Source organism: Telopea speciosissima, chromosome 3 (genome assembly GCF_018873765.1).
Source record: "Telopea speciosissima isolate NSW1024214 ecotype Mountain lineage chromosome 3, Tspe_v1, whole genome shotgun sequence".
In the NCBI taxonomy this organism is placed as follows: domain Eukaryota; kingdom Viridiplantae; phylum Streptophyta; class Magnoliopsida; order Proteales; family Proteaceae; genus Telopea; species Telopea speciosissima.
Window position 1 is genome coordinate 29,396,349 of NC_057918.1, and position 234,544 is coordinate 29,630,892.

The 234,544-nt window shown below is 40.4% G+C and overlaps 6 protein-coding genes, 1 long non-coding RNA gene and 1 pseudogene across 11 annotated transcripts; 2 read left to right on the forward strand and 6 right to left on the reverse strand.

Moving 5' to 3' along the window:
• Positions 1–24,826: 24,826 nt before the first annotated feature.
• Positions 24,827–48,735, reverse strand: LOC122655817. 4 transcript variants are annotated; one of them, XM_043850167.1, is made up of 17 exons: positions 48,564–48,735; positions 44,611–45,160; positions 44,238–44,526; positions 42,963–43,252; positions 35,481–35,663; positions 34,816–35,177; positions 34,419–34,728; positions 34,167–34,261; positions 33,930–33,989; positions 33,752–33,840; positions 33,590–33,649; positions 32,873–33,493; positions 32,338–32,412; positions 31,752–31,822; positions 31,587–31,644; positions 26,225–26,498; positions 24,827–25,924 (listed from the first exon to the last, which is right to left on the reverse strand). In XM_043850167.1, exons 2-17 carry the CDS (start codon positions 45,024–45,026, stop codon positions 25,203–25,205), a joined length of 3,975 nt encoding a protein of 1,324 aa, XP_043706102.1. In that variant the 5' UTR covers positions 45,027–45,160; positions 48,564–48,735; the 3' UTR covers positions 24,827–25,202. The 4 variants fall into 4 exon arrangements, with proteins under 4 accessions (XP_043706102.1, XP_043706103.1, XP_043706101.1 ...); XM_043850168.1 differs by having other exon boundaries at positions 24,827–25,315; positions 25,348–25,924; positions 34,419–35,177; XM_043850166.1 differs by having other exon boundaries at positions 34,419–35,177; positions 42,963–43,251; positions 44,243–44,526.
• Positions 48,736–69,697: 20,962 nt separating this feature from the next.
• LOC122654791 (serine/threonine-protein kinase 38-like) lies at positions 69,698–145,935 on the reverse strand. Of its 2 annotated transcripts, XM_043849040.1 has the most exons (13): positions 145,520–145,935; positions 143,017–143,191; positions 142,575–142,658; positions 137,049–137,290; positions 136,674–136,917; positions 136,277–136,356; positions 134,433–134,517; positions 105,603–105,734; positions 105,409–105,522; positions 104,801–104,848; positions 97,782–97,866; positions 70,356–70,403; positions 69,698–70,265 (listed from the first exon to the last, which is right to left on the reverse strand). In XM_043849040.1, the coding sequence occupies exons 1-13, from the start codon at positions 145,672–145,674 to the stop codon at positions 70,177–70,179; spliced, it is 1,581 nt and encodes a 526-aa protein (XP_043704975.1). In that variant the 5' UTR covers positions 145,675–145,935; the 3' UTR covers positions 69,698–70,176. The 2 variants fall into 2 exon arrangements, with proteins under 2 accessions (XP_043704975.1, XP_043704976.1); XM_043849041.1 differs by lacking the exon at positions 70,356–70,403 and having other exon boundaries at positions 145,520–145,934.
• Positions 145,936–148,756: 2,821 nt separating this feature from the next.
• LOC122656010 (conserved oligomeric Golgi complex subunit 4-like) lies at positions 148,757–162,855 on the reverse strand. The gene is made up of 2 exons (XM_043850425.1): positions 161,072–162,855; positions 148,757–149,461 (listed from the first exon to the last, which is right to left on the reverse strand). Exons 1-2 carry the CDS (start codon positions 162,671–162,673, stop codon positions 148,832–148,834), a joined length of 2,232 nt encoding a protein of 743 aa, XP_043706360.1. The 5' UTR covers positions 162,674–162,855; the 3' UTR covers positions 148,757–148,831.
• Positions 162,856–173,960: 11,105 nt separating this feature from the next.
• Positions 173,961–175,712, reverse strand: LOC122655051 (protein ALP1-like; the record flags this gene model as incomplete). Its single annotated transcript, XM_043849299.1, has 1 exon — positions 173,961–175,712. A coding segment is annotated over one exon (1,509 nt), but the record flags the coding sequence as incomplete, so codon positions are not given.
• A 5,053-nt stretch (positions 175,713–180,765) lies between these two features.
• LOC122655052 (U-box domain-containing protein 35-like) lies at positions 180,766–185,987 on the forward strand. The gene is made up of 9 exons (XM_043849300.1): positions 180,766–181,057; positions 181,179–181,282; positions 181,513–181,634; positions 181,748–181,897; positions 181,987–182,308; positions 182,400–182,501; positions 182,681–183,109; positions 183,996–184,763; positions 185,749–185,987. The coding sequence occupies exons 1-9, from the start codon at positions 180,880–180,882 to the stop codon at positions 185,884–185,886; spliced, it is 2,313 nt and encodes a 770-aa protein (XP_043705235.1). The 5' UTR covers positions 180,766–180,879; the 3' UTR covers positions 185,887–185,987.
• A 3,203-nt stretch (positions 185,988–189,190) lies between these two features.
• LOC122656797 (U-box domain-containing protein 34-like) lies at positions 189,191–205,623 on the reverse strand. The gene is made up of 9 exons (XM_043851450.1): positions 205,407–205,623; positions 193,145–193,266; positions 192,946–193,061; positions 191,952–192,073; positions 191,582–191,850; positions 191,115–191,216; positions 190,519–190,947; positions 189,648–190,394; positions 189,191–189,525 (listed from the first exon to the last, which is right to left on the reverse strand). The coding sequence occupies exons 1-9, from the start codon at positions 205,582–205,584 to the stop codon at positions 189,334–189,336; spliced, it is 2,277 nt and encodes a 758-aa protein (XP_043707385.1). The 5' UTR covers positions 205,585–205,623; the 3' UTR covers positions 189,191–189,333.
• Positions 205,624–212,357: 6,734 nt separating this feature from the next.
• Positions 212,358–212,824, forward strand: LOC122653546. The gene is made up of 2 exons (XR_006331830.1): positions 212,358–212,696; positions 212,734–212,824. It is a non-coding gene; the product is annotated as an uncharacterized LOC122653546 (long non-coding RNA).
• A 3,449-nt stretch (positions 212,825–216,273) lies between these two features.
• On the reverse strand, positions 216,274–221,574 carry LOC122655053 (annotated as a pseudogene).
• Positions 221,575–234,544: the final 12,970 nt, after the last annotated feature.

The following is a 234,544-nucleotide window of genomic DNA, read 5'->3' on the forward strand; positions in this document are numbered from 1 at the left end:
AGCACCACAGTAACAATGATAGGTACACACATTTTCAGCTCAGTTCCTATTTTCTTTGGAATCGTTTAGGTTTAGGGTTTCAGTTTCAAACCCTAAGCAATTTGGGGAAGATGAGGGTAATTTGATTACTTTATTCTTTAATTTTGGTGGATTTTTATTAAATAGGCATTTTGATCATTAGATTCCCTGAAACTAACTCTAACGTCTTAGACTAACAAACTGAATTAAAATATTACAATATTTTGAAAGTAGGGGGACATTTGAAAATTATAAAATTATAGGGATGCATTTGGCAAAAACCCTTTTTTTTGGGTAGGATTTCAATGAGTATTCTCTTTTTGTTTTTTAGAAGAATTCAATGAGTATTCTCGAAGGCTATAGATGAGTGTTTTCCGTGTCATCTTAAGTTGTGGGAATTGTGATAGCTATAGCCGTCCATTTAGCGACACATGTTGTGCCCTTTACAGTTGGCACTGAAACATCCCCCCTTTCCACATAAAGTTTGATCGAAAGAGAAACCTCTTTCTTTCTCTCTCTCCAACAATTTCCGAGAAATTCGAATTGAAATGATTTGGCTGATTTGATCTCTGATTTGATTTCCATAACCTGAGAGAATCAAGTCTATATCAACCAATATCAAACCTCTTTCGTAACCGATATGAGATCAATTGCTTATACGATTATATAACTGGTATGGATCGTAACAGATTTTACTCAATTCAGCTTGTTCGATACTTACACGGAATCAAGTTAGGTCGATCCAAACCAATTCAGACTCAAAGCTCAAATATGTATTTTAAAATTCAAAAAAAAAAGATCATAATGTACGTAATTTTACTCTTTTCATAGACTTGAACCGGTGATCATTTGATCATATTGTGTTGTATTATTATTTTATAGAAGCACTTTGGGTCAAAGCACTTGTTTCAAAAAGCACTTTTTCAAGTATGTGTAAAAGTTTCAAAATTGTGTTTTGTTTCATTCCTTCCTCTTTTGTTTTCCTCCTCTATTTTGTTTGAAATTGGTTGTACTCTCTTGTGTGCAAGAGGCTAGAATTGAGCTCAAGAATAGTCCCATATTGGTTGTGGGAGAGTTACTTGAGGGGTATATATATAGGATTGTTTCTTTAAGGTGTGAGCCTTTTGGAGAGGAAGACACCCTACTCTCTAGTGTGTGGGGGGTCCTTGGGGTGCTTTTGAATCGCGCGCACGCGCCGCCGAGCCGAGCCGGGCCGGGTCGGGGTCGGGGTGTAGGTGTGGACAAAACCTTATAGGAGTTTTAATGTTTTGTTTAAAACTCGATTTGGTTCATCTATACGGTTGAACCACACTTGTCTATTCGTACATATATATGAATAGTTACACCCCCTCCCTGTACGTGGAGGTATACATACGGTCACACCTCCCATGTAAGGGTTACACCCCTGTACGTATATCACCTGTATTCATACGGATGTATCCCTTCATGAAAGGGTACTCCAGTATTATATATATACACCATGTCATTCCTGCATTTGATATAGACAACAGAAACGTATTGTCCCTGCAACAGTCCGTTCCAGAGACAGATACTGTATTTTCGTTTAAGTAATAAGAGGGTTGTATAGCCGTTTGGTATCCTTGGTACTCGTATTAGGTTCTGCAACCTATACGTTTAGGAGTTGTATTTATCTTGAAGGGTAAGGTGCAAGGTCAACCCCGTTGCAGAAGAGGGGGCATCTAAATCCTTAAGGAAAGTATCTTATAGATACGACTCAACTCGATTGTCCGTGCTTCTTCCTTTCTGGTTCGTTTCACTCTGCAACTGGTGTGCGATAACAGGTATTTCTCTATTTCTGTATATCTGCTTTGTCTTACAGTATATGCCTAGTATAACAATCTTAAGGATTTAGACCTTATTTGGCTTATTTTCTGTGTAAGACTATGGTCGGAATAATCTGTGGATACTACTCGCTCTGTGGACCTTCCCACCTACTACGCCTTGCCCAAAATCTCTGCTACCATACAACCGAGTATGGGAAAGCGAGAATAGTCTCGAGTTTGATAAGATAGCACATTCACCGAGCGGAATTTTAAACGGTGGAAGCAGATGATGCTATTTGCATTAACGCAAATAGGGGTGGCGTTTGCATTGACTGATCCCAAGCCTCCGGACAGTGAGGATATTGATCTCGATATGAAGAGGCTTGCTTGGATCGAAGCAGACTTTCAATGCAAGAACAGGATTCTGAATGCTCTATCGAATGAATTGTATAATGTTTACAATTCCTTTGATCATGCCTACATGATTTGGAATGCTTTGGTCAACAAATATACTCTGGAAGATGCTGGCTTAAAGAAGTACGTGGTGTCAAATTTTCGAACTTCCGGATGATGAAGGTGAAACCATCTCTTCTCAAGTAGGCAGATTCCAGGTTATGGTTGGGAATTTGGCTAAAGAGAACATGATTTTACCGGATCTGTTTGTCACGAGTTCTTTAATTGATAAACTACTCCGACTCTTGGAAGGATTTCAAAACTACTATGAAACACAAGAGGAAGGACTGGTCTTTTGATCAGGTGGTAGTTCGCATCAAAATAGAGGAACGGAACCGCATTAAAGACAAAGGTGAAAAGCCCATTGGATACATTCGATCCAATGCCCATCTGGTGGAAACAGAGAAGAAACCAAATCTTAAGAGGAAAGGCAATCCTGTTCAGAAAAGTTCAAACTCAAAGAGGAAGAAAGGAAATTGCTTCATGTGCGGTAAGCGGGTCACTTCAAGAAAGACTGCGGGAACAAGAAGAAGGTTTTGCCGGATAAGGCAAAAGTCAATCTTGCTGAAGAGGAAGTCTTTGCAGCAATGATAACCGAAGTATTTTTGGTTGAAAAACCAAATGACTGGATAATAGACACAGGTGCTACGAGGCACATCTGTGGGGACCGAAACTCTTTTTTGAGTTATTCTATTTTAGATGATAAGGTCTATATGGGCAACTCTCATCAACCAAGGTTATCGGCAAAGGGAAAATTACTTTGAAGCTCTCTTCGGAAAGACACTTGTTTTGGACAATGTCTTTGCATGTGCCGAGAAATAAGACGCAATCTTATTTGGGCGCTTCTCAACAAGGCAGGAATGAAGTTACTTTTTGAGTCTGACAAGCTTGTAGTTCTGAAAAATGATGTATTTGTGGGCAAGGGGTATCTTAGCGATGGTTTATTTGTACTAAGTGTTTCTGAGATAATAAAAGAAAAGCCTAGTGCTTCTTCTGCTTACTTTATTGATTATTATGATTTATGGCATGGTAGATTAGGTCACTGCAATGCATCTTATATTTCTTATATGCATAAGAAAGGCTTAATAGACAATCATATTAAGCAACCATTGACAAAGTGCCCCACATGTGTGGAGGCAAAATTCACTAAAAGACCACATAGGTCAATGGAACGACAAAGCGGCCTTCTTGATTTGGTGCATAGTGATCTTTGTGACTATAAGTCACTTGAATCTAGAGGAGGTAAAAAATATGTTGTTACATTCATAGATGACCACTCTAGATTTACCATGATTTACCTTCTTAAGTCCAAGGATGAAGCAAGTAATGCTTTTATATCCTATAAGGCAGAGGTGGAAAATTAATTAGGGAGGAAAGTGAAAAGGCTTAGAACTGATAGAGGTACTGAATACTCTAATCTTTCTCAGTTTTGTGAGGACCATGGTATTATTCATGAGACCACCGCCCCTTATCAACCTGAGTCTAATGGGGTGGCAGAAAAGAAGAATCGAACATTGAAGGAAATGATGAATTCAATGCTCATAAGCTCAGGGTTACCCCTAGACATGTGGGGGGATGCCATGTTATCGGCATGTTATATTTTAAATAGAGTTTCGCACAAGAAAACCGGATTGTTACCCTCTGAATTATGGTATGGAAGAAAACCTACTATAAAGCATTTAAGGGTATGGGGTTGTCTAGCCAAAGTGGCTATACCAGAACCAAAGAAAAGGAAACTAGGACCAAAGACATGTGATTGTGTTTTTGTTGGATATGCAGCTCACAGTACTGCATATCGATTTATGGTTATTAAAACCATAGATGATGTGTTTGACGAAAATGATATCATTGAGTCAAGGGATGCAGAATTCTTTGAGAATGTATTTCCTCTTAAGTCTAACCTATTAGAAAGGAAGGTTGATAGTAGTGTATCATCTTTTGGCCAAGAAGTGTCAAAGAATATTGAACGTATATCTAGTGATTCAAGTCAATTACGGAAGAGTAAAAGGCAAAAGAAAGCTACTTTTTCGGATGGTGATTGGGTTGTTTATCTTTTAGACAATGATCATTTATCGTATAAAGAAGCGGTGACATCTTTAGATGTCGTGTTTTGGAAAGAGGCCATCAAAAGTGAACTAGATTCCATTTTAGCCAATCACACATGGATATTAGTTGACTTACCTAAAGGTTCCAAAGTGTTGGACACTAAGTGGATATTTCGAAAGAAATTAAAACCAGATGGATCACTAGATAAGTTTAAAGTCCGGTTAGTAGTAAAAGGCTTTAGACAAAAGAAGAATATAAATTACTTTGACACATTTGCTCCAGTAGCAAGAATAACTACTATACGAGTAATGATGGCTGTTGCATCTATGTATAATTTGGTTATACACCAAATGGACGTGAAAATAGCGTTTCTAAATGGCGACTTGGTAGAAGAAATATACATTAAGCAACCTGAAGGTTATGTTGTGCCTGGACAAGAACACAAGGTATGTAAGTTGGTTAGATCACTTTATGGACTCAAACAAGCTCCAAAACAGTGGCATGAAAAACTTGATTCGGTACTTGTATCGAATGGTTTTCTCATAAATGATGCTGATAGGTGCTTGTATAGTAAGTTCAATAAAGGCAAAGGTGTGTTCATCGTACTTTATGTAGATGACATGTTGATAATGGGAACGAGTTTAGACATTGTAAAGCAAACTAAAGGTTTCTTAATGTCTAAGTTTGATACAAAGGACATGGGGGAGGCTGATGTAATTCTTGAAATTAAGATCATCAGAAAAGAAAAAGAGATTATATTATCCCAATCCCATTATGTTGAAACCATACTAAAGAAGTATGGTTATAATGATTTATCATCGGTTAAAACACCTTTGGACATTAATTGTTTTTTACAAAAGAATTTGGGGGAACCTGTCTCCCAAAAGAAATACTCACAAATCATTGGTTCAGTTACATATCTAATGAACTGCACCAGACCAGATATCGCTTTAGCAGTTGGGAAATTGAGTCAATACACTCATAATCTAAGTATAGAGCATTGGCATGCCATGACAAGATTATTGCGATATTTAAAGGGAACGATAGCCTATGGCCTTCACTACAATGGAAAACCAGCCGTGTTAGAGGGCTATTGTGATGCTAATTGGATTTCAGATACCAAGGAAACATTAGCAACTAGTGGATATGTTTTCACACTAGGCGGTGGAGCTATTTCGTGAAAATCGGTAAAGCAATCCTGTGGTACAGGATCCACCATGGAAGCTGAGTTTATAGCTTTGGAAAAGGCAGAAACTGAAGCAGAGTGGCTCAGAACTTTGATGGCAGATATTCCATTGTGGCCAAAACCATTGCCTTCGATATCACTTCATTGTGATAATCAAGCGGCAATAGCTAAAGCTAAGAATAAAATGTACACTGAAAAGAAGCGCCACATCCGCCTAAGACATAATTTTGTACGGCAGTATATTAATGAAGGAACAATAGCTATTGATTTTGTGAAATCTGAAAGCAACTTAGCTGATGTTTTCACAAAACCGTTGCCTACAAAAATAATTCATGATTCATCTAAGGGAATGAGCTTAAGGCCTGTGACATAGGTCATGTGATGGACACCCAACCTATGTGAAGAGGTAAATTCCTGAATTAGGTTCAAAGGGTACAAACGAAGTCACTGGATGACCTGTCTAGTACTACTACATTTTTTGCTCATTCTAGATAGATAGGAAAAGTAGTACCACCACAAAGGAAGGAGGATGAGTCTTATAGACTCTTAATCTAGTCGGATCTCATGTAAAGTGGGGGTGTGTTAACTGTGGTGTACACTATGGACTGACCTAAATAGATGTAGGAGGTGAGGCCGCCTACCGATGAGAATTTTATAGGTGAATTCTCTAAACATATATGAGACCAGGATAGGGGACAAGGCCAGTTAAAAAATGTCCATCTTTATAAAAGGGATATCACAAACGGTCGACTAGTAGGATGTGGCTGGTGAACTTGTCGGCTACACCGATGAGGAAAGGTTCAAGAAGTCTGACTTCACCTGTACTCTGTGGCGTAGTTCATCAGACCTAGTGTAGGTTCAAGTCCTGAAGACACCTGCAACGATGTGTCCTACTATGTCTAATATACTTATCACTCGATATGTATCACTATTTTGAAACTTGTGGGGGAATTGTTGTATTATTATTTTATAGAAGCACTTTGGGTCAAAGCACTTGTTTCAAAAAGCACTTTTTCAAGTGTGTGTCAAAGTTTCAAAATTGTGTTTTGTTTCATTCCCTCCTCTATTTTGTTTGAAATTGGTTGTACTCTCTTGTGTGCAAGAGGCTAGAATTGAGCTCAAGAATAGTCCCACATTGGTTGTGGGAGAGTTACTTGAGGGGTATATATATAGGATTGTTTCCTTAAGGTGTGAGCCTTTTGGAGAGGAAGACACCCTACTCTCTAGTGTGTGGGGGGTCCTTGGGGTGCTTTTGAATCGTGCGCGAGCGCGCCGGGCCGGGCCAAGGTCAAGGTCGAGGTCGAGGTCGGGGTCGGGGTGTGGGTGTGGGTGTGGGTGTGGGTGTGGACAAAACCTTATAGGAGTTTTAATGTTTTGTTTAAAACTCGATTTGGTTCACCCGTGGTTCGTATATATATATGAATAGTTACACCCCCTCCCTGTACGTGGAGGTATACATACGGTCACACCTCCCATGTAAGGGTTACACCCCTGTACGTATATCACCTATATTCATATGGATGTATCCCTTCATGAAAGGGTACTCCAGTATTATATATATACACCATGTCATTCCTGCATTTGATATAGACAACAGAAACGTATTGTCCCTGCAACAGTCCGTTCCAGAGACAGATACTGTATTTTCGTTTAAGTAATAAGAGGGTTGTATAGCCGTTTGGTATCCTTGGTACTCGTATTAGGTTCTGCAACCTATACGTTTAGGAGTTGTATTTATCTTGGAGGGTAAGGTGCAAGGTCAACTCCGTTGCAGAAGAGGGGGCATCTCAATCCTTAAGGAAAGTATCTTACAGATACGACTCAACTCGATTGTCCGTGCTTCTTCCTTTTTGGTTCGTTTCACTCTGCAACTGGTGTGCGATAACAGGTATTTCTCTATTTCTGTATATCTGCTTTGTCTTACAGTATATGTCTAGTATAACATATTGTTTTGAAATTCAGAAAAAAAAAAAACGAAATCGTACAAAAATCTTCTAGATTCCCTTGAAATCTGCTGAGAAGAATATCAAAAATAGAATCCAATCAATTCAGATCTGATGTATCAGAATTGGCAAATCCGATTCCAATTTCTTAATCCATGGTGTAATGTCTTCTTCCGGTCGGAGATTCTCTCTAGCTTTCTTCTTTTGTTTATAATTCATTTTTTTTATAAAAAATAAAATAAAATTTGCTCTTCCACACACACACGCATACGGGTGTATAAATGATTAAATTAAATGAATGAAAACTTGACAGATGAACGATGATGATGGTGTGCATGATCCATCATAGTGGTTCATCAAGTCATTACACTGTCGTGTCGTGCTGTGATTGGTTGATATCATCCAATCATGGTCAACCTTTTCGTCATCTTTGATGGCTCTTATTTTTTCTTTCTAGGTGTGCCACGTCTATCATCCGTTGTTTTAATTTAGGCAGTATCTACACGTATCCGTCAACGTGCAAATTGTCCAATTTTGATTTTTTTTTTTTGTATTTATTTATTTATTTATTTTTGTCTTTCTCTTCAAGGGTTTGGTAGATGAGTTGAGGAGAGTTGGGAGTTAGGACCACAATTACCAAATTTCACATCATTAACGTTAATTAAGCCAATTTGTTAATTGATTTCCAGCCGTCTACTCCCAAGATCGGTTCCAAAAAAATGGTGATTTGTCACCCAACCAATAGTCATAGAATTATGTTAAGATGTTTTAAGACATAAATAATTATACTTATTATATATTTAAATGGAAGTTTGATCAAATAAAAGGGAGTGACAGCGAGAGTTGGAGTGGCTAAGCGAGTAATGCAAGGCTGGTCAACTCAGATTCACTTTGGTAGGGAAACCTCAAGAGTAGAATGAATATAAAAGAGTTAAAAAGGGAATGTTGACAAGGGAGTCATGTAAGCTAGTAAACAAAGGTGATTGGTGCTCTGTAGGATTTTGAAAAATCAATTCGGATCGGAAATTCGGAATCAACCAATGTTTATTTTGATTAGACCGATCCTATATAGAATTTAGGGTTTAAAGGGTTGTTACTGATTGCCACTGATTCACTGATGCTGATTCGATCAAGATTGGAATCAATTGAGGTCGATCCAGATCTGGTTCTTGATTCTTGGTTTTTAAACCGTAGGTTGGAGCAAGTGAAAAAAGAATTCACATTCATTTAACATCAGATTCCATTTGAGATGGGTAATTTTGACATCATGAGATAAGGGTGGGAGCGTAATGATGACTCAAACATCCAATCAAATGGTCATATCTAGGGTTGCAATAGAGTCAAGTTGAACCGAATTTTTTTTTTAAACCTCAATCCAACCCAGAGTCCCTTAGTTGGGCCCAAGCCTGGCCTGACCTGATCCTAACTTAGGGTCAAAAAAATCCAATCCTGACCCTGATTGGCCCTAACCATGGTGAGGGAGAAGGGATGTATGGGTTTGGGCCAAGTTGGGAAAACAAGAAAGGAGAAGAAGAAGAAAGAAGAAGAATAAAGAGGAAGAAAAGAATTGGATGAAGAAGAAGAAGAAGAAGAAGAAGAAAGAAGAGGACGAGGAAGAGGAAGCAAGCAAAAAGAAGAAAGAAGGAGAAGAAGAGACATGGTCGGACTAGGTAGGGTAAGGCTCAGCCCGAGGCCTAAACCTTGCCCCGGTTGGCCTTAACTCAGGGCCATAAATTTCCAAGTCTGACTTGTCCTTAGGGTCAGGGTATCTCAGCCTAGGCCTGTTTGGGCTCAGGACAGGTTAGGGTCGTTAGGGCTAAACTTGCACCCCTAGACTCATATCATCAATGGGGAAGAGATTTCTCTTCTCCATGGGGTGAAGGAAAGCTTAATCCATTAAAGGTTTAATTCCCCCCTCCCCCTCTCTTTTCATTTTTAACTTGGAAGAGAAAAAAATACATAAAAACTCATTTTTCTGATACATTTTGGTGATTTATCATCCCAAACCCCTCATGATCATATTAAACCTTCTAAATAACCATAATCAATGGTCACAATCATATTAAACCTACTCATCTTGACAGTTTGATTCATCAACTGAAAACATCATGCCTGATCCTTCATTGCAAGCTTGAAAAATTAATGATAAGATGAGATGGTTTTGATTATTTAAATCAAAGATCAGGCCCCGTCTGACCATTGAAATCATGTATCGATTTTAATCACATGATTAAAAATATAGATTGTTATATAGATAGCTCTAATGGTTTGATCTTAGATCACACTGTACCAACATATTTGCCATGATTTTAAAATATCCGTTGAATGATAGAAATCAAATTACTTAAACTGACAAACTCTATTGAATCATTTTTGAGTTGTAGGAGATATCTGAGTTAGGTCTTTCATTAAATTGAATCTTCCAGAGTTAGCACAATGACTTAACTCTTCTGAAGAGATCTTCTTAACAGGCCCCTAGATCTGCCACGTGGCAGGTTAAATGAGGCTGAAGATATTTTTAAGAGAATGTTACTTTCATCCTTAAAGCCTCCTCATAATATTTCTTTCATTCACTTGTACCCAGTTTTGATTTTCTTTTTTAAGGATAAGATTTAGGGTTTGAATTTCAGTTTCAAACCCTAAACGATTTGGAGAAGACAAGGACAATTTGATCGCTTTACTATTTAGTTTTAGTGGGTTTTTGTCACGAGGATATTTTGGTCATTAGATTCCCTAAAAATAACACTTAACCTCCCAAACTAACGGATTAGACCAAAGTGCTACACTATTTTGAAAGTAGAAGAAGTTTGCAATTAGAAAAATTGTAGAGGGGCATTTGAACAAATGGACATTTTCAGGAGGGCATTCGTAAAAGCCCTAAATAAAATACCGTTAGACTGATGTCAATACCGATACAAATTGACTTTCACTTTTTAAAACAAATTTACCCCTTATAAGAAGAACCATTCCACAGGTATCCATATGCCTGATCCAATTCCGATATTTATAACCATGCTTGGCTTGGGAGTCATGTCAATAGGGGTTGGAACGAAAAACTAATAAATAACAACCTTTATAGCCTTTTTTTTTTTTTTGCCCTTTAAAAAATTTCTATAACTTCTGTTGAAAAATGAAGACTAAGATTGGAGTTTCGTGAAAAAAAAAAAAAAAAAAAGTTCTTTATCAGATTTGAATCGATGATTACGCTATATAAAAGCTACGTGACTCTACCGTTGAATTAAAATTGCCCATTTTAAAGTTTCAATGCACCCATAGCGAAGAGGGAATCTCCACCCTCATTTCCATGGTTACCCGATTGCATTTAGGAGGGATAATTTTTACTTTGGGGCAATTACAATCAGTCGTCTACACTTAGCTTATATTTATTAAAACTCTCCTACCTAAAACTTTGTTTCCAATTCTACTAAAAAGGATCTCCTTCTCCTCTCATGTTTTAGAGTAGACAAATTACCTTGTAAAAATTTCTCACTCTCCTCAAATTACACTATATTTACTAAAACTCCCGTAAAAAATTCCACCTTTGATCCCCCCCCCAAAAAAAAAGGTGAACTCTTAGAGCACGTTTGGTAACGGTCTCAAGAACGTTCTTTGGCACTTTTTCGTTTTTTGAGAACGAAAAAATGGAAAATCATGTTTGGCATACCGGTTTGTTCCTTTAGTCTTTAAGAACGAACCGGATGGATTTTTTGTCTCAAGAACGTTCTTTACAGACCGTCTCAGACATTGTCAGACATTCTTTAGACCAAATGAAAAGCACAAAAGACCACAAATTTTGGGAAAAAACCCGATAGAGAATGAAGCAGGAGAGGAGAAGGGCTTCAGATCGATGAAGGCACCCTCAAAGGTGAGTTCCAAATGCAGCCTCTCTCTCTCTCTCTCTCTCGTCTCTGTTTTTTGCAATTTTTTTTAGGGTAATTTACACATACCACCCCTGAGGTTTAACGAAAATATAATTTTACCCCCCAGTTTTGGAAAATTTTGCATATCCCCTTGAGGTTTACAAACGTTAACAAATAAACCAATTCCGTCAGTTCATGACTAACAGTGTCACAAAAATACCCATTCAAGAAAAAAAAAAAGGGTAAATTTCACAGACACCCCTTGTAAGTATTCAATATGTCACGGACTTCCCAAACTTTGAAAAAATATCACAGACTGCCCTTATTTTATGATTATATTTCAACTTAGTCTACTCCGTTAGGCTTTTGCAGTTAAATTGCAGTTAGTTTTTCGATAATGGCCAAATTACTCTTAAAAAGGGATAAACTTACCATAATACCTAGGGATGTCAACCGGTCGGGCTCAGTCGAGTTCCGTCGGGCCTAGCCGGGCCTCACAGTGCTAAAAGCCTGCACCGTGATTGCCCGTTTAAGTTTTTGGGCCGGGTCTAGTCGGGCTAGGTCGGGCTTCGGGCTATAAACGGCCAGCTATAATCGGGTCATAACTGGGCTGTGGACAAGTTTAACTCTAAACGGGCCTTAATCGGGCTCTAAGCGGTGCAGCCACAGAGGGCTAAAGAAAAAAATCCAAAAATGAGAAACACCATTCAAGCTGTCCATTTCGATCCATTTCATCTTGATCAAGTCAATTTTGAATATAATGGGCTTATTGAAATAAGATACAATGTGTGGATTATGGAGTAGAAAACAACATATAACAAGATCATTTTATATTCAAGCAATTTTCATTTGTGGATTATGGGCTTATTACTCCAGCAATTTTCATGTGTGGACTATGGGCTTATTACTCAAGCAATTTTCATTTGACAGGATATGATGAGAAGAAAACAACATATAACAAGATCAGACACAAGCCACACAATCACACAGGGGAGATTGGGAGAGGGAAGGGGAGGGAAATTTTAATGTTAAAGGGTCGGACTGTAATTGGGCAGGCTAGGTCGGGGTTAGAATCGGTCGGTCCGATCGGCCGCCCGACGGCCTAAACCCCACACTGGGACCTGGCTAGGTCCGACCGAGCCCGATCGGTTGACACCCCTAGGTATTATGGTAAGTTTAACCCTTTTTAAGGGTAATTTGGCCATTATCAAAAAACTAACAGCAACTTAATTGCAAAAGCCTAACGGAGTAGACTAAGTTGAAATATAATCATAAAATAAGAGTAGTCTATGATATCTTTTCAAAGTTTGGGAAGTCCGTGACATATTGAATACTTACAGGGGGTGTCCGTGAAATTTACCCTTTTTTTTTTTTTTTTGAAGGGGTATTTTTGTGATACTGCTAGTCAGGAATTGACGGAATGGGTTTATTTGTTAACTTCTGCAAACCTCAGGGGGGGTACGCAGAATTTTCCAAAACTGGGGGAGGGTAAAATCATACTTTCGTTAAACCTCAGGGGTGATATGTGTAAATTATCCCTCTTTTTTTTGTAATTTTATCGTTTTGGAAACTTGATCTGACATTCACATCTGGGGTACTCCCGTTTTATCTCAGGAATTGGATCACCATCACTATAGTTCAAAGAAATCAGCTGAAAAGGTATGGATTTTAGGACTTTCTAGAGTAAAATTGATTTTAGGGTTCTAACTATTGGTTGCTAGCTCGATCTTTAGTTTGGTTTGCCGGGAAATTTATGGGGTTTGAGTTTTGTGTTTTTTCCTTTTCTTTGTTAACATCTTCTGTGTAGCTATGTACTACTGTCTTGATGAATTTTGGTCTGTATCTGGTTTGATTGTGGAACTTTTCCTATGTAGATTGATCTGCAATACTCTCATTATGGGTTTCATTTTTTATGATTGAAAATCTGCGTGTAAAAAAAAAAAAAAAAAAAAAAGACATAACCGAAATTTGTGTTTGGGGTTCTCTTGGAAGATGAGGATAGACACAAGAAGCAATGCCTTTTGTCCTCTTTTTCAAAGTGGCTAATACATTAGTTGTTGGATTTGTCAGTGATAGGTATTCTTTAGTTGGTCTAATATTCAACTAAATGAAGAAAAGGCATGAAAGGCAAAAGCTTGAGTTTTGGTATGAAAAACAAAGGCTTAGGTTGGAAACGATGAAAATTGGGTTTTCTATCCACAAGTTTACCATCACAAACTGATGGGTACTTATGAAAACAAAGTAAAACAGTAATCAAGTTATATAGGTGCATTCTAAACTTGATTCAAGCTAGGCTAGCTTAAAACAATGACATTATATATATATGATCCTCTAATTCACATGGTAGCATGTATTGCATTTTCACATTCCCTAATTGGTGACATCATAAGCATTATCTTAGACCCATTGCATGCAATAAATATAAAACCCCAAGTCAGTAGCATTTTCTTAAAATAAAGCATGCATGTATGGGTTGCTGAAACAACTAAGGGTTTAATCTAAAAACAGTAAATTAGATGTGCAATTTAATTCATTAGGAGTCCACAATTAAAGGCCGAAATTTCAAATCTGCTAGCCCAAATGTGGGTCCATCTTCTTCTTCCTTGCTTCTTCCATTTTCTTCTCTTCTATTTCACTTCTTTATTTTTTATACACAACAGTGGTTGAGGCCACCATTGGCAGCCCCAACCACCTACAACACACACACACACACACACACACACACACAGCTTTAAATTTAATTAGTTAATATTAACTTTCAGTTATAATGTTCCAATGTATTCAATGGGACTACTTGAAACTTCAAATTAATAAGATCTACTCCATCGTTACCTGCTTTTTCACTTATTTATCAATTCTGGAGGTGGAAAATTTCCTTCATGATGCCCCAAAATCAGAATCAGTTTTGGAATAAAAAATGGGTTAGTGAACTCTGATGGATTCAATAATTAGACTCATGAGAGAGCATCCTAGGTTTGTATGAGAACAGTATGTCCTTGGAGTAATCTTTATATTTCTTACTCCTTGTTCATGCCCAGGTTGCCTGCAAGAGCATTGGAAAATGGTCAGCCCATCTGGCTGTGCAGGTTTTTCCATTCTTCAAATGTGAACGTTTTATATGTAATATGACGTCTGATTTTGTATGATCTGTGTTGGGTTTTTATTTGGGATTTGATGGGTTGATGTTGGGATTTTGTATGAACATTTTAAGTCTTGTCATTGCTATTTTGTGCAATGTAATGTGATGTGACCAGAAAAGATAGGTTAGACTACAAATGAATTGGTAGCAGCAATAGGGATTAGCTCTCTTATAATAGTTTGTTATTTTCTTCAAATTCATTTGTTGAGGTGAGGCAATAGAGTGTTAATCCCTTCCTCCTCTCTTGCTGCCGTGAATGATACAACAATAATAAACAGTGTAGCAGGACTTCTAACCTCTCTCTCCTATGGTATTCCAGATTATCACCACACACTAATAATAAATCTGTTTTAGAAAGGCAGAGCATAGAGTACATGATAGTCGATTACTTGGTAACATATGAAATTTTTTGCAGTACATTAAAGAATTATTAGATGTCAATTCAAAGATATTTAAAAGTGCAAAACTGATTGTTTCTAAAGCAAAAACCTAATTCAATATCAAGCTAGTGTAATACTCATCTGTGATTCTTTATTGGGTACTTATAACAGGAATAACTGATAAAATGGAGAGTTGAGTTCAAGAGGAACCTGAAATTCCTATATCATAACCAAATATGACTTCTCCCATGGCAACCATCATACATGAGAGGATGACAAAGAGTGTCATCCTTCCATTGTACAGACCTCCTTTGCTTGTAAATGCAAATCCTACTGCAATATGGGCTTCTCCTTCCACAGTTTGGTTTCGGCTTTTGGGCTGCATCTTCAAAACATCATGAATGTCAAGGTTTGTTTGAAGGTCTCATGGTTATTTATAAATTCCAAGCTCTACTAGATGGGTCTTTAGCTCAAATTGGTAGAGCATTTGGAACATGAGCATATTCCAAGGGTATAGTGGTTCGAATCCATCAAGGCATTTTTATTCACCTGCTCATAGCATAGTCAGTTATGGCATTAATCCACAATTCAACACAAGAACCCAATTTTAATGGCATTTTTTAAATTTGAAGCTTTAGATGTTCATCCTTCAAGTTGTTAAAAAGTTAGATTCGAACAAAAATGAAGATTACATTCAGTTGTAGGCTATTGAAGTTGTAATTTCAATTTTAAAAAACTAAGATTTGACATATTTTTATAATTACTTTGGTTATATTAATGAGATTTTTAATTTTAAGCTAAGGGTGGTAAGAGAAGGATTTTACAAGTATTTTTTTGATATAATTTAGAAAAAAAATGACAATATTGTAATTAATATTAAATTTGGAAAAACAGATTAGTAAAACGACATTTTTGTTCTATTATTGTTCCGAAAAAGTTTTTCAAATCGTTACCAAACGACCATATTCATACACAGAACTCCGTTCCAAACTAGAAACACAAAAAGAATGTTCTTAACCAAGAATGGGTGTTCTTTACCAAGACTGTTCCCAACTCAGCCTTGGTCTCTTACCTCTTCTTCACCCCTGTTGTTTTAAAATGGCTAAATTACCCTCCTACAAACCAGTTCTCATCACCTATGAGTTTCCATTTTTATTATTTTTTTATTTTATTATTCATATCATTCAATCCTATTTTTTTTACTCCTACTACGTGGAATGCAGCAAAATCCATCCCCTCCACTACTGACCCCAACCCCATCCCAACCTTGCTGCAACCCCATGACTACCCCTACCCACACGGCAAATCCCACCCATACCTATTGGTTAAAAACCGAACTTGAATATGGGTTTACCACGTTGTAGTTATAACTCCCGCTACCACACCACTACCACGATGGATGGGTTATGATGGGGCTGACGTAGATGATGATTGTGAGTAGTACGGTCTCATTTGAGATGATCGTGGAAATGGATGTGGTTTGGCAGGAATGGGCATGAACAATCGGCTCCTGAGATCCCATGTTCATCAGGGAGTTTCCTTTCCGACGGGTGGCCCTAAGGGGGGAGGCGGAATCGAACTCAAGACCTTCAGCTTCCTTAGGCCTCGTCCCTTGTCAACTATGCTGCCCTTTGGTGGAATCTAAGTCTAGTGTGAAGTATTTCTCGGCATGCTGCTTTGGTATAACGAGGCAATTGAGCTTGCCGATGTCACTGGGTGTAACCACCTTATCAAACCTTTGCTTTCTTTCGATGAAGCATCTGCCACCGCCAGACCCACTGGGTCCACTACCATCACCACAACCAGCAGAAGCAGCAGCATGGCCGGCATTGACATAATGACATCCGAGTTGCTGCTCTGAGTCTGATGAGAAGAAGTCCGTGAAGTCGAGTCTCTGGCTGAAACTGGGGTCCTGTTCCTGCTGAGCTGGCTCTGCCTCTTGCATCGTTCGACCTCGAGCCCTCTTCCTCGGTCTCAAACGTTCCCAACCACACCCGTTGCTGATGTTGCTGATGCTTCAGCTGCTTCTCATACGCCTGTGATCCCCAACACACACAAGTTTTGCTGTGGGATGAGGCCCTTGTTATACTGAGAATAATTAGACAATGGCGATGGCGAAAAAGAAGAAGAAGAGAAAGACGAGAACATTGGGTTCTTTGCTACATCTCCAATCATTTCCTCTTTTTCTTCATTGTAATGTTGGAGCTTCTCTTCCCAGAGCTGCAAAGTCCATCTCGTATCACCCCTACTCACTGCTCTGTCAGATGTCAAATCTTCTAACCTTCTGCTTCTGAGTATGGGATCTGGAATCAGAAAAATGAGGAAGAAAATCAGACTGGATTGAAATTAGAATTAGAATATGAGACAATTACTATCACTATCCTACACTTAGCCTATATTTATTAAAACTGCCCTACCTTAAACTTCTTTTCTGAAACTACTCTACTTTTAAATTTTTACATCTCCTTCTACCCTCATATTTTTAAATACCCAGATTACCCTTCCTTTTCACCTAGTAACTTGCTAATCTATTTAACCTACCATTCATCTTCTACTTTTTACTATTTTTATCCTTAAAATAGTTAAAAATGAAACATCCACCCACTTCTTCTCTCCCGTTTTTTACTCCATTCAGTTTTTTTTTTTGTTGTTTTTTCTTCAATTTTTCTATTTAATTAATTTTTTATTCAACATTTCATCCTCATCGTTCTTCAAACAGATCATGGTTCTAAGTATCGGTATCATGTCGCCCGTATCGAACGATGTACCGGTTTTGTTAGTCACCGATACTAATACCATGCTGATACCATATCGGTAGCATGGTACTGACAAGGGGTAAAATGGTCAGAGAACTCATTTTTTAAGGAAATTCAAGGATAATTTTGCCCAATACAGCCGATCCAGGCCGATACCGTATCGATATCGTATCGGTTTTTTAGGTTACTGATACCTGTTCCGATAACGTGCACTAAAACCATGGAACAGATCGACTCTCATAAAAAATAGTAAAAAGTAAATTGAATAAAAAGAAGAAGAGAGAGAAGAAGTGGGGTGTTTTGAAGAAAGTCCATCTGTTCCATGGTTTTAGTGCACGGTATTGGAACGGGTATCGGTAACCTGCAAAATCGATACGGTATTGACCTGGATCAGCTGTATCAAGCAAAATTACCCCTGAATCTCCTTCAAAATGACTTTTTTTTAAACCATTTTACCCCTTTTTTGTACTGTGCTATCGATACAGTATCGGCATGGTATCGATGGCTAGCAAAACCGGTACGTATCACTGGATATGGGTGATACGATACCAATACTTAGAACCATGATCTGTTCGAAGAAGAACGATAAGGATGAAATGTTGAATAAAAAATTAATTAAATAGAAAAATTGAAGAAAAAAAAACCAAATAAAGTAAAAAACAGAAGAGAGAAGAAGCGGGTGGGTGCTTTCATTTTTTACTATTTTAATGACAAAAATAGTAAAAAAGTAGAAGATGAATAGTAGGTTAAATAGAATAGCAAGTCACTAGGTGAAAAGGAAAGACAATCTGGGTATTTAAAAACATGAGGGTGGGTAGAAGGAGATGTACAAGTTTAAAAGTAGGGTACTTTTAGAAAAGAAGTTTAAAGTAGGGTAGTTTTAATAAATATAGGCTAAGTGTAGGGTAGAGATAGTAATTGCCCTACCCTACCTTAAACTTCTTTTCTGAATCTACCCTGCTTTTAGAGTTTTACATCTCCTTCTACCCTCATGTTTTTAAATACCCAGATTACTCTTCCTTTTCACCTAGTAACCTGCTAATCTATTTAACCTACCATTCTTCTTCTATTTTTACTATTTTTGTCATTAAAATAGTAAAAAATGAAAATACCCACCCATTTCTTACTCCATTCCTTTTCTTTTTTTTTTTAGGTTTTTTCTTCATTTTTTTGATTTAATTAGCTTTTTATTCAACAGTTCATCCTCATCGTTTTTCTTTGAACAGATCATGGTTCTAAGTATCAGTATCGTATCTGGCAATACGTACTGATTTTGTTGGTCACCGATACTGTGCTGATACTGAATCGATAGCACGGTACGGACAAGGGGTAAAATGGTCAAAAAAACTCATTTTTTAAAGGAGATTCAGGGGTAAATTTGTCCAATATAACCGATCCAGACCGATACTGTATCGGTAACGTATCGGTTTTGCAGGTTACCAATACCCGTTATGATATCGTGCACTAAAACCATGGAACAGATTGACTCTCTTCAAAGCACCCCACTTGTTCTCTCTCTTCCTCTTTTTATTTTATTTACCTTCCCGTGTTTTTTATTTTTTATTAACCTACAACGCAATTCTCGAGTCGTCACTCTTCTTCTCACTCATCATATTCGTAGAAGTAGAAGGCAACCCTCCCTCTCCGTTACAATTGATCTCTACACGACCATCTTCATCTCTCCTCAACCTCGCAATCATGGAATAGAACGGTACAAGATCAATCATTGGATTATCTCTGCCTTCTTGACGATTTCAATTGAGAATCCATGAAACATGGATCGATTTCAGAGAAGGCAACGCACCTATAATGGAGACGAAGGAGAAGAATTGGATCACGATGGGGATCAGGTCGATCTGTTCGAAGAAGAATGATGAGGATGAAATATTGAATAAGAAAGTTAATTAAATAGAAGAATTGAAGGAAAAAAAAAAGAATGGAGTAAAAAACATGAGAGAAGAAGCAGTTAGGTGCTTTCTTTTTTAACTATTTTTGTCATTACTATTTTAATGACAAAAATAGTAAAAATATAAGAAGAATGGTAGGTTAAATAGCAGGTTACTAGGTGAAAAGGAAGGGTAATCTGGGTATTTAAAAACATGAGGGTAGAAGGAGAAGTAAAAATTTAAAAGCAAGATAGTTTCAGAAAAGAAGTTTAAGATATGGTAGTTTTAATAAATATGATAGTGATAGTAATTGCCCCTTAGAATATCTATTAAAACCAATTGCTTCTGAGCCAGTGAATTTATAAATGGAGTAACAGGTTGCCAGCTGAAAAAGAGGGGGTAATTTGGGCATTTTAAAACATCACGGGAGGAGTGGTAAAAGTTCACTTTTTTTGGAGGAATCAAAAACAAAGTTTAAGTTAAGGCATCTTAGTAAATATTAATAAATATAAGCCAAGTATAGGGGAATAATAGTAATTGCCCCTTTCGACTTTATTGGAGGACATGTCGAATCGCATGATCACATCACCAGTGTGGAAGAGACTTCTCTTCTCCATGGGTGAAGGAAAGCGTATAAGGTTTTAGTTCTCCCCCCCCCCCCCTCCTCCCCCCTCTTACTCAACATTGAAGAGAAAAAGTACATAATATTCATTATCTGACACATTTGGGAAATTTATCATGCCAAAACCCTCATGGTAATATTCAACCTACTAAATACCCCTAAATCAATGGTTATGATCATATTCAACCTACTATGATAGTTTGATTCATCAACTTAAACATCATGTTTGACCCTTAATTGAATGCTTGAAAAATCAATTATCAGATGGGAGGTTCCTAATTGTGAATTGGGACTGGGGGAGGGGAGGGGGGAAGGTAACAGGCAGGAAACTCGAACTCGAGACCTCCTGGAAAGCATGGGCATGAAACACACCACAGTTCACCAACTGCGCTAGGCAGCTGTTGTTGGTTCCTTATTGTTTGAACCAAAGATCAGACCTCATACGTTATGATAATTGGAATCATGTATCAATCCTTAATCACATGATTAAAATATAGATTGTAAGATAGACATCTCTAATGGCTCGATCTTAGACCAAACTGTACCATCATATTTGCCAAGAATTTAAAATGTCAATTGAATGATTGAGATCAAATTACTTCAACTGATACAAATCATATCCTTCCAATTGAAATCCTTCAGAATGTATCGAAATGTCAATTAACCAACTCTATTGAATCATTTTGAGTTGTAGGAGACATCTGAGTTGGGTCATTCATTCATCTTTTGGAGGAGTTAGCACAATGACTCAGCTCTTGTGGAAAAAATATCTTCTAAACCATCACTTAGATCTGACACATGGCAGGTTAAATGGGGTTGAATATGTTTTTAAGAGAATTCTATTTTCTTCCCTAAAGCCTGCCCACAATATCAGATTCTCCCCTAAATAAACTTTCTTTCACTTGTACCCTAGAGGTGCATGGATATACATGAATGAGGAAATGATCTCTAAGATATCCACATATGAAGGACTATTGCAGAAGTAGAGTCAGGAAGATCTATCTAATGAAGCAGTGCAACGACTTAAATGTCACACTTCTGGTCCATGTCTAAAATCTAGTCCGAAAATCTCACATGTGTTTCGATGCTAATGTGTGTGAAAAGATTTCCAGTCTCCAAAAATAAAGTTTTCTCTCGTTTTACAAGAAGTTTACTTCAAAGCTAAATTCACTATGACATACCAAATTCAGAGAACATAACAAGCCTACACAATAATTTATATTTACATCTCCCTGAGAATCCATTTTACAACAGAGACCAAAACACTCACCTTACCACAGAGACCAAAACATTAACATAAATTTCTCTTTGTTGTCTTATATTTTAATCATCTTATTGTCTTTAAGCTGGCAGCAATATATAGGTTATGGAATGCAATTGCGAATATTTCAGCCAATGGAATTTAAGGTTCACTAATGAGAGACAAGTTCTAACAGACAAGAAGTGCCCCTACAAGTAACAGAGTTCAAGACAACCAGACCTGCTTCAACAAGGTGGGCTCCAGTCAGTCAAAGCCTATACAATGGCAAAATAAAGAAGAATTAGGACCTTGAAAAATCTCATAGAACTATAGGTGGCAACAGTTCAAGGATTAGGTTCATTTGTGTTCTGTCAATGATGTAGTTCTGGTTAACATTACTAGAGGTTTTAAATGCCATATGAGAACTAGGGAGGGATTGAAGAGGATGTATTCCATAAAGTTAAAACTTGGTGGATGAACAAGGGTCCAAGAAAGTGTTTCTTGAGTGTTGAGTAACTGATGTGTTTCAATGAAAGTTTAGAGGTATATTATATGAGAAAGCTATAAGACCACAATGTCTAACAGAAACCAATTAATGCACCAGTGAGGAAGACTTGGAGGTGTTAGAAGTACGAAGATAAAGGCTAAAAATGACCAGGGCTAATGAAGCAAAAGAAGGCATGAATCCTCATCAGTTTAACAGCAGATATGGTGCTAAACAGAGCAGGACGGCAGTCATGGCAGAACAGGACTCACATTGATGAACCCATATAAATAAGTTCTAGTGAGTTGAGTTTGTTTCAATCAGAATCAGCAGCTTACCTTTACACCTGCCTAAGTTCTAGCGAGTTGAGTTTGTTTCAAACAGAATCAGAAGCTTACCTTTATAACTGCCACTCTCACCAAAATTTCTTAGGCAAGGCTGGGCAAATGGTATGGTCCATTATCAAGGAAAGCAGTTCATAAGTCCAACTTTGCCCAACTGATGAGCTCCACGCAATCTTAAAGACAAGTGCCTTCTTAACTTCTGATCTCCCAAATGCACTCCCTAAACAATGAAAGCAAGCAAAATATTACCGTCATTTGTATATAAATACACAGATATACCGAAAATTGACTTAACACTGCATTGTTTTGGAATGGCTTCCTACATGATCCACCATTTTGAACCACATGGACGGATGATGAGATAAATTCAGATAGTTGGATAGAGAGGACATGATCTGAAATTGCCACATGTGAAATCTTAGAGCCTAATTCATTCAAATACCGTCCCATGTATTGGCATGCATCCCTATGTATGTCTATGCATAGCTAAGGGTGTAAATTGGTCCAGAACCGGGTATTCGATTCGGTTCTAGGGAGTGTTGGTGTGATCCGAAACCGAACCAAGTCTTGCCTCAGTTATGAAAATAGTATCCAAAACGAACTTGGTCAGTTCAGTTTCGGTTCATACACTGTTTGGTTTGGGTAACCCAATTCGGTTTGTTTATGCTGGAACTGGAACTGGAACCGGAACTGGAACCAAACCGAATTCGGCTCTTGCATCCCAGGTCTGGATTGTAACAAAATCCTATTTGGTCCGGATCCTGTTTTGGTTTTTTATTCCAGTTCCAATTTGACAGGCTGAAACTTGACATGTCAGCAGGGGACCCAAGTGTCTACATGTCCACAAAATTTGGGCCCATCTGATCTGCCATATGATAGAATTTTAAGGCCATTTAGGTAAGTCTTGCTAAATAGACCGTGCAGGAAACCTTTACATCATTTTTTTTTGGGTGGGCGGGGGTGGGGGGGGGGGGAGGGAGGAAGAGGGATGAATGACAGACTACGAAAACAGATATAAACAAATGTTAAAAATCCAACTGAGATAAAAATGTTGATATGGTTACTCACAAGCCTACGCAAACTGAGATAGAAATAAATGCATTTGGCGAACTTACGAGTAGCAACAATGGGTTGTAAAATATGGGAAAGTCATTTGTGAGTCTTGTGACGGTTAGCCATGTGCAGCAACTACAGTAACGCAGCAGCAAGCAGTGATTGGCAACTTGGGAGTGTTCGAAGGACAAGGAGAAGGCCAAAAAAGACATGGTTTTTTATTTTATTTTTATTTGTAAAGTCCACAACCAATCATCATCGAGAGAGGACAATACAAATTCACAAGGGCTATAAGAGGGGGAGAGGGCAGGGGAGCAAGATGGGGTGCTTTAGAGCACTCAGTGAAGACAGGAGGATCAAACCCATGACCTCCTAGGACCCTACATTCTATTGGCAGGGGTACCAACTGTGCTAGACCAGAATGGTGGAGCAGGATTCATGTCGCTGATCCCATATTGTTGGGACAAGGGATAAGGGCTTTTTTTTGTGGGGTAGGTTGTTGGAATAAGTTCCAGTGAGTTCAGTAGTTTCAGTTAAAATCAAAAGCTTTACCATTTAAATGTCATGCACAAAAGTTCCATAGGCAACGCAGGCTGGGCAAATGAGTCCAATGTCGAGGAATGCATCGAAAAGATCACCTTTGATAAGCTCCACTCCATCTCATAGATGATCGCTTTTAATTCTGATTCTCGAAATTCACTCCCTAAATAATGAAAACAAAATTTCTCTTTGTCACTATGTGAAAAGGAAAATGAAATACCCCTTTTAGGGATATATAACAGATTAAGGAAATAAAATGTTGACCTTCAAAAAGCAAAAGAATCCTGAATCTGTACAGTTTGCTATTCTATTTACTTCCAAGCAACATCCAACAAACATAACCATCAGTAGGTGGTAAAAGTAATGGTTTTCTGAACAGGGTCCTAAGTGAAATCAAAGCAAAGAGCCGAAAACTTCACCTCACACGCTAAAAAATGATGACATTTGTCTCCCTTGAATAGATGACACTATAGTAGTTTGCACTCCCAGATGTGGGTCTGCACTGTCAGGAAGAATCTATAAATCCATGAGTGCTTGTGACGGACCTGATCTAAATAGACAACATCCCGAGCAAACATTGTGCAAAACTATCTTCACAGTGCAATGCTGAAGCTTACTGGATACATGTAAAATCATTATTATTACAGTAACTGTCAATTGAAACCATATACAGTTATGCCTGCAATAACAGGATATAAAGCAATCAATCATAACAAGATGATGTAAAGTAAACACTGCACCTGTTGCAAAGAGAAAATCTTAAATCAGCCACCCTAAAACAAAAATTGAAAAAAAACAAACGAATGTAAAAGGTACCCAATGAAATGCTACACATCTGGTGGAAGCCCAAGTAATTATTTTCTATAGAAAATTTACCCTTACCACACATTCATTGACACTCCCCAAAAACAAAGGGAGAAATGTTGTAGCATTAGCATATAACAAAGGAAATGTTACTATATTCTCTCTTGCATATCATAAACTAAAAGGAATGAAGCAGAAAATTCAGAATGAGTCTTGACTGCCAGAGATTTTTCCCCCCTTTTTTTTTACCTTTGTTTTTGGTAGATTCAAGTAAAAGAGATTACAACATCAAATAAACCTCAATTTATTACACATGTAAAATTTGTGTACAATTGGCTCTGCTCTTTGGTTAAAAAATGCTACAATCAGTATCAGTGCCAACTACCATATTGCAACCTAGGGATTTAAAGCTTGTACATTGAAACAAAAGATCTATACAGTCAAAATATGCCAACTAGTGGGGCAAAATTCCACAACGCCTCAAAGGTCTGTTCCAAAACAAAATTCTGCCGAAGTCCTCGAAAGAATCTATAGCCTACTTAAAGACCTGGCTGCAAAATGACCATCAATGTAACCAATCTTTTCTTGACAATGGTACCTATATTTTGTTTAACTTGTATGTATTAACTTTGTATAATGCACAGAAATATACAGAGCAGACAATTTAAACCATCATGTTTAAGTCGGAAAGGTCATCCATTGGAATCTCAAGGCCCAAAAAATCGTCGCCTTGCAATCCATCATCATCAATATTCAACCATGAACCAATATCTTGGCCTTGCCCGTCAAGTACATCTATTCCAGGTAGCTGCAGGTTTGAAAAATCAATGCTTTCAGGGTCATTCAATGTCTCCAAGGCCAACTCATCATTTTCCTTGATATTTCTATCACTGGCCATCTCACACGCCTTCGGGACTGGGAGCAATACAGCTTTGGGTAGCTCTGAAGCCTTACCAAGAAGATTATTGACAGAAGCCGACAAATGAGTTGTCTTCTGCTTAGGCTTTGTTTTTGGCTTCCTTTCACCTTTGATATTGCCTAAAGCTGGGCGACCAATTTTACCAGTGCCGTTTCTAGAGGACAGATCTCTGTTGTGCCCCTTTCCCTCCCTCTCTCTCTCACTCCTCTTTCCTTTTGTACCACTTACAAGAGCACTCCTGATACCTGATGGGGTTCTCAGAGAAGAACCACCAGTTCCTCCAACAACTTCATCCAGCAATAACTCCCTCTTTTTCACTCTACTCATCCACATTTCTTCTTTACCAGTAGTTGGTTCAGATAGGTGATTTCCTGACTGAAAGTCATCAAAAGGATCCTTCTCACAGGCATCTATGTTCTGCCTTAAGCGTGAAGTTTCACAAGGGGTCGGAGGCAAGCCCATGGAAGCTGCAAAAGATAAAATCACAGATCAATCAACAAAACTGGGATATGAGACATCAACCATGAAAAGATTAATTAATTAGTCCACTCATCATTAAATCACACTAAGCACTTGTAAATGGGACACATATTTATGACCCTCCTCAGTTCCCACAGTGGCGGGAGCCTCGTGCACTGGGTACACCCTTTTTAAGCACTTGTAAATGGGACACATTTAAAAAAAATAGTCATACAAACTCACATACAAATTTACAGGGCTTGGGTACAGATGAAAGTATTTCTCCAAGGGGGCAATACGTGGAGTACCTGAAACCCTAACTTCTGAAGAACGGGTAGGAGTGTCACCACAAGGATTGGCAGGTTCCCCCTCAGTCATTGCATCTATGCGTTCAGCATCGTTGAGGCGGGTAGACACAGAGCGAAACAAATCTTTGAGCACGGGCTCATTAAAGCAGCTCTTGCCTGTATCTTCATAGTTCTGACATCGTTCTAGTGTTCGTTTAACAAAAGATAAGGCAGCAAGCTTAGCCATTTTGCTACTTGAACTCTTTCCACCAGACGCATGAGGGCCCCAACAAGACTGTGAACCATGAACAGAATATTATATCAATCCCTATGATGTGTAAAAATTACTAAACAGAATTCTCAGAAGCAGGATCATAATATGAGAACTGTAGGTTTACATGATCAACAGTAGATGCATTGAAATGGTACTTTACTTCTAGTAGTGAAGAACAATGAAAATGACCATGTGGAAGAAAATAATAAGGAACAAAATCTGCCAAAGAAGAAAACAGACGGGGAAAAACTTCTCCCAAAAATTGAGCCGCCACAATTTTCGAAGATCAGCCTGCACAAATATAAGAGTAAAAGAGCAACTAAACTACAAACAAACAACAAGAGTTCATTTGCTAAATTGCATGTAAAAAAAGCCAACAAAGTAAAATGCTATTGAGTTAGTAAAAGAAGGTTGAAGTTCCCTGATGCAGTACTTCAGATAGTAATAAATAGCCATCTAGCAATAAAAATGGAATACAGATAATGCACCCTATTGAAAGGGGGCAAAGCAATCAAAATTTTTTCTGATGACACCCATGCTTAAGGCACTGCAGATTCTGAAGGAATGAATCGTTTCCTTAAGGCATTTTGCGTTATTTATTAGAAAAAGTAAAAAAGTAAAAATGGAAAATGAAAGAGAGGAGGGGGGGGGGGGGGGAGGGGCGACAGGAACAAAACCTTTAGCCTCTGTTGTTGTAAAGACTAATAGAAGTTTGAATACTACTGCAAAACTTTATAATTTGCAGGCTATGATCAGTCCCTTGTTAAATCTGATAGGGAGACCAGTGTCTCATAATCATTGATTAGTGTAGTGGGCTATAGAGGCCCATTGACTCAGACTATATATAAGATTCATACTTTGTATCCAGACGGAACAGCTCATTCCACTGGATGTACAGAGCTGGAAACCAGGTTTGCTGACAGCTTGACCAGAAGCACTGAGCTTTGGAGCCTTCTTATTAGATCTCGATTCCAATGAGTGATTGTTCTTCTCTTGGCAGCTGTCTTTCTCTTGATACAGTAACCATGATATCTTCATTTTCCTATTTCATTAATAAAATTTCATTTGTGTAAAAAAAATAAAGTATTCAACTCTAACAAATCCTTCTCAACATTTAATCACCCTTTGTTATCCTTGGCAGGCACTACAGAGACAGTTATTCTCATATGGAAGCCTCCTCATGAAGGTGTGGCAAAGTTGAACTCCAATAGATGCTGATTCAGTAATCCAAGACAATTGTACATTGGAGGATCTATTAGATGGTGGGATGATTCGATTGTTGAAGCATATTAGGTTTTCATTGGGTAAGTGAATTCTACATCGATATGCTCTCATTATAGAGTGGTAGATTATGTGCACAATAGGGACTTTGTCAGAGTAATTATACAAAGAAATTCAGCTTAACCAAATAAGAAGTCCCATGGTGAGCCATGGAGATTCTCCCATCTCATTATGTTAGATTCCCCAATTCCTGGCCAAAGTGCCAAACTGCTCACTCCCTTAGAAGCCTTGATCAGTTAATGGGAAAGAGGATGGATGAATAGCAAAAGATGGGGTTGCTCAACAAATAATTTATTTTGCAACTAGTATTCATCTGTCAGTTTGCGTGAAATCATTCAGTGTTTTTCTGTTCTCCTTATGATGTAGTCTTGGGGGTGGCTGTGGTCGGCATCCTTCCAAATACACTTTTTTTTTGTTGGGGGGGGGGGGGGGGGAGGGGTGATTTTTAACAACAGAAGGAATTTATTGAATTGAAAGGCGGTACAACCAGATGCAGTGGCACTCAAATGGTTGGACCAGCATGACTGGGTTTGGAAACCCAATCCCAGATGGAAGCAGCCCAACCCAGGTTTTGGGTCTTATGGGCTGGTAGTAGTTATTTACTTCTTTGGGTTATTTCTTTTTATTATTTAATTTATGTTGATAGAGACGTAGGAGATAGGCTAGTTAGTTTTGAATTCAATTTTGGTTTTAGAGTTTGAATAAAAGTTTCATTTCTGTGAACAAGTGTCTAGGGCACTTGGTAGCTTGTGGTGCGTAAAAGCCCATTGCTACCTGATGGAGAATCCAGGAGGGATTCTTGCAGGATCAATTCTGGAGGACAACCAGATTAAGATCAGGTTGTGTAGGACTAAAGAGGGATAGAAGGGTTGCAAGCTAGGGAAGATGAAGAGTCACCTGACCACGGTTTGAGTTTAAGGTGGTTTGATGGAAGGTTGAAGATGATGGTGATAGATGAAGTTAAAATTAAGAGAAAGAAGATAAACAGAAAATAATAAAAGATAGCTTTGGCTGCTAGAGATCCACTAGAGGCCACCTTAGGATTCCACCTAGGTCCACCAAAAGAGATCCACAAGTAAAATTCTCAAAGAGAGTTGTTTTTTTTTTTTTTCAAAATTCTGGGTTCTGAAACAGCAACCCATCATTCCATTATATAGCTTAGGAGGAGGCTTAATAGCCTCTTGGATTACATCAAAAAGACTGTTGGAATTCCAAGATTAATTAGAATTCCTACACCTAGAAACTAAAACCCGTACATACATAATATAAACCCAATACATTGAACCCCACCCAAGGCTTATTTCCAATAAAATAAGCCCATTATGTGACTTATATGCATCACTACCAGGGGGTCTTGGGTTCAAGCCTCCTGGTTCACATCTTCCCTCCCCCTTACCTATAAAAAAAAAATTCATTTCCTTCAATTTTTATTTATATATTTGTATCCAACATGATGGAAAGACAAATTTGAGATTAGAATGCAATATTGAGTTTGAGTTTAGCATACAAGTGTGATGTGTTGTGTGGCTTACTGGTGGCTGCAGTTCTTCTTCTCCATTCTTCTCTTTCATCTACCCCTACTCTGCTCTAGCAGTACTAGCAGTACCCATGTTTTGATTTCGATCACTCTCTTCCTTGACGACTAGGCGACCAAGGCACCAATCCAAACAAAGCCGCCTGGACGCCTAAGCGTTGCCTAGGCAACTCCTTGACAACTATGCTTTTTCCTTCTCAGATTTTAGGTATATGAAACCCTCCCATAGGCAATTCAAACTCCTTAAGACCCAAACCCGAAAGCCCCTTTGGTCTTGGTTATTATACCAGCAACCGACACTGGTTCGTGTTCTACAGCCAAATAAAATTTCAGGTATCTTTCTTTGATGACTCAAGTGTTCCTTTGCTGGATCGCTTGGGTTTCATAGGGCTTAGGTGTGTAGAGATTGTCCTAAATTCTTAGCTCCATCGGAGTACTGTAGAGGGAGATTAAGCCTCGTAGGGTTCTGGTTTCCGCCTCTGGTTTGTCGAGAGGTAGGAGACGATCAGTTTTCTCCCCCTATTCTCGATAGTTCCCTTTTATTTCTTTTTTCTTTTGTTTCCTAAAACACCCTCCCCTTTATCCCTTATCCCCCTTTTATCCTTTATTTTAGTTTCATTCCAACTCTATCCTGTTCCTTTAATTCCTAATCCCCCTTATGTCCTCCTATCCTTTATTCCCCTAACAGCCATTTAAGATACTCTTTAGTTACAATTCTGCCTTTCTCTCATAAACTTCAGTTTATTTACTGTTTTGCTAAGGGTGTCAATTTGGAATCGGAACCGAAAAACTGAAACCAAGCTAAATAATCTGAACTGAACCGGAATAAATCTGGTCCAAATTTGGTTCTAGATATGGCACTTTAATTCGGTTCGGTTCCAGTTTCAGACTAGGAACCGTCGGTTCCAACCGAACCGAATAACTCATTGGATAACATTGAGAGAATTCACTGGTCTTTTTCCATTATTTTACTATAATAACAGGATAATATAATGGGGAAGGGATTCGAGAGAAGGTGACATACCAACAAGCTCAAATGGAGCGGATGGGACAACGTGCTTTTTCCCATTAAAATAATATAAAATAAAATAAAAATGAAGAAAAGACAAGAATGGACTTCTGGAGAGTTCCCTGCCTTCCCATTTTGGCATTTTCCTATCCCTTTAACAGAAATCAACCTAAGAGACACATGGAACTTTTGACAGTCTGAAATCTCCAAAGAAGAAACAAAAAATGGAGGCATGCGGATCGCAGAGAGAAGAAATGGACTGATGGAGGCCTGTGGAACTTTGTATTTCCCTATCGATTCAATTTTCCCTCTTCTTCTTCCTTAGTTTTCTTTTTCTTCTCTTCTCTTCATTGCTCTTTATACAGATCTGATATCTAGACCGTCTTACCGGTCTTTCTTTGATTCCGATGATGTCTGGATTGACGTATCTGTGCTTTGCCAGTTCGAGAGGGGAAGGAAAAGATAAAGGTTACACGGCAAGACATCAAGTGATTACTGAATCAATGGGAACATGAAACCATGGCTTGATAAATTTGATATTGCCATGAATGATGAACTAGTTCCGCCCCTTTGGACAAATTGCAGAGACAATGAAGCATAACCGAATTGTAACCAAATTGGGACCGAAACTGTTCGGTTCGGTTTGAGTACAGAGGTTTGAAACCTATTCGGTTCTCGATTCAGTTCTGGTCCGTGGTAGCAGTTTCTTGAACCCAACCGAAACCGAACCGATAACACCCTTAGTTTTGCCATTAAACATTTAAACCTTTGATTTGAGAGTTCTCTTGCTCATGTGGGCCCATAGCAATAACAAATAGGGTTTCTAAACCCTGGGATCGCCATCACCACCTAAAGCTGGAAAAACTTATACAAGATTCCGAATTGCACGATAAGTGAGCAGTGCAGAAATCCCTGACACCTTACATCAGTTTCAAATGGATTCCAAACTTAATGCTCAACTAAGAAAGATAAGCTATATATCATATTTTACTCATAGGAAAATCAGCACGCAATTGGACTGCCAAACCAGATCACTGATGCCCTCCAATATATCCAATTTCTTGTGCGTTGAACCCAAGTACAAATTTTGGAGGAAAAAAAAGAAAATGTGGCAAAGCTGTACAGTATGGAAGCAAGTATAAAGCGGGAAAGGGCCTCGTAATTTGAATGAGATCTTCAATATTTATTCCCAAAAATAGATCCTGAATGCTAGATAAATAATTTAAAATATATCATGCAACAGGATAAAATATACAAGAATTAGGTTTGGATAATCAGAACTTACCATATATTTTTCATAAGCCATTCCAACAAGTCTGTCAAGGGCATTACGTTCAATCTCTCTACACATTTGAAAAATGTTTACATGAAAAAACTACAGCACACAAAATATTAGGAAAAATTAGTCATGTATATAGAATAATCTAATGAGAGCTGGCACAGTTGTTACCTTTCTTGAGATTCTCTTGCCTCTGTGACAGCACTTTCCAGCCCAACAAGTAATGTCTTCTTCTTGTTAACCTATAACAAAAGTATCCATGAGGCAGACATTATAAAGAGTACTATATAGTCACACAGATAGGCTTTCTTTTTACATGTCCCATTAAGAGAATGCCAATGAAATCTTTCTTAAATAAAATAAAAATTGGAAATGCATCACAACATCCATAAAATTACTATGGAAGAACATAAGCAGTGATAAATTCAAAGCAAAAATTATAGCTAATTCCATGTTATACGTGTATGCGCACGCACACACACAGACATCATAATATACAAAATATAAACAGTTAATCAAAATACATAGGTGCTTTGAACACCACAAATACACAATGGACAAAAATAAGAAAACAGAAAGGAAGGTGAATTTGGGACAAGAGTCATTAGAATTGTGCATACATCAACCAATAACTATTTAATGAATTAAATTTTTTTTTTTACAAAAATTGGGCTAAGTTATAATATAATATCGTGTTTTGGTTAAAAAAATATGAACATGTATTTCTAGAAAAATAACAAATTATTTTAAGAAGTACCAGATCTTGAAGCTTCTCCTTGCATCTGCTAATGTCTTCACGGATCTCATCATCTTCTCTCTGTGCTAAGTCAGGCTGAAATAAGAGCAATGTGCAATTAGGAGGGGAATGGTAAATCCAAACCACAGCCATCTATATAGAAACTTATAAAAAACTTTAGGGGAAAAAATGAAATAAAACACTCCAAGTGAAGCAGCTCCAATCAAGGTATGCAACTTCAAGAAAAGCATCCAATTCACTATCATTTAATCCAAACCACAGCCATCTACAAACCTTATCCATTATCAGAAGGAAACAAATGACATAACGCACTAAAAGTGAAGCAGCTCCAACCAAGGGATGCAGTTTCAAGAAAACCATCCAATTCTTATTTCATTTTGTGGACTGCCAAACTCATAAACAAGATTATGCATGCAGAACGACAGACTGAATATGTTGTATGAAAGAGGATACAGAAACCCTTAATAGACTGAAGTATTACTCCAAGACTCAGCACATGCATTGAAAGTGAGTGCTCTGGCAAATGGAAACATACCACTGGTTCTGGGAAAATGCCAATACTCTGAAGCTCCAAGAGAAGTCTTTCATTCATGGTCATCTTTTCATACTGAAGTTCAGTACAAGCCTTGACAGGCATCACTGCTTTATTTGGTTGAAGGCCATTTAAAGAATGCCAGGAGACTATTCCAGAAGTTGGAGCTGCCAGTAAATCAACATTTCCTGGGTCACTATGTTCCATTTGGTCAAGGTATCCCCGTGTGGCCCTTATCCTATAGCCATTTGAAGCACCACGTGCAACTGTCTGAAAGTTTCCCAATTCTGGTTGACTCAAACTACTGGATTTCAACTCTTCATCCAGCTCAGAGTTAGTTCCATAAATATTGAACTTGACGTCATCATCTCCTATAGAACAAGATCCATCATACTCTTCCTCTGAAATTAGAGCTGCAATGAGCCTTTCGGAAAGCGGAATCATATTATGATCCCTTATTCCCAGAAAGAACTGTTCTGACAAAAATTCATCAGGCTTTATTTCACTCATTAACACTATATCTTTCTCACATTCAATTGATCCAACTGCATTCATGACAGTACCACAATCATCTCTACTGATAGGGCTCACAGTTGGTTCCAGAAAACTAGTTCCAAAATCACCCTGAAACAAAGCGAGTTAAATGTACATAGAATCTCCAGAAGAACAGCGGGCCTAAAGTGGCACCAATTACCTTAAGAAGTACTTGATGATGTTTACCTTCAAGTTTTGACTAGTACTGACATGCAAATCCATGGCAGATTTATTGATGTGGGAAATCTGGTAATCATTGTCAACACAAGGACAAAGTTCAATAAAAAAAATTCCTACTTATGATACAAGAATATGCCAACTTAAGAAATTAAAAAGTAAAGGCATTACCTGCTGCTTCAAATAAATTACATCTTCAGCTGACACAAAACCAAAGAGAGGCTCCATTTGTCTCCAGAATGAACTTAAACAAGCATGAGCTGCATTTGATAACTATGCTAATCAGTCTGTCTGAATAGAACCACCTTTCAAGAAACACAATAATACATAATTGACGTGATAATAGTACTGGGATTTATAGCAGCTTTTGCAGCAGCCCGTAGTTCTTCATGGCCATCATCTGGTCCTCCTGGAAAAATGAAAGCACATAAATTAAAGAACAAGATGAAGAAACAACAATAGTGCCATGCATAATCTGTGGAGGATGTTCCATTAACTCAATAATCCAGAAATCAGACAAAATTCAAGAGGGAGAATCCATAAGAAATGACACAGAGAGAGAGAGAGAGAGAGAGAGATGAAATACCTTGAAAATTCATGGCTCCACCATTTATGGCAAACCTGGGACGTTTATATGCCTTACGGTCAGACAGCTTCTTAGTCGGTGGGCGGCCTGCTTTACTGAACCAAGAAATTAATCTACTAAGAGGTTTTAACAACAGTACAACATTATTAGACAAAAAAATTAATCTACAGAGAGGTTTTAATAACAATACAAAGTTATTAGACATCTAAAAGGCCATACACGATAAATATTGGATAACATAAGGGTGATTACCTTTCAGTCTTCTCAAGACCAAGCTTTGTACTTCTGAGCTGTTTAGCAGTGCGCACATTATCAAGCTTCCCAACAGAAATTGGCAAGCTAGACCTTGTTGAAGCGAAACCCCGTGCAGTTCTTCCCTGTCTCCGAAGACCATCACCAAGATCTTCATCAGTGGACATTTTATTCTTTCTTGATGGCAATACTAGAGTTGAAACCTTATGAACATTTTGTCCAGATTTCTCATCTGGCTCACCAGATTTCTTTCCCTTGTCTCTGGATTTGACTTCAGCAGCTCCTGACTCTTCACTTTCTGATAACGCAGCTGAAGATAAAAGGTCACCTTTTACTTTAACTTGCTGAGAAACATTACTGGACAAGCGTCTTGGGAAGCCCTGTTCATTTTCATTACCCACAACATGGGATCCTGTATCTGAAGTTGGCCTCTCATCCAGAATTGGAACAGGAGGGACAAGATTTGTTCTTCTTGCAACACGAGATATCTTTTGGGGCCTTTGCCCAGCCCATTGTGTTACAGGTGGTGATGAAGAACGAGTTGATGGGGGACGTTTCTTATTGCTAGCCCCAACAACAGCTGGGATCTTGTTCATACAATGTGAAAGCTCCCATTCCTCAGGAACTCCAATTGCTCGATGGACACTAGGTGATGACTTAGGTATGATACAAGGACCTGATCGTGGTGCCCTGACAGATGCACTCAATTTTGTAATTGAACTGGGGCTAGAGCTAAAAATATCTTCACGAACATTTGACCTGGATATCATATAACATAGAAGTAATATTAGCAATATGCAATTTCATAAAGAGAAAAGCAGAAGATTATGGAATTGCCTAATAAAAAGGGGGAAACGCACAAGAATAAGTCTAACAGATAATAAAGTAGGAAAAAAAAATTTTCCCTAAAGGAGAGAAAATTACTGGATTTTGCAGCACCACAAGACGAAGAAAAACAAAGGGGAAAAGGCAGCAAGAATTTAATGAAGGGAAAAATCAAGAAAAACATACGAAAGAAAGATGATGAATTGATGATGCATGTGTTAAAGATGATATTTCTACCTATTAACAGCTTTGAGATTGAGCCTCTCCTTTTCAGAACCAACAGAACGATCTTTTCTATCATTGGGAAAGAAGCCATTGTCCTGATCAGTCCTAGTGGAGGAAGAACGAAAGCCAAGGCCATTTTGTTGAGAGGTCACATCTACTTTTCCAACTCCTGCGGCTCCATTAGCAAGGGTAGACCTGTGTAAAGATACTCATTAAGTCACCAATACGCAGTAGTGAGGTACATATGAAGAGAGCAAAATCACTTGAAAAAACAAATGGGAGAAAAAGTTGGATAAGCTGCAACAATTACAGGAAATGACACATTAGAACCAGCATACAAAAAGAAAGTAAGAAAAGACTAAATTTTCCTATGATTACATACAGATCCTCATCCCAAACCAAACCCCCCCCCCCCCCAAGAGGAGAAGCTATGCCCTCTGCGGCCCATAATTCACCAAAAAATACTCAGTTGGAATCGTTGGATAGGGTTGTTGAGATCCCTACAAGACCTTTAACTAAAGGCAGTTTGAATCGAAGGAGTGGGAAAAAATACAGACATATATTTTCCTATCTGAATTAGCAGAATCCATATTCAAGGCAGATGAAGCTTTCAGTTTGGATGGATCCTTGATCAGATTTCTGGATATCGGAGCAGGAACTATATTATCCTATGATAACCTAGAGAATGAATAGCTCAAGATGGTCGGGAAAAAAAGTGTCCCAATGCACAAGGCTCCCGCTACTGCGGGTTCCAGGTGTTAGAGTTAATAAGGGTACTTTACGTATATGCCCATTATGTTGTTATATGTGTTGTAATGTATTTGAGTATTTCTTTCTTGTTTACTTTTTACCTCCCTTGGCCATCTTATATTTGCATGGGGAGTAAGGATGTAATTTCTCTTTGTTAAAGCGAAGTGAATCATATAGGAGAGAGAAGAGTATTCTCTCCCACATGTTCTACCGCCATCTCCTTCTCTTCATCTTGATGCAGATTCATCACCAAATAGGGCTTATTTCTTTAGAAATAAGTCTAGGGTTGAGATATATATATGTTGGGCCTTTGATCCCAAGGGTTTTCTATGTAATAGACCACTTTAATGAGCCTAAACTAGGGGTATATAGGTTGCATACGGGATTAGCCCAATACTTAGTTTATTTTTATGTTTTTTAATTGAACCGGTTCAAATTGGTTGCATCCAATTGGTTCAATTTAAGTGATCATGTGACTTGGTTAAGTAGTCATGTGATGTAGGTTGGGCTAGATTAGGACTCTACAAATCCAACCATGTTTTGAGTCTATTTCTTTTAGTATTCTAGTTTCTTAGTCTGTTTAAGTTACCTAATAGGTTAGGGATAGGGTTAGGCCATTCCTTTGTAGTATCTAAGTCTATTTTTGAGTCTTCTATATAAGTTTGTAAGGGAGGCCAACATTAGATACGAATTTTGATTAATAAAAACTCAGCTTTATGCTTGCTACCTTTGCTCCATCGTGAGTGTGCCTTGTGAGTAATATCAAAGTTGTTTTGTGAGTAATATCAATGTGAAGGGATTGGTGGATCTCCAATCGACTCCTTGCATCTTGTAGATCGGGAGGTCCTCTCTTAGCTTTTCTTCAATCTGCTATTGTTGAAGATCAATGTTAATTCAAGTAAGTAGTTTTATAATTCTGCAATTTCATTCCTCTTCTTAATCCTCCACTTAACCCTAATCGATTCCCATAACCCTAGCCTCACTCTAAAATCTGTCCAGCCTTATCCCTCCACTCGATCTTAGTTGCAGCCCAATCTATCCATCAAAACCCTAAAGCCAATTCTGCCCTAAATTGCAGAATTTCGTAACTCATCCAAACCCTAACTTCTTTATACCAAAATAACCCCCTAGACCTGCCCATTAATACCCTATAAACCCCTTTCCCAAAATCCACCCCTAAACCCTAGATCCTGAAAACTCTCCATTTTTACAAGGCCTCTAACCCGAAACCCTAGATTTCCAACTTCATCCAAATCAATCCAAACCTACACCAATAGACCCCTAAAAACCTGCACATCATTACCAAATAAAACCCTAGCTCAAAACCCTAATCCTAACCCTAATTTTACCCTAATTAGCCTAAGCTGTCCCAATCGGCCAGCCTTGTTTGGTGATCCTATTACCCTAGTTCCTAGTGGGATTACTCCTACCTAGGACTACATCACATCTTCTTCCTTCTCCCTTGGTCTCTTGCAATCTTTCATTTACAACTTGGTATCAGAGCTCCACAGTTGGTTTGAGAGTCGTATTACAAAATCCTCTTCTCCATTTCCTTTCTTTGGAATCCCAGGGCACAAAGGGTTCCAAGGAAGAGGCTACTATGTGAATCGATTGAAGAAAGCATGAGATAAGTCTTAGATGAAGACTACAAGAGGAACTCGTGTGAAAGTATGAGCTCTCGTTGAGCTCAAATCGACACCCACCATCTCCAAGATCACCGCCTGCAGCTTGCAAGGATTACCACCATCTGTGTCTCTCTCTCTCTCTCTCTCTCTCCATTCCAGCAGTTATTAGGGTTGGGGTATGGCTCTTTGAAATCATCTAGGGATCCCCTTCGTGTGCTATATGGTCTCCATCACCGAAGAAAGGAGTTGTTAGGTCACAACTCATTTCCTTGTGCACTGCTAGGTACACAGCCAGTATCGTTTTTCCTTGCTCCTTGCATTTGAAATGCAATGTGTGATGTTTCCAGTAGCATAATGGTTGTGAACTATTTGTATGGATCATTGAGTTGCCATGAGATGATGCTACCCTTTGAAGGGTGTATATGTGATACAGAACATCACCAAAAGAGGCTTATTTTGATGGGAATAAGTCTAGGGTCAGGTTATATACATGGTGGGCTTTTGATCTCATGGGTTTTCAATGTAATAGGCTACTTTTATGGACCTAAAGTAGGGGTACATAGGTTGCATACGGATTAGCCCTATACTTAGTTTATTATCATGTTTTTTTTTGGGAAAATTACACTGCCACCCCCTAGGTTTGTATTAAATACAGTGCGACCCCCTACGTTTTCAAAATATACACCCAGCACCTTTAAGTGGACGGTGTTAAGTATAAAATTTAAATGACAATTTTGCCCTTCAATTAAAATAACTCTATTCTAATTTTTTATTTTTCTAACATAAAAAAGTGGCTCTTCAACCACCACCTTTGCAACCTTCATCCCACTCCTTACTATCAAAGCATCACAAAGCGAGATCTTGGAGCATAGCTCCTCGGGAGATAAGAATAGTCGGTTTCGTTCCCAATGACGGATCTTTCAAGCTTCCACCTTTGGACTCGGAGATCCTCTTAGATTCTAGAGTTTGTAGTGCATTTCTGACGACTCATTGAGCCAGAACAGCAAATTTAATCATTCTCCCTTGTAATCCCATCAGTTCCAGATACCCCACCCCCCTAAAAAAAAACCCATCAAGCAAGGACTGAAACTAATAATTAATTACAACTTACAACTTACAACCCACTATGGCCATCCACCTGTTCTGCTAAATTTTCAACGAAGAACGGTAAAAAGACACAGGAGACTAGAGACACCCAAAAGGCCAAAACCCAACCCTGAAAGAAGACTCGAGAATAATCAAAAATCAAATTAGAAGAAAGATAAACAAAACAAAAGGCAACTAAGAACAGAGGAGCATGGAGTGAATCCGAATGACTGTCAAAACTCCCGATGATCCGCCACATCAACGCTTGTGGTGCACGACAGTAACCTGTGAAATATTTTGAAAAGTGTTGCATAAGACATCTCCTTCACCTTCCTCATCACCACACACTTCTTCCCACTTCTTCCCCCTTCCTCCCTTCCTTTTCTTCTTCTTCTTCTTATTCCTTTGAACCACTCTGTCTTTCACACCCCCAAAGCACTTGACAGTCTTCTCAGGCATCGTTTCCTTCCTAGAGAAGGTATAGCTCCTCAGGTACATCTGCCTACACGAAATACTATCCACCACTCTTGGGTGATGGCCCACTCCCCTGTTAATGCTGCTGCTCCCATTTGAGTTTGAGCTCACCGATCTCACAAATTCTGCATCTGATTCTGGCCATTTGTACAGATTCATGTACATCGCCCGCACGGGGACATGAGTGTCATTAACGCATCTCGATATGCAGACAGAATTCATTCTTTCTTGGACTCTGGCGAGTGGGTTTGGAATATAAAGGATTTTATAGTAATGGGGTTTCTCTTTCTGGAGATATAAATTCTCTGAAACAAGGGTTTTAGATTGCAAGAAAAGGTTGTGATGATCGATAGACAGGAAGAGAAAATGGAAAAGAAAGAGTACCAAGCCATTGTCTGTATGCCTTCGTCTGAGTTCGTCCCAAGTCGTCGATGATGGCCTCAGCAGATAGCCACAGCAAGAACCTGAGGCAGGTCGTCGATGATGGGCTTGAAGATGGCCTGAGGCAGATCGCCATAACTCTAAACCCGTGTCAGATTCGAGTAGTAGGGGAAGGTGTGTGAAGTTTGGGCTGCCCTATGGCAAAATGGTAAGTTCACACCCCATTAAGGGTATATTTGTCATTTTAAGGCATCAATGGACAACACCTCAGCAACTAACGGAAATGCTCTAACGGAGTGGGGCTGAGCGTAACAAGTACCCTAAACTCAGGGGGTCAAGGTGTATATTTTGAAAACACAGGGGGTCGCACTGTATTTAGTACAAACCTCAGGGGGTGGCAGTGTAATTTTCCCTCTTTTTTGTAACTGAACCGGTTGAACCACTGGTCCAATTTAAGTGATTTTAGCAGTTTTCTTGTAAGTGTTTAGTGGGGCTGGATTAGGACTCTGTTTTGAGTCTACTTTAGTTTCCTTGTCAGTTTAAATTACCTAATAGGTTAAGGATTGAGTTAGGCCTTTCCTTTTTAGTGTAGGAGTCTATTGTTTAGTCTTTTATATAAGGTTGTAAGGTGGGAAAGTATTGAACACGAATTTTAATACTTATGAAAAGCTTTTGCTGCTCTTCTTCTCCATCAAAGATTTTTGTTTTGTGTTTGATCAAGGCTGGTGGGATCGGTGTTTGATCCGATTGATACCTTGCAGTGGGAAACCCGGGTGGTTCGTTAGTGGGATTGGATTTTGATCCAATCGACACCTTGCGGTATGAAGCCCGGGTGGTTCATTGAAGCTTTCTTTAAAGTCTTTGAAGATCTCCTTCAAGTTCAAGATCAAGATTCATTCTTTATTCAAGAACATCAACCAAACAAGCTGCTGCCAAGATTTCTCTGCAGCGACAGTAAGTTTGATCCATCCCCGGAGATCAAGGTTTTCATCAACTCTAACTGAATCCTCACTTGGAACACAAAAGATTGATACTACAAGGAAATTCTACAGTAATCAGATGCCTATCAAGTATTATTTAGTCCAGATAATCCATGGAACATTGCTCATCTGATTTGGGAGGCACATAATCTAGAAGCATCTCCCACTCTAAAGATCCTGTTCAGGGAACTTCCTAGTGAACGAGTAAGGCACATCAGGACACTTGAGTCTCGTACTAATAAGAAAATAGTGATTGTGGCTGCTGTAGTTGCTATATTGTGTGATGGATATTTCCACTGTCTTATTTATACATGCTGTTTTTGCTCAAAAATTTGCCGTTATTCATCAAAATAAGAGGAAGCATTAGACCATTGGACGGTCTTGACATTATTTTTCACCTACCAACCAAAACCTTCAACAAAAAGATAATAAAACATCAAAGCCCAAGCCAAAAAAGTTTCAGACTCTAAACCTCAGCTGAAGAGAAGGGCATGATACTTCAGAGAGGTTCCTAGGTTTTACCATAGAGCTTAAGAGGATGAAGTAATTAAAAATAAAAAGAACCTGCAACTACTGTCATAATAAAAACAGATCAGAAATTTTAGGTACAAACACATCTTAAATGGGACTGGTTAAGTTAAACGGTCCTGATGCAGTATTCAGCTAGAAGAAGAGGATGACTTTCCTCTGGTTCAATCTGGCATGTGTTACTGTTCACGTGTTACTATTAATGCGCTAATGTTCATGTGTTACTGTTCATGTCAGACTCTGTTTGGATTTTATTTCCTTATTTTCTTACTATTATATCGTAATAGTTGGAATGGATTAGGTTACATAAATCCAGTCTTGTTTAGGTCAGTTTCCTTCATTGTTAATTTCTATTTTAGAGTTAATTTCTTATTCTGTTTGTTTCCTTATCTGATCGGTCTCTAGTTCTACAAATAAGATGTATAGGGCACTGCCTACAAAAAGATTTTGAAGATTAAAAGACAAGCTTTGGTTTTGAATCTGTGAGATGCAGAACTGCTGTGGGATGCAGTAGATTCTGGTGACATCAGGACCATAGTATTAAATCTTGTTTCGGAAGGCCATTTTGGCCAGACCGGAATTTCCGAGATACCAAAATATCGCAGAAATTTTGCCGAAATATTGTATTTTTTCTATGAGTTTTGCTTGGCCATTTCGGGGTGTAAAATGCCGAAATTCCGAAATGAAATAACTGAAATTTCGACGAAACAATGCATTTTTTAGACCGAAATATTGCATTTTTCCATTTCGACATAGCATCTCGTCCCGGCCTGGCCAAAATTTCCGCAATTTAACCAAGATTTCGGCGAGATTCTGAATTATGATCAGGACACCTTGGAGGGATTCCAAGGGAGGGTTTGGTGGGATGCCGGGTCTGTGGCTCAGGTGGGACTCCTGAATCAATTATCTTCTTCTTTCACTGTTTCAGGTCAGTTCTTTCTGTTCTTCTATTTCTTTTTCTTCTCCTACAAACATGTCAGAACTTCACAACCTATCTATGCTACGGTTTCTATTTTCTGTAATCGTGTTCTGCTATACTGGTTCTATTCTGTTACACACTTACACCTATTACTGTACTGCTATTCTTTAATTTTTCCCTTCCAAGCACTTGTTTCTAATGTCTGTTTTCAGTTTAGTTTCTACTTTCTATTCTGAGTCGCCTGCATCAGTTTCTAATTGTTCTTCAACTCAAAGTTTCTAAGATCTGGTTTCTAATTTCTGAATTTCTACTTCCTGGTTTCCAAATCTGAGTTACTAAGTCTGGTAGTAGTTTCTATTTCTGTCTGGGTTTTGGTAACTTGCCGAAAATGAGATTCTAGCATAACTTCTAATCCAGCCGTCAAATTCTAATTATCTTTTGCAGAACTGTTCCCCTTACCTGATTTATCAATCAACCCGAGTTTCAGATCCATCTAATGAGTTTTGTTTTAGTTTTTGAATTTCTCTCCTGTTGGTTTGGCTCCTACCTTCCTGCAATTCTGGTTTCTTTAAGGTTTTCTCAACCCTAATTTCTAGGGTACTTAGAACCATCAGGTCTATTCAAAAACTATAACAGCATTCTTTAAAAAAAAAAAAGTACTTCATTCATCACATCACATGCGACTAATAAATTCTTTTATGCTCAAAATCAAAGTAGTCATCGACGGGACATGCATTGTAAGGATTCACACCTAAAACCATGGACATTACTCAGCTTTAGTCGTGCATCAGTAACAAGCCTTTGCTGCACGGTCCGTTTGGATTCCCGATCTCCATCAATGTTTCTCGTCAACACTGTACTCATAGAAGCATCCGATTTTATCCCAGAGCGTTTCTTCCTTGTCTTTGACTTGTCCCAACCATCTACACCAATAGATAATGTCCGGTCTTTATCTTCAGACTGCACTGCACCATTATTTGCAAGTCGGTACGTTTCTTTATCCCTCTCCATGGCCACAGGAGGCCTGGCAAGGCCATTAGCCTGCAGATCAACTGCATCAGTTAGGACATGTGAATCTTTAAATGAGAGCAAGGGGGATTGAAAGGGGGGGGGGGGGGAGAGGCAAGAAATACAGGGCAGTGAACTGGGAGTTAAGGGAGTTGGAAGTTGGAACAGCATCTCTGCTGTCCTATGGCATATTGGAACTACAGTTCATTCCATGCTTCTTTGGTTATGTATCCTTTTTTGCACGGCTGCTCGTTTGCTCATTTTGGAAAATGCTAACTTTGTAATTCTTGTATATAAGTTTCAGCCAATTCTTTTTCACATGTAAACAATCCTACTTTACGCTTCAAAACAAAAACCCATGACCGAGTAACACCAAGAGGGACATTTGTGAAGGACCCAGATGAACATGACAGGTTATACCATGGGTATCCTTGGGATAATCAATTTTATTTTCATAAAACAGTACTACAAACCAGAATAAACAAAGATAAAGTCCACATTTTTAGAACAGTTAAACACACATATCACGCATATGACATATGTTTCTGAAGGACACCTCATGTAACAGGGACATGAAGTTTGACAACAGGATTACAGGAAAGGAAAATAATCCATCGTGGAAAGTACATAAAGTAATAAACAATAAAATGACCATTTGGAAGCACTATGAAACAGAAACTATACCTCAAATACATCTGCCAATGCCATCATTGGAAAAATCAAATAACATGTATAGAAACCTAGTAATGAAGTAAAACATTGAAGAAAAAAAAGACAGATATCGACAAGAATGTAAGAAATAGCTGGATTAATAAGTCCACATACAAACCCGTAAGCACTATGAAACAGAAATTATACCTCAATTACATAACTGCCGATGTCATCGTTGGAAAAATCAAATAACATGAGATATCATATAGAAACCTAGTAATGAAGTAAAACATCAAAAAAACAAAATACAGAAAGATATCGACAAGAATGTACGAAATAGATGGATTAAAAAGTTCCAGATACAAACCCGTATGTCAACCATAGAGGTCCGGATTCGTTTGTTGGGTAAAGCAGTTTTGGTTCTTTGACTTCTTTCTTCTAGCTTCTGTGTATCAAGATCAAAACTACTTGGCATTGCATGACTTTGGGTGCCCAGTTTAGCTATATTTCCTCCAAGAACTGCCCGATCCCCAGGTAATGGCATAGTGGATCGGTCACTCAATGAGACATCTACTCGAGATCGCTTCTTTGGTGAGATGCTTGGGAAGCACTTATCAAATTTGGATAGAAATTCATCCCAGGATTTTGATCGTTCCCTGCATAATGAGAGATTTCATAAACTTCCGATAATTAAAAAGAGGAAGAGGAACTATAATAACAAGGGGGAAGGGGACAAATACCTAGCCTTGTCGGAACTCTCACTGATATTAGCTCTCACCCGTTTGAGCTCCTCCAGTGAGGAGGCAGGCAATGGCTTGCCATTTAAAGATACAGATGGAGAATCATCTGGTGAAACACCAAGAGCAGAAGCTATGACTCTTTTAACTTCTCCTTGTCTAGGGAATCTATTGTCTGGTGCCATAAATTTTGTGTTGAAAGGCAAGCCATGGAAAAAATTCATCACATCCCCTTGACTTACTGAAGAACTACTTCTTGACATGCTAGGTAATGCTGAAAGGAGTCGATTATCCATGCCTTCACGGAAGCTACCCGACCTGTCTAAAGAAGCACCGGTGTACATCCCACGCTGCATGCTAGGGTAAGTTGGCCTATCAGAATTACCAGAAGATAGATCAAATTTGCTACTGGCCGCCATTCCATTAATTTCTCCAAGCACTCTGAGTTAGAGATCCAGAAAACAAAGCAATACTTGAAAAACTCATAGAACTACTGCACATGACAGCCAAATTTAAAATTCTAAAATGACAGCACAAACTACAACAGGTGCACCTGCACAGGATAAAACCCAAGGGGGGGAGGGGGAGGGAGAAACAAAGAGTCTGATAACTGCAATCTAAGCAACAAAAACTGCAAAGAAATCTCCAATTCACATGGCAGAACTGGTATTAATAACGACTGATTGACAATAAGGCCAGAAGGCGCAAAAGGACCAACAATAACTTGAAGTTCCCAAAGTATCAATTCCTTAGACTAATCCGAATATACCGCACAAGGAGTACACAACCTGGCTTGTTTGGAGAGTTCAATAATTGATTTCAGAAGATAATGTCTCTTCTATTTAGCTGAATTAAACAAAATAAATCGCTGAGCATTCATTCACATACCAGATTTGGGACCTTTGTTTGGAAATAGTTGCAAAAGTTTGATATATCGGTTGGCTAGGGTCATTCAGTTTTCATTTTCTCTGCCTATCTTAAATATAAGGAGAAAAATAAATAGACGAAGCTTACAGATACTTCAAATATGAAAAGATTGCTTAGTTAGTTATCCCTATTTGATCCAAGTCTCTTACACCTAATCATACTGCAATAAGTATTTCCCTCCACACCACCTTTGCTCCCACTCCAATTAAGCAATGGTTAAAGGGAAAAAATTCCATAGGATATTTCCCATGAATGCAGCAGATACCTTTTTTCTATTTTCCTTTTTTAATAAATGCACAGCAGATCTTTTAAATGTGAAAACATTGGCCATGGACACCTGATGTCCAAACGATGTTTGCATATAGAAAGCTTCTTCATTTTGGACAGCCTTAGGATTATTTATGGATTGAGTCTTCGATCTCTAATGAACAAGTCAAAAACTGCAAAATATCTTTAAGCTCTCATGAAATGCTTCCACTGCTTGATTGAGTTATTTCACTGATTACACAAGGAGAAAGTTTTGGAGGTAGGAATCACTTTCATCTCTAGAACCATGATTATGGAAAGCACCCATGGCCCAAGAAAAGCTGTACTTCCTATTTTACTTTCTTCAGCTTCTTCCATATTGGCTTCACCTTTTAGTTTATTGATAAGAACACTTTTAAAGCAGGCAGTTGCAGCATTTGGCTGTATTTATATTCTAACATATTATTTTTAATATTTTTTATTAGTATTATTGATCAAACTGAAGAGAGCTTAGCATTTTATTTCAATATCAAGAATATGGTAACTGAGAAGCTTTTCCGGGATATAGATTTCTTTCCCATCAATTCTGTGGTCTTATATCACTTTCCTGCAGCTGGAATATATCTTTTGCCTTAAAGGAACATGAAGAATTTCACAAATAACGGTGGTAGCAAGTATAAATATTGGGAGAGAGTTCTCTGAGCAAGCATGGTACTCTCCACCCTCTCACATAAACATTGTTTATTCATTTATTAAAGGAGAGAGAAAAAACTATAAAAAATAGGATGTGAGGAGAAGCAGTGTATGCCTTAGGCTCAGAGAGCCCCCCAATAAACATTTTCAAACAATCGAAAATTAGGTATTAGCAGTAAATACACAACAGAAAGAATCATCTCATGGTATTAGTAAATCATGTGAATTGCGCTATTATGATTCGCACTCCAAGAAACGTTTTTGACTTGATAATTATAAAAAGTTATCATTTTGGTACATCTCAGGGGTGCACTATAGAAAAGCACCTGCCCAACAAACTTGGGGAGGAGGGGAAGCATTATGGATTGCCATATATATATTAGGTCTATATATGTATGTATGTATGTATATAAAGTGCTCCTATAGGGGAAAGAACCAAGCTTACATAAGGACCAGATTCATGCAAGTGTTATTTAACTCCCTGTATTGTTAACTTGCATGGAATTTTGTGGAACACCGCAATGAATCCTATCTTTTAATAGAATGTGATAGTAATGTTTTGTTCATACATAAAGGGTCCCATAAATTACCCAACTGAAAAAGGTCATGCAAGTGTAAATCAAAACAGAGTAGCTACAAAGATATCAAATGAAGAATGATACCAACTAGTCAATGGGAAATCTCAGTCAACAGAAATTAGAATTTTAAGTTTCTAGTGTTGACGAAGAAATGAAAGGCACTTTTCTTTTTTTCTTTTTTTTTGTCTTACCTGGATTAAGATAGATTTTGGGAAATCGTTGTCTGAAACTGGCTTTAGATTTTGATATAAAAAATTAGTTGTTGGTGCTATCATCTTCAATCTGAAGTTGAACTTTGACAAGAGCACTTATGAATTTTATTATTGTACAAAAAAAAAGGGGTTGTAACCCACTTCAAGTCCCGCGTTCACATGATGGGGTGGAGTGGAATCAGTTCTAACCTTTGGCATTTTTTGCATGAAGTCGCCACCCTCGTTGTCAAAGCCAAGTATTCGCACTGGCTTAATTATTATTATTAGTTTGATTGTTTAGTCTCTTTTTATTTCTTGATAAGTAATTTGATTATTACTGTTAGTGTCAGTACATCCATCATCATTGTTATCAGTACTAATACTGCTATTTCTGTTCTGTTGTTGTTACTGCCATTATTGCTGTAAATAGAACCGAAAACATTAGTGAAAATAACAATGATGAGAATAACGATGCTGATGACGATCAATTTTTTTCTCAAAAAAAATAGAAAATCAATTACAATTATAGTTTTTCTTGAAAATAAAACGTTAATTACAATTATAGTGCAACGGAAAGCTTCACTTGATGCCTCCAAGGACATTGCATTTGCCTGACCAGTAGTAGTAGTAGTAGTACTAACAATAACTAAAAAGAGAAAAAAGAAAATGATAACAAGGAAATTGATAATTCGTATTTACCACTATTACTACTACTATTATTCACAGTAATTAAAAGATGAGTCATCTGAGAGTGCAACGCCTTAGTACACTTGTATTCAAACATCTGAACATTCCAGAGATCTTCAGAGCAACTTAACATTCCTAAGACCTCATAACACCACCCACAATGAAAACAACACCTTCTCAAGAACAACATTTCATTCACTGATGAAAAGCAAGGTACTCTGAAGACATCCAATCAATAAAATTAAAATAAAACTATGTGCATGGTGTGTAGTGTAGTAACTCTACTTCGCCACTATATTCATCAATTCAGCAAAATGCTTCGTTTATTAACAATTTAATAGAAAAAACCTATTCATGTAACTCCAATTCCGTGATCCATATGAAGGAATTCAGATCTAAAAGATCATTAATGAACATCAAATTATGAACTCTAAACTAATAATTAAAGTTACAACTACATCCCTAAGCATCGTAATCAGATATACGGATAAAAGAAAGATCAAATCAAAGTCAGAACTAGCAAATAGCTCCTAAATTTGCAAATGGTACATGTAAACTAAAGCGATGGTATTGAAATTGCATGAGTAAATCCTTCAAAACAAAAAAAATAATGGATGAATCAGACCAAGCTCACCATAGAGCAGCGTAGAGTGATCGCCGTCGAAGCGAGAAGAAGATTAGGTTTTTTTATTGAACGGAATTCGAAAAGGATAAAAAGAAATAAAATCCTATTTCCAGTGATCGGACGGGAAGAGTAAATTGGGACATGAACAGTAGCGACAAGGTTTATCGAAAGCGAAAGACGGGATTTACTGCGGGAGGAGTTTTCCAGGTGGGCCACTTATAGTTTTATGGGTGACCTATGCGATGTAAGCCACGTACACATAAAGCATCCAATCCAAGCCGTATAGAAAGGATCTGTTACCTGTTTTTTTTTTTCCTTTTGTATATAAAATGGATCCAATTTTTATAATTAAGGAAAAGGAAACAACGAAGCCGGATCGCGTGGCCCCTGCACTAGACCCAACCGGTTAAAGACTAACACCAGACCGACCGATTAATAAACTGCCCGTGTCAGGCCTGACCCGATTACTAATTGGTCGGAACAATTGGAACCTGACGGGCAACCAACTGAGACCGACCGACACCGTTAATCGAGCATTTATAGCCTGATTAGCCCATTCAAGTGACCAATCGGCCGAATAGAAACTTGTTCATGCAAGCTTTGACGTACAAGGCTTAATTAACTAAATGGTCAATAATGGTGTAGGACCTTAAATTGGTGAGTGACGACTAATTAAGCTTGATCGAAATTAACCAATTGACACCCCTAGATTTTGGAATCAATGGAACTCGATCTATTGCCGGATTTTGGGTTTTAAAAACCTTGGGGTGTAGAGAAGATTTAAGTAATATCATCTATTCATTTCTCCCATCTAAGTCATAGGTAGGGTGCTCTCTCAATGGTGAGTATTGTTTTTTAATGAGAACAAAAAGAAAATGGGCAAGGGTGAGAGATCGTTGTCTGTTCGTGTAGGATGGCCAATGAAAATACATCCAAAGGCAACAATTTAGATGCATTTTTTTTTATTTCATAGGAAACAAGGTGGTACTTTTGCGCACTCTTGTGTCTGGGCACAAGAGCCACACAACCAGGTAATATTCTTTTTCCCAAAGAAAATATATTACCAAGCAAAAGGAACAGAATGTACAAGAATCATTCTTCAGAGTCAACTTGGCAAACTAGTAAATATCCTGATGATCTTATCAGCAACCCAAATCAAATTGAGAGATGATGTGACGAATTAATATTATTGCATTATCAAAGGGAGACCTACAGACCAGGACCCTCTGCAGTACTGGCAGAGCGGCAGTGCACATTCGACCGCACAGCAGAGGTCAGGTGACACACATGGCACACATGGCCTTTGTTGTGCCGTTGGATGTACCCTGTCGTCCCGCCGATATTGCAGAGGATTTTAATCCAAGACGTACTATATGAATGGACTTTTCTATCACCTATTTTGGTGGAGTCACATCAGTGTTTCCTCCCAATTCAACAAATCTCAAGTCTCTTCTTGTAAGGCAAAAGGTCCTCAACAAAGGCTATCTATGAAAAGCCTACTCTGCCACACCCTCAGCCTCTCATCTCTCATTTCTCTCACTAAACTTCTATAGTAACTTTAATGAATCTTGTCATGTGGCAAGCTGATGTGGTAATTCTAACTAATACATACTAAAGTAGAGTCTTTTTTATTTAATTTTTTATAGATAATTAGATTATAGTCTTAATTAGCCACTTGCCAAAATTCAAAGTCATGTACTAGTCCTTTATTGTTCTATTTCCGTCCATTCATTTTCTTTTGACCATTTCTCAAATGTTTAATATTCTCTAACTATTTTTTTTAAGATTTTTTAGCTTTATCTTGTCATATGGCCAATTCTTTTTTGGATTAAATTTTACATGTAAGGAACCCTTGGTGCGGTGCTATTCGCTCATAAATTTGAACCTCATATGATCTACCATGTTGTTGCGTGTGGAAACATCCGGTGCACGGTTCATCCACGGATGAGCCTGCAAAAAATCGAATGAGCGCAAGAGAGCCGGTGTGGCTCCAGCCTAGGAATCTCCGACGCTCAAGTTAGGTCTCCAATGTGACAGCGTAACAGCTAGTGAAAGTAACTTGTGGAATTGTGCTCCATACCTGGGTATTTATAGAGGGAGATGAGGCGGTTGGAGGAGTCCTAATATGGTAGGAGTCCTTCTCGTGGAAGGCTCTTCCATGTAAAGCGGAGTGGAGAGACATTTTCGGGGTCGGACTCCTGTTAAGGTAAGAGTCCTAATGGGAGTGTGATTCAATATCGTGTTGGGATCGTGGCTCGATCCTTATCCCGGGATACTCGGGCAGTGTTGACGTGGCTCCGCGATTCCTAGCAGGCCGTTGTGATGACCTTGGTGGAGGGCTCGGCCTAGGAGGTTAGCCATGGAAGTCGGTCACGGGAGGTCGATCTCGACAGTCACCTCGGCCTTGACCGTCCTGTGTATGCTCGGGCAGGGAGGTCGACCTCGTCAGTCACCTCGGCCTAGGCCATCCTGTTCATGCTCAACTAAGGAGGTCAACATGGGTGATGTGCCACGGTCTCAGTAGAGTGCTCGGCCCAGCCATATGACCTGACGGAGACCAGGTCGGCCCAGTTTCTGATTCAGCTCGGTTCGGTTCTTGGGGTGACCCCGACTCGGCCACATGGCGGCTTCTAATTGGTGAGGTGATTTTATGCTGTATCATAGCCCCCCCCCACTCATTAGGGGTCGGTCCAGGGCTGATGAGTGAAGTTTTCTGGTCAGCTCGGCTAGTTCTTCTTGTGGTCGAGCCGACCTTACTTTATCGTCGACATGATGTTGTATGGTCTGACAGTTGAGCTGCCAGCGCCATGTCATCCATCGCCATAAATGAGCTATGGAATTCGAATCGTCTTTTGATCTGGACCGTTGAATCGTGTTGAGTTCTCCTTGGCCGTTGGATCAGTTCACCCCAAGAGTTATAAATAGGTGGCTCCTCCCTATTCATTCTTCACTGCTTCAAGTTGTTGACTACTCGGCTAGCTCGGATTTCACAGCTCTACAGTGCTCGGTGCTTTCCAGTTCGTGCTCAGCTCGGTGTTTGCTTCGTTCGTGTTTAGCTCATCTTCAACTCTTCTTCAACCAGTAAGTCCTCTCCGCCCAGTATGTCAGTTGGTAGTAGTCATATGGGCGAGCTGCTCGCCGGAGCAACAGAGGGCGCGAGTCTGAGCCGAGAGCTCCCAGCTCGTTCTCCCACCATAAACTTGTTGGGCTCGACTTTGGACGAGCCCGGCGTAGGGGAGCCTCGGTAGGTCGACGTTGCCGACCTTCCATTGCCTCTAGAGTCTGGCCTCGAGGCCCAACCAATTCTCGAAGATCAAGCTGAGAGCTCCGGATCATCCTCTTCTGATGATGAGGAGTCAAGTGAGGACAACTCTTCAAAAGTGGGGGTTCGTTCGGTCAGCTTGTCCGTCGATGCCGCTGAACCCGAAGAAGGGAGTGTCGGCACCATCTCGAGCACGATCACGGATGCCGACCTCAACCACCTCAGGATGACCTATGCCATCCCTGAGAACATCCAGCTCTGAGCTCCCAACCCAGGGGAGATGGCCTGCTACATCAGGCCCGACGAGGTGGCTTTGTACGAGCTGCCCTTTAAGTACGCGTTCAGGCTCCCTGTGCTCGACCTGGTGGACCAGATCTTGGACCACTTCCACCTGTCCCCAGGTCAGCTGGTGCCAAACTCTTGGCTGGCCGTGTATGGCTTCTACGCCCTGTTTTACGAGATGGGCCGAGGTGCAAGAGTAGCGCTTTTCTCTCGGCTCTTTTTCTTGAAGAAGTCGCTAGAGAAGGGGTGGTACTATTTCACCCACCGATCTGGGAAGAGTGCGGCCCTGGGCGGCCATAAGTTTTTGGTCGGTACATTGAGCTTCAATAAGTATTGGAAGCCTCATTTTTTCTTTGCTTCCATTCCAAACAGCCCTCTCTGAGCCGAGTGGAAGGAGATCCACTTGAACTACGACAACAGGGTATTACCCCTGACCGAGAACGAGCTGACCTTACTTGACCTGATCCTCTAGCGTCAGGCCTTCGATGTTCTCCAGCTTCAGGACGAGAGGTTCCTTTAAAGGTGGCATATGACCCCTGGTAGGAGCCCGAGCTGAGCCAGTTTTTGTCACCCGAGCTGACCCATTTACTTAGTCTTCTTTCTTTTTTGGTATGCTTCTAACGTTCTATCTTTCTTGCAGTGGTCGGCCATATTCCCCCAATGGATTCAGCTCGGCTTAGGGCTTAGACCATTGCAGACAGAAGGAGGAAGAACGCCGCGAAGAAACCTCAAGGAGAGTCTTCCAAGGGGCAGAAGGGCAAGGCGACGCTGTCGGGCCCAGCTGACACGATGGTTGGCCTCGAGGTCGAGAAGGATAGAGCCCCACTGAGCCCCTCCCAAAGAGGGAAGGGTCGAAAGGGCGAGCTGAGCCCGTCGAGGGACGTCAAACGCCAGAATCTGTTGGGTGGTGGTCCTCCGCCCGTGGCCTCACCCCCCGACATCTCCCAATATGTCCTGGGGAGGGCCTCGGCCAACAATGTTCCGCTGAAGCTGACCTGGCGCCTCTTCCCAGGGGACTCAGCTTTGAAGTCGATCGTGCATGCTAAGGAATGGCTAGATGCGGGTCGGCTCTCGGCTGACAGGGAGAAGCTCGAGGTGCTGTCCGACCCCGAGCTCCTCTCTATTTTGTTCCAAGATTTTAACATGGTAAGTTTTCTGTTCGGCTCTTGTGATTGGATCTGACCTGTGGAGTCTGACCTGACCTTTGTTCGGATGCTTGCTTGCAGGGCTTCGCCAAGGCAGTGGAGACCATGCTCCATTTTTAGCGGCTCTTGACCGAGAACCACTCCCTGGGTGTCCAGTGTAAAAAGGCTTACCAGGATGCTCAGGAGGCCGTTCAGAGGAGTCAGGAGACTCAAGAGAAGCTCACTGCCTCCAAGGCTAAGGTGAAGGGCTTTAAGGCCGAGGTGACCAGGCAAAAGGAGAAAGTCAAGGCTCTACAGGCTCAGCTGGAGAAGGCCAAGGAGGACCTGGCTCTGGCTCGGGACGAGGTGATCAACGACTACTTCCTATCAAAGGAGTACACTGACATATGCCATGAGATCAGGAAGCCTCCTTATGCTGATGGTTTCGAGGCAAGCCGAGCTGATCTCTTGGCCGAGATCAAGGCCGCCTATCCCAATCTCAATCTCTCCCGCTTTGACGATGATGCGACCACTGTGGCTGAGGAGTTGGGAGATGAGGAGGGTGTCGAGGTCACGCAGGCTTTGCTAACCGAGGACCCTATGCAGGCCGATCCCCTCGCCCTTGGCGCTAAGCCCTGAGACCTCCTTGTCGAGCACACTACCGTGGAGGTCACCGAGGTTGCTACCAAGAACGTTGCCAAGGAAAGTGAAATGTAAAGTTTTTTTTTTGTGCTGGGCCGAGCTGCCCACTTTTGTAACCATGCCGAACAATCGACTTGCAATGAATGAAAATCTCTTTTTCTCCAAATTGTTTAAGTGTTTTAGCTCGGTAATTGCTTACTTTCCTTTTCCTTGTAGTTTTGAATGTTGAGATTGAGTTGTTGACCCGGTCTTGTAGTCGAGCTCAAGGATGGCCAGCCTAATTGCATAGATGCCATACGCCAGCTTGGGTTGGATACCATTTAAGTGGCTATACTGTCGAGCTGACGCTATGGCCGAGCCCAATGCTTTAGATATTTTACTTGATCTTTAGTTTTCGTTTAGCTTGGCCGTAATGCGCTTTTGTAGTTGTTGGTTTAGACGTCGATCAGTCTATGAGGACTGGTCTTACGACTTGGTTGTCAACCTTTGAGGGTCGATCTTCAAGGTCGGCCAGGTCTATGAGGACCGATCTTACGACTTGGTTACCGACCTATGAGGGTCGGTCTTCGGGGTCAGCCAGGTTCATGAGGACTAATCTTACGACTTGGTTGCCGAACTATGAGGGTCGATCTTCAAGGTCGGTCAAGTCCATGAGGACCGATCTTACGACTTGGTTACCGACCTATGAGGGTTGATCTTCGCGGTCGGCCAAGTCTATGAGGAGCGGTCTTATGACTTAGTTGCCGACTTATGAGGGTCGATGTTCGAGGTCGGCCAGGTCTATGAGGACCGATCTTACGACTTAATTTTGGAGCTTGAAAATACGCTAAGTGGTGGAGAAAGACTTTGTTTTATCGAATCAATCGTCAGGGCCGAAGCCGAATACAAATATGCTCGTCATAAACCGTGCCGAGCAAAATACTTAAGGAAATTACTGAAAAAATTTCTTCAATTTTTTGAGTTCCAAGGTCTCGGTACCTTCTTGCCCCTCGGAGTCTGCATGCGATACGTCCCTGGGTGAATTTACTTGGAGATTATGTACGGCCCTTCTGAATTTGGTGCTAACTTTCATTGCTACCTTGGCTGGGACGTGCTGAGCTTTCTGAGGATGAGGTCCCCTTGACAAAAGTGCCGCTCTTTTACCCTTGAGTCATAGTACTTTGCCGTCCTCTGTTGATATGTTGTGTTCCGGAGTAGGGCATTTTCTTGAACTTCGTTGAGGAAATCAAGGTTAGCTCTCAGCCCATCTTCATAGGTCTTCTCATCGTAATTGAGCACTCAGTATGACGATACCATGACGTCAACAAGGGTGAGGGCCTCGGTCCCATATGCTAGCCGAAAAGGGCTCTCCCCAGTTGGCGTTCTTACAGTCGTCCTATATGCCCATAGGACACTTGAGAGCTTTTCCACCCATCTTCCTTTGGCCTCATCCAACATTCTCTTGATGCCAGGGAGTAATGTTTGGTTGGACACTTCTACTTATCCATTTGCTTGTGGATGAGCTACCGAGACTGGTCGTAAGTCAATATAGAAGTGCTCGCAGAACTCTCGAAAGGTCGGGTTATTGAATTATGCGTCATTGTCCGTGATGAGCACTTTTGGTAGTCCGAACCGATAGATGACCTTATCTCGGAAGAACTTTTCCATGCTCTTCTCAGTGATGGTTGTCAGGGGCTTAGCCTCGACCCACTTGGTGAAGTAGTCGATTGCCACGACCACATACTTTCAATTCCCTGATGTCGGCGTGAAATCTCCGAGAATATCTATCCCCCACATAGCAAAAGGGATCGGCCTCAGCATTGGGGTCAGCTTTGTTGCAGGTCGGTTTGACACTGGTGCAAAGAGCTGACACTTCTCGCACATCTTCACATACTTCATGGCCTCTTGTTGCATTCTCGACAAATAAAATCTCTGTCGTAGTATCTTGTATGCCAGAGCTCAGCCACCCATATGGCTTCTGCATATTCCTTCATGTACCTCGGCTAAGACATACTCGGCTCCCTTCGGACTAAGACATCGGAGAAGGGGCACTGAGATGGCTTTCTTATAGAGCACCCCGTCGATCATGGTGTACTTGGCAGCTCAGATTTTAACTTTCCTTGCTTCGTCTTGATTCTCCGGGAGTTGGTCATTCTCCAAGTAGTTGACAATGGGGTCCATTCAGGTTGGCCCATCCTCCGCAATGTGTTTGATGCTTTCCTCCTGAAATGAGGGCCTCTCTAGGATTTCTATGTACACTAATCTGCTCAGATGTTGGAGGTCGGCCTCGACCAACTTTGACAAGGAGTCTGTCGCCACGTTCTCCTTTCTCGGTACTCGGGTTACCTCAAAGTGCTCAAGCTAGGAGATCAGATCTTGTGCTCGGTTCAGGTAAGCTATCATCCTTTCATCTTTCGCCTCATTGTCTCCGTTGACCTGGTTGACCACGAGTTGGGAGTCTCCTCGTACCTTCAATCTCTTTATGCCTATGGCTTTGCTGACTCGGAGTTCGGCCAGGAGGGCCTCATACTCGGCCTCATTATTTGAGGCTAAGAACTTGAACCTTAGGGCATATTGGACGCGAAAGCCCTCGGGGCTCACCAAGATCAGCCCTGCCCCGCATCCCCTAGGGTTGCTCGAGCCGTCAACATTCATGGTTCAGGTCGGGTCGGCCTTAGCTTTTGCATTGACTTCTTCTGCTGTCTTCTCTTCCTCGACCCCGAGGTCGGGTATTGTGCACTTGGCGATGAAGTGGGCAAGGGCTTGTCCTTTGATTGCGGTCCTTGGGCTATTGCTTATATCATACTCACTTAGCTCGACCGCCCGGGTGATCAACCGACCTGACACATCGGGCTTGTGCAATATCTTCTTGAGAGACTGGTCGGTCAGCACTGATATCGGATGAGCTTGAAAGTATAGCCTTAGCTTTCTCGTGGCCGTGACAAGGGCGAACGTTATCTTCTCGAACTTAGAGTATCTTGTCTCGGCGTCAACAAGAACATGGCTGATGTAGTATATAGGCTTTTGAGCTCGACCTTCTTCCCTAACCAACACAGCGCTGACCGCCACCGGGGTGGCAACTAAGTAAACTTAAAGCTCCTCTTTTGGCTCGGGTCAGCTGAGAAGAGGTGGGTTCTCCAAGTATTTCTTCAGCTCTTCAAAAGCTTGTTGGCACTCATCTGACCAGACGAAGTCCTTCGGGTTTCGGATGTTCTTGAGGGCCTTAAAGAACTGCAGACACTTATCGCCCGACCTTGACATGAATCGTGCCAATGCCACCACTCGCCCGTTTAGCCTTTGTATTTCTCAGATCGTCCTTGGAGGGCTCATCTCTTGGATGGCTTTAATTTTTGCCAGATTACCTTCGATGCCTCTGATAGAGACCATGAAGCCGAGGAACTTTCCCGAAGTCATGCCAAATGCACACTTGGCGGGGTTCAGTTTCATTTAGTTCTTCTTCAATACGCCAAAGGCCTCTTCTAGGTCGGCCAAGTGGTGCTCGGCCTTCAAGCTCTTTACTAACATGTCGTCCACGTAGACTTCCATGTTTCTTTCAATCTGCTCACAGAATATATAGTTTATGAGCTGCTAGTATGTCGCTCCGATGTTCTTTAATCCGAATAGCATGACCTTGTAGCAAAAATTTCCTTGGTCAGTTTGGAATGCCGTGTATGACTCATCCTCCACATGCATAATGATTTGGTTGTAGCTGGAGTATGCGTCCATAAAGCTTAGCATTTCGTGCCTTGCCGTGGCATCGATCAAGTGGTCAATCCGAGGTAGTGGGTACTCATTTTTCAGACAAGCCTTGTTGAGGTCGGTGTAGTCGACACACATTCTCCACTTCCCGTTCGGCTTAGGGACCATGACAATGTTAGCCAACCAGGTCAAGAATTTTTCTTCTCGGATGAACCCTGATCGATGAAGCTTCTCCACCTGTTTGTTGATCGTAGGTTGCCGATTAAGGGCATAGTTCCTTCTCTTTTGCTGGATCGCCTTTTGGCTCAGATCCACGTGGAGTCGATGCTCGACTATGTGCCTCGATATGCCCGGCATGTCGACAGCCTACCCGGAGAATACATCGGCGTTCATCTTTAAGAAGTTTTTAAGCTGATTCCTTTGATCCTCGCTCAGCAATGATCCGAGCTGGACCACCTTTGTTGGGTCTTCCTCGCTGAGGGGGAATGGGGTCAGGTCTTCCATGGGTTGTCCTCTCCTTTCGGTGAGCTCATCTTACTGATCTTCAGGGAGGTGCTCGACGCACATTGCCATTCCTCGGACATTGCCTTTGTTTTGCTTGACAAAAGTAGCATAGCACTCCCGTGCTTTCTTCTGGTCACCTCGGACCTCACCGATACCATTCTCAATAGGGAACTTCATCTTCAAGTGCGTCGGTGAAATGATGGCTTGGAGAGCGGTCAATGATGGGCTGCCGAATATGGCATTGAAAACCATCACTAACCGTACTACCATGAATTTGACTTAGATCGTCGCTTGACATGGAGCTTGTCTAATTGTGACCAGTAGGTCGATTGAGCCTTTGATGGTGGCGACGGCTCCCGAGAACCCGTGAGTGAGGTGCCCTCTGGTTTGAGCGCTTCATTGTCAAAGCCAAATTGTCAGTACGCGTCTAGCGACATAAGGTCCACGGATGCGTCGGTATCGACCAATACCCGATGGATGGGTCTCTTCGCAATTTCTACCTGCACCACTAAAGCATCGTCATGAGGTAACCTTATACCTTTGAGGTCGGCCTCAGTGAAGGAGATTGTCGCTGCTGGCTTAAGCTTCTTGGTGGGCATCTTGGCGACTTCGACGAACCGCGCGTTTGCCTTGGCCTTTCGAGTAGACTCTTGTCTAGGTCCTCCGAGGATGGTGTAAATGAGTGCTCCTTTGTCAGTACCCAGCCTGGCCTCCTCATCTTTTTTGTCATCTCAGGCTTTACTCTCGTCTCGATCAGCTCGGCGACCATCTGACCTCGGCTTGATTTTCCTCTGATTGCGATCGTCGTTTCGATGACTACTCCTTTCTTCTCGGTTGCCTTTAATATACTTATTCAAATGCCCTGCTTTGATCAGCTCTTCAACTTCCCGTTTCAGCTGATAGCAGTCTTTAGTGTCATGGCCGTTGTCCTTATGGAATAGGCAATACTTGTTTGGGTTTCGGGATGAGCCGGCTTGCATTGGGCGAGGTCGGCGGATTTATCCACTGTCTTGAATTTACATCAGGATCTCCTTTTGCGAAGCATTCAAGGGAGTGTAGTCGGGACTTCGAGCTCGGTCAGCCCTTTCAGCTCGACGATCAGTCCGGGTCCTCTTCTCATCTTTTCAGTCGCCAGTGGATGACCTCTTCTTCTCACTTTTGCTTTCATTTCCCTTACGTGCTTGGAGGATGTCTTCAATGTCTGGGAACTCGTTACACCTGTCAAGGAGTTCGTGTTATACCCGCACCCCATAATGCAATTAAATATTATTTCTTTCTCGTGACGTGTAGATATCGCTGCCATGTATGCTGGTGACCTGTTCTCCATGATGGTCAAACCCAGCTACAAAATCATTGACCACAGTACGGGCTTACCTGTAGAGGAAAGGTTCCTCAACCGCTAGTAGGGAAAGTTCGTTGACGGCGACTTTGTTGACCATCCTCCAAGTACCAGCCCGGGGAGCGAGGAGTTTAGGAGGGAGCACCCTGGACCGTCATCTCAGTTGGACACTTATTTCAGTGATGAGCTTGGCATTACGGTGGCGAAGCTATTTGGGGTCACGGGTGATAAACCGTGACACTAGAAGTGTAAGTTCTAGCCCTTAAATTATTTATTTACCCTTTTCCAGCGATGACCTTGAAGTACGGGCCAAGGTTGAACTGCCCAGGCTATTTTAGTTGAGTGGGAAAATGATTCACTTATGGGTCCCACTTGCATTGGGGAAGCATACGAAGAGCAATTATACCCATATCAAGTGAGCTCATCTCTTAATTAGGTTCTTTCCTAATTATAACTAGTGGGCAGGCCCATTAACTTAAGAGGCCCATTGGGCTTAAGTGGCAATTTAACCTAAGGGTCCATCTAACTCTATTTGACCCAAGGTTGGGTATTCTTTTCTCTTACCCAAATAGAACTAATGGGTCAACCCATTAAGCCCACATGACCCATTTGACTTGAGGTACCCAAATACCCACTTATTATAAATAAGTCCAAGAGGGAGAGAGAGAACATTTACTTCTCATTCATCATTCTCATCTACCCTAAACGTGGAGGAGTAAAGAGGAAGGAGAGAAGGAGGGAGAAGAGTGCAGCAGCTTAGTGGGAGGTTTGAGACCCCACCTCTCGGAGCCTCAACGTGGAGCTTCTACCTTAGGGTAGGTAAGCCATTAAAGCTTTCTCCCTCCTTTTATTTTGATTTGGGATTTGGAGAAATGGGAGAGAATCGGTCTAGGGTTTGTCTTAGAACCCAAAGGTAGATTGGAACCCTTGGCTGTGATTATTGTGGAGCTATTTCATTCCATGGCTAATCCTAAAGCTCACAATCCCTCTCCAATTGAAAGGCTTAGGGTTTCTACCCTGTTATGCCCTAAAATGGGATTTTTGTTGCTTTCCCTTTTGAGTTCTTGGGATTACATGGACCTAATGAGGTCATAGGACCCTACTGAACTTAGGGGGAAGCTTTCTTGAAGCCTCCTTATCCTCAAACCCCTTGGGGAAGGAACCCCTGATGAGAAACCTTTCCATTTTTGGTTCTGCAGGTATGTGGTTTTACATACGGTTTCAGTACCTACGAGAAACCACCCTGAAACCACCCTCCTGAGAAAGCTCTATTAAAGTCAGTTTTAGGTGTGGTTTCATGTTCTGAGACAAACCACCCATAAAACCACACTGGGCAGAGACCTTCCTGAGCTCCTGGTTAGTTAGGATTTACATGTGGATTTAGGTTTTGGGCATGAGACCACCCATAAAACCACCGTGTCTCTGAAACCTTAAACTTAGCTAAATTATGGGGTATCTTTTGGAGATTCTCCCCTTTTGTATAATTAACCCTGTTCTCACTTTTCCATTAGGTTATATTTTCCCTTTCTTGCAACGTGTTACTTAACCTCGACGACAACCCATAACTTGAGACAAAACATATACGGTGAGCGGGTTTGGTTGTTTGGGTTTGATATTATTATTGCATTGTATATTATCTCATCATTATAAATTATTAAGCATGCTTACGCATATTGCATACTTTTTTATATGATTGTTATGATGTTGATTGGAGATTCTTTACTTTGATGGGTTACGATGCCGGTGGGTGCCGGTGCAGGAACCCCGGATGCTATATATATTTTTATGAAGTAATTATGTTGAATGTCATGTTGAACTATATGCGCCGTGCCGTGCTGATAATCGGGCACTAAACTAGATGAAAAGTTGATGCACCTGGATTACCTCTCGGGACGATAGGACTTGCATGTAGTATATCTACGGCTAGGATTTTGCACCCTTATGCTACGACCCTTACCAACAGGGGTTTAGGTGTTGGATAATCAGTACACCGGATTCTGTGGAGGGGAGAGAGGTCAGTCATAGTAGTATTGGTTATCGGGGTCTACCACTGAGTAGTCTTGGAGGCTTCGATCGACGTAGGCTCCCTGGTGACAATTGAGAATTCATTGTGGTGATAAGATAAGTGACCCACATTGTCTTTCGAGTTGTCACAGTAGCATATACCTCTGACTTAGTTGTTTGTTAGGTGAAAAAATGGAATTAACATATGCATGCATCATTGGACTATATGAATTGCGTGTTTGTGCATCCCCATCCTCTCACTGGCTCAGTGGAGCTAACCCCCTCGTGTGCACACTTTTTAGATTATGATGCAGGTGACGGGTATCTTGCGGGACTTGGAGTTCAGCCCTCGGGAAATGATGAGATTGGTAAGGGACCCGAAAGCTGTGTTCGAGGAACATGGCGACGGTTGTCCTTGTGATGATTGCGCCTACGGGCCGTGAGGATATTCGGGACTTGGTCCCTTTTTGATTTACTTTTGGGGCTTAGGCCTGTGTTGAAACATTTACTGTTATACCCTTTTGATAGTTATTAGATGGTCATTGAAAATGCAACTAATTACTATATTTATCATCTAGCCTTTGAACATCTTGTAACTATTTGATTCTATATGCTTCCGCAATACTACTGATCTTTGGAATGTAATATTCCCTTTTTTCATTTTTTGATATTATATTGTGTTAATATTGGTTATGACTGTGCGTTGGGATACTGTGTCAGTGATCCAAGCAGTTTAGTAGGATGACACGCGTTGTCCTAGTCACCCTTTATATCATATTATATTCCTTGTCTGGAATAGGGGCGTGACAGTTCGGCCATACTTTTGGTCGGTTTTCGAGCTAGGTCCTTGATCAGGTCCTCATGCGCAAGTCCATTGCTCATCGCGGTGTGAGCTGTGGCTTCAACTAGGTCCCTAACATCCAGGGATTCTTTGTTGAACCTGGAGACATACGATCGGATCAACTCGTCCAACCTCTGCTTCATGCTGAGGAGGTTCACTATCGTCTTCTTATGCTTCATGCTACTTTGGAAACGCATGATGAAGGCTCGGCAAAGTTGGGCAAAGCTTGTAATAGAGTTTGGCGGTAGCCAAGAGAACCAAGAAGTTGCTGCACCCTTTAGGGACGAGGGGAAAACTTGGCAAAAAACAATCTCTATCCCGTCGTAGATGGTCATCATTGCATTGAAGTAGTTGATGTGGTCGGTCGGGTCGGTAGTCCCATCATATCGATCAAAGGGAGGTGGCTTGAACCCTACCAGAAGCGGTGCTGTCATGATCTCAGGCGGATAGGGGTGACGCCCGACCAGTGAGTAAGCATTCGGGGTGGCTTGTTTCTTAAGCCCTTCAACTTGCTCGGTCAGCTCCCTTAGCCTTTTCTCCATTTCAGACTCTGGAGCTAGGCCATTTTGCTCCTCTGCTCGGATGGGATCTTGCACTTTTTCTTGCTGAAGTCGGCCGTTCTGGTTGGCCAGCTTATCCTGATGAGGTCGGCCATCCTGATGAGGTCGGCCATCCTGATCCTCTCGCTCAAGTTGATGAGGCCGGTCATTATGTTCACCTCGACCCACATCACTCCTCCCCACGCGCCCGCCATTTCTATGGTCAGACTCATGTGGGCTCCTTTGTCCATCTCTTCGGTGAAGTGGACTTTATCGCCAGGAGCTATGGCGAGAATCTTCTTCTTCTCTTGTAGCACGTCGCCCTCGGGGCTCTACACGCCGGTCTTGGTGTCTCCTCGGTCCTTCGTCGACACCGAGTCATCCAAAAAAGATCGATCTTTGCGCAGCTGACCCTGCTGGCTTGATGTCCTCTGTGGCCCTCGGGCTTCGACGATGTCCTTCCTCATCTCGTCGATTACCCCCACTTAGTCGTGGAGGGGGAGTTCTTCGGCCTCGGGGATGGGATGATGCGGCTCGGCTAAGCTCGGCCCTCTGTCGATCACCGTGCTACCGTGGATCTTCTATGACACGTGCGGGTACCCGCGGAGGTGCGACCGGTGGCTGACCCATTAGCCTGCCCTGAGCCATCTGGGTCATGAAGGTGCGCACATTTCGTTGGTGTGGAGCATCTACAGCTGCAAGTCCATAACTTACCGATTGTTCACTGGTGCTTCGGGGTCCAAGTTATCCGGCAAAGGCTGCAGCAGGGGCAAGGTCAGCCCATCCGGGTTAGGCTCAGCCTGGGGGCGCCCTTCCCCAGCGGTCGCGTCTGCCACCCTCTCTCTATTCTCGCCCACCGACGGTGGGATCGGATCAGCCGTGGTTCCTACACTCCGTTGTGCAGTTCCCCCTCGTGGAGGTCTTCCAGTCGTGCCTTGCCGCGATGTCTCAGGAGGTGGTGAGTGTCTCGCCCTGCCTATCCCCATGGGAAGTTAAGCCATGTTGACCTGATCTCGTGTGCACCATTGTTGCCGCTCGTGAAGTTGGTAGAAACGACGATGACTTGCTGACGTCGTTCCCATAAACGGCGCCAAATTTATTGTGTGTGGAAACCTCCGGTGCACGGTTCGCCCACGGATGAGCCTGTAAAAATCCGAGTGAGTGCAAGAGAGCCGGTGTGGCTCCGACTTAGGAATCTCCGACGCTCAAGTTAGGTCTTCAATGCGACAGCGTAACAACTAGTGAAAGTAACTTGTGGAATTGTGCTCCATACCTGGGTATTTATAGAGGGAGATGAGGCGATGGTAGGAGTCCTTCTCGTGGAAGGCTCTTCCATGTAGAGCGGAGTGGAGAGACATTTCCGTGGTCGGACTCCTGTTAAGGTAAGAGTCCTAATAGGAGTGTGATTCAATATCGCGTTGGGATCGTGGCTCGATCCTTTATCCCGAGATACTCGGACGGTGCTGACGTGGCTCCGCGATTCCTGGTAGGCCATTGTGATGACCTTGGTGGAGGGCTCGGCCTAGGAGGTAGCCATGGAGATAGGTCACGGGAGGTCGATCTCGGCAGTCACCTCGGCCTTGACCGTCCTGTGTATGCTCGGCCAGGGAGGTCGACCTCGTTAGTCACCTCGGCCTAGGCCGTCTTGTTCATGCTCGGCCAAGGAGGTCGGCATGGGTGATGTGTCGCGGGCTCAGTAGAGTGCTCGGCCCAGCCATGTGACCTGACGGAGACCAGGTCGGCCAGGTTTCTGATTCAGCTTGGTTTGGTTCTTGGGGTGACCCCGGCTCGGCCACGTGGTGGCTTCTGATTGGTGAGGTGATTTTATGCTGTATCACATGTAATATGTATTTAGAGCCACATACGAAGGCCTTCCTTTGTAGACCGTGTAGGAAATCCAAGCTCAAATAAAAGATTATATATTAATTTTAATTCCTCATGAACCATATAAGCAATCATGTATTGGAATATTGGATTATTTCCCTAGTATTGACTATTAAAAGTTCAAACAAGTATTAATAAAAAAAAGGACTTCATATATTTTTTTTGGGATAAATTACACATCACTCCCTAGTTTTTAAACGAAACTCAGATCACTCCTGGTTTTTGAAAATACTAAAATCACTCCCTATATTAGACCCCAATATGACAAATTAGTCCCTACAATTAGTTTTATGCTGTTAAGTGATGATGTCAGCCAGTTAAATAAATTTAAATCTCTAAACTATCCTTGACATCCAAACATAGATTTTGAATGGTAGAATTGTAAATTTAATTCTAATGTTTTAATACAAGGGTAAAATAGTCCTTTCACACCAATAACTAACAACAAACTAACACTGTTACTATAGAGGGGAACAGATGAGTATTTTCAAAAACCAGGGGATGATTTGAGTTTCTTATGAAAACCAGGGGTGACGTGTAATTTACGGGTGTTTTTTTTTTTTTTTTTTTTTTGGGGTGGTAGAAAAGTTTATATTTACTATATGAGAAATGTTAGCCTCTCTTAACACACTATATCCTATTCACCGAACTAGTGGGACACATTCTACCAATAAAACACTAGTGGGACACACTCATATAAGAATGTGGGTTCCACAAATATGATATAAGTGGAGCATGCATGTATCGTATGCTTTTTCGTTATAGCATAATCAAGTTGACCAGCTGTCATCCAAGGCATGAACTGGAACACATAGTATTACCCTTATTACCAAAAAAAAAAAAAAGTATTACCCTTTTTGAACTAACCCCTTCCTCCTCCCCCCCCCCCACCCACCCCCCACCCCACCTAAACAAAGAAAAAAATCTCGTTTTGGGTTTGGTACTAATCTTAGACCATATTTTTTCCTCGTATGCAATAAAAATATTTGTTTTATTGTATTATTTTATATCCCAAAAAGGAAATTGATAAATTTATATTGTGTTTGTATGCATTTTCAGAATAGACTCTGAGTCTAGAAGCAAGAAAATAAATAAGAATCTAGTTTCAAGATTCATTCTAGACCTAAAATCTATGCAAAAAATGCATACCAAACAACACCTTAAATTTATAACATAATTAGTAGGGAGGTGAAAAATGAGGAATGCAAATCTCACACAATTATATTTTATGCATTCCATGGATGTGCTTCTATAACCCCTATTTTATGGGACTTCTTGTCCTAGGATAATTATGTTGTGTTTGGTATGCATTCTAGATTGGTAATGCATTCCAAGAAATCATACCAAATGCAACCTTAATTTCAAAGAGTCCACTATACGATTTCAAATGCTTTCAAATTATAGATGTATAGATCGTTCTCTTTAACCACGATTTGGAGTTGAAATCTTTGGGAGTCAGGATGCGAGACCCCCAAAATGTTGAGGTTGAGAATATGATATAACAAAATAGAAAATCCTGGTGGATCCAGATGCAACCTTAATTTCAAAGAGTCCACTATACAATTTCAAACGCTTTCAAAGTATAGATGTATAAATCATTCTCTTTAACCACGATTTGGAGTTGAAATCTTTGGGAGTCAAACTGCGAGACCCCCAAAATGTTGAGGTTAAGAATATGAGATTACAAAATAGAAAATCCCGGTAGATCCAAATGTTACAGATCATGGGTGGAAGATTAAGGCTGTGTTTGGTATGCATTCTAGGTCAATTTCGTATTCTCGGATGATAAAAATAGTTGTTTTTATTGTCTGAGAATGCAAAATCGACCTAAAATGTATACCATACACAACCTAAGATTGCTTTTGGTATATTTTCCTGAAATGCATTATCAACCGAGAATGCATTCCAAATGCAGCCGTAGTAGATCAAATAATCTCTTGTATCTAAAATTTGATAAACATATAACAAGCTATGATTACGTTGAAATGTATAATCCCTAAAATTTCTAGGAACCGAATAGAGAAAAGAAAGAGGAAAGAATACTTTTTATTTTTTTTATTTTTTCCCACTATTTAATAAGGGAAAAAGAAAAAGAAAAAATAGTTGACAGAGGAATACTTATTTTTTTGGGTAGAAACTTGCTTGGGAGTTAAAACAGTTAAGGAGAGGGATAATGGTAAAAATACATAGCGAAAAAGTTTGCGACGCAACCCCTTATATATATATATATGCTCCCTCACATAATTTCTATCCTCTCTCATTATTAATGTTATGGTCCTCTCGTATACACTCCAACACCCATCGAAAACGATGGCGCCTCCTCTTACATATATGATGTCAATATAATGAGACAGCGCATAGATCCCTTTTCCAAACACATATAATGTTGAATGGGTAAGAAGATTTTTTTTTTTGAAGGGGGTGGGGTTGGTTAAATATTGGGTGGGGCCAAAGAAGAGATTGCAACCTTTAAAAATCGCAAATAGCTTGAATGGTTTTTCAAAGATAATGGCTAAAATTTTATTGTTGGGTCAACCATAAACCATGACTCCTTCATAGTTGACACAGTTATATTCTCGATACATGAAAGAATGATGTGACAATTCTAATAATTGGATGTCTCTGAAATGATTTAGATTTGTTGTGTGACAAATATTTGCCTACTAAGAATTCAGTAGCACCAAATAGATAACCTTTATGGTGTCATTAGGGATAGTTCTGATTAATTAAGAGCGTGGTTCTAAGTATCATTACCATATTGGTGAATGGGCCGATACATATTATTATTATTGGAGATCGAAGCCATATGATACTTATATGGATAGGTGTATTAGCAAAAACAAATGGATCCATGTTTTAATTTACAACCAATACTGTTCAATCTGTATTGTATGGTTGTTTGGCTCTTTTTTCGGTTGTTCAAACAATTAGTCTACTGTAACAAACAATATTAGTGGAGAGCGTGTGCGTGCTAGAGTCTATAAGACTCAATGTAAAAGAAGATTGCATTTTTGACTTCCATCAAGAGATGTGGATTCCCCTATTGCCTTGATTGCTCAAAGGACTTTGAATTAAAGTTCAAATTGCAATATGCGAAGAAAAGAATAATCACAGAACAAATGATATAGATGAAATCAAGAATTTCTATTGATCTCAATGTTGGTATACACAGAAGACATACCACTGATACAAGAAATCAAAAGAATAACTTGACAGAGAGAGGATTAACTGCGATGGTCAGGGAGAAGATTGCACAGGAAAAATAAAATACAAGTAAAATAAAAGATAATTTAAGTTGTAGGTTTGTTGATTGATCGAGAGATCGTTTCCTTCTCTGCGTTTCTGATTTTTATTCCTCTGAGGATGGAGCCTCCATGAGTGGGTCTTTAACCGCAACTTCCTTTGACGATTGTGGAACCGTTTTAGCATCACATCCTCTTGGGGTGGCTTTTAATTTGGTGGTGAGTTAATCGTGGGTGGGTCACGGTTATAACCGTTTTAACCCTCCACGTTTTCCTCTACGCAAGGAGTTTGCCTCGCTAACCAATCCTTTGTGACCCAAAGTAAAATCGGTCTTTCATTACCGATCAGTCGGTAATTTTAGGGTGTAAACAATGGTATCATTATCAAGCCAAAACCTATACAACACCAATACCAATACCTATAACCTTGATGACATCGATACCCATAAATTTGATCGGGAGGGGTATAAATCAGTCCAGGAAGATCGAGAACCATTCCGATTAACCAGTCAAAACTATAGGCAGTATACTTCTGCAAAAAGCTGACTGACCTGTTTTGGTTTTGGAATCATAACGTGGTATCTAGACAAGAACTAGATCTGGGGTGGCTTTGATACTTGGAACCTCAGCATTGTATCATGTGTTACAAAGGGTTTACAGTGGGTGTGCTTTTATTAGCATGTGTGTGTGTGTGTGTTAGAGAGGGAGAGAGGGAGAGAGAGAGAGAGAGAGATCCTGCTTTCTTCATTGATTGTTCTGGTGTGAAAGATTTGTTTTTAGGTCTAGAATAATAAATAGAGTTTTCTGGGATCGTGCTTTGTCTGTAAGAGTGCTCACACTGTCTACCTAATAACGCACCTGGACTTTGCTCTCCCATCCATTCTCGTTTATCTAAATAAATGGTATCCGTATATTTATGTGCATGCCTGTTCTTTGTTTGTTTCAGACTGCAGAAATTTCAAGGAAATTATTGAAGGAGTTACTGAATCTCAAGGAAAGAAAGATGAAGAGAGCAACGAAGCTACCTCTACTGCTGGCCTGATAGAGAAGCTGCTAGAGTGCAAGTGACAGTAAAGATCATGAAGATAAATTTAAGGTAGAAATGCCTGCTTCTATGACCGATCAAAGAGAAGAAAAGGCAAAACCAGATGCAGATATATAGGTGAGAAGGGTGTAGTTGTATACTTGCCACCTTTCTACTGGTTTCAAGAGTTCAGATAGTCACTCGAAAAAATTGGAATATGTTTAGTCAGTCAAAGATAAGTTGCATTGTCAGCTATTGAAAATTTCATTTAGTTTGGGAGTATCAAGGTTGGTTCTTTGCTAACCCCAAGGGTGTAGCTGAGTTGGCAAGGGTGCGTGCCTAAATTGACATGCATCCTGAGTCCGACTCCCCTTACCCCCCTTGGGGCCAACCCTAGGGCTTCTATGATTCTCGTAGGATCCAGTGTTACTCCCTCATTAGCGCAAAAATAAATAAATAAGTTGGTTCTTTGCTCAAAATGCAGTTTGGGGGTAAAGGTAGTGAATATTGATGTCTTGTTGGAGAGGCTATGCCAACCTTTTATATCATTTATTTCCTATCAACAGAGAAGTAAAATTCCTGGATGCAAAGGGAATCTATATGTCAATGATCCAGAAAGATGGTTCTAGAGGGGAAGAAATAAGTTAATAAGAGGATAGAAGGAAGCACAACTGTTCAGCTCCCTCATCCCAATCTGGCAAAGAAATGCACATTAGGCTATAAATGTAAGCTGAACATGCCACAACTATAAATTATTGGGCCCTAAATTATTCAACTATTGAAATAAAACAACCACTAGATTTTCTGTCTAAAGTCCAAAAGATCTCAATACATACAAATATCAGTTATGGTCTCTTTAACATCAATATACTGGACTGGCTGTAGCTTCTTGAATGTCAGAGTTGTTCTTTCTTGAAGAAAAAGGGAATAGATATAAAACCCAACCAGAAACTACCACAAGAGAAGGCATGTTTTACTTAGCCAACCTGGGCAGCCATGACATTAATATGCTCTCATTTCTCAGGACAAACTCTGCACTGTTAAGTACTACCAATGCTAATGCACTGCTGCTACTACCACTACCAGCCCATCACTGAGCTTTGTTGAAGTACCTTAAATACCACTGTACACTTAGGCTCACTGCAAATACGTGGAAGTGCAGTTTCATGCAAAGGCCTGACTAAAAATAAGCAGGCATTTCAATGATCAACATCAGAGGGGTTCATGCGTCATAAGATGGATTACATTCATGGAATCTTATGGTGACATGCCATCGCGTGATGTAAGCATGTGTGTTTCTGTTTCATCAGTTGCGGATTTCATAGAGTAGTCCACTGCAGAATCACCTGGAAAAGGTTAAGATAATGAGAGAGCCCAACCAGAATTATACATAAAGATACATATAATTAGATATTAGTCGTAAATTAATATATTACTTAAGGCAGAATCGACAGACATCCGTCTCGGTGAAGTACTCCTCGGATCTGCAACAGTTAGAACAGTCAAGCGAGGATCCTCTCTTTCACATCCATCAAAGAGAAGCGAAAGAATTAGCACTGCCACTCTTATAAGACAATTTTTAGACAGATACTATAGGATCTGCATACTCATTGCATACAAACTAGGAAGAAGAGTTACAAACCTCAAAGAATTAATGGCAGCCACAGAGAGCCATGTGACAATGTTTGATTGGAAATTTTGTTTGTATTACTGATAAAAAGAACTGTACAATTAAGGGGAAGGTGTCTCATATGTGCTTAGTGGATGACTCCTACCCTAGTTGAAATATACTAACAATTCTTTGGAGGTCCATTTGGATTGCATTTATTCAAACCCATACTACATAGCCATCAGAATGCGTACGTAATTGATACACTATATAATGTAACCATGTTCTTTGGAGGACTGCAAGAACATTCATTAACATATGAACAAGTTCTGAAATGTTTGGAACTCATGTCCCACTTGTTCTTTTCCCTTGTAAAGTAATTAGGCAAACCAAAACTCCCTCGAAATGCAAGCCTCCAGGTAGGGAAATTAATCACAAAAAGGTGCCTTCCTCTGATTTGTTCCAAAAGAGAAGACCAAGGTGGGCACTCTCTCCTCATGTATGACTTATGTGTAAGAGGGGCAGAGAATCCATTGACCATCTATTTCTTTATCGCTCCTTCACCAAACAGGTTTGGCTCCATTTCCTTTTCAGATGCAATGAATCTTTCAAGAAGATATGAACAAACTCTGTCCTTTTTCTTTTTTGAGGGGTGGGGGGGGGGGTGGGGTTGGCATAGAGCAGCTTTTAGGAGAGAGGAACTTCTTTGGAAAGGGACACCGTTGGCTACACTATGGTATTTATGGGAGGAATGGAATGCATGACTATTCTTTGATCAAGTGGCGGATGTCAATAGGGGCGCAGGGGGCTGCAAACTGAGAAGTGGTGGAACATATGTTCAGAAATATCCTGAATGGTCAACTGTTGAAAGATTGACATCCCTTAACATTTTTAAGGAAAGTGAAATCCAGACTGATAAGACTGGCAGGCCCCTTCTGAAAGTTATGGTGAAATTAATATTGATGAATACTCGTTAGGGAACCAGAGACCCCCGAGGATTGGTGGTATTACATGAAAATGTGACAGCTCAATTGTTGATGTGTTCTCTGGACCAAAAGAAGAAGATTCTGTTAGAGAAGAATTGGTAGCTCTAATAATTGGGTGGAGCTGTTGATTAGTGATGGATTTCTTTAATAAAAATTATTGAAGGAGATTCAGCCAATGCTATTAATTGAATGGAAAGTGCGGCAGAGGAAAAAACCATGATGTTACAATCATTAAATCAGAACTACCTCATCTCCCAAAGGAATTTTCAATTTCGGGAAACCTAGATCTACTAATGAGGTGGCTAATGATTTGGCAAAAGACAGGGTTGTGAATCGAAGGCTGTATGGTGCGATGACATGTGTAGAAACAGATTTGAATTAGGTTAATGCTTGGATGATTAGTTCATCCCAAGCACATTGTATTTATAACTATAATGAAATAGTAAAAATAATTATATAAGCAATGTGGGATTAAACCACATAAGAAACTAACAATTAATTAAGGAAAAAAGTCCAGAATACCCCCACGGTATTCTGGCCCAATATAACTAACACTCCCCCTCAAGTTGGAGCATATATATCATGCATGCCTAACTTGACTAAGATAGGATGAAACAGCTTGCTACTCAATCCCTTAGTGAACACATCAGCTAGCTGATCAGAAGACTTCACAAAGGGAACACAAACGAGGCCAGCTTCAAGCTTCTCCTTGACGAAATGTCTGTCAACCTCCACATGTTTCGTGCGATCATGCTGGACAGGCTTATGAGCAATACTAATGGCCGCTTTATTGTCACAATAAAGCATCATTGGAAGATGGACAGCAACACCAATATCCTGCAATAACCCTCTAAGCCACAGAAGTTCACAAATTCCTTATGCCATTGCGCGGAATTCGGCTTCAGCACTAGACCTTGCCACAACATTCTCCTTTTTGCTCCGCCAAGTGACAAGGTTTCCACCCACAAAGAAACAGTAGCCAGAGATAGATTTCCTGTCAGGAGAACCAGCCCAATCGGCATCAGTATAGGCTTCAACCTTCAAGTGACCATTGGCAGATAGAAGAATTCCCTTTCCTGGAGTAGACTTCAAGTACCTCAAAATACGACGGACCGCATCCATATGAGAGGAATATGGATCGTGCATGAACTAACTCACCAAACTCACAGCAATTGCAATGTCAGGGCGTGTGTGGGAAAGGTAGATTAGTTTGCTTACTAACCGCTGATAGGCACCCTTGTCAACCGGCTCACCTTCTTTCTCCCTAAGTTTTATAGTAGCTTCCATAGGAGTATCTGAAGGATGACAGCCAAGTAGCCCTGTCTCAGTCAATAGATCAAGGACATATTTTCTTTGAGAAAGAAAGATGCCCTTTGAAGATCGAGCAACTTCTATCCCTAGAAAATATTTTAGGGGACCAAGATCTTTGACCTCAAACTCACGGCCAAGAAGAATTTTCAAATCCCTGATTGCAGCATCATCATTACCAGTGATCAAAATATCATCCACATAGACTACGAGAAGAGTAACCTTGTCACCAAGTCGTCTGACAAACAAAGTGTGATCAGCATTGCTCTGCTTGTAACCTGCTGAAATCATAGCCTTATGAAATCTGCCAAACCAGGCCCTGGGTGACTGCTTCAAGCCATAAAGGGCACGCTTCAATTTACAAACCTTGCCCTTAGTCCTGTCATCGGAGAAACCAGGTGGAATGTCCATATATACCTCCTCCTCAGGCTGCCTATGGAGAAAGGCATTTTTGACATCTAACTGCTGAAGATCCCACCCAAGATTTGCAGCACAAGATAAAAACACCCTGACAGTGTTGAGCTTTGCCACTGGTGCAAAGGTCTCCTGATAGTCAACTCCATAAGTCTGAGTGAACCCCTTTGCAACCAAACGTGCCTTGTACCTGTCCACCGAACCATCAGCCTTCTGTTTAACTACGAAGACCCATCTACAACCCACTGGTTTTTCCCTGGAGGAAGAGCCACAAGATCCCACGTATTATTTTTGTGCAGTGCTCTCATTTCTTCCAACATTGCTGTCTTCCACTTTCCATCTGTAGATGCTTCCTGCCAATTTCTAGGAACCGAAACAGAGGAAAGAGAAGATACAAATGCACGAAAAGAGGGAGAAAGAGAGTTATACGAAACAAAATGAGATATGGGATGTAAAGTGCAAGTCCTAGTACCTTTGCGAAGTGCAATAGGTAGGTCGGAAGGAGAAGGATTACCAGGAGATGTAGGATCTGTGTCTGGAGCCGGCAATTGGATGGGTACTAGTGCTATAGTGGCATGCAACTGCCCTCTTGTGGACCTTCCCCTTGTATAGGTAATCATGTTGGAGTTGTCAATTCTCTTCTGAAATTCACCAATAGTTCTCTGGACCGGAGTTTGCTCCCCCTGAGTAGGAATATTAACAACACTATTTTCTATGGTCTCCCCCTATAAAGGATTCCCATTAGATGAGGGAGGAACAGCCAGAGGTTGTTGGGAGGTCTCCAAAGTAGGATGGGCAGCATCCAAGGGTGGATGGGAAGCATCCAAAAAGGGCTGGACAGCAGCCGTGGGTGGTAAAGAGGGTTGGGCAGCCAGAGGCTCCTCAGGTAGAGGAATCTCGAACGCCACATCTTCACCAACACTCTCCCCCTGAAGAGGTGGCGAAGAATAATAAGAAAGGGACTCATGGAAAACAACATCCATGCTAACTATGGTACGGCGGGAAGGGGGATGGTAACATTTATAGCCTTTCTGGGTTGGAGAATAACCCAAGAAAATACAACGGAGTCCTCGAGGTTCAAGTTTGCTGGGAGATTTAGTGTCTCGAGCATAACACACACAACCAAACACTTTGGGAGGCCCAATAAAGGAGGAATTACCAATTAAAACATCAGAGGGGCTACGGGAGTAAAGTACCCGAGATGGTAGCCTATTGATGAGATAGGCTGCCGTGATAACCGCATCCCCCCAATATTGAGACGGGACATTCCGCGCAAACAGCAATGCTCTGGCCATTTCTAACAAGTGGCGGTTTTTCCTTTCTGCCACACCATTCTGGGCAAGGGTATCAACACAACTAGTCTGATGAATGATGCCATGGTCAGCCAAATATTTTTGAAATTGTGATTCTTTATACTCTGTGCCATTATCACTTCTCAATATTTTGAGAGGAGCCTGGAACTGAGTTTGGACCATTTTATGAAAGTGTTGAAAGCATGAAAAAACTTGATTTTTGGTGTGCAAGAGATAGACCCATGTGTTCCTAGAATGACAATCAATGAACGATACAAACCACCGATGGCCAGAAATAGAGGGTTTACGATTAGGGCCCCAAACATCAGAATGCACTAACTCAAAGCAAGAAGAACTTCTTTTATTTGAAATAGGACAATTTGAACGTGTCTGTTTGGCCAGAACACACGCCTCACAAAAAAAGTCATCCTTAGTATGTAGGGTGACCAAACTAGGAAATAAATGTGCTAAAATTCCTAAAGGGGGGTGACCTAACCTAGAGTACCACTGGTAGAGTTCAGAAGAGACCATGGTGTTCCGGTGTAGTGGAGAAGGTAATGGTGGTGGAGAGAAACGACCATCATCAAGCAGGTACAGCCCACCGTGCACTTTACCCAATCCAATCGTCTTCCCAGAGGCCAGATCCTGAAACACACAATGAGAAGGAAAGAAAGTAACTTTGCAATTAAAATCACGAGTAATACTACTAATGGAAAGAAGGTTAGTAGTAAAATTAGGAATGTGCAAAACAGAAGTTAAGGGAAGGGAGGAGGTGTAGTTGATGATTCCCTTTCTAGAGATAGATGAAAGAGAACCATCAGCTACCTTGACCTTGTCCTTCCCAGAAGTAGGAGAGTATCGATGAAACAAACTAGAGGAACGGGTCATATAATCTGTAGCCCCAGAATCTATGATCCAAGGATGGGAGGCTACAGAAGCTGATGACCGCCAAAAGGAATACTGACCGGGCAAAGTATGAACTGAATGAGCGGAAGAATTGGCGTAGTTGATGTAGTAGAGGCGAAGAACGGAAGACCTCAAGCATACGTCGAAATGCCCGTAGCTCATCTTGGGATAGACCGGGTCGATAGTAAGTCGTAGTAATAGTCTCGATCGATGGGCCTTGGGCTTTGTCTTGGTCTTGGTCTTGGCAGCCTGTTTTGCTTCAAAGTCAGTGGTTTCCCATGAAGTTTCCAGCACCTCTCCTTGGTGTGATATGGTTTGTGACAGTGCTCACAAACAACAGTCCTTGTAGTAGAATCACCAAGAGAAGCAGTGCCAATAAGTGTAGGACTGATGGGGGCAACAGCCTTGAGAGCAAATCTGTCAGTAATAGGAGGATGTAACATGGCAGCCCTACGGTTCTCCTCAGAAGAAACCAATGCATAAGATTGTTCAAGTGTGGGAAAAGGTATATGGCCCAACACTTGAACACGAATGGGATCATACTCCATATTCAAACCAGCTAAAAAATCATAGACTCTGATCTTGTCCACATGTTTCTTATAAGAGGCAATATCAGCAACTGTAGAGGGGTGAAAATCAGAGTAATGATCCAACTGTTGCCACAGGTTGCGGAGAGAAGCATAGTAGTCCGAAATAGAAAGGTCTCCCTAAGTAGTGTGAAGGACCTTCTTTCGAATTTCATAAACTTGGGCATCATTGCCAAGCTGTCCGTAGGTCTCCTTGCAAGCAACCCAAATCTGGTCGGCAGTGTCCAGAAGAAGAAAATTATGCTGTAAAGCTGAAGTCATAGAGCCTATGAGGTAGGACATGAGAACACCATTATTGGCCAGCCACTTAGTCTGATAAGGGCCTTTATCACTAGGCTCAACAATAGTGCCATCAATATGGTCAGTGAGGCCACGGCCAGCAATGGCAAAGGAGGCTGATCTGGACCACAGAAGGTAATTTGAGCCATCCAGTTTGATGGGGTTAGGTGGAAAGCTGTGATAATCTGTCTTGTGATTGCCATCATGAGCGAAGTAGATGAGAGTTGGTAGAGTCACCCATACCGGCAGCAGAGAAGGCCAAACAACTTCAAGTAAAGTCCCAAACAAATAGAACCAGTAGCCAAAAAGAACCTTGATCGATTATGGTTTTTAGGGTTTTGAAACACATCTGCAGAAAAATCAGATAAAAAAAAACGGGTGCAGCAGCCCAATATTGATAGAGTTAGGGTTAAAAAAACCCTGTAATGATGAGATCGATCTCAAGGTCTTCACACACCAAAAAACAGATCTGTAGAAGCTGATATAGCTGTCGAAGGAGCCCTTATAAGTGAAGAAAACACCTGCAACAAATCAGCAACAGTGGGCAGCAATAACCCTAAGATCGATAGATGTCAGGGTTTTGAAAAAAACCCTGATAATGGAGGAATCGATCTCAAGGAAGTCTTCAATCTTGAGGAATAATTTCTGAACCAATAAAACAACAATTCTGCAGCAGCTTTTGGTCTTCAAAGAGAGGAGAGGAGCCCTTGTATCTGATGTAGAAGCAATCTCCAAGAAGGAACTGAAGAACCAATATCGCAGCAGTGTTGATTGGAGTCTATCGAACAGAATTACAAGTCATAAATGAGGTAATGCGGGCAGCAACTGGATCGCATGATTACCTCATCAATGCTGCCCTATATGGGAATGAAGAACAAGGGAGAATAAGGAGAGAACTAGAAGAGAAGAAGATCGAGAGAGAGAAGAAGAACAAAAATCGAGAAAAATTGGTGTCCCTAGTTCGAAATCTGCTCTGATACCATGTAGAAACAGATTTGAATTAGGTTAACGCTTGGATGATTAGTTCATCCCAAGCACATTGTATTTATAACTATAATGAAATAGTAAAAATAATTACATAAGCAATGTGGGATTAAACCACATAAGAAACTAACAAATAATAAAGGAAAAAAGTCCAGAATACCCCCACGGTATTCTGGCCCAATATAACTAACAACATGCCCTAATGATTGTCTTTATCTCTTGTGTCTGTTGGGCACAGGAGGGAACTCAATGTTTTGGGTGACTTAGGTAGCAGTTGTCCTGCCTTTTATGGTGAGGCCTAGTAGTTGTTGTTGTACAATACTTTATACTCCCGTTTCAGTTCAATAAAAATTCTGTCGTCATCTATCAGAAAAATAAAGTTCAGGAATTTGTTGGATGTTATGGCTCATCATATATATTCAATATCCCATTGCTATTCGAAGGGAAAGAGAGTTTGTACTAATCCAGGCTATTCGAAAGGGCACAGTATGCTAGCATGTAACTTGAGCTTGGATAAGGCCAGGCTGAGTTGATCCTGAGCTCCAACCCTAACCTTTTCCAACCTAACCTCAGGCTGGGAACTCTTAACCCTAGTATGGCCAATGGGCTGAAAATGAGAAATTCCCAACCCAAGCACAGAAAAATCAGGCTGGCCAAATTAGGGCTTGGATTTTTCCATCTGAAGTTGCATCTCTACATGCTGGATATTAGCCTTATGATAGTCTCTTAAATGCAGGACAGGTAGGGAACCTTGAATCCTGCATATATGGGCCCACTAGTACTAGGGATGCTTGTTATAAACAACAACTAGGGCTTTAGACAGAACATAGGATAATGAAGAATTGCAGTTCTAGTAATCCTATATCACTTAACAAATTTAGATCCTAAAGTCTGAAACCTGAAGTAAACCCAGATTTCATAGCTGAAAGCGAAATCAAAGATTCAAGTCTATATTTGGATATTGGAACGAGAAATCAGACATGAAAACCAGATTACCAGACAATAATTCTAATCAACTGTACTGATTTACTTGTCAAGGAAAGGGAAAAGAAAAAGGAAAAGAAGAAAAAAAATCAATTGAACTGATTCAACAAGGAAGTTGTCAGCTAAAGGAATTTTTGCCCACCAACTGCTATAGGACTTGCTAGTCTTTTTATTTGGCTGAAATATCTGTCATGTTTATGATGTAGAGGTTTTAGAAGAATGATGACCAATCAAATCTTTTAAGGTTTTTGATGGTTAATTGATTTGTCAAACTCATCTATGATGTCGGTTACTTGGTTTTATTCAGGAACCAAATTGTCTTTGACAGGTTGATGTTGCAATACAGATCAAATAGGGAGGGTCCATTGGGACGAGGACTCCTATTGGGGACAATCCTCAATTGCATGGGAAACAAAGCTTGTACTAATCCCATAGCTAGTTTGGTTCCTATGATGCTATCTCCTCTACAAGTATTGTCTTCACTGCTGCCCTTTCCTCCAATTCCATTCCAAAGAATGTCACTGAGGCCATGGCCGACCCTAATTGGAAGCAAGCAATGTCTGAGGAGATGACAGCTCTTGAGAAGAACTGTACTTGGAAACTGGTTGATCTTCACAAGGGGAGAGCTCCAGTTGGATGCAAATGGGTTTATACGATTAAGTACTGATTAGATGATACTATTGAGAGATATAAGGCCAGGTTGGTGGCCAAAGCATACAGTCAGGTGTATGGCATTGACTATTAGGAAACTTTCGCTCATGTGGCTAAACACAACTCGATTAGAGTTCTCCTATCTTTGGCGGAAAATAGGTATTGGCCATTGTACCAGCTGGATGTGAAGAATGCCTTTCTCCATGGCGACTTAGAAGAGGAAGTATACATGTAGACACCTCCTGGCTTTACCTTTCCGTCAGCCGAAGGGAAAGTGCATCTCTTAAAAAGGCACTTTATTGTCTCGAACAATCTCCCAAGACTTGGTTTGAGAGGTTCAGATAGGCCATTTTGAAGAATGAGTACTCGTAGAGCCAAGCTGATCATACATTGTTTACCCGACGAGGTAATGACATTATCACAGCCCTCAATGTCTATGTGGATGACATTGTGGTGACTGGGAATGATAAGACTGTGATAATGAGACAAAAGTCCTATTTGGCCCACAATTTGAGATTAAAGATCTTGGGCCTTTGAAGTATTTCTTGGGAATTGAGGTGTCAAGATCTAAGATGGGAATAAACATCTACCAGAGAAAGTTTGTGCTGAACTTACTGAAAGAGATAGGAATGTTGGGTTGCAAGCCAGCAAACTCCCATTTTGATTAGAATCACAAACTAGGAGAAGACTGTGGACCTCCTCTTGTTGATGCAGGGAAATACCAGAGGCTTGTAGGGAAATTGATTTATCTCTCTTTGACTCGCCCATATATCACCTATGCAGTTGGGGTGGTGACTCAGTTTATGCATGCTCCCAAGAGTGGGCACTTAGATGCCGTATGCCAGATCCTCAGGTACTTCAAGTCCTGCCCAGGAAAAGGACTTCTATATGCCAAGCACAACCATTTGAGAATTGAAGGCTATATTGATGCTGATTGGGCTGGTTCAGTTTCAGACAGACAATCTACATCAGGCTATTGTACATTCGTGGGTGGCAACTTGGTCACATGGAGGAGAAAAAAGCAACCTATGGTAGCCAGATCTAGTGCAGAGGCACAGTTTAGGGCTATGGCCCATGGAGTTTGTGAACTCTTATGGTTGAAGAGGCTGGTTCAAGAGTTGGGGTTTGATACTAAAGCACCTATGAGACTTAATTGAGATAACAAAGTTTCCATAAGTATCGCCCACAACTCTGAGCAACATGACAGGACAAAGCATATTGAGGTGGATAGGCACTTCATCAAAGAGAAGATTGACTTCGGCCACATATGCACTCCTTTTGTGAGAAGTGGTAATCAATTAGAAGACATCTTCACCAAGGGCCTATTTCTCATCAGTTCGGTACTCTTCTATGAAAGTTGGGAATGTATGACATTTACTCTCCAGCTTGAGGGGGAGTGTTAGAGTTCATAAGGGTATTTTAAGCACATGCCTGTTATATTGTAACTTGATGTAATGCATTCTTTTCCTTTTTCCTTTTACCCCTCTCAACTATCTTATATTAGCATAGGGAGGCAAGGATGTAATTTTCCTTAGTTAATTGAGCAATATATGAAAGATTTGTAAAGATATTCACAACACACATTACCACCGAGCTCTCTTCTTCTCTATTTCCTTGTCTCCTTCTTCTCTCTTCTTCTCCCATTTCTCCTTCCCTCTTCCTTACTTACATTCACTACCTAAATTCCAACTATTTGTTCACATGGCCCTGTGTTGAGAACATGATGAGTGGATCACAATGGTCAGGGTCTTTTCTGGGACTGGGTTCAGGAGAGAGATAGGAGCAGATAAGAGATATCATTGAACTGATTGTTTATAATGTATTCATCCTGTTTAATGAGCCTGATAAACGTATTTGGAGTTGGATATTAGGGTTCAGGTCACTGAACATGTGGAAGGACAAACAATGGGCTAGAAAACATGCTAGGTGGAAGACTACTACCCATGGAACTAAATCTCAGTCGAAACTGACCCAAAAATCTCCAAGTTGTCTCAGTTTCGTGCCTGGCCAAGACGAAACCCAGTGTTGAAACCTTGAAACGAGATCTGACACTGCCTGAAACCAGGTCTAAAATTGAGATCTCGGTCCTTGCTACTACCAGCTAAGAGTGCACTGACTATTGTCTGATATGTCCCTTCTCAAACTGCCAGTACAGTAAGTATAAAAGATGCTGGACCCATTGAAACCGCCAACCGCCTTGAATTGATCAGATCTGTCCTTCAGTCCTCTTATATATATTGGTCTGGTATGTTCGGATTGCCCCAGTCATCCATTAAGGAGCTGGAGTCCCTTATATGTGCCTTCCTTTGGAAAGGTTTTGACGCCACCAAATTCTTTTACCCCATCAGCTGGGCCTCCGTCTGCCTTTCCAAAGATGAGGGGGTCTAGGTTTGGGCAGAATTAAAGAGTTCAATTGTGTTGGCATCCTAAAGTTGATCTGGAAGTTAATGGCTAAGAAGAAAAATATTGGGGTTGACTGGATTTACTCTGGGTTGCTTCATAATGACTCTAATCGGACTGCTCCCCTCTATTCCTAATGCCTCCTGGGTCTGGAGGAAGATCTTGAGCTAAGAACTCTTGTCTATGGGGTTGTTACCTCCCTAATTGATGATGGTGCCTCTACTAGCCTTTGGCTAGACCATTGGCACCTAATGGGTGCTCTCCTCCACTCAGTCAGTGCCAGAACCATTTACAGTTTGGGCATCAGCAAACGGTCAATGGTTACGGACAATCTTAGACATGATGGTTGGGCTCCCCCCCCCCTCTTTTTCCTCCCCCCTATTGACTACAATATGGAACACTTTGCTTAGCATCCCCAGAAGCCCCAATGGTTCTGGAGTGTTGTTATTTGGTCTCCTTCTTCAAGCCTCTTTTGTTCCAAGTTGGCTTGGGAATTGGGATCTCATCAGAACTTGTAATGTGTCTCCTTGACGCAAGTTGGTTTGGTTTAAGGGCCACATCCCCCACGGCCCCACCATAGCTTCACTGTTTGTGGGCCTTCTCTAATTGCCTCCCAATGTAGTCCTTTCTCATTCACCTTCAGATCCTTGCCGTGTCATCCTGTTATCTTTATTGGAATGCTCTAGAAGATGTAGATCATCTCTTCTTTGCTTGTCCCTTCACAACAGTTTGGAAAGGGCTCTTGGTTAAATGTTGGCATAGGAAAAGACGGATTCTAGCCTTAACGAAGGAATGGATTTGGTGGACATCACTTTTTCTAGGAAGTCTATGTGATGTGGTGAGCAAGCTTGCCTTTTAGGCCGTCATTTATCATATTTGGATGGAGCGTAATCTTTGAAAATGGAACCCTAACTCCATATCTTTCTAGTAGACTTGGGACTTATCGCTATGATGTCATGAGCAAGCTCTCTGTGGTCTCCTCTTGGTGTGTTGACTCCCCAAGGAACAACTTATTGTTGTTTCCTGGGGCCTCCCTCTCTCCTTTCTTCAGCCATCCGTCCCCCCTTTTCTAAGGGTTGGGCCTAGTTTTTCCTTGTTTTGCAAGTTTTGTATTGCTTTTTCTAACCCCCTCTCCTTGCTTCTTGAATCTTTCTCTCCTTTTGGCAAAGAATTTTTTTTTCACCCAAAAAATTAATATAAGGAGTCCAGGTCTGAACTCTCACCAGAAAATCCAGGTCCGATCAGGATCTCACCAAGATCTATGATGCCACATCAACACCCAACAAGACAAAGTGAACCCTAAATGTGGATAATATCTGTGTATTAAAGCCTGTTAGATATATGGGCCAGAATACCGTGGGGGGTATTCTGGACCTTTTCTCTTTGTTATTTTATTGTTTTTATATATGTGGTTTAGTCCCACATTGCTCATGTACATATTTTCCTATTCTATTATTCTTATAAATAAGAAGGTGCTTGGGATGAATTAAGCATCCAAGCATTCAGCCTAATTCTGATCTGTTAACATGGTATCAGAGCAGATCTCGAATTAGGGACCCCCCCTTCTCTTCCATTCTCGATTTCAGTTCCTTCTTTTTTTTTTTTTCATCCTCGGTTTCTTCCTTCTCTTCTCTTGCTCTTCATTCTCCCACTAGGGCAGCACTAATGAGGTGATCTACAAGATCTAGTTGCTGCCCTCCATTACCTCTTTCTATGGTGTGATTTTCTGCTCGATAGGGACACTATTACCTGTCTGCGATATTTGGCTTCTTCAGTTTTTTGGGGACTGCTTCCATCTCTGCTACAAGGGACCACTCCTCCTATTTGAAGACCAAGAACTGCAGCAGGCCTTCTCTTTTATATCTGTTCCTATCATCACATCTGTTCAAGACCCCCTAAGATCGATTTTTCACAAAAAACATGGTTTTTTCTAAAACCCTGACAACTATCGATCTAGGGGCTGGTGACTTCTATTGATTCTGATTTTTTGAAGGCTGGTTCTCTACTTATACAGACACACTCGACCTTGGTTGGGGCTGCAACATCTCAGTTTTTTGGCATCTTACATCCTTTATCGATTTCAGCATTTCAGGGTTTTTTTCAAAAACTTGACCAATATCGATCTAGGGTTTGCAGATTTCTGTTGCGGCTGTTTTTTGGCAGGGTGATTCAGCATTACTAGAGGACCATGCTATCCTATTTTCAGTTCCATCTGCAGTGTTTTTGCTCTCCTACTCCCCTACATCGATTTCAGCACTTTCAGGGTTTTTCAAACTCTGTAAGAATCGATCCAAGGGATTCACTTTGCTGCTGTTGCTGATATTTGGAGATTAATATTCTATCATTACCAGAGGGCTCTCCTCCAGTTTTCGGCCTTTAACTTGCAGGCTTTCGTGGGGTTCTTTTCATAACAGCCCCTCTCTGTGATTTGGGCTTCTCTACTGCTCTCATGGGTGACTCAGTGGATTCGACTACTACTTTTGTTGGTGATGGACACAGCAAATCAGATTATCATAACTTTACTCCTAATCCAGTCAAGTTGGATGGCACTAATTACTTGCTTTGGTCTAGGTCGGCTTCCTTTGCCATTGCTGGTCGTGGCCTTACTGGCACCAGTGTTATGCCAATTGAGATTGGAGCTGCTCAAGGCAAGTGGCTGGCCAACAATGGAGTTCTCATGTCCTACCTCATTGGCTCTATGACTACAGAACTGCAGCATAATTTTCTTCTTCTTGACACAGCCTCGGAGATTTGGGCTGCTTGCAAGGAGACCTACAAGCAGCTTGGCAACGATGCCTAGGTCTATGAACTCAGGAAGAAGGTCCTTCACACTACTCAAGGAGAGTTGACAGTCTCTAAATATTATGCTACTTTACGTAGCCTTTGGCAGCAGTTGGATCACTTTTCTGACTTTCACCCAAGTTCTGCTGCTGATATTGCCTCCTATAAGAAGCATGTGGACAAGATTAGGGTCTACGATTTTTTGGCTGGCTTAAATGTGGAGTACGATCAGATTCGTGTTCAAGTGTTGGGCCATAAGCCTTTTCCCACACTTGAACAATCTTATGCCTTGGTGTCCTCTGAGGAAAACCGTCGGGCTGCCATGTTGCAACCCCCTATTACTGACAGATCAGCTCTCAAGGCTGCTGCCCCTGCCACTCCTGCACCTAGTAGCACTATTTCTCTTGGTGATTCTACCACAGGGACTGTCGTTGCATTGTCACAAACCCTATCACACCAAGGAGAAGTGCTGGAAACTTCATGGGAAACCGGCTGACATTGAATCTAAAAGGGCTGCCAAGACAAAGACAGACAAAGACCAAGGCCCATCAGTCTGAAACTGTTACTGCAGCCCCTGCTAACGAAACTGGTCTATCCCAGAATGATCTACAGGCATTCCTACGTATGCTCAGGTCTTCCGCTGCTGCTGCCTCTACTACATCAGCTCCTACCAGTTCTTCTGCTCCCTCAGGTTCACACTTAGCCCGATCAGGTATTGCATTTGGAGGTCATTGTGCTTTTGTAGCTTCCCATCCTTGGATCATAGATTCTGGAGCTACAGATCATATGACCGGTTCTTCTAGCTTATTTCACAGATATTCTCCCACTTCTGGGAAAGACAAGGTCAAGGTGGCTGATGGTTCCCTTTCTTCCATTTCCGGAAAAGGACTCATCAACTGCACTTCTTCTCTTCCCTTGTCTTCTGTTTTGCACATTCCTAACTTTACTACTAACCTTCTTTCCATTAGTATTACTCATGATCTTAACTGCAAAGTCACTTTCTTTCCATCTCATTGTGTGTTTCAGGATCTGGAATCTGAGAAAACGATTGGATTGGGTAAAGTGCACGGTGGGCTGTACCTACTTGATGACGGTCACTTCTCTCCACCACCATTGCCTTCTCCGCTACACCAGAACTCCATGGTCTCTTCTGAACTCTACCAGTGGCACTCTAGGTTAGGTCACCCCCCCTTTAGGAATTTTAGCTCATTTATTTCCTAGTTTGGTCACCCTTCGTACTAAGGATGACTTTTTTTGTAAGGCTTGTGTTCTGGCCAAACAAACATGTTCAACTTATCCAATTTCAAATAAAAGGAGTTTTTCTTGTTTTCAATTAGTGGATGTTTGGGGCCCCAGTCGTAAAGCATCTATTTCTGGTCATCGTTGGTTTGTCTCTTTCATTGATTGTCATGCTAGGCACACTTGGGTGTATCTTTTGCACACAAAGAATCAAGTTTTCTCATGTTTTCAGCATTTTCATAAAATGGTCCAAACTCAATTCCAGGCTACTCTCAAAGTATTGAGAAGTGATAATGGAACAGAGTACATAGAATCCCAATTTAAAAAATATTTAGCTGATCATGGCATCCTTCATCAAACTAGTTGTGTTGATACCCCTGCCCAGAATGGTGTGGCAGAAAGGAAACATCGCCATTTATTAGAGATGGCCAGGAATTTGATGTTTGCGAGAAATGTACCCTCTCAATATTGGGGGGATGCGGTTCTCACTGTGGCCTATCTAATCAATAGGCTACCTTCCAGGGTGCTTGACTCCCGTAGCCCCTCTGATGTTTTACGGGGGAATTCCTCATTTATTGTACCCCCCAAGGTGTTTGGTTGTGTGTGCTATGCTCGAGATACTAGATCTCCAGGCAAGCTTGAACCTCGGGGGCTCCGTTGTATTTTCTTGGGTTATTCTCCGACCCAGAAAGGATATAAGTATTACCATCCCCCTTCCCGCCGTACCATGGTTAGTATGGATGTTATTTTCCATGAGCCCCTTTCTTACTATTCTTCGCCACCTCTTCAGGGGGAGAGTTCTAGTGAAGATGTGTCTTTTGAGATTCCTCTACCAGAGGTTCCTCAGGCTGCTGTCCAGCCTTCTTTACCACCACCCACGGCTGCTGCCCAGACTCCTTTAGATGCTGCCCATCCTATTTTGGCTGATACCCAACACCCTCTGGCTGTTCTTCCCTCACCTGATAGGAATCCTTTATAGGGGGAGACCATTGAAAATAGTGTTGTTAATGTTCCTATCCAGGGGGAGCTGACTCTAGTCTAGAGAACTATTGGTGAATTTCATAAGAGAATTGACAACTCCAACATACTCACCTATATAAGGGGCAGATCCAATAGAGGGCAGCTGCAACCCACTGTAGCATCAGTACCCATCCAATTGCCGGCTCCAGATTCGGATCCTACATCTCCTGGTAATTCCTCTTCTTCCGACCTACCTATTGCACATCGCAAAGGTACTAGGACTTGCACTTTACATCCCATATCTCGTTTTGTTTCTTATAGCTCTCTTTCTCCCTCTTTTCGTGCGTTTGTATCTTCTCTTTCCTCTATCTTGATTCCTAACAATTGGCAGGAAGCATCTGTAGATGGAAAGCGGAAGGTAGCAATGTTGGAAGAAATGAGAGCACTACATAAAAATAATACATGGGATCTTGTGGCTCTTCCTCCAGGGAAAAAACCAGTGGGATGTAAATGGGTCTTTGTGGTCAAACAGAAGGCGGATGGTTCGGTGGATAGGTATAAGGCACGCCTGGTTACAAAGGGGTTCACTCAGACTTATGGGGTTGACTATCAGGAGACCTTTGCACCAGTGGCAAAGCTCAACACCGTCAGGGTGTTATTATCTTGTGCTGCAAATCATGGGTGGGATCTCCAGCAGTTAGATGTGAAGAATGCCTTCCTTCATGGGGAGCTTGAGGAGGAGGTATATATGGACATTCCATCAGGCTTCTCTGATGACAGGACTAGGGGCAAGGTCTATAAATTGAAGTGTGCTCTTTGTGGGTTGAAGCAGTCACCTAGGGCCTGGTTTGGCAGATTTCATAAGGCTATGATTTCAGCAGGTTACAAGCAGAGCAATGCTGATCACACCTTGTTTATCAGACGAGTTGGTGACAAGGTTACTCTTCTCATAGTCTATGTGGATGATATTGTGGTCACTGGTAATGATGATGCTGCAATCAGAGATTTGAAGCTTCTCCTTGGCCGTGAGTTTGAGGTCAAAGATCTTGGCCCTTTAAAATATTTTCTAGGGATAGAAGTTGCTTGATCTTCAAAGGGCATCTTTCTTTCTCAATGAAAATATGTCCTTGATTTATTGACTGAGACAGGGCTGCCGAGTTGTTATCCTTCAGATACTCCTATGGAAGCTACTACAAAACTTAGGGAGAAAGAGGGCGAGCCGGTTGACAAGGGTGGTTATCAGCGGTTAGTGGGCACACTAATCTATCTTTCCCACACACGACCTGACATAGCAATTGCTGTAAGTTTGGTGAGCCAGTTCATGCATGATCCCTATTCCTCTCATATGGATGCAGTCTGTCATATTTTGAGGTACTTGAAGTCTGCTCCAGGAAAGGGAATTCTTCTATCTCCTAATGGTCATCTTAAGATTGAGGCTTACACTGATGCCGATTGGGCTGGTTCTGCAGACAAGAAATCTATCTCTGGCTATTGTTCCTTTGTGGGTGGGAACCTTGTCACATGGTGTAGTAAAAAGCAGAATGTTGTGGCAAGGTCCAATGCTGAAGCCGAGTTTCGTGCAATGGCACAAGGCATTTGTGAACTTCTATGGCTTAGAGGGTTATTGCAGGATATCGGTGTTGCTGTTCATCTTCCCATGATGTTGCCATTAGCATTGCTCACAACCCTGTCCAGCATGATCGCACTAAACACGTGGAGGTTGACCGACATTTTATCAAGGAGAAGCTTGAAGCCGGCCTCATTTGTGTTCCCTTTGTGAAGTCTACTGATCAACTGGCTGATGTGTTCACTAAGGGACTGAGTAGCAAGTTGTTTTATCCTATCTTAGTCAAGTTGGGCATGCATGATATATATGCTCCAACTTGAGGGGGAGTGCTAGATATATGGGCCAGAATACCGTGGGGGGTATTTTGGACCTTTTCTCTTTGTTATTTTATTGTTTTTGTATATGTGGTTTAGTCCCACATTGCTCATGTACATATTTTCCTATTCTATTATTCTTATAAATAAGAAGGTGCTTGGGATGAATTAAGCATCCAAGCATTCAACCTAATTAAATTTCAATTATTTGTATATACTGTATGAAAGACACTCAATCATCCTAGGGAGGGTTTAGGACTGGGCCTAGGCCTGAATCCAGATAAGACTGAACTGGCTTTCCTAGATATGGCCCCAAATCCAAAAAAGGTCAAGGTATGAATTTAAGACCTTGGATCTGACCTGCTACCTGCTCTTTTTTATGCCCTAATATTTTGATGGCAAAGCAATTATAGAAAACCCGGAGAAAAATTCCTCGGGAAGGTAAGGAAAAAGGGAATAGTTTAACTTGTAAAATAGGGGTGGTGCATAGGTAAAAGAATGGAGGGAGCTTGCAACGTGGAGGATGAACTTCAACAAGGACCCCTTGAACAAATGGCTTTGGTAGCTCAGCATAGAGAGCACTGCTTTATGGGTATGAGTGTGACATTAATATACAGGTCTCCTAATCACCATTACAACCCAAAGTGAGTGACAATTAGCTATGGCATAAATTAAGATTCATAGGCTCATCTATTCTTTCAAGTCGTACTTTGTTAACTTTGTCCCTCAGCCTAAGAGCAATTTTGCCTACCCTTTCAAATTGGTTTGAAATCAGGCCCCTCCAAAGTTTAAAGCTTTAGCTTGGGAGGTGAACCATGAGAGGCTTGATACATGTGACAGACTTCAGAGGAGAGCAAAACGAAACCTTATATTTGCTCAGGTTTGTCTTCTGTGTGTGTGATGCAGTACAAGGTCAGTGTGAAAGGAAGAAGGCCCAGCCCAATCATGCCCCTATTTAGCCCCCATAGTTCACCTTAAGGCCCATATTCTGCCCACAATATGGTTTGCGCATCTAGAAATTGAATGAAGATTTGTGGGCCCAGTGTGATTTGCTAGGAGAAGAGAAATATCTAGAATATTCCTTTGGCTGAAGATTTGATTTGGTTTTGATTAAGTTTCTGTTTCTTGTAATAACCAAGTTAGCAAGATTCTATTTCTTTGTTTTTGTTCTTTTAATTAAGCATTCTATTCCTGTAATGGAGGATGAGATGGAATGAATGAGTTATTGACTTATCCTTTGAGTGTTCAGTGGTGATTCAGAACTTGTCGCTGTGGTGATGCTGAGACAACCATAGTTCTAGAACTCGCGAGATCTTGGTTTTTCAGGAAGTCGAGACGAGTTGCTATACGATTTTTAAAAGTACATCTTCTCGGTCGAGATCTCGCGAGATATCGAGATCTTGGTGAGATCTTGACATCTCGACCCCAAACTCCTTTATATGAGTGCCAGATCTCAAGATCTGGGCGAGATCTCGGTGGAAAATCTTGGTATACAGACACCTGTCTCTTGGTATATAGACACTTATGTATGCCAGCAATCAGGACAAACACTTATTTATGCTGAATATCATTTAAGTAAATGTTTTTGTATTTGTATTTCATTTACTTAAGATATTATTCATAAATAAGCAAATACCCCCTATTTAAATCCAATAAAATAGTTAAAAAATAAAATTCCAAAAGGAAAAAAATCAACCCCCTAGTTCAAGAACAAAAACTGGATTTTGGGTGGTAGGTGCAATTTTCAACTTTCTAATGCTGGGGTTTCTCTCAAATCTAAAAATTCCATAAATCTTAATATGGTAAAACATTGTTAAAAACCAAAAGTGTGGTAAAATATTCATTTGTTTTGATGTCCAAAAAAATATTTTCATTCAGAGTGAATTTGATAGCATTCGCGCACACCAAATTAAGTTTGACCGGTACATAACTTCTTCAATATAAATCAGATTTAAGCAATCTTGGACTTGTTGGAAAGCTTTCAAAACAAAGTTTAAAGTTAGCAATGTTTTACCATATTAAGATTTATTGAATTTTAAGCAATCTTGGGACTGAATACATTAACATATCACATTTTATGTAATATTTGTTTAAATATTGATGTATTGTACACTTTAACATTTTTAATGCTTATTTAAGTTGTTTTGCATTAATTGAATGTTTTGATTGCTTTCTATTACTAAATTATGTGTAGAGTAGGGTATTTTAGTACGTCGTCGCCTACCAACCTATCTTCTGTAGTGAAACTCATATTTGGACTTTTGTTTTTGCAAAATCTGATAGTGCCATTGTGTTTAAATGATCTAAAATAGGCTGAATACCAAGTTTCAAACCCAAACTAGGTCTAAAACCCACCGAGTTAAGGCTTCAAGTCGGGAAAAAAAAATGCACCAACTCAGCAAGATCTCAACTCGACTCGGTTTTTCCAAGGGTCGAGTTGGTACCGAGTTCCGAGTTTTAGTACCTTGGAGACAACCCTATTGTGTTGAATCAACAGGTTGAGTATGGTGGTGATTCCATTCCTGCAGGCCAGGTGATGAAACTTTGGTCATATCCTTTTATTTCTTCTAAATAAAAAGTGTTAGAAATTCTGTTATCAATACTTAGTTCTCCCTATCGCGATCATGCTGCGATTGGCCTCCCACTGGTTCGAGATTAATTCCATATTAGTTGTCTCTTGTGGGGATTATGTAGGTCATCTCTTTATCCTTTATGGATTCACTAAGGAGGTTTGGACTCATTTTGTGTCATTATTTGGTCTGAAATGGGATCCTCCTCAAGGTATCCGACAATTTGTGGAGTTTTAGCTATCAGTAACCTTCTCTAAGAGAGAAAAAAAAAAACTCATGAAGATTAGATTCCCTTCTGACCATCTGGACTATTTGGGAAGATAGGGATAGCAGGATGTTTCGGGGATGCAAAGATCCTACCAGAAGGTTATTAAGATTATCATGTAGAGGATAGCAAATTAGGCCATGACAGTTGAGGCTTACAGTTAATGAGGCACTGGAAACTTTTGTCTCTTCCTCAGTCATTTGAGATTGCACCCAAATGTTTGGACTCCCCCTCTTCCCAATGCCAATATGTGAAACACAGATGGAAGCTGCAAAAGTGGGCAGTCAGATATTGGAGGGATATTTAGAAATCATGAGGCCTTGTAATGCTGATTTTTCTCGGGCCCCATGGGAATTGCTGATTCTATCATGGCACAGCTAATGGTAAATCATAAAAGATCTTGAGAGAGCTTTGACAAATGGTGGGGACAATGTAGTAGTGGAAGAGGGCTCCTCCTCGCTATTCACAAGCTTAAGGATCATGTTGGAGGTCTTGGCCACTTTCCCTCATTAAAGAGGCTAAGAACTTGGTGGAACAAGGTAACTTTTATTTTTCTTGGAGATTGAGGACTGTCAACTCAATTGCAGATGAGTTAGCTAGAGTGGGAACGGGTGGACAGTCCTTGAACATGGGCTCTTGTGCCCCCTTCCCCCCAAAGAAGAACAAATATGGGATTTTATCCTATTCAGTAGTGCCTCTTTACTGTTATGTCCTATGGTAACTTGTCATTGTTGTATTATAACCAGTTGACCCTAGTGGGCTAGGCCTTTGTGTTAGAGTTGTTAGAACTCATGTGATAAGGGTAGTTTGGGAACTAGTCTTATATCTAGTGGCCCTATTGTGTATTTTCTATTTTTACCTTTCTTATCTTTTACCTCCCTAGGGAGGTGTATGTAATATTCTCAAAGTCTATTAATGAAGTAATATAGCTGTGGAGAGCTTTTTCTCACACACAACTTATTCCACCGAAATACACTCTTCTTCTTCTTCTTCCTTCTCCAACATCTCCTTCCTTTCTCTCTTGCTTCCCTAATCCAAATCCCAACTTGGTATCAGAGCATAACCTGGTTTGAGAGTCGTGTTCAGTTCCTGGTTCCTATTTTTTTCTTCTCTTTGAAATCCTAGGGCATCAAGGGTTCAAGGGTTTCAAGGAGGAGATTCCTATGTAAAGATTTGTTAAAAGAGTACGAAATAGGTCTCCTATAACCTATTTAGAAGATTGGAAGTACTACTTGAGCTATGCGGAAGCTCTTTTGAAGATTTGGAGATCACCCAGCTGCTGCCAGGATTTCCGCCAGCTTCAAGTTGCAGGTCCTCTACCTCCCTCTCTGGGCATGTGTTTGGGTATTGGCCTAAACTACTAGAATCGCCCAAGAGTCCTTATAATAACCCCTATGTCCCTCCTTGCTGATTGAAGGAGCTCTATGAGCATAACTCTTTTTCGTGGGATTCCATTTGCTGCCCAGGTAAAGCCAAGAATGCTCTGTTTCTGTCTGTCTTGTTTTTGGACTGCCATATGCTGCTTCCTTGGTTGAGAAATGCTTGTGGACAGCTCTTGTGAAGTTTTTGAACTAGTTTAAAGTGAATGTTGCTCATTGGAGAGTATTAGAGTGAAGTGTTATCAAGGTTGTGCTTGTTTCTTATCTGCTGAAATCTGTTTTTGGGTTGAGTGTGTACTCCCCACTTGTCTTTGGTGTTCTTGTTTATGGTCAAGTGTTGTTTCCCTTACAACATGGTTGATTCATCCACATCTGGGGCTTGGTTCGGCTGATTCACTGCCCACTCCAACAGCTCCTCAGTTGGTTTATGAGAATACACATCTACAGATTTCCTTTGTGAAGCCTGATGGCACAAATTACTTGGACTGGTCACACTCTGTGAGGCTTTCTCTTAGGAGCAAAGGGAAACTTGGATACATTACAGGTGCTATCCAAGCCCCAGAACCTGGTTCCCCTACCTATGAGAAATGGGAGACCAAAAATTCTACAGTCAAGACATGGTTAATCTTCTCCATAAAGCCCGAGGTTGGGAGAAGGTTTCTAAGGAAAGAAACTGCCAAGGCAATCTGAGACAGTGTCTCCCAAACCTTTGATAGAGTGGGTGACTCTGCCAAGGTCTATCAGCTTCACCAAAAGATTAACTCAATGAGGCAGGGTGACAAGACCATTTCTGAATACTACAATGCTTTTCTTAGTCTTTTGGAGGAGTATGACCACTACAGGGATCTTCATTTGACCAACCTAGAGGATGAAGCAAAGGTGTTTCGGACTTTTGAAAAGGAGCGTGTCTTCACCTTACTTGGTGGTCTGAACCCTGAATATGAGCCAATCAGGCTCTAGATTTTAGGCCGGTCCCCCTACCATCACTTAATGAGGTCTTTAGTTATTTACAGAGTGAGGAGACTCGGCATGTTACTATGTAACCAACACCAGCATCATCTCTTGAGAGGTCAGCTCTCAATTCAAGTTCTTTCCGAGACACCCGTGGAGGTGGTAGAGGCCAAGGGCCTAACCGTGAGGAAGACAGAGCAGTGGAGACAGTTGGTGCCAGTGGAGTTGGTAGAGACAGGTTTACATGTGATCATTGTGGGAGATCTGGACATACTAAGGATAGATGTTGGACTCTTCATGGCCACCTCCTGGTACTCGTGGTGGCCGTAGAGGGGGAGCTTGAGCTCACTTCGTGACGACTGAGGCAGATGCTACACATGATGACTCCACTTTGGTGGATGCAGTGGTTTGCCGGGTCATGTCACAACTCAGCACATCTTCTACGCCTACCGTGGCCAGCTCATCTTCATCCTCAATTCTACAGGTCTCCACCTCAGCTTCTACTGCAGCCCAGTCTTGGGTCATTTACTCTGGGGCCACTGACCACATGACTAGTACGTCCCATTATTATGATTCCTATACCATTTGTTCTGGTAAGGATAAGGTTAGGGTAGCCAATGGTTCCCTTTCCTCCACCTCTGGTAAGGGCAATATCCCTGTTACATCATCTATTTCTCTTACTTCTGCTCTTCATGTCCCTAATCTTACTCTTAATCTTTTATCTGTGAGTCATTTGACTAAATCTCTAAACTGTTGTGTCACCTTTTATCCTTCTCACTATCTTTTTTAGGATTTGGTGACGAAGAGGATGATTGGTAGTGAACGTGAGGAGCAAGGCCTTTATCTTATTTATCCTTTTTTGCCCACAGCTCAGTTCTACGTGTGTGGACATAATGATAGTAGTTCTGTGGAGTCTGTTATGTTATGATATCGTCGTCTTGGCCATCCGTCTTTCGTTGTAATGAGGAAACAGTTGCCTCACTTATTTACTTCTATTGCTTCTTCTCATGTTTTTCAATGTGAACCATGTATGTTTGCCAAACATTGCCGTTCTTCTTATCCATATCATGTTAATAGAACTACTGCTCCTTTCCATATTGTGCATACTGATGTTTGGGGAACTTCCCCTACTGCCTCTTTATTTGGCTATCGTTACTTTGTGTCATTTGTCGATGATTTTTCTCATGCTACTTGGACTGTTCTTATGAAACATAAAAGTGATGTTTGTGATGCATTTCAGAATTTTTATCAGATGATTCTTACTCGGTTTGGTACTCATATCAAAATTGTTCGATCTGATAAAGGAGGAGAATACATGTTTGGTGGCCTCCAAGCCTTCTTTACTAATAATGGTATTATCCATCAGCTCGCGTGTGTTGACACACCCCAACAAAATGGGATTGCTGAGAGAAAAAATCACTATTTATTGGAGGTCACCCGTAGTCTCTTGTTTGGCATCCATGTTCCCAAGACCTTCTGGTCTGCAGCTCTTCTCATTGCTTCCTTTCTCACTAATCGCATGCCTACCAAACTTCTTGATTTCAAATTTCCCTTAGAAATCTTATCTCCACAGGTTTCTGCTTTCTCTCTTCCTCCTAAAGTCTTTGGCTGTATTTGTTATGTGCATGTTAACAAATCACATCGTACTAAACTTGATCCCGAAGCTCTCAAGTGTCTCTTTCTTGGATACTATTCTACTACCAAAGGTTACAAGTGCTATCAGCCATCTTCTCACAGGTGCCTAATCTCTAAAGATGTCACTTTCCTTGAGTCTGTCCCTTTTGATATCCCTTCTCCTCCATCTGATTTAGACCTTCCTATTGCTGTTAGAAAGGGGAAAAGAGCTTGAACTAATCCTATAGCCCAATTTGTATCCTATAATGCTTTTTCTCCTACAGGTCTTGCCTTTATTGCTACTCTTTCTACAACTTCTATTCCCAGGAATGTTACTGATGCTATGTTTGACCCAAAGTGGAGACAAGCTATGTCTGAGGAGATGATAGCTCTTGAAAAGAATGGTATTTAGTAATTGGTGGATCTTCCCAAGGGACGTGTCCCAGTTGGATGCAGATGGGTCTCTACAATCAAGTATAAATCTGATGGTACTATTGAGAGATACAAAGCAAGGTTGGTGGCCAAGGGACACAGTCAAGTCTATGGGATTGACTATCAAGAGACATTTGCTCCTGTGGCTAAGCACAACTCTATAAGAATTCTTTTATCATTGGCAGCCATTAAAGATTGGCCATTATATCAGTTAGATGTGAAGAATGCCTTTCTTCATGGTAACTTGGAAGAGGAAGTGTACATGCAAACCCCACTAGGCTTCAAAATACCATCAGCTGAAGGGAAGGTGTGTCTCCTCAAGAAGGCACTATATGGACTCAAACAGTCACCAAAGGCATGGTTTGAGCGCTTCCAACAGGCTATTCTAAAGAATGGATATTCCCAAAGTCAAGCTGACCACACTCTCTTTACCAAGAGGGGCAATGGTACCATCATAGCCCTCATTGTCTCTGTTAATGATATTGTAGTCACTGGAGATGATATGGCGAAGATAGATAAACTGAAAATCTACTTGGCTCAACAGTTTGAAATCAAAGATGTGGGTCCCTTGAAGTATTTCTTAGGCATTGAAGTATCAAGGACCAAAAGAGGAATCAATATATGTCAACGAAAGTTTGTGCTTGATTTGCTGACAGAGACAGGGATGTTAGGCTGCAAACCAGCAAGTTCTCCTAATGAGCAAAATCATAAACTAGGAGAAGATTGTGGTCCTTCTCTTGTTGATGCCGGAAAGTACCAAAGGCTAGTAGGGAAGCTTATTTACCTCTCTATGACACGCCTTGATATCTCTTATATTGTGGGAGTGGTGACCAAATTCATGCATGCCCCCAAGAGTGGCCACTTGGACGTTGTGTATCGGATTCTTAGATATTTGAAGTCTTCTCCAGGTAAAGGACTGTTGTATGCAAGACACAATCACTTGAGAGTGGAAGGCTTCACTAATGCCGATTGGGCTGGATCCATTACAAATAGGAGATCTACCTCAGGCTATTGTACCTTTGTGGGAGGTAATTTGGTTACATAGAGAAGCAAAAACTAGCATGTTTTAGCCAGATCCAACGCAAAAGCAGAATTTAGAGCTATGGCTCATGGAGTGTGTGAACTCATATGGTTGAAAAGGCTTGTTCAGGAACTGGGATTTGACATTGAAGGCCTTATGAGACTCTACTGTGATAACAAGGCAGCCATCAGTATTGCCCACAATCCAGTGCAACATGACAGGACCAAGCACATTGAAGTGGATCGACACTTTATCAAGAAAAAGATACTCTGGCTGCGTTTGTACTCCTGTTGTGAAGACTGGTGACCAACTAGCGGATATCTTTACCAAGGCTCTGACCTTTGTTCAGTTTGGTACTCTCTTGTGCAAGCTGGGAATGCATGACATTTATTCTCTAGCTTGAGGGGGAGTGTTAGAGTTGTTAGAACTCATGTGATAAGGGTAGTTTGGGAACTAGTCTTATATCTAGTGGCAAGGTACTAAAACTCAGGTCTCGGTACCAACTCGACTCTTGGAAAAACCGAGACGAGTTGAGATCTCGCCGAGTTGGTGCATTTTTTTTTTTCAACTCAAAGCCTCAACTTTGGGTCAACCCGAGATCTGGACCTGAGATATGTCGAGTTTTGTACAATTAGGTAAGGTATTTAAGTGGTAGGTGGGTTAAAATAATGGGTCGAAACCGAGATCCAACCAAGATCTCGCCGAGATATTGCACTTTTGAGACTCGTAGGTAGTCTCGTCTCGGCTTTTCCAAAAACCGAGAAACTCGGCGAGATCTCGCGAGTTCTCGAACTATGTCTATTGTCTAGTGGCCCTATTGTGCATTTTCTTTTTTTTTACCTTTCTTGTCTTTTACCTCCCTAGGGAGGTGTATGTAATATTCTTAAAGTCTATTAATGAAGTAATATAGGTGTGGAGAGCTTTCTCTTACACACTACTTATTCCACCGAAATACACTTTTCTTCTCTTCCTTGTCTTCTTCTTCTTCTTCTTCCTTCTCCAACATCTCCTTTCTTTCTCTCTTGCTTTCCTAATCCAAATCCCAACTCCTTGGTCTTCAGTTGTTGTTGTTGTTGCATTCTAACTGTTGTATCTTACTTCCTATAAAATAAAATTTTCTGTTACCAAAAAGGGGGGGGGTCATCTTAAGTTACTTGCCAAGAAGAGGGGGGAGTGGATCTTTAGATGCTCAGGAAGAGAAACTACTTTTATCTTGTGAATCATTCCCTAATAGACCAAAATTAATCTGTGAATGCCATGCTAATGTTGCACAAATACAAGCATTGAAACAGAAAAATGAGAAAGAGAAAAGGGAAAAAAAAAACACAAAACAAAACTACAGTTGGAGCATCTAACAACATCTTCATACCAAGAGATTGGTGTAGCCCTTTGACAGCTTCAAAATTCTTGTATGTGTAGCCAACAAAACTCAAATCTTTGGGAGTTAAAAGCATCTGCACATAAAAGTATACAAGCATTAAAAAAAAAAAAAAAACTTAGTAAAGCAAAATAATAAGGGAAAAATAACAGCTAGAAGGGGATGAAAGCATTTTGTAATAACAGGATGCCCTTGAGAAAGAAAAGGGATTGAAAATTTTAAAAAGATAAGTGAAAAAGGACCTAAAAAAGCTTAATTAGAATAGAACTGTTCCTAAAGCAGTTCTGTCTCCTCCACAGAGGACTTGATATGCTTGTCACCCAAGCATTGTGCTGCACTGATGATCTATGTGCATAGCCCCTCTCAATCTGTAACTCCTTAATTAATTGTTAAAGTGCATCCATTCTCCTTGTACTTTCCTCATCCAATCAAATCTCTTATTCTCTGTTAAAGTGTCTAGCTTCAATGAATGTGTCTAGATACATTGTGCAAATCTTCCACATGTTAGGATAAGGATTGGGACTCATCCTTACCTGGCATTCCATAATTGTAATCCCTTCTTCCATGTATAAATAAAGGTAGCCTCTGTCATTCTAGATAAGTAAACTCATTCTCTTACATTCTTGTTCTCAACTGGGTATCAGAGCACCAAAACCCTAAAGAGTTATTTACTTTTCTGCTGCTAGTAGGTTCATCATCACAGGTGTTACAGGCTCTGGCCTCTCTGGTCAAGCATGGTAGACTGAACACGCTCCCATGTATGTCACACCATGGATGATCCACTAATCATCACTTACCACCGCTGACCATCTAATGTCACACCACCACCGCCACTGCCGCTGCCTCTTACACCCTGCTACTATCGCCGCCGGTCAATCATGGTAGACTGAACATAATTTATGTAATAATCAATAATATTATATACTTAGTTATTAATTTAAATACTTTTTTCGAATAAATATAAATATGTTACTCATAATCATAAATACCTATTATTAAGCAAAATGCTATTATTTTATTAATTAATCTAGATAGTATTATATATCAGTTTATGTAATAATAATAAATAATATTATATATTTACTTATTAAATAAAATGTAAATATTTGATTAATTAAAATATATAATTATTAAATAAATTATTATATTTTAAAATTAATAATGATAATATTTATTTAATTATTAACTAAAATAAAGATATTTATCAATTTAAATACTATTTTTACATAAAATGTAAACATTTGATCAATTAAAATAAATACTTATTAAATAAAATCATCTATTGTAATATTAGTAATGTTATTTACTTATTAAATAAAATACAGATATATTATTAATTTACATTTGGGCATATTTCTTTTGCTTTGCACTTCTTTTTCAGAAACATTTGGCATGATGCTAGAACGATTCACTAACCATCACTTACCACCGCTGACCATCTAATGTCACACCATCACCGCTACTGCTTACGCCGTGCCACTATTGCCGCCAGTCAATCATGGTAGACTGAACATGATCCCACATATGTCGCACCATGGATGATCCACTAATCATCACTTACCACCGCTGACCATCTAATGTCACACCACTGCCGCTGCCACTTATGCCCTACCACTGTTGCCACCGGGTCCTAGCGACCTCTTCACCATTGCCGCCTGGTTCCAGCAGTCCTATCGATCTCACACCTGCCCTCGCAAGCCCCTGCCACCTAGTGCCTACGTCTCTGCCTGCTGCCACCCCTAGCACCAACCCTCCCTTGCTCCGGTTCTTGGTCGTGTGTGCCCATATGACACGGTAGGCCCATCTTGCCTCTTTTTCAGATTTGAGCACCCATTCCTTTGATTGTTTTTTTGTCTCTATGGATGATAGTATCTCAAGACTACAATGGGAGGCTCTGTAGCTGGTGAGGTGAGTCGTGGTCATCCTCCTACCTCCAGCTGAGACCAATGAAACTGAATGGGTCTAACTACCTTGCATGGTCAAGGGCATGTCTACTGACCATTCGAGGCAATCATTTTTCGGGCATAATGAAAACTGCCACAGCTCTGTCATGATGCCAACTGTGGTTACTCCTCGCTCGCTCTGGTTTCTACACCTGTGGGTACGGACTCTTCTAAGTCCTCTACTGTTCCCCGTGAACTTGTTCAGTTTGATTATTGTGGCCAGCCCCACTATACTCGCAAGACTTGTTGGAAACTACATGGTCGCCCCAAAGGAGGAGGTCATGGCGAGAACCAGGCTCTACCCGCCACCAGGCTCATCGCTTTGAGGCTACTGACGGCTCCCTGCTTGGACCTGCTACTCCTGCACCTACATTTGCCGCTACAATGCCTTTCTTGTCAGATCAGTTGCGGGCTCTTCACCACACGATGTATCATCTTGGCACTCCTACATCTACATCTACATCTACCCCTGCTCCTCCCTCCCATCTTGCTCAGTCAAATAATTTTCATGTCTCTTCCAATTCTAGTCCTTCATGGCTTCTTGATTCAGGAGCATCAAACCATATGACTAGTTCTTCTGAATTATTATGTTCCTACCTCCCTTGATCGGGTAAGGACAAAGTACAAGTAGTTGATGGATCCTTTTCATCCATTTCTGGTAAAGGTTTTGTCAAATGTTCTCCTACTATATCCTTGTCTTCCGTTCTTCATGTTCCTAACCTTTGTGTTAACTTGCTTTCTATTTATTGGTATGTCATTGATTTAAATTGTTGCGTCTAATTTTACTCCACCCATTGTCTTTTTCAGGATCTAGTGACGGGAGCAATGATTGGATATGGTAGGGTATGCGATGGGCTATATTATCTGGTTTTTTATCCCACTGCTATGACCACCCCCCCATCTTTCTACTCATACCCTTCGAACCAACAATGTTATTCAGCAAGTACACAGATGGCCTCAAGTTCTTGGTCATCCTACTTTTCACTCTTTAAGTTTGATGTTTCCTACTTTAATAAAAGGTTGTAGTCCAGATAAATTTCACTGTGAAACTTGTGAGCTGGCAAAACATACCCGGATCTCTTATACACCAACAATGAATATAAGTGAGATCCCTTTTTCAGTTATTTACTCTGATGTGTGGGGACATTCTCGCATTGCAACCAGGGATGGTTTCCGTTGGTTTATTTCTTTTATTGATAACTGCACTCGCCTAAGTTGGGTTTACCTTCTTTGCCACAAATCTAAGGCTTTTACCTGTTTTTGCTCTTATCTCACCATGATTCGGACCCAGCTTGATGCCAAGGTTCGGATCTTTTGTAGTGACAATGGCATTGAATAGATTGATGCTAGCTTTCACCAGTACCTCGATGAACAAGGTATCATTTTTTAGACCTCCTATGTGTGCAACCCGGAACAAAATGGTATACATGAGCGGAAGAACCAACACCTTCTTGACGTTACTCGTTCATATTTATTTACCATGAATGTTCCCGATTTTTTTGGGGGGGGGGGGGGATGTTGTCCTCATTGCAGCCTATCTCATCAAAAGGGTTCCTTCTAGTGTATTGGACTTCCAAACTCCAGTTAGCTGCCTATCAGATCCCTCCCTTACCTCTCATCTTCCCCCTCGGGTCTTTGGTTGTGTTTGCTATGCTTACAACTCTAACTCCTTAAGGTCTTAACTTGATCCCCATGCCTTTTGTTGTATCTTCCTTGGCTACTCTGCCTCTTAGAAGGGCTATAAGTGCTACCATCCTCCCTCCTAACGGCTCTTTGTTACCATGGATGTTACCTTCCATGAATCTGAACCCTATTCCCAATCACCTCTAGAGGGAGAGAATATAATGTTAGAGCTTCCTTAAAGTCCTTTTGTTATTGACATTGTTCTTCTTAAGGGGGAGAGACCTTTCACTGATAGTAGTAAGGGGGAGAATATTCCCAAGGTAGACTTGCTCACATACACTCGCCAGAAGGAACAACCTATGACCGACCCACCATGTCCATTAGTGCTTCCTGATACAACTCTGGCATCTCAGTCAGGTAATAAGGATCCTTCTATTGAAATTGATGACATTGATGTTCCTATTGCTATTAGGAAAGGAGTTAGAGCATGTACTAAATATCCCATCTCTAACTTTGTTTCCTATGAGTCCTCATCTTCGTCCTATAAGGCCGTTGTTCGGTTGTTCCTCTCTGTCTTCTATTTCTATTCCACAGGGTTGGAAGGATGCTATGTCTAATTCTAAGTGGAAAGGTGCTATGATAGAGGAGATGCAGGCTCTGGAAAAGAATGGTACTAGGGAGCTGGTTTCTTATCCGAAAGGAAAGAAGCTAGTAGGTAAGTAGGTTGCAAATGGGTGTTCACTATAAAGCATAAGGCAAATGGCACCATCGAGAGATACAAGGCCAAGTTAGATGTCAAGGGATTTACTCAAAACTATGGCAATATGGTATTGACTATCAGGACACCTTTGCTCCAGTGGCCAAGATGAACACAGTCTGTACTTTACTATCATGTGCTGCTAACCTTGGGTGGAACCTCCAGCATTTAGATGTGAAAAATGCCTTTCAAAATGCAAGTTGGAAGAAGAAGTCCACATGGACATTCCCTCGGGTTTTGCGTCACCATAACCACCGAGAAAGTATGCAGGTTACAGAAATCTCTCTACAGTCTAAAACAGTCTCCATGAGCCTGGTTTGGTCGGTTCCTTAAGGCTATGCAGAAATTTGGTTACAAACAAAGCCACGCCGATCATACCTTATTTGTCAGCTATGAAGGTAATAAGGTTACTACTCTCATAGTGTATGTTGATGATATAGTGGTGACAGGCAATGATGATGCTGAAATTTCCAGAGTGAAAGCACAATTAGCAAAGTAATTTGAAATAAGGGATTTGGGACCTCTTAGATGCTTCCTAGGAATAAAAGTTGTCCGCTCTGACAAGGGCATCTTTATCTCCCAGAGGAAGTATGTCCTAGACCTCCTTAATGAAAAGGGTGTGATTGGATGTAAACCAACAGACTCCCCTATTGAGGTCAATCATCTTAGTAGTAATGGTGCTGGATCAGTTAACAGCCCGACATTGCATATGTTGTAGGGATTGTAAGCCGTTCCTTCATGATCCACAGGATGCTTATCTCGAGGCAGTATATTGGATCCAAAGAGACTTAAAATCTGCTCCTGAAAGGGAATCTTATTCTCCAATAATCGCAACCTCAAACTCGAAGCCTTCACAGAAGCTCATTGGGCTGGCTCAGTTGATGATTGGCGTTAGAATTCAAGATATTGCACATTCCTCGGAGGTAATCTGGTTACCTGGAGAAGTAAGAAGCAGTTAGTGGTTTCTAGATCCGGTGCTAAAGGCCTAAGGCAGAAAACTAGGCAATGGCACAAGGTGTTTGTGAGCTTGTATAGCTCAAGGTATTGCTTAATGATCTCGTGATAACTATGGATAAGCCTATGCGTCTTTACTGGGACAATAAGGCCGCCATCAATATAGCTCATTACCTAGTACAGCATGACCGGACAAAGCATATTGAGATCAACAGGCATTTCATAAAGGATAAGCTCGAGCAAGGCTCCATTTGCATTCCTTTTGTCACCTTAGAGAATCAGTTAGCTGAAGGGTTTACATTGTAAAGTTTTTCATCCTATCATATGCAAGTTGGGCATGCGTGATATATATGCACCAACTTGAGGGGGAGTGATAAAGTGTCTAGATACATTGTGCACATGTTCCACATGTTAGGATCAAGATTGTGACTCATCCTTACCTAGCATTCCATATTTGTAATCCATTCTAAAAAGCGTCCTAGTGCACAAGGTTCCCACTACTGCAGGGTCTGGGAGGGGTAAATGTACACAGCATTACCCCCTGCATTGCAGGAGAGGCTGTTTCCAAGTTTCGAACACGCAACCAACAAGTTGCAATGGCACTAGTTAACCGTTGCGCCAAGGCTAGCCCACAATTGTAATCCCTTCTCCCATCTATAAATAGAAGTGGCCTTTGTCATTCTAGATATGCAAAATCATTCTCTTACATTCTAGTTCTCAACTTTCTCCCTTGCTTTTCTCCCCATAATTCTCTCTCAAGTAAACTCCTCTCTTTTTTTCTTGTCCCTTATATCTCAATTAACTTTGTAATTTCATTTCTAAAAGAAGGGAATTGTAACTTCGTAGGACAGTGATGGTAATGAAGAGTAAGAATAATGTTTGGCTTCAAGTCTGTTGTTTTCTCCATTTTTTTATCAGCAACAAAAATAGTTTAGTTTTATTTCTTTAAAGGTCAAAGGTCACATATAAGCCACCCTTGCAATGTAGTTTCTCTTGCTTACAATTATACAAAAGATACAGTAGCTTAAAAAGTTAGGCCCCAATAGACAACCACCAATCATGAACCAGATCTCATCATGAATCCTGCACAAGCTCCTCAGAAGCAAGTACAAATCCATCAGAAAGGTCCCAAAATCAGCACATGTTTTATTTAAATTTGCCAAAATATTTAAATTTCAGTTACCATTGAAACAAAACTATTTCAGCAACTTTGATTGAAACTTAAACTATCAATGTAAACTAATAGTATAATTTATATAATGAATATATTGACCAACTCTGTTAACAACATATTGTTAAAAATTGAACGAAGTTCACTCGGGTCGATCTTCAGCATTGAGAATGTTAAATGGTTCTAGGCTTACTTCCTGCCTCTGGCCAAAGGGCTCAGCACTGACTTAACCAGGTCAGACCAGGCATGGGCCAACACAAATCTGTTCAGGTTCAAAGCTTTTTCCAACTTCTTTATAACAAAGCAATTTCAAGAAATACCACACTACCTAGACAACTAACCACTAACCAGATTAGAATGGGGCTCATTAGAACTGTTTCACTTTCACATCTGTATTATATTCATGAATCACAAGGACAACAATCTAGACTAAACATAACACATCAGTTAATTTTGGTAAAATATGCACACTAAGATATACTAAAGCATGAAAGTCCAAAATGAAGTAGGAAATCATATAAATCTTTGTTTTCTCTTCTCCAAGCATAAATTTCTTATGTACCTTCCTTGAGTGTCCAGAGCCAGTTCTTGTTGCAGTTGGAGGATTGAGCTACAACATAATCCCAAGAATTTCTGGTTAGCAAAGACTTGAAGTAGAGATTAAAACCCAAATGGTGTTAAGGAAATGAGCCAGGATGATCCAATTAGATCCCTGTTCATACATAATCACTATAAACTTCATGAAATGAGTCACATGTTAAGAAGGGATGCTTGTATCTCCACCTAGCATGCTCAATTGTCAAACGAAAGGTTGAACAGTTCTCTAAAGAGAAGCATACAATTGAAATTGCTTAAGAGAACGGGATAAATAAATATAAGGAAAAGGAGTTGACTAAGGAAATTACGACAAAAAGTGATGCACATGTTTCTTGCATAGACAGACTTTTTTTTTTTTGCGAAAGGTCACACCGTTGAACTACAAATATGCAAATGCATGCTCCACACACAATCTAATACGGTGCTTGGTGATCATGGAACATAAATGTCAGCCTTTATCATTCATATCAAGAAGATGAAAAATGCTAATGTAAGTATGCAACAGCATTTAACTGAAACATAACAAAACACCCAACGCTTTGTCACACAAACACTGTAGTTGCAGTGCCATACTTCATCGAACTTCAGGAAGTTTTGAGTATCTAGCTCCCCGTTGATCTCTGGTTTAAAAGCTGCTTCCATTTCGTAGAGTCTGTCCCATACAACATCTTTGAACCAAGGATGAGCCTGAATCAGTCAAAGAGTGAAAATGAGTGAGAAGAAGGGGTTGAATAAAAAGGAAGAATACAATAAGATCAAGACCGTACTTTTATTTGGTCTGCCCCTCCAGTACCCAGCCTATGTTCAACATCACATAGCAATCTACAGATAAGATCCTTTGCCTCAGGGGTCAACCTTGCGTCTTCTGGAAATTTTAATTGATTTCTCCAATGCACAATCTGGCAACCATTGAAAACAGAAAATCAAACAAACACAACACATATTATAGCCTTAATATGGTCCCACAAGAAGTTGCTGAACTAAGAAATGAGCAAGGAATTTTGGAATTGTTAAGAGGGAGAATATTCCCTCTCGGGATTAGCATCAGAATTCTGGCACTAATACCGAGAGGATCTCCTCTCTTTCTTTTTATTCTTTTTATATTTGTTGCTTTCCCTCTTTTGCCCCTGTGATTAATACCTATATTAAAGAGAATATCGCAGCCCTCTCAATTAACAAGAGTGCTGCTCTTTGGCTCTCTTCTCTTCTTCATCTTCTTTCTCCCTTCTTCCTTCTCTATTTTTCTGTTTATTCACATGGTATCAGAGCTATTCTGATTACTGGGTACAAGTTCACGCAAGTCCGCTTAAGAAGGTGAAGGTGTGACCAATTGCCCAGGGCCCTCTGCTTCTTTTCTGCAGCAGGGGGTGTTTCCCCCAGGATTTTTTTTTTGAGTTTGTGAACTATTGTGTGATGGGCATGGTACAAAATTTCGCGATACATCGCCGAAATTTCGGTAATTTCGACACTACCGAGACGAGATGGGCTTCCGAAATGAAAAAAGTTCAAATTACGGCGAAATTTCGGTATATTTCGTAGAAATACTGTGTATTGAGCAGTATATTTTGGTAAATTTCGTAGAAATACTTTGTGTATTGAGTATTAAACTATTGACTATTATGAAGTTTATGAGTTATGACTTATGCACTTATGACTTTATGAGTTTAAACTTAAAGTTTAAACTTAAAGTTTAAACTAAAGGCTACATTTGACTTTATTTTTGTTTCATTACTTTGTTTAAATTTCTTATTATGTCTTTTAGTACTTAAACAATATGTATTTAACTATTTTATACAACAGGGTCCGACCGTATACAGTCAATCAAGGGTGCAAACCCAAAACACCACTTTGAGTTCATTTTTTTTGCAATATGAAGGTTTAAATGTGTTTATTTAGCTTAAATAAGGGTGTCCATGAAGTATCAGGCCTAGATATGGCCAAATACCCACCGAGATGGACTCCCGAAATATTGCAGAAAAAATGCAATATTTCGGCGAAATTTTGCCAAATTTCGGATATTTCGGATATCTCGGTGGGCCCGAGATACCGATATATCGCGAGATATAGTACTATGGTGATGGGTTAAAGACATCGTAGTACTCCTTGAATCAGGTTCGATGTCTTCTTCTTTCTTTCCGGTTGAATTCTGAATAATAGTGGATCGATCCTATGCTTTATATTGCTGGTGATTGTGTAGCTCGATTGGGATATCGATTTTTCATGCTCTACTGTGGATTTTTGCATTCGGTAGTGGAATAAATTTTTCAGATCGATTTTTGATCAATTTCTATGGCTGTCTGGTTCTCGGTTTGGCTGATTGAGATCGATTTTTATGGATGTATGGCCCTTTGATTGAGATTAATTTTTCCCTACTACTTGGGTTGTTTTTGGTGATCGTTTGTTGAGTCCTATTGGACTGTTAGGCTGGTTGATTGCTGGGTCCTATACTCCTATGGGACTGGTTGATTGTTTGAAGTTAATTGGACTGTTTTACTGCTGTTCATGGACCCGTCAAGTTCTATTTCTGGTTTATCTTTGTATTGGTTGTAATGGGGGAGCCACAAAAGGATGCTAAGTTGGTGACTGAGGTTGTATGTTCCTCATCAACATATCTCACATCTAAGAAATTGGAAGGGAGTTGCAACTTTCAGCAGTGGCAGAAGATTGTGTCCTTAGTTCTAACTGGAAGGGGTGACAAAAAACACTTGACAGGGGTGAAACCTGAGGATACTGATGAGTCTTCATGGGAAATTACTGATGCTCAAATTTTGGGACAAAGGTTGAATTCCATGGACAACAACATTGTTGACCTGGTTACACATATCAACACTGTCAAGGAACTATGGAATTACTTGGCCATGTTGTACTCTGGACACATTAATCTTTTGAGGATTTATGAACTGTCCCAGGAATTCTATCGTGTTGATAGGAAGGGTCGTCTACTTACCCAACACTTTGCTGATTTCAAGCGTATGTATGAAGAATTGAATGCACTGCTGCCCATTACCTCTGATGTGACACAAATGCAGAATCAACGGGAGTAGTTGGCGGTTATGAGCTTCTTGGGCAGCTTGGGAACAGAGTTTGATTTTGTTCGCCCTTATATCCTTGGTGGTGACAAAGTTCCCTCACTTGCAGATACTTTTTCTGGGGTACTTCGTGTATCCCAAGACACTAGCACTGTTGATAGCAGTGGCCGTGCAAGAGGATGTGGTCCTATTAAAAATCCAACGCATGTTGTTCCTTCATCAGCTAGTACTCAAGGCTTGATTGATAAATCTAAGAAAACTGGTCCGGTGAAGACATGTCACCATTGTGGTAAACCTGGTCATATTCAGCGGTTTTGTTGGAAGTTACATGGCAAACCACCTTAGTCCAAGATAGCTAACACTGCTAATACTGAACCAGCAGCCCCATTTTTGCCTATGGAGGAGTGCCGTGTGACTTTGACCATGACAGAGGAGGAGTATGCTCGATACAGCCAGGGAAAGGCATCTCAAGAAACTCCTTCCACTGCTACTTTTGTCCAAACAGGTAATGCCACTGCGTGCCTCTCCACCTCTAGGCCCTGGATTATTGATTCAGGGGCGTCAGATCATATGTCTGGGGTGTCAGGTATCTTTTCCTCCTTACAAACCTCTTCTTCTAGTATTACCCTTGCTAACGGTTCCTTTGCCACAGTCAAAGGTACTGGCACTGTTCAGCCCACCTCCACCCTATCCTTGTCTTCAGTCTTATATTTACCTAAATTCTCATTTAATATTTTGTCAATTAGCCAACTCATCAAGGCATATAACTATTCTATAACCTTTTTTTTTTATGGTTGTATTTTTCAGGATCTCCAGACAAAGAAGACGATTGGTAGAGGCCGAGAATCGGGGGGGCTATGTCTTCTTGAGGACACACCTTCTGTTGCCTGTTTGAGTACATCATCCCCTCACCAGATACACTGTCGGCTGGAACATCCTTCCTTACAGAGTTTGCAGACACTTTATCCTAGTTTTCGTTCTCTTTCGGTTTTAGATTGTGAGTCTTGTCAGTTTGGGAAACTCCACCATGTGAGTTATTCCCCTAGAGTCAATAACCGGACCACCAATCCGTCTTATTTAGATCATTTTGATGTATGGGGTCCTTGTCCGGTACCGTCCAAACTTGGGTTTAAGTATTTTGTTACTTTTATCGATAGACCAACACAGGTAGAATTTTCCTTGTTGTGCATGTGGATGATATTGTGATTACTGGAGATGACTTTAAAGGTATCAAGAGTTTGAAGTCTCATTTACAACAAAGGTTTCAAACTAAGGATTTGGGGAAGTTAAATTATTTCCTAGGTGTTGAAGTGGCTCAATCGAGGAAGGGTATATCCCTCTCGCAGCGGAAGCATACTCTTGACTTGCTTACAGACACTGGGATGCTAGAGTGTCGATCTCTTGATAACCCGGTGGATCCTAATGTCAAACTTGTTGCTGAAGAGGGAGATGTTCTTGACGATCCAGAGAAGTATAGAAGACTAGTTGGGAAGCTCAATTATTTGACTTTCACTAGACCCGATATTGCTTTTCCGATGAGTGTTGTAAGCCAGTTCTTGTCATCTCCTCGGACTCCTCATTGGGATGCTGTTATCCGAATTTTGAGATATCTTAAGAAGGCTCCAGGACGTGGATTAGTATATATTGATCATGGACATGGGAGAGTTGAAGGTTTCTCAAATGCAGATTGGGCTGGGTCACCTATTGATAGGAGGTCAACTTCAAGTTATTGTGTATTTGTGGGAGGTAACCTTGTCTCATGGAAGAGCAAGAAACAAAGTGTAGTGGCTAGATCAAGTGCAGAGTCAAAATATCAAGCCATGGCACATGCAACTTCTGAACTGGTTTGGTTGAAAATGTTGCTAACTGAGCTTGGGTTTGAGGCATAGTTGTCATGGCGTCGCCATGGCGTCCTGGCGCTGGAGAGGGTTGCATGGCGACCTACGACATGGCGTCCCTCTTTGATTTCTTCTTCCTGTCTCTCTTTCCCTCTTCGATTTCTTCTTCCCTCTTCGATTTCTTCTTTCCCTCTTCAATTTCTTTCGATTTCTTCTTTCCCTCTTCGATTTCTTCTTCGATTTCTTCTTCCTGTCTTCTTTCCCTCTTCGATTTCTTTCGATTTCTTCTTTCCCTCTTCGATTTCTTCTTCGATTTCTGAATTTTCTTCTTAAAACTTGAGAAACAATAGAGAAAAAATAAAACATGGCTTGAGTATACATCTATTAACACATTAAAAATAGAGAAAATAAAAAATAAAACATGGTCGACATGCTCGCCATGACGGGCGACATGTCGATATATCGACGTGACACCCCTCCACCGACTTGGATCGCCGTGACGCCGTGACAACTATGGTTTGAGGATTCTTCGCCAATACAACTACGGTGTGATAACCAGGCAGCAATACATATTGCCTCAAACCCAGTGTTCCATGAAAGGACCAAACACATTGAGGTGGACTGTCACTTTATTCAAGAAAAACTTCAGCAGGGAGTAATCTCTACAAAGCACGTCAAGACAAGAGAGCAACTTACAGATCTTTTTACTAGTCATTAGGAAGTGGGAGGATTGACTATATTTGTAACAAACTGGGCATGATTGATATATATGCTCCAGCTTGAGGAGGAGTGTTAAGAGGGAGAATATTCGCGGGATTAGCATTAGAATTCTGGCGCTATTACCGAGAGGATCTCCTCTCTTTCTTTTTATTCTTTTTATATTTTTTGGTTTCCCTTTTTTTCCCCTGTGATTAATACCTATATTAAAGAGAATATTGCAGCCCTCTCAATTAACGAGAGCGCTGCTCTTTGGCTCTCTCCTCTTCTTCCTCCCTTCTTCCTTCTCTATTTTTCCATTTATTCACAGGAAGTTTGCTACAAAACAATAAAACATTGAATACCAAAAAAAAAAATCCTAAATCACAATCAAATATGAACAAATAATTCTACTCAAGTACCAAATACCTCAATTAGTTGAAAAGTTACAAATGATTAAGATGGGACAAGTGGATTGGCTACTCCAGGCCTTCTCAAACAAAAATGGTGCTGGCAATAATTGATGTTACAAAAAACAAATATCCAAGATGGTTGTTAAAACAGTTTTGAGTTGTACATGGATAATGGTCAACCAATTAGATTGAAAATATACTCTTCTAGAATGGAGAACCTAAAAAGAAGTGGAACATTTATCCTCTACATAACATGCTTCCATGGAGAGTAATTAACTTTACAGCTCTGAAGGTTCCTCTCCTCTATATACATCTAACAAACAGTACTCATATTCAGCAATATATGTCCTGGTGGAATAAAAGCTCTCTATGGCCAGGCAAGTGCAATCTCTGATAGGCTGCAAGAACTAAGGAGGAAACCCATTTGGATACTACATCTGACTATCCAAGTCTCAAGAACAGATGCAACTTACAGGTATGGTAAAATCGCAGTAGAGAGAGATTGCTAACAGATTTGCTGTTAACAGAAGCTCTCTCCTTTGCACTTTAAGGCCCCAAAAATAAATTTTCTCAAATAACCTTCAAAATTGAGAAACTTCAGTAGCCATACGTGTAGGCTGCTACTGCAAGATCCTGGGGCTACCTGTGATCCAGAACCACCACTTAATCAAAGCAAAACAATGAATGGGCCCCGGGGGGTGGGGGGACACCAAGATTTAGACAGGACATTGAGCATGTCTTTTATGATGTTTGATGCCAACTTCTGGAGACCGTGATGTTTTATTTGAGAACTTATCCATGTAGATCAGCCAACAATTTTCTGGAAACTGTGATTTTTTGTTTGGGAACTCATACATGTAGATCATCTGTTGTTCAAAAAATTACATCTTCACTCAGCCTGTTTCCAAGATAACCTGTTTTTAACTCTAACACTATGTCAGCCTCCTCCAGGAATGTCAACGGCAGATAGTTTATCATTTGATAGTGTTGAATAATGTAAACCAGAATATCGTGGGGGTATTCTGGTCTTTTTATTGCTTTATTTTTATGTTTATGTACTGCCTAGCTATGTCGGCTATGCTAGGGGGTATTATTGTCATTAGGGTGTAACTCTTCATATTATAAATCTATGGCTTGTTTGATCATATCGATCATTCAAGCATTCTCCTATTTCTCTGTTTTGTTAACATGGTATCAGAGCAGGCAGGGGTCACAGTATCGAGTCCCCTGGGAGCGGGCAGGTGTTAAAAAATACATTTATCCACCCGTATCCACCTTTGGATAGTCCGCCGTGTTAGAGCTCATGTATGATATACATATTGTTTCCTCCCTTTCCTACAAGGTCGGCCTTTTAGAGGAAGCGGTTCCAACATGGCCGACTGGGTAATGGTGCTCAGGTTTATGAGATCAGGAAGACACTCCAAAACACTACTCAGAAGGAGTTGTCTGTCACTAAATACTATGCTGTCCTCAAAAGTTTATGGCAGCAACTGGATCACTATGCTCGATTTCAGCCTTCTACGACTGCTGACATCACTGCCTATCAGACTTATGTGGACCAATTTTAGGTGTATGATTTTTTAGCTGGCCTTAATGCTGATTATGATCCCATTCGTGTGCAAGTTCTTGGTAGGGTTCCTGTTGGCAGAGTCGAGGGTTAGAAAGAGAGAATGAAAGAAAATAATGTGTTGTATTCATTGATAATTAAGCCCCTCTATTAGATGTGGGACTAAAACCCACATAGCCCACTTACACTTAATAACATAAGACGAATAAAACTACCCTAAAAATACCAGAATACCCCCACGGTATTCTGGATTACATATTCCAAAACTCCCCCTCAAGCTAGATTATACAAATAAGCAAAGAAAGAAGATCCAGTTTGAATTAAAGAAAAAATAACTCCTAATAATGCTAACACTCCCTCAAGTTGGCGCATACAAGGTACTAATGCTCAACTTGAACAAAAAAAGGGGAAAAACTAAGTTGTAGCAGAATCCAGCTTGACAGATGAATGCAGCTCCTAAATAAACCTTCAAGAACTTGGAAAAAATAAGTCTTCAAAACCTGGGCAGACTTGAGCAGCAAACTTTCACCAATCTTTAACAGCTGTCCAGTGATGAATCTCTGATTGATAATCTTGAAGATAAGCAACTAGGGCAGTAAGCAGATGAATCAAGCAGCAGAAAAGATCAAGCAGCGGAAAAAAATCAACCCAACTATAGAACCTCATATAGGCAGGCAATAACCAAACATCTTCAATACTTTAATACTTCAATCTCCCCCTTACGGCAAACTCAACCCAATAACAAAGTAGATAACCATTGGCAATGGTGAAAACTCTGATCTAGCACCAAGTGTTCCTACAAGTTCTACTTCTACAATGTCTGCAGGTGCACTGTACATAATCTCCCCCTCACGTGTAGTAGTACACGTGGACATAACAGAGATGATGAATGAGATAGTGCAAAAGGATAATATTCCGGAATATTCCAAGAGGTGCTAAGGGTAATGGAAAAGGAAGAAATGGCTAATTAGAGAATACCATTATCGTCCAAAGTGGTTATGGGTATATGCCAAAGGTATGTTTTGGGAGGTGGGTAAGTAAAAAAGGCAGTGGGATAAAGAATCATGGAGAAAAAACAATACAACATAGCAATTTTCAACCTTCTTCAATCGATCAAACAAACTTCTTTTGATGGAAACTCCTACAGGGGAGAAACTCCTAACTCCAATATTCAAATCTGATAATTATACAGATCTGATTTGAAGTAAGGAAAAGCCCAATCTTCAAGGCTTGATCAATCTTCAAACAAGGAAGAACAAGTGTGCAAAACTCCAATTTATAAACTCCCACATGCGAAATAGGACTGACGAAGATATCAAGACAACAATTGATGTAAGAAGCTTCAACAAAAAAACTTGGATCAGATCTGAATTAGTGAACAATGCTAGGGTCAAGCTCCAAAGTAAGCCAGATATGAACCAGAAAAGCTTCACATAACTGAATAGGTTCGTAGTTGCAACCAATAGCCATAGAACACACTGTTGTAATCCCAAATAAGCTGATCTCCAGGGTAGTAGATTCGAGTCTTCAATAATGAAAGAAATTTGATCTCCAATAGTAAGATACTCGGTCTCAATAATAGGGCAGCAGTAGTCCACATAAAGGTAGCAATAACATGTCAACCAGTCATGCTTACAGAAGCTAATCAATAGAACCAGCAAGGTATGTAGTACAACTCAATAGAACCAGCAAATTCAAGATGAATAATCTGACAGAGCCATAGGTAGTTGAAGCAGCCAGCCACATAGGAACCAATAAAAAATAAGTTGATAATTGAAGAAATCCAGCCATAAGTGTGAACCTGAATTTTTTTTCAAAAAAACTCCAAGAATGAGGCTGAAATTTGGGTTGAATATTCCTCTAATATGTATAAGACTCTCCTCAAAAAATTAGCTTGATAGGACAACCCTAACCCTAAAATCGATTTTTATCAGGATTTTGGAAAACCTTGAAATTGAGATCGATTAGGGGAAGGGGACTTCAAAAACCTGTTGATATTTGTCAAGTGTGATGATTTCTTGGCATAGGTGCTGTCCACAGCTGCTAGAATGGATCTCCAATACAGACACCCAATCTCTTGTAGGATTTGAGACTTGATTTTCAAGTGGGAGGAACAACAAAAAGTGCAGAAAAAATAGGGCAGCAGCTATCTTAGGTAAGATACTTCTTTAAGCCATGAATAATTGAAGTAGATTGCCTCTCTTGATGGTAGAAACACCTCCAAAAACTCCAAAAGCAGCAGGTAACCCTAACCCAAAAAAATCGATTAATGTCAGGGTTTTGGAAAATCCTGAAAAATAGAGATCGATTGGGGAGGGGTCATCTAGAAAACTTGGTATTAACAGAATAGGATTAGAGAATGAATGCTTGGATGGTTTAGTCATCCCAAGCACATCTTTATTTATAATCATAATGAAGAATGAAACAATTGTACATTAGCAATGTGGGACTAAACCACATGCACGAAATAAATAAAATAATAAAAGAAAGAGGACCAGAATACCCCAACGGAATTCTGGCCATATAGCTAACACTCCCCCTCAAGTTGGTGCATATATATCATGCATGCCCAACTTGACTAAGATAGGATGAAACAGCTTGCTACTCAGCCCCTTAGTGAACACATCAGCCAGTTGATCAGTGGACTTCACAAAGGGAACACAAATGAGGCCGGCTTCAAGCTTCTCCTTGATGAAATGACGGTCAACCTCCACGTGTTTAGTATGATCATGCTAGACAGGGTTATGAGCAATGCTAATGGCGGCTTTATTGTCACAATAAAGCATCATAGGAAGATGGACAACAACACCAATATCCTGCAATAATCATCTAAGCCACAGAAGTTCACAAATTCCTTGTGCCATTGCACGGAACTCGGCTTCAGGACTAGACCTTGCCACAACATTCTGCTTTTTGCTACGCCATGTGACAAGGTTCCCACCCACAAAGGAACAGTAGCCAAAGATAGATTTCCAGTCAGCAGAACCAGCCCAATCGGCATCAGTATAGGCTTCAATCTTCAAGTGACCATTGGGAGATAGAAGGATTCCCTTTCCCGAAGCAGACTTCAAATACCTCAAAATACGACGGACTGCATCCATATGAGAGGAATAGGGATCATACATGAACTGACTCACCAAACTTACAGCAACTACAATGTCAGGGTGTGTGTGAGAAAGGTAGATTAGTTTGCCCACTAACCGCTGATAAGCACCCTTGTCAACAGGCTCACCCTCTTTCTCCCTAAGTTTTGTAGTAGCTTCCATAGGAGTATCTGAAGGATGACAGCCAAGTAGCCCTGTCTCAGTCAATAGATCAAGGACATATTTTCTTTGAGAAAGAAAGATGCCCTTTGAAGATCTTCTATCCCTAGAAAATATTTTAGGGGACCAAGATCTTTGACCTCAAACTCACGGCCAAGAAGAAATTTCAAATCCCTGATTGCAGCATCATCATTACCCGTGACCACAATATCATCCACATAGACTATGAGAAGAGTAACCTTGTTACCAAGCCGTCTGATAAACAAAGTGTGATCAGCATTGCTCTGCTTGTAACCTGCTGAAATCATAGCCTTATGAAATCTGCCAAACTAGGCCCTAGGTGACTGCTTCAAACCATAAAGGGCACGCTTCAATTTACAAACCCTACCCTTAGTCCTGTCATCAGAAAAACCTAGTGGAATGTCCATATATACCTCCTCCTCAAGCTCTCCATGGAGGAAGGCATTTTTGACATCTAACTGCTGAAGATCCTACCCAAGATTCGCAGCACAAGATAATAACACCCTGACGGTGTTGAGCTTTGCCACTGGTGCAAAGGTCTCCAGATAGTCAACTCCATAAGTCTAAGTGAACCCCTTTGCAACCAGACGTGCCTTATACCTATCCACCGAGCCATCAGCTTTTTGTTTAACTACGAAGACCCATCTACATCCCACTGGTTTTTTTCCTGGAGGAAGAGCCATAAGATCCCACGTATTATTTTTGTGTAGTGCTCTCATTTCTTCCAACATTGCTACCTTCCACTTTCCATCTGTAGATGCTTCCTGCCAATTTCTAGGAATCGAGATAGAGGAAAGAGAAGATACAAATGCACGAAAAGAGGGAGAAAGAGAGTTATAAGAAACAAAATGAGATATGGGATGTAAAGTGCAAGTCCTAGTACCTTTGCGAAGTGCAATAGGTAGGTCGGAAGGAGATGGATTATCAGGAGATGTAGGATCTGTGTCTGGAGCCGGCAATTGGATGGGTACTGTTGCTACAGTGGGATGCAACTGCCCTTTGGTGGATCTACCCCTTGTATAGGTGATCATGTTGCAATTGTCAATTCTCTTCTGAAATTCACCAATAGTTCCCTGAACTGGAGTCAGCTCTCCCTGAATAGGAATATTAACAACACTATTTTCTATGGTCTCCCCCTGTAAAGGATTCCCATTAGGTGAGGGAGGAACAGCTAGAGGTTGTTGGGCAATCTCCAAAGTAGGATGGGCAGCATCCAAAGTTGGATGGGAAGCATCCAAAGTTGAATGGGAAGCATCCAAAAAGGGTTGGGCAGCAGCCGTGGGTGGTAAAGGGGGCAGGACAGCAGCCGAGGGTGGTAAAGATGGCTGGGCAGCAGCCAGAGGTACCTCAGGTAAAAGAATTTCAAAAGCCACATCTTCACCAGCACTCTCCCCCTGAAGAGGTGGAGAAGAATAATAAGAAAGGGACTCATAGAAAATAACATCCATACTAACCACGGCACGGCGGGAAGGGGGATGGTAGCATTTATAGCCTTTCTGGGTTGGAGAATAACCCAAGAAAATACAACGGAGCCCCCGAGGTTCAAGTTTGCCTGGAGATTTGGTATCTCTAGCATAACACACACAACCAAACACCTTGGGAGGTACAATAAAGGAGGAATTACCAACCAAAATATCAGAGGGACTACGGGAGTTAAGTACCCTAGAGGGCAGCCTATTGATGAGATAGGCCGCCGTAAGAACCGCATCCCCCCAACATTGAGATGGGACATTTTTCGCAAACATCAAAGCTCTGGCCATTTCTAGCAAGTAGCAGTTTTTCCTTTCTGCTACACCATTCTGGGCAGGGGTATCAACACAACTTGTTTGATGAATGATTCCATGGTCAGTCAAATATTTTTGAAATTGTGATTCTTTATTCTCTGTCCCATTATTACTTCTCAATATTTTGAGAGTAGCCTAGAACTGAGTTTGGACCATTTTACGAAAGTGCTGAAAACATGAAAAAACCTGATTTTTTGTGTGCAAAAGATACACCCATGTGTGCCTAGAATGACAATCAATGAAAGAGACAAACCACCGATGACCAGAAATAGAGGGTTTACGATTAGGGCCCCAAACATCAGAGTGCACTAATTGAAAGCAAGAAGAACTCCTTTTATTTAAAATAGGATAATTTGAACGTGTCTGTTTGGCCAGAACACACGCCTCACAAAAAAAGTCATCCTTAGTACGAAGGGTAATCAAACTAAGAAATAAATGTGCTAAAATTCCTAAAGGGGGGTGACCTAACCTAGAGTGCCACTGGTAGAGTTGAGAAGAGACCATGGAGTTCTGGTGTAGTGGAGAAGGCAATGGTGGTGGAGAGAAGCGACCATCATCAAGCAGGTACAGCCCACCGTGCACTTTACCCAATCCAATCGTCCTCCCAGAGTCCAGATCCTGAAACACACAATGAGAAGGAAAGAAAGTGACTTTGCAGTTAAGATCACGAGTAATACTACTAATGGAAAGAAGGTTAGTAGTAAAATTAGGAATATGCAAAACAGAAGTTAATGGAAGAGAGGAAATGTAGTTGATGATTCCTTTTCCAGATATAGAAGAAAGGGAACAATCAGCTACCTTGACCTTGTCTTTCCCAGAAGTAGGAGATTATCTATGAAACAAACCAAAGGAACCGGTCATATGATCTATAGCCCCAGAATCTATGATCCAAGGATGTGAAGCTACAGAAGCACAATGACCCCCAAATGGAATACCTGACCGGGCAAAGTGGGAACCTGAAGTAGCAGAAGAATTGGCAGTAGCTGATGTAGTAGAGGCAGTAGCAGCGGAAGACCTCAGCATACGAAGGAGTGCCTGTAGATCATCCTGGGATAGACCAGGGTCAGTAACAGGGGCCGCAGTAACAATCTCGGTCTGATGGGCCTTGGTTTTAGTCTTTGTCTTGGTCTTGGCAGCCCTTTTAGCTTCAAAGTCAGCCGGTTTCCATGAAGTTTCCAACACTTCTCTTTGGTGCGGTAAGGTTTGTGACAGTACTCACAAACAACAGACCCAGTAGTAAAATCACCAAGAGAAGCAGTGCCACTAGGTGCAGGAGTGGCAGGGGCAGCAGCCTGGAGTGCCGATCAGTCATTAATAGGAGGGTGCAACATGGCAGCCCTACGGTTTTCTTCAGAGGAGCCCAGGGCATAGGACTGTTCAAGTGTGGGAAATGGCTTATGACCCAACACCTGAACCCGAATCTGATCATACTCGACATTCAAACCTGCCAAAAAATCATAGACTGATCTTGTCCATATGTTGTTTGTAAGAAGTAATATCAGCAGTTGTACTTGGGTGAAAGTCAGAAAAGTGGTCCAGTTGCTGCCAAAGGCTACGCAAAGTAGCATAGTACTTGGAGACTGTCAACTCCCCCTGAGTAGTGTGAATGACCTTCTTCCTGAGTTCATAAACCTGGGCATCATTGCCAAGCTATCCGTAAGTTTCCTTGCAAGCAGCCCAAATTTCCGAGGCTGTGTCAAGGAGAAGAAAATTGTGCTGCAGATCTGTAGTCATAGAACCAATTAGGTAGGACATAAGAACTTCATTGTTGGCAAGCCACTTATCTTGAGCAGCTCCAACCTCAGTGGGCATAACAGTAGTGATGCAGATTCATCACCAAATAGGGCTTGTTTCATTGGGAATAAGTCTAGGGTTGGGTTACATACATGTTGGGCCTTTGATCCCATGGGTTTCTAACGGAATAAGCCATTTTTATGGGCCTAAAATATGGGTATATAGGTTGCATACGGGATTAGCCCAAATACTTAGTTTATTTTTATGTTTTTTAATTGAACCGGTTCAAATTGATTGCATCCAATTGGTTCAATTTAAGTGATCATGTGACTTGGTTAAGTGGTCATGTGATGTAAGTTGGGCTGGATTAGGACTTTATAAGTCCAGCCATGTTTTGAGTCTATTTCTTTTAGTATTTTAGTTTCCTAGTTAGTTTAAGTTGCCTAATAGGTTAGGGATAGGGTTAAGCCATTCTTTTTTAGTGTCTAAGTCTATTTGTGAGTCTTCTATATAAGTTTGTAAGGGAGGCCAGCATTACAGACGAATTTTGATTAATAAAAACTCAGCTTTATGCTTGCTGCCTTTGTTGCTACCTTTGCTCCATCGTGAGTGTGCCTTGTGAGTAATATCAAGGTGAAGGGATTGGTGGACTCTGATCGACTCCTTGCATCTTGTAGATCGGGAGGTCTTTCTTCTTATTCAATCGAGCTTCTTCAAGCTGCTGCTGCTGCTTTTGAAGGAGATCAAACTAGTAAGTAATCTTAGTTTCCTACATATATCCTTCCCCTCTTCATCCTCTAACCTAATCCACACACCCCTCCATCCATCAAACCCTAATTTCCATTAAACCTGCAACTCCTACCTCAACTAGGACTCCCTCATAACTACAGATCTGGCCATCAATTTCGAACCATACTTCCAGCCTATATTCTCCACACCTCTCCCTACACTCGACCTTAAACACAGCCCTTAGTCTCCACTACAACCCCTCCATTCCCCCACTCCATTAAACCTAAAATCTGCAACTCAATTCTGTCCAGAATTGCAGAATTTTAAAACCTTCCCAAATCCTATTATTTTTATACCATATTGACCCCCTAGACCTGCCCATTAAAGCCATATAAGACCCATTCCCAAATTCCCATCCTAAACCCTAGAATTGACCTAAATCCTAGTGCTGTCCATTCCAAGGTACTAAAACTCGGGTCTCGGTGCCAACTCGACTCTTGGAAAAACCGAGTCGAGTCGAGATCTCGTCGAGATCTCGCCGAGTTGGTGCATTTTTTTTTTTTTCAACTCGAAGCCTCAACTTTGGGTCAACCCAAGATCTGGACCCGAGATCCGAGATCTCGCCGAGATATGTCGAGTTTTGTCCAATTAGGTAAGGTATTTAAGTGGTAGGTGGGTTAAAATAACGGGTTGAAACCGAGATCCGAGATCTCGGCGAGATCTCGCCGAGATATTGCACTTTTGAGACTCGCAGGCAATCTCGTCTCGAGATTTCAAAAATCCGAGATCTCGCGAGTTTTCGAACCTTGGTCCATTCGAACCAGCAGCCCCTTTTGTTATTTGATCATGTTGTTTGGCTCCTAGTAGGTCTCCTACCTATCTAGGACTACATTAAGTAGTGCCCCTAATATGACCCGTAAGGCCACGGCCAGTAATGGCAAAGGATGCAGACCTAGACCAAAGCAAATAATTACTGCCATCCAACTTGATTGGATTTGGAAAAAAAGTGTGATAATCTGGCTTGCTGGTTCCATCACCAACAGAAGTAGCAGTCGAATCTACAGAGTCACCCATGAAGACAGTAGAGAAGCCCAAATCGCAGAAGGGGGCTGTTGTGAAGAAAAACCCAAGAAATCCTCCAAGTTAAGGGCTAAAATTGGAGAAGAGCCTGCTGGTAGTGGTAGAACAATGGTCTCCAAAAATCAGCAACAGTAGCCAAGTAAATCCCTTAGATCGGTTTTTACAGGGTTTTTTCCAAAACCCTGAAATTGATGAGATCGATGTAGGGAAGAAGAAGAGCAAAATCTCAGCAAATGGAGCTGAAACTAGGATCGAGTGGTGCTCTAGTAATGTTGAATCACTCTGCCAAATATCAGCTGCAACAAGAACCTGCAAACCCTGATTTGGTGGAAGAATAATCGATCTAGGATGTCTTCAAACTTGGTGAAGATAGGAACTAATCCAGAATAGTAAACACTGCTGCAGTTCTTGAGTCTTCAATGATGTAGATTGCTTCCTTGGAAGGGAGTGAGAGCAGTCCACAAAAAAACAGAATCTTCAAATATCTTAGGCAGCAACTGGAGCTGAAATTGTCCCTATCGATCAAATAACTTGATCATAGAATGAGGTAATGGAGGGCAGCCACTGGATCTATTGATCACCTCATCAGTGCTGCCCTAATAGGGGTGAATGAAGAACAAGGGGAAAGGAGAAGAAAAAAACTTGCGAATGAGAGGGGAGGAGGCTGAATTCGAGAAAGGAAGAGAAGGGGGGGTCCCTAATTCGAATTCTGCTTTGATACCATGTTAACAGAATAGGATTAGAGAATGAATGCTTGGATGGTTTAGTCATCCCAAGCACATCTTTATTTATAATCATAATGAAGAATGAAACAATTGTACAATAGCAATGTGGGACTAAACCACATGTACGAAATAAATAAAATAACAAAAAAAAGAGGACAAGAATACCCCCATGGTATTCTGGCCATATAGCTAACACTTGGATAGGTGCAAGATTGAGGTCGAGTGGTCCTAGTAATGGAAGTAATCAGCCCTCCAAAAATCAGCAACAGATGAAACCTGTAACCCTAATTTCGATTGGAGTCAGAGTATTGTCAGGATTTTTAGCAGGTAACCAAATTAGCAAGTTAAGAAAGTTTTTGTTGTAAAAACAAATCCAGCCATCAGAAAGGGTCCAAACTTAGGCCGAGTAGGGTTTGTAGTAGTAGGGAATCACCCCCCTAAAATCAGCTGCATCTAAAAAGGGAAACCCTAAAATCAATTGGAGTCAAGGTTTGAAAAACCCTGACAAGTTGAGATCGATTGGGGTAGGGGCTGGAAAGGTTAATGAATAATGGAGAAAAAGAAAAAAGGGAAGGAGGACAATGGAATAGGGTAGAAAGGGGCTGGAAAAGGGTGCATAAGAGTCTCTAACAATGGAGGATCAGCCATCTTTAGTGATAGAAATCAGATGTCCGAAAAATTCTGGAAAGCTCCAATATCGCAGGTATGGTTCCAGCAGATTTCGAACAGAATTTTTAATAAAAAAAGGTAGTATGGGAGGAGGGCAGCAACTAAATCATTGGATGCTTTGATTACCTCAATAGTGCTGCCCCCTTACAAGGATGAGAAGAAGAAAAAAAACAGAAGAAGGAGAAGCCGAGAGAGAGAGAAAGGTGGGAGAAGGCGATTGAAGAGAAGAAGGTTTTTTTTTTTCCCTCTCTTTTTCTAACCTAGATTAGACCTGCTCTGATACCATGTTGGCAGAATCGTGGGTTAGAATGAGAGAATGAGAGAATGAGAGAAAATAATGTGTTGTATTCATTGATAGGTAAGCCCCTCTATTTATAATAGAGGAGAAATTACAAAGAGACTAAACTAGGCGATGTGGGACTAAAACCCACATAGCCCACTTACACTTAATAACATAAGAAGGATAAAACTACCCCAAAAAGACCAGAATACCCCCACGGTATTCTGGATTAGATATTCCAAATTTCGAGTGTATGATTTTTTGGCTGGCCTTAATGCTGATTATGATCCCATTCGTGTGCAAGTTCTTGGTAGGGTTCCTTTCCCCATATTGGAGGAGACCTTTTCTTAAGTTCACAGTGAAGAAACACGTCAGGCTGCTATGATGTTGACCCCTACGGTTGAGAGATCAGCTTTATAGGCTGCTGCAGACTCCAGCCCTATTCCTACTTCAGAGAGTACTGCTTCTGCATCTGCTGCTTCAGCAAAAGAGCCTGTGAAGTGTGAATATTGCAACAAACCATATCATACTAAGGCTCAGTACTGGAAATTGCATGGGAAACCCGCTGATTTTGAAGCCAAACATGGTCGTGCTAAGACTAAAAACAAGGCCAATCACACTGAAAGTGTAGCTACAACCCCCACTACTGAAACTGTTTTTTCCAAGGAAGAATTTCAGGCTCTCGGGCGTATTTACAGACCTCCGCTGCCTCTACTACATCTGCTGCTGGTTACTCCAATCCCTCAAATTCCCACTTTGCTCGTTCAGGTATTTTCTTTGCTGGTCATTGAGCATCGGTTGTCTCCACTCCATGGATTAATGTTACGATCACATTTATCCCACATCGGTTGTATGGGAAACTTGATCTGGGTTAATAAGTTCTTGGGTTCCCTCACCTTGTAAGCCGGTTTATCGGGTTGAGTTCTTCCAAGCTCGTATCAATGGTATCAGAGCTAGCACCATGTCTCTCAGGTCCAATCGTGCGGCGTGGGTGGTGACGTCGATATTGCAATGTTCGGCTGAGACTAGTAGCTAGTGCAAAGCCAGCCCGCGTGGGCGCCGGGCCTGCGGAGCGTGGTGGAATGTCATAATCACATTTATCCCACATCGGTTGTATGGGAAACTTGATCTGAGTTGATAAGTTCTTGGGTTCCCTCACCTTGTAAGCCGGTTTATTGGGTTGAGTTCTTCCAAGCTCGTATCAATTATCGACTCCGGTGCATTGATCACATGACAGGTTCTTCTAGCCTTTGTCACACCTATTCCCCTACTTCTGGCAAGGATAAAGTAAAAATAGTTGATGGATCCCTCTCATCCATTTCAGGGAAAGGGTCCATTAGCTGTTCCCCATCTCTTACCTTGTCTTCTGTATTGTATATTCCCAATTTCACAACTAATCTTCTTTCTATTAGTAGTATTACTAAAAATCTGAATTGTAAAGTGACATTTTTTTCTACCCATTGTGTTTTTCAGGAACTGGAATGGGGGAAGACGATTGGGTCGGGTAAAGTGCATGGTGGACTGTACCTGCTTGATGGAGACCCTCTTGCTACGCAAGTATTACCTTCTCGGCTCTGTCACCTTGCATCTTTCTCCTCTGAATTACATCAATGGCATTCTAGACTAGGAATTCCCCCATTAGGAACTCTACCCCATTTATTTCCAGCATTAGTTAAAAGTTGTGATAAGGAAGATTTTTTTTGTGAGCCCTGTGTCTTGGCCAAACAGACACGTTCAAATTATCCAATTTCTACTAAAAGATCTTCTTCCTTATTTCAATTGGTTCATACTGATGTGTGGGGTCCTAGTAGAAAAGCTTCCCTTTCTGGTCATCAGTGGTATGTCACTTTTATAGATTGTTATTCCAGGTTCACTTAGGTCTACCTCTTGCACCCCCAAACTGAAGTTTTTTCTTGTTTTCACCATTTTCACAAAATGGTTCAGACCAAATTCAATGCCACTCTCCAGGTCTTGAGAAGTGACAATGGGACAGAGTATACGGAAGGTCAGTTCCAGAGATACCTTGCTGCCCATGGGATCTTACATTAGACCAGATGTGTTAATACTCCAGCCCAAAATGGTGTGGCTGAGAGAAAAAACCGCCATCTCTTGGAGGTGGCTAGGGCCCTTATGTTTGCCCGCAATGTTCCTTCCTTTTATTGTAGAGATGTTGTCCTCACTACAGCCTATTTGGTTTTTTGGTGAATAAGTATATATTACCAAACCCCAGAAGGGGGCTGGAGGAAAAGAGAAGGGGGGGGGGAATGTACAAGGAGAAAAAAGGGGGGGGGGGGAGAGAAAAGAGTCAAGTCCTCCTTAAACTAGAAGGGGACCGCAACAAACTACTATCCAGACCCCAGGTAACAACAATGTGCCTGTTCCTTGGAGTGTCTAAGAATGAACGGTGAGGGATAGTGCTGATCTTAGAGGAAACTTCGAAGGAGATGTCTTTCCAAATCAAGACGAAAAATCTAGATTTGGAAGTCCATCTCCTAAGATTCCTTCTCCATCCAAATATGATGGACAACAGAGCCAAAAACAAGTTTGCCAATACTATCACAGATGGTGCTGCCTTTAAAAGCTTTGGTCAACCAGATGCGTTCTCGATCAAATGGAAGGTGTCTCCTGCTTTGGTACCAGACGGAAGAAAGGGTTTTTTTCCAGATGGTAGAAGAAAAGGGGTAAGCAAAGAAGAGATGAGCAGTGTCCTCAAAACCGTTCCAGCAAAAGGTGCAAGAGGGATGGACAGGGATGTGACGGTGCAGGAGAAAGGCTTGGGTAGGAAGGCAAAGGTGAAGCAATCTCCAGGCTGTAAGGCTATGGCGAGGGATTGAGCCTTTGAACCAAACTAGGTTATGCTAGGGGACGGGGGCGGAAGGGTTACGGACAAGGTTTCAAGCTGAACTAGTGGTAAAGCGACCAGAGGGGGAGGGGAGCCAAATTGCCTTGTCCCTAGTGGTGGGAGTGGGGAGGTTAATGGGGGGGGGGGGGAGGGTAGGCCAAATTTGGGATAGGATAGAGGGAAGGGGAGAGGGAGGGGACCAGGAACCAAACGATATGATGAGGGACAGGGGGCAGATTTGGGGATGCCAGAGGAGTAGACAGCTCTAGCCTCTAGGGCCTAAGACATTGTAAAGGATGCCTAAGGGATGCCAGGGGTCAAGCCAGAGAGAGGTAGAGGAGCCATTAACAATGGCGGTGGAGGTGGCTGAAAGGGCAAGAGGCCGGAGAAGGAGGATCTTTCGCCAAACCCAAGACGCATCAGGGCGAAGAGGAGCAGTCCAAATGGACTCGTTCTTAAGAAGATGGGAGTAGACCTAGTGGACCCAGATGGAATCTTGCTTGGATGAGATTTTCCAAATGAGTTTGAAGATTCCAGCAATGTTGGAGTCCTGAATGCGGCAAATGCCTAGGCCTCCTTCTGCTTTGGGAAGACAGACGGATTTCCAGCTGATTGGATGCAGGAATTTAGAGGTTTCTTTCCCTTTCCAAAGGAAAGCACAGAAGAGGCTCTCAATAGCTTTGATGATGGCTTTAGGGATGGCGAAGATGCCACACCAGTAAATGTAGGAAGATTGGAGGACCGATCTGATACATTCAAGCCTATCCGCATAGGATAAGAGTCTGCCTTTCCAGAGCTGGAGGCGCTTGCGGATATTATCAAGCATGGGGGTGCAATGATGGCTGGAGAGCCTGGCGGGGATGAGCGGCAGGCCAAGGTATTTTACAGGAAGGGAGCCTAGAGAAAAGCCAGTGAGACGGGTCAGACTCGGAAATCCCAACGAGGAAGAGTTTGGATTTAAAGAGGTTGATACGGAGCCTAGAAAGGTCCTCAAAAAGGCAGAAAGAAGCCTTGATGGCAGCAATAGAGGAGGGGGCGGCCTTGGAGAAAATCATCAGATCATCAGCGAAGGCCAGGTGAGTAAGGTTGATGTGCTTGCATTTGGGAATGGGGGAAATGAGATGGAGATCAGTTTTGGATTAGAGGCTCCTAGAGAGGACTTCAAGGGAGAGAGAAAAAAGGAAGGGGGAGAGGGGGCATCCTTGGCGGATGCCAACCGAGGACTTGAAAAACCCGGCAGCAGAGCCATTGACAAGAACAGAGTAGGAGGGGGAGGAGATGCAAGCATGAATCCAGCGCACAAAAGCACTAGGGAAGCCCATTTGAGTGAGCACGTTGCAGATGAAGTCCCATTTGATGGAATCAAAAGCTTTGTGCAGATCAATCTTCATGAGAGCAGCAGGGGAATGGGATTTGCGATCGAAACCACGAACAATCTCAGAGCAGAGGATGATATTGTCCGCTATGCTCCGGCCCGAGAAGAACGCGGATTGATTAGGGCTGACCAGATCAGGGATGACTCGCTGGATCCTATTGGCGAGGATCTTTGCGATGAACTTGTAGAGGAGGTTACACAATGAGATGGGTCTGAAATCAGACAAGGAGGAGGCTCCATCCAGTTTGGGAATGAGACACAGGAAAGTTTGATTGATCTGGGTAAGTTGACTGGGTTTGAAGAAGAAACTCCGGATGGCTTTGAAGAGTTCTCCTTTGATCGAGTCCCAGCAGCTGAGAAAGAAACCCATACTAAAGCCATCAAGACCAGGGGCTATGTTAGCTTTATGGGAGAGAATGGCACTAGAGATTTCGTCATCCGAGGGGATAGACAGAAGGAAATCAAAAAGAGAAGGGGGAACAAATTTGTTGTTGAGATTAGGGCGAAGGGTAGAGACAGGGTGAGAAGAGGGATTGAAAAGAGAAGAGAAGAAGGAGGCAGCTTCGGCCTTGATCCCGTCAACTGAGGAAATAGGGGTTCCATCAGAAGAGATGAGTTAGGTGATAGAGTTGGAACTAAGCCTGGCTCGCAAGGAGCGATGGAAGAAGGCAGTATTCGAATCTCCCAACTCAAGCCACTTGATTCTGGATTTTTGGCACAGAAAACTTTCTTTAAGGAGGGAGAGAGAAGTGAGCTCCTTGGAAAGCTTTTTCCCCTCCAAAGCAAGATCTTGAAGAGAGGGATCTTGTTGGAGGGAAGACTGGATACGGGCTAACTCTGAACGGCAGGAAGAGAGGCGTGAAGGAATGTTGCCAAAAGTGGAGAGATTCCAATGCTTGAGGGCCGCTTTGGTGCGACGGAGCTTGGAGGCGAAGGCAAGGAGGGGAAGGGAGGGGTAATGGACGGGCGGGCGCCAGGCTTGAAGAACGGTGGTTTGGAAATCGGCATGGGAGGACCACATGTCGAAAAATTTGAAAGGCTTAGGGTCAAAAGAAGAATAGGGCGGGATGAGAATGTGGCAAGGACAGTGGTCGGATAAGCCCTGAGGGTGGAAGGTGGCATGGGAGTGAGGAAAGGTAGAGAGCCAGGAGTCATTAATGAGAAGGCGGTTGAGCTTACAAGCAACCAGCTCAGGGCCAATCATTCTATTGTGCCAAGTAAGAGGAGACCAAGACCACCGAAGGTCGTCAAGACCAAGGTCTCAATGCAATCATTGAAGTAGTTGACAAAGGGGAGGTCAATGGGGCGGCCTCCAAATTTTTCAGATTGGAATCTAACCACATTGAAATCACCGCCCACACCTCAAGGGAGGGAGTTAATCCCAGATTTGAGGAGAGAGAGGTCATTTCAGAGGGCTAGACGATCAGCAGCCAAATTGTGAGCATAGACCACGGTGAGGAAGATGGAGGAGGGGGAGTTAAGGAAAGAGAGATGGATGTAAAGGAGTTGGGAGGAGGAGTGAGAGATGGAAATATGGATTTTGGAGGGGTTCCAGAGGATCCAAATACAGCCATTGGGGGAGTGGGTGTAATTAGAAAGCAAGGACCAAGATGGAGCTATAAAAGCAACTATACGGGCGGAATTCTCTTGGAGGACTCGGGTCTCCAGAAGAGCGCAAAAAGAAGAGTGAGAGGCATTGATGAACGATCTAATTTCATGGTGCTTGGCTAGGGAATTAAGGCCCCTAACGTTCCAAATGAAACCAGCGGACATGACTAGAGGGTAAGGGACAGGGAGGGCCTAGGGGGGACACTCCGGTATCGTCTACGGGAGAAGACAATAGCCGGGTTGCGAACATAAGGGCGCCAAGGGGGGGAGGGTCTAGAAAGACCAAGGGGCTGGGGGAGCGAACTGCGGGTACAGGCAAAGGAATCGGGATATCTAGAGGAGCAAGAGGGGGGTCCTCAGGAGGGGAGGGGAAGAGGGAATCAGAAGTGGACCGGGTTAAGAGAGGCCGGGTAGGTGAAACAGGGAGATGGGCTAGGAGGAGATGAGCTGGGGGGTAATGATGGGGAGGTTGTAGGCAAAATAAGGTTTGAAGGGGGGAGGAGGGTTCGGTTGAGAAGGGAAGGAAGCACGAAGGTTGGAGTGGGTGGGCTTAAGGGGGATGGGTTTAGAGGAGGTTTTATGGGCTTTGGAATAGATGGCTTTGGACGAATGGGTGGGCTTAATAGGTATGGGTTTAGTAGAGGTAATAAGGGCTTTGGAATTGGTGGCTTTAGTGGAACGGGTGGGCTTGAGGGGATAGGGACAGATGGGCCTAGAAGGGGAGGTATAAGTGGAGGTTGAAAGGTCTTTGGGACTGGTGGGCCAAGGAGAGGGGGTGGTGGAATAGGGTAAATGGGCTTGAGCGGGGATGGGCCTGAAGGGTGATAAAGGGGATTGTGACGAATTTGAGGCCCCAAAAGCAGGTGGGCCAAGAAGTAAAGGGGAAGTGGTTATAATGCTGGAACTTAAGTTGAGAGGATACATGGCAGCAGATGAGAGAGTGGGGCCAGGGGGTGAAAGGAGGGGGGATTAGGAAGCAAGGGGGGTAGTTGGGAATAAGGAAAAGGTGGAAGGGGAGGGGACCTGCAAAAAGGGGAAAGGGGTTGTTGGGGGGGGCGATGGCAAACCTGACGAAATCTCTAGAGGCGAGCATGGTCTTCCCCGAGAATCATGGTCATCGCCGGCGGGAGGAGTTGCAGCAGCGGATGGTGGATCTTCCCCGAGAATCATGGTCATCGGAAGGAGGAAGCAGCGGAATTGCGGGATCATCAGAGATGTGCGAGGCGACAGTAGGATCAACAGGCGAGACAACTTCAGTCGAGGCAGGGGCTGTAGGTGTAGCTTCAGTCTAAACGGTAATTTCAGGGGTATCACCGAGTGGAACAGCGAGGGCTTTCCCTGAGCAGGCCAAGGAAGGGTGGCCAAAGACTGTACAATGAATGCAATAAGGCGGCAACCAGTCATATTTCACAGGCTGTTCGAAGCTGAAACCATCATCCTCCACAATGGTAATGGAGGAGGGAGGGGAGCAAGCAGCAGATATGTCGATGCAGATATGGGCGAATGAGAGTCGGAGCATCTTGGAAGTGCGATCATCCGAATAGAGCGGAACACCAATGACCGAGCCAAGCCAGCTGAGACACTCTTGGCTCCAATAGTGCAGTGGAAGACCAGGGAGGGTGATCCACAAGGCAATGGTGTTGAGGTCGACCTTGTGGAGCTGAATGAATGGAGTCCATTGGTGAAGGAAAATTGGTTTAGGACCAACCATCCAAGGGGCGCCGGCAAGGGCTCGAGCTTTGACATCGGAGGAGTAAAATTTAAAGATGAAAACTCCATTATCAAGGAGGAAGAGGTCTAATTTTCCAAGAGCTTTCCATTGCTTGGAGAGGGAAGCTTTGACGACATTGAAGGGGGGTCTGGACCCAAGGAAGTGACCTACAAGACAATCATTCCATTTATTGATTTCATGGGCTAGCAGGTTGTTTGGACAGTGGGCGAAAGTAGCGCCATTTTCGGATGAAGGTGGGACAAAGTGAAGGGAAGTTGCTGAGGAGGATTAGTCACGGTGGAAGAGGTGGTTTGCCCAATTGTTTGCATGGGCAGGAGAGGTAGTAGTAATGGTGGAGGAGGCGGGGGGAGGTTGAGTGGAGGGGGTGGTAAAGGTGGTGGAGGGAGGAGGGGTGGCCGGAGAGAGTGGCGCAACCATCAGCCTGATTAATAGGCTGCCCAGTTGGGTTCTTGACTCCAAGTCCCCTATCGAGCTCTTACTTGGCTCTCTTTTCTTTATTGTTCCCCCTAATGTGTTTGGCTGCGTTTGTTATGCCAAGGATACTAGGTCCCCTGGTAAACTTGAACCCCGTAGTCTCCGCTGCATTTTCTTAGGATATTTTGCTACCCAGAAGGAGTACAAGTGCTATTATCCTCCTCCCAAATGTACATTGGTCAGTATAGATGTTGTTTTTCATGAGACTGCTTCTTATTATGTGTCCCCACCTCTTCAGGGGGAGAGTGTCAGTAAAGATGTGTTGACCATAGAACCTTCCCTCCAGTCTGTTTACAATGAATCTGTTCCTGTTCCTCCTACTCCTAGTCCTCCCTTTGCCTCAGGGGGAGAGGTTCCTATACAGGAGGAGACCATCACAGATGATGTTTTTGACATTCCTATTCAGGGGGAGCAAACTCCAGTCCAGAAAACCATTAATGACTATCAGAGGAGGATTAATGAATCTAATGTGCAGACTTATACAAGGAAACAGAAGCAGCTTCAATCCACTGTTGCACCGGTATCCATTCAACTGCCGAACCTGGTTCCAGAACCTGCGTCTCCACCTGGTAATGTTTCTTCTCCTGATTTACCTATTGCTCTTCGCAAAGGTGTCAGGGCTTGCACCAAGCATCCTATATCCCATGTTGTTTCTTATGACTCCCTTTCACCATCCTTTCGTGCTTTTGTTTCTTCTCTTTCTTCTGTTCGTATTCCTAACAATTGGCAGGAAGCTCAATCAGATGGAAAGTGGAAGGCAGTAATGATGGAGGAAATGGAAGCCCTGAAAAAAAATAACACATGGGAGCTTGTGATTCTTCCACCTGGAAAGAGAACTGTTAGATGCAAGTAGGTGTTTATGGTGAAACAGAACGTGGATGGCACTGTGGATAGGTACAAGGCACGACTCGTGGCAAAGGGGTTCACTCAGACATACGGCATTGATTACCAAGAGACCATTGCCCTTGTTGTAAAGCTGAATACTGTTCGAGTTTTGCTATCCTGTGCAGTCAATCTTGGATGGGAACTGCAACAGTTGGATGCGAAGAATGCCTACCTAAATGGAGAACTGGATGAGGAGGTGCATATGGACATTCCACCAGGGTTCTCTTGTGACAAAAACCAAGGTTAAGTGAGTAAATTGAAGAGTGCACTTTATGAGCTGAAGTGGATACCATAAAGTAAATTTTGCTTCTTTGGTTCCAACTCACATTATCAATACCTAGGAGCTAATTCTTTCTAAGAAGTGGATGATTTGCACCTCTAATGCACCTGCGCAAAAAATCATTGAACTTTTTTGGCATCCTCCCCCCCCCCCCCAAGGATTGCACAAACTCAATATTGATGGAAGTTCTTTGGGGAACCCAGGCCATTCGGGGTCAGGGGGAGTGTTCAGAGATAGCAAGGGAAGGGTGATCTGTTGTTTTGCTTCTTATAATGGAGTGGATACCAACTACAAGGCAGAATTTGCGGCATTCTTCCTGGGAATTAAAAAGGCATTTCAAATTGGGGTGGAGAATATATGGATTGAATGCGATTCTTTGGGCGTGGTCTATTCTGTTATCCAAAGGAGAATCCCTTGGTACTTTCGGCAAGAGTGGCAAGCAATTGATCATCTCACGAACGGCATCAACTGGCGAATTACACACTGCTTTAGGGAAACTAATGTGGTTGCTGACTGTTTAGCTAACCATGCAGCCAAAGCTCAATGCTCCCAGTTCTAGACTTCTGCGCCATCGCTTATCGCTAATGGCCAAGATTGGGACGTCTCTGGAAGATTTTTTTTCAGATTTTGCTAAGTGTATTTGAGTTTTTGTTCCTGCGAGGCCTTTGCCGCAAGTGGGAGGAGTCTCTCTATCTTTGATTTCCTTTTTTTGGCTTGGTTGTTAAGGGTTTTATCACTCCGCTGATGGCTTTGCCGAAGGTGGTCTAACAAAATCGCCTTTTCCAGGTTCTCTCTCCCTTTCCGTAAGGGCTTTTGTACACAGTTTTGATACTACAGTTTAATACAATTTGCTGACCTTTTAGCAAAAAAAAACTTTATGGGCTGAAGCAGTCACCTCGAGCATGGTTTGGCCGGTTCCATAAAGCCATGATTTCTGTGGTCTATAAGTAGAGTAATGCTGATCACACTCTCTTTATAAAGAGGGTTGATGGAAAACTCACTGTTCTTATAGTCTACGTTGATGACATAGCAGTTACTGGCAATGATGGTGATGAGATCAGCCGGTTGAAGACCTTTTTGGCAGGAGTTTGCGATTAAAGATCTAGGGAAGCTACAGTACTTTCTTGGGATTGAGGTTGTCAGATCCTCTAAAGGCATCTTTCTCTCCCAAAGGAAGTATGTCCAACATTTATTGGCTGAAACCGGTTTGTTAGGATGTCACCCTTCAGATACTCCTATGGATGCTACTGTTCGTCTCAAGGAAAAAGAGGATGAACCTGTTGATAAAGGCCGGTACCAAAGACTAGTGGGGAAGTTGATTCATCTCTCATACACACGTCTTGATATTGCTGTTGTTGTGATTACTATGAGTCAATTTATGCATAATCCTACTCTTCTATATGGAGGTTGTTCTTCGTATCCTTCACTACCTGAAGTCAGCTCCAGGAAAAGGCATTCTCCTGTCTCCTCATAGTCACCTATGGAGGCATACACTGATGTTGATTGGGCTCGTTCTACGGATCGCAAGTCCATCTCTAGGTATTGTTCTTTTGTAGGTGGCAATCATGTCACTTGGCGTAGCAAGAAGCAAAATATGGTTGCTCGTTCTAGTGTCGAAGCAGAATTTCGTACTATGGCACAAGGTATTTGCGAGTTACTTTGGCTCAAAGGTTTGCTATAAGATCTTGGTGTTCCTCTTCGTCTTCCTATGATGTTGTACTGTGACAACAAAGCTGCAATTAGCATTACACATAACCTGGTTCAGCATGATCACATCAAGCATGTTGAAGTGGATAGGCATTTCATCAAGGAGAAATTGGAAGAAGGGCTGATTTGTGTTCCCTTTGTGAAGTCTGCTGATCAGCTTGCTGATATTTTCACCAAGGGATTAACTAGAAAGCTATTTCCTCCTAGTTTGGTCAAGTTGGGCATGATTGACATTTTTGCTCCAACTTGAGGAGTGTTGAATAATGTAAACCAGAATACCGTGGGGGTATTCTAGTCTTTTTATTGCTTTATTTTTATGTTTATGTACTGCCTAGCTATGTCAGCTATGCTAGGGGGTATTATTGTCATTAGGGTGTAACTCTTCATAATATAAATATATGGCTTGTTTGATCATATCGATCATTCAAGCATTCTCCTATTTCTCTATTTTGTAACAGATAGATAACAATACCCATCAATACAGTAACAAGAGAGAATAAAATCAGATAAATAATGATGAGGCCAGTATTAAACTCAACTCATCTCAAATGAACTAAGCCTTATCAAAACCAGTCTGGGTTAGGTACACCATTCTACTCTATTTTATGTAAAAGGCAAATCTTCAGGATTTTTCATGCTAAAAAGTTTTGCTATTGGTTTTTATGATGCCAGCTTGCAGTACCCAACCTGATGCACCAACCCTCCTCTTTTAGCCAGGCTTGGACTGGCAATGCTAGACTACATAGAACAAATAAAGTAACTCCATCATCAACGTACAATAATATGACATGAAAATTGCATCAGATCAACTGAATTTGCTTGATGAACATAGGACATAGAAAGACAAGGCTAAACAGTCGATTCACCTTTTTGCATGTGGTCATTGGATCATCAGCGTAAAATGGGGGATAACCAACAAGCATCTCGTACATTATTGCACCCAGTGACCACCTGCAACCCATCCATGGGATAAATGTTGGTAAAAAGAAACAAAAAACACTCATGTAATTTAGTTAAGGTAAAAGGGTAAAAAAATAAACTAAAAAAGGGGCCATAATCCAGAGCAAGCTCCACTTTGCATGGTCTCGGGGAGGGGTGGACTGGAGTCACAGTCCTAACCTTTTGGCATTTTTTGCACAAAAGAATGCACATTATCAAATGCAATTCCTAACTCCCCCCCCCCCTCCCTCCCTCTCCAAATGCACATTCTATGTTAACAAGTATATAATTACTTTTATTTTTTATTTTTTTTGTCAAAGATAGTATAAAAATTATAGACGACAAAATAAACACCGAATCAGAAGAAACAATCATGCAGTTGAAAAAGTTTAAACCAAGAAATTGTTAGAGTATAATTATGTATATTCTAGCAATGAAATACTGAAAAGAAGACATTGGCAATGCCACCTTTGTACAGTATTCAGAGACCACGACATTAGCTTTATACTGGCATCCTCAGGCACTATTGGCATTATTTATTGGACATCATAGTACGAGATCTCACGAGATTTTTTTTTTTTTTTTTTTGGTTTCACAAGTCACCAAGTCAAAACCCAATGCGGTATAGAAAACATACAATGTTTCGGTCGAAATTTGGTTGTGCTTTTTGTTGAGCTGAAATGGTACATTCCATGCTTTATATATCTGGTTTCGACGAGTTGGGACAAAATTTTGACCTTTCTCGCCTGGATTGTGCTCTTTTGCCCTGAAAGCTCCAGAAGTCTCATTTTCTTCATATTTTATCCAAAATTCCAAATCTCTCCAATATATTTGCCTATAGGATGATCATAGAGTAGACTTGTTGATTGTATTATTGAATGTTGACTCCAATATATTTGACTCTATGTAACAAACAATGTTAGATGTATGACTTATGAAATGGTTTATAATTTTATGTCTTTTCATTCCCATTTCTTATTTAAGTTGTTTTACTTGAATTATATGTGTTCTAATACTAAAGATTGTGTGGAATAGGCTATATCAGTGTGTAACTGTATATATACAGCGTACACTACCAACTTAGGGTCTGACATCAAAGTGTCAAACTACCATTTTGGGTGTGACTTTTAAAAATCTAAGGGTTCCGCTGTGTTTAAAGGGCCTAAAATAGTTTCATGACCTAATTAGGTCATATGGCCCCTTAAACCCAAGTTCGAAATTTCAAACAAACAAAAAATACCAACTTCAGCAGAAATTTCAGTTTCGACCGAACACAGGCCCGAAACCTCGAACCTTGTTGGACATTAAATCCTTGATCTTTGGATTGAAACTACTTTCTGCAAGTAGTCAACCTGATTTAGAAACCGACATTTACTATTAGGAGTTTGAGTGTCTATTGTGCTTCTAGAACTATCTCATTCCTTAGATGCTAGGATCTAGCATTTATTTCCACCACAATCTAGTTAGTTTTATTGGAATGGGGAGTGCACGGAAATGGAGGTGTTCTTCACACGTATGCAAGAATCTGCCGTTAGTGAAGCTGGTCTCACTAATTGCAGAATTCTTCACATTTAAAGAAAGTGAGTAGTTTTTATACACAAAACTTCCAGTTCGATGTGAAATAGAGAGTGCAATGCCAGACTAATAATATGGTGAAGAACAAGTTAATCAACTAACCATTGCACCAATGAAGAAAACAATTAAATGCATCAACAATCACCAAATAAGAGAATGCAGCATACTAATAATTTACACTACTAACAGAAAGTACCAGTCACACTCCATGCCATAGCCTTTCTTCAGTAGTACTTCAGGGGCAATATAGTCTGGCGTGCCCACAGTGGAGAATGCCTGGAAAGACAAAACAATCAGTAATTTAGGGCCATTAAAAAGGACTAAAAAATGATAAACTATGGATGAGAATAGAAAAAAAGATCCCAACTCTGATGCCACTCTCGACAGTATTGGACTAGAACCACAACACTAAGTAAAGATGTCAGCATGATGTTAATCACAAAATTCCTTTATACAATTTACATGGCAAGGATGTTCTTCTGGAACCATTTAGGGAACTTTTGTATATTTCAGTCCTCTAAGAAAATGAAAAGAGGGGGAGAGGTTTCTAAACATCACACGGGATTGTAAACTTTGACTTCACGATTTCATACCAACTTCCTCCTGTTCCTCTGCCAATGCTGAAGCTGTTCATGCGGGCTCTTCCACCTGCTCCCACCATCTGCGTCCGGGCAGCATCCATCAACATCCATTGATTCTCTCAGATTTTCATCAGCCATTGGTTCATTTTCATCTAGAGCAGATAATGTATTGCAGTCAAGAGGCTTGCAAAGACCAAAGTCAGAGAGCTTCATGTGACCCTTTTTGTCCAATAGAAGGTTGTCAGGTTTAATGTCTCTGTAAAACATGGAAGTCCACATGAAACAGAATTACAGAACCGCCATTGCACTTATAGCAATATTCAAAACCATTTCAAAAGATGATCCTATCCTGGCCATGTAATTAGCAAATATGACAGAAAAACAAACCTATGAATGTAGTGATGTTTATGAATTGACTCTATGGCCAAAACACTTTGAGCAATGTAAAATCTAGCCACACTTTCAGTTAAGGTATCTTCTCTAATCAACAGTGTCATCATGTCACCACCAGGCAGATATTCCATAATAAGATACAAGTACTCTGCATCTTGAAATGAATAATAGAGTTTCACAATGCAGTGACTGGCAACTTCTGCAAGAAGATTCCTTTCAGCTCTGACATGTTCAACCTACAGTCAATTAAAAGGAAATAACATACATAAAAAGAAGCATCTTTAGTACGTGTACTAATCAAGTTTCATGGTAAATCATCCAAAGGAAAATGACAAACCAGTAAAACAAAAAACGGAGTACCTAGCTTTGGGCTGACCACAATTATAACTTTAAATAGAATTGAATGGTGAAACAGGATACATGTAGCCAACTGAGGCTTAGTTGAGTACAAAAAATTTATATTGGATGCTAGAACAAAGCCATCATACATGGTATAAAACACATAATGCATATTGGAGGAGTAGATATAAAGCCACACTCAGTCTCACTCTACAAAATCAGTCTTATCATCACTAGTTGGGATATTCCATTGATTATTTGGTCTTGTAGGTTTTAAAAAAAATGAGAATCTAAATCATTTTCACCGATACCAAAAAAAACAGAGGCAATTTTAAGAAGCTCACAAGTACCAAAGCTTGCGGAGAACCAGTACATCACAAAATGATATAAAAATAATGTATGTACAGGAGACTAGATGGAAGGGTAAAGTGTAGGATGGCTTTAAATTTGGTATATAGGAGACCAAAGTAATAGAAGTGGAGTGGGCATTGCAGTGGATTCAGACCTTAAGAATGTTGTGGTGGATGTTAAAAGATTTAGAGATAGGATTATATCCATCAAGCTGGTGTTGGAGAAAAAGGTTGTAAATATATTCAGAGCCTACGAATCTCAAGTATGATTAGATGAAAGTAGTAAGATACAATTTTGGGAACAAGTGGATGGATTAGTGCAAGGTTTTAGTCAAGGAGATAAGATTATTATAGGGGGTGATCTGAATGGACATGTTGAGAGAGATCGTAAAGGCTATGAAGGCGCTCATGGAAGCTATGGAGTTGGAGAGAGGAACGAGGAGAGGTCCTCAATTTTAGACTTTGCGATAGCTTACGATTTATCCATTCTGAACAACTTTGTTGAAAAGAGACAAAATCGTTTGATTACTTAAAAAAGTGGACATTATACCAATCAATTGGATTTCTTCTTAACAAGAAGGTCCGACAGATTGTTTTGAAAGGACTGTACAATTATACCTGGGGAGAGTCTAACCACTCAACATAGATTGGTGGTCCTAAATATGTGCCTCATTTTGTAGATCCGTACGATAGGGGAGCCGATTTGCCCCAAGATAAAGTAGTGGAGATTTAAAGGAGATTCCTTGATTTCATTTACGGATAAAGTGGTCAAACAAGGAAAGTGGTACCTTGAAGGCGACACTAATTTGATGTGGGACGAGATGACGGCTTGCATCAAGAAGGTTGCTAGGGAATCGAAAGGTAAACGTCATGACCCTAGGGGGTCTTGGTGGTGGGATGATGAGGTCCAAGCAGCCACTAAGACTAAGAAAGCTAGTTTTAAGACATGGCAAAGGGCTAAGGAGGTAGAGGATCTAAAAAGGTATAAACCTGCCAGAAATGAATCTAAGAAGATTGTGGGGAATGCAAGGGCGAGGAAATATGATGATCTTTATAACAATCTAAACACAAAGGAAGGAGAAAAAGCTATCAATAGGATAGCTAAAGAAAGAGAAAGGATGAGTAGAGATGTCGACCACGTTAGATGTATTAAGAGTGAAGATGGTAATGCATTAATAAGGGATGAAGACATTATAAAGCGATGGAATGAGTATTTCTGCAATCTCCTAAATGATGACTTTTCGAGCAATAACATCCTAGAGGGTTGTATTACTCAATATGACACCACTTGTCATAGATAAATACGCAAAATTAGGGTGTCTGAAGTCAAAGAAGCTTTAAGAAAAATGAAAGTAGGCAAGACACCAGGCCTAGACGGAGTCCTAAACGAAGTGTGGAAGAGCTTAGGAATTTGTAGTTTAGCCTGGCAAACCAAGCTGTTTTACAAGATTTTGAGTACAAAGAAGATGTCAGATGAATGGAGGAGAAGCATTGTGGTCCTGATTTACAAAAATTAAGGTGATATTCAGAGCTGCAATAACTATAAAGGGACAAAGCTAATGACCATATGATGAAGTTATGGAAGAGGGTTATTGATACCCACCGAAGAAAAGAAACTACTATTCGGAGAACCAATTTGGCTTTATGTCAGGTAATCCACAATGGAAGCTATATTCTTACTTAAGAGACTCATGGAAAGGTATAGAGAAGGCAAGAAGGATCTTTATATGGTTTTTATTGACCTAGAAAAAGCCTATGATAAAGTCCCTAGAGAATTAATTTAGCACATTCTAGAAAAGAGAAGGGTGCCATGTAAATAAGTGGACAAAATTAAAGATATGATTGATGCCGTGGTGACTGGCATAAGGTCTATGGGGGGTCAAGGTAGTGAGTCCCAATTACGTTTGGGCTTCATCAAGGATCAACCTTAAGCCCTTATTCGTTTGTGCTTATCATGGATGATTTAACTAGAGACATACAAGATGAGATTCCTTGGTGTATGCTTTTCGCTAATGATATTGTGTTGGTGGATGAGGCAAAGCAAGGATTAATGCCAAGCTGGAGTTATGGAGATCGACCTTGGAATCAAAAGGTCTTAAGATAAGTAGAACAAAGACAGAGTACATGGTATGCAACTTTAGCCACACTACGACGGTTAATGAGGTGATTGATATCGATGATAAAGTGTGGTGATTTAGGGAATGATGACTTGTCAATGTGACAACGGCTTTATTTATAATTGAATAGAATGGGTACAAGTACAATAATGCCCCTTAGATAATTCTACCCATATACCCATATTACAACACTCCCCCTCAAATTGGTGCATAGATGTCAAACATGCCCAACTTCCACACAATAAGATGAAAGACTCTAAAATTGAGTGGAAGACCCAGTCATATGATTAGTGGCCCCTGAGTCAATCGTCCAAGGGACGGATACAACTGAGGCACAATGACCACTGAAAGAAATACCTGAACAGGCAAAGTTGGAGTCAAGTGTGACTGGCACATAGGCAGCAAACGATGAAGGTGAAGATGAGGGCTCTAACTTGGTCATCAGACACCTGAGAATCAACAGCTCCTTCTGTGATAAAGAAGCACCCATGGGGGCAGCATTAGATGTCTCAGTGTGGTGTGCATGGGCCTGGTTGGATCGACCACAACCACAACCACAAGAAGAATTGGTGGGACGACCATGAAGTTTCCGGAAATGTTCCTTGGTATGGCGCTCTTTACCATAATAATCACACTTGACTGCTTCCTAGTCAGTAGTAGAACGATCACTAGAGCGGGTGAAACCACCTCGAAAGCGTGATCCGGTGCCTGAGTATATGGCTGATCGCTCCTGTGATATGGGTTGCAGCATTGCAGTATGGCGGCTGTCTTCTAATTGAACCATAGCATATGATTGCTCCAAAGATGGAAAAGGGTCACAGCTAAGGACATAAGCACAGATTTGGTCGTATTCAACATTGAGACCCGCCAAGAAATTATAGACACGGAGCTTGTCTTCATCCTTCTTGAAGCTAGAAGCGTCAACAGAACAAGTGGCCTAAAGGTCCTCATAAAAATCCAACTCCTGCCATATTCCACGTAACTCAGAGTAATAATATTGGGATTATGACATTTCCTTCTGATTGGTTTCATGTATTTTCTTCCTCAGTTCATAGACCTGAACGTCATTCCCAACTTGAGCATATGTGTCCTTGGCAGCCTTCCAAATCTTGGCAACAGTATCCAACAAAACCCCGTGCAATATTAGGCTGCATCGAATTGATAAAGAATGAAATCACTAGAGAGTTGTTAGAACTTTATTTTTTCAGAGACGGACCAGCAGTAGTAGGCTTCTCAGATTCACCAGTCAGATACCCAGAAAAACCAAAGGAGTCGATAGACTAAAAATAGAAACGAGACCACATCAGGTAATTGCTCGCATCCAACTTGATAGAGCTAACAGGAAACGAAGGAAAGTCTTACAACCCGTTCCATCAGTTCCAGTTGATGCGGTTGTGATGTCCAACAAGACTGCTGATCTCAAATAAATCAAAAACTTTGAGAAAAAATATCTCTAATACATGCTACAGCAAGGGCAGCAACCTGAACAAACTCAAAGAGCCTCAGTAAAGTGCTGCAGCATTAAATCTTCGCAACAAACAACGAGAAGTCACGCATAAGGTCTCTCAAGCCATATAGAAGTACGGCAAGAGAGATCAGCAAAGGGAGATAACCCTCGGTGGGAAGGCGATCACCACCGAGGGCTGGGAACTCCTCTCGGCCCGAATCCTAAAGCGGATCCTTGCTCTGATACCATGTTGTTGATTTGGGGAATTATGGCTTGCCAATGTGACAACAGCCAGGATTTATTTATAACAGAATAGAATGTGCACAAGTATAGTAATGCCCCTAGGACAATTCTACTCTTATACCCATATTACATCATAAAGAGATACCTCAAAGTGATTATTTTAGATACCTAAGCTCTATCGTCAGTAAAAAACTGTTTCCCAAAGCATTAAGATAGGATTGATGAAGTGGAGAGATGCAACCGGTGTACTGTGTGATCAACGTATTCCTTTAAAACTCAAAGGAAAATTATATAGGATTGCCATACGACCGGCTATGATGTATGGTGTGAAATGTTGGGTAGTTAAGAAGCGGCACATAGATAAACTAAGTGTGACAGAGATGAGGATGTTGAGATGGATGTGTGGCAAGACTAGGAAGGATAAAGTAAGGAATGATCATATTAGAGCTGAGTTGGGAGTAGACCCTATATATGAGAAGCTAAGAGAGAGTTGTTTGAGTTGGCATGGTCATGTTCAACGGAGGCCTTGCGATGTACCGGTTTGGAGGAGTGATTTGATTTAGAATGAAGGATTTAAAAGAGCTAGGGCCAGGCCTAAAATGACCCTAGTAGAAGTAGTGAGGAAAGACATGCATAGATTGGGGCTTGTCTCAAGTATGGCCTCAAATAGAGCTGATTGGAGGGCAACGATCCATGTAGCCAACCTCATTTAGGTGGGATATTCCTGAGTATTTGTCTGCTCTTTTCTTTTTACTAGTATGTTTAAGTGCGTTATGCCTTGGTAAGGATCCATGTAGCCGACCCCTTCTTTTCTTACTTTATGTATGTACATTATATACATGTGTTGTGTGTTTGGCCATCACAAAATGATAAAATATAATGTATGAAACTGCTATTTTCCATACATGTCATAAGCAAAAGAAACATTATGTGGGGGGCCAGTCAAAAAGCAAATGAAGAAAACATTTAACTAAAACAAGCTTAACAAATGACTGATGAAAGATGGTAGGACGATTGATCTCACCTGGCCTCTGCTAACCATTTCTGATTTCTTCAATTTTTTCATGGCATAGATATTGCCAGAGGACTTCTCCCTGCATAATCTGACCTGTAGTACAACAAAAATAAGTGCATGCATAATTTCTGTCAGAGAAAAAACCTAGGATTATCAAAAGGTAAAGATTTCAGCTTCCTAAGCATCATTAATTAAAAGACCTAAATAAGAATCCAGTAACTGAACTTGCACGTGAGAAGAACAAACCTTCAGGGAATCCAAGTATTGAAAAGTTACTTGTCTTCAAATGAAAAGAAACAATAGTTTATTTTCTTTTGGAACCATGTTTTTCTTTTGCTTTAAACAGTCATAAGGTTCTTCAAACATGTCAAACCCTTCATTCATAACAAGAAGCAAAACATTGACAATCAAGAATGTAACAGCTTAAAAACAGATCAGATTTCTCTCTGACCTCTCCAAAAGCTCCTCTCCCAATAATGGTTAATAACTCGAAGTCGTCAACACAAATCTTGTGCCGTTTAAGTCGTATAAACTCAGTTTCTTTCCGCTCTAAATCCTTAATTAAATTGATATGTTCCTCCTCCGAGACATCCGAAGAAGCTAATTTCCTTTCTAACACCCACCGTCTGCAACAGAAACAAATTATGTCAAGCAAAATGTTCAGTTCTGGCAATGATTACCAAGGTGTCTTATTAGTGGCAGTTTATTCCAGCAAATTAAAGAAATCTCACATGGCAAATATCAGCACAACAAACAAGCATCACATTAGCACTTAAAAGATGATAACAAAAGCTGAAACCCATAAAAAGATATTGGCCATGTAAGACCAGAAAATATATAACTAAGTAAAGAAATAGAACAATGGAAACAAATGAACAATTCTCCACATATCTTAAGGCCAACAAAAAGTTCAATACATTAAAGGTATCACGGGAAAAGGCCTATACGATTAGTGATGATATGTTGTTATTAAAATCTTACAATTCACAATTTAAATCATACAATTAAAAAATAAAAATTTGATCTTAACCTATGTGATCTGAATCTCAAATATGAATTGCTTTAGAAAGAAAACCACGATTTTTTGCACACTTCACCACATCCTACCAAATCCTAGTTTGACAATGTGATGAAATATAGTGGAAACTATTTACTTATACATATGCATTAATGTTTTATTGCTAGAACAAAATCTCTCTTGTATTTTAATGCTATAACACAAGAACCTTTACAAGGATGCAGTGCAATCATATATTGCAACCTCAACAAGAGAAAGTCCTAAACGAGTGCATTCAGCTCAACCCCAAAACAAAATTCATCCTTAATTATCACGTATTCAACAATATTCTATCCCCTAAAATCTAGAACAACAATAACTGAAAAGACAATATCCATTTCTCCCCAAAAGCTTGCACCATAGCTGAACAATTTTGACATTTATTCAACTCTCTCTCTCTAAAGAATAATGTTATATCCAGTTCAGCTACAAATGAAAGGACCTACACATCTCATGTTCATGCTATGGAATTCCTTTTTTGGTGTAAAAACAAAAGTACATGGAATAAATTTTTTCCTTTGGGATAATTACTAGTAGTCTCTTTGTATTATTTCATATGTTTGCCCAAATATTAAAAGCTCTCCTAAGAATCCTATGAACTGAATTATTTATACTTTCCCCTGAGGCTTTTCATCCTTCATGAATTTTCTAAGTTGATCTTAATTTTGGAACATTTATGTGAAACATTTACATCAATGCTTAGTTTGAACCTAAAACTGCAAGAAGAAAACCCTGAGCCTTTTCTTGATTTTAATCACTTCTAGATATAAAATAGTTACATCCAAACACATGTATCATTACATGTCTAATTCGTTTCCGTTTTTCAGTTGAATATGTCCACTCAATATTATCTTTTCAACTTTGCCTAAGCATATTAGATATGGTCTTGATTTGATAAATAATGATACCTACATCTAAAGAAGGTTGTCTAATAAGAAATATTTCTACAAGTGAAGATAAGGACTCGGAAACACTACAAGGGACCTCCTGAGCTATGGATATTATTTCCATTTACTTGTGTGTTTTACATCAATGATTAACAGTATCTGGCTTTTGCAATTAAGTCTGTCAGCATGTCTCACTGGAAATAACTTTTGCTTTTCTTATTTTAAATGGTTGTTGTACCAATACATGTTTCCTTTGGCCTCCTAATCTTTCCAAGGATTCCACTACTTAAATTATTTCCATAATGTTTTGTAGTTTCTCAAATGTATTTCTGATTCCATATAGACAAAAATGAGGGGTGATGTTTATTTAAAACATTCCTTCATAATCCCATCTGTTCTAGAGCAATGGCAGATTTGAACAGTAATGCATAAAATGCTAAAACCCCATATAAAAAAATTAATGATTTAATAAAAATTTAATAATCAACAAATGTTTGCAAGCTATTCTGTGCGCCCGGTAACCTCATCATATGAGAAAAGACAATAGACCACTCAAAATCAAGAGGATACTGCCAACCCACGCATATTAGTAATGGATGTTACCACGACCATAAGTCAGCATCTTTAAGTACCAATGCCATCTCCCAAGCACATAATCTAGCTGAATTGCCAAGTCTTATTCTGTAGTGCGTCTCAAATTTGAAGTCATGTTCAATCAGAATGCAAATAAACTTCATTACGACCTTGAAGCCACATAATCTAGCTCAATTGCCAGGTTCCGTATCCATTTCCCTCGGATTTGAGGTTATATTCAAACGAAATACGCGTTGTGGAACTGGTATGTTGAACAAATTCCCCCAAAAAATATGAAAAATGAAACCAATAGACAATAGATCGAATAGCTCCTTCACATTTATCAAAAAAAAGAATCAAGATCGATTCGCATGAATTATTAAAAATGGATGTAGAAAATCGGTCTAAAGCTTTCTTCTTTTTATCTCTCGGTTTACCTCTGTTTGCGCTCTTGTATGTTCTTCATCTGCGAACGGTAGTGGTTCTCTATGTACTGCTTGGCTGCGGCCACTCTCTCCATGGTGAGACTTGAACCTAGCTGTTCCTCCTCCGGCTGCTCTTCGAACTTGTCCTCGTCCTCCCGATCCTCCATCTCTGCACCTCTCTCTCTCTCTCTCTCTCTCTCTCTCTCTCTCTCTCTCTGAACCTCCTCCAAGGACTCAACCACAACAGTCTCTCTCTCTCTAGCTCTTCCTAGCTTTTTAATGCAAACAAGGAAAGGAAGTCAGATCATAACAACGAGGAAATTGAGTGGAACCTGAAACCCGCCCTCTGTCTCTCTCTCTCCTCTTCCTTCTTTTCTTTACCCTTACAGTCACACGGTGCCACCCCCATCACCACCTCCTCCGCCCTTCTCTCTTCGTTTCTAAAAATAAATTAAACAAAATTCCCCAATTAATTCAAGTTTATTGTCATTTGTCAGTCACTGTCTCTCTCTCACTCGTTGTATGCGTACGCATGCATACGTATGTGGTATGTACACATGCAGAGGTGGTGGGTCCAAGAATTATCCACTGTTGCTCGATTCTGAACAACAGAACAAGCTTTTCCGATACTCAATCTCAACCATGGAATACGTTGACTAGCAGTACGATGAGGCGAGTGACAGGTCAAATGTTTGAACCAGAATCTTCCTTTTGAAGAGCTATCGACCATTCAAGTAAAATGGACGATTGTCTGGGAGATTTTCCATCGTAATTTTATGGGAAAAGATGTATGCGAACAGTACACGTCTGAATTAGTATTAATATACCCTGTACTTTAAATATGCTGAAATTATAGCTAAATCTAGCTGTTCTCCAACAACCTTCTCGCTTCCTTTTCCCCTCTTTCTTTTTTTCTTAATATTCGTGTTTAAGATATGAGAAACGGTTCTTTGAGCCGCTGCATAGGTATATTAGGGAATTTTTATCACCTCCAATTCGTTGTCCGCTCCAATTGTTCACATAGGAGCGAAAATGACCATCCTACCCCTTACCCGTCTATTCCTATGTGAGGAATTGGAGGGAATTGGAGGTGATAACAATTCTTAGTTAGGACCTCTTTGTCTCTTATCTCTTTCCTTTTCCTGTGAAATGACCTTGTTATCCTTCAATGTATGATAATTACTCCTATTGATGTGCTCATCTATACTTTTTTTTTTTTTTATTTGGTAAGATGCGCTCTTCTATACCGCTTGCTTAGCAAAACCTTCTCATTATTAAGATATAAATGCATGTAACAAGCTTTCCTGTTTTTGTTGCTTATAAAGTGTCTTCTAGTTCTACCTTTACTTATGTTTCCTATTTCTTAATAAATTGTTATATTAATAGGTTTTAATTTTTGGAGTTTCCACCTTAGATCTTGTTCGTTTTTCACAAAACTACTTGTGTCCAAATTCAAATTACAAAACTTACAGAGGAACTTGATTTGGATGAATTTTTTTTCTAGGTAAAATTTTAAGTGCCCTTTATATTGCTAAAGGTAATACAAGTAACGATATTGTATACTTTTTTTATTGGGAGAGGGTTCTCTGAGCAAGAAGCATAGAAAAGCCCACCTATGAAGTAGGCTAAAAGGACATCACATATTGAAGGGCAATGAGGACATTTCATGTGAAGAAGAGAGAGATAGACACAAAGAAGCTAGTGTGCCCTACACCAACGGCTTAGAGAACCTTTTTCATTTTATTTTTTTATGGATGAGGATTCCCTACACAATTCAAATCGTCTACGATGCAGCTGCCCATAGCGGCCTGTGCGACGCAAACTGGGCCGCACACGCAATGACCGCCTTACCCCCAATCGGGCATTTACCTCGTCACATGAACTTTCATTTTTTTTAAGCTGGCGTTTTACTAAACTTTTTCCATTTTTTTTTAATAAGAACATGAAAGTAAAGTATGTACAATTAGAAACCAAATAATATGTTATGTGAAGAAGTAGAAGAAAATAATCTAATGGTGAATATGTATATCATCCTTATCTAAATGAGTGAAGGAGGAACCAATCAGAAATACATAACAATGGTGAGGAACATCTTCCTTCTCCACGGGTGAAAGAAAAGTTTCACTTCAAATTAGTTTGAAAACCATTTTTTATTCCGGATTTGAAGAACATTTAGGAACAACTGACAATACAAATTCAAGTTTATATATTTTATACAGATCGGGCTCCTCTCCAACACCCAAGGAGTGCTGAAGGAAGCATCCAACGGTGCTGGACTGCTGGGCAGGCGGGGATCTATGCCTACGTGGGGCCCAGCATGATCTCGACATGCCCAGCAGCCCAACGCCATTGGATGCGTCCCTGGGCATTCTATGGGCGTTGGGCTGGCAGGAGAGGAGCTGAATCCGTTTTATACACCTATGCAACATTACAGCTGGCATTTAGTTAATCATTTAAAAAGGAATAAGTTATGCCAGATAATGATGTAGGCAATCCATTCACTGAGTTTGAGTCCCAACTGAACAACATCTTAGTAAACAAGTCAGATTCTCTTAATTGTCATGTAATTAGCTCGGATGTTGACTATATAATCCGTCAGCAGTCCAGCACCGTTGGATGCCTGCCTGGGCATTCTCTGGGCGTTGGGTTCACAGGAGAGAAGCCAAATCCGTTTTATACATCTATACAGCTGGCATTTAGTTAACATTTTAAAAAATAAATTATGCCAGATAATGATGTAGGCAATCCATTCACTGATTTTGAGTCCCAACTGAACAACATCTTGGGAAACAAGTCAGATTCTCTTAATTGGTATGTAGTTAGCTCTGATGTTGACTATATAATCGGTCAAACAGGTCCGATTGTCTGGAAAAAGTCCATGGCTAGGGCTGGGGCCCAACTTGAACCATAAAAGTAAAAACTAATAGGGTGCTGAAGGAAAGTTAGCATCAGTAACTCAGGAAACACAATGCAAATCCTAAAGAACCCTTTCAATTTAAGCTGTTAGGCAAGGCAGAAGGTTGGATTTGATACCTTAGGGATGGCCAAAATTGGTCCTGATGATATGATAATGCAAATGGTCAGATCCAATGAGTTGATAGGGTTAGGAGGTGGAGGAAACAACTGCTTTTGTTGTTGATGTTCTATTTTAATGATAATGAGATAAAGCACTGATAAATGATTTCCGGATAAACCAGAAGGGAGCAGAATTGACACTTCCATATCAGAAGAACAAAATTGGAGATGAACTTGAAGCCAAAACACAAAACTGGGAATAACTCATTAAAAGAAACAGATCAATTAGTAAGCAAGGTGGAAGTAGATTTACAATTTAAGAGCAGCAATTGCTTCAGGTTTAAAATCAACCCTAAGGCCCAACACCCTCCTCACCTCAGCAGGAGTTAATCTCCAGGTCATGGGACCTGAGTTCTCACCCCAGAAATCCAGTATCTCAGAGACCTTTTCCAAGTTGAGGATGGTTGCCATCTGAGTTAGACGAGCAAACTTGTCTCTCACAGTCCTCTGTGTCATGCTGGAGAAACGACTCACCAGAGCCCTTGCATCCCTGTCAAGCTGCAGGCCCCCAAGCTGACTGAATCTCTTCTGCATCATGATGACTTCAAGTCTCTTCACAATGAAATCGATGATCAAGTGGATAAACGAATCATAGTTATTGGCTGTCATCAGCGACTGGAACCATCCTGCATTGGTCTCAACAGCATGGAGGAGCCTGTGGACCCATGGGTCATTCACCTCATTCTCTGCATACTCAGCCTCAGAGAGCTCATAGCTGATTGTTGCCACATTGTCCAACACTGGACGGATGCGAGGTGTCACACTGGCCACTAATTGCTCCATGCCAGCATTCCAGGTTTGCTTGAAACTGTTGCTCATCTCTCCCAATAAGGATAAACAAGATTTCACCTTCTCCCTATTAGCTTGGGCAGGGAACACCTGATAATAAAGGCTAAAACATGGTTAAAATTTAAGTTTCGGATGACCTCTCCAAGCATGCAAGGCATCTAGAATGACAGGATGGGACCAAAACCAGGTGATGATTTTTTTCAGGATGATCGCATACATTTATAACTAAGGAAGCCTTAATCGACTAATCAAACTAAAGAAGCCTTAATCGACTAATCAAACTAAACTACCTAGTACTCTTGCATGTGCAATGAAACACTAATACTTTACAACAACAAAATCATAGCCTTATCCCAACTTAATGGGGTCGGCTACATGGATCCTAAAAGGGGCAAAAGAATAGTAAAAAAGAAAAGGGGGTGGGGCATACAGCATCGACATAAACTCTAGGGTATCGACCATAGGTACGTACCACTTCTTACAACCCGACATTTAGGCCTCGAAATGGAGTGTAAAACAGGAAACATCACATCTCACATAGTCCAACTACATGGGGTCATACTAGGAACAAGGCCTAAGCTAAGCATGTCTTTCTTCACCACTTCTCCTATGGTTATCTTAGGCCTGCCCCTGGTTCTTTTGGTTCCCTCAATAAGGATCATGTCACTCCTCCGAACTGGGGTAACTGGAGGTCTTCATTGAACATAACCATACCACCTCAAACGACTCTCTCTAAGTTTACCATGTATCGGAGCTACTCCCAACTCAGCTCTAATAAGATCATTCCTTTATCCTTTCTGATAAAGAAACACTAATACTTCAGTTTTATTTAGTGCTAGTAGGAAACACTAATTCAGGAAGCTACAGGCCAGTTCAAGCGGTGATCGAGTCCAGAACCTTGAAATGTTCTTCTGAGATGGATCATTTGTCAGAAGAACCAAACAGCAACAGCAGTCTTAAGGGACGAATGAGAGAAGGCACTGACCTCAGTTACTACTCTACTTCTTTGTATTTGGCTTTCTTTCTTTTTTTCGGCTGTGTGGGGGGGGGGGTGTCATAGCCTGGGTATTGTTTTAATAGCTTCTCAAAATTCTAGTAAAATTTTGACATTTTCCTCCTTGAGGGATGAGAAACAGCTTCCCGGCAAGTTAGGGGGTTCACTTTTACCTCTGTCATGGATTTTAGTGACTCATGTCCTGTTGCTCTTTCTACAAGCCACCAAATGTACTAGCAAAAGTTGGATTACACTCGAGACCACCCAATACATTACAAACACCAACATCTCTAGCATCTGCAGGGAAAACAAGGTATGATGGAAACTTCAAGACTTCAGTTTCTCAATAGAACAGCAATAGATCCCAAGAATACAAAGTCTAGAACAATTAGGCTCCACTTTTTTTAACTAAAATAGAACTCAAGAATTCGGAGAACTTCAGACTAGGCCTAGTTTGCATTGGTAGTTTTTACATTTAATTTTGTATCATGGTAATGATGATAGATGAGTAGTCCAGCTGGAACATTACATCCCACTAAAGCTATAAGCCTATAATAACCACATCTAGATAGAAATCAAACTCCACAACTTAGGTAGAGATCTTGATTCCTATTGGTCATGGAGTTAAAGTAGATAGAAATCAAACTCCACAACTTAGGTAGAGATCTTGATTCCTATTGGTCATGGAGTTAAAGTAGATAGACATCAAACTCCACAACTTAGGTAGAGATCTTGATTCCTATTGGTCATGGAGTTAAAGCATGAAGATGGAAATATTAGATTCATGTGATGCACAAGTATCTCCACACTATCTACTTTAAATATAGGTAATTACTAGCCAATTAGACTCTCTCAATCCAGAGTACAATAGAGGTTTCCTTTCTTAGATTTTAAATAAATAAATAGTATTTAAATAAGAGAACGATTGAAGTTGCCCACTATGATGCGGATTTCTCACTAAACTGGGCTTCTTTGCTTAGGATTGGGTTATATACATGTTGGGCCTTTGATCCCATGGGTTTTCTATGTAATAGGCCACTTTTATGTGCCTAAAATATGGGTAATTAGGTTGGATACGAGATTCCTTAGTTTTATTTTTATGTAATTAGTGGTCATGTGATCATTTAAGTGATCATGTGACTTAGTTAAGTGGTCATGCAACAACTTAAGTGGCCATGTGACTATTTAAGTTGGATTGGATTAGGACTCTATAAACCCAGACATGTTTTGAGTCTATTTCCTTCAGTATTTCAGTTTCCTGGTCAGTTTAGGTTACCTAATAGGTTAAGGATTGGGTTAGACCTTTCCTTCTTAGTGGAGTCGTCTATTTTTTAATCTTTTATATAAAGTTGTAAAGGGGGCAAGCAATGAACACGAATTTTGATTAATGAAAAGCTTTTTGCTGCTCTTCTTCTCCACTGAAGATTTTTGTCTTGTGTTTAATCAAGGCTGGTGGGATTGGTGTTTGATCCACAATCGACACCTTGTGGTATGAAGCCCGAGTGGTTCCTTTGATCAAGTTTTCACCATCAAACTAAAGAGATTGAGACAAACTCAGATAATTCTTTATTACCTGATTTGATATATTTATAGTACAAGAGAGAATGGTGGCTGTCCACCCATATAGGATATGGTGGCTGTCCACCCATATAGGCATTGGTTTGAACATTAAATGGTGACCTATATGGCGGGTTTAAAAAAAAAATAGTACAAGAGATAATGAAATAACTAACTTATACAAAGAACAAAGATGTTTAACATACAGAGAATCATTCAGTTACAAGTCGTTATATTATAATAGATGACGTAGGCTCTAGACTCTTAGGTGAAGAGAGTTTCTCCTTAACACAAACAGAGTTTCTCCTTAACACAAACAAGCTACTGCCAAGGAAATTCTGCAACTATAATAAGTTTGAATCATCCCCAACCCCTACCCTCTTCTTCTATCCTTCTATACACCCAAACTCTAGTTTCCCCCTTTTTTGTTTTCAATTTTCCCAAGACCTAAACATCACCCAGCCATAACCACCCATCAATTCTGTCCCATATTTGGATCGAACCATCCCCTCACCTATTGGGAAACTCAATCCAAACTTGGTCCTCATCTGACCATCATAAACCCTAGATTCCATCTTCTTCCTCCTTTAAAAAATCTGAAACCCAAACCTTGCTGCCGATTCATTCCAGCACACTTCCCTCCATTAAAACTTAACGTAACCTTCACTGGAAGACTCCCCACCATCAACTTGACCTAACCCCACCATCAAACTCTAGACCCCATTAAACCCTAACCCTAATTTGACCAAAATCACCTATTTTGACCTAACCGAACTACCTGTTCAGATCAGATCATCAGATCCTGGTTATTGGTTCCTAGTTGGATTATTCAAACCTTGGACTACATTACACTAGCTCAGTTGGCAAGGTCTATTGCTAATTATACCATGGACCTAGTATTCGTTCTTGCTTCACCCATTGTGCTATATGGACTTCCCTCAGGCGAGCAGGCTGCTTAATAATGACTTCCCAGGAAAAAGGAAAAAAAAAAAAAAAAGAAGAGAAATTTCATTTTAGATAAAGAATAAAACAAAAGGAGTTTGAAAAACAAGAAAATGAGGAATATACAAATCTATACAGCAAGTAATTACAAACACTAAAAACTGATTGTTTATATGCTGACATTCTAAAGTAACATCTACAAGACGTCACAATTAGCTCTTTTCTGTTAGTAAATATGGTCTTTTTCAATTATGGGACTTGTCTTTTCTTTTTTGTCTTAGGATCTAATTAGAACACGAAAGATTTTAGGCCATGGGGTCTGTTTTAATCAAGTCCAAGTTGCATAAAGGGTCAAGTATAATCTCTTAATCTTGGAGTTAAAGAGATTCTATATATCATTGACAGCATCATAAATGATAAATCTGATCTTGATGAATGTAATTCTGCTTTGGATTCTTGCAGATATCAACCCTCTTATCCACAGCTGAAATATTTTGCTATTAGCAATGTTAACTACTTTTACTGCTGATTAGGGGTAGTTGCTCTTTTCATCTCTTCAAGGCACTGTTACTGACGAGGTTAGTGGTGCAGGAGTATCGTAGGGAGCAATTGATGTAGCTTGATGTAGGAGCATTCTGGATCTGGCTTTTAACCTATTTTTTCTTTCCTTATTCTGGAAATCTGATCTCACAGCCTGTTACCTATATTATTCTAAATCAGAGATCAAGTTGGCCCATTACATCGAAGCTGTTTAGGGTCTTTGATCCCCTTTGTGCATCAGTTAGGACCTCAAAACAAAGTACACGTAAGGAGTCAACCATTCATCATCAGTCACACAAATTGGTATTGTGGTCATATTAGGAGTTTTAGTTAAGCCAGGAAATTAAGTTTGATATCGGATAAGTATCTAAGTAAAGTTTATACAAATCACAAGTGAAGCATGGTTAGTAAGAGGTGGTAAACAAAAAGGTGCAATTTCTCTGCACCTGCAGTTAAGTCCATTGTTGTTATGGTTGTTCATGTCCTGCGGCTGTTCATAAGTTTCCACAATTCTGTTCAGCTGTTTACTTGAAACTTTTTTGATATTTCATTAGTTCTTGACCTGTAGCTGAATCTTGTAATCAATTTAATACCAACCACTTGGTCGACATTATTATTATCATTGCTATTTGAATGCATTTCTTAAAAGGAATCAGGTTTACCCCCTACAAACCAACCCTCTGAAAATTACACCTCTAAGAATTGAGAGAAGCTAGTACTCTCTCAACTTGTCCCTTTATTGCTTCTAGGTAATACTCCTTGTTCCAAATGTGACTGAACTTCAAGCTCATTCAGCAGAGTTTCTTTAATTTCTACCTTGCCCTAAATCTCACATTATGCATTCTGTATTTTGAACTTAGCCACTGTACAGTTGCAAGTAAAGGGAATTGAAGGACAGTGAAACTAATCTTAAAAAGAGAAATTGAAAACTTTGTAATCATGAATATGTAACTTGTAACTACTTTAAAATCCCAAATATGATAGAGGAAATAATTGAACTTTTCAAATGGAATCATATATTCCGATTCAAATCCAAGGAAGATGGTTGAAAACTAAAGTAAAATTTAATTACAAGAAATAGAAAGGTTTTCAGTTAGTTACACAATCGCAGTCGGTAGAAATTACATGATTACAAAATTTTCATTTTTTTTTCGTTTTGATTTCATTTCCCTTCCCTTCGCTTCACTTCCAACCAGATGGAGCCTTAGCCTTTCCCTCTTTTTTTCCCAATGAATCCTTTCTTTGTTTCTATTACTTATTGATCCTGGTCAAAAGGGGGCATCATTATCTGTTGAAAAGGGTTACCTACAATAATTTATTGGGTGTTAGAATAATAAACATGGGAGTATTTTGAGCAAGGGTAGAATTGTAATTAGGGCTGTGACACTGTTCACGTGAACAGTGTCGTGAACAATGACGGTGAACACTATTGGATCAATTCTGTAATTTTTCTCTCCCCTCTTCTATTATAAATATAGGGGCTTGGATGTTCATTAATATATCCAAGCATGGAGCTCTATTCTTTCCTGTTAACATGGCATGAGAGCAGGTTTGAGTGTGGGTTCAAATCCCTCTTCTTTTTCTCCCATCTTTCTCTTTCTCCTCCTTTTTTTTCTCTGGTTTCTTCCATTATCACAGGGCAGCACTAATGAAGTGTTCCATGGATCTAGTTGCTGCCCCTCAATACCTCATTCATTGATGACCTAATTAAAGATCGATAGCAGCTGTGCCACTTCCTACCTGCGATTTTTTAAGCTTCACCTTAGGGACTGCTTCCTTCTCTATTAGTGAGGATCAATTCTCTTTTTTCTTAGAAGATCAAAAACAGCAGGGATTTCTTTGACAAGCTACTATTTTTCAGCCTCTTCCCTTCATCAATATCAGCCAAAAAAACCCTGACAAGAATGATCTAGGGTTTCTGGGCTTCTGTTGCTGCTGATTTTTGGGGGAGTGTTTCACCATCAACTAAGGAGCACTCGATCTGTTTCTTAGCCACATCAGCTTTGTTTTTTTGGTTTTCTTTCACCTGGACAGCTTCTTGCGATTTGGGTTTTCTCCCAAAACCCTGACAGGATCGATCTCACTCTCCTCTCATCATCTGCAGCCACTTTTTGGAGGAGTGTCTCCTATTACCAGCAAGAGCACTCGATCCCTGTTTGCGCTGGTTCCCACAGTTGAGTGTGAAGATCTTGTTTTTTTTTGGGCTTGGTTCTCTTCTATTGTGCCCTAATGTCTGACGACACTTCTACTGTTACTTCTAGCCTTGATGGACAGCCACGACAAGAGTATCTTCCCTTTGCTTCCTCCATCAAACTTGATGGCATTAATTACCTGATGTGGTCCAGGTCTACATATCTCACTATTGTTGGCCGTGGTCTCACTGGACATATCACTGGCATTGCCGAGAAACCATCTACTGCTGGTCCTCTTCAGGATCGATGGATCTCCAATGACTCTCAAGTCATGTCTATTTTACTTAACCCCATGCAACCAGATCTGGCCAATGGTTATTTGCAACTCGAAACTGCTGCTCAGATTTGGATGGCTGTCAGATTTGGATGGCTGCGAAGGAAACTTATGCACAGGTTGAAAATGATGCCCAGGTTTATGAACTCCGCAAGAAGATTCATGACACTACTCAGAAAGACCTTTCCATCTCTAAGTATTATGTTGTCCTTCGTAGTCTATGGAGGCTCCATGGTAATCCAGCTGATTTTGAGGCTAAGCGTGTTACTCCTGGGAAATCGAAAAACAGAGCCAATCATACCGAGATTGATCCCACGGTTCCTTCTATTGACATTGGTCTCTCCCAGGATGAACTTCAGGCATTCCGTCGTATGTTAGAGGCTTCTGCTGCATCTACTACATCAACTCCTGCCAATCAATCTGCCACTTCAGGTTCCCATTTTGTCCACTTAGGTAGTCCGTTTGCTGGTTATTGTGCATAAGTAGTCTCCACCCCTTGGATCATAGACTTTGGTGCCACTAATCACATGACCGGATCCTCTAGCCTCTTTTATCGATATTCACCCACTTCTGGGAAAGACAAAGTTCGGGTGGCTGATGGTTTCCTCTCCTCTATCTCTGGGAAAGGCTTTATCAGTTGCTCTTGGTCTATCTCTTTATCCTGTGTTTATATATACCTAATTTTACTACTAACCTTCTTTCCATTAGTAGTCTTACTCATGACTTGAACTGTAAAGTGACTTTTTTCCCTTCCCACTGTGTTTTTCAGAATCTAATAGCTGGGACGACGATCAAATGGGGCAAAATGCATGGTGGATTGTATCTGCTTAATGATGGTCGTCCTCCTTCACCACTACCACCATCTCCCCTTCATCAAACTTCATTGGTCTCTTATGAACTTCAACAATGGCATAATCGATTAGGTTACCCCCCTTTAGGAATTTTATCTCATTTATTTCCAGCATGTTAAACAATGTAATAAGGATGACTTTTTTGTGAGGCTTGTGTTCTGGTCAAACAGACTCGTTCAACTTATTCTATTTCTAATAAAAGAAATCTTTCCCTTTTTAATCTGGTTCATATTGATGTGTGGGGTCCTAGTCGGAAACCTTCTATTTCTGGCCATCATTGGTTTGTTTCCTTTATTGATTGCCATTCTAGGAGTACCTGGGTGTATTTGATGCATAATAAAATTGTTGTTTTCTCATGTTTTCAGCATTTTCATAAATTGGTTCAGACCCAGTACAATGCCACTCTCAAATTTTTGTGGAGTGACAATGGCAAAGAGTAAATGGAAGGTCAGTTTCAAAATTACTTTGCTGCCCATGGGATCCTCCACCAGACCAGTTGTGTGGATACCCCTGCCCAAAATGGAGTGACTGAAAGAAAAAAATTGCCACCTCTTAGAGGTGGCTCGGGCACTTATGTTTGCCTGTAATGTTCCTCCCCAAGATTGGGGGGATGCTATTTATATTGCAGCATACCTTATTAACAGGCTACCTACCCAAGTCCTTGACTCTTGTATCCCTGCTGCCCTTTTAAATGGCTCCTCAACCTTTATAGTTCCATCTAAAGTTTGTGGTTGTGTTTGTTATGCAAGGGATACGCGATCCCCTAGGAAACTTGAACCTCATGGCCTTCGGTGCGTTTTCTTGGGCTATTCTCCCTCCCAGAAGGATTATAAATGTTACCATCTGCCCACCCGTCGTACCATGGTGAGTTTGGATGTCATTTTCCATGAAACCCTTTCATATTATCCCACTACACCTCTTCAGGGGGAGAATTCCAGTGAAGAGGTGTATACTCTTGGGGCCCTCTCCCTCTTGAGGCTCCCGTGTATAACCAGCCTGAACCCACTCATGTCCCTCACATACCATCTAATGAAGAGGATTCCCCACAGTTCCTGTTTAGAGAGAGCCTACTCCAGTCCAGAATACCATTGGAGAATTTCAGAAGATAATTAATGACTCAAATCTCAAAACATATCAAAGAGGATTTTCCAAATACAATTAGCTTCCCTCCACTGCAGCACCAATACCCATTCAGTTGCCGATTCAAGATCCGGATCATCCTCCCACTCCAGGTAAAATCCCTTCTCCTGAGTTACCTATTGCTCATCGCAAAGATACTAGGACTTATACTCAGCATCCTATATCTAATGTTGTCTCCTATAATTCCCTTTCTTTTGTTTCTTCCCTTTCTTCTGTTTGAACTGCCCAGAATTGGCAGGAAGCTCTTGCAAATGGAAAGTGGAAGGCAACAATGATGGAAGAAATGAGAGCCTTACAAAAAAATGACACATGGGATATTGTGGTTCTTCCTCCAAGGAAAAAACCAGTTGGATGCAAATGGGTGTTTGTGGTAAAGCAAAAGGTCGATGGCACTGTGGATCGATATAAGGCACGATTGGTGGCAAAGGGGTTCACTCAAACATTTGGGATTGACCACCAGGAGACCTTTGCATTTGTTGCCAAACTAAACACTGTCAGAGTGTTACTATCTTGTGCAATATATCTAGGATGGGATTTACAACAATTGGATGTGAAGAATGCCTTCCTCCATGGAGAGCTTAAAGAGGAGGTATATATAGACATTCTACTTGGGTTCTCATGTGACAAAACCAGTAGCAAGGTATGTAAGTTGAAGCGTGCTTTATATAGGCTAAAGCAATCACCTCGTGCCTAGTTTGGAAGATTTCACAAGGCTATGGTTTCTGTGGGATATAAGCAGAGTAATGCTGACCATAATCTGTTTATCAAAAGGAATGGTGATAAAGTAACCATTCTCATAGTCTATGTGGATGATATTGTGGTGACAGGGAATGATGGGGATGAGATCAAAAAGTTAAAGACTTTCCTTGCCCGTGTATTTGAAATAAAGGATCTGGGAAAGCTGAAGTACTTTCTAGGGATAGAGGTTGCACGATCTTCAAAGGACATCTTTCTTTCTCAAAAGGAAGTGTATCTTAGATATATTACCTCAGACCAGGATATTAGGGTGTCACCCTACTGATACACCTATGGAGGCTACTACAAGACTCAAAGAAATGAAGGTGAACCGGTTGACAAAGGTTGTTACCAGCAGCTGGTAGGGATACTTATTTACCTCCCTCACACACGGCCAGACATAGCCATTGTCGTGAGTTTGGTAAATCAGTTCATGCATGATCCTTATTCCTCTCATATGGATGTTGTTATTTGTATTCTTTGTTATTTGAAATCAGCCCCGGGAAAAGGAATCCTCTTATCTCCTCATGACCATCTACGAGTTGAAGCGTATACTGATGCTGATTAGGCTGGATCTTCTAATAGAAAATCCATATCTGGTTATTGCTCCTTTGTAGGTGGAATTCTTGTTACTTGGCATAGCAAGAAACAGAACGTGGCAGCAAGGTCTAGTGCTGAAGCAGAATTTCGTGTTATGCCACAAGGCATTTGTGAGGTTTATTACAAGATCTTGGTATTCCTGTCCGTCTTCTTATAATGTTGTATTATGACAACAAGGCTGCCATTAGCATTGCTCACAATCCAGTTCAGCATGATCGTACCAAGCATGTGGAGGTTGATAGGCATTTCATCAAAGAGAAGCTGGAAGAAGGACTGATTTGTGTTCCTTTTGTGAAGTCTGCTGATCAATTGGTTGATGTGTTCACTAAAGGGTTGAGTGAGAAAGTCTTTCATCCTATTTTAGTCAAGTTGGGCATGTTTGATATTTATACTCCAACTTGAGGGGGAATGTTCGAAGAATAACCGTGGGAGTATTTTGAGCAAGGGTAAAATTGTAATTAGGGCGGTGACACTGTTCACGTGAACAGTATCGGTGAACAAAGTCATGAACAGTGACAGTGAACAGTGTTGGGTCAATTCTGTAATTTTTCTCTCACCTCTTCTATTATAAATAAAGGGGCTTGGATGTTCATTAATACATCCAAGCATTGAGCTCTATTCTTTCCTGTTAACATTGGACCTACAATCTAGAGGGATTGGTTTCTTCTTTGTTCTTTTCCCCTCTTAGTCTATCCTAAATCACACAATTTTCCACATTCTGATTTATTTCCAAATTGAATTTCACTATGCTTATCCATCACGTTTGAGGGACAGACCATATGGTTTTTCACTTCTTCTCTTTTGTTTTTTTCAAGGAATATCTTTCTGAATCTGCTTTGCAATTCCAACAATCATATTGGTTGTAACCAATCTGTTTTACTCAACAACTTCAGTTACATCATTCAGGCAAGCCATTCAATCAGGTCAGTCCAAGGTCTAAAAGACGCAATCAGAAATGGGAATCCGCCTCCATCGATTCTGATTTGAATCGGAATACACCCTGAACTAGCAGAAAACCTAGAAATTAGAATCAGGTAGAAGAAGAAATATTTCCACAGATACGTGGTTTTTTTGGAGCTTTTTATTTAAAAGAGTTGTAGATCTTGCCACAAGAGGTAAGTTTAACTGATTTTCTGCTATTCTAGTAATTAAAAGAAGGAGAAAATAGCCAAAATGAAGATCAAAAAGCATTCATGGCCTATTCCAAAATAGATTGCAGGAATCAGCATTAATGGGAATTGGGGTCAGCCGATTCAAATTGGAATTAGCTGATTTCACAGATTCCGACCAGATTTCTGAAATGATGGGTCAGTCAGAAATATTTTTCTTCCCAATTTCATTTCTGCATATTTTTCTCTTATAATAGAAGAATTTTGGTTCTTATAGATCACTCGTTCAATAGGGATTGCTTGGTTTTCACTTTTCATTAGCTCATTTCAATTTACTTTTTGCACTCGTGCTATTGGTTGTCATCACTCAATCTTCTTTCAAGCCCAGCCAACACTAGAATTGAAACCTCTGTAAGCATTTTTATTCTGCAGATCAGCCACCAACCCAAAACAATCGCACCTGTCAAGAGAAAAGAGAATCTCTACTTTCTGCAACTAGACCTTTTGCTTGAAATTACAGAGCATTATGTTTCTCCTTTGAGTTGATTAATTTCTTAATTTTTTTTCTATTTTTACCATATTCACAATCCCCAGAAGAATGGCTTTTTGCTGTCCAGTTCCTGTTTGAATTAGGAACCCTAATCCTAGCGCAGGTGAAGTTGAGAGACTTATACATTGAATCAGCAAATTGTCTTGAAAAGTTTTTAGACATATTATTTCTACCACAGGAAATCAACACAAAAGCTAAAGAAAATTGATCACTCACCTCGATGCATTGCTCCTCAATCTCATTGCGCAGTTTTAGGATGTACTCACTACTCACATCCATATTGTTTAGAGAAGTTGCAATCTCTGTGCCCATCTTTAGCACACCAACCCCACCTGAGAACAGCTTCGCACCCAGGTTTGGCTCTCTCATTTTTCGCTGCATTGCCTCCTGGTATTCATTGCTCAGCAAATTCATTGCACCACTAAGAATTGCAAGGACAGAGTTAATATTTGAAGTTGATATCGCCCTTCTGCAGCAACTCTGTAAAACGTAGAACACATCATCCACCATCGAAGATGTATGGCAGTTGGGAACATGCTCGTCAATCTTTATAGCCTTCCTAACATTTTCTACCATAAAGAATTCCTCCAGAATCACATAAAACCCAGTAACATCTTGAACGACTTTGCTGAAGCTTCCACTCCTAAATGCTTTTGTTGCACGAGGACCCAATTCTGGATCGACAGAACTCAATCCCCTGATCTTTGACACCATGAATTCCGTGTAATCCTCGCCCAACTGTGTCAGTGACAATATTTCTTCCAGGAACATCTCAATCTCCCTTGGATCCGGTCCCTCTACAGCTCCAACCGAAAGCAGGTTTTTACTGTAGGAATTTATCTCCGATGCTAACCGAACCAGTTTCCTGTAGTCCATATACTTCTTTAAGATGAGAGAACCTCGGGAATCACACTCTTCTTGAAGCTCACAGATGGCATAGACAATCCCGTCTTCTCCACAGAGGCCCCGCAGGATCCCGTCGTTTTCTTCAACAGCCAAGACAATGTCTTTGAACAGATTCGTCAAGCAACCAACGAAATCAACCTGGCTCGGCCCACCTGGATTCTGCTCCATAAGCTCGACCAACTGCTCAAATTCTACCCTAGACCTCGAAGTAATCACTTTCCTCAGGTATGCAACATAAACTTGCAATCCTTCGTCTTCAAGGCCAAGCGGAGAAAAGAGCCCAACGAACCGTAGGATTGTGGGATGATCACGTTGATCAACAGCGGCGGACATTCTCTTCCGAACAATTCCTTCGAGTTGTCTCTTCGATGCAAGTAACTGCTCCCTCTGATCCGACCCTGAGTCCTTGTATTTCGCATCGATCTGCAGGAACGTCTGAATGTACTGGGCGGCTGCTTCATAATCCTCCGTTTCAAGAGCTTTCTTCACTCCCTCGATGCAATTACCCCTCTCAACAGTGGCATCGATGCGTGATAGCGTAGATTGGACACGAGATTGGGCGAGATCAAGCTCCCTAACTTTACCGCTGACCTGGTCGGCGAGATTGCAGGTGGAGCGAACGTTTGCGAGCATGTGATCGGAATCTGCCTTAACGATCTCGAGGACATCGGCTGATTTCTGTAGATTGAGGAGTTGTCTGTCGAGATCGGTGCGTTGAGAGAGTAGATTATCGAGCTCGATATCGAGGCCACGCTGATAGGCGATGCACTCGTGGAGTAGACGGGTTATGGCTCCCACATCTGTAAGCTTGCGAACTTGTTCTAGGGCTTCAGAACTCCCGAAATTTACAGAGGAAACGGAATTCTCTTGAACTTCGTCCGTAACTGAAGATGGTCTGTTTGTCGTAGACATTGCCTTCTTTTTTCTCGAGCTCCAAACCACTTCACGGCACTGAACTACTGACAGGCTCAAGCCAAATCCCTTTAAAACGCAGATAAAACTTCCAGGATCACAACAGAATGAAAAAGATGACACCAAGGAAGAAGACTCATAAACTCGAAATTTGCAGGAATCAACATATTCAGATTCTCAGACCCAATATAGAAGATTATTCTTCAAGGGGTCAACCCCGATTGATTATATAATTGGATACCCATCTTCGAACAGGAGAGGGGAAGGGGGAAGAAAATCAAATACTTGACTCTCCAATTCCAAGCAAATACTTATTCACTTTCACAATTTTTTTGTGCCCGACCATACTGGTGCTGCTGCTTCATCTTTCGGATTGGGGTCTTCTGCTGCGCGAGCTGCCCCAGCGGCCCTGCTGCGAAGACATAGAGCCAGGCGCAATGACCGCCTTACCCCTGCCCGAGCGCCTTGCCCAAGTGGGGTTAAGGCGGTCATTGCACGCAGCACAGCGCAGTTGGGGCAGTGCTCAGTAGAGGAGCCGGATCCTCATCTTTCTCACTAGCGCATGCAAAACACGTAGGTGGGATCTGGCTCCTCTCCAGTGCACTCCCAAGCTGGATGATGCTCGGATGCACCCCAAAGGTCGACAAGTGGCTGAGGTGTCGTTCGAACAATGAGGATAGATATGCACATCTGAGCGTAAGGCACATGCAATGGAGAGAAGGATTTCCAGCTCAGATGTGTGCATCCATCCTCACGTTCAAACGGTACCTTGGCCAAGTGTCAACCTCTTGGGGTGCGCCGAACATCGTCCAGCTCGGGGGTGCGCTAGAGATGAGCTCGATCCACACAGATGAGGAGGTGATAGGACAGAAGCCAGCCCAATACACATAACCCGTTCATTAGGGAAAAATTTTTGCTACTACGCCCATAGCAGGAATGTTCCTGCTACAAGGCTAGCAACCAAGAAAATGGAATAATTCACTTCCCCTTTGAGTTCATAAATACCCTCCAAGGTTTTAGTATTTTCTAAATACACCTTAAGATCTCATTTCCTTGGCTGCTAGCCTTGTACCAGGAACATTCTTGCTACTAGTGTAGCAGCAAAATTTTGTTCTGTTTTCCAAAAAAAAAAATTCGTTCTTAATCGGGGCCAAGCGGCTGAGAGTTCATATACTGTGCATTTTTTTTTTTTTTTTAATGAGAAAAACGAAAAATTCTATTAATAACTAAAAGTATTTATAGAAGTGGCATTTGAGAGATGCGAACATTTATCCACAATAGCCTTGAGAGCTAAATGACCTAACAACCGAATTAGATGACCATCATGGCATACTTTAAAAAGAGTTAAGGAAAAGTTAGAGATTAAGTCTGCTAGTTCTAGATGTAAGATTTTCATAAGGTGGGCTGGCATAGTCCCACTTTATTTTATTAAAATCGGTTTAGTTGTGTTGATGGGAGCTGCCTTAATGGTATGAGTCCAGTTACCATGTGTGAACCTAAAGTATTGTTTCCTTAATGGGAAGGAAACCCTAGTTTCTATACAGGGTTGGTCCCTACCCTCACCACTATAAATAGTTGTCACTGGCCCATTAAGTGATTTCTTAGAGAAAACCTAAAGTCAAGTGGAAGATGGGAGACCAAACCAACGTTCGTGTGCGACAAGGATCGTAAAGCAAGTTTTCTGCTTCAGCCATTGATCTAGGTACGCCATTCGCACCTCCATAGTTTATGTGTATGCTCATTGATCTCCATGAATGTTCCGCATGATTGTTTATTATCAATGGTATCAGAGCCTGATCATGGTTGATCAATGAGGCTGCAACTTTTTTTTAATTTTCTTGGTTCCGTGTCAATGAATCGGATAGATCAATAAATTTAAAAAAAAAAAAAAAAATTCGCCCATGGCCGTGCGAACCAAACTAATTTGGCCGAATGTTCTCTGTTTTAGTAGCAATAAACAAAAAAAAATAAATGGAAAACCCTGCTACGGCCATGGCCGTAGCTGTTTTGCTAAGGCGGGTTACAAATTAAAAAAAAAGGATTTCGTGTAATGGCTGTAGCTTCTGTTCGATCTGTTTTTGGGACATCCGACCTCGGCATAATGGTCGCCGGACGGAGAGGATCCTTCGCCGGGGTTACCAGTGGGCGTCGTGCCCCTGTCCGACCATCGCAAGGGGCGGTAATGGGGTTTTTTTTTTTTTTTTTTGAAACCCTAAATTTTTTTTTATTTTTCCCAAATCAAGTTTCTGCTTGGGTTATTTGCCGAAATTCCATCTGGGGTTGTGTTCGCCGGTGTACGGCGGACCTTCGCCGGTCATTTTCCTGGCCGTCGGCCCTTGTTTTGGCCACCGGAGACTGTTGGCAGTGGTGGGATTTTTAAAACCCGTTTTTCGTTTTCCTGCTTTGCGGTTTGGGAAGAAGATAGGGGAATATTCCCTTGTCGATTCCCTTACCTTTTTTTATTAAAGAAATAAATAAATAAATAAAAGGAAAGTAAAAAAAAAAGTCAAATTGGTAAGTAAGGGTTTGCCAACATGCGCCTTTGAGTTTCGCTAACGTGCACCTGGGTCGGGTCGACCCGGTGACCCGGATTTTGACCCGCCCCGGGTTAACTGACCCGTTGACTGGTCAAAATTTGCCCGTTGACCAAAAAACAAAAACTGAAAATAGATATAGAAACAGAAAATAGAAACGGAAACGGAAAACAGAAGACAGAAACATAAATGAAGTTGTTTTGGTTTTTATTTATGGTTTATTTCTGGTTTATTTCTCCTTTCATTTATAAACAGAAATAAACAATGAAGTTTTTTCCATTCTGTTTCTATTTATACCTTGTGCTATTCTGATCTGTCACGATAGGGAACACACAACTACTAACACTTGGAAAATTTTGATGTGTTTCCAATTTTCACATTGTGAGACTTTATGATTGTCATTGTGTTGGTATATTATTTACTTGATTTGAACACCTTGCATATATTGTTTCATACCTTTGTGTTCGAAATTACAGTATAAATCTTTGATGGAAATTGTTTAAAATTAAAAAGGGCATACAGTAGCAATTCAGGTCTGTAGGGTTCCGTAATTTTAATAATTATGCTTCCACTTAGTGGCCTGATTGTTGAGGTTGCGAAATCGCTATTGACCATCCAGATGGATTGCAGTCAAGGAAACCATATGACGAACGATGTGCTTTTGCCACCACAGGTGAGTCTTCGTTTGGTCGATTTCGCTTGATAGTGTAAGGGTGACGTTTTGGGCTTCACAGCTTTGGAGGTTCTTGTCTTGCCACCACAGGTGACGGTATCTTTAGAGTGGTATTGATTCAAGCGTCTCGCCTTGCATGTGAGAGATTCCACTGCGTGTTGGGTGATCTTGCCACCACAGGTGTGACCCCGATGACGCCGGATCTTTCCCCAGTTTATGTTTTCCTACAGTTATTGAAAATAAAATTGAGATAAATCTGATTAATGAGCCGAAATTAATCAGTTTTGATTATATTCTTGGGATGTTGATATGCTTCCAGTTTTTCCATATTGTATGTTTTGGTAAATATTTGTAATTATGTTTACCAGTTATGACTTCCCAATTTTCTTCCATCAAAGTTCTAAATGGTTCAAATTTTGAGGAATGGAAAGATTCTCTTATCATCACTCTTGGGATTATGCGACTTGATTTTACCCTAAGAGTTGATGAGCCCACTAAGCCCACAGCTGATAGTGACACTGCAACAAAGACTCTCTATGAAAAATGGGAGGAGTCAAATAGGTTGTGCTTATTGATTATGCAGCACACCATGGACAAGATGATAAAGAAGAGTGTGCCTGCAACTGAAAAGGCTAAGGATTTTCTTGTAGCTGTCAGCAAGAAATTCACCAAACATGATAAGGCTGAAAAAGGTACTTACATGGAATGGTTCACAAACACCGAGTATGATGGTACAAGTGGTGTACGCAACCATGTCCTGAAGATGACCAACTATGCCAATAAGTTGGGAGAGATGGAAGTAACCATATCAGATTCTTTTCTTGTGTGGCAGATTATGAAGTCACTTCCATCACAGTTTGAAAGTCTCAAGAGCTCCTATGGTGCTAATCAGGCGGAGTGGAGTCTTGAGGAGATGACCACCATATTGGTGCAGGAAGAAGAAAGAAAGAAAAAGGAGAAAGCAAATTCAGCCCATTTTGTTTCCAATAATGGGGGTAAGAAGAAGAAATTCAAGAAAAATTGGAAAGGCAAGAAGTCAGGTAACCAGCAGGCAAAATCTGAGAAAACTGATCAGAGTTTGAAACACACTAGAGCTAAAAAGAAGGGTACAACTAGGAAAGGTGAGGTACTAGAGCTGGTTCATACAGACATCTGTGGTCCATTCACTCCTGCTGCCATGGGTGGCTACAGATATTTTATTACCTTCATCGATGACTTTTCCCGTTTTGGCTATATTTACCTTATTTAAAAAAAACCAGATCCCTTGGATGTTTTCAAAATTTTTAAGTCTGAGGTAGAACTTAAAAGGGAAAAGAAGATAAAGAGTGTAAGGTCTGATCGTGGTGGAGAATATTATGGCAAATATGATGAAACTAGGCGTAACCCTGGACCGTTTGCCAGATTCTTACAAGAATGTGGTATTGACGCTCAATACACTATGCCAGGATCCCCTGAGCAGAATGGGGTGGCTAAAAGGCGAAATCGTACCCTTATGGATATGGTCAGAAGCATGATAAGCAATTCATCTTTACTGGATTTTTTGTGGGGTGATGCATTAAAAACAACAGTATATATTTTGAACAAAGTGCCTAGTAAGTCTATTCCCAAAACTCCCTATGAGTTGTGGACTGGCAAGAAACCAAATTTGTCTCACCTACATGTTTGGGGTTGTGCAGCAGAGGTTAGACCTTTTAATCCTCAGATAAGGAAACTTGATCCTAAAACTATCAGTGGTCATTTTTTTGGTTATTCAGAAAGATCAAGGGATTACAGATTTTACTATCCTACACATTCTACCAGAGTTGTGGAATTTGATCGGGCAGTATTCCTTGAAGATAATATGGAAATTTAGGCTGCTCAACTACGTAATTTGGTTTTTAAGGAGGAGCGTGTTCTTGTGCCTGTGCCCTTGACACATCCGCTTACAGTGGTATAACCTCAGACTGTACAAGATAATGTTCTCACTCAAGAACCTATAGAGCCTGTAGTAGTTGAAGCTGCACCACCTATAGTTGATGACATTCAGGACCAGCCTATAGTTGATGTCCCCTTGAGGAGATCTGAAAGAGCTCGTAAGTCTGCTATATCTGATGATTATGTTGTTTATTTGCAAGAGCATGAGTAAGATGTTGGCATGGATACTGATCCAATTACTTTTGACCAAGCTGTTAGTGGTTCAAATTCTTAAAAATGGATGGTTGATATGCGGGAGGAATTGGATTCCATGTCAATCAATGATGTTTGGGATTTGGTGAAATTGCTAAGAGAAAGTAAACCGATTGGTTGTAAATGGATTTTCAAGACCAAGCGGGACTCCAAAGGCAAGATTGAACGTTACAAGGCCAGACTTCTAGCAAAAGGATTCAGCCAGAGAGAGGGCATAGATTATAAGGAAACTTTTTCACTGGTCTCGACCAAGGATTCTTTTAGAATCATTATGACTTTAGCAGCGCATTTTAATTTGGAGCTTCATCAGATGGATGTCAAAACGGCTTTCCTTAATGAAAATCTGGAAGAAAATGTGTACATGATGCAACCTCCTAGTTTCGAACAGACTGGGAGTGAGCATTTTGTATGTAAGCTTAATAAATCTATTTATGGTTTGAAACAGGCATCCAGACAGTGGTACCTCAAGTTTGATAAAGTTGTTACATCTTGTGGTTTCAAGAAAAATCTGGTGGATCAGTGTATTTATCTGAAGATCAGTGGGAGTAAGTACATTTTCCTTGTGCTTTATGTTGATGACATTCTCCTTGCCAGTAATGATGTGGGTCTTTTGCATGAGACAAAACAGTTGTTATCTAGTCACTTTGATATGAAGGATCTTGGTGAAGCCTCTTATGTCTTGGGTATTGAGATTCATCGTAACAGGTCTCGTGGCGTTCTTGGTTTGTCTCAGAAAGGCTACATTGAGAGGATACTGAAAAGATTTAACATGCTAGCTTGTTCACCTAGTAAGGCACCTGTTGTGAAGGGGGATAAATTTGTTAAGTCTCAGTGTCCACAGACTGAATTGGAACGTAATCAGATGAAGAATGTTCCTTATGCATCTGCTGTTGGTAGTTTGATGTATGTTCAAGTTTATACACGGCCTGACATTACCTATGTCATTAGTAGACTTGGTAGATACTTGAGTAATCCCGGTGAAGCGCATTGGGTAGCTGCCAAGAAAGTCATGAGATATCTACAGGGTACTAAAGATTTCATGCTTACTTATAGAAGATCTGATTCTCTTGATGTGGTTGGCTACACTGATGCAGATTTTGCAGGATGTCTAGATGATCTGACGTGTATATTCAGATATGTTTTTCTCATGGCTGGTGGGGCTATATCTTGGAAGAGTCTCAAGCAGACACTTACTGCATCCTCCACTATGCAAGCAGAGTATGTGGCGTGTTATGAGGCCACTGTTCAGGCATTATGGTTGAGGAATTTCATTTCAGGGCTACATATTGTTGATTCTATATCTAAGCCATTAAGGATGTTCTGTGACAACTCAACTACAGTTCGTTTTGCTCATAACTACAGAAGCACTTCTGGTTCCAAACACATTGACATTAAGTATTTTCTCGTCAGAGAGAAAATTCGGGAGTCACAGATCACAGTGGAGCACATCACTACAGATATTATGATTGCTGATCCTCCCACTAAGGGTTTGACTCCAAAAGTTTTCCAGGAGCATGTTACTAAAATGAGATTAGTTTGCTCTTTTGATGCATTTTATTAATGGGAGTTTTACTTATGTATTCAGTTACTTTTGATTTTCAGTTATCCCATCTTATTATTACTATTCTCGAGAATACGTGCATTGTTTTATAGCCATTTGTTTATGTGTATACACTTGAATAATTGCCTCCTACCGAATAAATTGAGGCTATATATGGTGTATCTACTTCATTCGGTATTCAAGGTTCCAGTCAATACACGCACATCCAGTTACTATCAAGAGTGTCACTTGGATTGAGAAATGGTGCTAGTGTTTTGGGACATCTGGATCCAGTCCCAATGAGCTTCCTTGGGCGAAGCATAAGCGTTTTGAGTGACGTTTGCGGTTGATGAGACCTTCAGTTTTTGTCTCATGTGGCTCATTCGGTTTCCGAGCCTGGACCAATTTGGAAAATTGGCATGCTGATCACGGTCTTATGCATTTTTCATACCACACTCTTATACTGTACAACCCAAGTCGGTGAGGCAATAAACACTTTGACGTGTTAGGTCCCATGTCTTTTTAGATGTGATGATCTACACTGTTGGGTGTTTGTAGTTTCATTCGGGCAAAGGCATCAGGTTTAAGGTGTACTCCATTCAATACTATCTTTTGTGGCCACAATCAGTTTGTCTAAATCGGAGAGTCATTTTAAAATGGTTTTCAAAACAAAACTTGTGACATATGCAGCCCAAGTGGGAGATTGTAAGATTTCCATAAGGTAGGCTGGCATAGTCCCACTTTGTTTTATTAAAACCGGTTTAGTTATGTTGATGGGAGCTGCCTTAATGGTATGAGTCCAGTTACCATGTGTGGACCTAAGTTTCTATGCAGGGTTGGTCCCTACCCTCACCACTATAAATAGTTGTCACTGGCCCATTAAGTGACTTCTTAGAAAAAACCTAATGTCAAGTGGAAGAGGGGAGACCAGACCAACGTTCGTGTGCAACAATGATCGTAAAGCAAGTTTTCTGCTTCAGCCATGGATCCAGGTACGTCATTCGCACCTCCATAGTTTATGTGTATGCTCATTGATCTCCATGAATGTTCCGCATGATTGTTTATTATCACTAGATAAATAGAAATAGAGTTCCATGGAATTTTGGCATTATGAGAGGGAGGTTAAAATAGCTGAGCAATTTGTTAGTGGTGCACTAGACTTCTTTTGGTAAGATTCCTGAATTCTTAGCTGTTTTCCATCCCACCACTATCCCAATGAGCTCTGCTTCCAATCGATCTAAAGTAGTATGGGAATCTGCAAAAGTTAGTATATTCTGGTCATCTATCAAAATGCAAAAAGTCCAATTGGTTAATCTTAGTTACGGGTCAGAAATACATACGCAGATTAAAACAGGGCAATGGATATCAAGGTTAGATGCATATGGGGATAGATTATAATCATTAATAATAATTGAGTCATCAAGAGGAATGATAAGTAATAGGGATGGAGGATGAATGTTCAGATGCTTGTTCATGTTGATCTGATTGTATTTTAACCTCGGAAGCTCTTCAAGGTTATTTTTTTTTTTGTAAATTTTATTTACAGATTAGAGGTCCTGCTATTAGCTTCTAGTATTTTCATTTTGATTCCATCTTTTGCTATTCTCTTTAAAGAGAAGAAAAATGTTAGGGTGCAATACTTCTAATGAATTTGAGCACATAAAATATGCAGTGGCATTGGTTCACAATTTATGCATTTGAGCATGTGGTAACAACCTGAGAAGGCCTTGTGATCTTGAGATTTGAGTTTAACCATACCTCAAATACATCAAATCTTGTCTTGAGAGCTGAACATTTGCATTTATAAGCTACATCAATATAAAATCATGGACATTTGTGTCATTGGCCTCAACTCCTATTTACTCTTAAGCAGAGAAATATGTGGTTCTTGAGATTGTTACTGGCCGGCCAGAGCATATCTATGGAAGGGTTGAAACAGGAATGATTAGTTTGCCCATTAAAAATTGAAAAAGGAACTTCAGAAACAGATCAATAATAGACTTTCCAGTAAATGGAAATACGCCTTTATTTGAGATTCTCATGTGTGTGGACCTCATTTGACTGAGGGAAATTTTGACTTGCTGCAGGCTACTAGTTTGATGACAAGAAACCAGATGCTCCTCTCTTGAGGATCCAATTTGCACATTTTCCGTTCAGTCCATCCACCCTCTGATCAAGACGAACGACAACTCGGCTTTCGCGGTAATCAGTCAGAAATGCATATTGGGACTTGGGTTTTGTTTAGTACATTGCTCTGCTTTTATCTTGACCACAGAGGAGAAGATTAAAGAATTTCTTAACTAGAAAAAATAAAATTAGGAAAAATGTTCTCAGTGCTGCAGTCCAGCCTACGCCCAGGCACATGGGCAGCCTGTGCAGGGGGCAGGGTGGTCATTGTGCCCACCCCCATGTGTCTGGGTGCAGGCTGCGCTGCGGCACAGAGAACATCGCTCCATATTGAGAATTTGAGAGCATTGTGGAAAGAAAAGGTGGATGTAAAGCTTCTACTCACTTTGAGGCCTGAAATGCAGATTTGACAATAGAACGATGTTGTTAATGTTTGCTGCATCTTTCTGTTTACAGAATGGTACTGTGGTGGCAACCCAAAACTGCATAATTGAGTTTGGACTGAGTTTCTTTTTTTAACCTAGGGTGAAGAGAGAATCTCTTAAACTATGGGATTTGATCCTTTGATTGGATCGGTGAAGGATATTTCGGATCTTTATAAATAGAAATTGAGAGTTAATGATGATATGCAATATTCCAATGAAGATATTTTCTCTTCATTTGGGTGGCAGAAATTTTTCTCCATTGTGTTTAACCGTGTCCATTCACTTTTGATGTTCATTTTTTTCTTGAGATGGATTACTGTTGCTTTTTTGGATGTGAGAAGGATTACTTTTAATAGGAAGAAATGCAATACAAGGTGATTGGCGGCTGACTTGGATATTCTACATGTTGAAGGGTCTTTATTTTTTTTAGAAAAAGAATTCCGTTCGAGAGTGTGGGCTACGCCAATACTCTTATGAATCTATCTCTCTCCTCCCCATTTGAGAATGCACATTTGTTCTCTTGTTTTGAGCAGGACAGAGAGAAAAATAGACACATGTGAATGCTGGTGTGACGACACATGTGAGTACTGGTGTAGGCCACACCTGACAGAAAAATACATTTTTTTTTTTTAATCATTTTCTTGGCCTTGTCATTCAAAGGGTAAACACCACGTGGTGGCACATTCTTGGTTTTAAAAACGGAGGGAATTCTCCCATGGGGATGGGGTTGGGATAAGAAAAAAAAAGAAAAGATGATTACAGAAAATGGAGAAAATTTCCCTCCACCGTGGGACAAGGAAAATCCATGAAATTAGCATAAATTATTACTGATGAATTCCAAAAATGCTTTTTTGCTTTTTGACTTCATCCCAAGGTCATCATGACCGCCGCCCCGTGAAAAATATATTCCAATGAGATCTTTTATTGACAAAAATGTCACAAATATCATAACCCGGCTGCAAAGTGCAAACCATCATTTGGTATGAGTCATGCACTCGGAATAAAAAATATTTTTAATATGAATCTTATATTAACTCTGAAAATAGTTTTAAAATTAATCTAATAGGATCACTAATCAAGGTCTTTTGGATTGGTAGCTTAGAAACAGATCCCTTGCCATCTGGGCCTCTGGGGTTGAAATTTTGCTGAGAGGTAGATTACAAAGGGTACCTTACTGATCTGTTCACTGAAATTTTGTTGAGAGGTAGACTCCAAAGGTACCTTATGTTTAGTTTTAATCCGAATACAGTTACAGCTCTGGATTGTTTTTGCTTTTGCTTTATTAACCCACACTTTTATTGAGAACTTCCTTGTAAACAAATGCTATTTTAGGAAGTCAGGAACCATGACTCATGAATATAACTAAGAATGGAGGTAGGCATCATTTTCAACACTTTCCCTACTTGATCAATTATAAGGTATACCTTCTGCACAATAGAGCTAACTATTACATGTCCAATGAATAGATAAACAACCTCACTGACCAGCAACAACCACAAATTGAATAGTTCAACTAAAATTCTGTGGTGTCCTGGTGAAACATCCACTAATTGGATGGTTAAAAAAAAAAAATATTTGAGGTTGTGATATAGCTCTTATCCTTACCAAGTCATCTCTTGGGAATCTATGCTAAAACAATTCTCTGAATGTAATATTTTGAAACAGGATAGGACTCCATATGTTTAACTCATAATTTGGTGAATAGAGCTAAGACTGAAAATCTTAGAATGAATGTAAATAAAATTAAATCAGCAAAGAGTCAATATTCTCTGAAAGTAAATGCAATAGGGTCCAGCACCAAATGAAATGCATACACAATCAATAACAAAACAGATGTGCTTGAATCTCAAAAGATTTTCATGGGTGATTGCATTGATGTATGGAATCTGAGATACATATTCAAGTCTGTAACTCTCTATGATCAACAATGAAAGCTCCAGCCTAGAAAAAAATCTATCCATTTATCTGTTCGGGAATCAAAAGAATGCTATACAGAGACAAACTCAAAGAATTAAAATTCTTCTAATCAGTCAAAAATAAATAAAATTTTCTCCTTTTGTTTGAACTACAAAAAAGCAGTGCCTGCAAGGCCATGGTGGAGGAGATTATGAGCAATGCTATCCCTAGTATGCATGGAACTCACGGATCTTAGACAGTTTTCAGGGACGACCTCATCATCATTAAGCTCAAACTTGAGCTCTGGATCCATTTCTTCATTCCTCATCTCGCAGATGTTGTGCAGGACGCAACAAGCACCAAGAACCACAGGCAAATCCTGAAGCTTCACCTCTGTTCGCTTCTGTAAGCAACACCATCTACCCTTCAATCTCGAAAAGGCATCCTTAGAAATTCGTTGAATCTCCCCAATTTTCTCATTGAAGGCGTGTTGGGTCCAGGTTAGATGCTGGTGGGTGTAAGGCACCAAGACCCAATCCATTAGAGGATACCCAGAGCTCCCAACAATCCAAACACCCTTCAAGAGTCCTTCACTGGCCCTTTGGTGTAGAGCAGATTTCTCGAGAACTTGGTCATCAGGCAATGAACCAGGCCACCCAATGCAAACATCTGTGAACACCCCTTTTTGATCAACAACTCCCTGAACCGTAATCGAATAAGAAGTCTTCTGGTTACGCTCTGTGTGTCTCTTATTGAAGTACGCGGCTACACTGATCTTGGGAGCGATAATTGGGATATGGGTAGTGTACATGGAGCCGACCACATTTGGAATTGCAGAAATGGATTCGTAATCATCCTTGATCTTCTTCAGGGACTCTTCGTCGGGCCATTGAAGAAACTTGGGCATCAAAACGGTTTTAATGGCGGAACAGACCTCCAGAACCAGTTTATGGCAAGTAGATATGCCCAACCCGAATCGTTTAGAGACGAGACGGAGAGGCTCACCAGTGGCCAACCTCCATATGCAGACGGCGACACGTTGGTGAACAGGGATCGCAGCGCGAAGCATGGTATCCTCCTTGGCGACGACCGAATTGAGCTCGTCACATATGAAATCGAAGGTAGCCCTGCTCATCCGAAACGAGCGCTTGAATTCGATCTCCGGGAAATCGGGATGGTTACACTTGTCCCACCAAGCCCTCGAGCGGTCCTTGACCCAGAGACGGCGGTGGTGACCGGTGGCGGCACCACCACTGCCGACGGAGGAAGTTATGGTGGCTTCGGGATTGGAATTAACGGAATCAACGGCAGCAGCTGCAGCAGCGACAGAGAGGCGGGAGCGCTTGGCACGCAAGTGGGCATCGGATTCCTCCATCTCTGAGTAAGACTCTTGAAGGTGAGAATAGTAATCAAGCATGGCTTGGGTTTTCTGTTTGTGATTGGTCTCAAAGAGTTGCTTCTCGACCTGGGAAGCCTTTGCCCATTCGTTCTGGTCCGATCTGTCTTGCTCTTCCAACAAGAAAAACGAAGTGAGGATCTCTTTCAAGCCCTTCTTCCCTTCCTTGGTTTCATCTTCATCTCTGTTGTTGTCGTCTCCGTCCTTCCTCCGCCGCTTCTTATTGTTGTTGTTGTTGTTGGTGGTGTGTGGTGTTGGTGTTGGTGTTGGTGATGGTGGGATTCATTTCCGGGAAAACGTCTTGAAATAAGCTGTAGAAGTAAGACCAGTCGTCTTGGTTTGGGGGAGAGATGGATGTGACTTTCATTCCTGAAGAAATCTACTCTGAAAGTGAGTTAGAATCTCTCCCTGTTGGGAAAATTGTTTTCGGAAAATTCGAGGGTCCAAAGCAGCGAATGTGAACACAAAGACAGGACGGTGAGGGCATATATATATATATATATATATATATATGCGAGGAAAAACGAGTATGAGAGAGAGAGATAGAATAAAGGCAAAGCGTGTGTGAACGCGGTGAAGGATGTTTCTAAGGAAGATAAGTTTACTTGGGATTTTTAATGGGTAGGTGCGATGCAAGTGTGACGGCGACTTTGGAAAATTGGGTCATGGGGACTTGGAAGCCCCTTGGAAGGCCATGCTCTCTGTCATGCTCAGATTTCGGCACAAAAGCTAAAGATTAAAGTAAAGATTGGTTTGACAAAACCCAACGAGAATCTCTCCCCTTATCTCTATTGTTTAATTATACGGAACTGAAGCGCCTGAGACATGAGGGGTTGGAATTTTTTTTTTTTTTTTTTTGTATAACTCAAATGGCAACAACTGGAGTCTGAATTTTCTATTCAAAATGAGGAAGACAATGAACACGAGTTGGATTAGGAAAAGGAGGGATCTGGGAAACTCGGGAAAAGGTTGAGGGTGAGATGTAGGAGCTGTAAATCGTTCGGTGCGGGTTGACTCGGTTTTAGTGTGGGATGGTGAATCCGAAGCCATATGAATAAGGAAAATTCGGTTTCTGTTTCAGTTTTGTCAGTTTGTTTTCGAGTTTGTATTGGTTTGTTATCAGGTCGACTTCGATTTCGGTCAAGTTTGGGTTCGATTTAACATACATATTTATGTAAACTATAGAAAATCTGATTTTTTAAATGGGTTTCGAGTTATTATCGATTTCTTATTGGGGTTAGATAGATTTGGTTTTGGTTTCAGGTCGTTATACCTCAATCCTAAACCTTTCAATAAGAACTTGGTTCGGTCGATCTGCACCAATTTACTCCCAATTTGGTCCCCATTTTGTCACCCTAGTGGGTTTAAAAATTGGGATTGGACCAGTTGAACCGACTGAATTGATTGAATCGAATAAAAATATCTGATCGAACTCTTTATTGGTTTGGTCTAGGTTTTGCTTTTTTAGAAACCATTAAAAGATCAATACGATCAGATCATCGATGGATAAGATAGACTAAAATCTATTTTTTTTTGTATTCTTATCTGTTCCATTTCCTGCACGTTCCATTTCCCCAAGTTCCTCTAATAAAGGGGAATGAACCCCACTCGAATAAGGGTAGGATGGTCATTTCTGCCCCCTATTAGAAGAACTTGGAGAAATGGAGCAGACAAAGGTCCGTTTTCTTGCATTTTTTTAAATATTTTATATGAAAAACCAAGATAAAAGAAAAGACCAAAATTGATACCATACCAAACCAATTGATTGTATACATTATCGGTCCAGTTTTGGTCTATTCTATGCATAAAATCAGAAAAACAAAATAATCTATCGAAATCAAATGGAACCAATCGTTGACAGATCCGACTCCTCTACTTCCGCCTGCCTGGTATTACCGTGAGCCCCCTCACACAAGCATGGCAAAAAGTACCGCCTTACCCCCGCTCGGATAGGGGTAAGTAGATAAGGTAGTACATTCCGCCTTACTTGTGTGTGGGGCCGGACACAATAATAGGGGCAGGTGGAAATAGAAAAGTCGACTTGATCGTTGACACCCCTAGTCGAAAGTCATCCAAGTAAGATGATTGGTTTGAAATGTGAAAAGAATTTTAGGATGGATTCTTATGTAAATTTTTTATCCGTCATCTTGCCACGTAGGAAACTTTATCTTGCTTGTAAGCTGATAATGGATAAAGAAATGGATTTGTCTACTTGTCCTATAAAATAAAACTAGAATCTTAAGTAACAATAAGTGTCAATTATAGATTGTCAATTGTCCCACCCTCAACAAAATGTTTGATTTTCACATACTATGATGCCATCATTAGCAAGATCAAACAAAGGAACAAATGAACAAATGGTTTACCAAAAAAAAAAAAACAATGGAACAAATGAATGAGACTGGATTAATGTCCATAAACCATTTGGGACAATTCCTTGACAAATAATCTTTTGGAGCTTGTCCAAAATATTTAGAGTCAACTCATTTACCAGCTTAGTCGCTTGTCTTTCATTTAAATTTTTTTTTATTACAATTCCCCTTGTGCTCTTTCTATAATTTTACTCAAAATTTCTTACTCTCAACTTCTTTTTTGATTACCCTAGAAAACAAATCTCCATTTCTTTTCTTAATTCCCTCATATTTTAAACTTTCTAAATTATCCCTCTAACACAGTGTCTTCCCTTTATGAACTTCGTCGACACCCTTTGCCTCTACCCTCTTCCATGGCTCCCAACCCTTCCCCCACTCTCTCTCCCTTCTATCCCTATCCGACATCAACACCCCTCCTCTGCAACTCCCTACTCCTTAGGCTTGCCCCTGTTAAGAAGTCAATGAGGATGTTTGTAAGTAATAACGCTCGTGTTCACTGCATACAACATGTCAAGCAAGAAAGTAGAAACCTCGTTTAGTTTAATAGATGAATTTAGATATTTCATTGTTTTCAGTTTCCTTCCTCAAGAGTACTTAGACATGCACTAGTTTTGCCAACTAATAACTTAGAAGGGGCTGAAATTTTGTGAATAGATAGACCCCAAAGTCCCTACCTATAGGCTATAGATCAAGTTTCATCCGCAACGGAGTTATCAGATGGTGAAACAAAGCATTTTAGGGGGTGGGTGCAGAACGGACAATTTAAAAGCCGATTCTCCATTCATTACATAGGGGAGATCACCAAGATTCATGATTCATTGTCGAACTTATTTTAAATCCATCAGCTTGGACTCGAATCATGGGGATCACCGGAATACTTCGTATCAACAGATACTCAACAATTGGCAAAAGGGTGCATGGATTAGAAATATGGTGCATGGACACATGGGAGGAGATCTCCATGTATATAGAAGGTATGGGATTAGAGTTAAGTATGAAATTTGACATGTGATCAATCCACACTCCCTCCGATATTTACTAATTGGAATTTTCACATCATATTTTATGTGGCAAAACTAGATGCCTATCTAGATTTTCCCTTATATCTAGGGTTCAAACCTTTTGCTTGCATAGATTATTTAAGGGGAAACCCTGAATCAAATCAAACTCAAATTAGGTGATGGATAGTAATAAACCATTCATTCAAGGATGGATAATAAGCCTATTCAACTCAAATGCTCCATTGAATTTTATTTATTTTATTAATTATTATTGCTATTATTGATTAAAATAATTTTTTCTGGTGAGGATTAAAATAATTCTCATGCTGTGTTTGATATGCATTATTGAAACGCATTCTAGATCCGTTTCACATTCTCGAATGATAAAAACAACTATTTTTATCATCTAAGAATGTGAAATCGACTTAGAATGCATACTCATGCATGAGGTATGAATGCATAATTTTTTAGTGAAGCCATGCTATCTATCTCTAAATGGGTTTGATGCTACCCTTATTTGGGTTTGTGGAAGAACTCTGTTATTTATAAGGGATTTTCTTAGAAGTGTACTTTCCCTTCTGTCTTCTATGGCTTTATAAATTCACCCCCCTATAGGGGTTTTCCGTGCCAAAAAAAATAAAAAACAAAAACCATGCCCCCAACTAGCTTGTAAGATTGCCATATACCCCAAACTCTTCACTTAAGGTATAACTGGGTTGGGTTGGGCTCGGATCTTTGGGCATGAGCCCGGCTTATAAGGCTAAAATACCAACCCAAACCCAAAGTTTTCAAATGAGCTGGGGTTTTGTGGGGCCCAAGTTGCACCCGATACACTTTACAAGGGCAATTCAATGAGTCAAGTGATTCAACTCACCTAGTTTCTAGGTGCAAATATTTAACCCATGGTTTGCACCTTTTTTTTTTTTTTTTTTTTTTTTTTTTTAAATCTTTCTCTTGAAATTTAAAACTATTAATTTGTTGAGAAAACGTGAACACTCCCATGAATCTATCTTTCTCCTCCTCATATGTAAAGACACTTCTGCCCCTTATTTTGAGGAGGAGAGAGATAGACACATGGGAGTGTGACGTAGACAGAAAACTGCTTCCCTAATTTGTTTTTCAAAAAATAAAATATCTTTGGCACTATTAGTTCTGATTACTTTCAAATCTAAAAAGTTATCAAGATATCATGAAATTTACTTGTAAATAAAATTTGGATCCTAATTAATCTGTCGTATGCATGGATTTAGGTATTGGTATCGTATCAGCCACATCTAATGATACATATCGGTATCACCAATATCTCACTGAGTCTGCATGATTGAACGTATTTGTCCTGGTATTGGGCATATTGGCTGTATCAGCTGTTAATGTGATGACCCAAAATAGGTTGTATGTCTACAATTCATAGTTTAAAGTATCAATATCGTATCGGGCGCATTGGAGGGAAACTCGATCCTTTACTATTTGTCTATAATATCATATCACCGATCCAGTATCTGCCAGATATTAATAGTGAGCGATACCAATACAGATCGACCGATTCGATACGGATTCCTAAAACTCTTTTTTTTGGGTAGAAGGATTCCTAAAATTCTGGCCTACGGTTACAGGAGAGGCCTCTAAACCAACTTTCTTCATATAAATTAAGGGAAATTTTTTTTATGTTGGGTAGAAGAGATACTCTGGATTGTCCAGATGAAGAAAGGAGGGGAAGAAATCGGTTGAGTTAGTTAATTAAAAATGAGGTCTCTGTTTGTAACAAAAATTTCTCGTTAGTCGTTACAGGTATGGTGAGATGGTCGCACGCAGAGAGCGGACGAGAAAGCGGACGAGAAAGTGGAGAGAAAAAGAGAGTAAGTCGTTGCCCATTCCCTTTCTACTCCTTTTCCTCCTTCGTCAATGCCTCCCAAGGGCTGTAACTCACTGGTTTTTTGCGTGTTATTCACTCCAAATCGGTGGTGGAGGTAGCGGAAGCGGCGGCGGAGGTGGTAGTGGTGCAGGTGACCTTGAAGCGTCATTGTGCATCACAACCACAGAAGGAAGCAGTAGTTGTTTATGTCAATGAAAAATTGAATGGCTCCACCTTCATCCGATGATGATCGTGTGATGAGCGCCATTAACGTTACCACAGCTGTGGCAATCGATGCAGACAAGAATAGCCCCTACGCCGTGAAATGGACAATTGATAACCTCTTGGATACAAATCCTCAGCTCATCCTCATCCACGTCTGCCATCGCTTCTTGCAAAACCGTAGGTACCCTTCTCTCATTCATCATCAATCATCTATTATTGTCTGTTCATTTATCGTGTTCATCATCATGAGCAGCAGCAGCAGCAGCATTGACATTTTTAGTGTTTTGATTTCTTCTAGAGGATTTGGTTTTGAACAAGGAAAACCCTAATGCCTACCAGGAACCGATTGAGGACATCCTAAAGATTTTCGTCCCCTACCGTGGATACTGTTCTCGCAAAGGGGTACGTTTATGGGCAATTTCATGATCTCTGAACTTATAACCGATAAAACTGACCCTATTAGCTTGATTTGATGTTTACTTAGATCCTCTGATCAATGATTTGATGAACCTTAGCGACCTCATTTAGAGTAGAATCCCATGATTTCTTCTTTAAGATGGTCTGAGTGTTCCTTTGAAGTTGATTAGTGAGAACAACAAGTCCTGATTGTTTGAGGTCTTGAAGTATTTCAGGTTCAGATCAAGGAGGTAGTGCTTGATAACGTAGATATTTCCCAGGCACTCATTGATTATCTCAACGCTCACCGAATCAACAACATTGTTGTTGGTGCATCCACTAGGAATTCAATCTCAAGGTCTCTCTACCGCTGTCTCTGTTTTTCTCTCGATCTTTTCATGATTAATTTCTAGTCTCTGTTTTAATGTCGAAGCAAATTCTCATTTGTGTGGTGGCTGGAGGGAAATTCAGGAACCCAGATGTGGCAACACGCTTAACCAAATCTGCTCCAGATTTTAGCACAGTATACATTATTTCAAAAGGGAAAATGGTAACGATCCGATCAGCCACCCTTCCAGAGCTCCGAACCCCTGATAATTCCGACCTCGATGATGCCGTCAAGTAAGTCATACAGCAACCTCATTATACTATCAAAGTTTTTAACTTTAACTAACTGTGTTGAAGAATGGATGGATTATAATTGCAAGTAGTGGCAGGGAAAGTTCTATGGCAAGTGGGGATCAGAGAAAGGTTCTGAGAAGGAGCAGTAATATCCTGATCAGAACACAACCGAGGGCAAAGAACACTTGCAAGAACTTGTCAATGGAAAACTTGAAACTTTCAGACAGTGTGCCCAGGATCTCAATCAGCCGTGATTCCTTCTTATCCTTTAACAGCAACTGCGCCAGCAGCAGCACCAGCCTGGGTTTTGAGTCCCTCAACATCGATGATTCTGAAAATAAAGAATTCTCCATCGTCTCTGATGATAATCCCAACAGCAACTCCACCACCTCCTCCTCCTCCCAATCTTCGGTGAGTATTTTTAATCAGAATCACCTTCACCACTTCACTATTAGGTAAATTCTTTTTAACTAATGGAGGTGAAATTCTTTTTCCTTTGCAGCAAGAGAGAAGGGCTGAGATGAAAAGACTAAGGCAGGATCTAAAGCAAACCATGGACTTGTACAGCACAGCATGCAAAGAAGCAATCTTAGCCAAACAAAAGGTTCAATTACATTACATCTTTGTTTATAGAAGAATCAAGAATATCAATGGAGCAGTGAACCCAACTCGAGGATTTGAGAAGTTAAAATGTCAATTTATATGCATTTTTAATCATACAATGTCCATAGTCAATACAAGGAGCAGAGGTTAAAATACATAGTCTTGATGTTTGGATTTCAGGCTCGAGAGCTACATCAATGGAAGATGGAAGAAGGTCGAAAATTTGTGGAAGCAAGGTTTGATGAAGAATCAGCTCTTGCAATTGTAGAGATGGAAAAGGCAAAGTGCAGGGCAGCCATTGAAGCTGCACAAGCTGCACGGAAGTTAGCTGAAAAAGAGGCAAGTAGGAGAAGACAAGCAGAGTTGAAAGCCAAGCGTGAGGAAGAAGAGAAGATGAGAGCGGTAGCTGCATTGAATAACAACGATGTTAGGTATAGAAGATATACTATTGATGAGATTGAAGCTGCCACAAATTCCTTCACAGAATCCTTGAAGATCGGTGAAGGTGGATATGGACCAGTTTACAAAGCCGTGCTGGATCACACCCCTGTTGCTATTAAGGTTCTCAGGCCAGATGCGCATCAAGGAAAGCAGCAATTCCAACAAGAGGTGCCTCCACATATTTTGTATATATATCTTCTTTCTAGCTCTAATCATTCTTGGATACATTTAGAGTATTTCTCCAATTAACTTGCCACGTGCTAATATTTAGATTCATCTGTTCTTTAACCCCCCCCCCCCCATATCATAAACCAGTTTAACTTTACAATACATTGGGAAAAAACTTTCCCATGAGGACAGTGTACTATCATTCTTTCACATGGATTTTTTTTATTATTTTCTCTCTTGTCCCGACAATGTGAGCCCCATGTAGATGATACTATTCTCTACACCGTCATTAATGGTGTCGTGGGGAACTCTCTCCTAATATTCTTTTGGGTGGGGGATCGCTGCCAGGTCACGTGCTCGTACGCCCAGACACAAGGAGGATGAAATGACCACTCCTTCCTAGGAGCCAACCCCTCTTGGATGCCTGTTTGCGCTCCCATTGGCCCTGCATTGGCGCAGGGGCCACGCAACTTGGCAACCTTCTTTTTCCTTTTTCTTTTATAGGAAAAAGGTTCCCTAAGCCACTAGGGGAGGGTACCCTAGCTATCTCTCTCTCCCTCCTCTTCACATGAAATGACATCACTGCCCTCCTATGTAAGACACCGTTCTATCGCACTTTGTTGGGGCGCTCCTCTATTCCACTTGCTCTAAGAACCCTCTCCCTGTCAAATTTTACACAAAATTATGGGACAAAGTGTCATGACGCCAGTGTAGTATCACCTTCGCCGCATGGAGTTTTTTATTTTTAATCCTTCCTGCCCCGACTCCCTGACCATGTGAACCCAGTGTGGCGTGGGATGTTACCCCCACACTGGTGTCGTGGGAAACTCTCTCCCAATTTTGTTTTATAAACTAGTAATGAGCATAAATGATAATGGTGATGCAGGTACAAGTATTGAGCTCTGTAAGACATCCAAACATGGTTCTACTTATGGGTGCTTGCCCAGAACACGGATGCTTGGTATATGAGTATATGGAAAATGGAAGCTTAGAAGACAGGCTCTTCCAAAAGGATGACACTCCAACTGTCCCATGGGCTGTCCGCTTCAAGATTGCTGCAGAAATCGCCACAGCTCTTCTCTTCCTCCATCAAAGTAAACCAGAGCCCTTGGTGCATAGGGACCTTAAGCCTGCAAATATACTCCTAGACCGCAACTACGTAAGCAAGATCAGTGACGTTGGGCTCGCCCGGCTAGTCCCTCCCTCTGTCGCCGATACTGTCACACAGTATCGAATGACATCAGCGGCAGGGACCTTCTGTTACATAGACCCTGAGTATCAGCAGACAGGCTTGTTGGGTATCAAATCAGATGTGTATTCCTTGGGGATAATGTTGCTTCAGATCATCACTGCAAAGCCTCCCATGGCTCTCAAACATCACGTTGAGAATGCTATTGAGAATGGAACCTTTGAGAAGATGCTTGACCCGTCAGTCCTAGATTGGCCAGTCCAAGAGACTCTGGAGTATGCCAAGGTCGCTCTCAAATGTGCCGAGCTCCGAAGGAAAGACAGACCAGAACTGGGTTCAGAGGTTTTACCTGTTCTGAACCGGCTAAGAAATCTTGGGAGCAAAGCTGAAAGTAAAATAGTATATACTTCGCGGCCACCCACTTGCAATTCCAATTCACAGTCAATATCAAGATCATCCAATCAGGTGAGATTCTAATAGTATTAGCCTATAGAAAAATTAAAATTAAAACTAAAAATAAAAAGTTTCATAAAAGGAAAAAAACTAATATAGTATAGTATTATTATACGTTAATTTTGCATATTGTTTTTGAATTGCATCAAGTGAAATTTTTTGATAAATTTTACTGTAGTTTTTTTCTTCTTCTTTTGTTAGGGTATACATATGCATGTTTAGATACATCTGAATGAGCTACTCTTTAGGGGAAAAAAAATAATAAAAAATAATAATTTACTGTTCATTTTTCATGTGGTCTTCAAGACCAACCAAATGTCAGGAAAAGGTTATTTTTAAACATGTTTCCATTTAGTGTTTTAAGACCCAACAATTATATGGCTACATTGTTTACCAAAGAATTTTCCGATTAACCAAAAAAAAAAAAAGAGGAAAAAATGACCCCAACCCTTGTTTTTTTACCATGTTCCTTATCAGAAAAATATCTGCTCCATTTCCTGTCCGGTCCATTTCCCCAAGTTCCTCTAATAAGAGGGGTTGGACCCATCTGGGCAGTGTGTTCAAGGAGGGGGGGGGTAAGGTGATCATTTCCACCCCCTATTAGAGGATCTTGGAGAAATGGAGCAGATAATGATCCGTTCCTTATCATATAATTCCATGTTTTTGGATAACCAAATGCAGCTTTGGAGAGACTTTATTTCATTTTAGGCCAAATCCTGTAAAATATTTTACTTTTGTATTGGTTTCAACAAATCATGTAAAGTATTTTACGATGAAACAAATTCAGCCTAAATGAATAGGAATGATAAAATACTATTATATAATCTATATTTTAGGCCAAAACAACCTTATAGAAAAACCAAAACAGAGCCTTGAGGAAACATAAAATAATATTATATAAGCTATATTTTAGGCCAAAACATCTTTATATGTTGCTTTGAATTATGCATAATCAGGAACTGATAAGGAGCAATCCTTATGTCGGAATTCAACCTAGATCTGTCTTGCAAGAAAATGGAAGCAATTCAAGTCCAAGCGCTGTGGATGGAGGGGAAAGATTTGTGCCCCGAAGGCTTGTTGCATCAATAGAAGCCCTACCAGCCCTACAGTAGTTGTGGGAACAAATAAGAAATAGAGTAAACATAAATGTCCTTCTGCATGTTCATTTCTAAGTTTTTGAAGTTTTTCTTTTTGTACCAATTGTTAAGATAAAGAAATATGATCTTTTCCTTGAGTCCACCCCATAATCAGAAGTTGTGAAAAAAAGCATGTGCACAAAGTTTGGATATATTTTACGCCTTCCAATAAAATTGGTTCAGGTAGTCAGAAGTGCTTCGCATATAAAGAAGCACGAGACTCCACTGTTTTGGCCGCGAAATTAAAATTTCATACATCCATTCATCTATTTCTTGGAGGGGACTAGGGAAGTTGGGGTTGGGGGGGGGGGGAAGGGGGTGTAACATTTTTGGGTGTATTTTCCAGCCAAAAGTTCATTTGGGTTCAGATTTTATGGACATGTCGTGTCACCATTTACTTATGAGATTTGTTTCATAGCAAATGCATAAAACAGGGGTGTCAAAAAAGCCCGGTCAGTCCGAACCCGCCCTAATCTGCCTTGAGCTCGAACAGGGCCTCAGCCCCGATTTTTCAGCCCATAGGATGGGTTAGGGTATAGTAATTTCTTGGCCCTGACAGGGTCGGGTCAGGTTTGGGTTTAGGCCTCAGGTTGAGCCCAGCCCGGCCCGGCCCTGTATTGCATTATAAAACACACAAAATAAAATTTAAAAAACATAAATCAAAACCCTAAAATCAAATCCTAATCGTTAAAGGGGAAAGGGCAAAGGCGGTGCCGCTGAAGGCAGCAAATCTCTCACCAGCTCAAATCTCATTCTCTCCTTGGAGCGTTCGATGCATTCCTTCATGGCTGGAAATCATGCGTTCAGATCCTCTCTCTCTCTCTTACCCATGTATGTGTGTGTGTAAATATTTTTAATTTGATAAAGGTTTTTGGGTTGGGACTGTGGATTGTGGTATTGGGATTCTTCTAAGCTGTTATACGCTGGTTTGATCAAGGCTATTCTAGAAATTAAAAGATAGATTCTAGAAACAAAATACAAAGAAAGAAACGTTCAAGAGATGTGTTGTGTTTTCTTTGTTTTGAGAAAAAAAACTGCAGCGGCCTTCTTAGAAAAGCTAATAACACAGGGACCATAAAACCTCTTTCTTTCTACTCAAGAACATAAAATGCTGAAGAATCAACAAAAGCCAAGTACCCATTGCAAAGAAACTTAAAACGCACTTTTTGCTTTTATCCCCCCCCACTCCAAAAAAAAATCACTTTACATTGACTCTGTCTTCTCTTTCCCGATATTTTCTCTCTCTCCTCTCTACCTCTGCAACCGGCGTGCGAGAGGGACAAGAGCTTGCCGGAGTTCAAAATCGAACCAATTTTCACCGAGAAACTATGTTCCGAGAAGAACTTCTCCGAGGGATAATCAAATCAGTCACACAATGAAACAAGTATGCAATTCTTAAGCACATTTTACAAACTGCAAGGACACTCAGCACAAGAGCCTAAACTGCAAGATGGAATTGGGGATCCCAAATCCCAATAATATTGGAGAATAGGGTGTTAAAACTCAACTGAAATTCTTTTTAAACCATCAAAGCTCGAGAATAGGGTGTTTAAACTCCCAAACTGGAAATGCTCACCTCACAGATTTTGTGAGCGTCATGAGCCCTAAAGCCCAACCACCCTCTATTCGATGTGACTCCCAATGTCTAGTATCCAGTTTTCCATGTTTGAATAGGGCAGTGACATTCAAACATCTGGGATTGGGTGATTTGAAGAGATTGGGTTAGGAATCTGTTTTTTGTTCTTCTGCTCCCTATTGCTGTCAAATATAAACTAGAATGTTTTGTTAATTTTTCTCTCTACTCAATCCAGTTATGATGTGAGCATTGGGCCACATCCACTGATGGATTAAATTATGCGACTTGTTCTGTTTCTTCTTTGCTGGTTAAGAGTTAGAATTTGTATCTTATAATATTGCATTGTAAGAGATAATTCCCTAAAAAAAAAGAACTGTAGACGGGGGAGATTGTTCAGTGTTGCAGAAGATCATAAAAATAAAAATGATTTAAAGGAAACAGAACTCGTCAGAAAAATTCCCCTCTTTTTTTAAATCAAAGATTAGGTTGCTCACTCCTCAACCCCAAAATCACCATCAGAGCACCAGAACAGAACCTCAAAACCCACCCCTTCATCGCCTTCTGGCAATCCCAAACCAAAGATCCTAACAAAAACAACCCTAAAACTCCGCAAGCCAAATCGGTCTCAGGTTTCCTGTTATTACTGAACAAAATCATCAAAGCGCAAACACCCAACAATCGAAAAATCCCAAATTTAACCCTCCATCTCTTCCTTCCCCATCCCTCAAATCCTCCCCCTCGCGAGGTTGCAGGTCCAGAGAGGAAAGAGAGGTCCGATTTTGAAGAGGTTTTCACCGAGAAACTACGATCCGAGAGGAAAGCGCACACAGGTTGCAGATCTAGAGAGGAGGGAGGAATGGTCCGATTTTAAACTCCGACAGGCTCTCGTCTCTCTCGCACGCAAGTTGCAGAGGTAGGTAGAGAGGAGAGAGAGAACAACGGGAAGAAAAGTGATTTTTGGGAAAGGGAAGCAAAAAGTGACTCTTAAAATGGACCATAGGATTAGTTTTAGCCACATGGCGACCATCGGGAGAGGAATTAGAGGAATTGGAGGGGTGTCAGAATTGGAGGAGATAAAAATCCCAGAGAAAACACAAACGGAGAAACTCAGTAGTAGAAAAGAGGAAGAAAAACGAAAGGTTCATTTAGGTCAATCAGGGCTAACCCGATCCTACCCGGCCCAAACAACATCAATCAGGGCCGGGTCGGGCTAGGGTATACCCTGGTAGGGCCAGGCCTGGCTCGAGGGATTATTAGGCCCTAACAGGGCCCGGCTGGGCTTGGGTCCAATTTAAGACCCCTAGGGTTGGGTTAGGGTTTAGGGAAAACCCTGCCCAGCCCCACCCGTTGACACCCCTATAACACAGTGACTATACGCGAGTTTGACATTTCAAATCAGAGTTTTTCCTTTGTTAGTAAGAGATGGAAAGAGCCCCCCACCCCCAATAATTGTAAGGTTTCTAATTACAAAGATTTACACTATCAGCATTACTTTCTAACATAGAGGAATCAACCCCCTCCTCCCCTCAGACCGTTGGATGCGGTGGCTGCCAGGTGTCAACATCTCCACCTAGCAATGCCGAATTGCACACTCTAAGGAATTGGCGAGTTGACGAGGATTATTTTCCATCCCCACCCCAACCCCAACCCACCCTTCCCCCCCCCCAAAAAAAAAAAAAAAAAAATTTAAAGAATATGAAATGACACTTTACAGATTTAATGCAATATATATACATTTAGTCCAAAAACCAATCTGGGTATCAAAGCAGAGCACAGTTTCAGTTTTGCATGGTGCTTCATTGGTGGCTAATCATGTGGACAAGGAAATTGTGCTCAGGAACAAAGTAAAGGGTACATCTATTCTATCCAGTTAACTTGAGAAGCTTACACGTGTTTTCCAGTCTTGTATGGCTGACCGCAATGTTTTGTTTGGGGTTAGATTGGTATGGGGAAGTGAAAGCCCTGTCACAGGAGATACAGTATGTCTCTCTAGCCATGCCTTAATTGCTCTGTAGTCATAGGTGAAACCATCGGCTGCAATGTATGGGTCCTCCATTATTTCCTGCATTTGCATGAAAAATAGCCAAAATTAGATGCAAAATAAGAGATCATCCACAACATAAGACACTAAATATTTGTATCATAAGATTATCTTGGAGGAGTTTGAAACCTAGAATGTTGCACCTGAAGGATTGGACAGAAGTAATAGCTTGGTGCATAAATATTGCTTCCTCGTAACTTGACACTAGCAGTTGCCATATCTGAAAGCTTTTTGAGAATTGGCAGCACTTCTGATTCAAGATCTGGCCTATCCCTGCATCTGAGTTTGGAACATTTCAATGCAATTCGCGCTAGTTCTTCTGATTCAACAAGAGGCCAATCTGTAACTGAGTCGTCTAGTATGTGCGCCAGGGAGCCATTGTTAATGGCATTTTCAACAGTTATCAGCAGGCCATTTGGATGACGAGCTGTCAACAATTGGAGGGTGATTATTCCAAGTGCATATAGATCTGATTTCGGTCTGATAGTACCTGTTCTCTGGTACTCAGGATCCATATAATAGAGGGTACCGGCAAGAATGGAATCTCTATACTGTGTAATGTTGTCTGGCACAATTTCCGACACAATTTTAGCCAGCCCAACATCACCAATCTTGCTCACATAGTTCCTGTCCAACAAGATATTTCCTGGTTTCAGATCTCGATGAACAATTGGTTCTGGCTTTGTGCTATGTAAGAAAGCAAGCCCACAAGCTACTTCAAAAGCGATCCGGAACCGAGCAGACCACGGGAGAGGAGTGCCCTTGCTTTCGAGAAGACACTCTTCAAGACTTCCATTTTCCATGTACTCATAGACAAGAGATCCGTTTTCAGGACAGGCTCCAAGAAGTAAAACCATGTGTGGATGGCGTAGCTGGCTAAGAACTTCAACCTAGAATACATTGACAGTTAGAAGAATGCAACTTACTAGACATGATACATTAGGGGACTATCGGGAATAAATAAAAACAAAAATCTGTGCCAACAATGAAAATAATTACAATCCAAAAATATACCTCCCTCAGGAACTCCTCTTTTTTGTCAGATGCATCTGGCCAAAGAACCTTGACAGCCACGGGAGTGTGATCAATGCTGCATTTATATACTTTTCCGTACCCTCCCTCACCTATCAGCTTATCATTGGAGAAGGAACCAGTTGCAACTTCTATTTCATCCTTTGTGTACCGTCTGTACCTTTTGTCACTTAAAATTAGTGTGTCAATCATTTTCAGTCTCTCCGCAGACTCTTTGAGGGCATTCTGCTCTGCCACTTGTCTTTCATGGGTCTCTTTATCAAGCAATTGTCTTGCCACCTCAACTTTTTTTACAGCTTCCAAATGCTTGGCTCTCTCTTCAGCAGCAATTTTTCTCAAACATTGTTCCCTCTCCAAGACATCATTCACTTTCCTTGCTTCGTCCAGGTATTCAGAAGAAAGTAACTGAACCTGGAAAACGTGTGGGAAAGTTTTTCTCAGAAGTGAGTAGGATCATAATTCGTAATTGCAATATCTAATTTGATGGCTCGCAAACCCATTACATAATTTTTAAATATGTGCATGTGTAATCATACTGGTGTGCATATTTGCATACAAGTGCACATCAATCCTATTACCTTGCTTTGAGTGTAGACCAGTTCTTTACAAGCTTGTTTGTACATTGCTAGGGTAGTTTGCAATTCTACCCGTAGTTTCTCCACTTCAGCCTGCACCTCAGACTGCAAAAAGTATTTCAACCTAATAATGTAAGCATCAACTTGTATAACTTATATATTTGTGATACTTCATGCATATATCATTTCAGCTGGGGATTCAAAATTTTTGTCTTCAGAATTGAGTTAACTCTAGAGGGTGGGCCTTGGCGCAACGGTAAGGTTGCTCTATTGCAACTTGGTGGTCACAGGTTCGAGTCAGGAAACAGCCTCTCCGTGAAGCCGGGGTAGGGCTGCATACATATGCCCCTCCCTAGATCCTGCAGTGGCGGGAGCCTCATGCACTGGGTACGCCTTTCTTTTTTTAGAATTGAGTTAGCTCTAAAACTTCAATAAATAACCCATGCAATTTTAGGCATAAGAACTACTACCTGATTGCCATCTGTAAGAGAAGTCATGAAATTATGGCTCCTATTCCCAATGTTTTGATGGGTTCCTTGATATTCTGAAGTGGTGTTACTTGAAAAACTGCCATAGTTATATGTTTGAGAATATGGATTACTGTCATCTACTTCTGATAACACTTCTGAGGCTTCGTTAATCCTTCCTTTAATAGAGGTATGATGAAGCGGGTTACAAAAGCTAATGGGTTCTTCTCCATGTTCTCTTTGAGTTAACAGCCTTTGCCCAGCTTTGCTCCCTGATAGGATAAAGCAAATAATAATGATAGAGTACAATGAAACATAAGCTGGTAAGTAGAAAATGACAACTACTTTACAGTGTAAGTGTTTCTTAGCATACCATCAGTAGAGAAGAGATTGGCCAATTTTCTGATAACTTTCTGCCTTGCTACAATGTAGATATCGCAAGTGTCTGGGGAAGAATTCAGAACAGCAGATGGTACATCTGTGCCCTTTAGTATCCTAGTATTGCAACTAGATAACTTAGTGAAGTCTAACAATTCATTAAAAAAATTTGAACACTCAAAGCAACTTGTAACACAGATGGCAGAGCATACAAAAATATTGTAGTAAAATGGAGAAAGAAGGCTGCAATCTTACATCTCTATCCCTTAGTAACAGACTTGATCAGTGATCTCCATAAGAAGAGAAGGGGGGGGGGGGGGGTTAGAGAGTTTTTACTTCAACTAATGTGCTCTTTTATAACTAATCCAGATTATACAAGTTGAGGAACTTCCACAGTTCTAGGAGTTATAAGATACATAACACTTTTAAGGTCTTGCAGTTACAATTTCTCATGTGAATCTCTCAGCATAACCACAATTACTACAAGGGAAAGGGGAAGACATTATAAATTTTCAATTTATCTCAGTTTCTGATGGCATACTTCTGGTCCACAGACTTTTGACAATGTGCATGTAGTTGTCTTACAACTTGCTATCATCCACAATAAAATACAATTAAATAAGGGACTGTCTAAATGACACCTCTCTAGGTGTATTTAGAACATGAGACCTTTTAATTGCCCCTTGTCTTATTCCCAAAAATTATTTAAGTCAGGTAAAAAGAGGTTTAAAAAATTATCTGAAAATGACGTATCATTGTGTCATTATCAAAATCTGTCATTGTCTTACATATTTTTCGAGTACAAACGTGAAATGACAGAGTTTGCCCTCATGGGAAAAAAGTGCTTCATACTAGAAAGACAAAAAGTAAGGTTACAATTTATTTGACACCTTAAGGGGTGTCAATAAGAAAATCCCATTAAATAATGACACCCATTTAAATGATCATGCAAAAAGTAACAAGTCATTCTTGACACTCATGCTACATACCTCGTAATACAATTTGAGGAGGATGATCCCAGAACTAAACTTTTAATACCCGAATCAGATACATATCTCAAAAGTGCAGCTGCAGGATTGCCATCTTCTAGCACCAAAGTTTCCATCTACACAAATTTTGGATTCAAATCATGCTACATCTCCGAATCAATTTGAGCATATTCTACTTGAAGTAGTAGAAGATACCCACCTCTTTTGTTTTGCATAATCTCTTAAAAGGAAGGAAGATTTTTTCATATTTCAACTTTGTGTCCTGCATATACATGGCTACCACACCGGCTTCCATTTGCTTGATTGGGATATAGTTTCCCGCTATATGAAACCATGGCAACAAGGACATCAAAAAGTCTTGATCATAACATAAAACATGAAAAAATTAAATATGCCAAACCTCAGATTTATTTAGGCTGCTTTGATGGTCAGCAGGAGAAATCATTTCATTTTGAATTCCCATAGCCATTAGGTGCACAAGATAATGATTCAAAAAGGATTCATCTCTAGTCAAACTGTTTGCTAATAAAAAGCATAAATGAGGAATTTGTTTATATTTTAATGATGAAAGTTAGAGAGTACGTAGTTGGTGTACCGAAATTTAACCACCTTCATTCCAAGCGACAATCCAACATTTTACTACCAATGAAGGGGGTTAGTGGTTGATGGAAACTTTGAAATGGTGTCATCTAATAATACCAACCCAGTTCCTTCATCTGGTTCCAGTCAATCAGTGACTGTGTTGTGCAGTGATTGTCACAATCTTCTGAAAAGAGTGTAGCAACTTGAGACTCAGTCATCCACCTCCTCATGAACTGCTGTTGCGCTGCACTACCCTACACAGGTAAAACTGCACTCCTAGCCTCTTCATCTCCTTCCACTTGGATTATTGATTCAGGTGCCTCCTCTCATATGACTAAGGGTGTTTGATGTAGATCACAAGTCCATATGTACCCGCAAGAAACAAGCCCCCAAACCAGCCCAACAAGGTTGTGGATTCGACTGCTGTGAGAGGCAGCATGGTCTGATGATATCAAAGAAGTCTAACCGTTGAAATAATGGTATCCATTGTTATTTGATTTGATACATTTCAGTCAATAACATTGGTGAATTGGGTGAAGGCGCGGAAAGAGAGGGATTCAAACCCTCGGTAAACAAAAGCCTACATAGCAGTTCCAATACTACGCCTTGAACCACTCGGCGTAATCGGACCTGCTTTTTACATATCTCTCGTTATTTGGGTACCATATTCACTTCTTTGGGCTTCTATTGAATCGAGAAATAGGTTTGATTGTACATCTTTTGATATATATAAGGTATCCTCAGGATAATTCAAATCGAAGCAATTGGATGTCCGACTCGGACCTATATGACATGACCGATCGATAGAAATACTCCAAATGTGGCAAGTTCCTGTTGGTTCAATGGACCATCACCTAAGGCAGCCCCAGCCTCGAGAGAAGCATGAAGAAGGCAGACAAAATAATATTAAAAAAAAGTTACTGTTCACGTGAACAGTGATTTGGAACTGATATGGACAGATTGGTGGAGATTGAATGCAACTTGAAGACTTTATTTAGTTTCTATTTTTATTGGGCCTAGTTTCTAATTCAGTCATTATTGTGTTTCTAATTTTGTTCCTTGCATGTTGGCTGAACTATAAAGCCTAGTTTCTATTTCCATTAGTTTTATATTTTTTTTAGTTTTTGCTGTTTCTTTTAGGAGTTTCTATTTCTTAAGTTTTTAATTTTGTAAGCTGACCTATTCCATTAAATAGGCAGCCCCTCTTGTAATAGAAACAGATTTGGAGAATAGAATGTGGCCAAGCTTGCCATCGGTTATGGGAGAAATTCCATGTTTCAACAGTTGGGATAGCTGTAGGTGAGAGACCCAGGCTGAGAGAGCCGTTCCCCTACCCCCCCTGCTCTTCTTTATCTTCTTCTCCTTTCTTTTTATCCTTTATGTTCTCCATTCATATGTAATAGAAAAAAGCAATAAAAAAAAAGTTTTAGATATTTAATTTGTTCCTTATCATGTTGATCCTGGCTACAATCGATCTCCCGCTGGTTTCCCTAGTTCGAGGTTGACAGCCTCTTTGCAAAGTAGGGTTAAGGCTGCGTACATTATGACCCTCCCAGACCCTGCAGCGGTGGAAGCCTCGTGCACTGGGTACACCCTTTCTTATATAAAAGGTAAAAATCAGAACCGAACCGTTTGTTAAACAGTTCCAATATCCTAAATTGAAACCAATTAATAAAAAGTTCTGCTAAACGATTATTAATCGACTCTGTTAGATAGTTTTTATCGGTTCAATTTCGGTTTTGTGGTCAATTCAAGTTAACAATTCTGGGTCCAATTGGGAACGGAACACCTATTTTTGTTAGGCTTGAACCATAACATCTAAGCTCAAGTTGTGACTTAAGAAATAAAAACATACTAAATATATTTATATGGTGTAAATCCACTATAAAACAGCTAACCATTTTTTTAATTGATTAGCATACCGGTTCTAATCGGTTTAAAACCAATGGTTTATTGGTTCAAAATTGAACCGAATTGTTTAATCAATGGTTTTATTTATATATAAGAAAAAACGAACCGATTTATCAGTTCCAGTTTAAATGGTCCAATTCAGTTTCAGTAAACAATTTTTGTTTGCAATTGACACTCTTACATATGACCAGTTAATGTAGCCTAGGTAGGACAAAGCCTACTAGGAACCAGGGGAAACAGGGTTATGTAATAGGGCTGCCCGAATGGACAGATTTAGGTAATTAGGCCAAAAACTAGGGTTAGGGTTAGGGTTTCGAACTAGGGTTTATTTGGTATTGAAGTGCAGGTTTCTAGAAGTCTAATGGTATAAGTTGGATCGAATTTGGATGAGGTTGGAAATCTAGGGTTTCGGGTAGGATGCCTTATGAAAATGAACTGTTTGTGAGATCTAGGGTTTAGGGGCAGATTTTAGGAAAGGGGCTTATAGGGTTTTAATATGCAGGTTTAGGGGAGCCTAATGATGTAAAGAGGCTAGGGTTTGGATAGATTTTCAATTCTGCTGTAGGGGGCAGAATTAAGTTGCAGGTTTAATGGAGGTCGAATGTTGAAGGGAGAAAGGGTATAGATCAGGTTTATATAGGAGAAAACAAAGTGCAGCAGGTTAACTTACTGTAATGCAGAGATAAGACAGCAGCTTGAAGATTGATAGAGCCTCCCGACCTACACAGTGCAAGGAGTCGCAGGAATCCACCCACCCTTCACCACCTTGAGTCCACAAGGATGCAAGCTCGCAGAGGAGCAGAGGCAGCAGCACGCAGGCAGCAATCTCAGATTGAAAACAAGGATTTTTTATGCAGAAAAGTAGTGGGGGAGCCTGCCCACGATAGGTGTATTTATAATAAAAAGAGGGGGCCAAAGGGCCTTACAAATAGTCAGATTTGAACTAGGAATCCCAGTTCTAAATCCTAGATACAATCCTAGTCAGATTAGGACTAGTGATGCCTAATCTGATTCCTAATTACAATTAGCATACTTGTACTCTAAATAGGAATGCAAGTTTAAATAAACAAAACAAACAAATAAAACAACCTATCCCTCTAAAATCGTGGAGGGAATAACTAAGCAACACTTCAGCAAATAAAAAGACTGTTTTACCCCTAAAACACTAAAAAAAACTAAGTATGGAAAAATAAGGCTCCAACGAAATAAAGAATAGCCAAGTCATGGCTTTGGCTTCTTCTTCCTAGTGCTTGGATCTGCATCAGCTCTCCCCGGCTTAGAAACATTCATCTCCGATGAATGGGTGAATGCCATGTAATGATCATATAACTCCGGATCAAGCTTCTTGAAATCATCGGCATGGATCCAAGTGCTGTCTTGGCGTGGGCGACCTTTCCACTTGACAAGGAAAGAGTGATAACCGGCGCCTTGACGAGTTGTCTTGTGCATATCGTCCAGAACCTCTTCAATCACATCTTCTGTAGGTGGCCTCAGTTGGGGCAGCCGCAACATGTGCTCTGAATCACCATCATCTAAATGATGCCCCGTGTACAAGTATAGATCAGCCACGTTGAAAACATTGCTTATGCCCATATCATCAAGCAACTCTAGAACATAAGCATTAGGTCCAATACGTTTCAGCACCTTGTATGGACCCATCTTCTTTGGATGGAGTTTACTGTTGACACCCGGTTGGTGTCTCTCTGGATTCACCCTTACCATGACCATGTCTCCAGGCTTGAACTCTACGAACCGGCGATGCTTGTCGGCAGGGGACTTATAGTGATCAGTACTTGGTGCAATCTTGCGTCGAACATCTGCGTGCACTTCGGTGATATGGCGGATGAATTCATCTGCTTCAACACTTACCCGAGCTTGAGGGGGTAAGGGAATGAGATCAATCGGACGGCGGGGTTGTACCCCATGGAGAATCTCGAAAGGGGTATGACTGGTGGTCCTGTTCACGGAGCTGTTGTATGCAAACTCAGCAATGTCAAGGATAGAGGGCCACGTCTTCTCATAATCTCGGACCAAACACCACAGCAAATTACCGAGGCTCCTGTTGACTACTTCTATCTGTCCGTCAGTCTGGGGGTAGAATGCAGTAGAGAACAAAAGCTTGGTGTTCGTCTTCAGCCATAAAGTCTTCCAGAAATAACTTATAAACTTCACGTCACGATCGGATACGATGGTACTGGGTAACCCATGGATACGAACAATCTCCTTGAAGAACAGTTTGGCAATGTGGGAAGCATCAAGTGTTCTTCGACAAGGAATGAAGTGAGCCATCTTGGTGAATCTGTCAACTACCACCATGATGGAGTCAAATCTTTCTTTAGTAGGGGCTACTCCAAGTACGAAATCCATACTGAGATCAACCCATGGCTGGTGAGGGATCGACAGTGGTGAATAGAGGCCTGTGTTTTGCTTGGTACCTTTAGCTAGCTGACAAACTCGACACCTCCGAATTACATGCTCTACATCCTTGGCCAAGTGAGGCCAATAGTACCGATCAGTCACCTGCAAGATGGTTTTATCTTTCCGGAAGTGTCCTCCTAAACCTCCTCCATGAAACTCCCTGATAATATGGTGTCGTAAGGACGAATCGGGAATGCACAACCGGGTTCCTAAGAACAAGTAACCATCATGTAATGAATACTTAGGGTGCTGTCCACCCTGCTTCAAATCAGCATATAGGACTTGAAAGTCCTTGTCACTAGCATACTCTTCTCTGATCTGCTCGATGCTAAGTGCATGGGCTGAGAAAATGTTCAAGGTCAGGACTTTTCTACTCAGTGCATCAGTCACTGTATTTTCCTTTCCTGACTTGTATTTGAGGGCAAAGTTGAAATCCTGTAAATATGCAACCCATTTAGCATGCCTGGTGCTAATGGACTTCTGTGAGTGGAGGTGCTTGAGTGCCTCATGATTAGTGTACAGGACAAATTCTTTGCCAATAAAATAGTGCCTCCAATGTCGCAAGACTTGAACAACAGCATAAAGCTCTATATCATAAGTAGAGTACTAAGTCTTGGCATCATTAAGTTTTTCACTGTAGAAGGCAATGGGATGCCCATTCTGCATAAGAACTCCGCCTAGCCCAACATGGGAAGCATCAGTAGCAACTTCGAAAATATGGTCAAAATTGGGCAGGCGTAGCACTGGAGCTTCAGTCATCCTCTTCTTAATCACCTGGAAGGCTTTGTGAGCTGCTGCTGTCCATTCGAACTGACCCTTGTTCTGCTTGGTGCATTCGGTTATGGGTGCCATGATAGCATTGAAATTGCGAATGAATCGCCTGTAAAAAGAAGCCAAACCGTGGAAGCTTTATACTTCAGTGAATGTCTTCGGAGTAAGCCATTCAACAAAGCTTCAGACCTTTTCTGGATCAGCTTCAACACCCTTTGAAGAGATTATAAAACCAAGGAAAACAACCTTGGACAGCATGAAGGAGCACTTCTTTAAATTGATAAACAACTTCTCTTGCCGGAGCACTCTTAGAACTTGTTTCAGGTGGTCTATATGTTCATTTGGGTGCTTACTGTACACCAAAATATCATCAAAATAAACAACGAGAAACTTACCGATGAAAGGACGAAGTATCTGTGTCATGACTCTCATGAATGTGCTAGGTGCATTCATCAGGCCAAAGGGCATGACCTTCCACTCGAACAATCCACCTTTGCTCTTGAAGGCTGTCTTCCATTCGTCTCCAGGCCGGATGCGAATCTGATGGTATCCACTTCGAAGATCGATTTTGGAGAAAATCTTAGAACCGGACAGCATGTCTAGCATGTCATCAAGCCTAGGAATTGGGAACCTATACTTGATGGTAATCTTGTTGATAGCTCTGCTGTCCACACACATGCGCCACGAACCATCATTCTTTGGTGTCAACAAGGCTAGAACAGCACAAGGGCTTATGCTTTCTTCAATAAACCCCTTCTTGAGAAGCTCTCCAACTTGTTTATTAAGTTCTTCATGCTCAGAGGGACTCAGCCTGTAGGCAGGCAGATTTGGTAACATAGCACCAGGTACCAAATTGATGGCATGTTGAATGTCTCTAAGTGGAGGTAATTCGTTGGGCAGTTCTTCTGGCACTACATCTGAAAAATTTTGCAATAACTCCTTGATGGGCTGTGTAAACTTCACTTCGGATTGGGCAGCCACCTCTTGAGTCACCAAGGCAAGAACCAAGCTTGTATCATGGTTGGTTTGTTCAAACTCTCTCTGTGGAACAGCTAACAAGTTACTTCTAGATTCTGTCCCCTTCTGATTAGTGCACATGACAAGGAGTTTACGTATTTCTGCAGGCAAATTAAGTGGGTACCACTTGATCTCTTCTTCTTTATGTTGAAACACACACAGGGTTTTTCTTCCTAGGAGAGCAACATCCTTGTCGTATAGCCATGGTCTTCCTTATAGAACATCAGTCATTCTCATCGGAATGATATCACACCAAATTTCTTCTGAATATTTTTGGGCTTGTAAGGGAACATAGCATCTCTTGTTCACATCAAGCTTATTCCCATTCAATAAGGAGACTTTGTATGGCATCGGATGCTTTTCAAATTTCAGATTTGCCTTCTTCACAAGGTCTTCAGACACAACATTAATGCAGCTGCCACTATCAACAATTATCTGGGCAGTGCGTTCACCTGCTCGCAAGCGAGTATAGAAGATGCAACTACGTCGCCAATCTTCACCCTTAGATTCAGCACTCAATATACGTGCTACTACGTGTACACCTCGGGTATCTTTAAAGTCATCACCCAAGTCATCAAAATAAGCAGCCCCATCATCATCATCATCAGGGGGTAATGCATAAATACCCTGTTCATCAAAATCATCAAGGCTGTCTTCTTCCTTTTCAGCTACATGAATTGGTCATTGTTTTTGTGGGCAGTCCTTAGCATAATGTCCCTTTTCATTGCAGCGATAGCAAGTGTTTGATTCACTGGTGGTCATTGGAGCTTTGCCCTTGTCCACACGAGAAGAGGTGCCAGTATAGGGGGCTGTCCGTGTAGAACCAGCAGTGGTGTTATTACCTCTATTGTAACCATTAGTTGGCTTGGATGCTGGAAAAGATTTCCGGGTGTCGACAGCAGTGGAACCAAACCTTCTAGTGGTGTTCAATAGGTCTTCAGCCTTCAATGCTTTCTCAAAGCAGTCCTTGATGTCTAGAACATTTGCAACTCCAATAGCTCTAATGATATCAGATCTCAATCCCAACCGAAATCGAGATAACATCTAAGTGTCACTCTCTCTGGTGTAAGTACGGGAAGAAAGAGAATCGAACTTCTACATGTACTCGGTTACGGTCATATTCCCTTGGCGAAGGGAATTGAGTTGATCTTGCAACTGAGCTTTGTAGTGTCTAGGCAAGTATTTCTCTGTCAGATCATATTTCATATCCTCCCTGTTGGTAGGTGCCTTACCTTCACGTTCCAAGTCTCTCTCTGTCTTACGCCACCATTCTCGAGCAGAGCCAATTAATTTAGTACGTGCCAATCTCATCTTTCGATCTTCAGGTAAGTCATACCAGTCAAAATAATCATCTAGGGCAGCAAGCCAGTCATAGAATATCTGCGGATTACCATGCCCATCATACTCTTTCAGCTCTAGCTTGACCTTCTGTGTATCAAACCTCCTGTTAATAGCTTCATCTCCAGTGAAGTAGGACCTCAAGTATTCCTCAAAGTTAGGTCTTCGAGGTGCTTCAGTAGTTCTGTCCCTGTCTTCTCTGTAGTCATCTCTGTCATACCTACGTCGATCCCTGTAACCTCTGTCAGGTCTAGAATGGTCTCTGTGGTCCCTGTGACGTCTGGGATGACCTCTATGATATTCATCCCTTCCCAGAGTTCCATGTACTTCAGAATGAACTTGGAATCTGTCTTCCTCTACATATAGAGGGTTGCTTACAAGAGGCACAGCTTGCCTTTGCTCTACAATTTGTAACCGATCACTGATCTTATGGAGCATGTGTAGGATTGCAGCCATTGGATCAGGTGGGGGTGGTAGTGGTGGATCAACAACAGGGTTGCCTTGTTCTTCCATAGCTCTGATACCAATTTAATGTAGCCTACGTAGGACAAAGCCCATTAGGAACCAGGGAAAACAGGGTTATGTAATAGGGCTGGCCGAATGGACAGATTTAGGTAATTAGGCCAAAAACTAGGGTTAGGGTTAGGGTTAGGGTTTCAAACTAGGGTTTATTTGGTATTGAAGTGCAGGTTTCTAGAAGTCTAATGGTATAAGTTGGATCGAATTTGGATGAGGTTGGAAATCTAGGGTTTCGGGTAGGATGCCTTATGAAAATGGACTGTTTGTGAGATCTAGGGTTTAGGGGCAGATTTTAGGAAAGGGGCTTATAGGGTTTTAATATGCAGGTTTAGGGGAGCCTAATGATGTAAAGAGGCTAGGGTTTGGATAGATTTTCAATTCTGCTGTAGGGGGCAGAATTAAGTTGCAGGTTTAATGGAGGTCGAATGTTGAAGGGAGAAAGGGTATAGATCAGGTTTATATAGGAGAAAACAAAGTGCAGCAGGTTAACTTACTGTAATGCAGAGATAGGGCAGCAGCTTGAAGATTGATAGAGCCTCCTGACCTTCACAGTGCAAGGAGTCGCAGGAGTCCACCCACCCTTCACCACCTTGAGTCCACAAGGATGCAAGCTCATAGAGGAGCAGAGGCAGCAGCACGCAGGCAGCAATCTCAGATTGAAAACAAGGATTTTTTATGCAGAAAAGTAGTGGGGGAGCCTGCCCACGATAGGTATATTTATAATAAAAAGAGGGGGCCAAAGGGCCTTACAAATAGTCAGATTTGAACTAGGAATCCCAGTTCTAAATCCTAGATACAATCCTAGTCAGATTAGGACTAGTGATGCCTAATCTGATTCCTAATTACAATCAGCATACTTGTACTATAAATAGGAGTGCAAGTTTAAATAAACAAAACAAACAAATAAAACAACCTATCCCTCTAAAATCGTGGAGGGAATAACTAAGCAACACTTAAGTAAATAAAAAGACTGTTTTACCCCTAAAACACTAAAAAAAACTAAGTATGGAAAAATAAGGCTCCAACAAAATAAAGAACAGCCAAGTCATGGGTTCGGCTTCTTCTTCCTAGTGCTTGGATCTGCATCACCAGTGAGTCAGATGTGTTTACCACTTTCCAAAAAATTGTCAGCCATCTAAAGTCATTCTTGTTGATAGCTCTTCTACCCAAGTTTCCGGTCATGATGTTGTTTCCCTTTGTTCTTTGTTCTAAGTACTTCATGGTCCCTGATTACCATTGAATCTTCTTTAATCAGCGAACTTACTAGGACACTAAACTGCTCTGTTACTTTTTATCCCTCTTAGTGTGTTTTTTAGCATATCTAAGCAAGGAGGACTATTGGTAGAGGGCATGAGGTTGATGGCTTGTAATACTGTGGTGGTGCTTCCTTTACAGCTGCATCAGTTGCTTCTAGCAGTTCTCCTCCTCTTCTATGGCATTTTTGGTTGGGTCACTTATTTTTCTCCAAGCTTCAGCATATGATTCCCAGTTGCAAATATGTCTCTCATATTTATTGTGAAGTCTTTGAGCTTGGCAAGCATATTCTTTCTTTCCTTCTCATGATATTTCTAGGAGTCCTTTGTTTTCCTTAATTCAATTTGACATTTGGGGTCCATGTAAATTAAGAATAGATTTAATTTCAATTATTTTGTTACCTTTGTCTATGATAACTCTAGATTAAAATGGTTATATCTGTTAAAAAATCTTCTTAATTTTTATTTGTCTTTAAACATTTCTACTTTGAAATATTTGTGCAAAAATATGCATAAGCCAAAGACTAAGTTGTAATTTATAGAGCTTGCTTTATTATAAATACATTCTTAGCAACGGATTGGAGTATTCTTTTCCCAATTTGTTTGCTCTCTTCCACTCTTACTTTCTTCTTCTGTTGCGCAACCATTGATACTGGTTAGTTTTGTTCTAATTCTGTCATATAGAGTAATCAAGGAATACTATTTTTACCGAATCATGATTACTATTTTTAGTAAAAAAATATTTTTTACTTTATGGCAAGATAAGTGGATTTCCAGATAGCCATATTGGTAAGAAGACTTACTCATGGGCTAAAACTAGTATATGGTCCAGCTGAACCTGGTGGGACTGCCAAACCTGCAAACTATTTCCTTAGAGCAGTTCTAATTTCTAAATGAACCTTTTTAGTTAAATTATGCTTTCTTAGGTTAGTTCTATGAAATATCTTAGAAATTTTTAGTTTCTTAGCAAGTAAATAACTCTAGAGAATAATATCGTTCAGTTTTGTGTCAAGTTAGGAGTCTTAGTTTACTTGAGTGATCAACATTTGAGTCTATAAATACAAGTGGCCAATCAATATAATAAGTTACTGGTTTTGATCAAACAATACTGGGTCTAGAGGGATTTTGCTCTTATCCCTTGTTTGTTCTACATTTTTTCCATATGATTAATGTGTTGGTGTTAAATAAGCACCCTTTGTTTCTCATGTCCTCTGCTTTATTGAGAATGCTTAGTGAGAGCCTAACTACTCAATGTATGGTTAGAAAAATTAAAGACAACTTTTGTTCCTAAATGTTGTCTCTGTTAGAGTTAGAAGATATTAATCATATGTTCTCTAGTGCCCTCTCTCTTAATCAGTTTTGGGATTTATTAGCAAGAGTTTCTCTACTTCTTTAAGACATTAATGCAAACTACATTGGTTTCATAGAACCTTTGATTGGGTTCCATTCCAGCCACTTTCAGAGTGGCCTGTCAGCATATTTGGTGCGGAAAGAAACTTGAGAAGATTTCAGCAGAAAGAACATTTCAGCGGATGGATCAAGTACCTTCCTCAATATCTGCAACAAATGACAGGATTGGGATTTGGTTTGTGAGGATTCAGGCTTCAACAAATTAACTTTTGGGTGCATAGAATTTCCCCCTAAATGTTAGATGAACCTTATCTAACATGATCTCTTGGCCTTTTTCCTACAGGCATTATCTCATTGAATTGTGTCAGCTTCTTACCTCAGAGTAGTGCCATTAATAGAGGCATGATTAAGATCATGGTCTTTTAAGAGGGGTGCTGATTGTAGAAATCATCAGTTCACTAATCTTCTAAGAGGGATGCAGATATTAGAAATCATAAGTTAAAAAACAATTAACTATTACGATGGATCCTAAGCTTCTAGCAGAGCTGGTTAACAAGCATGTAGTGTGCCCAACTGCCCATAAACTACAGTTCTCTTCTGCATATATAAGCTTCTACTCATTTTGACACAGCGGAGGTGGTCAATTTCTAGAGGAAAGCTAATCAAGCGACATGTTTTTTATTAAGTCACATTTGGTTCTTCTCCTCTTGAGATTTTGTTGTTGCAGTATGAAAAGCAGATGTCGATAAGTATACATATATTCGTGTCTATTTTCTATTTTCAATGAATTAACTCTTTAGTATCTATCCAGAAGGAAAATACGAGCAGCTTCTAACGAAAAGTTGAGAACTAAACCCTAGACAATGCTAATTTCTGGATCACTAAGCATAAATTGGAAACTTGGGACACATTTGTACGGATGAAATCAGATCTGATTGAGTTGTTCCATTTGCCAGTTTGGGTTAATGTTAATCATGCTCAAAACTGATATTTTAGAATCCGTTCGAGTTAAGAAGATCGTGAGGTTACTTCATTCATGTTGCATAGAAGGAGATTTTAATACTACTAGACCACCGATTCCTTCTTATTTCACATATAAGTTCTTGAGGATTGTTGGTGAATAGGTGCTTGAAAAGGTGGAGGGGAGAATAGAAAGGAAAAGAAAAAACCATCGGAGCCATTACAGATCAACAACATCCAAGAACAACCAGATATTTTACTTAAGGCCAGAAATAATAATAATAATAATTAAAAAAAAATAAGTAAAAGAGATGATTCAAAAAAGGAGATAGTAGTAAGTACATGGTGTGGGAATTGAATCAACGACAGGCATGACGTGTACGATCACGAAGCGATCGGCATGAGGCATGAGATTCTCCAGAGCCCAACGGACGGCACGTCGGCGTCGGCCGCTCACGGCCACTGCAACGGTCTTCTTCGTCGTCGTCGCCGCCGTCGATGCTCCATCGCTGCTACTCATGGGTAACTCGAACTTCGACCTTAGCTGGTGTTGCTGGGATTTGGGGTTGACTGCGTTTGAGGACTTTGGAACACGGAAGTCGATGGTGAAGGTAAAATGGCGAAACCCGTGTTGATTTTTTGACTGTGACCTTCTTTGATCTTTCGCTAGAATTTCTGTCCACTTTATATATGCTCCGGTTCCCTCTAACTGAAATGGAAAATATCACTCTAGGTGGGCCCCCCTGGCCCACCAACCATGTTTGATCTTATGGAGCATAATTATAGATATAAGCATATACTCTTGTGCATTTTTTAAAAGTGTTTTTTTATCAATTTTTTGAGGTTTTTTTGACCGATATTTTGGGATTTTTTTTAAAAAAATATTTTACCGATTCATATTTGTTTTTTATATTTTATTAATATTTTTAACCGATCCAAACCCAATCGAATAAAATTGGATTTAAATAATTTTTTATCGATCCAAGCCGATTTTTATCTCATCTGAAGAAAAAAACTACTAGTGCATATATATATTTTTTTGAACTCATGACCTCTTATTTGAGGAATTGATCTTTTGCCATACCAACTGAGCTGACCCCTTGCGGTAGTGCATTTTTTTTTTTTAAAGACTTCAAAGTGCAAAGAGCATCCGTCTTCCAGTATCTCGAAACCATCATTGAATCTAGATTACAAAGTAAGAAATCTTAATTTGCAAAGAATATTTAAATAATATACATTATAATTGCATAAACTTAAAAAAGAAAGTGACATGGAAATACTATACATGAAAAAATTTCCTCTCATGATGGTGACAGAAAAAATTCCTTAATAGGTAGTATCTTCTAGATTAGCAACATTAAATGTAGTGACCCGTCACAATTGTATGGTCCACCATATGTATTGGTCAAGAGTGCGATAAGAGGGTTACTTATTGTTACAGTACTTACTATCTCTTACTATTTCTTAGAGAGGGAGGGGGTAAAGGGTTGAACACTTGACCATAGCTCCCTAGACTTATGCTAGACATCCATCAGCTAGTTGCTCCCTACCATACTTAGAAGTTTCAACATGCTGTAAAGCCTATCTCGAGTAATATTCAAACACAAGAAAGAGCGATGAGGAAAACAAATTCACAAAGTCTAAGAACTAATAAAGTTCTAATTCACGCCATGTTGCAATTTGGTAGTTTCATTCTACTTGGATGTTACAGCATCCAACGGCACCAAGCTCGAGAAGAAATAAAAAAGAAGTGCAATCGAGCTTGCACTATTGGATGTCATATCATCCGCGTGTCAAGCTCACAAGACTGCACCGCAGTGCACTACCAGATCGCACTGTAGAAGATTTTAATCTATAATCTATAGGATATGTTTTTAATCCTACAATCAAGATAACCAATCAACCCTCTACTCTATTTCGCAAATATAAGTGATGAAAACTATTTCATTCTCAATTGGACTTTTTTCCATTCTCTTATATATATCGAATACAAGTTTAACTATTCATATTCTACCCAAAAAAAGAAAAAAATTTAACTATTCATATAAGGGAAAAATATATTTGGTGTTCTAAGGTCTACCACAAGTTTCCCTAAAGTAAGTGTTGTCCAATGACATCTTATTGGAGAAGTGCCATTTCTTCTCTTCATCTCCCCCAAAAAAAGTTTCTCCTTTTGGTTGCAATAGAAATTAAAGGCAAGTGAAAATTAAAAAATAATAATAATAAAAATCATTATCTAACATGATTGTATAAATTGCTCAAATTTCATACCATATTTAATAATGATGTTTTTTTATGTAATATTTATTTTAGTTTTCAAATTCAAGGAATTAAGATAAAAAGTAAAAGTGGATTTTTATAACCAAATACGGAATGATTTGGAGTTAATAATATAATCATGTAGAAAATGATTACAAAAATTTCGTTTTTAGGTTTGATATTTTCACTTCTCCTCCCTTTAATTTTCATTTCAAGTAACTAAAGCCTCAATGCAACCATGACTCAATATCATCTCTTAAATTGTTGAAATTGCTTCTATAAAATCGTGCAAACTGTAAAACTGTTACTTTTACTCCATTACATTGTAATGAATAGTGATTTATTTTACTAACAAATAAAAGGATCGAGTTTTCCTTCACCGACAGTAAAGGAGGTTTTCGGTCACCATAGCCATAGGTTAGCGAAGAGCACCAACTTAAGTATTCTTCATAAGGCAATTATGCTAATCCCCACGGCTTCTTGTGGGTAGATTGTGGTTTGGTAGGAAGGAAACTTGGGCTGGGCCAGCCTGTGAGCTGATCAGCCCGGCCCTAAATTTAGCCTGCAGATTCAGGCTTGAAATAGGCCTGAAAATTTTATGGACAAAACCAACCCTAGCCCAATATAAATTTAGGCCGAGCAAGATTGTGACTGACCCAATCCGGCCTAAGCCAAACTAGATATAGAGCCAGGCCCGATATACGTATGAGTAATACTTCATATATGCCTTCTACTTCTGGTACTGTCAACTGATGAGAAAGAGCCCTTTCGCTACCGTTTTACGTCTAAGATCGGGAACTGTTGCATGTTACATTCTTAGTACCTAAATCGGATTACTAATTAGAAATGTATTAGGAGAAAGTTTTTGGTCGCCCAAGATGGAGAGAATCTCTTCATCCACCATGATGTGACCATATAATTGTACTCTTGAGGAAGTGACTTTCATCATTAACTCCTACCCTCATGTAGGGAGTCCAAAATACTCTTCCCTAATCCAATCCAAAGGTTAAATGTCATGGCTTAAGATGTTCTCTTTTCACCATGGTTAGGGGAAACTCGGGTCTATACATTATACATATATCTTACCTGTACCATTTACAAAATTGTTCTCTCAGTATCAATCCTTCTTTACATTTGAGCTCTACAAAATTGTTAAAACCATCCTATAAAAGAAAAAGGGAGAAGTTTTACTTCTATGTATTGTGAAGGGTCAGCCACCATCCTAGGGTCATTAATGCCGCTCACCCATTAGTTGCGCTATACCCTCTCAACACCATTCACACCCATCGGTCAAGGGATACCGTGGTTGTGGGAAGACTCAGTAAAAAAATGTTCAAATAATTTGCCCGACTTAAAATTTTATATATAAAGAGTTTGTTTCCTCAATGACTTCAGCCGGCAGCACAATAAAACACATAGCCGGTTTTTGTGCACGGACGATTGTTTATGTACACAATCAGCACTTTGGTCCTTCGTCTAGTAGAGGGCAGAAATGCTATTATACATTTGGGATGAAATTCTTTGCACTAGGGGCCTAAGGTATGCCCAGACACATGGAGGGTGGGCAAAAGGACCAGCCCCTCCTCCCCCCCCAAAAAAAATGATCCAAACCCCCTGTCCTACTCCATGTGTCTAGCCTGTGTCCAGATACGCTCCTGGATAGAGAACGTGTGCCCTACACATGTACATGCACTTCCACTCTCTACCGTCCTACAGCTGACGACCGTGCACAATACCTTTCGTCATAAATCATCGAGGGAGAGTAGCCTCAAAGAAATAGAGCTTTCCTTTGGGAGCAAGAATTGTGAACTGCCCTTTGTAGAGTCTCCCATTCTCCAATGGAACCAGTGTGGGTCCAACCAACCCAACAACCTGTTTTTGTATTATAATTCGTCACTTTAGAATTAGGGTTTCAGTGCATGCCTATGGTTTACAGGGCGGGGAATTGATCATGGTAGAATGTTAAATAGGATAAGTTGTACGAACAATTCGGTTCTTATTTGGAAGGACCAAGGTTTCCCTTCATCCACATGAACTGAGAATCTCTTATGCTGTTACATTTGACCTAAGAAAGGTAGTTTTGACCACGTACAATAGAAATTGAAAGTTTAATAATGAAAGTTATTATCCAAAAATCTAATCATAAAGATAAATTATAAATGAAACTTTTTTGGAAAAATTACATGATTAGCTACTTTTGGATTTTCATTTACAAAACTGTCCACTCTATGTTTGAGTTAACAAAAATAGACAAAAACAAGTTTAGTTTTATAGAACTAGACAAAACAATGACTCTCCTTCCTTCCTCGGTAGTTCTCCACTGAAAAAATCTCTTTTTTTTTCCTTTGTTACTTGGGGTAGCAGAGAATGGCGATGGCTAGGATAAGGGTAGGGTTGCAAGGAATGGAGGATGCCTGGTCAAGAAGGCAATGACAGGGGTAAAAATGTCTAAAAAAATAAGTGTGGGAGGGAGAGACACTATTTTGTCCAGTTTTGTAAACCTTATCTTGTTTTTGTCTATTTTTGTTAATTCAAACATAAGGTGGACAGTTTTGTAAAAGAAAACCCCAAAATAGCTAATCATGTAATTTTCTCAATTTTTTTTCCCAATTTTTTTTTCCTTCCTTAAAGCTATGAAAAGCTTTCTCCTATTTTGAAAAGTTCTTTCAATTGAGAAAGCCCAGGTGTTGAGATATGAAGCCTGGGGAAGGAGAAGGATAAGCATGTAGCTAGAGGTTTCAATTTCCAGCTTGAACTGGTTGGATCAATCAAACCAACCAAAAAAATCGGATCAAACAAAAGCGAATCCTTATCGATTTGGTTTTGATGTTTTCATGAAACTGATAGGAAATCAAATTAGACAGGACCCACTGAAACAAAAAACCGAACCATAATTTTAAAAACCCATTAATAAAACGGATGCAAACCAATAACAACTGGAAAAATATTAAGAAGAGAACATGTTTATCGATAAGAGCCCGTAAAATCAACCCAATAAAAATCAAACCGAATCAAACTGAAATCAAAACCAAACTTTGTCTCAATGATTTGACCCAATTCTTTACAGAAACCGGAGCGATCCAACTACAGATGGCCTAACGTAAAGCAAGATAGAGCTTCATCCATTTCTTAGTTGGTAGTTTACCAACCCACTTCTTCAAGGGTTGGGTCGGGTCACATTCTGCCAAGTTCAAACTGGCCTGCATCACTTCATGTAAAGTTTGGTTACCCACGTGAAATTGATCACATCCGTCATTCTACGGTCTTAAAAGTTGATTAACCTTTTGGGACTGGTGTGTAGTTTGTGTGATTACACTTTCACATGAAATTGACCACATCAGACTTGAACCTTGCACTGCATGCCATTTAGTTATTAATTTGTTAATTATTGTAAAAATTAGCTTAGAATTCCCCAGAACTCCCAAATCAAGATACCAAAAGGAATTTGGAAGTCAGCACAAAGAGTAAAAATGTGGGCGAATATATACCATAAAGGGTGGGTTACGTTTGGAGAAAGGCATTGAAAATGGGATTGTCTAACACGTTTGGACTTGGATTCCCTTTGTCATGAGTCATGACAAAGAAAGGTATGTAGTCTCTAAAGACACCATTAAATTAACTAACACATTTTCGTGTATAACTAACTATTAGATCCATTTCAATATCTTTGAAAACGGATCAATAATTAATTTCGGGGAAAGTTTTCCTTCATCCACGATCGAAGGATACACCCACGAATCTACCATCATAATTAGCTCCCCCTATATATTGGAGATCCAAAATACCCTTAACTATTCTCAAACACTCGTCGAAACAGAAACTCAATGTTGATAATCGGTGAAGGAATTGAAAACTCGATCTAAAATTTTTAATGGTCTACTTAATATATTGAGTGTAATAGATCCCCTAAATGGAACCCATAAGCATCTTTCCTCCTCCTCCCCCCCTTTTGCTTCTCTTATTGCCATCCATTTTTGCATGCCACAACCAAGACTTGAATGCACAGATCACCATCAGAAGATAAATTTGGAGCCGATCAGCTCCCTCGCTATAAGTGAAGGCTTCACGTATGTTTTCATGACTATACATGGCCTTTTGCTTCTAAAATACCCATCTACACTGCACATTAAGAGTGTTTAAAGGGATGCAAACAGCTGCTTGTCCAGTTAATGAGCTGTGGTTGGCTTCATGCCCATGCTCACCAGGAGGTCTTGAGTTTAAGTCTCCTGACTGGTACCTTTGCCACTTCCAATTCCTCCCTCCTAAAAAAAATGATAAATTATATATAAAAGCTCCCAATTCAAAAAAAGAAATGTTTAACGGGGCATTTAGGAAAAGAAAAAAAAAAAACAGAACATGTGTTGTCATGAAACCATACGTGAATACGGGGAGCTGGTCCGGATCCGGACTCAATTTTGAACTGTCACACTATGAAAACTTCAATTTTACATTTTACATCAATCACCAGTTACTTGACTTTTAGAAATCAAGGATACTAACATTTGAGATCCGAAACATTCCTTTACAGCAAACATCATATATACTTCAGCTTGTTTCAATTAAAAAAAGAACCGATCGAAATGTTAACTTTATCAGAAGACATACATACATGGACAAGAATATTGATGTCTCTCTACTTGGTACGTAGGGTTCCCAAAAGACCCTATAAAGTTACAAACCAAATCAAAACAGCAGGCTTCAAGTAAAGCCACATTATCACTGGTTGGGTTTTTTTGGCTTATGAGACTACTTGAGATGGGTCATGGGAAGAGTTTGGCATCAGTAAGAAGAGAATGGCTTTCATGGCTTCTGAGGATTGAATTATTGGTGGCAATCTTGTTTTCGCAGGTAGCAATGGGGGATGAAATCGGAATCCCTGCAGCAAATCTGCTATGTATTAGTAATTGCGCAACATGTCCAGCCATCTGCTCACCACCTCCGGCATCTGCTTCTTTGCCACCACCATCACCACCCCCACACTCACACTACTCGCCACCACAATCATACTATTTCCCGCCACAGTCACAGCCACAGCCACCGCCACCACCACCACCACATTCATCATCTTCTTACTCGTCACCACCACCACCTTACTCTTCACAGTCATCCAGACCACCCCCTTCTCCATCAACTTATCTCATCAACACACCATCAGCTCCGTCGCCGCCCATCTCTTACCCATACTATTACTTCTACGCTTCCAAGGCAGCTTCCCTTTCCCTTCCAGCTTTGTTTTCATACTTTGTTACATCACTACTTTGCTCGAGCTTTGTGTTTCGATTTTGGTGAAAATGTAAATGTTGGGTTTCTAAGGGAAACAGGTGAAGGTGTTATACAATGAGTACTTCTGTCCAAATCTGGGGTATCATATGTGTATTATTAGATCTGTTAAGAGAAGGGTAATCATTAGGTATCATATGTGTATTATTAGATCTGTTAAGAGAAGGGTAATCCATTGTTCTTCCACATTTTAAATATATTTTATACCTTTTTTGGTTTCTGCTTTCACAGATGTTTTCTTAAGGTACCAATTTTCAGCTCGCTCAGTGACTGAGCTAATCAGTATATTTGATATGTCCAGCAATGCGCATGCAGAGAGTTTGGCCATGCCCATTCAGCCAGGACCTATCAATTAATAAAAGTTTCTGATTGGTTCTGGTTTTTAATAGCCTGGTTCCGGTTGGGTTCACGGTTCTGATCCTAGATTGATATCCTCAGCTTTTTCTTCTCTTCAGCAACCATTTTTTACCTCTCATGGTTGTTCTCACGAGATACTTAAAAAAAACTAATTTTTCTTGCTGTAACCTGTAGAAGTTGCATTCTTATAAAAAAAAAAAGAGCCTATAATCATCTACCAAGTGATGAGAAGTAAGGAATTTAAAAACTAAGGAAGCAAAATATGAGGAAATAGAAACCATCAACCTGACTTCTATTTTCATAATTTGGACCTTGCATGGATGATAAATATCAGTTGAACCTGAGGATCTGTCTAATAGTTGTTCAAGTGAAGGGAAGGGAATTGAAATTAGAGCAAAAATAAACTGTAAAGAAAATGATAAAAAAAAAAAACTCTTCAATTATAGCCAACAATAATTGTGTAACATAATTAAAAATTTCCTCACTTTCCAAACAAATTCCTCAGATCTAATAGGAAATTGTAGAGTTAATGTTTAGTCATGCTATTGGATTTATAGTTAGACAATCATGATTGCGGAAGTGTCCATTTTTATATTTAATTAATTTTATTTCTTCATTATCTTTTACTTCCAGCCAGATGGAGCTTAAAGGAAGATGATCAAAGTACCCAAGTGTAGTGAGCCATCATCTATCAGATGTTTAATCATTCTACAAAAATAAAGAATATTGGCTCACAATGCAAAGACTTTTAGTGCTTTTGCCCATAAATCCTTTTTGATGTGGAACATGGTTGTGATCTTAGGGCTATTTTGGTTGAACCCATGAAGTGCAACTAACAAATGAAAGGTAATTCACCTTTTGACTACTTTCCCAGGAGAGGGAATGGAAGTACGGAACAATGAGGGATGGAGTTCCCCAGGTGATTTGGTTGCACCTGGGAAGAGTTTTCCCAGCTATCCCATTCTATGGGATGCATTAGGTGGGAAACCCCTTTGGAAAATCTTCCCTCAAATACCTTTTCCTTTCCCTGGGAAGATAAATGAAATGGATATCCCAAAAGTTCAAGAAATGGATTTTCATTCCAATCTTGTCGGGAAAGCAATCAAACACAGCCTATGTTTCTTCCCATTCTCAAAATGTTTCTCCCCATGCTAAAGATCTATACAAAAGTGGTATCTACCATTTTCAAACATTAGAGAGCATGTGTTTCCAGCCACAACCTCTCCACTAGGTGGCCAAAATAATAAGAATCCAACTGATAGGTGGGCCATGATACACTTAAAAATTAGTTGCCATCTTCATCCCACAAATTTGTTCTTGTACACAAAACTAAGGTTTTAACAATGTGGAAAGAACAATTGGAAAAACAAGGGAAAAAAGCCTACCAATGCTTTGAATGTGTATCTGTTGGTTCTTCCACCTTGTCTAGAAGCAATAGCTCAAGTGGTGGGCAAAGTTGCTGCAGTTATTCATTCGTCCATCCAAGTTTCAATTCGCCACTTAAATCATTTTGAATGTAACTGACACTTTAGGACATTTACTTGATGAAAGCAATAAAGAAAATTTCACCTTCACCCATGATAGAAGGTGTCCAATATTTTCAATGACAAGTAAAGAGACTAAAAAATTTAATCATATCAATTTAACGGAGTGGAATGTTAGGTAAGCACAAATCAACACATCCACAAAATGAGCACTGCTGATGCTGTTGAGATGGACATAGAGGACATATGCAGAAACATAACTGTCATGGTGCCAAGGTAAGCCACCATGGCACATAGGCAACACCTAGGAGGAGCTGAGGCAGCAATGCAAATTCTTGCCCACACCAGATATACGGTTATAGTTGGGAGTGGAAATATGAAGTGCTTAAGATTAATAAAATGTGATGGACAAAAGTGGGTTTTTGGGCCTCAAGGCCTGAACATGAGAGTAGCACCAATTGTTGGAAAGATGAAGAGGGAACGATGGCTGAGATGGAAAGCAATGGAGATCAATGACTACCAGTGAAGAGTGATAAGATGCAAGTTGAAGCTACACATTATCCAGCAATGATTAGCCAAAAATTTTACTACCGCATCATTTCACAAGACTTTTCAAAAACACTGCTACACGATCAAAGGATATACTGCACACCAAGTATAACCAGGGCATTGAGCCTTTCTAAAAATGCATCAACAAAGCATGGTGATGAATGACCGGAGACACCCCCCCCCCCCCTAAAAAAAATAAAAATTCAACTTCTTGACAATAAGAGAATAATTCATTGTAAAAGAATGCCACATTGGAAAACAGTGTACCTACTTGAGATGTATCTATATCCGTCAAATAAATTGACAAAACTAACTTCCTTGGCAGTGAAGCGCTGATTGAGTTTCACTACTAAACCACAATCAAAAAATTTAATTTAACATCTAAAATTGAATTGTAGTACCCCATTAAATTAACAGATACAGTTAGGCACTTCAACACTATACCTGGCTGAATTAGAGGACCTTCTGAAGCATGAACCAGGTCACCAGACTGTCATCATGACTCTGGAATAAGAGTTGGGAGAGGATAAAGACAATCTAAATCACTACATACACCATGTATCCAACGCCTACCAAGAGAGGTCACAACCACAAAGTCAGAAAAACTGAAAGGAAAACCAAAGGAACTTGGATCTAGAGGAGAAAATAACACATCCCTGAACATTCTGAAAACTAAGAATATTGTGAACAACCTAATTTTCATATTTGTAAGAGGTGATAATTTAACAGCGAACAAACACTTTCATGGCACTAACCAATGCCATTCTGGTAACATGAAAGCACTAGAAAATTTAAATTGACAGCTCCAACATTGATGTGAGATGGGTGCTTCCTCTCCCCCCCAAAATAAATAAAAAAATAAATAAATGAATAAAGGATCATCAGCATTTAAATCAAATCAAAACTTGTCAGTTAGATTTTTAACAGAAAATGGAACACTTAAGCAACAGAACTCACAGGAGTAAGTTTTAAAATACAACATCTTTTACTGGCCAAAAGTTGCACATTTAATATTTCATTGTGCCAGTTCTAACAGTCAGAGTATGGTAGTTTCTTTTACAGATGTTGAACCAGATTCTACATCCTAATGTAAGGTCAAATACATTGTAGACATACTCATGGAGGAAAAAGAAGAAAAGAAAATATTGAATGAGGGAAGTACTCGGATTCTCAAAAAGAACTTTAATAGTTTGAAATACTTAAGGAAAAGTTGAACGTACCGATCCATAACAATTTTCCAAGAATGATTTTTTATTTGTTTGCAGTACACATTGATTTCTACAGTGTAGACAAGCAATCTTCCAAGAAATAGAAGACACACTGAATCACCAAATTGAAGGGCCATCAGAAAAGTAAAAACAATCATCTTGCATTTTGAGACACTGCAACTACTAACCACCATATACTTACAGTACCATCTCCTCTAACATAGAAGTTCTCACCAATCATCTGATTTTTGCTGGTAAGCTTCTCCTGTAAAGCCAGCCAGCAGTCAATTTGACAAGCCCAAGAGCACAAATGAATGTATAATCAACTAACATTAAGTTTCTTCAAAAAAAAAAAAAAAAAAAGAGCTACTTAGAAGATAGACTATCAAGAACTATATCTATTTGTCTACTGAATCAAATCAATATATTTCTCTAAGGCGTTACCCCCCCCTCCCCCCCGGGGTAGAGCATATTAATTTTCTTGGCTTTCTTACACTTAAGGAAGTATATTATTCCAAGAACATAACCTCGAAAAGCAAAAGAGAGGACATGGAAAGACTTATAATTGTAATTGTCACAATGCTAACATAAACAATGCTACAGATAGCCTTAAATTTGAGCAGAAAATGTTAGCCATGCATTTTAATATCCCAAATATCGCCTAAAGAATGAGAAATTATCCCAACATTAATCCCCAAGACTCATAGTTATCAAGGCGTCGCCTAGGCGCATGGCATCCAGGCTCCTTGAGTGCCTTGCCGCCGTGGCGGTGTCGCCTTGATTTTTGACCCTCTAAAACGCCATAGTCGCCTTCCCGCCTTGATAACTATGCACAAGGCCCAAAATGACCAGATTTGAACAGTCTAGAAATAAACAAGCTGTCCTCACTCCTCAGAAAACAACTTTCAACTAGTCTCCTACAGGTGACTGCAAAAGATAGGCAAAAGGAGGACAAAAATAATTGTGAAAAAAAAAAGATTATGAAAAATGAAAAATGTTGAAAAGAATATCAGAAAAGCAATTGAATTTTCCTAATATATTATTCATTAGGGAAAAAGAAAAAAGATACAATAGATAATATCAGTTGATGCAGTAGATACCCCATATAATGGATAACCAATCAAACACAAGAAATTTGGACTTTGACAAAGGATGTTGTAAAACTATGGCAAGGTGTCCGACGGACATGTTACTGGGGTGGGGTTACACTTTGGGAATGGTTACTGGCAGACTCACTTGAGCAAAATCTCCAGTTGCGTAGTCTTATACAAGAACATAACCATTTGGCTGCAAAAACACATGAATGTTATGTGGCAGTTTGTACAAGAAAACAAAACCTTGACTCAGATTCTTAAACTTCTTTAATAAGTCAGCTCCAACATAAATGCAGATACTGACAAGATGATCTGCTGACATCTTAAGCAGATTTTTTATGTTGTCTGCAGTTTCACCAAAGAAAATGCCCCTGTTATTGCAGAACATCAGAAGAATACAAATATTTTAGGGCAATGCCATCTAGCAAAATTTTATTTGTAGAATCAGTCCACATGTTTGTACTACTCAATAAGAGATAATTTGACACACCACCCTTGGCTTGGTGGAAAGATCTCAAGTTGTTGACAGCAGAGACCGGGGATCAAATCCCACCTAGTGAGGGGGTTGGGTTGCTGGGGGAAATTATCCTTGAACCTCCCCCCCCCCCCTCCCCCATAAAAAAAAGGACATAATTTGGTATTTCAGTACAATAACTTTCGGATGGAATATTTTCATAATTCATTTCACTAAAGTATAATACATCGATAAAGAAAAATAATGAGTCAATAAATAGGAAGTTTCAAAAAGTAAATATAAGTTAAGGAATGTAGTCTCTTTTTTTTTTCTTTTTCCATCCACAAGACACAACAGTAAAGCAATGTTATTAAGTGTATATTAGAGGGGTTTCTGTTCTTAAACCATTTGTACCAAGGCATAAAACGTAAAACAGGTAAGAAATTTAATACTCCAACAAATGGACAATTAGCACCAAAGGGCCAAATATCAATGTCATCAACTTCATATATGACAAGTGAGGAATCAACCATTAAGGATCCACTAACAACTCCATCCCTCCCCCTCCCCCCCCCCCAAAAAAAAAAAGAAAAAAAAACCCATTGAGAGGAGTCAGAGGCTGAAAGTTGTCATCAAATATTCTTCTAACCTCTTCCTTTCTTAAGCCTTATGATACTCCATTGGTAAACAAAAACAAACACCAACAAGACTACAAGGAAAAATTAACAAGAAATCATCTTTCATTGTCTTGTGTATAGCTGTATTCGATTCCTCCAAAACCACTTAACATAATTAGTGACAAGGTTCATTCATATACATTCTCCATAATTCCATCATCCATTCAAGCACACCATCTTTATTTCATGCACTCACTGATATCATTAAATCAGAATCACTGCATTCTAAGAACTCAAAATATCAAATAAACTCCTCATACAATCATCACAAACAAAACCACCCATTCAAATAAGATTTATCAGAAATTTCACTTCAAGTAGCCAGACAATAAATCAATGATCTACGTGATATTGTAAGAGGAATCCAGATAATATTCATAATCCCACCTATTTATCATGAAGATCAATGGATAGTTAGGATAAATGGAGGGGACTGCAATCATGACATATTGCTTTCTGGAGGCGAAGTCAATGTTATTATTTACTAAACATGAATCATGTCTCGGACTGTTTAGGGACATTAGGAAAGAATGCCTCTGTATTCCCCACAGTTCACAAAGACCACAAAGGTGGTATTTCAGCATTTGACTGCTTACAAGTATGAATATGTCAAAGAAGTTAGAATCATAGGTAATCCAGTATTCCCTAAAAAATGCCTCTGCCATTGTGTTATTAAAGTGTTACCAGTGTCAGTATATCTGGAATTTCATAATGTATCAGCACTCTACCTGCAGCCAGGCATCAGTGGAAAGTTAGATGTGTGGCTGGTGGTCACCGACTGTAACTTTTATTCAATTTTGGATAAGTAATCTATCAATTATGGTGGCAAAGTAACTTTTTTTTCACGAGATTGTACAAGATGGTTAGCACATAACTGATGCCAAGATCAAGGTCGTTTTAAGGACATTAGGAAAGAGAGTGTGCATGAGATGGACAGGGATCAGATTGTAGAACATGGAATTAAAGGTTATATTGCTTGTCTCTGAACATTAATAAATGGTATAGTAGAAAGAAAGAACCACCATCTTTTGCAATTACTACAGCTCGAATGTTCCAAACAAATGTCCCCAAGATTTTCTGGCCTTGAAAATGTTCAGGCTATAGAGGGTGGGCCTTGGTGCAATGGTAAGGCTGCTCCATTGTGACCAAGTGGTCACAGGTTTGAGTCTGGAAACAGCCTCTCTGCGAAAGCAGAGGTAAGGCTGCATACATTATGACCCTCCCCAGACCCTGCCGTGGCGGGAGTCTTGTGCACTGGGTACGCGCTTTTTTTAGATGTTCATGCTATGACTTACCGCATTACCACATGAATAGTCTTTCATCAAGAGTCTAGTGTTTCAAAACACAGTTGGACATTTCTCCTTGGTCTCTCTCTCTCTCAAGATGTAAAGGAGTGTATTATATGTACATGCTACTATGTCATTAAGGCATTAAAAGTTTAATGTGATTAATGAAATCTTTTGAGATGTTAGGTAACTATTTAGAAATGCCAAAAATCAAGATCAATTTACTGACAAAGGTTCAGTGGGGGCATGGTGAGAGAAGGAAATTGAATTATGATATGCAATGACAGAAGAATTCAAATTAGAACTATGTAGAACCCAAGCTTGAGTAAATATTGGATCAAATCAATTGCAATAGTAAAAAAGTTCAAGAAGAGTCAAAACAATGTACAGGTTCCTCTTGTGTAAGGAGAATAGCTAACCAATACAAGAAATAATATATGGTGGTCCAAAAAACATGTCTACGAGCACCAATGAAGCTCCCAAAGAATTGATAGAAAAAACATTAATGAGTGTGTGCATGTGAGCTTTCCATGGATGAATAAAGAGAAAGAAAACGATGTGAGATGTGAAAATGGAAGAGTTAATGGAACAAACCTTAACAAGAGAGACCGCATGGGGTGAGAAATCAGAAGCATGAACATAAAGATTGGGAAATGCAGCAATAAGGGGAAATGTCGTATTGCCAGCACCACAACCAACCTGTCACTGGAAGATTGTCAAATTGGTTTGAAACAGGAATGCCATTAACTACTGACAACAGATTCTGTAAACTTGTCAATTTCAAAAAAAAAAAAAGAAGAAGAGAAACACAACAAAGAATCTTTAGGAAAAGGGAAATTAGAAAGAAATGCTACTTTGAGTCTTTGACACTTTAAGATTGAAGCCACACCCATGTTCCCATGTGCACATATATTGGAGCGAAGCTCTATGGGAATGTGACGACCCCTTCTGGAACACATCGATGCCTCTGGAAATAGAGAAACAAAGAGATTGAAGGGCTGCTGTTGACTCGGTAATGAGCACACTCAAGACAGCCATTAACCATTGGTCATCAGGTGTTAAATAGTAGTGGCTTTATAGAGGAAAATGATGCAAACAATCAGTTTCTTCAGTTTAGTAGTAAAGCTTCTTCACTGTTTATTGTAAACCTATAAACAGTAAAAGGATTAAGTTGCATTTTATCTGCAAGTCATCACCGCATCAAAGACGGAATGGTTGACAACGTTTTCAGGTCACGGTAGCATGTCATTCCATGAAAGCATGCTTCTACGGTACAGAATGTATAAAATCAAAATGATCCGAAGGCATGTATTATCTATTCAATTGACATGATTTCAAGCGAAAGCACCAGTAATTTGCAAATTCTCAGCGCAAACAAACAATGACAGCGAGAAGGTTTAAAAAAAATTGCAGGGAATGGCACGGCAACAATCTATCTACCTCTAACACAACCTTCGCCTCCTGGTTCTTCACGGCACAGAAATAGCGTCCCCATTCCTTCTCCAAGTTATGACGGTCCTTGAAGAACTGCGACGGCACAAGAAGAACAAACACAGACGAATCAATCCCAAGCTAATACAAGTCAGTTACAGGTGACACTTATATGTAAATGAGAACAAAATGTACACCATGTTGTGATGAAGCTTGTAGAAATGATCCCAGTACTTGGTGGCCTTCTCTTGGTAGTGGTCTGACCCTACAAGTAGAAAACGCTGCGGCTGCCGCTGCAATCGGACGTTAGAGAGAAAGCGATGCGTGATGACTAAAGCCAGATGAAGGACACCTAATTGAACGGAAGTCGCCGGAGGAGGGGTGGTGGCCGACGAGAAGGCGAGAGTGTGGTGCCACTGCCATAGTGCCATGGCTCCGCCCATCTGCCACTGCTCTTGAGCCTCTGATTCCTATATCCAGTCGCTCCAAACTTGCCCCAGACAAATATTTAGGCCCCCGGCTGAATGCTGGGTTGGGCAGGGGTGCAAGATTGGCCCTGACACCCAAGCCCGCCCTGGCCTTACCTGAGCCCGAACATGACCTGGGTTGAGGTACCTTGGCCTTAAGGGTGGGTAAGGGTTGAGAATTTCCAGCTCTGACTAGGGCTGGGCTGGGTCAGAGCTAAGGCCTTGGTCTGAGCCCGATCCGGTCCAACCCAACCATATCTTCCTCTTCGTGTGTTTTTTGTTCTTCTTCTTCCTCTTATTGTTTCTTTCTTCTTTCTTCTTTCTTCTTTCACTTCTTCTTCTCAGCTTGGCCAGCCCATACATCTCTCTTCCTCCTCATGGTCAGTGCCAATCAAGGTCAGTCTGACCCAACCCTGAGGATGGGTAAAAGTTGGATTTTTTTGACCTAGAGTCAGGATCGAGTCAGACTTAGGCCCAGCTAAGGGGACTCAAGGTTGGGCTGGGGTTTTATAAGGCCAGGTCCAACCCGACTCTGTTGCAGCCCTAGTTGGGATTTTGGGATTGACCAGGTTCATATTGGCTGAGCCCGAGTCGTACCTCCCCCCTCCTCCCCACGGACAGGATTTCCTGATACAACCCGTCAACAGAATAATGATATGAATAAAAAAAATAAAAGATTATTTAAACCAAAACTGTTTATAAATATTTTGGTGCCCGCTTGATAATCTTACCAGAAACAGTTTCTGGTGTTTTTCCATTCTGAGAAACGGAAAAACACCCAAAAACCGCTTGATAATGAAGTGTTTTTTGTAACTGCTTTTTGAAACATAAATCAAAATGAAAAAACTGTTCTATTGTTTCCCAACACATAACCAGAACAGAAACATCCGTAAGGTTATCAAGCGGGCACTTGGTTTTTCAATTTGAAACATTTTAATAATCAGTTCGGTGACAAGTTTTGTCTATTTTACTTTGCACCAAACTACCCCGGTATCCTTGGTTCACCATAAGAATATGTTTCTTCAACCACGTGGCATGATCTAATTGGGTAATTATATTTGGATATAACACATAGGTAACATTGGGATTGAGACAGGGGATCCCCTTTCAATCTTTCCAACCCCAACGAGGACTGAGATGAGGGGATCCTTTTTCATGTTATTAGTTTGTCTTACATGCTGAAATTCTCTCATTAATATGAAGAGAAATCAAGAGATACACATCTCTTGAAATAGTGAATCCATCTCTCACATGACATTTGCAGATGATCTGATCTTTGTATGGCCGTGCCACATTGAAAGAGGCCGTGCCAAGACTATGCAATCTGTTTTTGACACTTATTGTACTTTTTTCGAGGGGGTTTCCAAGACTAATTAGTTGGTCCACTAATAGTATATGCCCTTTCTCTATTTCCACAGGATAATTCATATTGTGGGAATAAGGGATTTTGGTATCATAGGTCTCGGCTATGCGCGATGGTTTTCAGTGTTATATGGTTTCTTTGGCTTTCCTTTAAAGACATTTCACATAGACAAAAACTCTGAGAAGAGCAAATACCACTATAAGAAGAGCTCATCAGTTTGCTATTGAGTTCATTAACAGTGCTTTGCACATAATTAATACAATTGGAAAGCAAGGAGTGCATGGCCGGGAATACTGAAGTGTAACACAAGAACTTATTGTTTTAAAGACAGATAAGTGACAACAGGAGACTAAAGATCAAATTTAGATTTCAAAGTTGCACAAGTTCAAAATGATTCCTGGATATGAATAATATGATTTTATTATTTGATGTTGTTAGTTGTTGACTATCCAAGCAGAAAGTAGAAATCCATATAACCAACAAACCAGGCATGTTCATCCCATGGCAAGGTCCATAATTTAATTGCTAGATTTTACTACATCATATCATTTGGTGCTTCTCTCCTCCCCTCCCCTCCCCACCCAAAAAAAAAAAAAAATATCTCTCTTTTTGGAATTTGGATAGGTAAGATAATTTATTGAAAAGAAAAGAAAGTTACAGTATTGTTGGGGGTACGATGTCTTGTATTACGTCGCTTGGTTTGTGGGTTGATTCCGAAGGACCATTAAGAAGTCTAAGGCTTCGAGACGAGAGTTCTTCCTCTGTAGCAAGGGTTTCGTTATAAATATGTAGTGAGGGTTCTTTCTCTGTAACGAAATCTGAGAGAGGTGTGAGGACAAGCGACTGTAACCTCATTCTCCGATGATAGTGAAACAGATCTCATCTCACCGTGGATGTAGGTAATGTTGCCAAACCACGTAAATCCGTGTGTTCATTGTGTGATTGTTGTTTGCGTTTTCTATTCTTTTCTACATCGTGTAAGGATTCGTTTTTAACACAGAATGTGTGTAATTGGTACCCTAAAGTCTTACGAGCTAACATTTCCTTCATAATTATCCATTAAACCTAAATTTATGCTATGAGAGTGTTTATTTGGCTCTCAATTTTGTACACACATCCATTTACAATCAACCCATCTGGTATTAATACTTTGCTCAAATGTGTTTTTGATCTACGTGGCATAATTGAAAGAAAATCAATTTTTGCATCGTCTACGATTTTAAAGCTAAAAATACAAAGATAGAAGTTTAATATATGATGAGCCATATGGTTGAGATGAGATCTGAAAAATAATGTGACTAATAAAAAGAATTTATTAATTTTTACTATTAAAATGTCCGTTCGCAAACTAGTTAATTGGGTGGATCACATCCTTCAACCCTAACACAACTACCTTCTATTAACCATATTCCGTATTGTGCCGTATATTATGCTAAAAAATTTTCTTTAATCCCCAAACCAGAAAAGGTCACGGCAAGACGAGCCGTTTATCATTACGAAAGGTGTCAAGTGGAAGTGTAGTGATGTAGGCAACTGAGTCATCCTAACAGACCAACTATAGACTTGAACCTTGTTCCTACATGACCTGATCAATTCGATTAGGCCGGCACTCGCCATCTATTTTCATTGTTCAACTCTTTGACAACATAACATGAAAAAACCAAAAGCTCTGCCCTCCCTCCTGTAACTTTGTGGGAAATTTATCCTCTCAAGTGCGGTGCATTGCCCAGTGCACCACACTTAAGAACCCAACTATAAAACATGGGCAGTGACATCTTTTTATTCTCTTAAGTATTGGGTGGACGGTTGGATTCTCAAGTGTGGGTAGTGCACCGCAATTGAGAGGATGAAAATTCAATTGGGTCTTGTTTGTGCAGATTATTGGCTGATCATGCAGTGTGTGACTGATTTGAAAATTAATAATGTGACTAATAAAAAGAATTTACTAATTTTTACTATTAAAATGTCCATTCTCAAACTAGTTAATTGGGTGGATCACATCCTTCAACCCTAACACAACTACCTTCTATTAACCATATTCCGTATTGTGTCGTATATTATGCTAAATTTTTTTCTTTAATCCCCAAACCAGAAAAGGTCACGGCAAGACGAGCCGTTTATCATTAAGAAAGGTGTCAAGTGGAAGTGTAGTGATGTATGCAACTGAGTCATCCTAACAGACCAACTATAGACTTGAACCTTGTTCCTACATGACCCGATCAATTCGATTAGGCACGCGCCATCTATTTTCATTGTTCAACTCTTTGACAACATAACATGAAAAAACCAAAAGCTTTGCCCTCCCTCCTGTAACTTTGTGGGAAATTTATCCTCTCAAGTGCAGTGCATTGCCCAGTGCACCACACTTAAGAACCCAACTATAAAACATGGGCAGTGACGTCTTTTTATTCTCTTAAGTGTTGGGTGGACGGTTGGAATCTCAAGTGTGGGCAGTGCACCGCAATTGAGAGGATGAAAATCCAACTTTGTGTCTTGTTTGTGCAGATTATTGACTGATCATGCAATGTGTGACTGATTTGAAAATTAATTACACTACTAACCAAGTCCAACCAGATCATGATGTTCTAGTTTAAGCCAAGCATGGCCCATATTAGAACTGTATGTCCCAGTAAATTCCTCTATTATGCTTATATTCCCATTTAACTATGATAAAATAAACTTGGTACATATTCCTTTCAATCCTAATTAACTTCATAGTCAAAGTTTCTCAGATTGCCTCAGTATATCTTGACTGCTTCACTCATCAAATCAAAACAATAAATTGTTTAAGAACATTGAATCTTTTTTTTCCCCTAAAGTTCAGCAAAAGAATACTATTCAAATAATAGGATTTACAAGATTAACGTCCAAGCATTCCTGGATGGACTAGAATAAATAACAGAAAAAGAATCTTGATATTCCACATTCGGCATTGCCATCAATAGAGCACAAGATACTACAACTTGACTAGAGGATCCACCTTCAATATTGTCATCAGTAGAAAACTCTACACAATCAAATTAACAAATCAATCTGAGACAAAGCAAAATCTACATCTCTCCTGAGCACCCCAAATAATCTCATCATGGACAAAGCGAGGATGAGAGAGCATCAGCCATCACCCCAGGAAGAAGAAATATTATTTATGAATTGGTGTATGGCATATCTATTGTCACTGTAGGAAATAGAAGTTAAAACAGTTCATGAAAAATTTATGCATGGAATTCTACTCTCTCTTTTGAGGATAAGCCCATGAGCTAATCTTGCTTTGTAATCTTACAATGAGCTATTATACCACCCATATATATCACGTGGCCAGCAATTTGTAAAATTTTCATTTCAAAAGCTCGAACTGTTAGGTGGAGGGACTCTCAGGTGTATAAGTGGTATAGGCTTGTTAGTAGCTGATGTGAGAATAATCTCTCAACACTCTCCCACACGTGTGGCAGTCTGTACTGTGGACATGTGGATACAGTGAAAACCCGCTCTGATACCATGTAAAGTTTCCATCCAAAAAATTCAAACTGTTGGGTGGAGGGACTCCCAGGTGTATAAGGGGATATAGACTTGTTAGTAGCCGATGTGAGAATATTAATTTCCCAACACAATTGATTAATGGAACTGAATTACCAACCTAATCTATTCTTAGTGCCCAAGGTGGGGTCCACTCCCCCCTATTAGAGGAATTGAAGGAATTGGAGGTGCCCGCGAATTGGAGGTGATAATTATTCAACCAAAATGTCCCTAAAATGGCTCCCCTTATCGAGATTCGAGAATGGATAACCTGAAAGTACATCTCAGAGCCAATCACATGTTTATTTTGTTTTCATAAATACCCCTCCTCCCCTTGTAAATGGCAAAAATTGAACAGGTGGTTGCCTCTCACATGCAGAGGAACCAAACTCTTCCTTATCACGGTCATGCCCTAATCGAACCGATGCTTATTGGACCGGCTTTGGGCTGGAGTATTGCACAGCTGAAACCTAACCGAAACCAAAACCATAATCAGATGAAAAAAAAACCAAAACCAAACCGATATACCCGGATACCAGCCCAAAACTTATTAAAAACCATAGTTTCTATAATTTTGCATACATATATATGTCAAACCGAATTCAAACTGGCCCAAAACTGAAACCAACCCAATAACAAACTGATTAGAGAAATCGATAAGAACCCAAAACCAAACTGAAGCTTTCCTTATTGGTTTGATTTTGGATTCACCTTATTCTACCAAACCCATTCAGCCCAGACCGAATTTGACCCGAACCAACGGATTGACACCCCTGGTTGGGGGTAAGCCTTCCCATATACACAATAGATTGATCATGGAATAATAAGGAGATCAGAGAGCCCAGTCAGGGCTAGAAAGCCACAGCTTCACTGAAGGTGATCTCTCTCTCTCTCTCGGAGTAAGAGTTATATGTAAGAAAACCAAGATAAGAAAAAGAATAAAATATAACCAACCTAGTTGATGGTGGTGTGACAGGTAGACAGTGAGCACGCAGAGCTTCCAGCATGAACCTTCATACCAGAAAAACCATGTGTGCTCACTCTCTTCTGTCACCTCCCTTAGTAAACCAGGTTAAGGAAAAGAAACCCATCACCTTTGCACCCAGAGAGAAAACTGAAGCCAGCCATCGTCTCATCCTCTTCCTTTTCACCAAGTAGAGAGAGAGAGAGAGAGAGAGAGAGAGCTTGGTGTAATTTGGTGATGAACAAGTGAAGGTGTTGTGGGGTTTATATAAGACCAGAAGGGTGGTGGTGGTGGTCTCAATTACGTATGGGTTATTCTCCTATTGGTTTCTCTCTTAATAGTTTAATATTAAAACTTAAAAGAACCATTAGAAAAAAGAATATTATCATATCATTTCCTCTCCTTCCCAAGATACAGAGCACCAACTAGTTCCTTTTACCAATGCATCTTGTACTTCTAAACTTTTAATCCTTCAAACCCTCCATGCTTCCCTTATCCCTTCACTTTACATCCTCCCTATCCTACTTCTTGCCATGTTCTGCAACTCTCTCTCTCTCTTTATCTAGAATGGGTTCTGAGGGAAGATAATGCTGAGCCCATGGGAGGATGAAATCTCCATCCACTCATGCATTGAAATGATGGCAAGTGTACTTTGGAAGTTAGGTTAGACAAGACAAGTCCAAGTCCAAGAACTTAGAAGTTGTTTCCTAACTTTATACTACGCTGTCTGCCATGTGTTGCTTCTAAGACATAGCGGGGGAAGGATGAAATTTTCATCCTCTACCTGGTTAGTATACATAGTTTCATACTCTTCCAGAACAATTAATTCTCTTAGTCAAAGTATCAAATAGTGGCCCCAAATTAATGGGCAACTAGATTCACACATACAAATTCCCTCAATAACTAGAATATAGTTTTTCAAAAATTTGCTTCCAATCACAGGGTTGAATCACAGTGGATGAAGAGATTATCTTTATGGTGACGTAAAATTTTTGTTTTTTTTTTTAATTTATTTAAGGGTATGAAGCGATTAACCAACCAGAGATAAAGAGACACTTGGAAATATATGCCTATTGCTGACGACGCGAAGATTTACAAGAACTTAAAAGTGCTTTTAAGTATATATGCTTCATATTATTAATTATATTACACTAAAAGAACCATAAATAAAAAAATGTTCATTCCCATCACAAGATAAAGTGTGTTGTTAGGGGGACCTCATCTATCTTTTTTATATAATAATTAGAAAAATGTGACATCAATGTGCATGAAATACAATTAAACAAAATTAAAAGGTAAAAAATATAAATGTTCTAATGATAAAAAAAAATACTTTGAAGATGCGTGCTTACCATATAAAGCAATTATTTGAGGATACTAATTAAGCTAATAATGATATTATAGAATAGTGTGCAAGGGGATAATGCCCATTTCACTATACATGCATGACTCACACCACTTCATTGGGACCATCCTATTGACTACTACTTTCTTAAATCTTCTTCTAATGTATAGTTAATAGAAAAGGAACCCATATGATTGATCATTTGGGGTTTATTAAAGACAGTTAACTAATTTCGATCGGCTGGGTGAACCAAGTTTTATCGGAACCGCTCACCTCTACAATTCCGTTTTTTTTTTTGGGGGTAGAATTCAGCCTTTGGGTTTGAAGCCCTTTTCTGGTTTAATTGTAAAATTCATAATAAGGGATCTTTCTGGTTCGATTTGAAGGGAAAAAAAGACTAATAATGACTTAAGAGAAAATAGCCACATATTATTGTCATACTATACCAAGATCCAAATAATTTGATTTTCAATTTCGTTTTAATTTAAGCTTTAAGTTGCAAGCCAATCCAAGGCTTGCCTCGTGGTTCGCTACTCTTTTGGGAGAACTCGTCGGAGCTTGATCGATGGCTAAGATTTTAGCAGTAGGAGTTGTATAGTTAATAGAAAAGGAACCCATATGATTGATCATTTGGGGTTTATTAAAGACAGTTAACTAATTTCGATCGGCTGGGTGAACCAAGTTTTATCGGAACCGCTCACCTCTACAATTCAGTTTTTTTTGGGGGGGGGGGGGGTAGAATTCAGCCTTTGGGTTTGAAGCCCTTTTCTGGTTTAATTGTAAAACTCATAATAAGGGATCTTTCTGGTTCGATTTGAAGGAAAAAAAAAAAGACTAATAATGACTTAAGCTGAAAATAGCCACATATTATTGTCATACTATACCAAGATCCAAATAATTTGATTTTCAATTTCGTTTTAATTTAAGTTTTAAGTTGCAAGCCAATCCAAGGCTTGCCCTCGTGGTTCGCTACTCTTTTGGGAGAACTGCGTCAGGAGCTTGATCGATGGATCAAGTCTCCTTAGCAACATCAATTCCACATTTACTTGTTTTCCAACAAGTGAAGCCCCTGTGGATACCATATTTAATCCCTTGTGGGACTTCTCCTTGCCTCCATATAGGACCCTGATGGATCAATAGGTCCTTGACAACTGCAACCAAAAAAAAAAAAAAAGTTGCAACATTTTATATCCAATCAAATAAGCCACAATAAGCGTTAGATGTCATTAATCATTTTAATCTTTTATATAATCCTGGACCAATGATGATAAATGGTGGGTTTAAAGCAGGCAGGAAGATGCTACCCTTATTGGAGTTCAGCTTTTCCTTTTAGGCTTTGGATACCACTTTCCATTTTGGGAGATGGGGATGAGGTCAGTGAGTGGGTGCTTCCACCCAACCCTTCATTTGATTCCTATAACTTTACCATTTTTAGAATGTCATTGGAATGCGTTAATTAAATCTTTATAGAATTTTGGGTTACCAATGATGTTAAGCATCTTCTCTGAACTCTGATTGGGCTTGAGACATGGCTTCTCGTGCATGCTCACAATAGCATGTTCAACCACGTGGTAGCCCTAAAACCCACTCCCCAAAAGTGCCCAACTTGCAAGCCTGGCCCAACAAGCATTGTGATTAACTTTTCTATGGCGGCCCATGCTTGGGGGAGTGATAAAAAGATCAATCACAGTAGATTCTTTCTCCAATGATCACACAACTAACATCTTTTCAGCTTTTCTTTCTTCTTTAGTTTATAAGTGAAATTAATTAATTACAAAGCAAGCAAGGGACTAAGAGAGTGCATCAACGGTTGAATAATTATCACCTCCAATTCCTTCAATTCCTCTAATAGGGGGGAGTGAACCCCATCTTGAGCAGTATTTTTGGGCAGGAGTAGGGTGGTCATTTTTGCTCCATATGAGGAATTGGAGGAATTGAAGGGGGCAACGAATTGGAGGGGATAACAATTCATGAAGGGTTTACAACAATATCAGTAGCTAACTCTTATCTTTTGATGCCAGTTATAGGATTCTTTCTTGTTTTCCTCCTTTTTCTTCCTTCTTTCAGCACTTTAAAACTTTAAAAGGAAAGAGAACGCTACTTGGTCGTGTGCGGTGTTCGGTCCTCACGTTTAGAAACAAGGTCACGTGAAATGACCATCACCATGCCTTCAGGAATTTCAACTTTTCTATTGGGGCACGACAGTCATTTCGTGTGACAACCCTATGTCAGGGTGCAAGGACCACGCATCGCACGCAACCAAGTAACATTCTTTTTCCCAACTTTTAATAAGCATAAAACTTATTCTGATCGGTCTAGTCCCTTGTGATAAAATCCTTTTCATAAGGTAGTGTTCATGCTATTGATCACAATCACAACATCAAATCATTGGATGAATAGATCAGCTCCCTTCACCTTTAGTGGCAAAAAACTTTTGCCCGAAAAAAAATATATATATATTTTGAATATATATTCTAGGAAAATCATTCTATGGGTAATTTTTTTTGGCAAAAAAACAAACATTTTAAAGATACTTCCGTTATTCACCATCCTTTATAGTATATTTACGTGTACTTTTTTTTGGTAAATCATTTACATATACATCAAGTATGCATATAAGTACACTTTGTAACGACTAATTTAGAGTATTAATTTTCACAGTCTCGTGTTTTTTTTTCTCTCTCGTTCTATGTTCAGGGTTCCAAATCTTACCCTATAAAAGAGAAGGATATTGGGATTTACCGTTGTGATAAATAATATTAGGCAACGATAATATTTTTAACCATTGCCATAATGCTAATTATTTTGCTACCTCCACTAACCATATGTAAATGCATTAAATGAGTGTATGGAATGTGAAGGATGAACAAGCTCTAAGAAGGGAAGAGATAATTTCAAGCATAACAGTAAAAGGTGGTTTTTTTTTTCAAATTAAGTTTTTCTTCACCCATGCCGTATCGAGAGATTGGTGATGTGACATTATCTTTGGACTATGAGTATATCATTAACTCCTACTCCATATTTTATGAGATCAAAAACACCTTTATCTAATCCAATCAATGGATTAGATTCTATGCTTGTGGAGATTTTAACAATGGGTACTTTTTTGTTTTATTAATTATTAATTATTAAATGATACTTGTTCTAAAAGGGGGAAAAAAAAATTCCCCCTTGATGATTGTTGTTGTTGATACAGTAGTGGACAATGAAGTTGTTTAAGTATTTGTTATCGTTCTTTTGAAATTTGAATACTACATTGTAAAGCAGGCATTAGAGATCCCTAGTTATATTCTCTGCTGCTTAAGTAATAAGAGAGTTTTCTTTTAGGGAGAGTGTTCTCTGTGCCGCAGTGTAAGCTGCACCCAGGTACATGGGCAGGGGGGTAGGGTGGTCATTGTGCCCACCCACATGTGCCTGGGCACAGCCTGTGCTGCGATGGACCTTTATCGCCTACAGTTCCCTGCCCGGTACAGTTCCTACAATTCTCTAACAAGTGGGGGCGAAATGACCATTCCACCCCTTGACCGAACACTTTGCCCGGGTGGGATCCACCCCCCTCTTGTTAGAGGATTGTAGGAACCGTACCGGATAAGGAATCGTAGACTATAAAAATTCACGTTATGGCATAGAGAACAGCGCCCCTTTCTTTTATTTTGAAAATGTTAAGCAATAGAGGATCTTGCCTCCTTTCATCAAGAAGGCCATGCAAAGACTCATAGAGGATATTCCAAAATGATTTACTCATCCATATACTTCCTTGCCTATCCCAGACAAATTGGCCCTTTACGACAAAGTAAATTCTGTATGAGATAAATAGGTAAAAATTTTCATACCTGGTGGTTGGTGCGGTACAAACTACAAATTAAGTTGCCAATTAAATGAGATTGTAAAAGGTGTTTCCCTATTTTTGGGAAAGGTTGTGTAGGCTATGCACGACCTCTCATAGTTTCTTTTCTTTCTCTCTTTTTGGACACTCTCTCATCGTACTCTTACCTTTCTTATTTGACGAACCATCTTGCGTCTTTCAATTGGCGGGGTATGTAGTTACCACGGGGCATGTGGACACTGGACAGCATGTCGATCCCTTGCGTTTGCTTGTTTGGTCTTCTATCACGTGAATTATATCAAATGGCAAATAGTGAAGCATTATACTTCACTAGGCATGGTAACGGAAAAGAAAACTCTTGAAATATAATATGATATTTGAGAGAATAATTTTCTCTGGTGAAAGAATAAATCAAATCAAGATAGTTCGTACTTATATACATATTCTTACTTGGCCGCCCAACAAATTGGTTTGAAGCCCATACGTTACAGGTTCTCAGTTCTCACCATAGGTTTCAAAATTGGATCAAAGGACAAACCCAAAACTGCCCGGTTCAAGTTTAGGTTAGTTCAGACCAGTTTTTGCACAGAAGAAACAAACTTGATTTAAAGAAGAAAACAATTCTAAAATTCCGCATATAATAATTTAGGGTGGATGTTCTTTGCACTGCAGTGCACGGAGGCGCAAGATGCTCCAAACACATGGGGCGGGACAGGCATGTCATTTTAGCTATTCAGGGGGTATGACGGTCATTTTTTCCACCCCATATGTCTGGGTGCATCCTAAACCCCAGTGTAGAGAACATTTTGCCAATAATTTATAATCATATCCCAAAAAAACATACCAAACAATTTGCTAAAAATTGAATGGTTTTGCAATACCTTACCCCCCCCCCCCCCAAAAAAAAAAGAATGGTTTTCAATAACCACTTGATATATTTTACCCGGAAAAAAAAAAATCACTTGATATTCATCTCTTTTTTTTAAAAAAAAAAACGGTCCTTAGTGAATACAGGGATAAAAAGATGGTGACTTGGACAACCGGTTCATAGATTGTCTAGATGACACCTCAATAAATGTATTTAGAACTTGTTAATTCTTTTAATTGCCCATTGTCTTATTTTCAAAAGTTCTTTCAATTAAAGATAAAAAAAAAAAGTTTTCAAAAATGATTTATCGCTATTGTCATTATCTTTCCACGTTTTTAAAATGCAAATACGAAATGACAAGATTTACCATCATTGAAAATTATATATATATATATATATATATATTGAGAAAGAGAATACTATCTGGTCGTATGCGATGCACGACCCTGTGCCTAGACACAAGGCCACATGAAATGATTGTAGTTCTCCCATGAAAAGGCAGAAATTCTTGAGAGCATGATGATCATTTCACACGGCCCTATGTCATCTAGGCACAGGGTCACATGCCACATGTGACCAGATAGCATTCTCTTTTCCATATATATTATACTTATTTTTTGGTAGACATATTATACTAAAAAAAACAAAAAAAAAAGTTAAAAGTACAGCGTTCCTTCTCCCACAAAATTATTTAAAACCTTCAGGGTGTCAATAGAAAAATCCCTTTTTAAGAACTATGGAAGTCACCATGAGTCCATCATCAGGAGAGGAAAAAAAAAAAAAAAACAATGGAACTCACTAAAAGAGAGCAAATGAAGATTTTTTTATTTATTTATTTTTTAATGAAGAGCAAAGATTGCCAAAGATAAGGGTCTCAAATAGGTAGGTCCGATCACTTTCAGTCGATCCCTAATCCATCCTGTTTCTTTTTATGGTCAAGGTTGAAACCAACAACTATATAATCAGTCTGGGTCTACAATCGATCCAACAAAGCCCAAACCGAAACCGATTGATAATCAATTGGTTGGCTATCGGTCTATAATCAATTTCGATCA

What these genes read in the sequence shown, in the direction of transcription:
- LOC122656797 (XM_043851450.1), bottom strand. Translation starts at nt 205,584, where the DNA reads ATGAGTAGCAGCGATGGAGCATCGACGGCGGCGACGACGACGAAGAAG. An exon ending in CAATCTCTTCTCTACTGATG is followed by an intron (nt 191,851 to 191,951) that starts GTATGCTAAGAA and finishes TTATCCTATCAG; the next exon opens with GGAGCAAAGCTGGGCAAAGG. An exon ending in ACTTCTGTCCAATCCTTCAG is followed by an intron (nt 189,526 to 189,647) that starts GTGCAACATTCT and finishes ATGCAAATGCAG; the next exon opens with GAAATAATGGAGGACCCATA.
- LOC122656010 (XM_043850425.1), bottom strand. Translation starts at nt 162,673, where the DNA reads ATGTCTACGACAAACAGACCATCTTCAGTTACGGACGAAGTTCAAGAG. An exon ending in TTGAGGAGCAATGCATCGAG is followed by an intron (nt 149,462 to 161,071) that starts GTGAGTGATCAA and finishes CTTTATTATCAG; the next exon opens with GTGTTCCCTGCCCAAGCTAA.
- LOC122655817 (XM_043850165.1), bottom strand. Translation starts at nt 45,026, where the DNA reads ATGGCGGCCAGTAGCAAATTTGATCTATCTTCTGGTAATTCTGATAGG. An exon ending in GGTCTTGAGAAGACTGAAAG is followed by an intron (nt 34,262 to 34,418) that starts GTAATCACCCTT and finishes TTCTTGGTTCAG; the next exon opens with TAAAGCAGGCCGCCCACCGA. An exon ending in GTACTAGTCAAAACTTGAAG is followed by an intron (nt 33,494 to 33,589) that starts GTAAACATCATC and finishes GCTTTGTTTCAG; the next exon opens with GGTGATTTTGGAACTAGTTT.
- LOC122654791 (XM_043849040.1), bottom strand. Translation starts at nt 145,674, where the DNA reads ATGGAGGATCGGGAGGACGAGGACAAGTTCGAAGAGCAGCCGGAGGAG. An exon ending in AAACATCACTACATTCATAG is followed by an intron (nt 136,918 to 137,048) that starts GTTTGTTTTTCT and finishes CATGTTTTACAG; the next exon opens with AGACATTAAACCTGACAACC. An exon ending in ACTTCCTGAAGTTCGATGAA is followed by an intron (nt 104,849 to 105,408) that starts GTATGGCACTGC and finishes ATTATGTTGTAG; the next exon opens with CTCAATCCTCCAACTGCAAC.
- LOC122655052 (XM_043849300.1), top strand. Translation starts at nt 180,880, where the DNA reads ATGGCTCCACCTTCATCCGATGATGATCGTGTGATGAGCGCCATTAAC. An exon ending in GATACTGTTCTCGCAAAGGG is followed by an intron (nt 181,283 to 181,512) that starts GTACGTTTATGG and finishes GAAGTATTTCAG; the next exon opens with GTTCAGATCAAGGAGGTAGT. An exon ending in GACCTCGATGATGCCGTCAA is followed by an intron (nt 181,898 to 181,986) that starts GTAAGTCATACA and finishes AATTGCAAGTAG; the next exon opens with TGGCAGGGAAAGTTCTATGG.